The following is a 288,358-nucleotide window of genomic DNA, read 5'->3' as shown; positions in this document are numbered from 1 at the left end:
TAAAAGGGCGTCCTGTGTCTTTAGCTGTGAAATCAGGTATTCCCAGGCGACAGAAAGACAGAGGAGACCAAGGCCAGGACATCTCTTTCTAAAATCTTTGGTTGGGGACTCAAGGTTATGTCCACCGAATACCCCTGCCTGCTTCCAGCCACACACTGCAGACAAAACCTCCAGGCCTGGGAGGTCTCCCGCCGTGAGGCCCCTGCAGGCACTGGGTAGCTGGGCATCCTACCCCAGGCCCCACCAAGGCTCCAGGAAATGCTTCCCTGTGGAGCTGAGGCCTTTCCTGGTTGGTGCCGGCGGGACCCTGTCTCCCTGGGCACGTTTCCCCAGTCACTGTCTTGGATAAAAGGCTTTATTAAATCAGGCAAACGTCAGCCCCACAGCTCAGTGGTAAGTTAACCAGACAACAAGAGGGGAGGGATGAAAGTCCTCGCAGCAGCCCCGACATAAAAGGGAGCCTCGGGGGGGCGGCGGTGGTGGTGCCCACCAAGGGGACAGTAAGCAGGCCCCGGCCCTACTTTTCAGGTGGCCACTGCCCAGAACTCTGTCAGCTGTGCCCACCCCCTCTCCCCCACAGACGGCAAATTAAAAACAGCAAATGTAGCTCTATTCTTGATTTTCTTCCCCCTGCCCCGCTCCCCGTCTTTACTTTTTTTTTTCCCTTTCCTTTTTCTTTTTCTTGTCAATGTAGAATACAAGGCCACTGCCAAAAACATATCCCACACAATCAAACATCAGATGGTGACTCCTTTCCCACAGCTTGTGTGAGTGAAAACAGTGAAATTATACCCATGTTTCAGCGGCGAATCCCCTGGTGTTCTAGCGGAGGCCGCCCCGCACCCGCTCTTGTTTGCGGCTTTTTGTTCCTGCGTCCGCAGTGTTTTTAGAGCTGGACACCATTCAGCCCGCATTCAGCATTGTATGTCCCTTCACATATGGTTCGTCCGCTCCAAATGTGTGCATGTACCCAGAAAATGCAGCTTTTCATTATGTATTCTCTATGTAACAGAAAAGATTAAGATATAAGCCCGGTGAATGCGGCAGGAATTAGTTGGACAGATGAATAAGGGAAAAATGAATCTGGAATGATGGTGGATTTGGTCTAATGATTGTGGGAGGGCGTTAAGAACTTGCTGGTAGGTTTCAGCCCTTTTAATCCCAGGCTGTGTGTGTATTTTGGCAGGAGAAATGCTCCTTCAGAGCTCCGTCTGGAAGGGTACAGTAAGAGACAGGCAGGCACAGAGACGCACACAGCTACCCCTCCGGCTGACGCAGACCACAGCCTTCCAGGAGGCTTGCTCCCCAGCCACCCGTGTCTCCCACCTTGCTGCCACCACCTTTCAACGTCCTGCTTTTAAAATAAAAATGGGGAGCCTCCGCGCCATTGATGATGGCTTCCCTTTGTATCTCATTGCATTTGATTTGTCCGGACTCGGCTAAAGGATCCAGGCCGAGAAGGGGTTTGATTCTGAGCGGTCAACAAAAGCTTTAAAAAAAATGTGCAGAGATGCTTTTTCAACTGGTGCCCAAATTAGAAAAACGAAGGGGGGACATTTTTTTTTTTATTTTTTAAAGTTGTGGTTAAAAAAAAAAAAAAGTTGTGGTCATTTAAAATGCATAAATTGGGTGCCCTTTGAGACAAAACCTATTTGGTTACAAGTGTGGGTTGACACAGTTGTTTTCGATCAGCGTTTGCAAAAGGTGTGTGCGTTTAATATCATTTGTTTTATGGAAGCCAGACGAGAGGAAGACAGAAAATTGGAGACCTAGGTTTACTTGTTTCTTAAAACAGTTTCCAGCGAAAGATTTTTTTTTTCAGCTAATTTTGATTGAAAATCAAGATTTGCATCACAATAGAGATATTTCAAAAGTGTAAATACAAAAGCCTGCAACTTCAGAGACCTCTTGGTCAGATGTGCTGGTTGGGGACAATCATGTCTAAAGGCTCTGGGCAGGGGCTGTTTTCGGATTCATACCTAGTGGAGGCTCTGTTCACTGCCGATTGCAAAATTCACAGGGCGGAGTCTTCCAGAAACTCACATGTGACTATTTAGTGCCCAGGGAGAGGCATGTATCGACACTTCAGCTTTTAACGAAGCTATGTAATTTAACTTAATACATCTGGTCCTTTTCCTCCTTGGCTCTTGGCTGGGAAGTAAGGGCTTTAGGTTCTGAGCTTTCCAGTGCAAGCTGGCCTGCGCTAGCAGAGGTGGCTATCCCCGCGTCCTAGTGTAGCTGTTTATTTTCAGACAATTCCTGGGGTATCCTTTTCTCTTGGGTCCCTTGCAAGTAGCACAGCGAGGCATAAAATCTCTCCTTCGGCCTAGATAATCTGGAGTAATTTTCCACCATGCTTTTCCTTTTTTCACAATGGGAGTTGTGTTTCCATTTCAAACAGTTTACATCTCCATAATAAGCACGCACAATCTCTCTGTCTCTCTTTTTTATCCCAGAAAATTTAATTGTATCCTAGAATCTCAATAAACAGGCGGGGGTTGCAATAAACAAACCCGAAAAAGTGGTGTTGGCAGAAGACTTAGATCATAATTTGCCCGACGGGACAAAACAGCCATGCCTTCTGCATTGTCCTCCTGTACATTTGGGGTTATTATCGGTATCCTGTCTTCTAAAGTGTCTTTCTGTGCTAAACACAGGGCTGGACCGTGAAAAATCAAAAAACAAACTGGCATTTGGAAGGGCAATAACTTTTCCCAGAGAAGGAAGGAATCTACCATTTACCCATTATTTCAGACTTACTTCTGGTTCTCTACAGCTTCCAAGGTAACAAATGAAGACCGGTCGCCCACCTTCAGTCTTGCAGCCGAAGAAAGCAACAGAAGCCTTCTCTCCAGGAATTAGAAAAGGAAACCTGTTTGCTTTTAAGGTTTCCGAGTCCTCCCATAGAGATGAAAGGGAAATTAAAGTGAGTTACCTCTGTGGGATCGCCAAAGTAAAAACGGGTCGCTTTATCCAGGCTCTTCAGAGCTCTTTAAGATGTGAAGGTTTGGAATGAAATCCCTGTAATACTTTCATTCACCAAGTCGAGATTAACAGCACTGGTGTTGTGTCTTTGCGGGGGAGCCTCCAGAAGGCATTTGGAAATCGAGATTGTATGGCTTTGAAACACTTCCTCCGCAGAACATATCAGAAAAATGGATTTGATTTTATTCCCCAATAAAGATTCCTTTGGCATCTGATTTAAATTCATTAAATCTTTTCACCCACACAGCTGCGTTTTTCCACATCTGATTTTTATGTCTCAAATGTTCCTGGTTCTCTTTCCTGCTCCGCTCCTCCGCGTCACTTGTAAAAACAGTCACCGGTGGGTGACGCGTGGTCCTCACTTCTTAGACACCTTAGATGGCAGCCCAGAGCTTGTCCTGCCACGCTGCTCCCACTCCCCTACTCTCTACCACCGCCCCCCTGTCACCAGGGTTTCCATAACAGTATTTGAGATCGCTGTATTTGGAAGTAGATACACGTGTTTTCAAATAAGATCAGAGAGAAGTCGCTTGGGATCTGAGTAGATTTACTATGAAGTTATTTATTGGCCTTCTGTATGGCCCTAGAAAACAGAGTGAATGTAAAAAGTAAAGTAGAACTGGTGCCATGACTGAGTGAAGAAAGTGGCTCTGGGCAAGGGAAAAATTGAGCTCTGCATTCCGGGATGATCTTCGAAACTCAAGCTCCTGTATCCAGCGTGATGGTCTCTCTAGGAAAGACGCCTGGGTCTCTCCCAAGTAAAATTTCAGACTTTTGTCTTCCTTTTGCTGGCTTTCCCTCTTTCTCTGCATCTGAATGTGGTTCATTTTCAGGGACTGCTTTTTGCACATTGGGAGGATTTTACTTTTCAAAGGCCAGAAAACGAATGGCAGAGCCTGGCGGCTGCCTGCTCTTAACCCCCACCATCGGCTGGGCCCTGCTGGCTGTGCACTGGGTGATGAATCCTGGGGAAACAGCTTAATCCCATACAAGCCTCCCTGCAGATTCTGTCCCTGGCATTGTGTCTCATAACCGGCTGGGGTGAATACCACATTGATCCTAAAATAGCACTCCCTTTATGGATCCCAGACAGCAGGTATCGTGTCTTAGGGCAAAGAAAGGGAGAAGGTGAGACCCCCAGAGAAATGTGTGAGCTTCTTATTGTCAGTTGGTTTGGTATTTCTGTCAGCTGTTTTATGGGTGTCTGATTAATCCTAGTGGTGGCCAGGGGCAAGCCAGTATTTCATTGCATCTAGGAACAAAACTTTTCCTCTGTTGGACAGAAGGTGGTCTGTCCAGGTCAGGGTATGGGTCATTGGAAGTGCAGTCATAGGAAGCCTGTGTTTTCCCAGTGACCACTTGTTACAATTAGTTATATTAAAAAAAAAAAAAAAAAAAAAAAAGCTAACATACGGTGCATTGACACTTTTGTGGGCTTCTTAGTCTGGATGATACGTGATACGATTGTTCTAGAAAACAATGTCAGCATCTTTGTTTGAATGTGGGGAGTACAGCCATATTTCAAGTAGCAAAATCACTACACTCTGAGCCATTTGGGGGTTTCATTTCCTTCAATGTCTGGAACTCTCTTCTGCTCAGTGCTAAATCCCAGTGTCTTAAATGAAAAGGCAGAAGTGAAGAAGGGGTGAATTGAGCGAGACAGCATCTGCATACTGTCCTAGCCAGCTTTCCGATGGGGCTGACAAATCTTTGGCAGAAATGAAATTGGAAGCAGGTTTCTTGAATCTTGGGACAGAACGCCCATGGACTCTGGCAGAGAAGTCTAGACATCCCTACCATCCGTTCTCTTCTGCTTCCTTCACTGTAGAGACCCCCGTGTAGAGCTGGGCCTGTCTGCTTGGAATAGCAACAATGTATTTCATAGGACTGGAAGTGTGTGTAGCCTTGTGACTCAGTTCTGGCAAAGGCGGGAGGTAGAAATGGTATACACCTTCGGGAAAGTGTCTTTGAGGGGAAAGGGCTTCTCTTCTATGCTTCCTTCCCTTCTTTCCTGCTGACTGGAATGCAGATTTGATGGCTGGATGCCTGACAATGTAAGAAAGTGTGCTAAGGAGGCAAAGCAGCTATCTGTGACCCAGTGAAGGAGAGCCATCCCACCAGCCCTGGACACACGGGAGAGAAATAATCTTGAGTCTTTTTCAAGTGACTTTTATTTGGGTTTCAGACAGATGAACCTAATTCAAGAAACACAGGTCCTAAGGGAGTCTCCCTTGGTCCTGCCAACTTCAGATCAAAGTTCTAAAATGCTTATTTCAATGTGAGTCTCTGGACTCAACTGGAAAGACAAAATGAAAAGATAAAACCCAGGGAATTCAGCCCCAGGTGACAAGCTGGCCAGATCCACAGCTCTCATGGACAAAAATTGGCCTTGTATGAAACAAACCATCCAGTAAAGAGATCCCTTCAGGCTGATTGTATAGGTAAGGAAAACTGATTCTCAATTAATATATATTTTTTTCATTTTCAGCTGGTTTTTGTAGCTTTGTGCAGATTCTTCACTTGGCTAGACAGGCCCCAGAGATATTAGGAAGAGAGAGAATTCAAATGCATACATGCTTGTATAAGTAAATAAATAATCAATAAATAAGGCTAGAGGACTCCAAAACTAAATGCCCAGTGATGAATTATTTGAACCTCACTACTTTTCCTTTGTGAAATGGAAATGATAGACATTTAAGAGCTTTCCTTCCAATTTTACCTTCTCCAACACCATTAAAGCAAGGCCTGGACCCATGTAGCAGATTTGTATAAACCACTGGACCAATGAGAACTTTAGTCCCTCTATGTAGCGAACTGCTAACATCCAGCAGAGGTAGCAGGGGGAGGCCACCCCTAGTGAGGTAATCCAGACATCAACAATGGATATCCTCATGCAAAAGAATGAAATTGGACCCCTACCTCACACTACACACAGACTTAATTCAGAATGGATTACAGACCTAAATAGAAGAGCCAGAAGTATGAAGCTTTTAGAAGAAAATATTAGGAGTAAATCTTTGTGGTCTTGGATTAGGCAATGTTTTCTTGGATGTGACACTCAGAACACAAACAACCAAAGGAAAAAAATAGATAAATAAATGTACACATCGAAATTAGAACTTTTTGTGCTGAAAATAAGGCCTTCAAGAAAGTAAAAGGACAGCCCACAGAGAAGGAGAAGACGTCTTCAGATCGTATATGTGAGTATCCACAATGCATAAGGAACACTAACAACTTAATAATAAAAAGATAAATAACCAAATTTAAAACTGGGCAAAGGATGTGAGTAGACATTTCTACAAAGTAGCTATACAAAAGGCCAATAAGCTCATGAAAAGATGATCAATACTATTAGCCACAAAGGAAATGCAAATCAAAACCACAATGCGGTACTGCCCCACACACTGACGAACTAGAATCAAAAAGGTACACAATCATAAGTGCTGGTGAGGATTTGGGCAAATTGAAAACTTTATCCACGGCTGGTTAAAATGTAATGATGCAGCTCTTTTGGGAAACAGTTTGGCAGTTCCTCAAAAGCTTAAAAATTGAGATGGGGTGCCTGGGTGGCTCCGTTGGTTGAGCATTTGACTTGGGTCCTGATCCTGAGGTCTTGGGATGGAGCCCCATGAGGGGTTCCCTGCTCTGCGGAGGGTCTGCTTGTCTCCCTCTTCCTCTGACCCTCCCCCTGCTCATGTGTTGAAAATAAAATCTTTAAAAAAGCATAGAGGTTCCATATGGCCCAGGAATTTCAGCCCTTGTTTTTAACCAAGAGAAAGGAAAACATACACCCAAACAAACAGTTGTATACAAATGTTTGTAGCCACAGTATCCACAATAGCTAGAAGGTGGAATCAGCTTAAATGTCAATCAATTGGAGGATGGATAAGTAAAAGTGGTATATACATGGGGTGGGATATTATTCGGTAATAAAAAGGAGTATGGAACTGAGATATGCTCCAAATGGATAAACCTTGGAAATATTATGCTAAGTGTTAGAAGCCAGTTACAGAAGACCACATACTGTACAATTCCATGCATATGAGATGTCCAGAATAGACACATCTATAAAAAAAATAGATTCGTGGTTGCTAGGTATTGGTGAGATGGGAGAATGGGGTGTGACCCCTAATGGGCTTTTCTTGTAATGAAAATATTCTGAACTTACATTGTGGTGACAGTTATACAACTTTGTGAATGTATTAAAGTCATTGAATTGAATACTTTAAATGAAGGAATTTCATGACATACAAAATTTACCTCAACAAAGATATTTTTTTAAATGGAAGTAGAATTAACCAGCAGCCAAAATGACATGGGACCAAGGACAAAGAGACTGTACCCGCAACGTGGGGTTAAGGGTTCATGTTGCTAAATGCCTCATCTTTAGGATCTGGGTCTGGATAGCCTAACCCAGTTTGTGCTTGATGCCTGAGCCTTTCTGCCTGGACCAGAACTCCCTGGACTCCGACATGTGTCCTGCTTAGGCAGCAAGCTGCATGAGCCCCTTTCTGCTTAGTTTGTGCCAGACCCCACTGTTTCCTGGCCAGCCCATCCCTCTCTGTGTTCCTGGTGTGAGCACTCTGCATCTGTGTAGTAGCAGCTGTCCTGGATGGAGACCTACTATATACCAGATGAGGTCTTAAGGGCTCTACATGTCATGATTCATCTGATTTTCAGAACAATTTTCTTCAAAATAAGTTCTATTTTTCTCAATTTTAAGGATATGGAATATGAGCCCCAGGAGATGACCAAGTTCGTATAGCAGGTCAATGGAGGAGGACTGAAATCCAACTCAGGAGATGATCGTTGACCATCTACCACTTGCTTCGGCTGGCCCTTGATGACAATAGGTTGGTGGAGGCAAAGATCTTGACCTCTAGGTCTTGTCTCCTGGGGCAAAGTCACATTGACATGGAGGGACTGCACTTTGGAAGCCCTTCTCCTTTGAGATCTCCTTGGATCCCTTTTTATCCTTCCCGTAGCCAGCCAAGAGCTCTGCCCCCCATCCCCCGCCTTGAACTACAGGAACCCTGCTTTGTTGGAAGACATAGAGCTGAAAGTGCTTGGGAATTCATCTTCCCCCAAGGCAATGACTCTTCTCCTCTAACTGGTGATGTTTAAGCAAAAAGTCCTACCCTCTTTGCCTCCCCTGGGGACAACGGACACTCCACCGTCCCCTACACAAACAGTTAGAAGCTACCTCTGGGCAATTTTTCCTAAGATCACACCACCTTGGCTTAGTTTCCTTTTATTCTTTGTCCTGCTCTTCATTTCCTTACCCAATTTCCCTGGGTGTGTATCTTGAATAAATCATTTACACACAAGCCATTGTTTCTGGGTCTCCTGGGAAACCCAGCCTAGGACAGAATATGTGTCAAGTACTTAGCACAGCCCAGAGCATGTAGTATGTGCTCATTAACGGTTTTGCTGTTCCAGTGATCATAGCTTCAAGATCATAGATCAAGCATCTGAAGGATGCTTCTCTTACTTGCCCCTCAATTTTAGCTTTAATTCTTGAATTATGAGAAGGGGGGAGAGTCAAAAACTCAAGGTCAGGGGTCAGTCTTGGATCTCACCCCTTTCTGCATCTCTTAAGAGCAACAGCCCTTACACCAGGTAGTCCCTGTTCCCACGGTGCCACAACATTCACAGCTGACCTTGGAGGTGCACCTGATATTAAAAAATTATTTTTAAAGCTTTGATGGAAGTTGGACAATTTAGGCCTCTAAACAAATCACTTCCAGTGTTTCCCAGTCCCACCCCCTAAAAATGAAAATCAAATATCTATTGAGAGTTTGATGTGTAGGTATAAAAAACTCTTGTAATAAAATTAAAATATCAAACATTTTAATAGTCTTTGTTGTATACCAAAGCCTTTTCTTTTTCTTTTTCTTTCTTTTTTTTTTTTTAAGAGAGGGAGGGAGAGAAAGAACAGGAGGAGGGAGCAGCAGAGGGAGAGGGAAAGAGAGAATCTTAAGCAGCCTCCACGCCCAGTGCAGAGCCTGACCCAGGGCTGGAGCCCATGACCCCAAGATCATGACCAGAGCTAAAATCAAGAGCAGATCACCCAACCGACTGAGCCACCCAGGTGTCCCCCAAAGCCTTTTCTAAGTGCCTCATGTACGTTAATTTAGCCTCCTCAACAATTCTCTGAAGTAAGTGCTTGGAGGCTAAGTAACTTGCCGGTGCTTCCCCAGGCAGTAGGTGAAGGAGCTGGGGTTTGAAGTTGAGCCACGTGGCGCTGGAGTCCACGTCCTTCACTGTGAGGCTATTCCATCTCCCTGTCCTGGAATAGATAGGGTGTCTTATGGGAAAGCAGAGGGAGCAGTCGCATGTTCCCTGAGGGCCCGCCGCATGGGAAAGTCCAATTGCCTAAAAGAATCCCAGCTGCCGCATGTGCACACCGACACGCTCACACACACTCATTCACACAGGCCTTCCACCGAAGCCTGAAGTCACCTCTACCCAGTCAAGCTTCTAGGTCTCTGTTAGGTCTCTGCCGTCGCAAGGCAAATCCACCCATGATCACTCACAGCCCAGATGCACTCCTTGTATTGCATTACTCAGCAGTTCTCCAAGAAACTATAACCCAGCCTTTTCTAGATGGTTTCTCCCTTGTTGAAGGTGGAAAGTATGCTGCGGGATTCTGTGTGTTTCAGAAAGCCTTCAGGGGATGCCCAAAGGAGAGAGAAGGGAAGAACCACCAAGTGGTTTTCAAACAGTATTCCAGGGAGCCCAGGGGTTCCCTGGAGGTACTGCAAGGTCAAGCACCGAGGGACCAAGAGAAAGACCATGCAAGGGCGGTGCCAAGAGGGGTCCTTCTCCCCACCCTCTCTGTCTCTCTAGTTTCTCTTTTTTTTTAAGATTTTATTTATTTATTTGACAGACAGAGATCACAAATAGGCAGAGAGGCAGGCAGAGAGAGAGAGGAGGAAGCAGGCTCCCCGCTGAGCAGAGAGCCCAATGTGGGGCTCGATCCCAGGACTCTGAGATCATGACCTGAGCTGAAGGCAGAGGCTTTAACCCACTGAGCCACCAGGTGCCCCTAGTTTCTCTATCTTTAAATAATTGTACAGCTCAAACAACATTTGAAACCCCTTTTACAAGGGGAGAGGAAGGGAAAACCCTCTCTGCACCCCACAACCCACAGAGGGCATGCTGACTCCAAGACATTCCCACTTTCCTTCGCACTTCAGACCCTCATCTCAAGTCCTGATGACGTGTGCTACATGGACCACAGCCCCTCCTGGAGAGCCTCTCTCTGTCACACTCCTGCGAGCCCATCCTGAGCCAGCTGGACATGAGCCCGGGGAGACTGTGTTTGCTCCTAGGTCATCCATGGTGACCTGCCCCTGGATCATTTTCCTGGGGCATGCATCCCCTTGCTCCTAAGGACGCATGGTAAGCTCAAGCCAGCAGAGTGGACTCGATGCGTCTGGTGAGACCTTGGGTGGGAGATCCTTAGGCGGCACTGGTTGCCACTCTTCCCTTATTACAGAGGAGCTTCTCCAAGTGCTGTCCCCAGGCAGCAGAATAGCATCACCTGGGAACTTGCTAGAATAGCAAATTCTCAGTCCCCACCCCAGACTACTGAATCCAGAACTCTGGAGCGAGCCCAGCCCAGTCTGGGTTTTGACAAGCTTTCCAGGGGTTTCTCCTATTTGTGAGAGTTTGAGCTCTCTGCTGTGAGCCACAGCAGTGGCTTTTTGGCTCTCCGTGCATCCCTCTGCAAAAACGTAGACAAACAGGACCCAGGCCTTGGAACTAAGAATAGTTCAGGCGGAGAACACATGTATTAGTATATTATGATTTGAGGAACTTGTTCAGACTGAATGCAGGTGTATGAAAACCCATGTGTTTCTCATTCCTGAAAATACCCTTGGAAACTTCTTGTACATAGGTCTTGCAGAAAGGAAACACCAGACAGGTTTCCTTTTCGTTCTAAAAAAAAAAAAGAAAGTGGGCGCCTGGGTGGCTCAGTGGGTTAAAACCTCTGCCTCCCGCTCAGGTCATGATCTCAGGGTCCTGGGATCAAGCCGAGCATCAAGCTCTCTGCTCAGTAGGGAGCCCGCTTCCCCTTCTCTCTCTGCCTGCCTCTCTGCCTGCTTGTGATCTCTGTCTGTCAAATAAATAACTAAAACCTTAAAAAAAATAAATAAAAATAAAAAGCAAGCAAGCAGTAAGCCTGGGAACATGGAAAATTCACACAATGTCTTGGAGCCCCAAACCACCAAACAGGATGGGAGCCGAGTAAGCAGGGTTGGGGGGAGTGTCCCTCTTTTCACCTGCCCGTGGGAAGTTCGAGCCATGTGATACTTGGAAAAGCTCATTTCCTTTTTTTTTTTTTTTTTTTTTAAAGATTTTATTATTTATTTGACAGACAGAGATCACATGTAGGCAGAGGCAGGTGGAGAGAGAGGAGGAAGCAGGCTCCCTGCTGAGCAGAGAGCCCGATGCGGGTCTCTATCCCAGGACCCTGGGATCATGACCCAAGCCAAAGGCAGAGGTTTTAACCCACTGAGCCACCCAGGCTCATTTCCTTTTTAAAGGAAATTCCTTCTCACTGGCAGACCAAGGTGACAGGAGACTTTGAGCTGTTCGGGTAGTGTGGGCTCTGGAGATGCTGTGAAGGGAATGATTCGTGGGGAAGCTCACTCCACTCTGCATTTCTCTTTGCTCATTTTTCTAAACACAAAGCAAGTCTTCTAAGAGACTGAATTTGGTTATCATCTTCCTTCTGCGGTGTCTGCAAACTTCCTTTGACTTTTTTTTCTTCCCCCATGGAGGCTTCTTTCCGAAAGAGTGCAGTAATAACCCCGCCTTTCCCCCTTCCCACCGCCATGTCATTTCTGTGAAAACGTACTAGCTTATGCATGCATGATGGAGGGAAATCACTTTCAGAAAGATACCCGACCCGAAGCTTTGAGTCACGTTATTTTTATACACCAACAAAGAACAAATGCATTTCTCAATTATGAAACCCATCTGCCTTTCAAAGCGTGCAGTGGTGCAGCCAGACATTTGATCAGATTCTTAAATCATCTTGAAACAGTAGTTACCCCCTGCCCCACTGCACACTCGCTTGTGCAATATGATAGCATTGTATGTTTCGCTTTTTAAGTTAAACACGTTTTCCATTTATTCCAACTGGCACCAAAGTGAGTCTGAAACACCGAGGGTGGCAATAAGCAGGGGTAACAGCCCCTTGGGAAGAATCATCGCCAATGAACTTTAACATTCCAGTCACCAAACTGGAATCGGTTTTCCCTGGCTGAAAAAAATACGCCCCTCCGTCCTGGGAAGCATTCTGGGGATGGACCGTTAGCCCCACGTGGAGTCAGTCCTGTTCTCAGAACTCCGTAGCAGTGATGTCAAAAGACCAGAGGAGACTTTAGAAGCCACCTGTTATGGGTTGAATTGTATCCCTCCAAAAAATGTTGAAGTCCTAATCCTCTAGGACCTGTGAACATGGCCTTATTGGAAAATGGTGTCTTTCCAGATGACCAAGTTAAGATGGAGTTAGTCCCTACCCGCCAAGGGATGCTGAATATTGCCAGCAACCACCAGAAGACGGGGGAGGCATGGAGCAGATTCTCCCTCACTGCCCTCAGAGCGAACCAACTCTCCGACGCTCTGATCCTGGATGTCCAGCCTCCAGGAGTGTGAGATAATGAATTTCTGTTGGGTAAGCCCCCAGTCCATGGTACTTTGCTACAGTAGCTCCAGGAAATTAATACCACGCCTGCTCCACCCAAGCCTACGGGTGAGCCTCTGAGTCCAAGAGAGCCATGTCACTAGGTAGTTAGGGGACACCTGAGTCTCCTGAGAACCTGCCCTATATATAGCTCACCTTCTCTGAATTCTTGTAGCAACCTTACTGCCAAAGGAAATCATTGTAGACCTTGCCTTGAGAGGTCCCTACAGCATCCCTCTCTAGTAGAGGTTTGTTTTTAAAGATTTATTTATTTATGGTGAGGGGGAGGAGAGGGAGAGAGAACCCTAAGCAGATGCCAGGCTGAGTGCAGAGCCTGACATGGGGCTCAATCCCATGACCCTGAGATCATGACCAGAGCCAAAACCCAGTCAGGCGCCTCACCCACTGCACTACCCAGGTGTCCCTAGAGGCTTGTTTTAAAATAGAATCTCCCAGTCAAGCACCAAGGGGCCAAGACTACAAAGGTGCCCAAGATTTCAACCTCTGTGTCAGCAGGGCTCCCTATGGCAAAGTTCGTGTAGCTAAGACATCAGGAAGCTTGAGCAGAAGAAAGGGAGGAGCCATGCTGGTTCATGAGGGGCTGAGAAGAAAAGGAAAAGGAAAAGGCTGACTCTCCAGCTTCTTCCCCCAGCCTCTGAGACGCGCCCCCTGGAAGACAAACAGAACACCTTGGGGTTACCTGGTGGCGTCCCCCTCTCTTGAGCGCCCTCTGGTGTTCTCAAGTGATGACAGCAGTCGTTCGTTCCCCTGTCTGAAAGGTGCCGGAAGTAGTAGAACTTTCTACCTCTAGGACGCAGGAGAACTTTGGGATAAGTCACTTGCTGTGTGTAGAATGTAACAAGCTTCCAAGGACAGCAGAGGTAGCAAATCTGAGCTCAGAGTTCAGACTGCCTACTCACGGCTCCCGGTGCTCTTTGCAACCTCAAATTTTGTCCTCTGTCCAAGATCCACTCACCGTTCCCGTAACCTCACACCAGCCCAGTCCGAGCAAGAGGAATGAGAATCCGGTCCCACTCCTCTGGGCCCGTCTAGGGAGTCAGGATAATTTCTGAAGCTGTTTCTCAACCTTGGCCTGGTTGACATTTGCGCCTGATCATTCTGTGTGTGTGTGTGTGTGTTTGTGTGTGTGTGCATGGGTGTGTTTGTCCTGTGTCCTGTGAGATGCTGAGCGGTATCCTTGGCCTCCAGCCACTTGACACTGGGAGCAGTTCCTTCCCGGCTGAGAGTCAAAGATATTTCCGGACTGAGCGCATGCTCCTTAAACTAAAAACAAACAAACAAACAAACAAACAAGAAGTACCTTTCCCTCTATGAAAATGGAGCCACCATTTCTGACTTTTGGATGTCGTACATAACCTATTTTTATATTTTTGGTAAATCTGATGCTAACTTATTGTGATACCAGTGGTCCAATGAACAAAACTTAATATTCCCATCTGTGGTATATATTTAATATACATATATTACATATAATATAAATATACAATATACATAGTGTTTTATGAATATTTAAGTTATTTAATATACATATATTTAACATTACAAAATCACTATTTATATTCAAAAATTATTTGCAAGGCCTTTGTCTTGTTCCAGAATACTCTTTCATATGTTTTCTTATTAAATTCTCAAAGGAGGCTTATAGGCTGGGTTTATTTTCCTCCGTATTTCGAGTTTAGAGGGACTAAATCACCTGCTTGAAGTCACACGATGGGAAGAACTTGTGGTGATGGAGTCCATTTCCACCATCCAAAGCCACATTTGTGACACTTCACCAGCTGCCACCATGAGCTTGGCAAACGGCCATGGGGCCCAGTGTTTTCCCCTGTGACATTGGGACTATCTGGGATGACCATGAGGATTGTTGCGATCAATAATAAGTGGTATTGCAGTGCAAGTGTCCATTGATAGAAGAACAGATAAAGGAGAAGGGGTGTGTATACAGAATGGAATATTATGCAGCCATTAAAAAGAAGGATCTCTTGCCATTTGCAGCGACATGGATAGAGCTAGAGAGTATAATGCTGACTGAAATAAGTCAGTTAGAGGAAGACAAATACCATATGATTTCATTCATACATGGACTTTAAGAAACAAAACAAATGAGAAAAGGGGAAAAAAGAGAGAGAGAGAGACAAACCAAGAGCTAGACACTTAACTCCAGAGAACAAACCAATGGTCCCCAGAAGGAAGGTGATCGGGAGGGGTGAAATAAGTAATGGGGATTATGAGTGTACTCCTGATGAGCACTTGATGAGTTCTCTTGATGAGCACTGAATAACAGAATTGTGATGAATCACCATCTTATACACCTGAAACTAATATAATGCTATATGTTAACTATGCTGGAATTTAAAAAATAAAAATAATAATTAATGGCATTGGTAAGGAGAAGTAGCAGCCGTTATTTGAGGGCTTCCTCTGTACCAGGCACGGTGCTGAGCCCTGTCTCGTGCTGTCCTTTCTACAGTCCTGTTCTGAGGCAGGAATCATTACCAACTTTCACAGCTTAGGAGATACAGATGCAAGAGGCTACCACCCTAACCAGGCCACAGACTGGCTGATGGGCAGGAAATCAGACTTCCCCATCCCACACCTAGTCACAGGTTCCCCAGCTCTTCTCCCTGGGGAAGAGGGGTTGGAGGTGCTCTGCTTCCCTGGCTTTCCACGGGCAGCTGCAGACACCCAGTTCCCTTGCTAATAGCCACACATCATTTGAAGAACCTCAATTTCCATATTTGCTTTCTTCCCTCCAAATATCATACAATTACATCTATAATTATATGGTTTTTGTATTGTTTCTCTTAAGCCACTATATGGTGTCATTAGTGTGAAAACGCAGTTCCAGGGCCAACATAATTTTATTTCCCTGGATGATAAACGTTGTATTGTAGGAATAAAAGTAGGAATCACAGGAGCAGCGGCAACAATCAGAGGGAAATTAATAGGCGTGGGATGGATTTGCCTCTGGGATGAGGTGGATTCGAAGCTGGCAGGGAGTTTTGGTTAAAGGCTGACAGAGACTGTCTTGAGTTCTTGACGTACCTCCACACACTATAAATCATACCAACCACGTGGGGGACAGAAACAGAGGCTTGACTGTGAATTTGTCTTTTAAATAAACTGTTCTTCATGTGTGAAGATATATTCCCCATCAGTGAGCTCTGCCCTGTGTGTGCTTTATCTACTGACTTGGTTTAAAAATTGACTAGGCATTAGAATCATTCTGAGAATCTGCCAAAAATGCAGCTCTTGGAGACCACCTCAAGGGGCTCTTAGCTAGGTCCCAAAAAACGGTTCTTGATTTTCCTAAACTGCTCTCATGGTTTTCATTTGCAAACACAGTTGGAACCAATGTGGGCCCAAGATGGGCTACTTGAGCTATCTACCTTTGGACATCTTATCTAACCTGGCTAAGCCCTGGTTTCCCATTCTGTAAAGCAGGGATTGCATTAGTTTACTAGGGCTACCATAACAAAATATCACAACTGGGTGGGTTAAACAATGTAAATTTTTTTTCTCACAGTCCTTCAGGACAGAAGTTCAAGATCAAGGTGTTGGCAGGGTTGGTTTCTTTCTGGGTCTCACTCCTTGATTTGTGGATGGTCACCTTCTCCCTGTGTCCTCACCTGGCTTTTCGCTCTGTGTCCTAATCTCTTCTTGTAAGGACACAAGTCATATTGGACGGGTGTCCACCCTAATGACCTCACTGTAACTTGATTACCCCTTTAAAGACCCCGTCTCCAAATAGAGTCACATCCCAAGGTAATGGGGGTTCAGACTTCAACATAGGAATTTTGGAAAGGACACAGGGCAGCCCTTTAAATGTGCTCATTGTGAGGATTACATAAGATCAGGCACTTGAAGCCTTCGGGTGGGGGTGGGGGTTTGTATGCAAATCAGAAGATGCAGACTCTTATTTTCCGTTCCCTCCAATTTTGGTGGCACCATGTGGGAAAATTGCCTCTTAAGACATGAGCGACACACAGGAAAACCGGACTTGTCTTTTAGGCGATAATCCCCTTAAAACATCTGGTCTGCCCCACCCCCATGCCGAGAGCGGGTGCAAATCCATCCGCCATGCAGTGGTGACCCTGAGCTCCGAGCAGCTGCAGTGGTGGAGCCCGGTTCCTGGAATCTGAGCTTAGCACTTAAGACCGAGTTTCTTTTCAAAAGAGCTGGAGGCTCAAACACTTGTTACCCTTAATCCTTTTTCAGAGGAAGGGGAGGCACTTTAATACGGCCACAAAGTCCCCACTGTGGATTTGCAGAGGGCTCTGGTAGATTTTCACACTCGTCCTCACTCGCCTCCCTGCCCTGCCAGGGACCCGAGGCAAGGCCGGCAACCCCACGCAAGGGGTCGCCTGACGGGGCAAAGAAGAGAGTCCAGCGCTCCATGGAGCCTGCAGGAGTGACCCGCCATGGGCCCAGTTCCTGCCCCTTGGGTGCCACCAGCTCCTGAGATGCCACTGCATAGTGAAGTAACCAGCCTACACGGTGAGGGAACCTAGGTTCCGGATGCCCGCTGTTGCAAAGTTTGGGCGATGTGTGGGTCCCTTTACTGCCTCATTACTGATTAGAGTGTTAAGGCAGAAGGAAGGGGGGATTCCTGGAGCCCCCAAAGCAGGCAGATGTGAAGTGTATAACCACAAAACTCAACCATCTGCAGGATGGCCCCATCATCTGGAGTGGAACGAACAGCACCCTCTTGTCCACACCCCATGCGTTGGGGCCTTTCATAGAACCGGGTAGATAGAGCAGAACCTGGACATGAGTTTGGCGAAGTGGGCAAGAAATAGTCCATCTCTGGGTCTCTAGTCCTTCATCTAGTTGGATCAATTACCTCCATACTCACTCTTTTCCAGCTCTCAGGTGTCGTGGTTCCACAATTCCATCTACACCCAGACGAATGAGACTTGACCCTCTGCTTCAGCCCAGTTAGCAGTCAACCACAGATGGTAACATTTGCTTTTGAAAGGAGAGACACAAAGAAAACAACGTGCTGTCCCAGGAAATCAAGCTTGAAGAACCATAACTCTGTCCAGAGTCGTGAGTATCCATGAGTTGTCTTGACTCACTCAGGGGAATAGCTCAGGACTGGTCCTTAGGACCAATCCTATGTTGTCTGATTCAGTAGGTTTCAGGTAAGGTCTGAGCATCTATATTTTTCACACACAAAGTAATTTGAAAGCACACCAAAGTGTGAATGCTGTTGTTTTAGGCCATCTGCTGCTGGCCTGACCTCCTTGGTCTTGTCTTGTTCTAGACCTTGAACACCCTGATCTGAAAAAATTAATTACTGCCTTTATAAAGTGGACCAAACTAACCTTTGTCTATGTCCCCCCATCAACAAAGCCTCACCAAGGTTCAGCTCAAGATGATGGCCCAGGACACACAGAGTCCGAAAGCTCTGAAGCTCAGCAGGATGGGCAGCAGGATCTGCTGTGTGGTGGCTCTTGGGCCTGATTCTGCTTCGCACTGACTCCAGCCTCTACCGTAGCTGAGACTCTGTGCCTCCCGCCAGGCATGGAGTGGGCACTCACTGCCTCCTTGGGGGTGGTGGTTATTTCATTAAATCCAAGTCTCCATATTTCTTCTTGCAACGAAATTCCCGGCAAAGTGAGGCATTTACAGTCATTTCTGGGTGAAATTAGTTGTTCTCTGACAGCTTCTAAAATAAGGATTTTAGAAAAATACCCTCTAAGAAAGGATATATGCTAGAAAGCACCTGATTTTTTCTTTCTGTTTCATTTTTCTAAGAGCCCAGATAGCTTAATCAACCATGTATTCTTCAGCTCTTTATAGAGCACCTCGTCTGTGCCTTATTCCATGCAGAGTGCTGGGGCACAGTGATGATCAAGGCCAGCGTGCCCCTGCTTACCTGGAGCCCACAGATGCTGCCTTAGAGCCCAGCCTGGAGGGGACTAGGGCATGGAATGAGCCAACCCAGGCACACCTTGTGCAGGCCAGCACAGACAGAAGTCCCTGAGCTGAGTCCTTCTGAGCGTCTACCTTCCTAGCTGAGGACACTGGGGAAGAAGCATTGCCAGATAAATGCAGAAGCTTGGCTAAATGTGAATTTCTTTCTTTCTTTTCTTTTCTTTTTTTAGGATTTTATTTATTCATTTGACAGACAGAGATCACAAGTAGGCAGAGAGGCAGGCAGAGAGAGAGGAAGGGAAGCAGGCTCCCTGCTGAGCAGAGAGCCTGATGTGGGGCTGGATCCCAGGACCCTGAGATCATGACCTGAGCTGAAGGCAGAGACTTTAACCCATTGAGCCATGCAGGCACCCCTAAATAAATTTCTGATAGTGAACAATTTTTTAGTTTGTAATACCCCAAATACTGCCTTGAGAACTAGGTATAATTATTACTATCCCTATTTTATGAATGAGGTAACTAAAGCACAGAGAGGTTAAGTGACTCACCTAAGGTTACACAGTGGAAATGGGACTTAAACTCAGATAGTTCAGCACCAGGGGCCTCACTTCATGGAGGTGGGTGTGATGCCCCCCAGCACCAATCTGTTGATCTAGATTCAGGGGTCTCCAGAAGAACTTGGTGTGTTCCCAAGGCCACCTCTACCACAAAGAGAAGAACCAGATTTGGTTCTTCCCCAAAAGGAAGAACCAGATTTGTTATTCACCACCGTATTCCAGCACCCAGGATAGAGTCTGACTCATAGAAGACACTCAGTAAATATTTGTTAAATAACTGAGTGAAGGAATAATAAAAGTAATATGTTTTCTTTGCAGGAAACGTGGAAAATATAAGAAAGTATTTTTAAAAGATTTCTTTATTTGAGAGGGAGCGAGTGAGCTGGAGAAGGGACAAAGGGAGAGAGAGCTGAGCACGGAGCGTGATGTGGGATTCAGTCCCAGGACCCGAGATCATAACCTGAGCTGAAATCAAGAATTGGACGTTTAACCAACTGAGGCACCCAGGCTGCCCATGAAAATGTATTTTTAAAAAGCCCAACTTTAATTTCAACAGCCAGAGAAGCCAGGATGAGTATCTTCTGGCCTCAAACATTTTGAGTAGATACCTTTGTGGTCAGAGCCCTTGTGCTTGAAGTCCCGCACTTTCCCTCAGCCTCTCCTGCTTTTCCTCTGGAGGGTCTTCGCAGGTTCTTTCTCAGAAGAGGATGTCACGCTCACTCACGCTGAGGTATAATTGCATGATAACAGCTGAAACTATTACCTTAACTAGGAAATTTATATTTTTAAGAAGACTTAAAATTTGCCAATGAGGGGCGCCTGGGTGGCTCAGTGGGTTAAAGCCTCTGCCTTCAGCTCAGGTCATGATCCCAGGGTTCTGAGATTGAAAGACCCCTCTCCCCTTGCAAAAGGCTTGTTTAAGTAACCTGATGTCCCCACAGCACCCCCTCTCCCCTTGCTGAAGGCTTGATTGTCCCCATAGCCGGATGGCAACACATACCAGGATGTCTATTGTCTGTGATCACCCGGTCTATCAAAAGAAAAGACAAATGAGGAATAGAGTGTACCTGGGACTTTCCAGAGCGCTGAGTCAAGGCCCACCAGAACAAACCGTTGTGTCCTTGCCTTAAACCCAGTGCCTGACAATGCTTGATTTAAATTTACCAATCAGATTCCTGTAACCAAGCATCTGCTTCTGTAAGACCGCTTCCCGCCACCGCTTCTCGCCACCCCAACCCTTGCCCTATATAATCTGTTCCCCAACCTAGCCTGCGCGCTCAGCCCACAAAGGCTGATGCGTCCGCAGGCGCCTGTGTAACCAATAAACCTCTTGCAACTTGCATCCAGTGGAGGCTTGGTGTCTGCTTTTTGGGTGCGGATCAAGGGTCTTTCAAGATCAAGCCCCACATCGGGCTCTCTGCTCAGCAGGGAGCCTGCTTCCTCCTCTCTCTCTCTGCCTGCCTCTCTGCCTACTTGTGATCTCTGTCTGTCAAATAAATAAATAAATAAAATCTTTAAAAAAAAAAAAAACAACTTTCAGATGAAAAGATAAAGCAGCCAGCATTCCTCCTCTTCCCTCTCCTCCACCTGTGCTGTCCCAGAGTCCACTATACTCGGAGTTAATAGATCTGAGGTCTGCACCCAAGACTGTCACCGATCAGCCATGTTGTGACCTCGGGCAAGTCATTAACTCCTATACCTGCCCTTCTGTCAGGTAAAGGAGGTTGAACTGGGAAACAAATTACCGATGTCCCACACTCCTCCACTTCGATTCATATAAATTGTACATATCTGTGATATTTATTGATTTAACATTTTACTGTGAAAAATTCAAACAAACTAAAAGTAGAGGAAATGACACACATTGCCTCTAGTTACTCTCTGTCCAGGTACAAAAAGCACCGATTCCTGGACTCTGGTTTCATTTATACCACCACCTATTTCTCTTCAGGCACCCAGTTCATTTGAAGCAAATCCCAAATATCATACAGTTTCATATGCAAATGTCCACCATAAACCTGTAAAAGATAAAGACTTTTTTTAAGCAATCTCTATGTGCCACCTGGGGCTTGAACTCCCAACCCTGAGATCCAGAGTCACATGCTCTATCAACCTGCCAGCCAGGTACCCCGAAGATAAGGACCCTTTATTTAAAGATGATTATAATTACTGAAAAACATGAAGAACAAATTCAGTTTCATCAAATGTAACCACAGAATGTGTGTGTATTGTGTAGGTGTGTTCAGGATTTCCTTTTATTTTGCAGGGCTCCCAGAACCAAATTTACAAATTTCAACTGAGCTTTTCCTATACCGTCTGGGGCCAGTTGCAAGATCTGCTCTGTTCCCTTGTCCTCAGGTGGCACTTGGAAAAATAAAATAAACAATTCGGAGCAGGAGGCACTTGGCCCATTGCTCAGAAGAGCTCTGGACACCTTGCAAGAAGAGGGTGAGATGAACATCAAAGAGATCTTTGGGAAGCTGGTCCTTGTTCAGAAAGACTTCCTAGAGAAGGTACGGCATGATCTAGGGCTTGAATTTAGGAGGAAGCGTGAAGCTCTGTAGGGAAAAGCTAAGGGAAATACTCAACTCATTTGATTTCACAAACTAATTTCTGTGAGGCATCAGCTAGAGGCAGGATTCATCTCTTCTGCTTGTTACACTCGTGCTGAAATATGCGTGCTGCTGAGATGTCATGTGTGTAGTTTAGAGGGGAGAAGACATAGAGTGGGAGACAAAGCTGGAGAGACTCATCGAGAAGCAAACTGTCAATACGTGTTGAATAAACACTGGCAGAGAGTGGGGCCATGTTTGTGGGATGAATCTGAACAGTTTTCATGTGGTTAACGAAGCAAAGCGTCCCCTATTAAGGACAGATCAAGGATGGAGGCAGACGGTAGCATTGAGGGTGGCCCAATCTTCCACCCGGCTCTTTGCCAAGCAGTAGCCTGCTGGTCTCTGCAAGTTTTCAAGCGAGTCTCATTCTCCTATACCCACTCTGTAACTCTGGGCCATTTATCTCTTCCCTTTATTTCAAAATGGTTTTAATTTAGTTTTTTTTTTTTAATCAAAGTTATAAATCCACAGAATTTAGAGAGGTTCGAAAAGCTCACAATGAACAGCATTTCCTCAACTCTCCACTATTTCTTAATCCCAAGGCAATCACTTCCATTTTAACTGATTCTCTTGATATTTACATCTATGTGTCTGTAGGAATATGATCTTATTGCTATTTCATTGTTAAAAAGAGAGAGAGAGCATGAGCAGGGGGAGCAGCAGAGGGAGAAGGAGAAGCAGACTCCCCATTGAGCAGAGAGCCTGAAGCAGGGCTCAATCCCAGGACCCTGGGATCATGACCTGAACCAGAAATGGAGACTTAATCAACTGAGCCACTCAGGTGCTGCACCCAGGTGTTGCTGTTTCTTGGTGTTTGGTTTTTGGCATTGACTGTTGACTTCCTCTACAGAAGAAAGGATTTTATTGTTTCATATGACACACAACATGTATACACACTCACATACTCATGTGTGTACACACATACACATATACACATGGATGTGTTTCTCCATTCTCCCTGTACGGTTTCATTGAAATTTTGGAGATTAAGTGGAATGGGAAGTATAGGCTTCCAGTTATGGAATGATGAAGTCACAGGAATAAAAGATCTGGGGCACCTGGGTGGCTCAGGGGGTTAAGCCTCTGCCTTCAGCTCAGGTCATGATCTCAGGGTCCTGGGATAGAGCCCCGCATTGGGCTCTCTGCTTGGCGGGGAGCCTGCTTCCCCCTCTCTCTCTGCCTGCCCCTCTGCCTACCTGTAATCTCTGTCAAATAAATAAATAAAATCTTTTAAAAAATAGTAATAAATAAATAAAAGATCCAGCATAGGGAGGATGGTCAATGATACTGTAATAGCACAGTACTCGAGGCATAATGTATGGAGACATTGAATTACTATGTTGCACACCAGAAACTAATGTAACATTGTGTGTCAACTATACTAAAAAAAATTGGGGGTGATTAATGTTAAATTTTTTACATTATTTTAATTCTCTAAATGTTGTGAATAGCTAATTCCCAGATACTGTGTTTATATTTCCATCCCTGAACAACTCACGCTCTTGCTAAAGTTAATAATTGCTTCTTTTTTTTTTGTTTGGTTTGTTTTAATAACTTCTTCCTCACTTCTGCCCTCTTCTCAATGTGTTCTCACAATAATTTCATCTTTCTGAAGAAGTACTTCCAGAACCTTCTGAACCCCTTATGTCTATTATGCAGCCATTTTACTAGAGGTAAATTCACCTCTCTTTTGTGCTGGAACCCCCTGTTTCCCAGACCCTGCATCTTCCACTTTTGAAAATTCTACTTCTTTTTTTATAAACAATAGCTCTGGTAGACTCCTTATAAGGCCCTTGCATATATGAAAACATACTTATTACACCTTCATATTTGATTAATAGTGTTGTTAGGTATAGTATTCTACCTTTGGGAATATATGTGCTATATATATATATATATATATATATATATATATATATATATACCAATTTTTTGGCATTGATTATATATAGTCAATGCCTCTCTCTATATATGTATATGTATATATGTATATGTATATGTATATATGTATATATACATATATAGAGAGACATTGACTATTTTATATATATGTATGTGTGTGTGTGTGTGTGTGTGTGAATACACACACATACATATTTGAGATTTTGAAACATCTCCCAATTGTCTTTCTCATATTGTTGTTAAAAAGTCCAGTGCTGGGGCACTTGGGTAGCACAGTCTTTTGAGCATCTGACTCTTGATTTTGGCTCAGGTCATGATCTCATGGGTCTTGGGACCCAGCCCCATGTAGCACTCTGTGCTCAGTGGAGAGTCTGCTTGGGATTCTGTCCCTCTCCCTCTTTTTTTTTTTTTTTAAGATTTTATTTATTTATTTGACAGACAGAGATCACAAGTAGGCAGAGCAGCAGGCAGAGAGAGAGAGAGGAGGAAGCAGGCTCCCCACTGAGCAGAGAGCCCAATGCAGGGTTCGATCCCAGGACCCTGGGATCATGACCTGAGCCGAAGGCAGAGGCTTTAACCCACTGAGCCACCCAGGCAACCCCCTCTCCCTCTTCCTCTGCCCCTACCCCCCAGGATGAGTAAATAAATCTTAAAAAAAAAAAAAAAGTCCAATGCTGTTCTGATTCTTGATCCTTCATATAAAGCTATTTTTTTTCTTTTTTCCCCCTTGGAAACATTTAATATCTGCTGGTTATCCCCAGTGTGAAGAAATTGCGCAATGATGTGTCTTGGTAAATCAATTTTCATCCACGGCGCTGGATATAATTATGAACTTCAGGAACTTAATATCTAAGAAGTTTTCATGCATTATTTATCTGGGAGATTTCCTCCCATTGTGTCTGGATCTGCTTCCCACATTTGGATTTCAGTGTTCTGGTGTGGTCCCCTCGTTTCGTCACTGCTTTTTTTCTCTTTGTGTTTTTGCTATACATTCTCAGTGCTGTCCTTAGCTTTTTTACATTTCTGCTCTTCCCAAGCACTCTTGTCTGTTCTCTGAATGTATTTTAAGATTTATTATTTGTTTTAGAGATTTTTAAAAATCTATCAATCTATCTGTCTATAAAGAGTAGGAGAGGGAGGAGGGGTACATGGAGAGGGAGAGAGATCCACTCTGAGCCTGATTCGGGCTCGATCTCACAATGTTGAGATCATAACCTGAGCCAAAATCAAGAGTCGGATGCTTAACTAACTGAGCCACCCAGGCACCCTGAGAGAGAGAGAGAGACAGACAGAGAGAGAGAGAGCACACATTCACGCAGGGGAGAGCAGCAAAGGGAGAAAGAGAATCCCAGGCAGACTCCCTGCTGAATGTAGAGCATGACACAAGGCTCAATCGCGTCCCCAAGATCATCACCAGAGCGGAAATCAAGAGTCAGACATTCAATCAACTGAGCCACCCAGGCACTCCCTGAATGTTTTTTTAAATCAGAATCCTATTATTTTTTCCTCAGTTTTATTGAGAAAAGATGGACAGTTTAAGGTGTACAACAGAATAGAATCCTATTCTTATTTCATGGATGCACTATTTTCTCCTTACTCTCTGAGTAATATTAATATTATAATATTATATATTATATATTATATATATTATATATTAATATTATAATATTAATAATCATTCCTTCTCCCTATATAATTTCTATCACTTCTGTTGCTTCCAAGTTACTTCCCCCTCCTCTCTGGTTCCGCCTTTTCTGTTAGAGGCTGTTCTCAAATATGAACTGGCCCTTAAATGTCTCTTCATGTTCATAAGTGGGGCACTAAAAGTTGATGCTCTGTGCTCATGCGTAGGGCTTGGCAACAATGGGCTTTGGTTCAGTGAACTTCCTGGGTCATTTTTCTGGGAAACTTTGGATCTCAGTATCTTGAAATCTTTTCTCTTGCATTGTTGGGCGAGCTACGGTGAAACTTCTCATAATCTCTCATGTGGAAGTTATAACTCTTGCTACCACTATTCTGGAAACACGATCAGGAAAATTGATGGAGATCTCAATATTCCAAATGTGAACATTTTTCTGACCTGACTTTACAGAACAGACGAAGACTGGAGATACAATTACTTCTTAGGAGGACTTTTAGTCGATCATTCTGCTAGTAGATCTACCTCTATTCCCACCTCAATAGGTCCCAAATGTCATCAGTTCCTGAGCAGGTAGGCTGCTTTTTGCTGTCCCCATTTGGGGCTTATGACTCCACTTTTTCAGCTCTGTCGCATCAGTTACCAAGCTTACATTTGCTCTCCAGCTTCCAATCTTTTTATTACCATCATCACTCCTGTTCTCTTCATCCTGTAAGTTTGTGTCTTCTCCAGAATATCTCCTCTGCTGCTGTTTTAGGAAGGTTTCAGGAGGGACTGGAGACTAAACCCAGTGTTCAACTTGCCATCTTTGAATAGAAGTTCCCCCTTCCTCCCATCCCCACTCAGTAAGTAGTCTTGGCTTTGGAAATTTTCTCTTCCTGTCTTCATCACAGTGACAATAAAGTATGCAAACCAAAACAAAACTGAAGTCCATTCCAATGTCCATTGTCATTTGATTAACTTTGCTTTAACATCTAAAGAAAAATTCTCTTCTCCACTTCACTTGTTTTAGATCATCTAATACAGCAATGAAGGCAAGGAAAAGGTAGGACTTAAGTGGTTCTCCCCATTCCCTGGAAAACAACAGTAGCCAGGCAGGTCCAAGAACTCCTGATGTGTGGGAGTGGTCTTGAAGCACATATACTGCCCCCTGGTGGGTGAGCTGGTTCTGCTTTTAGGGTTCTCCAAGCTTTCCAAGATGGTGCTGTCTGAAGGGAAGTCCACTTACTATTGCCAGAGGTGAGATTTGAACTCAGACCAGAGGAGAAGCGCTGGAAAGATGTTCTAAATTTAAAGCTCTTTTTCATTTTCTACCAATCACAACTCCCATGCCAGCATCAATCAGTACACCCACCGTGTGTGGCCTCGTAACTATCACCGGGAATTTAGCATTACGGAGGGAACAGCTATTTCCCCCAAATTCTAGAATGCCATCACCCTGCACAGAGGGAAAGTGCAGGTTTTAGAAAGAAGACGTATCATTCCACATGAAAGTCATACCCAGTCATTTCATCCACGACCTGCTGTGTTATCCCAATATGGTAGCCACTAGCCAGGTGTGATTATTAAAATTTCAGCTGATTAAAATTAAAAATTCAGTTTTTCAGTCACTCCAGCCACATTTCAAGTGCTTAACATCCCTATGGGGCTATAGAGATAGCAGATAGAGAACATTTTTTTCTCTGCAGAAAGTTCTATTGGATAGCACTGGTCTAGAGCTCCTAATGGTGCCAGGAACTTCCTTTGATTCTTACAGATTGAATTAATCACAGCCACATCTATGTTCCTGCAAGCCTTTGTTCCTTCCCCTGCCACCCTCTTTAACACAGTCTGGCTTGAAATGCAGTTAGTTAAATAATAGGCCTGTCTCTCCCACTTGACCATAGCTTATGAGGGCTGGGACCAAGCTTGTATCATTTGCCATTATTCCCAACACATACAGCAGAGACTAGCGAGCAGAAGTTCCTGAATAAATGTGAGTTGACTGAATGACTGAACTGTAAACTCCCTCAGGGCAGGAATGAAATGTTCTCATGTCTGTATTCCCTACGGTTCCTTGAGCAAAGAGGGACCTTCTGTCTGTTAGAGGTTTGCATGCTGCTACACCTGCCGGCCTTGGACCATACCTTAGCATCACTAAGACAAAAAGCCCAATTGCATGTCCCCCTAGTCCCCAAGCCCACAAGCTCCCCCTCACCTCTGTCCTTGCACATTATTATCTCCTGTGGCTTTGCCACATCCTACCCTATGTCTCTCTGCTTTGCAGCTCCTACCTTGCCTCTGTGAGGTCGGTCCGGTCATGCACAGCCCAACCCTCTGTATACACACTGCATACACTCACACGTGCAAACTCGTGTGCACTCTGTGCTTGTCCTTCAACATCTTTTCTCCTCTGTCCTCACACCTGGAAGAGTGGTCTCCAGATGGTGGTGTGTGTATCCCCAGGAGCTCTCCACGATGATCCTCTGGAGTGCAGAGAAAAATATGTTTGGACTTCTGTTTTTTAAAAAAAAATCTCAATATTTAAAATTGCCTTATTCTGCCTAATAGTTTAATATGTCGGTAATATATTAGTGTAGTAATATATGCTTTATAACAAAATAAATACACTATTTGGAGTATGAGCTAACTTATTTTTACTGATTGGAGTGTGTGCAAAAAAAAAGCATCTGCCCTAGCCTACATCGAGCCCTTCTACTTCCCGGCCTGGCCTCTCAAGGACCAGCAGGAGCCCCATCCTCCCTGCACACTCCAGTCTAGTCTGGCTCAGCAGGTTTCCCAGGAACGGACATAGAAGCCCTTACCAACTCCTGATGTCTTCAGTTTCTTAGTACACTTCCCGGTAGCACACCGGACTTGTTCTTGAATTCTTTGTTGTCAGGAACAAGCTTTGTCTTGCTAACCAAATGGCAAATTGCATGAGCATCTTACACTTACATTGTACTGGAGACCCTCTTAGAATGGAACGGTGGAGAGAACATCCAGTCTAATCACATGTATATATAAGGAAACAGAGTCGGGGAGGTAAAGTGACCTGCTCAGGGACACCCAGGTACAGCCTGCCCCGATCATACACTGAGACCATGGATTTGGACAGAGGTAGCTTAACCAAAGTGGGAAGAACTATGCTCCCAAGGGTCTCTGCCTCAACCCCATAAAAGTCGCTCAGAACGCCATGGTTATGGTTTCCTGCCTGCCTTTAGCTTGCCAGCCTGGGGAGGAACAGCACCTCCGTGAGGCTTGAAGAAAGTCTACACACAGAGAAGGTGTCAGCTGCTAACTTAACAAAAGATAAGAGCCAAGATCATGACCTTCTAATGGCAAACCAGCCTATTAGTTTAGCATTATGTGTGTCCAACGTCAGAGCCAGGCCTGGTAGAGATTTGATTTTTTATTATTCAGGAAGCCCCTTACTTGAAAATGAGAGAAACCTCTAGCAACTGCTGGAAATCCCTTCTTTTTAAATAATAAGAAGAATCTTCACCTAAGAAACTTGGCTCCCAGCTCTTTCATAATTCCTCTGTGCCCTTAACCTGGCTGAGCAGCAGAGCAGGCAAATGATTCGAACCTGTGGGCTTTAAAAAAAAAAAAAAAGATGCCAATCAAATGTAAATGATGATCCCATTAAATAATGATTTTCATTAAAACTCAACAAAACACATTTCTCAGACTTTGTGATGAGCCCTGTGTCCAACTTCTGCTCTTAATTTTTTTAAAAACCCTTAATTTGTGATATTCTGCGATCATTTTTAGGTTTGGGGGGGTTGGATTTTTTTTTTTTTTTTTTTTTTTTTTTTTTTTTTTTTTTTTTTTTGTGAAGTACTGACCAAAAAAATCTTGCTGCATTCAGTCTCCTGAGAATGTTGGGTCGAGTTTTTTGATCCCTGTGGCTCATTGATTTGCGGGCTGATGTAGTGCGAGGGGTCCTTATTAGTGGCGTCTGTCCCTGCTGTAATGTTTTTGTTATTTTTCCTCATTTGTTCACTCTGACATCATGTCATTACAGAATGGTGCTGTTCAGGCCCTGCCTGGGCTGTTCGTTAGCGTGTGTTTAATGAGCAGCTTAATTGAGCTGTCTAGTAGGCCACCTGTCGCCCTCCGGACTTATTAACATACTAATGGCCTGACATTGTATTTTCTGACAGGCAACAGGGCTTACTGATTTGATGTCTGGACATGAGGATTTTATGCAGGAATGAGAGCGGGCATTGGGAAGGAGGTTTAAAAAACGCAAATTAACTCTTTGGTATCTCTGTGTTTATGGCTCTCTGGTGGAAAAGGAAAAAAGTTCAACCCATGGCCGGCCAGGAAAGCATGTTCTGGGGAGGAAGGCGTACCCCCCACCCCTGCTGTGGTTCTCCGAGAGAAAGCAGGCTCCGCTTGAGAAGAGGAGGCTTCGTTTAGGTCACAGTATTATTGTTGGGAACTACTTCAAAGGGGAGATCTGCAGCCCCCCACCCCTGGGGAAAGTTTGGTGCCTAGACTGTTCTCTGCTAAGCTCATGAAAAGCAGTGATGCTTTCTCAGAGGGGTGCTGTTGCCCCTGCCTTTTAAATCCAGCTGAGGACAGGATCAGGAACACTGGGCTCCAGGTGAGGGCCCTGGAGAGACGGCCAGAGCTCGCATGGATGCGTTGGCCAGGGACACTTGTTCTGTTTGTGTTTTACTTCTGTGTGGTTGCCTCTTCTCCCCTGGCCTCCCTTGCAGAGGTGGGAGGAAGACCTTCTGTCCTGGGAAATTTCTGGAGAGTGAGTCCAGAGAGTGGGACATCACTCCCGCGGGGGCTGGATGTGGCTCTTCTCTCCTCTCTCCTTTTCTCCTCAGCCACCCCGCCCTCCTTCAATGCCTGTGCATGGAACAACTTCGCCCAGAGTCACAGAGTCATAAAGAAAAACCTCCTTTAAGATTTCCTTTAAGACCTCCTTTAAGACTAAGGGCTGAGCAGAGTGCGTCAAATCTCCAGGGCAGCTTGGAAGTGGGGCAGACACCCTTGTGGGAGAGCCCTGTCTGGGTGGCTGGGCTGGGTGGCAGAGACCCCCAGGTCCAAGGTTCCAGCCAAGTCAACCCAGGAGCTATGGAAGGCTGTCTCTGGGGAGAACCCCAGAAGGTGTTCTGGGTGTGGCTGCCTGGAAGCAGCATTCCAGAACGTGGCCGTTGAACCTGCAGCTCCTGACCTTCTTTATGGGAGGTCATCAGTGGTCTCCCCCTCCAGGGGTCTGAGCACAAGAATGTTGCCAGTGGACCAGTCACACTTCCTCTCCTTGCTTAGTACCCAGCCATGCGGGGAGGAGGAAGAGGAGGAGGAGGAAGGGGAAGAAAAGCAGAAACCCACATACTCTCTCTCCGTTCCCTTTCCTGTGGTGATGACGATGATGATAGCTTTAATTTTCATTTCTTCAGCCGAGCCTTTTGTAAACATGATTTAATTGAAGTTTTCTATCCCAGAATTTCTCAACTTCAGCACAACTGACGCTTTAAGCCAGGTTGTTCTTTGCTTCGGGGGACTGATCGGGGCATTGCAGTACGTTGCGGTGCCTCCCTAAACTCCACCCACCAGATGCCAGAAGCGAACCCCATCCTGACTGTGGCCATCAAAAATGTCTCTAGACTGAAGAACATAGGGGAGGGGAAGGAAAAATAAAATAAGATGAAAACAGAGAGGAAGGCAAACTATAAGAGACTTAACTCTAGGAAACAAGCGGAGAGTTCCTGAAGGGGAGGTGGGTGGGAGATGGGGTAACTGGGTGATGGCCATTAAGGAGGGCACGTGATGGAATGAGCACTGGGTGTTCTATGCAACTGATGAATCACTAGATTCGACCCTTGAAACTAATAATATACTGTATGTTGACAAAATTGAATTTAAATTTTTAAAAAATTGCCTCCAGACATTGCCAAATGTCATGGGCGGTGTTGCTCCCTGTTCAGAAACATTGTTCTAGAGGCAGTATATTGCCCTCAGTTGGTAGATGAGAAGCAAACAGCGTATAAAGGGGGGACTCATTCACAGCTAGGATGCAGGAGGCAGAGCAGGGTTCAAACCCAAGTCCGTCATATGCCATCTCCTGGATCCCTCCTTTGAGGGATCCTCTCTTGGTCATAATGAGAGTGGATCTAGCTGTGACCAGAGACGGGTCAGCTGTCTGAATCCAGGGCTGACCACTACACAGCTAATAGAGGTGAGGTGTTTTGCTAAGGGTTTTATACATTATCTCTTAAAATCTTCCCCATATCCCTTTGACATAAGTACTTCAATTCTTCTGTTTGAAAAGATGAGGAAACTGAGACTCAGAATAATTAAAGTGACATGTCCAAGGCCAATGTCACGTAGCCAGTATGGGTGAGAGTCTCATCCAGGTGTCCCTGGTTTCAAAGAACATGTGTTTTCTGCTACAGCATCCAGAATCACAGCCATCTGCACCAAGAGTCCCCATCCTTAGGAAACACTCTCATATCTTGCAAAAAAGAAGGGGCATTTCCTCCTTTTATTTCCCTGACTGACCAGGATGCTGTGCCTGGTACATTCCCCAAAACCATGTGTGATGGTTCATCTTATGTGTTACCTTGACTGACCCAGGGAGACTAGACATTTGATCAAAATTTTTCTTGGTCTAGGCCTCCAGGGTGGTGCAGTTGGTTAGGTGCCCACCTTGATTTCAGCTCAGTTCATGACGAGGCCGTGAGATCCAGGCCCACATCAGGTTTGGCGTGATGAGTCTACTTGAGATTCTCTCTCTCCCTCGACCCCTCCCACCCCTCCCACACTTATACTCTCTCTCTCTCCCTGTCTTTTTCCCAAACAAAAAAATCTTAAAAATGTTTTCAAAATTATTCTTGGTATGTCTGTGAGGGTAATCCTGGATGAGCTTAACGTTTGAATGAGTGGACTCAATAAAGTCTCTGCTGTTTCTAATGTGGGTGGGGCCATCCAGTTAGTTGAGGGTCTGAATAGAACAAAATGCTGAGCCTCCTCCAAGTAAGAAAGAATTCCTCCTGCCTCATGGCCTTTGAATTGAGACACTGCTTTTTCCAACATTTTGGACTTGACCTGAAATATCAGATATCCCCACATCTCAAGCCTGTTGGCCTTCAGACTAGAACTACACTGTCAGCCCTCCTGGGCCTCAGCTTACCAGCCCACCCTACAGATCTTGATCTGTAATCACATGAGCTAATTCCTTATAGTAAATCTCTTTATATACATATACATACTCACACATATATACATATACATCCTATTGGTTCTGTGTCACGGGAGAACCCTGACTAATATGGCATTTTTGTCAGCTTTTAGTCATGGTAACTTTTTATATCTCATATTTTCTTTCAACATTTGTTGAAAGATATTAGATACTGACTGACAGTATCTAGCTTTTTTTTTTTTTTTTTTTTTAATGCAATCTGAGACTAATGATGTCAAACACTTCATAATGTTGTCTCTTCAGACGACTTATCCCTCTGTGCTACTTTCAGGGTAAATTTCTCCATTGTGATCTTCCATTTCGTCAACTCTGTCTTTAGCCATTCAGTCTAGAGTTTCTCCTGCCCTATTAAGTTTTCTAAATTTCAGTGATATGCTACTTTACCTCCAGGATTTCTAAATGGTTCCTTTTCATACCCATCTGTTCATTTTCTGTTTCTGCCTGGCTCAAGTCCTTAATTTTTTATCTTTTTTATCTTTGTTACTTTTTCCTTTAACTATTGGAAGATAGCACATAATTTAAAAGTCTTTTTCAGATTGCACTATTATTTTTATTTTCTTTAAAGTGATTTCATTCCCTGACCTGATTTTGTTGATTTGGTGTGGCTTGTCCAGAATTAGTCTTTTTGTTTGTTTGTTTGTTTCATTTTGTGATAGCTATATTCACTGTTTCCTTTCAGGGGTGGAGGAGTGGGTTGTTGTTTTCACTTGCCCCCTATGATCTGTTCAGAACTACATCCTCTGGTGGGTTTTCAGAGTGTTCATCTTAAGGAGATAGGTGAGGATATTGTAGTTGTAGTCACTGAGCCCAGATTCTGGCTGCAAAGCTTTGCCTTTCCTCATTTTAATAGGTGTGCATCGGCAATCTAGGCAGTGGTGGATAGAAACATGTTTTAGCCTCTCTGTAAGGGAGAGCTGTGCTCCATCCCTGGCTCCATCCCCTGCTTTGCATGATTTGGACTTTCAACCAATAAGCTCCCATCCAGCAAGCTGGTACCTTCAGTCTTATTTTCTGTTTTGTGTTCCTGGATCATGGAGATGTCTTCTCTTTTGAGCATGGCAATTAAAAAAAAAATCTATCAAGACTCTGTGTTAGTGCCAATGGAAAGCTCAAATCACGAATCTTGATGGAGTTGAATATCCCCTGCTGTATACGTGTCTTATCACCATTTTACAATATCATATAAAAAAATCTCTCTACAGAGAAGGGTTGCCTGCTTGTTATCTTGGTTTACAAAATGCTCAGAAGTGTGGGCTGAGTCAGCCTGCTTGAGTTCAAATCCCAGATCTACTGCTTGCCAGTTGTGGATACTTTGGCCAAACTGTCTAAGGCTTTAAGCCTTATTTTCCTCAACATGAAATGTATCAGTAGTATAACATTCCAATGTTGTTATGAGGATTAAATAAAATAATCCAAGCAAAAGCCCTTCCCACAGATTCTGGCACATGGTCAACCCTCAGTAAATGTCTGCTGTTATTACAGCATTTATCACCGCTTGGTTTGAATCAAATATCCAACTTCAGAGAATTATTTTTTCAAAAGTTTCCAGTGACCTGAAAGGCAGAAGAAAGAAGTGCCAAAAAATATTTTAACTGCTCGGTTTTGTAAGGTGCTTTCATATCTGGTATCCATAGTCTCACAATAAATCTGTGCTTTGTTTTTCCCATTCTGCAGTTGAAAAAATTGAACCACAGGATTAGGGCACACTTTTTTTTTTTTTTTAACTACTGCAAGATTTTGACTCACAGGAGGTACATGAATGAAAAGTCACACTCAGCTGACACCCTCGGGGGCACCAGCAGTATTGCCACTTCTCAGAAAGAGATTAGGAAGCAGCCCTAAGGAAATGCTGGTTTTTCCTTGGAAAGTGATACTCCCCATTTCCCAGATCTGTCCATGTTGTTATGCCATTGGTGGTCCTGGACACCTGAATTATACCCAGATACATAGTCCACCTTTTATGCTGTGAAACTGAGAGAGTGTCTGCTTCCTCCTCCACATCCACTTCATGTCACCTCTACTCTGCTCTGGGTCCTACATCAGCATCAGTTACCTCCACAGACTCCCTTGCCCTCTGGTTCCTGGCTGGACTGGCCAATAGGCAGGGTGACCAGCCTTTGAGAAAGTCAACCTGGGAAACAGCCATGTAAGACTAAACAATAATCACCACCTATAGCAACATAACATATACTCAGATGTATACTTAGATACATGTGTGTTATTCCTCTAACATGAAAATATGAAAAATAGAGGCACCTGTGTGGCTCAGTTGGTTGAGCAGCAGACTCTTGATTTCAGCTCAGGTCATGATCTCAGGGTCATTAGATCAAGCCATGCATCGGTGTCCATGCTCAGCGGGGAGTCTGCTCGAGGAATCTCTCTTTTTCCCTCTCCCTATGACCCCTACCCTGCTCATGCTCTCTCTCTCTCTCTCTCAAATAAATAAATAAATCCTTTAAAAAAAATAAAATATGAAAAATAAAAAGGTACATCAAAGGGAATATAATCAACAATGTTACAGTAGTGTTGTATGGTGACAGATGGTAGCTATGCTTGCCCTGAGCACAGGGTAACATACAGAGTTGTTGAACCACTGTGTTGTACACCTGAAGCTAATGCCACATTGTGTGTCCACTGTACTTCAACAACAACAAAAAAAGAGAATAGGAGGAAAATATGAAAAATAAGTACCTGAAATTATATATTATTCTATATTACCCACTTTCCTGTTACATAAATGCTATTATTTAAATAAAACAGCAGCAGAACTAGTGAATTAGTAGTAATTAGTAGCAGGGCTAATTAAACAAATAGCATATTTGAGAAAATATAAAAATACTTTATGTTTCTTTCTGTCCTCTAACTCAGCAATTTATTTTAACTCCTTATTGGATATTTAAGTTTTATAGGCTATATCAAGATAAATGACTGTAAGAACTTTAGAAGGAAAATATAAACACAATAGGGCTACCTCACTATTTATATTTAGTAAAATGTGGCAATAATATGTTTATTTTTGTCTAGTGATACAATAGACATATTTATTTTTTTTATTTTTTTTTTACACGATAGACATATTTTTGTTCTTTCTATTTCCTCCTCTGCTAATTCTTCTCTGAACTACCTTCAGCTTTTAGGACATTCTTTTTTCTTCTTGTATGGGGTGGTAAAGCTGAACATAGTCAAAAGAAAATTCACTTTTAACTTACAGCTCTTCCCTTAAAAAAAAAAAAAAGAATTTATTTGAGACAGAGAGAGAAAGCATGTGCATGCACAAGCAGTGGGGGGGAGGGGGCAAAGGGATAAGGAGAAGCAGACCCCTCCTTCTCCACTGAGCAGAGAGTCCAACCTGGGGCTTAATCCCAGGACCCAGGGATCATGACCTGAGCTGAAGGCAGATGCATAACCGACTGAGCCACCCAGGCACCTTTACAGCTCTTCTCTTATGAAGCCCACATCAGTCCAAGGTGATGACATTGAGCTGACTATCTTTTCAACAAAAGCATTTGGAAAGCTTCCTTACTGGCTGTGGAGGTTAATTTTATATGTTATTTTGCTGGGCTGTGGGGCCCAGTTTTCTGGAAAAATAGCAGTCTAGATGTTCCTCTAAAGCCATATTTTAGATGTGATTAACACTTATTATCTGTTGGCTTTGACTGAAGGTGAAGCAGGTGACCTTCTATAAGGTAGGTGGGCCTCATCCAATCAGCTGAAGGCCCTCAGAGCAAAGGCCGTTTTCCTAAGGAAGAAGGAATCTTCCTCAAGACAGCAACATGGAAACCTCTGCCTGAGTTTTCAGACTGTGGACCTTCCTCATGAATTTTGGATTCAAGTCTGAAATGTCATTCTTATCTGAGTTTCCAGCCGCCAGACCACCCCACAATTTACAGACTTGCCACAATCATGTGAGCCAATCCCTCAAAATCTTGTCTCTGTCTCTCTGTATATCTCTGTCTCTCCTTTGTTTCTACAGAGAGCTCTGATTAATAAACTATCAAGAGCAAGTTTTTAGACTTGCAAGAATTTGTTTCCAGCTCTCCAAAACTGCTCACCCACTTTGTGCCCACAGGCTTGTTTTGGTAGGCCACTGATTTCTCATTCAGGAACTTTGCATCTATAAACTCACGATGTGGGTACTCACGTCCAAGACGCCCATCATTTTATATATTTGGAAGCACATTAGACGGTACAAGTTAAATCTCTCTCTCTCAGGAATAGTGGTTTTAAAACAGAAATCATTTTTTTAAATTTATTTTTTTATTTAATTTTTAAATTTTTATTTTTTTATTTTTTATTTTTTTTAAAGATTTTTTAAATTTATTTATTTGACAGAGAGAGATCACAAGTAGGCAGAGAGGCAGGCAGAGAGAGAGAGAGAGAGGAGGAAGCAGGCTCCCTGCTGAGCAGAGAGCCCGATGCGGGACTCGATCCCAGGACCCTGAGATCATGACCTGAGCCGAAGGCAGTGGCTTAACCCACTGAGCCACCCAGGCCCCCTAATTTTTAAATTTTTAAATAAACATATAATGTATTTTTATCCCCAGGGGTACAGGTCTGTGAATCGCCAGGTTTAGCACAGAAATCATTTTAACTTAGGAAATTTTAAGTTGGTGTACAATTTACAGATAAAGAGTGTAAGTTACTGATTTAGTTAAAAGAAAGAGAGAGAAAATCCTGTTGCCCTTTTTTTAGAGGTTTTTATTTTTTTATATTATTTAAGAGATTTTTTTAAAAGATTTTATTTATTTGAAAGAGACAGAGAGCAAGCATGGGTGGAGGGGTTGAGGGAGAGGGAGAAGCAGACTCCCCACTGAGCAGGAAGCACGATGTGGGGCTCGATCATAGGACCCTGAGATCATGACCCAAGGCGGAGGCAGATGCTTAACCAACTGAGCCACCCAAGGGCCCCTTTTCAAGCGATTTTTTAAAAAGGTTTCAAAAGTCTTATTAAAAAATTAAGTTTTTTTTAAAAGTATGAGCTTTTGTGACAACCCCCACATAACCTTGCACAACTCAAGGGCAGTCAGTTTGTCCTTTGCTAGGCTCCTTGTGGCCCCTTCAAAAACCAACGGACAGTTTTTGTTCAAGAGCATATTCATTGTTTTGTTCTCAGCCTTTTCTCTGTTCTCATCCTTAATGTCTTTCCAAATTAAAGAAGCACATTCTTCTTGTCCCAAACTTTGAATATAGGATTTTCCAACAGGCCAGCATCTTTCCCGTGGCAGGCAATAATGACATCCGTGTTGCAGGCACGGTGCCCAGAGGGTTGTCTCCTATCTAGTGGCAAGTCTCAGGAAGTGCTTCTACATATTTTGAGGAAACCAAACGTTGACTGTGAACGTCCATTACAAAAGCATCAATATCCCCAATAGGAAAATCACTTCCCCTAAATTCAGGACAATTAGCAGGGAAGATCTTTTCATTTTCTTTGATAAGACAATTATAGACCAAAATGGACTCTTGCTGAAATGTACATTTGTATCATCAGCCAAATGTGCTGCTCGATTAACAAATTCCAGTGTCTATTAGGACAAGGGACTAATAATCTATATTTTCTCCATTTTTACAAAATGCTTCATGGAATTCAAGAAGATGATCTGAAACTCTTTTTTTTTTTTTGAAATTCAAGCACCTAAGTGCCAGGGAGAACATTTTTTGGTTTGCTATCATTTGCCTCATCATTTGGCATACTGTAGAAAGCATGAATGTTGGTTAGAAATGGAAAAAAAAAATCATTTCTACCTTGTAAGAGACCAACATATCTCTTACCAAAAATTTCCCTTTCTGTATACCTCTGTTTTGTGGGGGGAAAGTAGTGTGACAAGGGGCTAATGTCCACATACCATATCACTCAATGTTTCTGGCTTAATAGAAGAATGGATGGCCTGCTGATGTCTGAGGGACAGGGCTAGCTAAGAGATGACACACAGTGGGTCACAATACTATGTGCACCTGTGCCACACACCTTCTGAGGGAACCACTGTATGGGGCCATCTTCCCCTCAGCCAGAAGACATTGGGCTGGGAAGCGAGGCAGTGAGGGTGAGAGTATCCCTTCCACCGTTATACAGTGTAACCCTCTGAAGGGGTGTCTGCCTCCCTCCCATCTTGGAATTGGAGGGTTCAGAATTTTCAGTGCCAGTCATGGTCGGTTTGATCTGTCGGCTTGGCTAAGCTCTAGCCCCATTATCTAATCAGATGCAAACCTAGGTGTTGCTGTGTATTTTGTGGATGGGATGAACATTTATAATCCGTTCACAGCAAGTAAAGATAATCCTCAGTAATCTCTGTGGGCCTGATCCAATCAGTTGAAAGGCCGTAAGGGCCCAGCTGAGGTTTCCCTGCAGGAGAGAAGACTCCCTGGGAATGGCAGCTTTTGTGCCTACCCAAGAATTCCAGGCTGCCCCTCCTGCTGGCCTGCCCTGTGGGGCTCACACCCAGTCAGCTTCCACACTCAGGCAGCTTGTTCCTTGCAGTAAATTTCTTCACCTTACAACCTATTTGCTCTGTTTTGTTTTGTTTTTTATCTGGTGGGATCCTGACTGATATGGTATCCAAGGGGGGAAATGATTCACCCTGGAAGTCAAGGCATGGCTGTTTTTTAGGGACACTCATGCCACCTAATCAACCATGAAGGGGATCCCTGTCTGATTCCAACCCAATTCATTCCCATGAACCATGGGGCAGATCAGCTATTGGGGGATGCAGCTGCATGTGTGGTTCCCAGGACATTCACCAGGATACTTCTTAGCACTTCCTTGTCCAGTAGCCCCAGACAATGGAAAGAGAATCACCAAGGACTCAGATCCTTCTAGAATGAAGGTTCAGGTGATCCTTCTAAGTAAAGAACTCAACCTCACTGAAGTTGGCATAGTATAAGGGGAAACACAGAAGGTTGAGGAAGGGGGAACACAGAAGGGGGAACACAAGGGCAGCTATGGTTACCGTCACCACCTTGGATTTGTGATCTGCTACAAAAAAGAACCATGTCATGAATTAACCATTCTCCACCTTTCTTTTCCTCTTTACCTAATATGGAGAGCACTGATGGTAGCTAATGGTGGGAGTTTGGCTGAATTGATACCAACCCACAATTGTAAGTAACTGATGGGACTTTATGTGGTCCTATGTTGGGGCTGCACACTTTCCAAGTGGAGAGGATGAGAGTAAAAATTAGAGGCCAGAGGGTGTGACCTGTGCTAGATATCTCCTGTCTGTAACCCCCAACCCTGTTCCTCACCCCCATCTTTCTGCTCTGCATCCAGGATGCTAACCTGCGAGGATTGCATGGGGGTGGGGGGGGGGATTCCACACTGACTTCCCAGGGTCATCAGTCAATGTCACCAAAGGTGAGTGGGAGCTAGAGGTAGGAGGTCAGACCCTGTGTTTCCCCAGCCCCTCTCTGGGGTATTGCTGCAGGCTGGCCAAGTCTCTCCATCGACTGCGGTCAGATGTCACCCCCATGCTGCCCTGTCTCCATTCTGTGTCCTCAGGCCACTCTTGCCAGCCTAGATGGGAAGCGCTTGTCCTTGTGGTGCCCTTCCCACAGCCCACACCTTGTCAGTTGGCTCCGATTGAATTTCCCCCCAAATACCACGATGTGTTTAGACAGTTTCTTGCACACACCGTGAATCATAGAGTTACTTAAAGCTCGCCAAGGATTTCTCCAAAGATTTATCAAAGACTGGCAGACTGGGAAGGACTGAGACCACACTCCTTTCACAGATGAGACAAACTGAAGCTGCTAGGGGTGGGGTCATAAACCCCAGGTTATTTGGCCAAACAGAGGCCCATCCTGACCTCCTGGTCCCTCCTTCCTTTGGCCTCTGTCTCTGTGAGTGACCCTTAGTCTGTGAGTGACCCTTGGGCTAACCTGTGTGAGAAGAGCCCTTTGCAAGTTCTTCTGAGGAGAAGGAAGTGACCACAAAGGTGAAACCCAACAAGATGAAAGGCTGGGGGCAAGGAGCTGGGGAATGTTGGATGTCCAGGGATCATCAAATCACATAGGGACAACACTGTATAAGCAAAAATCAGCAGCCCATGTCAGCATGAAGCAGCTTTTGGGGCCCCACCCAGAGCATGACAGACAAAGTTTTTCTATTGCCCGCCCCCTCTTCAATCCATCTCTTCGTCCTTTCTTCCTTCCTCTGTCCCCACCAGCTGCCACTCAAATGCCTCATACTTAGGAACTCCGGCCAGAGTCACCTAGTAAGTGGGGAGTTAACGGATTATTCTAGTGCACTATCCAAGAGGTTTACAACAGGTGAGAGAACTCTCTTCAGTGTAGGTTTCCAGAAGGAATTATGAGGTGAGAGTGTGAAGAAGCAGCAGTTTCCCCAACTAGAACTGCCTCCTCCTTGTGGGCCAGGAGTGGGAAACTCACCGAGGGGACACCATGATCTCTAGCCTTGCGCCAGTCCTTTGAATATTTAGTGGTAATAATCTTCCCCAACTCTTGGATAAAAGTTCCTGCAGGCCTCAGGAGCTGGACAGTCACTTTAAGTGACAAACACTGTTTCATTTCTGGTATTACAATGTCCATGTCCCAGATTGCTCCCAATCCCAGCCATGATGTTGGTCCTTCTCAATTTCAGCTCAAACCTGCTTCAGATGAACTGGGGTCATATCTTTTTTTTTTTTTTTTAATATATTTTTTGAAGATTTTATGTATTTATTTGATAGACATAGATCACAAGTAGGCAGAGAGAGGGGAAGCAGACTCCCTGCTGAGCAGAGAGCCCGATGCGGGGCTCGATCCCAGGACCCCGAGATCATGACCCCAGTGGAAGGCAGAGGCTTAACCCACTGAGCCACCCAGCATGGTAGGGAGGAGGCCATAGGGGATTGCAAATGTCTTGGATGCTGGAGTCTTCTTTGTATTTCAGCCAATTCTTTATTTTTGTGTGTTACTTGCTTTGAAATAATTCCAAATTTACCGAAATGTTGCAATAGTATAAAAACAGCCAGAGCAGAAACAAATTTTAGCAAGACTGACCTATTGTTAACATCTTGCTGCATTTCCTTAATCATCTGTTCCCTCTTCCTTCTCTCCCTCTCTTTCCCCTTCTCCCCGCTTCCATCACCCGAAATTCACCTTCCCCACATTTTTTTTCCTAAACAGTGTGAGTTAGCTGCGGACATTAATCCCTTCACCCACAAACACGTCACTCTGTATTTCCCAAGAACATGGATATTCTCTGACATAAACACAGTAGTTGTCAATTTAAAAAACTCATATTAATGTAACACTATTATCTAATACATAGTCCATATTTAAAATTTGTCAATCATCCTAAGAAGGTTCTTTATGGAAATTATCCGCTGACCCAAACTCCAATCTTAATCATATATTATATATCATTGCCATGTATCCTTTGTGTCTGTTAATCTGGAAAATTCCTCAGTATTTCTATAGCTTTCATGACATTAACATTTTTGAAGAGTGCAAGCCAGTTGCTCTGTAGGCTATGCCACAACCTGGGTTTGAGCTGAATAGGGCCAGGCTCTGCACTTTTGGTACACGTACAATCTAAGTAATGGGTGTCTTCCACCGTGTAGCATGTTGGGGGACACATGGCATCAGTGTGCTATATAAACAAAATTTTACATGAGTAATGTAATATACCAAAACTATTATAGTATACACTTTATATTTTTTTTACATTTTTAAAAATTTGAGTATAGTCAACACACAATGGCATGTTAGTTGCAGGTGTACAACCTAGTGATTTAACTTCTCTATGTTTTATTGGCTTGCGAGTGTCACTACCATCTGTCACCATATAATGCTATTATAACAGCATTGGCTGTATTCCTTAAGCTGCACCTTTTACTCCCATGACTTACTCATTCCATAACTGGAAGCCTGTATTGACCAGTGTAGTATATACTTTAAGTGGGTGTATGATATGGCATGTGAAGTATATCCCAATAAAACTGTTCAAAAGACAGGCACACACACATAGTCACAGGTGCTAAGTTAATTTATCACACAGAGTGCAGCCATTATTGGCTAACATAGCCCATGGGCCCCCCTCCCAGCCAGGAAGACTGCCTTGAAGCAAGCTCTGCTCATGCTTTCATGTCCCTCGATGGGTCCAACAGTTTGAGGTGGAACTCCCCCCATTCCTCGCATCATTTCATTTTACAGAAGAGTAAGAATGGGTATGTGATAAGAGTCAAGTCAGCTGTTGTCTGCTCAGCATGATCACAGAGCCCTGAGAAGTGTTTGTCTACAAATTGGTGATGTGAAAGAAAAATAGAAACAGTTCTCCCTTCAGTCTTTACAAAATTAAATTAGTGTGTTTTCATTACTTGAAATCAGAAATAACCACAATGAGATATAACCTTGTACCCATTAAGGTAGCTATTATCAAAAAACAAAAAATAACCAGTGTTGGCGAGAATGTGGAGAGATTGGAAGCCCTATGTATTGTTGGCAGTAATGTAAAACGGTGCAAAACAATCTGGTGGATCTCAGAAAAACTAAACATAGAATACCACATGATCCAGTAATTCTACTTCTAGATGAATACTTAAAAGAATTGAAAACAGAGACTCAAACAAATATTGATATACCTACATTCATAGCAGTATTATTCACAATAGCAAAAAGATTGAAACAATCCAAACGCCCATCAGTGGATAAAAGGATAAACAAAATGTCATATATACTTAGAGTGGAGTATTATACAGCCTTTAAAGGGAAGGAAATTCTGACAGATGCTACAACGTGGATATACCTTGAAGACATTATGTTAATTAAATAGAATGTGTTAAACACAAAAGGACAAGTACGGTATTAATCCACTTATAGGAGGTATCTAGAATAGTCATGGTCATATTCTACTTTGCCATAGAATATAGATTACTATATAGAGAATAGAGATTACCAGAGGCTTGAGAGATGGGGAATGCAGTTTGATTATTTAATGGGTACCAAGTGTCAATCTAAGAAGAAGAAAATTCTGAAGATGGATGGTGGTGTTGATTGCTCAACAATGTGAATATACTTATTGCTACTCAATTGTACATTTAAAAATGGTTAAAATGGTAAACTTTTGTTATACACAGCTTTCTGCAATAAAAAATGTAAAATAAACAAAAAATTAAAGGTTGCCAATATTTCTCTACTAAAGTCAGTTGCTAACAGCAGCAATCAGAATCATTGCAAACTGGTTCTGGGAGAGACCTTGACAAACAAATTGACCATAAAGGGAAAAGTAATGGTCTTAAGAGAGGTAGAGAGTTTATAGATAGGGAGTCCCCTTTTACGATAGTATCATGACTGGTCCTGAAATGTGAAAAGGGGAAAAATTCTCAAGCAGGAAGATTCCCAAGTCTTGCTTGAGCAAAGTCTGGGAGTTAGGAAGTTGAGTCTATTTTCAAGAGTTTGATCAGAGGACGCAGTAAGTGTCACATTGTGAGTAAGAATAACTAGGGATCAAACTAGAGAAGAGAACATGAATTTAATAGAGCCCTAGGAGATATGACATGATCTCACTTGTGCATTAGTAAATTTAATGACTTCAAGCCTGTGTATATGTAGTTTTAAAATATAGTGTTCAGTAATAGTTTGTAAGGATAGGCATTTAAAAAAATACGTTGTTTATTTTCTAAAAATCAGTTTAAAATTTATGTTTTATTTCTAAGACCATATGCCCTCAGTGCAGAACATTACTCTTTGCTGTACATTACTACCACCTGTTGGCTGTACCTGTAATTGCAGGCAAAATATTCTGTGTATGTGTGTTGCAGGGGGAGGTGGTATTGGAGGGTATGTGAAGGGTGAAGAGAAATATTCCAATAGTGAATTTATAAACCAAAATACATAACATAATAACAGGTCAGCACAGGGGATTTTTTATTTTGACATGGGAAATTAAAATTGCAATATCATCACAACTGACCATAAATGGAAACACAGCTAGAGCAGAATGTATTAATTCTGGACTATAGAATATGCTTTTTATCTTTGTGAGGAGCAAGGGAGGAAATGCACAGTTCCCCTTATTATGAGACAGGTATCTCCTTCTGGGATAACTTCACTCCAAATCGCACCTGTAAATAATGGGAAATAAAAATTGGCAAGAGAGACTGTCTACCTCCTTGCTAGATATCACCTGTTAGAAAATGGCATCCTTTCCACCCATTAAAAGAGATAACCAGCTATCCTAACATCCATATTTGTATTGTTCCAGTCTAGAAGAGGCACCGGGCACATATTTGCCGACTATATAATATCCTCTAGCCTCTCTTGCAGTTAACTGTGGCTGTCAGACTAGGTTCTTTTTTTTTTTTTTAACAATTTTATTTTTATTTTAGACAGAGAGAGAAACAGCACAAGCAGAGGGAGCAGCAAGCAAAGGAAGAAGCAGGCTCCTTACTGAGCAAGGAACCTGATGTGGGACTTAATCCCAAGACCCTGGGATCATGACCTGAGTGGGAGACAGACACTTAGCCAAATGAGTCATGCAGACATCCCAGACTATGTTCTTTCTAATGGGACACAAACAAAAAACGATGTTGCCACTTCCAGGCACACCCACAAAACCTTTTCACACATGTTCCTCCATGCTCTGCCCTTCCTCAAGCTGACCAAGAGGATGAACACCAGGAAGATGATGAACAAACTTGGAAGCCCCATGTTCAAGACAACAAAGTCATCAACAGCCTGAGTCCCAGCAAGACTGTATGGAGTAGAGTTGCCACTGACCAGACCCCTACCCCGGCAATCACCTGAATAATAAAATATTTATTCTTTTAAAAAACGATTTTATTTATTTAATTGAGAGAGAAAGAAGCAGTTTGGAGGGACAAACAGACTCTGCACCCAGTACAGAACCTGACACAGAGCTCAATCCCTAACCCCAAGACCATGATCTGAGCTGAAATCAAGAGTCAGACACTCAACTCACTGAGCCACCCAAGTGCCCCAAAACATTTTATTCCTAACAGCACTGAATGTGAGGAGTTTTTTGTCACCATAGTTCAGACCACCTTTCCCCATCCTCTTTCAATGCCCCCACATATTCAGAAACTGGAAGCCTTGAACTGCATTTCCCAGACTTTGTCCCACAAGGGAGCTAGATGCAAGTAGGTCCTGCCAATCAGATGCCCTTGTGCACGATTTGCATGTCAGAGGTAAGGCACCACTCACTGTTCTTGCTATGGATATGGTGTCCAATGGGTGCAATCCACCAGACGTAAGCATTGTGCCAGCCAGATTTCCTGCTCCACTCTGACATTGGCTTTGAGGACCAGCATGTTGTGATGTGATCTTGATGACTAGCGAATGCCTCCTGCCTTCCAATTCTCTGGCCATTTTATACTAATGGAAGCACAATTCCCTATATTAAATAAAAATACATGTTTATTAAAAAAATAAATAAAAAATGTTTCTGCATTTCAGTGTCCTACACTGATACTGGCCCCCACTCCAGGGGGAGAGCAACATTTCTCATCTTTCTAATCAAGTTTACTATATTCACAATAATTCAGCCTTTTATTTTATTTGCCTTTCTCAGAGACTGATCATCTTCTCATCCATCTCCCTGGTTCAAACATTTGTCTCAGTTGTTAGCAATATTATCCTCTGAGCCTTAGTTCCCACATCTGTAAAATGGGAAGAATAATTCCTGACCTGTGAAGTTGTTCTGAGGATAAAATGAGACAATATTGGATGGAAAAACCATGTGACAGATTGGCTTATGACATACTAGATCCACAACAAATGGGTTAAGTACTATTTCCGTGAGTCAGTAGCGCAGGAAACTGCAGTGCTTTTCTATTATTTGAAAGAAATTTATTTTTAGATGTATCAATATAAATGCTATATCTCTGTATATATTTTTCAAAATATATGTACAGGAATACACATTGAGATCTAGGTACCTTAAGTACGCATTGATTGCTTTAATGTGAAGTTTAAGTCATGACCCAAGTGTGCCCCTAATTATGTAAAACATCTTGAATCCTTCAATATTTGTTTTCTAAAAGTAATTCGTTTTGCTGTAGCCAACAGTGACCAACTGAAAAACTTTTAATTAAAAATTCAGATAAGGTGGCTACGCCCAAGCCCACCCTCTGATCAGCAGCTACTCTCTCATGAACTCTTGTGGCCCCTCCGGGTTTTGCTCTCTCTCATTCGTGCTGTGCGAAGGACCCCTGACAGCCTCCTTCCCTCCCTGTTCAAACAAACAATAGCCTGTGGAACAAGGAAGGAAATTTGTAGCAGGTGAAGGTTTAGTTTTAATGATGCAGAGACCAAATTGTTTTTAAATCTGAAATATATAAAAGACTCCAAGCTCCTTTAATTTCTCATTTCTCACAATTATCCATTACAGTTTACCACATTCCTTACCTCAAATCACACAATCTTTGAAAGAAATTCATAAACTACCCTTTTGCACATATGTAGCATATTAGTAGCAGGAGAAATTGCTTTTCTTTCTGTGAGTTTTCCCCCTTCCAGGACATAAAAAGGAGGATGGTGAGGCAGTAGCCAGTGAAATGTTTGTATTTCCTGAGGGAAAGAAAACCTAGGCTAGAGAGGGTAAAAAACCGTAAGCTTGGTCATTTGTGTAGCAAAGGAGCTATCGGGCACGGATGAGTTGCTCAGATCAATACACCCAGGGCTGTTGCAAGTTCTCTTCATGTACTGCAGTCCTTGAATCAGGATACTTAATTGCTGTATAAAATGGCACTTTAACAAGATTCACCATCACCTTCCTGGAAATCTTCATGACAAAGGCTTTGTGAAAACTTTTCTAAACAAACATGATCTTGCCAATATTCAGCTATATACAAAGAAGAAATGTCAACTTTCATATACACTCACTCCCCCTCTTTGAGATCTCTGTCCCACCAATATCCACAGGTGGCGTTGAGAATGGAAGGACTAGATATGAACAGGTGGGGGCCACAACAGGCGTACTAGTCAGGCTAGTTACAAAAGCTGCTCAAAGGGTAGATACACTTGCTAGTGTAATAACTACTGCCCAACTGCCCTCTAGGGGTTGTACCCATTTGCATACCCACCAGCCTTAGCTAAGGATGTCTTGTTTCCTCCCAGCCTACCAAGCAGAATGTACTACCAAACCGATGGATTTTTTTTTTTATCAATCTGTTAAATGAAAAACACCTGACACCAAAGTTTCTGAAAATCTAGTGTATCACCAGATATTTCTTTTTCTCTGTCTTTTGGGGCTTCTTTTTTTACCATGATAAAATATTCATAACATGAAAGTTACCGTTTTAATCATTTTTAAGTGTGAAATTCAATGGCACTAAGTGTGTTTACACTATTGCACACCCATCGCCACCCCCCATCTCCAGAACGTATTCATCATCCCAAACTGAAACGTTAGCCAGTAAACACTAACTCCCCACCCCCGCCCCCTCCATCCCTTGTAACCTCTATTCTACTTTTTGTCTCTATGAATTTGTCTATTCCAGGTCTTCACATAAGTGGAGTCATACGGTATTTGTGTGTTTGTGTCTGGTCTCTTTCACTTAGCACGTTTTTGAGGCTCAAGAATGTTGTAGCACGTGTCAGAATTTCATTCCTTGTCAAAACTGAGTTACACTCCGTTGTATGGAGAGACCACATTTGGTTTATCTGCTCTTCTGTCAATGGACACGTGGGTTGTCTCCAAACTCCTTTTGTGTCTATTTTGTCTATTGAACAGAGCTGCTATAAACATTGTATAAATATCCACTCAAGTCTTTGCTTTCAGTTCTTCCAGAGTGGAATTGCTGGCTCACATGATAATTCTATGTTTAATTTTTTGAGGAACTGCTAGACTGTCTTCCACAGTGGCCACATCATATTGCTTCCATTAACTTAACTCCAAATAACTGATGTTTATACAGTCACTTAGAGCCTGCAAAGTGATCGCTCCTTAAAGAATCACAATCCTTGTGAAAATATTGCAAGGTGAGTGTTACTTCAAACCCCATTTTGTACATGAGTAAGTCAACATATGCAGGGAATAGGATCCCAGAGATATAAGTGGGGTTTTCTTTCTTTCCCCGCTCCCCACCCCCAAGTAAAGTAGGCTCTACACCCAGCATGGAGCCCAATGCAGAGCTTGAGCTCACAACTCTGAGATCAAGGCCTGAGCTGAGATCAGGAGTCTGACACTTAACCAATTGAGCCACCCAGTGGCCCCTAAGTGGGATTCTCAACAACAAAGAGCAGAACCTACTCCAGCTAGCTTATGAAGAAAAGCTTCTCATCAAAGTGTTCCATAGGGAGTTCACCATCTTTAGGAGGACCAGAAGATCGGGGGCCAAGAAACCCAGCCACACTGTGGAACAAAGATCCCACGACTGCCCCACCAGGCATACATAGACATAGCACTCACCATGGTAGACACTGGACTCAGGGTTTCTGTCACTGTCATCCTCGCCAGAGTCACAGAGACACGGAGACAGAATTTGCTGTGATGCCTATTTCCTCGTGCTGCCTTACTCTGAGACCCATGTATGTGCACCTGCCACATGCAAATCAAAGCTCAGTGTTGGTGCTGCCTCTTCCAAGTTGTAGGCTTGAAAGCCTTTGTGTTATGTTTATTTCAATGGGCTGGTATCTAATTGACTTAAAGCAGTGTGAGGCTCCTATTTCTAAATTCTTTGTAGAGCCAAAGGCACATTCTTTAGATTATAATCAGTAGTGGTAAATCTGTACTTTGGATTCCTCATCCGTAAAATAGAGATAACAATCACTTATTCTTCCTAGTGTTCTTAAGAACAGTAAATGATGCCAAGTGCTCATCACAGAGCCTGGCACATGGGAGAGATTAATAACAGTTACCTACTCCAAGTGTTGTGATTGAACTTTGTCTGGAGAAATAAAGTAGGGACCAATCTGAGCTGTGTTATCTGGGGTCCTAAATGAGATGTGACTATAATGAGACACACTTTCTTTTATGATTCATAAACAGGCTCTGAAAGTAGTTTGGGGGTGCCCAAAGTGTCTGCACTGTGGCAATGCCATGGGGGAGTGTGTTTGGAGCTTCCCTGGGTGACCATAGACCAGAAAGTTAGCTGAGCAGGGCGAGTATGCTGTTGGCCGTGTGTGCTAACCAGCTCCTACATGAAGCACGCAAGTGGACACCTCCTTCTTTACTGCTCAGTCCTCCTGCCTTCTCTCTAGTTACTGCAGAGATAGAATTTCTGCAACATAGAGGGGTCTGTTACACACTTTCCCTGCATTGTTGAAAGCAGCTCCCTCCCACTGACCTGCCAGATGATGGTGCCCTGGGCAGTGACCTGACCCTCAGAACAGGTGAAAAGATCATCTCAGAAAACCCATGCAGATGTCTCCTGCTGTTGCTCATCCCCCAAAATCTTTAAGGGTCTCCGTGTTAACATATGTACTCTTAACTCAGCCCTTGTTCTGAAAAAGGCACTATGCTTTGCCAGGTAACTTGACGCCCTCTTCACACAAGGGTCAAGGCTCAGACCTGGCCAGCTTGGTGAACTCTGTCTGAGGTCAGGCCCTTACTGTGCAAGAAAGCGTCCATGAATGGGCATTATTGGGACCCCTGGGAAGAAACTTGCCCCTGAGAAGCTGCCCCCAGCATCTCATAGGAGTCTGGCCCCATCTTCAGAGTGACCACTCCCCAGAACAGATGCTAGAGGGGAAAGGGCAGATGGCCTGACGTCACCCCTCTTCCCCATGGTCATTGCGTCTCGGAAGGACTCAAGAGCCAAGAAGCCCAAAGTTTGCTTTTACAGCTCTTAATCTTTACTGTCTGTTTCACAGATAGATGATTGATCGAGGGTCACTGATGATGATAGATGATGGAAAGACAGATGGATAGTTATGTAGTGCAATGTAATAATAGTTGAATTTGTGTCATTCTTTTTTCCTCTCTTAATACCTCATAATCTGTGAAACAATAGGTAGGCGATCAGTAAACAGCTGTTACTGTTACTGTCATGGTCATTTTTACTATTATGTGTGTGCTATTTTTCTTTGAATAAATATTAATTGAGCACCTAATACATGCCAAGGAACCACGCACAGTCTGACTCCAATCCAACCGTCTGGACTTTCCTCGAATCATCACCTGCTGGGTGCCCTGAGGTCTCATCCCTGAATCACTCACCAATTCTCTACCCCCTGGAACTTGCCACTTTTCTCACCTCCTGCCACTCCCTCCGCCTAAAATAGCCTTTCTTTTTTGCCACCTGGTGGAGCTCACTGATACCTCGGGACCTCTGTCAAATGTCACCTCTTCTCTAAAGCCCACCCTGATTGTCTTCTTTTCTTTTAATACTTACCGAATCATATCCTAATTATTGGCCCACAGGTGTGATTATCTCCCCAGACTGTAAGCTTCCCTCAGTCATGTTATTCTTTCTTCCCAGCGCAGGCCCTCCAAGAGGGTCTTTGACATATATGTGGCCCTCAGTTACTGTTTGGTGAATGAATGAAGATGTCAGCAGTGAGAGGAGATACCAAGAGGAGAATGAAGAGAGACCAGAAGACAAAGGTTGCCCACTTCCCAAATGCGTGTTGCATGTGCCTCCTTACCACGCAGGCACAAAGGCAATTTGTCCCCTCTTCACATGGGGCTTGACCCGCCTCCTTCAGCGCCTACTAGCTTTGAAATGCGTTGGTCTGGGTAATATTTTAGGTTTTCCCAGTGGCTGTGGATGATTTTTGTAGCGACAGACCACACTGTGATGGGTCCATGAGCGCTCTGCATTCCTGCTTCTGGGGTGCTGGTCAACTAAGGAAACCAGACAGCATTCCATCTACTGTGGAGGAAGAGGAAGCATGCAGGTTTAGAAAGGCTGATGAGCACTGACTCCCACCACCAGCCTTTTTGTTGCCGAGCTTTTGGTCCATGTGGGTTTGTTCCTCTGCTTAGACTGTGAGATCCCTTGCTTTCCCAAAGACTAACAAGCAAACAAGCTGAAAACAGGTACATGGCCGGCTGACCCCCTGCCCCGGCTCATCCTTCCCTGTATTGCCATCCCTTTGGCTCCATCTGAGACCGAGACCTTTGGGTGTTTGTGGTGACCCGTCTGCTCTGATCTTGCTGAGAAGCCATTAGTTAAACTTCTGTAAAAAGAGCAGCAACTTCCCTGTTAGAAGAACAGGAGTCGTTAAAACTTTCTCTCTGAAATGAGAGCAAATATCGGGTACAGAGATAGAAAAAGTTCTTCTGTGAAAAAAGCTTATCAAATCCTGAGGAATGTTAAAATTTTCAAATGAAAAATACTTAGTGTTAACATCTCTTCCTCAACAGCTTGCCTCAAACATTTTTTTTTCTGGTACTGTTGTTAATCACTCCTAGGGGTCCTTAAAAGGTGATGTGTGCAATTACTGAGACAGCACATGTTCTAAAGATCCTATGGGGATTTGTAATAATGTCTGAATGTCTTGTCTTACCCACTACACACACACACACACACACACACACACACACACACACGGTTTCATAAGGCCCTGAGGGAGAAAGCTATTGCTTGGTCCACCCCAAGCTCCTACTTGTCTGGGGTTGCCCTTCATACCTTTAGGAGTCCCAAGGGATCCGCCATGTTCCTGCCTCCCCCATCTGCCAGCCTCAGATGTCTGTACCTGGGTTGGTTCTTGACCCAACTGCACCAGTACCTCCCTGACCCAGAATGTGTAGAACTGAGACGCAGAGTGAGCTCTACAAGTCTTCATGGCCATGGCAATGGGACATGAGGCCCCAGTGCCATCAGGGATCATGTTTCCTCCATGAGGAAAACTACATTTTGCAGCTGCAGAGAAGGAAGACACGGAGACAAGAGGCAGAGAGATTCTTGGAACTTGTGGGTTCCCAGGAAGCAGTTGTTCCTAAAGTCAAGTTCTGTCCTTCCTTCCTGCCTCTCCATTGGACAACAATTCCTTGGATTACGTGAGCCCTCCCAGGGTCCACTGCCTATTTTTATATGGCCAGACATTTAAGAATTTACATTTCTTTAATGGTTGCATATAAAATATTCTGTGAAAATCATATGAAATCCAGAAAAGGTTTTATTGGGATATAGCCACACTCACTTGCTATGGCTGCCTTTGTGGTACAGTGGCTGAATGGAGTGCTTGTGATGAGCCCCCAAACCATGAAATAATTACTCTTTGGTTCTTTACAGGGAAAAAAAAAAGGACCTATGCTAAAGTCAGAAACAATGGAACATCTTTTAAGAAGCCATGAAATTAGATCAACTTTTAAAAATGTTACTCATGGAGCCGCCATTAGGGAAAACAGTATGGAGCCTCCTCAAAACATTAAAAATAGAACTAGTGATCTGGTCATTCTATATATCTGGGTACATAGCTGAAGAATGAAATCACTGCCTCAAAGAAGCATCTGCAGAGACACCCTGTGTATTGCAGCATTAATGATCATAGCTAGTGGAAACGACCTCAATCCCCATTGACAGAAGGATGGATAAAGAAAATGCCACACACACACTCACAAAATCACATAATGGAACTTTTTCAGCTATAAAAGAAGAAAGAAATACTGTTACTTGAGACAACATAGAGGGAGCTAGAGACATTATGTGACGTGAAATAAGTCAGACAGAGAAAGACAAATAGTGCATGATCTCATTCACTTATGTGTGGAATCTAAAAACGTAGAACTCAGGGGGTCCCTGGGTGGTACCCTTGGTAAGCATCTGACTTGATTTCAGCTCAGATGATGATCTCAGGATCATGAGATTGAACCCTGAGTCGGCCTCCTCACTGGACATGGAGCCTGCTTCAGATTGTCTCTCCCTCTCTCTTTGTTCCCCTCCACATCTCTCTTTCTCTCTCTAAAAAATTAAAAATAGGGGCGCCTGGGTGGCTCAGTGGGTTAAAGTCTCTGCCTTCAGCTCAGGTCATGATCTCAGGGTCCTGGGATCGAGCCCCGCATCAGGCTTTCTGCTCAGCAGGAAGCCTGCTTCCTCCTCTCTTTCTCTCTGCCTGCCTCTCTGCCTACTCTGATCTGTCTTTCAGATAAATAAATAAAATTTAAAAAATAAAATAAAAAATAATAATAAATCACTGAACTCAGAGATACAGAGAATTGGTGGTTGCCAGGGACAGGGAAAGGGTAGGGTGAGGGAAGTGGAGGAAGATGTTGAAAAGGTACAAACTTCTGGGGCATGTGGGTGGCTCAGTCAGTTAAGTGTCTGCCTGGGTCCTGGGATCAAGTCCTGCATCAGGCTCCCCGCTTAGTAGGGAGTCTGCTTCTCCCTTTGCCCTTCCCCCCACCATGCTCTCTTTTCAAATAAACAACATCTTTTTTTTTAAAAAGGCATAGACTTCTGATTGTAAAATAAATGTTCTGGGGATGCGATGTATAGCATGGTGATTCCAGTTAATAACACTGGATTGTATATTTGAAATTTGCTAAGAGAGTAGTCTTAAAAAGTCTCTTCATAAGAAAAAAAATTTAACTATGTGAGATAATGGATACTAACTAGAAAACCTGTGGTTTTCAAATCATTACGTTGTCCACCTGAAATGAATACAACATTATATGTCAGTTAGATCCCAATGAAACTGGAGAAAACATCTTTGAAGTAGTCCTTGCTGCAGAAACCCTAGCAGCCATACACTTGGAGTTCCAGAGGCAACTACTGTCCTTTAGAATAAAGAGGAGAAAGGGGACACAAAGAAGCCACTTTCAGCTTCCATACACATAGGAAGTCCTCAGTTGTTCTGGGGGGGAGTCAAAAGTTATATGTAGATTTTCACCTGTGGAGGGGGGTGTCACTGCTCCTCACCCCTACATTGTTCTTTTGTACTTCTTAGTTCAAATGCTTAAAGTCTGCTCTAAAAATATTTGTCATATACACTTTTGGAATTTATGCTCTTGAAATGTCCTCAGATCCATTTTTTTTTTTGAGGAGGAAGAAAAATAACATAGATATGAAGCCCTGCTCCCCTACAAAATGCACGTATTCATTAAGATTGTGGCCCTTCATAGAATAAGGACATGTCCACAGCGGATACTGAAATTTCCACCCTGTAACTTTGCACACATTCTCAAAGCAGGTGAAAAACAATATCTACCCTTGATTACAAAGGGGTCACTAGGCTACAGTCAGTGGAACATTAGATGAAGACCAGATCTTCTCTTCCTGGCTCATTGTACGTCCTTCAGAAAATCACACAACTGCTGTGATGTTTTTGCTCTGCTCTGTTTTGTTTTGTTGAAGGCAGGCTGCATTAAATCCTCTTCAAGGTCATTTCTGGCTCTAAGACTCTACCCCTATGATTGTTATTTCCCTGTTACTCTGTGTTATTGGGGGGCGGCTTGCGCTTGCAGTAGGCATATGTGGGTGGAACATAATTACAGTTGTGGGGAGACAAAAAGCTGGTGAAGCCAGATTCTGTTCCAACCAACTGCAGCCAAACTGGTGCCCAGTACTTGCCCCCTCCACTGTGGCATTTGTCTACCTGGAAAAAAATCTAGCTTTCAGAAATGATGCTGAATCCCACAGATGCTTGTCTCTGGGACTCATCAGGGGGACAAAGGTAGAACCACCCAGCGCTCATTAATCCACGTGGAAATAAAAAAGATTAAACAGCACAGACAATGTGACCACTGAGAAAATGACAGAAATAAAGATCATTACACGCATCCGGTTTTCCAGGGGGAAGGAACGGAGATAAAGCGTTAAGTCTTTAATAAGGCTAGAAATTAAAACCAGGATTAACGACAACAAGAAGCATTTATAAGAAGCTGTACATGACACTCCTGCTTGAGTTTGGCTGGCCTGATTTCCGGAACATTTTCTGTTGTTAATATTTATCATCAGCTTCTCTGGTTGAAAAAAAATGGTCCCTGGCCATTGGTTTTAGATCCATAGCCTTTCTGTGGACACACTCAACCAGCTTTAGTGCTGCATTTCTTTCTTTCTTTCTTTCTTTCTTTCTTTCTTTCTTTCTTTCTTTCTTTCTTTCTTTCTTGTTTTGTTTTTAATTTATTTATTTGACAGAGATCACAAGTAGGCAGAGAGGCAGGCAGAGAGAGAGAAAGGGAAGCAGGCTCCCCTCTGAGCAGGGGGCCCGATGTGGGGCTTGATCACAGGACTCTGAGATCATGACCTGAGCCGAAGGCAGAGACTTTATCCCGCTGAGCCATCCAGGCGCCCGAGTGCTGCATTTCTTTCTATGTCATCACTTGGCCCTGTTTCCATGAGGTTTCTGCAGAGATGGAAATTTCAATAAAGCTTTGAGGTCAGGCATCACTGTGATATACGAAGAACACAGCCCCAGTGAGAGGTGACTGAGGGTCAGGTAATTTGAACCAGGGGAAGGGGAGGGGAGAACAGGCTCCCTCCCACATTCAGATTCTCCTGCCAGAGTCACAGTGGATATCCAGATATCCAGAAGGCTGTGTTAAAATGAAACTGTGCCACTTGGCTGACCGACCATTAATGGGTTGAAATGGGCCCCCAAAATATATGCTGAAGGCCTGGGGGTTTGGGGGGAGTTAAAAGTTACACAGGGATTTTCAACAGTGGAAGGGTCTGTGTTCCCCATCCCTGCATTATTCCAGGGTCAACTATAGCTCTTTTGCTACTTCTCTGTTCAAATGCTTGAAGTCCATTTGGGGTTCAGGCTGAGGATTACCTCATACCACGTACCGCAGAATGTGACCTTATTTAGAAATGTGGTCTTTACTGGGGTAATGAAGTGAAAATGGGGTCATGAGGGTGGGCCCGGGTCCAAAGTAGTGCCCTGATGAAAAAAGGAGAATGTGAACACGGATACATGTGCTCAGAGGAAGACCACGTGAAGAGACACGGCAGGATGCCACATGAAGGCAGAGACGGCCATGATGGATCCACAAGCCAAGGAACACCAAAGGTTGATACCAAACCACCCAGTCTAAGAGAGCAGCTTCTCCCTCACAGCCCCCAGAAGCAAACAACACTGCCCACACCTGGATCTCAGACTTCCAGCCTCCAGAAGCGAGACAATAAATTGCTGCTTTTTCATCACCTTACGTGTAGGTCTTTGTTACATCAGCCCTAGGAAACTAATACACCAACTCTTCAACCAAGTAGAAATTATTAGTGTCTCAGCTTTTGTTACTTAGCAAAGAACAGCATCTAACAGGGATGGAGGGGCCCCTGGATGACTCAATCATTTGAGTAAGTCTGACCCTTCGTTTCCGCTCAGGTCGTGATCTCAGGGTCGTAAGACCCACAGGGGCTCCGCACTCCGCACAGGGTGAGCTTGAAATTCTCTCTCCCTCTCCTTCTGCCCCGCCTCCCTGCCACACTCTCTCTCATGCACGCACTCTCTCTCAAATAAATAAATCCTAATAAAATAAAATAAAGGAACGGAAAATGTGTCTGAGAGGGAAGATCTGGAAGATCCACAGGAGGGGTTGGTGCGAACAAAGGGCACATCTGAGGGTGTGTTGCCACGAAGGCCATAGAACCATAGGGTGTGTTGCCACGAAGGCCCCAAACCTAACCTAAGGGCACTGGAAGCCTCAGGAAGTTGGGGTTGGAGCCTGAACTGAATGTCAGGAAGGTGTGAAAGGCAAACTCTCCTACAAAGACTTCGCTGAGATTTTGAACACTAGGTTTTATCTATAACCTGAAACAACCAAATGGCCATGTATTATTAGTATATGTAAGAAGAAGCACAGGCTGGGTGGCTTAAACTGGAGGCTGGAGGTCCATGATCTGGGTGCAAGTAAAGTAGGTTTCGTCCTGAGGCCTCCTGTCTTGGCTTGCAGAAGGCCACCATCTCTGTGTGGGCTCACGTGCCCTCTTGTACATGTAGGACAGAGAAAAAGCTCTCTGGTGTCCTTCCTTATGAGGACACCTGTCCATCAGAGAAGGGTCCCGCCTTTATGACCTCATTTAACCTTAATATTTCCTTGCTCCAAGTACAGCCACACTGGGGGTTAGGGCTTTGATATTTGAGGTTGGGGGAATACAAGCATTCAGTCCAAAACAGGTAGCCGAGTTAAGTGTTTTCTTCTACCAAGTTAGATTAAGGGCTTAAGAGCAAGTTTATTTCCATTATAGAGAAATAAACTGAATTTCTCTATTTACATCTGAGTGTGTGACCAGTAAAGTCTTGGGCCTGGCAATAATAACATGTAACTATCATAAGTGTAGGTATCTTAAACCTAAATATGAATATATAAACTACTAGAGGATTTATATAAAATGTTAGCTTTGGAAAGCATTTGGAAATGGCCTGAGAGATGGTTTGCATTTTATTCTAGTCACATACCTGTAGTTTCATATTTAACCTGCATTTCCTTTATAATAAAAAAAATCACTAAAAAAGAAGAGTTACTGTCATCCAATATCATGACTTGACACAAAGTAATAAAACATGATAAATATCTAATCTGGAAAGATTTGGGAAAATGAGAACTTTCATTCTTTGCTGGTAGAAATGTGAATTTTTCCAACCTTTGCAAAGGGTCATTTGGCAATATGTATGAAAAGTCTTAACATGCGCATATGCTTTGGCTTAACAATACCTCTTCTAGGAATTCCTTCTTTAAAGATTTGTCCCGGAGAAGGGGTGTCTCGCTGGCTCAGTGGGTTAAGTGTCTTCCTTCAGCTCAGATCATGATCTCAGGATCCTGGGATTGAGCCCCACATCAAACTCCCTGCTCATCGAAGAGCCTGCTTCTCCCTTTCCCCCTCCCTCTGTCTCTCCTCTCCGCTTGTTCTCTTTCTCAAATAAATAAATAAATATCTTGGAAAAAAACAAAGATAATAAATATTTGTTCTAGGGAGCATAAAATCATGCGCAGAGACTCATACGGGGATACTCATGGCAGCTTTATTTCTATCAGTGAAATACTAGAAACACCTGACTGTCCTATGACAGGGAATTTATTAAAAGAATTAGGATATTCTATACTACGGCATACTATTCAGCCTTTAAAACTCAAGTTGTAGAAGCACATTTATGTTTACGATATATTGCTAACTAAACGATTATGCTGTAAAACCATAGGATTAATATTAGGCTGATTGGCCACAGTGGTATTGCAAAACAAACACCCCATTCTCCATGGCTGACCTTCATGGTGTGTAGATTGTCTGAAATCTGGCTGATCTCGGCTGGGCTCTGCTGGGGGGCTGTCCCTCAGGCTGGGGATAGTGGGGTGAACTCTAAGCTGCAGGTGGGGTCCCTTTGTCTTCTATCACAGCAGGAACAGCAGCTCCCAGGGGCACATTCTGGAGCAAAATAAGCCTCACTCCACAACCACGCATAAAGCCTCTGCTCATTTCCATCCACCAGCATACGATTGGCCAGAGCAAGATCACAGGCACACCCCGTATCAGTGAGTCAGGAATACACTTGGCGCTGCATGAACAAATGGCCAAGCAGCATGGTGAAGGGTGAGGATGCCTGGACCGGGGAAAGAATCGCAAATAAATCACCATCCTCTATCTCTGAAGCTTTAAAACAAACAAACAAACAAAAATATATACATATGTAATATCTACCTCCTGATTTATCTATTTATGAAAGAATCTTTTTCAATAAGAAATGGGTTTGGCATTGGTGACAAATTGGTGACAATTTGGTGACAGAAATCTTGACTCTGGTTTCATTGAGTAAAATGTCAATTTTTCTCATGAACGAGAAGATGGCGGACTGGCAGATCAACAACGTCATCGAGGTCACCAGCTCTTCTGTCATCCTGACCAAACATCCTTAGTGTGGCCTTCATCTTCAGGTCACAAGACACCCGATGCCCTGCAGAAATCTGTGTGCCTGCTCCCTGACCTTTTCATTTTTCACAATCATCAATTTTATTTACGTGGATTGATAGAGACTTCGCCTCTACCGTGGCGGGCACAGAGAACAGCTGAGAATTGCAGATTACCTTCCCCACCCCTTATTTCTAAAAAGATACAAGTCTTCCAGGATTAATAATAAGAACTGTTGACTGACAGGTCATCTAATGGCACCCAGCATTTTTCACAGGTATCTGATGTCGATTTCTCCAAAGAGATGACCCAGCCCGTCTGCTTCCCCTTGGGGCCACAGCAGCAGCAACTACAATTTAATAATTGTGGTTATCACGGGGTTCGGCTGTAAGCAGTCCTTCCTTAAAAAGTGAAACAAAACAAAAGGATAGATCCAATATGTTTGCAATTTTGTCCCTTGCTGGGAAGGGCCCAGTAAAATGCCTCTTGTGGCATAGCTGGAACAGAGGAGAAACCCGTCAAAGGTGGAAGGCTGACGGGGGTACAGACACAGTTATCTTCAAGCCATTTGGGCTTTCAAGTTAAGGGAGCTGATGGTAGGAGGTGTCTCCTTGGCAGAACTGCCAACTTTTTAGAGCTGCACAGAGACCTGGAGCTTGGGGAGACAGTCCCTAATGCTACCAACTCTGGCATGGACTTGAATTTAGAATCAAGTTCAACTTGGTATTTGCCCCAATGAGAATCATTATTCCCTAGTTTACTTTGGAAAAGAAAGTTTAAGTCCCCTAGGAACCCAAGGCATAGGATACAGTCTCGGCAGTGTATTGCTTATGTCTATAATCTGAGGGGGGGGAGAGCTGTTTCCATTTTCTGTTACTTGATGAATACAAGAGCCAATTCCTGAAATACAAGTCTCTCTCTTTCCCTTTGTCTCTCTCTCTTCTGTGCTGACAGTACTACTTTGCAATGTAAAATGCCCACATCTTAAATCCACTGCTCTTTGAATTTTGACAAACGTGAACCCATGTAGCTATCATCCAGGACAAGATACAGAACATTTCCATCATCCCAGAATATTCCCATGTGCCTTTTTTCTCTCAACCAGCACTATTTTCATCTCTATTCCCATAGATAACTTTTGCCTATTCTTAAACTTTGTGTTAATGGAATTGTAAAATATGTATTCTGTTGTGTTGGCTTCTTGTGCTCAACATAACATAACATTTTTCAGATTCATCCACAATTGCCTGTATTTGCTCCTTTGGACTGAAGAATAGAATTCCATTGTAAAAACATATCACAATTTGTTTATCCATTTTCCTGTTGGCGATTCCAGTTATTATAAATAGAGTCACCATGAACATTCTGAGACATATCTTTTGGGGGAATATGTGTTCATTTCTCTCTCTCTCTCTCTTTTTTTACAAAGTGGGAGGGAAGAGGGAGAGGAAGAATGAAAGAGAATCTTGAGCAGGCCCCACGCCCAGCACAGAGCCTGACATGAGGCTCAATTTCACGACCCTGAGATCATGACCTGAGCAGAAATCGAGGATTGGACACTTAACCGACTGAGCCACCCAGGCACCTGTACATGTTCATTTCTGTTGGGTATATATCCAGAGTGGATTTTCTGGATCATAAGGTAGATACATGTTTAACTAAGATTATATTATTTTATATCTTCCACAAGGTATGTTGCCAACCCTTGATAACGTCCGTCTTACAATTTTGGACTTATTCTGATGAGCATGTTACAGTGTCTCATTGTGGTTTTAATTTGCATTCCCTGTTGCCTAATGATGTCGAATGCCTTTTCATGTATTTCTTGGCTGTTCAAGTTTATCTTGCTTTGCCAAGGGCTTATTAAAGATTTTTGTCCAGTTTTTATGGATTTTTTTAAAAAAATTATTGATGGATAAGAATTCTTTATATATTCTAGAGGAAGTCCTTTGAGAAGTACGATCCTTGAATATTTCCTCCCAGTCGTTAGCTTGACTTTTCTCTCGTTTTCATTCTTTTGTGTGAAAATTATAAAAATAAAACAGAATGGAATTTACTGGGGCAAAAATAGAGATGTATAGATTTTGAACATTTTCTGTGAAAGAGGAATCATGTAAGAGCTACAACAAAACCAATTCTATTTCTGCGAACCTAAAGCTTCTCTCAAAAGTAAAGTTTATGAACTTTGAAGAGAAGAAGAATGTCAAAAGCAAACAAACAGAAAGACAATTCTACTTGAAATAGAAAAGTGAGACCCAGAATAAACCCTATCATCACTGTGACTGGGTGAATATAGAGGAACCTGGCTCTCTATTCTGTGCAGCAATGCTAGTCTTCAACCACTTATCATCAATACAAAAATCCTAAAGTGCACATTTTTATCCTGGGGTTAAAAATCATCCTTTTATAACCCAGAGACCAAAATTAGGTATGAAATGTATAATCTGAGTTTGAGGAACAGAGGGAGGATCCCTGAGAAACTGTTTCATGTCACCTACATCTCACTGTCCCCCGTTCCTGTCCCAATTCCAGCCCCCACGCCCTCCAAGTCCTTTGGCCTCTGAGTTGGCCCAGGGAACGGCTATGTGTGAGGGTGGACTCAGCCCAGGGCACCCTCTTGAGCTAAAGTGGGGTCCCATGTCCCATGATGGGGGACCCCAGCTGCACCAGAGCCTAACGACTGTCTCCCTAGAGTCTCTTTTCCCAGCATGCCTTCCTCTAGGTTTGCCTCAGAAGACAACTACCTAAAGATCACTTTTTGCAGAGCCCCAAAATAACCAGCATCAGGAAACTAACTCTTCCTAAACTGACTGTCAGCAAACCACACATCCCACTGGGAATCAGAAAATCTTGGTTCCATAGCCAAAACTTTCCTCCAGCCTACCCTGGAGTGGCACCTGCTCTCAGGTGACGCAGATCCAGAGCCCAACGTCCCACATCCATCCCGCCAAGCACGTCCATCTGCAGGCTCTGTGCAGTGGAGAAGGTAGCCTCTGCTCCTGGCCAAGCTCCCACTGCTGGTTCCTACAGCCTTTCCTGACTGTTAGTTCTGCGAGCTACTCCTGATTCCTCCCAATCAACCACCCCACCACACACAGAGCTTTGGTCTTCCTTATGGTCACTTCAGTTCATTTGGGGCACTTGAAACCAAAATAACCTTGGTCAGAAGATACCAAGATGTATAAGAGGTGGGGGACTCAAGTGTCGGCTGTGTCCCACGTGAAGCTTATGGGAGGACCTACCAAGGTAAACATGGGACGGCAAGCCAAGACCTCCCAACAAGCTGACCCAACCAGAGGTACAGGAGCAGGGAAATATCTCCAAAGTACAGAGCTGGAGGAAGGCACCTTTGAAAACACAGTTTCAAACCGTGCAGTGGGGCTGGGAAGTGTGGGGTCCCAGACCCCCCTGAAGGACAGCACAAAGAGATGCATGTTTCCAGACGAGTTGGGACAATGGAAACCAAAGAGTGAAGCCCGAGGCACAGGTTTTCCAAATGCAGAGTGAAGAGGGGTTTACTGGTTAGTCCACGTTTGCTCCAGCCTGTGGATCCAGCAACAGCTCCCCTTTTCAGCTCTGGCTGTGGCTAGGGCTCCCCCACCTTCATGCTCCCTCCAGGCAGAGTCTTAGGTACTGAAGGCTCACCAGTGAAAGGACCAGGCATCCCTGCCCTCAGGGAGTTCATACTGTATTTATGGAGCCTCTGAGGGAGCATCTGTGGGCCCCTGAGCACTCTTCCAAGCTCTTCACCGATTCAGTCATTCAGTGCTCAGAGCTGCACCCTGCCTTGGTTGAAACAAGGCTCAGAGAGATGAGTTAAGTGGCCCGAGGGTGCCTAGCGGGCAAGTGGCAGAGGAAGGATGGTGCGGTCAGCCTTTTTCCAGGGCCCGATGCCTTGATTTCCGTCTAGATGGAATGGGCTCTGGGAGCTTATTTCCCCTCCTCCTCACCTGCACAAATTACTCACCTGGAACCCTTCTAGGCACCGGGGGCCAATGAGAAAGGAACCCTCAGACGGGTGAGAGGTGTGGCCGTGTTTGGTCTTGACCAGTAGGAGCTCTTCAGAAGGAGCCATGCATGCCACAGGATGTGAGCTCACAGGGACAAGGATCCCAGGAAGGACACCTCAACGACAGAGGCTGAGAGAGGGAAAGAGTGGGGTGGGAGTGAGGGGAGTATTTGGAGGGGAAGACAGGAGGTCTCATGTGACTCAGACCAGCTCCTTGGAGTGAGGGTGGGGGAGAGGCCTGAGGGGGTGACGAAGGGGGTCAGTGGGAAGTGGGTGGGAGGGAGTGGCAGGGTGTCCTGAGTCTGCCACCATGCCTGTCCCCTCTGAGGGAGGAAGGGAGGGAGGAAGAAAAGGGTGAAAAATGGGGGGACTGTTTATGAAAGACAGTGTTCTGGGAAAAAGTTCCGGCTTGCTGTTGTCAACGGGGAATCATTGATGGTTTAATCAGGGAGGTGGTAAGTGGTATTTGACCAAATCTGCGTTTCTGTGTTAGATAAATAGAGGTGATAGAGATCGATAGATACAGAGATAGATAGGGGGAGTGGAGGCTGGGAAGATGGAAACGGAGGTAGGGATGACACGGGTGTGGTGTGGGGACAGGGACATAAGGGGCATATATCCTCTCCCCTGGGGAGTCAGAGGTATAGAAGGGCAAGGGTGGGCAGAAGCAGGATTGCTTGTTACATTTCTCCTCCTGCAACCGCCCCAGAGCAGAGTCCCCCCAGAGCAGCCGGTCTGGTGGCTGGCGGCTGGTGGTGGCCCTAGGTGGCCAGAGGACATAGCAAGCATGTACAGGGCTGCAACAGCCGCTTCCCCCATCAAATGCCTACCACCAGGCTCCAGATCAGAAGAACGCCCCCCACCCCTCCACCAGCAGACCTGCTGAGAATGTAGCTGCTAATCACCACTGAAAAGGTCCCTCCCTGGAAATGAGGGGGTTGTTTTCGTGTTTTGCCTTCGGCGGCCTCATCCACATCGGCCTCAGAGCCCAGCCCTCCCCGCGCCTGCCTTTTGGGTCCAAATGTCCTGAGGAGGGGACAGATTCCGCAGGTAGCTGCCTCCTCGCCCACAATGGCAGCCCAGGGGAGCCAGGCTCCCGCCGTGAGGGGCCGAGCCACCCTGGGAGGGAAATGACCAAGGTCAATGTTGGGGACGCAGCATCTGCAGCAAAGCCTCTGCCCCCATTCTCCTCCTGTGGTCATTGTTACTTTCCACTGACCAGCTGCCTGCAGGCTCCGGGCAGAGACAAAATGGGTAACACAGCCGCCATTCACTGGAGATTAATGCCTGAAATGAGCCACACCTCTGAACAATTGCTTCCTCTAAGAGGGACAGCGCTGAATGGCCAGGGAGCCCCATTGATGGCTGCCATGAAAGAGGTTCAGGGAAAGAAAAGTCTCACCCCGCCCCTCAAACCTAGCTCTGAGTCTTCTTTCTCGCCTCCTTTTCCCTTCCGACTGCCCATTTTGCCTACATCGTCCTAATCCAGAACCGTTCTTTTATGAACAGGGACCTGGGCAGCCCGCGCGGCAAGTTCGCGGATTTGCTACTGTAAGTCCCATCGCCGCGGCTGCGGGCTGATCGCATTAGTACCATTATCTCTGCAACTTTCCGACTTGACAATTAGTTACTATCATTCACACTGTGCAATCAGCTGTTAAATCCTCATTTATGCTCATTTGAATACGAATGTGCCGTTCAATAACACGTTAGATTGCCATGTTTACAAATATACTCCAGGTATTTGGAAATTTAGATTATGCGGAACAGACTGTTTAAGTTGCGCTCGGTGCCAGTTTAAACAACTTAAGCCCATTTACCAGCCACTTAGCAATTCTTTTCACATACCTCTGTTTCCCGTCCTACCCTTCTCAACCCTAACTCAAATTTGCTCTTTTTTCGTTTGTTTGCGTGGTCGCTGTATTAAACTAATAATCTTCAAGATGGGACTTAATTAGCAGTCACCTCTATGTGGGCCTTCTTTTCTGACTCCTGCTGATCTAATTTCTCCCTCCTTTAGAGGCAGATGAAACAGTCAATGGGACGAATGCAGCTGCAGCGTTCCATATCAAATCCCCGAAAGCAAATGATGCATCCATAGCGCCGGAAGGGAAACCGAGCAAATTTTTGAACGCAGGTAAAACTTCAAAGAGCAGGATACATCTGATCATGAATTTCTGGAAGAAAAACGAGGGGCCCTGGCAAGCAGGGCTTCTCAAACTTGAACGTGCATTTGTGTCAGTTGGGGTTCCCGGCGACTCATAGATGCTGCCATGCTGAGAGAGCCTGAGGCTGAGATCCTGCGTATCTAACCACCTTCCAGGTGTTGCTAAAGCTGCTGCGGGACCAGGTACCACACTGAGCGGCCAGACTCAAACCCAGACGTCATGCATCCAACTTCAACTACTAGCTTTATGCAAAGAACACGGTTTTCCATTGGAGATTTCAAAATCAAACTTGACAGTTCCACCTCTGGGTATCTATGCAAAAGGATTGAAAGCAGGGACTCGAACGGCTCATTATGCACCAATGTTTGTAACAGTGAAATTCTCAATAGCCAAGACGTGGAAGCAGCCCAAGTGTCCATCCATGGGTGAGTGGATAAACAAAATGTGGCTTCTACATACAATGGAATGTTATTCAGCCTTAAAAAGAAAGGAAGTTCTGACACATGCTACAACATGGATGAACCTTGAAGACATTATGTTAAGCGAAATGAGCCAGACATGAAAGAATAAATTCTACAGGATTCTACTTCTAGGAAGTATCTAGAGTAATCGAATTCACAGAAACAGCAGTAAAATGTTGGAAGGAGGAAGATATGGGAAATTGTTGAATGCATGTAGAATTTCAATTTTGCAAAAATGAGAAAGTTCTGGAAGTCGGTTGCACAAGAACGTGACCGTACTTAATACGACAGAACTATGCACTTAACAATGGTCATGATGGTAAATTGTGTTATGTGTATTTTACTGTAATTTAAATTTTTTTAATACATTGGGGAAAAAATCATTCTTGGTTTTAGGGACCTCATGAGTAAGGTTTATGCCTACCAAGAAATCTATATTTCTGCAGATTCATGCTTAATTCCTCAGTGAGCTGGTCAGATTTCACTAGCCCAGATACCAGCCAGGAAAGAATCAATCAATTTTTCTTCCACACTCCTATGTCCTTTGATCAAGAGTCTATTCCAGCAATTATTGCATTCTGATCAATGTTCAAGTTCTGTGTGTGTCTCCATCTCCCTCTGCAATGGTGGGGTTTTGAGGGTGGTGGTTTGCCTAAGGAAATAGCAGATGCTGTTTGTTGCCTCACCTTCAAACACTTCTCTCCCCCATCCTGACACAAGCCTGATTTTGTTCAGGTGTCTTTCCTTTTCATCTTTGTCTCTATGCTTTAGAGGAAGCCATGGCCCAAGGACACGGACCAGGAGGAGTCGAAATCAATCATGATGACTCCATTCCCCTTGCCAATGACGGATTCCAACCTAGTTGCAGGTTAGTTTTTGCGGCCGATGAGGTGTGAGGGAGTCCTGTGGAAAGGCTTCAGGGGAAGGTTTCTTCGCTTTTAAAAAGAGATACAGGAAGAGGTTGTTCCTCTGTTTACGAGGGATGTTGTCTGCCTGGTTGAGACACGTGGAACGAAGTTGACCATCTGAACAGCAGCCTGCTGAAGCCAGCACCAGAAGGTGGCAGAGCCAAAGGAATCCAAAAAGATGGAGGCAGAGGCAGAACCAGAACCACCCTACCCTTGGATCTCTCGCCTCGTCAAAGTCAGAGAGCTTCCTAGTTTGAGCTGATGGCGGAAGTTTTCATCTCTTGCAACCAAAACAAATTCAACCTATACCAGGACCTTACAGGTAGGAGATAGTCATATATTTGATGGATTAAATTAAAGTAGGAAGGCTGGGCTGGTTCACTGACTTAGAGGACTCCTCAGGCCGTATGACAACCATCCCCATGCAAAGCAACCACCTGTGAGAAATGGTTTTTCCAACTAGAAAGATAACAGGGTGCTGTTTGCTCACTTACTTGTTTTAGTCACAGATTGTCCATGGGCTACTTTTCCAAGAAAGCATTTAAAATGCCATCCCATTTATTTAAAGTTTCATTTGGTTTTACCTTTTGACAGACCTGTGTCTTACAAGAGGGAAATGGGAATAGATTTCATTCCCTTAGAGAATGGTTCATCATAATGGCTGATGGTCACGGAGCATTTACGTGCCAGATGTCGTGCTCGGTTCATCCTCAGGTTCATTCTGTTCTCACCCCCACTTCCTCAAATAAAGGAGCCGTGCAGAGAGCTTCATTCACCTGCCCAAGACCACACAGCTAACCGTGTGCGGGGCTGGGATTCGAACCTGAGGAATTGACTTCCATGGTTATGCTCAATGGTGACGCTTTGCATAGGTACCCTGTGGCTTTCCTCAGTTCAGATCGCTGCCATCCATTCCCTAGAGGATGGTCAGAAAAGCCTTAACACTATTAAAATTTCCTTAAAGCTCAGATCACATTGGGGTACCTGGGTGGTTCTGTCAGTTGGGTGTCTGCTTTTGGCTCAGGTCATGAAACTGGGGTTCTGGGATTGAGCCCCGTGTTGGGCTCCCTGCTCATCGGGGAGCCTGCCTCTCCCCTTCTTTCCAGCTCATGCTCTCTCTTGCTATCTCTGTCTCTTTCTCTCAACTAAATAAGTAAAATGCAAAAAACACAAAACAAAACAAAACAAAAAGACCCTCAGATCATGTTAACCTCCAACTCAGTGCTCTTCAGTGGGTTCCCACGAATGTTCTAGACAGCATCCGAAGTGCTGACACCATTCACAAGGCTTGATCTGTGTTGGTCCTCACCCCACTGTCATCTCCAGCCCTGCTCCCCCACTCCCCCCCCCCCCTGGCAGCTCTGGCCACCATCAACATCTTTAACACATTCAGCCTTCTTTTGCACCTGTTATTCATTCTGCCTGAGTTCAGCACCTTCTAACCCGACACACACACACACACACACACACACCCCTGCCGCCTGGAGAACTTCCACTCATCCTTCAAGTCTCAGCTGAACTATTTTACTCCTTAGAGTGTTCTCTGCTGATCCATCTGTCTAATGTGTCCCCCGATTATTCCCTTCCTGTCACCTTCGTCACAGCATTGCTCAACATTTGTAGTTGCATTAGTCCCTGTGATTTTCTGCTTTGTCTCTCCCCTCCCCAAGGAGAGGGTCAGCTCCACGTGTGTGCTATCATGCCGCTGGTGTCTCTGCTGGATCCCGAGTGATGGGCACATCACAGCAAGAGTGCAGAAATACTCGGGGACAGGAGGGAGAAAGGAAGATGAATGGCCAAGATACAACCTGGAAGGAAGGGAGGTGAAACTGAGAGACGACTGGCTGGAAGGAGGGGACGGCGAGGCTCTGTGGGTCGCCGAGCATTTGAAAGCTTTTACCACAGTAATGTTCTCTGCCCAGATAACCAAGGGGCGTGGCCTCAGCAAGAGCTAGTTTGTTTCCTCCCCCTCACTCCCTCCCTTCCTTTTTTCCTTCTTTTTTTTTTTTTAAAGATTTTATTTATTTACTTGACAGACAGAGATCACAAGTAGGCAGAGAGGCAGGCAGAGAGAGAGAGAGGAGGAAGCAGGCTCCCTGCTGAGCAGAGAGCCCGATGCGGGGCTCGATCCCAGGACCCTGAGATCATGACCTGAGCCGAAAGCAGAGGCTCTAATCCACTGAGCCACCCAGGCGCCCCCTTTTTGCCTTCTTGCCTCCTTCCTTCCTTCCTCTCTCTCTCTCTTTCTATATCTATTTTCCCTTTTTATTTTATTTTTTGAAAGATTTATTTATTTTATAGAGAGGCGAGCAAGTGTGAGCGGGGAAGGAGCAGAGGCAGAGGGAGAGAGAGAATCTGAAGCAGATTCCCTGCTGAGTGCAGAGACCAACACAAGCTGGGTCTCAGGACCCTGAGCCAAAATCTAGAGCCGCCGCTTAACCATGCCTGACAGAGAGATCACAAGTAGGCAGAGAGGCAGGCAGAGAGAGAGGGGGAAGCAGGCTCCCTGCCAAGCAGAGAGCCCCATGCGGGGCTTGATCCCAGGACCCTGAGACCATGACCTGAGCTGAAGGCAGAGGCTTAACCACAGGTGCCCAGAGCATTGTATTATTATAACTAAGAGGCTCTTGACCAAGAAAATTCTAGCTATGCCACTAAGCTATATATTGTTTCCCCAGGTTTGAAAATACAAAACGTTGTACTCTAGAAAATGCCTTATTTATTTTGATTGTTTGTTTGAGTCATTTTAAAATTCATTTTACTTAGAACGGTGATTCACCAACGAATCACCTGGAGTGGTAATGAGACCAAAGACACGTAGGGAGAGAGAAGTAGGGAAGGAGGGAGAAGGGGAGAAAGGGAACCTGTGCATCCAAATCAACATTATCCTTCGATTGTGTTACCCGGAGATTACACACTCATTCTTCAGTACCTTCATTCCCAAATATTTGGCACTTCTGTTTGGCACTTTGTTTTTCCTGTAGCAGTTCTGCCTGGCAGGAGGAGCACAGGCTAGACCATCACTGGTACGTGTGCCTCACACATCATGGTAAAGGTCTAAGCCTGGAAGGGGTTTTAGAAGTTATCAAGTGTTTACCTTACAGACAGGAAACTGGGAGTCAGAGAGCTCAAGACACTTGACAAAGTCACAGAGATTTTATTTACTTAAAAATCAATGAGAGGTGAGAAAGGGCTTTTAAATCACTACTACATTGAATTAGTCAGAGTATATCATTCTTTTTCATTGGATTTTTTCCTTCATTCATGCTAAAAATATGTACCCCGTGCTTTGTAGGTTCTGGGTGCTGCCGGAGATATTGCAATGAACAAACAGACAAAGCACTCCACGTTTCATGGAGTTCCCATTCCAGGGATTCAATTTGACTTAAATTCCTGGTTCTAGTTTCCATTTAGAGGTGGCTATTTTAACAATTTTCAGGAACCACCTAGTTAGAATCAAAGATGCTGCCCAACTTCTCTACTGACACAATTTGGTGAATGTAGGAGTTAGAAATATGAGTCAACTCTTGATTACAAAGAGGAAGCAGTGTGCAGGCAAGTTTCATAGAGAGAAATAACTAAACCCCATGAAAACACAGTCCTCCAGCATGACATCCAGATTCAGCAGCCACATCTAAAACACAGGGCAAGACTGCTGGAAATAAGAGAAAACCAAGCATTTTTAAAGGCTTTACATCCAAGAGAAGAGGACATTAAATTTTGGCAAAGATCCTGGCAGCTAGCAGAATGGAACCACACACTGCCTGCAAGTGTTTAGCCCACAGCTGTTGGAAATGAAGAATGTCAAAATACCCAAAAGCAAGAATCCATGCACACACATCAAAGAAGCAAAGCTCCAGGGGACACCCTGTGTCGAGGTGGATGATTGCTGTCGCACCAGAGGAGAGGCAGGAAGGGGAGGTGCCGGACAACACAGAAGACGGACCAATCTTGAGATCGCATCTACAACTTATCAGCTGTCTTCATCCCTCCTACACCACCGTGGAAAGTTGTCCCAAACATTCAGAAATTCATTTACTAGGACCCAAAGTTTGTTGCTGTTACTTCATTCTACAAAAGGTGTGTCATTTACTCCATGATGAAATCATGAAAACTCAGGCCAGGTCCCTTTCCTCTTTTTCTGGTTTTTTTTTTCTTTTTTCTTTTCTTTTCATTTTTCTTTCTTTCCTTCTCTCTCTTTCTTTTCTTTTTTTTTTTATTTCCTTGTTTTTCTTTTTCTTTTCTTTGAGAGAGAGTGGTGGGGAGGGTCAAAGGGAGAGAGAGAATCTCAAGCAGACTCCTGACTGAGTTTAGAGCCAAATCAGAGCTGGATCTCACAACCCTGAGATCATGACACGAGCTGAGATCATGAGTTGGACACTTAACTGACTGAGCCACCCAGGTACCCTCTTTTTTGACCAAACAAGTGCTATGTACTGCACTGGTAGAAATAGTTCTTTTTTAGCCCTCAAATTAACCTTATTTTAGAAAGAGAAAACATTGTTTATTTTGAGAAGCCTCTGAAATTTCATAAATCCCTGTAGCTATGGTTCTTTGGTTTAAGATGAAATATCACATTTCAATCACAAGAGAGTGGCGGCTTCACGAAGGGGGCAAACATTTGTGTAACCTTCTGGAGGACATTTTGAAGATGATGTCTCTCCAAGCAGTATGATATTGGTACAAAACTACAGACATATAGATCAATGAAGATTAGTCACAACTCGGAGAAATGGTGGGTTCCCCCCCCACACTTTTCTATTTCTATGGAATTGGTCAATGTTGGCTTTATAATTTCAAGAACTGTTGACTAAAAATAAAATAGAGTGAATCTCCACCACAGCTAGAGTGTGTGGCGTGTGCCAAGATCTACCCTTACACATAAAATGATGAAGGGAAGATGGCAAAGCTGGAGAAAGCAGGGGATAGATTATCCACAGGCCAAGTAAATCATAGGACATACAAAATATAAGGATTAAAGTTTCTGCCTTAGGTATGCAACCTGTTCAAATAATTCAAGAGACTTTTGAAAGCATGAGAAAGTTGGTCCCCAAAATGCCTTACGCTGTTTAGGTAAGAAAAAGAAAGAGGGAGAAGCCAGCAGAATTATTTTGCAAATTGCTGGGAGAACCTAAAGAGAACACAAGACAACCACAGTCTGAAGGCATGCAAGCTGCGGGTCGGGAGAGCCTGAATTTATACAGGTTGGTATCGCTTCCCAGCCACTGTGCACCCTGCCTATAGAAACTCAGCTGGGAAGATTTGTATTATGGAATGCATCCCCAGAGGACAGCTTAACCACATGTGTACAAACCTATATAGATCCATTGACCCAATCATTCCTCTTTAACCAGAGAAGTACTCAAAAATGTTTGCACGAAGATGCTCAGTTCAATGTTCTTTATAATGTGAAGAAAATGGATACACCCTAATTGGCCCACAAAAAAAGGGCTTAGTTGGATAAATAAGGAATACCTGAATAATGGACTCTGACACTACCTTTAAAAAGAATGTGCAGACCTGGAGTCAGAGATATGGAAAAATATCTTTGTAATATATTGTTGAGCAAACCGCAGTTTATAAAATGGCATGTGTGGTGTGGCATCATTTGTACATATAAAACGTACAAATGCTAGGGAGACATCTGGAAGAATGGTCTCCAGTCTGTTGGCGGAGGATGTCTCTAGGTGGAGAATTTAGGAAAATGTCGGTTCCTTATTCTGCCCCGTGTAGCCTGAATGTTCTAGAAAAGCAGGTGTGGTCCCGGAAGGAGGGCTCCGGACCAGAGCTGCTGGGAAGTCCTGGGATACCCCAAGATGAGGATCCATGGAAGCCCCATGAATGGATTTGAGGGTGGCAGAAAGGCTTCAATGATGTGGAAGAAAAGAGGGAGCCAAAGCAGTTTATGGAAAGAGAAAGAACTGTGACCAAGCAGAATTTCCGGGTGATTAGACTGAATTCCCTGGGAGGCTGCACGGGATGGCCGGTCCTATTATTATTCATAGAATTCCTGCCATCATAGAACTCAGTGCGCCACTGGAACAGCCTGGCTAACTGGGATTTTTTTTTTTTTCTTTTTTCAGTTAGCTTGGGACCTAGGCAGGGAAAGGAAATACCAAAACTAACCTTCTGAAGAAACACCACTGTCTTTGGAGGTGGGACAGAAATTGGTCCACGCAGCATAGTAACTCATCAAGGTCCACTGTAGGTTGAAAACTATCTTGAATGCTGTATTTTCAGCACTACGAGATATAGTAAGTTTTTCTTTCTTAAAAAAGAGTTTGAATATCCCTGTAACTATTACACTCAGCTTTGAAGTCTTCATCGACCAAAGATGTGAGTAGTTATCTGTTTGAAAGTAGACTAACTTAATAATGTAAAATTTTCTGGATAAGGAAAAGCTTCTGGGGGACTAATCACTAATGTGCCTGATTGAATGTTCTTTATAGAATAGTTGGAGCTAGCAAAGAAATAAAAAACATTCCCCTTTTAAAGAATTTTCAATATTTCAATAACACAGTTTCCACCAACTAAGTTAAAGAGAAAAACCTATATTCTAAAAATATAACCAAAATACATATTAAAAGGAAAATATCTACAAAATTATTACTCCCAAAGAGTTCCAATTTAAACGTCTAGGAAAGCAACATCGTAATTTCCAGAGGGTTCTCCTATTTGATCATTTTAGAATTTCACTGCCAAAAGAAATAAGAAGTAAAACCATAAGCAAAGCCAAGCTGCAACAAAAGGATTTTCAAACGTTGATCCCATTTAAACATTTTAGAACATCTCAAAGTCAAAAACAAGCATCTCTGCCCAAACCTAGCTAGAAAATGTTTGATGTTACAACACAGATTTTCTATCATGCACTTTGCGTTAACACAGAGATACAACTTAATACAATAAGCATGGCTTCTCCCATTTGGGATTCTTAGAACATAAGAAATGTAGCATGCGGGCTATTTACTTGGTTTGAATTAACAGCAATGTCCATATGGGATCCTATTAAGATCAAGTTATTCTACGACCATTTGCTGCTTGAAATTTTCCCATTCAGCAGAATCTATACATTGCTAATGTTAAAAATGAGAGGGGGTTTTTGGTGACCCCCCCCAAAAAAGTATTTGTGTAATCTTCAAAGTGTTTAATTTGTATTAAAGCTAAATCCAGAGGCTCTGAAACCTCAGGAGCTCTCGATGTGGATTTTTGTTCTGGTTCACACACCTTGAGACAAAGGCTCATAGTCAAGATGTGGAGGAAAAAGACGTTTTTTTGTGTGCAAAATGCGGGGCAAATTTATTCCCCGGGCAGCCTGGAATGGGCTTCAGAAAATGGATAGAGTGTCTTCTTGAAGAAAAGGCCTCTAAGTAAACTCGACTGCCATTCAAAAGATTTGCTCTGACACTTAACAAGTGGTGCAGGAAGAAAGGAAAATCTGTTGTCAGGTTTGGGGTGTTTATCAGCCCCCCTCGAGACACTTGACCTAATGCCGGGCCCCCCCCTAATCCGCTGATCTGCATGCCGTGGCCTCGCGAGCCTCAGCCCGCAATGGCCAGTAAAATTGCCTGGAACACTTGTCCCAGCACACTGATCCCCCACACATTGTGTGCCGCTCACCTACTCCCCCGCCTCCCTCCCACCGTCCTCCTGCGGCTCCCCCTAAATTTAATTCTGCTCACAAATTGTGAAATAAGTTGTTTGGGCTGGATTTGTCGAGTGAATTGTCCCACTAATGAAACAGTCTGTTCATTATACAGTTGTAGGAGGGAAGATTTAGCGCTCCCATAGCCCGGGCCCCGGGCAGGTTAAGGTTTTTAGACTGACAGTTGACAAAAGAATGAATAGCTCTCTCCTGTCAAATCAGGCTTACAAACAGCTTGGCGTACAAGCAGTTACTGCTTGTGTGCATGCGGATTTAGGGTCCCCGCCTGCTAATGCCCCAGATTTGTAAGTACAAATTGGTTAGTCTTCAAACTGTTTGCGAAAGGAATAAAATGACCAAAAATTAGTTTGTTTTAGCCTTTTCCCCTCCCCTCCCTGCTCCTGCGAGTGAAACATTAAAAAGAAGAAGAAGAAGAAAAGGAAAAAGACAAAATAGGGTGTAGTGGTCTCATGGAATATTGTGGGGTTTTTGCTTAAGGCACCAAATTAAGCAGGACCATTGTTTGGCAGGAAACATTTTGTTCTGCTCGGGCACCCTGCTTCTTGGAAAGCAGCTGAAACTCTAACGGAATTAATTTAAGACGTGTGATTTTAAAAGGTAGAGCAGAGACACTGGAGGGGAAGATCAGAAACTCTCGTCTCTGTTTCATTTTAGTACCTGTTGCGTAAAACTGGTTATACCTCTCTTCTAACTGCGTTGATCTTTCAAAATGGGTCGTTTAGATTTCTGAATCTTTTCAAAGACAATTATGTGTAAATTAACTAAAGCCCATTTTATTTTCCTGTGGCAGCTGGAATGGTTCGATGAATAAGTTAAATTCCTGCAAAATCTTTGAGAGAGAATGCTGTACGGGAAGTCCGGTGAATATTTTTATCTCGTGATTTATCCTCATTTGGGTGATCGTTTTCAGTCTGGGATTGGGTTTAAAATCTTGTTGGTTGGTTATGACTACAGCAGAACAGTAGATGAGAGTAAGATGTACTTCCAGCCCTCTATAAGAGAAACAAACAAAGAAAGGTAACAGACTAAGAATTTTTTCAGATTCAAGCTTGATCTAACACATTTGAATTGGAAACTCTCCCCTTGATCAGATACAGCCTGAGGCTGGCCAGCCTTGCAACAATAATTGGGTTCTTTCATATTTCAGGAAGTTCATTATCACATGTTTCCATGCTCTGTAAAGGTCATTTTTTTTTCAAAAATCAGACTTTCTGGCAACTTTGCAAGCAGCAGTCGTGAGTTAATTCAAACATTCCTTTAAACTTTTCCCTTATCGATGCCTAAATCTTATACTGATATTTTGAAGCATTTAGAGTTTCCAAACTCTCTCTATGTATAATTATATCTATACTCTCTCTAAGTATAATTATACCTCATAAATGTGCAAAGTCAGCGACAGTTGGCTATTGGGAATCTGAATAAAGCAAAAGCATTAGAAAGAACAGTGGGTCAGCCTCCATTCCAGACATGGCGCGGTCCTTTTGAATGAATTCATCTAAGCCTGCAGAATATCTTGCACATGTGAGCCCTTAAGCCGAAACTGGTCATTCAGATCTAGGGACACGGGTAGCAGAGAAAATTGCAAACAGCTCAGCGACAACAAATTCTACCCCATGGCTGCCCATAGAACAGACCTCTTCCCCAGTTTCCAACTCTCCCTACCACTCCCAGAGCTTTGCAAACATTTTCCAGTAACATCCATCCCTTTTCCGTCAAACCTAAGATTTTTCTTTCCTACGTCATGACATTTCAGGACACTTCAAAGACAGAGTCCATGACTCATGAGGAGCTTTGGTCCAAGGAATGCATATGTTAAATAAAGTATTTTTAAAGAGACAGGACATTTCCCTGTGAATTTCATAAGGCAGCAACTTCCTTACAATGGAAAGCCATCAGCAAATGCAGGACTTTCAGTCGTCAGTCACCTGCTTGGGCTGACTTCTCCTTAATAATGTGCTAAGATGGAAAAGAACCTAAGGAGGAGTGAGACCAAAGTTGACCCAAGTTCCATGCAAAGATTGAAGAAAAAGGAGTAAGTTTCTGGGGCTACTTAAGGTCTTAGAAACAAAAGCTGCTAGCAGAAATATTTCTCAACAGCTAACGATAGACTGAAACACAGAAACTTTCTTCTCTAAAAAGGAAACCCAATGTTAACAACAGAAAGCGACGTAGTTAGCCGGGAGGGATGGGTGTCTTGTGTAGGTCTCTGTTGAAGGAAATGCTGTTGACCTATATATACAGTTTTCTGTGGTAGCAAAGTGACTGTTCCAAGAGCTTCCCTGCCCTGTTGTGAAGTGGGAAGGATAGTACCTCATACTGTTGTCCAGCTGCACAGTCTTGGTTTTGCCTGGTCCAACAATCAAACAATATAAATAAAATCTGTATTACCTATCGATATACACTTGTTGAGGTTGCTGAGAACTCTCATTTAGAGAAGAAGAGAAATATTAGTGTCTTACAAGGCACACAATACACCCACTGGGAAGCAGAGAGTCATGGGTATAACTTCATAAGCTAACCTGATGGGTAACTCTTACTTGCTGCTGCCTCACCAAGGGAGACTTATGTCACCATCTGTTACTTCTGGATGTCTACCTCCTTCATTTCACAGAGGAGGAAACCAAGGTTCAAATTCACAAAACTCAGGCATCCTGTCTAATAATGTTCTTCATGCACATTCATTTCAAAGGAAATGCTGTAGGTGCTATGACCTAGTTCATCTTTTTGATGAATGATTCCTACTTTGTACAAAATGGGGCATTTGGATGAGTTCCGTGAGTCTTCTGAATTGACATTGTTTGGTTTCTTTGTGCCATTTAGGTACATTTAGGGATCTGTAAGAGCTATTTTTACAAATTACTTACAGTGTCTATTTTTTTTTTTCCACTGAAGGGCAGGGGTGGTGGTTATCGCTTTGTTACTTGTGAAGCAAGTAAATAAGATGAAACAAATCTATTTGTCACTTAAACTCTTTTGAAAATGTGACATCAAACATACATTTCCCACACACAAAAAATGCATTGACTTGAGAAAACAATCCCTAATCATGGCCCCAGGGTAGAATGAAGGGTGAGCAAAAATGCCAGTTACAATTGATTGAGAAATGTCCTTGCTTTCCCTTACACAGGTTTTCTAAGATCCCAAGTTCCCCCAGAAACCTATAAAGGTTTTTGTTTTCTTCTTTGACCTTCCCCCTTCTGGGAAGGCTGCCAGACCAGCTTCCCTGCGAGCACCAGCTCAGTGTGAAGGAACAGAGGCTGAAACAGCGACTCAGGGCTCAGGTTGGGACATCAGCAGCTTCTGGCTTGGGCTACGTTCACCTAGATCTGACAGATTTCTTCTAAAATGCAAGTATGACAAGTGTCACCGGTTGGCAGAGGTTATCTTTTAGGGAGGGGATACAGAAAGGGAAAGCTAAAGCCCCCAAGACAAATTTCATTGTGGACCTCATACCAGCCCCGGGAAGATCTCGGTCACAGACGCAGCTCTTTCACTAACGATGGGGCCAGGGGATTAAATCCTAAGTCAAAAGGAATATAATGTAGGGGTTGAAAAGGAAAAGGAAAACAAAAGTCATGGAGACAGTGCCGAGGACATGGCTTGGAATTTTAGTGCAGCTACGGAGAAGCTGTGTGATTTCGCTAGGCTAAGTTACTCAGCTAGTTGTGTCTTGGTTTCTTCAGGAATCAGGTGGGGCTGATCCCATCTACCAGGAGGCTAAAAGTAAGGATTAAAGGCATATACATAACACACAAATAAGGTACACTCGAGATAGATGCTACGGTTAATAAATGTTAACAGCGGGGCGCCTGGGTGGCTCAGTGGGTTGGGTGTCTGTCTTTGGCTCAGATCATGATCTCAGGGTCCTGGGACAGAGCCCTGCATCAGCCTCTCTGCTCACTTCCTCTCACTGTCCCTCTGTGCTCGAGCTCTTTGTCTCTCAAAATGAATAAATAAAAAAATCTTAAAAAAAAAAAAAACCACAACAAATCAATGTTAACTGCTATTATTGCGTATTCTCAAGATCCCCCCGTGTCTTGCTCTTCCAAGCACAGTCCCAGGACCGCAGTATCGACATCACTGCGTGGCTCACAGTGCAGAATCCCAGACTCTGCTCAGAACTGCTGATTCAGAATCTGTTTCAGTAAGACACTCTGATGATTCATACGCACACTAAATGTTGAGGAATGCTGACAACGGAGTGCACCCTTCTTTTTACATTCTAAACTCACCCCTTGAGGCTTGGGGGGATGGGTGTAGGAGGGAATAGCTAGGATCCCCCCATTTGCCAGAACACTACCCAGCAGTGGGGGTTGTCCAGCTGGTTATCTGAAGAGTTTTATGATACATTAAATCTTCTAGACCTCACGGCAATTTGACCATTAAAGAAATAACTTTTTTGAAGGTAGCCCAAAACAAGCCAACTCAAGCGAATAATGGGATTAGCATGGTGATCTTGAAATCAGAGTTGTACCATGTGAACCCCTCTCCATCAATCAGGACCGCTGTCCTCATGGCTGATTATGGCACATTGTTTCATCAAATTAAACACCAAAGGGATGTTGTAAAGGCAACATATGGTCCTCTTTCTAAAGTAGTTAGCCTGGCATTGCACAAGAGGCCTCATCCAGCTCCCCGAAGCCTCCAACAACACACTGAGGATATTTGCTTTGGCAAAACAATGCCTCGTAAGAGTGGTCACTTTTAATTACAGGCTTGCTGCTGTCGGAAACACAGCTAAGATGCACGAGACGCAAAGGAGTAGCAGAATCAGGTTAGAAGGGGTAGATCAACTGTCCCTCTTGTTCTGAGAGAAAAGGTGGACAGAAACCTGTTCTCACTTCTGCAACTCAGATGGGTACCAAGCTCCCTGAAATCTATTTTTCTCCTCCTTTATGGCACAAAGCAGACTGGGGATTTGCTTTAGAATCAAGAAATAACCACATGTGTTTAAAAGGCTGAAAGAGGGGCGCCTGGGTGGCTCAGTGGGTTAAGCTGCTGCCTTCGGCTCAGGTCATGATCTCAGAGTCCTGGGATCGAGTCCCGCATCGGGCTCTCTGCTCGGCAGGGAGCCTGCTTCCTCCTCTCTCTCTCTGCCTGCCTCTCTGACTACTTGTAATCTCTCTCTGTCAAATAAATAAATAAAATCTTTAAAAAATAAAATAAAATAAAAGGCTGAAAGAGAGAAGGTGTTTCTTTAAGGCTCAGGAGACACCTAGGATTGTGTTTGGTGGAGGAAAGGACCAGCCCGAAGGCCGCTTGGGCAGAAGCCTCGTGGTTCTTGTTCATGGGAGGTAGTTGATGTGCCGCTGAAAGGTGAGAACAGCCCAAAACTGAGTTTCAGGAGAAAAGTCATTAGGCAACATTAGCAGCAATGTTTGGTTGTTATTTTGTATTTATGTGGTTGGCCTTTTCTCCAAGGAGCAGGAGCTCTCACCAAAGTGTAATTAGCAAACAGCAATCCTCACAGCATCCTTGCCGCTCAGCCTGGAATGGTGTCAAAAGCACTCAGCCACCTTCCTCTCCCCCAGCTGCAACTCCTTCTGCCACCCTCCCTCAAAGCGCCCTCACAGGAAGAGGGCTGAGCCAACCTGGGTGGAGGGGTTCCACCAAGATTGCCATAGGGCATGTCAAGTCATTCTGCCATATACCTTAAACTTCACATAGCTGTACATCAGTTACATCCCAACAAAATCAGGCAAAATAGAAGATGACCATGGGGTACCTCCTACCCCCTGGTCCGTAGGTAGTGGTTGGTGGGATCTCACCACATAGCTGCACCAGTCCTAAGGGACAACCTAAAGCCCATAGTTGCTTCTGTGTCTGCTCAGAGGAAAACACAACCAAGCATGGAGGGTATCTTTGAGTCACAGCCTGAAAAAAAAACTTTTTTGTATTATTGAAAAACAAGATATGGATTTTTTTTTTTTTTTAATTTTTAAAATAGGGGCATCTGGATGGCCCAATAGGTTAAGCGGCCAACTCTTGGTTTCAGCTCAGGTCATGATCTCAGGTTTGTGAGATCAAGCCTCACACTGGGCTCCACACTCAGTGGGGAGTCTGCTTGAGATTCTCTCTCCCTCTCTCTGCCTCTCCCTCTGTTCACACGTCTCTCTCTCTCTCTCAAAACAAATAAATCTTTAAAAACAAAAAAATAAAAATTTCAAAATATACCAAAGAGGAGAAAATGGAAAGTGAAAGTCTTAACCACTGACCATCCTTCTCCCTCTGTCCAAGGGCAACCGCTGTTACTGGTGTGTCACATATTTGGGAAAGGGTCCTAGATGGTGCTCATCAATGTCCCAGTAGATACTAGAATTTCCTCTGCAATGCAGAGAATGAGCTAGAATGCTCCCACAACTTCACCCTGGTGGGACTATCTCACACATAACCTAGCCTTTGACCTTGGGCATTCAGAGGTTTGTGTTTTGTCCTAATTCATTATTTTTAACCCTGGGAGGATTATACAGTGTCATAGGGGTCCTCTTTTACCCATCATAAAATGGACATGATAAAACTCACCATCTTCCTACCAGGGAGCCAAAAAAAAAGGGGGGGGGCACTAAATACCTAGGTATCCAGGACAATAAAACCCAGGAGAGTAGCAATTTGGGTGACCTCAAAATTCTACGTTGTTTTCCTCAACTGACTGTAACCTTGAACACTTCGAATAAGCGAAGTTATTAAAAAACAAGAGGTAAGGTTGTTATCTGTCAAAGAAGCTATTAATAAAGTAAAAACATTCTTTTATTTAAAAAAAAGACCTCATCTACTGATCTGAGTAAAATAATTCAGTGTCGAGCGATGTCATTATAAACAAGAGGGAAACCTCGTGTTTCTGCTGGAATAATGGGGGGCACATGCATCTTGGAGTGGAGAGGGCACCCTCTGTCACTAGGTTTAGGACACAACACAAATACATGCCCCCCCCCAACAGTGGTGGGGACAGGACCTCCTGACCACGCGGCTCCTGGTGTAGGATTCGTGGGAGCTGGTGCCTGTGTATAGTCTTTGTCACTCAGCTCTAATCATGGATGTGCTTAACCAACTTAAGTGACCTTAATAAACCCGTAACCCTGGTGTTTGGGCCACTTTGGGATCTACTGCGGCTGAAGCGTAGCAAACAACCAACCTGCTGGGGGAAGGTGCTTCTCCTAACACCCCTGTGACAAGTTATTTTTTTGGTATCAATTTAAAGCCCAAACACTGATGCAATTTGGCCCTCTTTCGAGCTGGTCTTCATCAGCCTCTCTCTCCATTAATTAGTGTGAGCAGTAAGATGTTGCTAATGGCTACACATCTTGTAAACATGTTGGACTGGTCCTGCCCCTGAAGGCCCCATGCTCTTAAGTGATATCTCAGCTGGGGCTGGCAGAGCCAGTGTCCCCACTAGGGAACAGCCAAAAGGTGTGCAGGCTCCATTCAGAATCAAAACATCATGCTCCGAGAGCTCCCTTTTTGTTGTTGTTCCCATAGAGGTGACTGCCTTTTGGTAGGAAGGAAAGTCATAATGAGAAGGAGAAGAAAAATAAAAAGAGAAGGAGGAGCAGGAGCAGAAACTTGCACTTCCACTCACCAGGGAACATAGTGGATAAGGCTGAGTGGTGGGACTGTGGAAATCCTGGTTTCTTCCCACTGGGGTGAACAGAGAAGTCAAGAACATCTGTGACTGTTCCTTAGTCTGCTGAGGTGGCTGGTCAGCTGGGTTTGTAGCTTGCTACCAAAGCTAAAACCACAGCAGGGGCTGTTTAAAAACAGATTTGCTAAACAGCTTTCAGAGAGGAAACTTCTAAGCGAGAAGAAAGGATAAAGAGGTGAAGGCTGCATGGCTGCCATTTTGTTTGCTAACTTGGTGCTTGAATTCTGCTGTACGCATGTGCTCAGTTTCAGGGGCTGAGAGGCATATCTGGAAAAGTGATGGTGGAAACCAAGCTGAAAGGAAGCCTGGAATTGTTGACAGTGGACTCCCCTAGTTTCCGTGAACTCTGACTGTTTTGGCACTGGAAGTTGGATGTCCAGGGAAACCCTATAGTCCTAGGCAAGCCAATATGGTTGGTCACTCTATCTAAAGTCACGGCTGTGCATGGTTGAGAGAGACCCCAAAGACCATCTCACCCAACTCCTCATCTTACATAAGAGGACGACTGAGGCCCACGGGGTCCATGAGGCACACAGCATAGGGCTGGATAAATGATGAATATGTCTATCATCTTGTCCTATGGGTAAAACCAACAGAGATTACCAAGTGCAAACATGGTACAAGACAAAGCACTGGCCACCAAGTGAGGTGACAGGGGTTCTAATCTTGGCTCTGCCACTAAATAGGAACCTCAGGTAAAGTAATCCCCACCTGCTAACCACCTTCTAGCAACTAGTTCCTTAACCTGAATGATAGTCCTTTGAGGGAGGAGTCATATACCTGTTTAACAGGTGAGACAGAGAAATCAAGCAACTCGACCAATGTTCCAGTAAGATGTGAGCTCTGAAGGCAAATTCTTCTGACATCGAGACAGGCATTCTTCCCAGAATGTCCCACTGGTCTGAAACTGTGGGCAACTTCCAGTAGCCCATAGCTCCCACCAAATGATTCACCAATCAGGAGTGGCAGATGGCAAAGGATTATTTTTTATTTGTACAATACAGATAGAGAAGTGCCCAATGATCATATACTAAGAACTGCCTACTTCCCAAGAAGGATTCAGATTAGCAGGATACATGTATTAACCTGAACTTTCTTTCCCTTTTTTCTTTGTGACAAATTCAGCATAGAGTTTTTTTAAAAGTTAAAGTCATCAGTTTCTTTACCTCCATCAGAATCAGAACTTGAACGTCATGAGGACAGGAATTTTGTTCACTGCTATAACTCCAGGGCAAACATGTTTGGCACATAATATGGCTTCAGTACATATCTGTTGAATGAAAGAATGAGTGAGTGAATGAATGAAGAATGAATGAAATTTAAAAGGCAACATAAGAATGTTAAGTAATGGGGCTCCTGGGTGGCTCAGAGGGTTAAAGCCTCTGCCTTTGGCTCCTTGGTGGGGAGCCTGCTTCTCTGCCTACTTGTGATCTCTCTCTGTCGAATAAATAAATAAAATCTTTAAAAAAAAAAAAAGAATGTTAAGTAATTTTATTATATATTTTTATTTTATAATGTACTCCCGAGTTGATCACAAACCCCATAGAAATTGGGGATGTAAAGATGTATCTGCCAGAAAAAGTGGAACCAAAAATATTATTGAATGAGATCTTAAATAGATGTATGTATCATTAATTTTTGTAAATTAAATACTCTTAGTTATACTAATGGAGCTTGCTATTTTTATTTATTTATTTATTTATTTGACAAACAGAAATCACAAGTAGGCAGAGAAGCAGGCAGAGGCGGGGGGGATCAGGCTCCCTACCAAGCAAAGAGCCCAATGCAGGGCTCGATCCCAAGACCCTGTGCTGAAGGCAGAGACTTAACCCACTGAGCCACCCAGGTGCCCCCAGGAGCTTCCTATTTAAATAAACCAATGTGTGTGTGTGTGTGTGTGTGTGTGTGTGTGTGTGTGTGTCTCTGTCTGTGTCTATATCTCCTGTAATGAAACAAAAATTTTTTTTCAAAAAGGGAATAATGACCATAAATTAATTTTCTAAAAATACTTCAGGGTTAGTGTTAGATTTGCTTCCAGTGAAGGATTCTTTTATGGTCAAGTTCAGTCCCACTTCCCTTTGTTCACGTGGTAACACATACATGTAAGGAGCATAAAACTGAACGGCGTTATTTTATAATTATTTTTGTCTCTTACATATTTTTCAAATATCCATGGTCAAAACAATATTAAATAATCAGCATTCTCCAAGCTGATTTTTAAAATAAATCTGTAGGTCTCTTCTAAATGAGTAACATTATTTTAATTAAAAATGTCTACAAACATACGCAATCACATCTGCTTTCTTCGCATACATGCTCTACTCAGCAGAATTCCGCTGATAGGACAGATGAAGTGGGAATGCAGCATTAGGCGTCTGGGATTTATGAGTCGAGCTTTCTACCACTTACCATATTCTAAATGGCAACACATCTTTGAACAATGTCTGTTTGACAGTGGAGGATAAATAAGAATAAATCGCATCGCTTCAAAAATGTTGTGAAAATTGCCTCGGCCCTTAAAACACATTTTAGATTAAAAAAAAAGAAAAAGTAAACTATTACAAAGAGTTCATCATAATAAAGCAACATGTCAGGTTTGATGGCAGGAGATCAGAAAGTAGGCTTAAAAGTAATATATGGTGTTTGGAGTTTACGTATAAACGTAATGGTCTGAGAAATAACTTTCTGAATGGATTGGATTGGATTGCCACTCTGTGTGCGATGTGCTATTAAGATAATGATGGAACATCTTCTTTCTTTCTGGACACGAGAGGTCTAGTACCATAAAGAATTGATTAAATCTGTGACTTTTTCAAGGCAAACAGTGCATAAAATACCCATACTACAACAAGGAAACGTATCTAAGCCAGGTTAACAGATGCATGAAACCATATGAACTCTGCTTCTTTTGGCTTAGTCTTTATGACTCCCTAGAACTGTGACTAATCCTCTTTATTTGAACAACTTCAAAGACTCTGATTTGACACACATGGCCCCCATACAACAAACTTTGTTCCCGTGAGCAGGTGTGTCTTCATGAAGAGTTGCCTTGTTGTCCAAGCCACCCCTTCCATTTCTCCAACAGAAATCCACTGTGGGGCAGCCCACTGCCCAGAGGCAGAAGGAAGCCCAGTTTGCAGAGGCAAAGAAATCAATCTAACCTATCAGCAAACTTTTTTTGAAAGTGATCAATTTCATCCCACCATATTTACTTATAACAAACTTTGTGACCAGGCACCTTACTTAGTTATCTTGTCGTTTCTAACAGTTTTTAAATGGATGATCATGAGTTTTAGAAATATATAATAATATCAATGGCAAAAAATTCCTTCCTTGTATTTGTAGAATTTTTCTGTTTGTTTCTCTTATCGAGTGGCATTGGCTTATATTTCCAGAATAATAGTAAATAATAGTTTCCATGGTGATCAGTAGTCTCTGCTCTTTGATAATAGGAAAATGGTTTTAACATTTTTCCATGAGGCATGGTGATGGTTTTTCAATTAATATGTGTTTGTTTACATGTAAATTTATTGTGTTCAAGATCTATTCCTAATCCAAACTTTTTAAATAAAAAAATGGCTGTTAAATTTTGACAAAAATCTCTTTTGGCCACCAAGAATATAATTGTGGGATTGCCCTATAACTGAATATAGTGAGGTTGGATGTCAGATTTCAAACTATCCTTGCATTCCTGTGATTGTTGTCCTTTAATAAACTCCTGAATTCTATATGCTAACATTTTCCTTCAGAATTGTACCTAAGGATATATAATATAAAGAATTAGTATTATCCCTCTCCTTACTGATGGTTCTATTCTCTTTGGCTCTGTAGGAAGGTGGGCTGTTAGTAATACCTTTAGAATTTAGAATTTATTTGCTGAAAGCAAGTAATAGTAAGAATAATTGTAGCTCACACTTAGATATCATGTGTTCTGTGACAGATGCTAGTCTAACAGTGGTGCATATTTTAGCATTTCCATCCACAGAGCAGTCCCGTGAGGAAAGCACCATTGTCCTCATTGTCACAGTCACCATCTCTGTTCTTTACATGAGGAAACAGAGCTTGAGTAACTGATTCAAGTTCACCCAGGTAGTAAGTGACTAAGTCCAGGCAATCTGGCATGGGAGCATATGCTTTGAGTCTTCAAGTGCCTCATTTATTCAATCTGCAGCGTGTATTAACCGCAGGACTCTTCTTTTGAAGGTACTACACAATGCATTTGCCTTTAAAGAAGCAAATGAATATTGTGATGGGTAGTTAGCACTAAGCAATGGGTCTAAAGTTTGTATCCCTTTCATCCAGGCGGCTTTTCCAAAAAACTTTCTCCCCAACCTTCCAACACTTCTGTCCTCCCTGACCCCATGTGTCAGATGGAGGGAATATGAAGTTTAGTCTAAGAGACTAGCTTAGTCTGATGGCATCCTGGCAGAGCCAGAGTGGGGGGCCCCTGGAAGGCACGCCCTCAGAAATGAAGGAGAATGAAATATCCACATCAGTTTGATGGAGAGGCTGCTAGAGACGCCACCAGCCATAACGCGTCTTGTCTGGAGAAGCTAGAACTAGCTAGCCGGAGATGGGCCGCCAGACACAGTTGCTTGATCAGGAGAAGAGTAAAACACGGGGAGAGAGGGGTTCTTCACATCCAGCGAGAAAACCGCCAAGTCCCAGCCTGAGGCAGAGTGTGAGGGGGGCAGTATCTGGGAGGTGGTCCTCAAACCATATGTGTTTCCCCTGCCTCAGAGCCCCCGTGGCATTTTTGAAGTGTTGGGCTTCGATTCCTTCTATTACCTGGTTTTAATTAACCTCCTGACACCCCTTGGTCTGGGTGGCAGGGTCAGCTGTGAGGATGATGAACAGAAGGCACCCCTGTCCATATTTTTTGGAAGGAGCCTTGTGAATGGGCCTGATGAGCTGAGGCTGGGGGGGCAGGAAGGGGGAAGGAATGTTTCCTCTTTAATCCGGCGTTTAATCACTGGAGCCGAGGACAATGAAGGCTCCTCCAGCCTCCCAGAGCCTGATTCCATTTGGCAAGCCCAGCCCTCTTTTGTCAGCCCCACAAGGAGGTCCCGCCTCCCCGTGCTCCACACAAGATTGGCTTCACAAGTGTCATTGAGATGAAACAGCCAGGACGTGGGGCTTGGGGACCGCCAGGCCCAGCCTCTGGGACCAGCACGGACCCATCCTTCCCAGCCTTTGTTACTCTGTGGATCCATCATTCCGTGAAAGCTGCGTTTTCATTTCCAGACGATTTCATAGTTGGGGAGTTCTCGTACAGAGTGCAGCTCAGTGGGACCATTTTCTCTATATATCTTTTTCCCTGAAAGCTCTTTTTTTTTTTTTTAAGATTTTATTTATTTATTTGACAGAGAGAGATCACTAGTAGGCAGAGAGGCAGGCAGAGAGAAAGAGAGGGAAACAGGCTCCCTGCTGAGCTGAGAGCCCAATGCGGGACTCGATCCCAGGACCCTGAGATCATGACCTGAGCCAAAGGCAGAGGCTTAACCCACTGAGCCACCCAGACACCACCCCCTCAAAAAATATTTCTGATTCCACTAAAGGAGCTAAAGAGTAGCCACTGGCTCCTAGCGCTACAGAAGTATAAACACAGTGGTACTAAAATCCAAGGAAATCTTTCAATGCCTTTAAGTTCTTCCCTTCCAGTCTGTTAACTACTGTGCCTATCTAGTTCTACAAAATAATTGCAGCCAAGATGTGAATGGTGTTCTTTGTGGGGTTTCTAGTCAAGCAATTTTTAGTATTGCTGTGTTGCTTCCGTGATGATGATTTTAAGGGTTAGGTGTGTTTTTTATCAAGTTCATGTAGTTCATCTTTACCCTCCTGCATAAAGGGACATCGCACTAGGGGCAAGGCGGCCTCCGCCCTTTTCCAGCCATGTGCTCTGGGTGCCTTAGCCCCTCTGAACATGAGTCTCTTCATCTAGAAGGGAGGGTGACAACAGCAGCTACCTCCCAGGCCCACTGTAAAATCAGAGAGGCGATGAGCGTGAGGGTTGCTGTTTTTGAAGTGCAGAACCCACACACGTGGTAGCTTCGGCTGGCAGGTTTCCAGATGTCCCATGCTAACAGCAAAGGCCGCAGGGAACATGTTCAGACACAGAGTGTGCAACTTCTTTTCAATTCTTTGCCCAGAAGAGAGTCCAAGGAATCTGACGACTGCATCAAACGTTACGAACACTTTTATGATGCGAGAGCTCAGGTCTGAAGTGCTACCTGATTCTCAAGAGTTGAACCAATTTTAACTGTAATGGGCTATGTGGAAGGAGGCAGAGTCTTGCCAAGGCTTCTCCTGTACAGCAGATTTTCATTTTAAAGATCGGCTGGTTGATTGATTTGAGAGAGTGCATCCAGGCAGGGGGAGGAGCCGAAGGGCAAAGAGAGGGCATGGAGGGGATGCCAGAGTGGAGCCCTGCGAGGGGCTCCGTCCCACGACCCTGAGAGCATGACTTGAGCTGAAACTGACCGCGCCACTCTGGTGCCCCACAGATTTTCATTTTAAAACACGGTGGGGCACCTGGGTGGCACAGCCTGTCGAGCAATTTTGGCTTCAGTTGTGTTTTCGGGGTCAGGAGGTCGAGCCCTGCATTGGGCTCCCTGCTCAGCACAGAGTCTGGTTGAGATTCTCTCCCCCTCTCCCTCTGCTCCTCCCTCTCGTGCTTTCTCTCTCAAATAAATAAATAAACTTTAAAAAAAAAAAAAAAGGTAGGGGCACCTGGGTGGCTCAGTGGGTTAAAGCCTCTGCCTTCGACTCAAGTCATGATCCCAGAGTTCTGGGATTAAGCCCCACATTGGGCTCTCTGCTCAGCAGGGAGCCTGCTTCCTCCTCTGCCTGCCTCTCTGCCTCCTTGTAATCTCTTTCTGTCAAATATATAAATAAATAAAATCTTTAAAAAAAAAAAGGTAGATCATGTTGGCCAATTATATAAGTTGCTGCCATGTCTGCTGTTTGACTACTGGTGAGGTCTGAATTCTTCGTGAGTCCCCATATGGAAAATTATTCCTCCGGTATGGGATTGCCGTTTGTCAGTAAGAGAGGTTTTATACAGTATTGAGACCATTTCTTGAAGAATGTAAATTCCCCAGTGGAGTGAGAAGGAGTATATCATGCAGAGCAATCCACTTGAGCTTTAAAATGTCCCTTATGTATAAAAATGTTTGCAGTGGGTGCCTGAGTGGCTCAGTCGGTTAAGTGTCTGTCTTCTGCTCGGGTCATGATCCCAGGGTCCTGGGATCAAGTTCCACATCAGGCTCCCTGCTCAGCAGGGAGCCTGCTTCTCCCTCTCCCTCTGCCCCTCCCCCTGCTTGTGCTCTCTCACTTTGTCAAATGAATGAATAAAATGTTTAAAAAAGGGGCTCCTGGGTGGCTCAGTTGGTTAAGGAACTGCCTTTGGCTCAGGTCATGATCCCGGAGTCCCAGAATCGAGTTCCACATGGGGCTCCCTGCTCAGCGGGGAGTCCACTTCTCCTTCTGACCCTGCCCCCTCTCCTGCTCTCTCTCTCTCCTTCTCTCTCTCAAATAAATAAATAACATTTTTTTTTAAATAAAACTTTTAAAAATTTAAAAGAGAGAGAGAGAGAGAAAGAAAATGTTTGCAAGATTCTGCAGTCAATGAGCTCTCAAAACCAAGATTCAACCTCCGGCTTCTTCCTTGACATGCAGCCCTCTGCCATGGTTTATCCAGAGGTGGTGCCCGACCCTGGGTCTTTGGTCCTTTTCTGTTGTGTGGGAGTTACCTCATGTAGAAGGCAAATGACAAATTTAGGGTCTGACATTTTACCTGTGAGAAACTGAGGCCTGGGGGGCAGGGGAGCTGCATATCAGCCACAGGATTAATCGACAAAGATTTATTAAGTGTTTTTAAGCACTCGTTTAAACATGGTTCCTACTGTCAAAGGAAACAATAAGCCCAAACAATGACAGGAAACCATCACGGAACATGGAACATACTTGGAACTCCAGTGGTGTTGCCGCTCTGTGCCCGGGAGATCAGGAAATGAGGAGACTGTGTACTGGGGAGACTGGAACAAGCAGAAAGTCTTCAGAGAGGAGACACACATCGCCCTGCCTGAGATCGATGACAGCAGAGCAGACGTGGGCCGCTGGTCCTCCGGAAGCATTTTGTGCCTGGTCACTGTGCTCAGCTGCCCCTGTCCATGAGGCAGGACATGGAGGGTGACAGAGACAGGATTTGGAAATAAATGCAATTCAGAAAACAAAGAGATAACCCTGACAAAGTCTAAAGATTATATTCTTATTATTGTAATGTATTATGATTGTAATATGTGAGTAATAGTTCAATGCTATCATATTTTAGTATGATGTTTTGATCACAATATCTGAGTACTTGTATTTTCCATAATATTTGAGTATGGCATTATAATTATAATGTGTGAATGTGGATGCTACAGAATAGTATTTGAATATGTATTGTAATGTGTGAATATTAGTACTATCAAACTACTTGAGTATAGTATTAATATTATAACATTTGAGCACTAATATCTGAGTATAAGGATATTTAAGGATAGCATTATAATGATAAGATTTGGGTTACATCTTGTCTGACTTCACCCTGACATACTTGAGCCTCTGTCTCCATGAGTCTCCATTTCCTTGCTCACCAGGCTAGTGTAAGAAAAATGTGTGTTGAAAGATACGTTTGTAACCTTTACTTAATGCATTACCATTTACAAAGCACTTCACTGTCCTCTCTCTTGATTGAGCTTTATGGACCCATTTTACAGATGAAAACACTGAGGTTCAAGGAGGTCATATGACTTGCCTAAGATCATTGGAGCCAGGTTAAACCCTCCCTGAAACTTACAAGTCTACATAAAATGGTATTTTATTTTGTATCTACTAAGAATGTGCCAAGCATGGTAGCAGCCATGTTTCTCATGTTACCTCAGCCCCTCTGGGTAAGAGGTCAGTCCTGCTCAGCCCTGTTTGTAGAAGGACACCAACACTGGGGTTCTGGGAGAGATGATCACCCAGGGAAGTACGTGCACAACCAGGGAGTTGAGGACAGAGCAGGATGAGCTGTCTGACTCCAAAGCTTCTGCTCACTTCCCAACACAACCAGCCTCCCTGGGAGATGAGAGATCCACATCTTAGACGAGTGACACCTGCTTGCACGACCTGCCCGGGGAGAGTCACGAGGCTGCCGGCCCCACCTCAGGGAGGGGCACACACACACAAACACGATGCACGATCGATGCACGATCATGTATTAGTCTGTTGCTAAACAGATTTGATGCAAGTTTCTGTGTTTTTGTGGTTCGGCTTCTGACTATGGTGTACTTTGTAAAAGTCAAAGTAAAGTTAACAATTAACCAAGTAAGAAGTTGTCAAGTGAAAACGAAAAATATTCTCACCCTCTCTAAACATAGAAATTGTATTCTTCTTTTAAAATGTATGGTCTATTAGGAAGGATTTTGTCTTCTCACCCAATTCCATATTAATTTGCATCCTTCCTTTCTTGGGAGATGCAGTAACGTTATGATCGTATTAATCATCTGAGTTAAATATAACATGCTTTGTTATTGATTTTTGTCTCATTCCTTAGCCCTGGTACAATTTTAGAAGGGCCACATTTGAATTAATGGTAATTGCAAATGACTCTAGGTAAACGAGTGTTTCCAAAACCCCGAATCTTTTTATAAGATTTCTTTGTTTAAAAATTACAATTAAACTGCTAGTTCTCTCATATCCCAATAGATGTTATTAAGATGTAATTGTAGTTACACGAGGAAATAGGAGGTCTATTAAATTAGCATCAGATTATACCAAGTTAATTTGAAACATACTTGTTATCAGTTTTCTTTTTTTAATTTTTTTAAGGTTTTATTTATTTATTTGACAGAGAGACAGGGAAGTACGTGCACAAGCAGGGGGAGTGGCAGGCAGAGGCAGAGGGAGAAGCAGGCTCCCGGCTGAGCAAGGAGCCCGATGTGGGACTCAATCCCAGGACCCTCGGATCATGACCTGAGCTGAAGGCAGATGCTTCACCAACTGAGTCAACCAGGCACCCCATCAGTTTTCATTTCATTTACAGTTTGGTGGCTTTTTAAATTTGTGCTATTTCTCCACGTCTGTTACTACTTGAATCTTATGCAAAAAATAAATAAATAAAATGTCTGTTAAAACCAGAGATGAGGGGTGCCTGGGTGGCTCATTCGGTGAAGCGTATGCCCTCAGCTCAGGTCATGATTCCCAGGGTCCTGGGACAGAGCTCTCACATTGGGCTCCCCGCTCAGTGGGGAGTCTGCTCCCTTTCCCTCTGCCTGTTTCTCCCTCTGCTTGTGCTCACTCTGTCAAATAAATAAATAGAATTTTTTTTAAAAAAGAGAAAGAGATGATTTTAAAATAAATGGAAGCAATCATTTGTTGCATTAATTGCTTCATTCATAGAGCAAGTTGCAAAACACATTTCAATCTTGACCTGTGGATGATCAGCATCCTTTGAACATGGTAGAGATCAAATTGCAGAATAAGTTTGCCCTGGGAAAAAGACATCGGGGCACAATTTTAAAAAACAAATCTCCTGACTGAGACAAGGACTCTGGCCTCTGCAACCACAAGGGGCAGCCCTCTGTGAGCTTTATTTAGTGGCCTCGCAAGTCCATTGAACAAGCACAGGAATATTTCTATTAACGGAGACAATTGATATCTTGGGTTTCCGAAACTTTTCCACCGTAGTTCAACAGCTATCAAATTACATAGAAAATAATAGTGACATTTTGCAAAGGAGAGTGGTTTTAGAGGCACACATTTTTTTTTTTTTTTTTCAAGTGTGTGGTCATTTTTCACTGGCGGGCTTCAGTCTGCTGACGACTAAGGTTCTGAAGTAAAACATGGAAGCGAGTCTATCTGTGATCCTTTGCTCCCTGGAACCGTACTGACGGCACTGGAGCATAACGCTGGCGACAAAAATAAAATCTGGGAGAGCTGCAGAAGCCCCTGGGGGAGAAATCAGAGCCCAGGGACAGGCCACCTCTCCGGGTGGGACTCTAGCTCTGCCCACGGTTCATTAGGACATGGTGGCTTGGGGCCCCTTTCACCCACCTGCCAAGAGGTTCCCAGTTCAGCTCTCAAGATGGGAAGAGAGGGCCTGGAAGTCTGCAGTTGACCAGTGGACAAGGTTGACACCTCGGTTCACGCCACCCTTGGACTCCAGTAGGAAATGTACCTGTTTTCTTGAATGCCTATGGCATCCTCTTTTCTCATTCTTGGCACCTTTCTTCTTTCCAGCTGTTTGTGAAAGATCTGATACCTTCCTGTGTTTTAAGTAGTCAGTTTACCTCTTCTATTTAAATCTTTTTTTTTTTTTAAGATTTTTTATTTATTTACTTGAAAGAGAGCGAGCGAGCATGAGCAGGGGTACCAGCAGAGGGAGAGGGAGAAGCAGGCGCCCCTTGGAGCAGGGAAGCTGATGTGGGACTCAATCCCAGGACCCTGGGATCATGACCTGAGCCAAAGGCCAACACTTAACTGATGGAGCCACCGAGGTGTCCTCTTCTGTTTAAATCTAAAACCCCTGTCTCCTAAGTGGATGGAAAGGGGGTTAAGCCACTGTCACCCAAGCAAGCATGGCAACACTGATGGGGGACCTAGAGCCACTCACTCTGGTGACCAGGCCTGCTCCACGCCCAGGTCTCAAAGCTATGGGGACCTTATGGGGCCACCTGGTTTGGCCTTTAGCTCTCACTTGACCTTGAGGCAGGCAAGGCTCCCAGGCCTGGTGATGTCCTACGTTTGCCCTGTTGGTACGGGAGGGGGAGTGTCAGGCCCCCAGCCGCATCTCCTGGGTCAGTGAGCTCCTCCCTGTAGCGCGCTAGCCAGCAGTCCCTTCCCACGGACTTGTTGGCTCCTGTGGAGGGAATGGAGAGACCTCTGGGGCCTCTCAGCTCTCCAGTTCTGTGGTTCTGACCAGCAAGATCTTAACTGTTCGGGTAAAGATTGTCTTTGGATAGAGAACGCCACCTGGCTTCCCACCTCCTACACCATCCACACTCCAGTCTCTCAGCTAGAAAATGTCCGCCTTTCTTCCTCTCCAGCCCTTATGCCTTTTGTCTCCAAGTGCTACTGTGTCAAACTCTTTCTCAAGTCTTCAGCTTCTCCTCCCAGTTGCCCCCACTTCCACGCGCCTCCCAGCTCCTCCCCCAGCACCTCAGCTCTGCTCTGAGGAGCACTGATAGGAGACCATCCTAGCCTGGCCGGTCACAGCCCTGCTGCCCACCCCCACTACTGTGCTGGCCCCGCCCCTGATCACCTGGGCTTCCACTCTCCTCCCCAACTCCAGCCAACCTCGCCTTGGTCCCTCAGCTGGCCAGGCCACCCTCCGCTCACTCTGCCCAGCATCCCTGGCACATTTCTGTTCTTGGCCAACCTTTCCACTTCTCCATTCCTTTCCGAGTGTTAGGGTCTTAACCGCGTCCCCCTGAAAAATCATAGGTTGACCTCCTAACCCCCCAGAGGCTCTAAGTATGCCTATATTTGGACAGAGTGTCTTTAAAGGGGTAATTAAGTTAAAATAAGGTCATTAGTATGGGCCCTTATCCCATATGACTGGTGTCCTTATAAGAAGAGATTAGGACACAGACCAGACGGACACAGAGGAAAGGCCAGGTGAGAACACAGGGAGAGGGCAGCTGCTTACAAGCCAGGGAGGGAGTCCTCAGAAGAAATCACTTCTGCAACACCTTGATCCTGGACATCTAGTCTCCAGAACAGTGAGAAAATCATTTCTGTTAAGCCCCCCACGTGTGGTGCCATGCAGACTCTTCGGCCAGGTCACCCATTCATTTATCGGGGGAGGGGGGCTCAGTTCGAGTCCTACATTCTCTGACTACACTTGCCATCCTGTTCCCCTTTGCCTGCGTGTCATGACGGAGCCATGTAAGCTGAGCTGGGCGGGAAGGAAGGACAGGACAATGAGAAGCAGCAGTGATGAATTGGCAGCAACAAGGGACCATAGGTCCAGGTCGGATCAGACATCATGGGAGTTGAGTGTTCCAAAGATCAGAGGCGGCAGCCAAAGATGGGGATGAGCAAGGAGCTGCAGGCTCTGGAAATGACTGACAGGGCGTCATGCCCAGCAGTGCGCTCGCCAACCAGCACTTACGAAATTGCATGTATGATCAGTCCCTCAGAGGGAGCCGTTAACAATTCTCTAATTATTCCACTTGTCCGGGCACCTCCAAGTTACCACGCTCACGACGCAGAACATAGAAGCCACCAGCTGGGCAAGGGAAAGGAGGTTTGCCAAAGGGCTCCTCTATTCAGGACTACAGGTTGAGGATGAGGGCTGAAAAAGAGAAGTTTAGGGGGCACAAGAGGCTAATTTATATCCCAGTGATGGACACTTGGGAATACAACAGAGAAGAAAAACGCCCTCAGCAAGCTTACCAACTAGTGGGGGGTGGAAGTACTCCAGAGGCTCCCAAGGACAACAACATAGCCCCACAGAAAAGCAAAGAGAACGCATGGCACATCCCTAGTCCAGCTTGCAAAAGTCTACATTAAATTCATTAAATACATTCAATGGGTCAAATAAGCATACAACCTTGATACGACGTAACTCTCTGCAGTCATCAAAAACCAAACCAAACCGAACCGAAACAAAACAAAAAACCCAAAAAACAAAAAAACCCTGAGATACCCTTGATGATAAGAAATTGACTTCAGAAAAGTAAAGAGAGGAACAGGTACATAACAGTTTGTGTAGTATGTTTCCATTGTGTAAGAATGGATACACACACGTGCCCACATGGCTCTTGTGTATTAGAATAATTCTGGAGTCACACAAGGAACTGGAAGCACTGACTGAGTGAATACACAGGGGAAAGGAAAGACTGGGGAAGAGAACTTCTATTGTATTTTCTTTTTTACTATTTGCACTTTATCACACATATTACTTTTTCAATGAAAACAAACTAATTAATGGAAAGCAAATATTCATGCTTGGAGGGAATAAAGTCTATTGAACTTTCCTTCCTTCCTTCCTTCCTTCCTTTCAGTAAGCACCACACCTAGCATGGAGCTCAGTGTGGGGCTTGAACTCATAACCATGAGATCAAGACCTGAACTGAGATCAAGAGTTGGATGTGTAACCAACTGAGCCACCCAAGTGTCCCTTGAACTTTTCATCTCATACTGTATTCAAACCAAATTCCTGATGGCTCAAAACTGTTCAGTTCTAAAGTATTAAGGACATATTGCAATCACTAATGAAATAATTGATTCAGGCAAGAAATCTCCATGGACACTAAAGCCAGTGGGTAAGAGTTTGTTGGGGGAACAGGAGCATCACACAATCTCAAAGCATCACCCCACAGATTGATATTTAACTGCAGAAGAAAATGTAAACTGATCTCTGGGGGACAAAGAATGCATTCAAGCATAAAAACAAAAAACAAAAAACAAACGCACAGACAAAAAACCCATCCACACTACACACACACACACACACACACACACACACACACACACATAGAACAGGTCCCTCTGCTTACAAATTTATATTTTCTTTCCCATAGGAAAGTTCCACTGTAAGCCCAATAAAAGGCAACTTGCAAATTTTGAAAAGTAACTACTATGACCAGTATAGCAAGTCATCGTATGTATTATATAAAAACCTAACACAAACTGACTTGTTAAAAAAATAGAACAACAGGGCACCTTGGTGGCACAGGTGGTTGAGTGTTGGACCCTTGGCTTCCACTCAGGTCATGATCTCAGGGTCATGAGGTCGAGCCCCACGTTAGGCCCTGTGCTCAGTGCAGTCTGTTTGAGATTCTCTCTCCTTCTCTCTCTACCCTTCCCACTCGTGTTCTTTCTCTCTGTCTACTAAAATAAATAAATCTTTTTAAAAATTAGGACAGTAGGAAGTACATGGGTGGCTCAGTCTGTTAAATGTCTGTTTCTGGCTCAGGTCATCATCTCAGGGTCAGGAAGTCTGCTTTTCTCACTCCCTCTGCCCCTCCACACTGCTTGTGCTCTCTTTCTCTCTCTCTCTCTCTCAAATAAATAAATTAAATTAAAAATATAGGACAATAGGGAATGGACAAAAGAAAAGTATATTTCACAGGGCACATAGATGATAATAGGAATAATAAAAAAATTTAAAAAGACATCTTACCTTATTGTCCATCAAAGTAATGCCAAGTGAAATGGGGTTGTATGTTTTACTTTCCAAATTTAATTTAATTCCAAATTAAAATTTTAAAAGTAGGGGATACTTAAAGTGATACACACTGTCATTGAGACTGGTGGAAACATAGATCAGTTGGAGCGCCTGGGTGGCTCAGTGGGTTAAGCCTCTGCCTTCAGCTCAGGTCATGATCTCAGGGTCCTGGGACTGAGCCCCGCATTGGGCTCTCTGCTCAGTGGGGAGCCTGCTTCCCTTCCTCTCTCTCTGCCTGCCTCTCTGTCTGCTTGTGATCTCTCTCTCTCTCTCTGTGTCAAATAAATACATAAAATCTTTAAAAAAAAAAAAAAAAAAAAAAGATTCTCTCTTTCCCTTTGCCCCCGCCCCACCCCCACCCCCACCGCTAGCTCTCTCTTTGTAAAACAATCAAAATAAAAATCTTTAAAACCAAATGTGAAATGCTAGCAATGATTATCTCCATGTGGTGGGATTACACATTATTTTTTACATTACTTATTTTACTTATTTTTCAAACTTGTTATATTCATTTTGTAATAGGAGAAAGGTTTACATAACAAGAGTAACAACAAGATTAAAACTAATACTTATTGGCCATTTCCTATGTGACTGTCTCCATGGCCATCACATTACCTGTGTTACCTCCTTTATGATTAATCCTGGGTCATAGGGATTCTCATTACTTCCACTTTGCAGATAAAGAAAGGGAGGTCAGAAATCAAATGACTTCACAGGTTTGAAGAATTTCTATCGATAAAGGGAAATGCTTCTGATAACTAAAAATTATGACAATTTTCAGGAATGCACAGAGAAAACTATTGGCACTAAAATGTTAGCAGTGATTATCTCAGGAAACGGAATTTGGGGAGATTACCATATTTTTCTTTGGGTTTGTATTTTGGATAATAACTATAGATTACCCTACTGATAGAGGGAAATGATAAAATGTAGTGATATTAATGGTTAATTTGGAAAACTAACCACCATATAAAATGCTAATTAGAAAATGTATTTTTAGGTCCAAAGATTTGAAAATACAGCCCCTTCCTACATAGAGAGCTGACTGTATTATTTTTGATGTCCCAATACTTTTATTCAGTATTCAGAATATCTAATACTTCTTTGTACCTACCAAAGAGTTAGCATGATTTTTTTAACATGGACTTATCTCCATAATATCTATTGATGGAAGTGGTGATACTAAAAGGAAGGTACTAGGAAAAAAATGTTTGAATTAGGAGGCACAGTGACATGAGAAGGTAAGCATCTTGTAAGGTGCATTGAACCTGGTGTCCATCTAAGACCTAAGACCTAACTCAGTCCTGCCTCTTATTTGGGTTCTTTCCAACACAATCGGGTGAAGAATGTACATCAAAGAGAAGGAAATCAAGACCCAATCTCAGATCTAAAGTTAGGTCGAAGATTATTTGCTCAGAAAAGCACCTGCTCCCCACTGTGTTTTCACCGAGATGTTTGCTGCAATTGAGAGGCCCTCTCTTCTCTTCCCCCACTCACTGCCTTCCCGTCCCTCCTTCTAACTTGGTCGCCAGCCTCAGGGGACCACCGCCACTCTCTCCCTAGGTCCAAGAAGCCTGTACCACTTCTAATTTGTCTCCTGGAGTCAGCAACACTATTGGGAGCCCTCCGGCACCCCCTAGGGGAGTCAGCTAGCTTGTCTGGGAGCCTGAAATCTGTTTTCGTTTGCAGAGAAACATTGCCATCTAGTGCAAGAAAAAACAGCGTTCCCATTTCTTTCTTTTTTTTTTTTCCTTTTTTTTTAAACTTTTATAGCCTCTTTTTTTTTCCTTTTCTTTTCAGCGTAACAGTATTCATTGTTTTTGCACCACACCTAGTGCTCCATGTGATCTCCAATACCCACCACCTGGTTCCCCCAACCTCCCACACCCGCCCCATCCCTTCAAATCCTTCAGATTGTTTTTCAGAGTCCATAGTCTCTCATGGTCCACCTCCCCTTCCAATTTCCCTCAATTCCCTTCTCCTCTCCTGGGTGTGACTGTGGATTGAATGTTGATAGTGCAATCTCACCTCTTTTTTTTTTTTTTTTTTGAGATTTATTTATTTGAGAGAGAGGGAGCAGGGGGAGGGGCAGTGGGAGAGGGAGAGAAAAATTTTAAGCTGACTCTGCACTGAGCTTGGAGCCTTAAACAGGCCCTGAGATCAGGACCTGAGCCCAAACCAGGAGTCCGAGGCTTACCCCACTGCGCCACCCAGGCACCCCAATGCCATCTCACTTTTAAGCTGAATTACGTCTAATCTCTCCTAGAAAAAGTCCTAATCATCTTCTTTCCGTGTTAAATGTTGTACTTTGGTAAATTGAAGAAAATTTAATCGAGCACCACTTTCCTATGGAAATTACTAGAAATCTGAGCAAGACAGGAAAGAAAATGAGGAGAGAATAAAGGGATCTTTACTTCATGATCAATTTGCTATTCCCCTCAGTTTTACTGGCACTCCCCCCTGTCCATGTACATACTATGATTTCTTTGTCAAAACTTCACTTAATCTGGTCCCATGGGTTCAGAATACAGAGGTGTGCATGTTAGCAAACCTTCCTGGTGTGATATGCTAGATTAGTGGTCTTGCTTTGGAAATATGTTCTCAAGAAAAATTTTCTGCATGAAAATTGACAGCTTAAAAGTGAGATTCCGTGGCTGCAGTTTCAAATTCTGCCTGAATTACATCAAGAACACATCTTGCAACTTCAGAGAAGATGGTCTGAAAAGGAAATGCCCCGCTTGGCAATCAAGAAGAAACTGGCCAGCCTGTGCAGACCCACGAGCTACATGGGTCAGATTCACAACCTCTATGGGAAAATGGCCAAAGACCTGGGCAGAGAGCTGGAGAGAAACACCTGCCACTGTCCCTGGGAGGTCCTCTCATGAGAAGAGAGCTCCAGAAGGCTGGGTGGCCGCCTGCTGACCGAGAGAAAGCTCGAGGTGCTAAGAAGTGATCCCCGCACACACCTGCTGGCCAACATCAAATCCAACAACCCACCTTTCCCAAGGGGCCCTCTTGCTCCCACTGCTCCACCGGCCGCCCACAGGGGTCTGGAAATGTCAGGGGGTCCCTGAGATCATCTGGCCCAGCAGGAAGGAAGAAGATCACACCGTGAGGGCTCCAGGATTGAGGGTCACCTGCAGGTGTGACTCGGCTCCTGGCAGCGGGGTCCCCAACATTCACGACCATCTGCATGTGCTCCCTGCATCCGCATCAGCCAATCCTCTAGAATTAAATGGTATAATTCTTGTATTTTGACCTAAAGAAGAGAGCCACCATAACTGGAGCTGTCACTGAAATCTGGCGTGGATGTGGTCACAGCAGTGAAGCCCGCTTCTGCCCAGCAGCGACTTTTCTAGGGACCATACTGAAACACGTGAGCGGGCAGGAGAAGTCTGTAGAACTAATTTAATAGTTACCTGAACAAACTTTGACTCGTTTTTAAAAAACATTTTTAAAAAATCCTAAACAACAGCACCCCATTCCAACTTCATAATATTTGCGTTAGATTATCCCTAAATTCGTAGATTAAGAAAGTTTACATTTGGAACCCATTTTTAGATTTTGATATTTTTTAAAGCTTTTTGTTTTAAGACACTGTGTGTTGTTTAGATGTTTCTAAATTTGACCCAGTGAACAACTTTCCCTTGATGGCAAACACGCAAGTCCACGAAAGACAAAGCAGACACGGGGACTCTCAGCTGGTAGGTCAGAACCAGAGGATAGAATAAAATAAAGCTGCGACATTTTTTTTTTTTTCTTAAGAGAGAAAGAAAATCATGCTGACACAGAAGACCCCTAACTCACAGACACACTGAAGGAGGAAGGGGGCTGATGGATGAGACAGTCCAACAAGAAATCTCTCGTCGCTCGCGGTCAGAGGAAGAGTGTGCGGAAAGCGGGATCTGGAGCTGCCGGCAGGGGTGGGGCGGGGAGAGTGAGTCTGGGGAGACCCCCAGCCGCTAGCTGCCCACCCTGGAAGCTATTTCCAGCCCTGGGGGCTTGGGCCCCGAGGCCGGAGGGGAATGCGGTGCCCTCTGAGCTGTCATCCTGGAGGCAAAGCTGGGCGGGAACCCCAAACCGGCCCCCACCCTCTCCCCCAACCTCTTCCCTCCTGTGTCCCCATTTACCCCTGGAGGAGCTGCTCCACGCTCTCTCGGGAAGGGGAGTCCGCAGCCTGGGGCACAGGGCAGGCCAGAGAAGGGCCCTGCGTGAATTTGGAGAAGGACCCGCAGACGGGAGTCTGTTCGGTGGATGTGTTTGGGGGAGGCCTGTGGGCGCCCGGAGCTCAAGTCCTGGCCAGAGGGAGGTCAGGTAAGAAAAGGGAAGTGGAGAGGTGGAGAGGCGGAGGATGGAGAGAATGGAGATGAGGAGAGCTCAAGGCCAGCTTGGAGGGGGTAGCGGGGCTGCCCCCCCTTCCTTCGGGAGGGACCTCCTGGCCGTGGCCTCAGACAAGCCCGACCCACAGCAGAAGCTCCTGGGCAGCGGCTCTGGGGCTGAGTGAGGCTGATGTCCTCCTCGACTGCTGGCCCTGGAGCCCCAGCCCAGGACCTGGGGGGCTGCACTCCGGAGGCCGGGAGGGCTGCCAGAGTGGACGCTTCCCGCCCCTTCACCTTCGGAAGCTTCTTACCTTTGTGCTGCGTGTGGTCGCTCCCACGTCGGGTCTCGCTCCGTGGCTGGACCAGCGTCCTCACCGCTGACCCCGCACAACCTGATAGCGAAGGGTCTGACGCCCGCCACCACCCCAGGCTGGCTGTGTGCCCTTGGCCAGGTCACCTATCCTTTCTGTGCCTCCGTTTCTCAAACGTGGAATATGATTGTTCATCAGGAGTACCTGCGGAACACAGGTGGCGGGAGGTCCTGCCTCGATGCTGGGTTAGTACTTAGTGCCCGCGCCTGGTGGACCCCACGTGCCTGTTTGCTAACAGCCGGGATTTTCCTCTTGACCCAGTGGAGCTCCTGGGTGGCGAGAGGAGCCATTCACAGTGAGGCAGATGTGCGGGGTTCCAGCTGGCTGGTGGGGGTGTGGGAGGCACAGCCAGGCTGGCCTGGGCTGGTCCAACAGAGTGAGGTGGTGATGCCTGAGTTGGGTGCTCAGGGAGCCTGGGCGGGTCTGCAAGAGGTCACGGCAGCGACAGGGAAGCTGGTGTGGGCCCTGTGGTCACCATGATTCCCCCAGCCGTGGGACCTGGGCTTCTCCATTTGCCCTCCCTCAGGCCCTTAAGACTGTGGCAGGGCTGGGGTGTCTGGGTGGCTCAGTGGGTTAAGCATCTGACTGGCTCAAGTCATGATCTCCGGGTCCTGCATGGGGATGCCAGCTCAGCTGGTAGTCTGCTTCTCCCTCTGCCCCTCCCACCACTCATGCTCTCACTCCCCCTCTCTCAAACAAATAATTTTTTTTTTTAATTTTTAAAAATTCTATCCTCTAAGCTTTCAGTGAATCATCTTTTTGCTGGAGGGTCTTGCCTTGATGTCCATGGTGGTTGCTTGAAGGTTGGGGTAGTTGTAACAATTTCTTAAAATAAGGCAACAATCTAGTTTGCCGCCTCCATTGACTCTTCCTTTCCTGAACAACATGTGATCTGTTTGAAATCACTCTAGCCATAGAGCTTCTTTCAAAGTCGGAGTCAATCCTTTCAAACCCTGCCGCTGCTTTATGAACTCAGTTTGTAGAACATTCTCGACCTTTGGTGGTCATTTCAACAGTCTTCGCAGCATCTTCAGGAGTAGTGTCCATCTCAGGAAACCACTTTCTTTGCTCGTCCATAAGAAGCAACTCCTCATCTGGTCAAGGTCTGTCATGAGATGGCAGCAATCCAGTCCCATCTTCAAGCTCCCCTTCTATTCTGGTTCTTTCCGTTTTCCGACCACATCTGCAGGCACTTCCTCCACGGAAGCCTTCAAACCCTCCAAGTCATCCATGAGGGTGGGAATCAGCTTCTTCCCAACTCCTGCATGTGGATATTCTGACTTCTTTCCATGAATCATGAATGGGTTCTTAATGGCATCTAGCACGGAGAATGTTTTCCAGAAGGTTTTCAATTTACTTTGCTCAGATCCATCAGAGGAATCAGTCTATGAAAGCTATAGCTGAATAAGAGGATTTGAAGGTCAAAATTACACGTTGATCCGTGTTCTGGAGAATGGATGTTGTGTTAGCAGGCATGAAAACGACATTCATCTCATTGTCCATCTCCAGCAGAGATGTAGGGTGGTGCCCTGTCAATGAGCAAGTAACATTTTGAAAGGCATCTTTTCTTAACAGTGGGCTTCAACTAGTCAGTAAGCCATGTTGTAGGCAGATGAGCTGTCATCCAGGCTTTGTTGTTACATTCATAGAGCACAGGGAGAGTATATATAGCATAATCCTTAAGGGCTGTAGAAATTTCAGAATGTAAGTGAGCATTGACTTTGACTGAAAGCCACTAGCTGCATTAGCCCCTAACAAAAGAGGCAGCCTGTCGTTTGCTTGCAAGTCCTAAATAGAATCTTCTTCCATTGTAAGACAGTTTTGTTTACATTGAAAATCTGTTTGGCGTAGCCACCTTCCTTGGTGATCTGAGCTAGACTGGAGGTCTTGCTGCAGCTTCTACATCAGCACTGGCTGCTTCCCCTAGCACTTGATGGAATGGAGATGGCTTCTTTCCTTGAACTTCATGAACCCACCTCCACTAGCTTCAGGTTTTCCTTCTGCAGCTTCCTTACCTCACTCAGCCTTCACAGAATTGAAGCGAGTTGGGGCCTTGCTCTGGATCAGGCTTTGGTTTAAGGGAACATTATGGCTGGCTGTATCTTCTATCCAGACCATTCTGACTTCCTCATCAGCAATAGGACTCTTTTGCTTTTTTAAATCATTGCGTCTTCACTGAAGTAGCACTTTGAATTTCCTCGAAGAACTTTTTCTTTGTATTCACCACTTGGCTAACTGACACAAAAGCCCTAACTTTCAACCTGTCTGGGCTTTTGATATGCCTTCCTCATTACCCTGATCATTCTAGTTTTTTATTTGAAGTGAGAGATGTGTGACTCTTCCTTCTGCTTGAACACTTAGAGGCAATGGCAGGGTTATTAATTGGCCTAATGTCAACATTGTGTCTTAATGAATAGGCCCAAGGAAAGGGAGGTGGGTAAGGAACTGCCAGTAGGTGGGACAGTCAGAATACACAACATTTATACAACTAAGTTCCCCGGTCTCAAATGAGTACAGATTGTGACCACCTCAGAACAGTTACAGTGGTAACCCCAAAGATTACTGATCAAAGATTGCCATAACAAATATAACAATAATGAAAAAAAATTGAAATACTGAGATTTACCAACATGTGACACAGAGATACAAAGTGAGAAAATGCTTCTGGAAAAAGCGGTGCCAATAGATTCACGAAACACAGGATTGCCACAAACACTCGATTTGTAAAAAATGCAGTATCTGCAAAGCACACTAAAATGAGGTATGCCAATGGAAAAAAAAATAAAATGAGGTATGCCTATAAACATGGAGACCTAGATAAAGAAGAAAAAGGCTATAGAGATATCACACTCCCTGATTTCAAGCTCTATTACAAGGCTATAGTAATCAAAACAAAATGAAAAGGCTGGCTTCTAGATGGGAGAAAATATTTGCAAATTATGTATCTGGAAAGAAGTTAATCTCCAAAATATATAAAGAACTCATACAACTCAGTAGCTTAAAAAAAAATACAATTTTTAAATGAGCAGAAGATCTAAGTAGATATTTTTCCAGAGACATACAGGTGACCAAAACATACATGAAAAGATGCTCAGCATCACTAATCATCAGTGAAAATGTAAGTCAAAATCACGGTATCACCTCATGCCTGTCAGAATGACTATTATCAAAGAGACAAGAAATAACAAATGTTGACAAAGATGTAGGGAAAAGGGAGCCCTTGTGTCTTGTTGCTTGGAATGTAAATTGATGCAGCCACTGAGGAAATAGTATAGAGATTCCTCAAAAAATGAAAAATAGAATTATCTTATTATCCAGTAATTCCACTTCTTATGTATTTATCCAAAGAAAAATAAAACACTAACACAAAAATATATCTGCGTCCCCGTGTTCATTGCAGCATAATTTATAATATCCAAGATATGGGAACAAACTAAGTGTCCATCGACAGATGAATGGAGAAAGAAGCCATGACATATATATGTGCAATGGAATACCATTGAACCATAGAAAAGAATAAAATCTTGCTACTTACAGTGACATGGATGGACCTTGAAAGCCTTACGCTAAGTGAAATAAATTAGAGAAAGACAAATATCATATGATCTCCCCCCTTAAATGTGGGATCTAAAAAAGCAAAAACAAAACTGATCTCAGAGATGGAACAAATTGGTGCTGACTGAGGTGGAGTGTGCGGTGGATGAAATTGGTGAAAGGGATCGAAAGATACAAGCTTCTAGTTTTAAAATAAGTCATAGGGATGTGATGTACAACACGGTGACTAGAGTTAAAATACTATATTGCACATTGTAAAGTTTGTAAGAGTAAATCTTAAAAATTCTCATAAGAAAAAAAAATTTTGTTTAGTCATGGATATTAACTACACTTATTGTGGAGATCATTCTGCAATACATACAAATAGTCATTATGCTGTGCACCTGAAACTAATGTAACATTATATGTCAATTATATATCAATTTTTAACAATGGAGACCTATATTTACATTTATCCAAAATTAGTTATAGATATATAAAAACCTCAAATGTGGAAAGTAAAACTTTAAAATGTTCAGAAGAGGGCGCCTGGTGGCTCAGTTGGTAAGCCTTCCACTCAGATCATGATCCCAGGGTCCAGGGATCGAGCCCCACATCGGGTGGCTCCCTGCTCGGGGAGCCTACTTCTCCCTCTCCCACTCGCCCCGCTTGTGTTCCCTCTCTCGCTGTGTCTCTCTCTGTCAAATAAAATCTTTAAAAATGAAATAAAATGTTTCGAAGAAAATATGAACTTATCCTTATAACATCAGATTGGGAAGGGCTCTGGAGCTAGGCTGCCCGGGATCCAATCTGAGCTCCACAATTCACCAGCATTAAAGAACCTGGACAAGGTACTCCCTTTTCTCTAGTTTCCATATCTGAAAAATTAGAAGGATAATAGAAGAATTTGATGAAATCTCTTTCAGAATGCTCCCCTAATTTTTTTTGTAGGTCGTAACGGCAAAGTAGGAATCCAGATCAATCCAGTGGACAAGATGGAGAACTTTATCACATTTGGTTGTAATCCCATGTGTCTCCTCCCTTGAAAGTTACAAAAATTAGAAAATGATCTAATGCAGAAGGTTCCACCATGCACATCAGCCACCGGGCTGATCCTGACTTCAAAAGACAGCAGCCGTAAAGAGGGCTGTAACCTTAGCAGTCAAATATAGCCAATAACATTGAAATCACATGAAGTTTGGTTCAAAATAAAAATGTTTCTAATCTAAGTGTGTTTTTGTAGATCCTCACCGATGGTGACATTTTTGGCTTGGGAGGCCACTTGGAGTTTTCTCTCTAAAAATGGCAGGGCCTTGAAAGACAGGCCTTGAGTTGAGAAGGTGGGTGGCCAGAGAATCGTATGAACCAAGCTGTCACAGAGAATTACCTACTTCTGACAAACCTCTATAAAAGAGACAGTAGAGAACAGGAATAGGAGGTTTAGATCATCTGTGTACAGACACAGCATTGTTTTTTTTTTTTGAAGAGTAGTAACAGAACCTACCTCAAAGTGTTGTTGAAAGGATTATATGAGCAACGTGCATTGTTTAAAACGACCTGACACTTCTTACGTGCTTTACACGATGTTGTTGTTATTGGTTGCTGTTAGAGAAATAGCTACACCTGGTTACAAAGGCAAACGCTCTCCATTTGGCAAATCTATGCCTAACAAATTCCAAAATGTTTAGTAATGCAGGGAAGAAAGGCTGATCAATCCTGGAGGGTAATGAAAAAGAAAAAATAACAGAAAACCATAATAACGAAAGGACAAGAGTTCACGATGTGTTCAACAAAAAACGAACAAATGTGAGTCTAATTACTCTATCAATCACTTCATTTAATCATTTCATCTTTGTACATCCTCCCCCCAAACTGCCTCCACCAAACTGAAGCTGTATGGGGTGTGTTTTGCCTTCTTTCCCTCTGCCGCACTCCCACACTCTGAAATGCGTGTGCATCATGGGTGTTCAATAAAAATCGGTTGATCAAGAGACAGAATCTGCAAACTTGATGCTGCAAATATGCCCCAGATGATGTGTTCTTTCTCTATCTGGAGGCACGTTTTCTGGTAAGATGCCACAGAAATCAGGAACAGTGAAACAGAGATTCCTTAGAGATCCAGCACGCTTTGCAATAAGATGTTCTTTTATGCTCATCTTTTACAAGTTTTTTTTGACTTCTTAGTTTTAAAAAAGCAGTTCTTCAACTCCATAGTACTTTTACATCATGTTTTTCAAACACCGACAAACTGCAATGCGCAAGCTTACGGTTCAGTTGCTAAAATCAGGAACATTATGTAGATATAATATTTTATGTTTTTGACACAGTAAGGGTGTGGCTTTTCTGTGCTAATTTTACTATGATACCATCCTTTTCATTAGAAAATTTATTATTGTCATTCTAAAGGTATCAGCCAGCTGAACACATTTGCAGCATTGCCTACTTTTGCCAGGTGGTTTAAAATACCAAAGAATGGGTTTTTCAAAAAATCCGGGTTTTTCAAGAAACCCGGACCTTACATTTCATTTCTGACTAACCAACCATTTTGTCATCTAATGTTAGTAGGATTCCAAAGGTTTGTTAAAAAACATAATTTTGGACAAGTCACACATACACAAAATTTTTTTTTATTTTTTTTATATAAGTGGGAGTTTAATCTGCAATGTTCTGGGTTTGCTATTTCCTCCCCAATATATTTTAAGGATATAACAGAGAACCAAATCACAGATTTGAAGGCTCCAAGTAGAAGTAGGACAAGGTCCAATAAGGAATGCAGATGGCCTTTCTTGCCACTCTCTTGACTAGTTGGGCTTCCCTCCTACCAAGATAAGAAGCTGGGTCTTGTTACTGCTTTCCCCCTATCAGTGCCTGGTTTATAAATAAGTTAATCTCTTATTGATTCATGGATAGTACCTCTAACAGACATTATTGTTTTTGTCAATAGTCTGAAACTTCTAGTAGTGATAGGAGAAAGGGAGTGTGAGCGACCCCTCTAAAATAACAGTCTTTCGAACTACCGAACTACGGGTTAGTCAAGCACTAGGACAGCTGGGTTCAAGGTCTTGGTTTGTGAGAATCAAGTTCACCAGTAGGTGGAGTACCTGGCCAGGTGGTGGACGTGGGTGGCCGCAGGGAGGTTGAAGATGGAGAAGGTTGGCAGCTTAGCTATTCAGGGGTCTAAGCAGGTCAGGGGATGTTCATGGTCAAATCTGTGATTTGGTTCTCTGCTATAAATCCTTAAAATGTATTGGGGGAGGAAATAGCAAACCCAGAACATTACAGATCATTAAACTCCCACTTGTATAAAAAAATTAAAAAAAAAATTTTGTGTGTATGTGTGACTTGTCCAAAATTGTTTCTTTTTTTTTTTTTTTTTTTTACAAAAAAGATAGCTTAGTAGATACTTGGAAGTGAGTATTTAACTAGATACACAAGACTAACTGGAAATGTGGGACCTAGTGAAGGATGGTAGCCCTGAGTGGGGCAGCCCTCCATAGTGAGTTCCATAGGCGCCCTCTCTTAGGCGATGGGGTCCCAATCTTTGTTGAACACCCTCATAGCTCCTTCTGGAAAAGGAATTTCAAAACAAGTCTTGCATGCTGCCTTCAACTCAGGTCATGATCCCAGGGTCCTGGGATCGAGTCCCGCATTGGGCTCTCTGCTCAGCAGGAGCCTGCTTCCTCCCCCCCCCCCCGCCCCCCGCCTGCCTCTCTGCCTACTTGTGATCTCTCTGTGTCAAATAAATAAATAAAATCTTAAAAATAAAAAAACAAGGTTTGCAGTATTTGGTGACCCATTTGCTGTATGGACCAAAGGAGAAGGAAAAATCAAAAATGTTTCTGTGGTTTGGGGTCTGAGGGACTAAGAGGAGATAAGTATGAGACAACAGAGTATTGCTAAGGACTATAAAAAAGAAGAGGGAAGATTTTTTTTTTCAATCTTTCTTTGGAGGACAAAAAAAGAGTCAATGTCCCCAAATTACCAAGAGACAGATTCAACCATATATAACAAACCACTTTACACAAAAGAGCTATCCAGAAATGAAGAAAGCTGCCATGTAAAGAGGGTAAGACCTTCATTTCTGGAGGCATTCTGGCTGAGGGGGGATTACCCAGTGTTAAGAACATGGCCCTCCTGCGTTGAGTTGAATCACGCTGTGTTGAGTTTGTTCCCCAGGTGGGGGTAAACTGAGGATAATTGAAACAGAGGATTGGAATTCATAAAGAAGAAATGTAAAAGAAGATCAGAAACAAGCAATGAGCTTGAGTGCTGAGAGGAAAAAGAAAAAAAGAGCCACAGGGAGAGAAAGAAATGATGTAATTAATAAGTAAACGCCAGAGGAAAACATCACGGAATCATGGATGAAAACAGAGAACTGAGGAAGGGTTCGCCTACAGTCGAGAACAACCCAGAGCATACGTAGATTAAGGCCTAGAAAGAGTACCTTATAAAACCATTTAAGGGTCTCAAAACATCACTTTGGTATTTCAGGTATTCTAATTTTATGGAGACAAATATATACAAGAGAGGTCCTCAAAAAAGTGGTTTTGGTTTTTTTTTTTTGTAAAAATTTTACTTATTTATTTTGTGAGAGAGAGAGTAGTGGAGGGGCAGAGAGAGAGGAAGGGAGAGAGCATCTTGAGCAGACTCTGCACTGAGCAAGGAACATAACATGGGGCCTGATTGCACAACCTCGGAGATCATGAACTGAGCCAAAACCAACAGTCAGATGCTCAACCAACTAAGCCAACGAGGCACCCCATGGTATCTTTTAATGAACAACTATTCTTCATTATTATGAACTTTAATTAATATAACTTGAATGTATTCAATTTTTGGTTGGCATTTTTTATGGTTTTTTTAAAAACTCTCAGGATACATCCCTTAAAGCTATCAAGCTTTTACTTATTGGAGGAGGTAAAGATATTGATATAGAAGAAAGCCCTCTCGGGAAAGAGGAAGGGCTAGTTTTTAGTTCAAAGGAGGAAGAGTATTTTAGAATCTGGAAAGAAGAACAAAGGATGTGCCTTAGCCTGATTTCCCCAGAGAGATGAACATGACAAAAATATACATCTGCAAATATTTTGCTGGGGATGGTGATCCCAAGAAGCAGCAGTGAAGAAGAGTAGAGCACTGGGAAGTTCCCTTACTTGCATTGTTTGCCCACACAAGCTACCTGAGAGGCCATGGGACACGCGTCTCACACCACACGGTGAGAAAGTAGGCAGAGTATGTCTATCAGCTTGCATCCTCCCTTGGTCAGAGAATACTCCATGAGGCATTCACTTCCCAGCACTTCCAGGTTGTGTTTATGAGGATGCCAGGGGTCGTCCACCTAGTCCTGAGCCATCGTGCAAACAGAGAAGCCTTATAGAAGGCAAGAGGTGCTTGCGGTTCACCTTCATGTGCAACTGGTTGGACCCATGGCCACACCGCTTGCCATCACGGTTACTGGAGCAGAAAACAAGTATGGCTGAAAGAATCCAAAGTGGTGTTTTGGTATTCCAAAACGTTTGTAGTTTAAGATGTGTGTTTTTGGGGATGCCTAGGTGGCTCAGTTTGTTAAGCAGCTGCCTTCCGCTTGGGTCGTGATCCCAGGGTGCTGGGATCGAGTCCCACATCTAGCTCCTGGCTCAGCAGAGAGCTTGCTTCTCCCCCCCACTCTTCCTGCTGCTCTCCCTACTTCTACTCTCCCTCTCTGTTAAATGAATAAATAAAGCCTTTTAAAAAAATTCTTCAAGACCTGTGTTTTTGTGAGCAGGGTGATGAGAAAACCCAGACCAGCTGACTGGTTTTTCTCAAGAAAATAAGATGCAAGGACCTCTTCCAAGAGCAAGGGTGCTGTGGTTGAAACATGAACGTTCAGTCCCAGTAGAGGAGGGTCATCAAAGAAAGCCATTGGGCAAGAGCAGACAGGAAGGATGACCAGTTGGTGCAGGTGTCCATTTGAAGTGAGCATTATGAACTTCTGGCTCTTCACATTTTCTCCGTGAGTACCTGCACCCTCGAGCAGGAGCTGAGAAGGCAGACTGGGGGGGTGGGGGAGGTGGCAATCCAGGGCTGGATGGTATGGCGTGTGCATCCTCCTGGGTGGGGAGTCATCAGCATGGTGGGGAGGGCAGCATGGAAACAGCTGATCAGAGTCAAGAGTGGGTGGAGTAGATAAAGTGAAGCCTGCACAGATGTTTCTGTGAGGGTAAAACAGAGCAGGAGCGAGGGAATGAAATAACACAAAGGCAACATTGGCAGCTTGAATGTGGAACAGGGTCACACGCCAATGACAAGGTCTAGAGCACAATCAGAGCTCCCAGGTGAGGACAGGAGCCTGGGTATCCTGCAGTGAACTGAGGAATGTTCAGGTTGGCACAGAAGGAGTTGGGATGGAAAGGGAGGACCTGAGATGCATCCTGAAGTTGCCCAGAATGATGTAAACGCTAACAGAAGATACTGGTGTTGATTTGAAGGTGGTTAGCAAGTGGTAATAGAGACTTCGGATGATAATACCTGCAGAAAGGCTATTGGAAAGAGTGGTGTTTGAGGCTTTGCTTTCAAAGAGTTTGGGTAACCAACATATTAATTAACAATCAAAGCAGTTGCTAAAGTTTGAAGACAAAGCACGATTTGCCTCCATGCAGAATTACAATTGGCTTTATTTCTGCAGGATAAGTTGGAGAGGTGTGTATCAGTATGCACTGAGTATCATCTGCATGTGCTCTCAGGAGTCTGCATTGCTCTTGTGGAAAAGAAAAAAGAAGAGAAGAGAGGAGAGGAGAGAAGAGAAGAAAAAGGAAAAGAAATAAAAGCTTCAGGTAGTTTCTCGTGGTCATAAAATGTCTATGAGCAGGTAATGGTCTCTTTCTCCAGCAGACAGAGCAGTACAGAGTGGCTGTGGGGATGTAGCAATGTCCTCAAGGTACTGGGCTGCTCCACATTCCTGCAATCGCTGTGTTCACACAGGAAGAAGCAGCAGAGGAGGCAGTGCTAGAAAACCACCACTCAGCTCGTATTGGCTAGAACTTATCCCTGGTGTGTCATTCAGGGTTCACGTTGGTTGCAGAGGACAGAGTCCACTCTAACTGATCTAAATAGAAAGGAGTTTCTGAAGACATACAGAGAGTTCTTGAATCATGGAGAGGGCTGAACTGATGGTAGGCTGAGCTCAGAAAGTCCCCGGGGGATTGAGCTATGGAGGGAGCTGCTGCCTCTTCCACAATCAGGAAGTTGCTGAAGTAAGAGGCCACCTTCTCCAGCCGGAAGCCAGGACCACAGACCTCAACTCCAAGCCCTGACACATCTGCTACGACCAGGAAGCAAGTCAACCAGAAAGCTGTGCCCCCACAGTGCTTGCTCCCAGACAAGGCCAGTTCTGCCAAGGCCCGTGCCTGCAAGAAAGATGCCCAGAACTTTCTTCTCACTCCCCACCAAACTCAATTCCTAAACAAAACACTGTGGTCCTCTCTCCATGTGACTTAGTTCCAGATCAAGGAGATGTGATCGGTCAAACTTAAATCCTGTCTGGAGCCGCAGCTGCAATGGTAGTTGTAGACTCTTTAAGTTGGGTATTTTAGTGGAAGCAGACCCTGGAATAGAAGGTCAGTGTGTCAAATTCCTGTACTAGCCACTGTCGCTCTGGAAATTTGGGACAGCTGGTGAATGCTTGGTCAGCTTTCCCTTCCTCTGTTCTCAGGGGGCTCTGCCCTCGCATGTCATCTCATTGAATCCCTACCTCAACCTTTCAATGAAGTATTGCTATCCTGTTTATAGATTAGGAAATCGAGGCTCACGGATTTTGAATAGTAATGTTCAAAAAGGTAGTAGAATCAAGATTTGAGCCAAAGCCCATGTTCCGCTATTCTCCTATGGTAGCATTTATGTTTGCTTTGCCAAAACTAACCACTGGGAATAGTGGATTCTCTCTATTCTCAGTTCCCTTGCTCCTGACTGTGGTTCACTGGCTTTCAAAGAGCTGAATAGGCTTAGTACTCTGCCATCTCCAAACCTTTGCTCTAGCAACATTCTTAATTGCTTGAGTTGCTTCGTCCTGTGGACTAAGACTTCAGATGACCTGGGCGTCAGGACTGAATGGGGTGAGAAAGGAGGAAGGCTTCATCCATCAGCTCACATTCTCTATTGGCCAAAGACTCACTCCATGAGACATTATTGCCCTTTCGCCTTACATCTCACCACTCCAGATCGGATGCGACCCCTCTACAAAGACGTGTCCAGTCTTCCCGCCAACATGTAGCTCTACCCTTCCTGCAACTCCCGTGTGTTTTCTTCGTACTTCCCTTCAAACATTTCTCACCGTCAACTGACATAAATACCCCTTCCAGATTATAGCTTGAAGATAAGAACTAAGTCATTAATTCCTTTTGTCCCTTGCAGCTCTTGGCACAGCACACGCATGTGGTAAGGGTTCCCTAGGTGAATAATAAATAAACAGAATGAACTTCCCTAATTCATTCAAGAGGGACTCTCTTTGTTAAAATAGTGGATAATCTATATCAGGGTAACACAAATCAACTGATTTTCCCTAGTGTTTTTAATTAGTGAGACCTTCCTCTATCACCACCACCTGATTTCTCCAGTATTTACTGACCCTTCATCAATTAAGGTCCCCAGAATATTTCTTACATGTTTATTTGCTTTGTGACTCTAAACATTTTTTTTTAAGATTTTATTTATTTATCAGAGGGAGAGAGGGGGAGAGAGCAAGCACAGGCAGACAGAATGGCAGGCAGAGGCAGAGGGAGAAGCAGGCTCCCGGCTGAGCAAGGAGCCCGATGTGGGACTCAATCCCAGGACACTGGGATCATGACCTGAGCCGAAGGCAGCTGCTTAACCAACTGAGCCACCCAGGCGTCCCGGCTCTAAACATTTTTAAAAGTGCTTGAAAAAAGAGAGAGAGAGAGAACAGGACAACATCTTTGGAGTTGAAATGTGTTCATCTGCTCTTTGAAACAACCACAAGAGGGTTTTTCCCCTAGTTCAAGCATCTACATACATAACAATCCCTCAAGCCCAAAAGAATGAAACAAACCATGAAAACAAAAGCATCTAGGAATCTACGCTCTAAACTTAGCCCATTCCATTTCCTGCTAAAGTAGAACTTCTCCCACTACTGTCAGCCCTTCAAGGTCAGCATACAGCAGCACCCTGCCTAGTTTCTTCTGGAAACTTTCCATTGTCCAACCCTCAGAGTGGCCAGCACTCACCAAGGCAGGTTCTGTCCTGCTGTGTGGTTAATGAAGCTGGTGGGCCGGCAGCTTCCTCCTGGTTGCCATGAGAACGACCAGGGCCACTGGCCCTCTGAAAACGGAAAAGAACAGCCAGTGCAAGACCACACGTTCCCTCCTGCCTTGCAGATTAAAACAGCTGTCAAGCCGGAGTGAAGAATCAGGCAGAGGTCTGCAAAGTGGAAAAGTGAGCCTCACGGTAGAACTCTGAGATGTAAGTACTTTGTCTGTTCTTTTTTGAAAAGCATGCCTAGCCGGGCAGACAGTTTTTCGTAGCTTCAGAATTTCTGCTGGCTGACCGGCAAGTTCTGCGACCACATGAACAGCCACGGTGGGCGCCCCTTCTTCTCACAGAAATTACATTTCCTGAACAAAATGTACACTTAACGGGTGACTTTCACCATGAAACGATTTTGTTTAGGCTTCTAAGCACATGAGTTGTTCTTTACTGAGATTCTGCCTTTAAAAGGAAATGTTTTCAGTGTCTTCAGCAAAGAGTGAAATGGTCTTCTCATTTAGTCTCTAAGCAGATAAACTCACGTAGGCTAATATTATACAACAGATATCTCCGTGGAACCTGGGCTTGTTTCTATTTAAAATATTTGGCTCTATTTCCCAGTCCATCTTCAATGCAAAGTCGTAATTACACACAAGAGATGACCTCTTTGCCTTATCGTGATCCCACAGAAAATTGGGAACTTTCAAAACATCAGCTGATACTGTTCCTTTGCTCTGTTTTTATCTAACAGCATTATATTTATTGCTTTTTTACACACTGCTCAATGGAAAACATGGAAAGAGAAGAAGAATGCTTAGATGAGCATTACTCATGGATTGGTTAACTTGGTAAAAAATATGTCCCTTTATTTAAAAGTGAAAAAATACGATAAGTACTATAGTCAAAGGCAAGAGCACGGGGATTTTTTAGTCAAAACTAGGAGTCCTTACACAGTTCTGCATAAATGTTATTGTTTAATAAGCATGCTTTTTAACAGTTTTTTTTTTTTTTTTTTTTTTTTAGCAGTAAGTGTGTTGGCATGAACTGAGTAGAGGAAATGTTTCAGAAGAGTTATACATAATACTCTGTAAAAACCTGTCTTTAAAAACTACCAAAAATATCCAGCCTCGTGTGTTTGAAAAATTTTTTAATGAAAACAGGGATCTTTAGGAAGTTTTTAACTTTTATTTTTGGCCCAAATAATGCAATATGTTTGAAAAAAAGATACTTCCATTAAAAAATTTTTTTACAGAAACGGTATTTTCTGAAAATAATAGGTTCAATAAAGTATTTATGGAAAAGAGTGCTTTTTCACAGCCGACTTGGATTTCCCAATTTTCTCTTCCATACCAGTGTTTGTATTGCTTAAAGCTAGTACACAATCAACTTTTTAAATTCAGTGTCCAGTAGATCACGTCTCTGTGTTAGTGGGGAGAAGAGATAAGCCACATGGCTCATGGGTATATGATCAAGAGCACAGACATGGGTGTATGTGCCATGCTGGCGGGTCTGAACCCCAGTGTTCTGATCAGCTGAGCATAGACCAAGTCAGAAGTTCGCAGTCATTGGGGAACAATTTCTCATAACGCCATGTGTCAAAGAGAGAAGGCAGTAGCTACATATTTTAGTTAAGCCTTCCCATTGGCTCACTCTCTGAGTTAATCTGCGTCCTACATGCAGAAGCAGCATTCAACTGATGTCCTTATTTTTAAATCTAATTTCTAAATATTCTTTTGTTTTTATTAAGATTTTACTTATTTATCTGACAGAGAGAAAGCACTTGAGCACACAAGCAGGGAGAGCAGCAGTGGGACAGGCAGAAGCAGATTCCCCTGCGTGGGGCTGATCCCATGGTCCTAGGATCATGACCTGAGTCAAAGGCAGACCCTTAGCCGACTGAGCCACTCAGGCACCCCTAAATGTTCATTTAAAAAAATGTTCCCAAAATGTTTATGTCTACTGGAACTCATTTCATTCATTTTGTTTCCTATGCCTCTAACATGAGTTTGCTATACACCCTTTATGTTAAAGGGCACAGAATCTAGTGATAGAATGTGAGGTTTTAGAGTAGGAACATGAGTCTGGACTGGAAAATAACATTATAATTTCCACCACGACTCCCTAGAACATACTTGGCTGCCTGAGTTCAAATCTTAGCCCTGTCTTTCAGGCTCTGTGACCTTGGGAAAGCTATTTAACCTCTGTATTTCTCCATCTTCTGATATTAAAAATGGGCTCAAAATATCTACCTTTACTGTGACTGCAAGGATTAAATGATATAAAGCATGTAAAAGTATTTTGAAGAGTACCTGGGACAAAGAAGCACTCATTAACTGTTATTATTAATCCATAAAGCATATGCATAGTTCCTAATTTCAGTCAACTTTCAATACCACGTATCTCCCACACCTCTTATTTGGAAGTACATTCTCTGTTATCGGTGTTTCTATATTTAGCTGGTTTAGTCCTGGGAACACAGGGCTGAGGAGCTGTGTCGATGCAATAAAATGTTGATACAATAACATGTCTTCTCTACCCAGCAGCCCGAACTCTCGTAGGAATCAAGAGTTGTGTATATGGCCAATTAGGTTTGAGGTGCTTTGGATATTCTGTCAAGTTGAGCTATCAAGTAAGATGCTGGATACACAAGCATGAAGCTCAGGGAAGAGTGTGGGAGCAGGTTCACCATCAGCATACAGACGATATTGAAGTCCATAGGTTAACATGCAGTCAACAAAAGAATGGTTGTACAAAAGCAAAAATCCCCACTTATTTTAGGGTTATTTTAGTGTTAGAAAAATTGTGCAGATGACACAGAGACTCCCACTGGACCCACATTCCGTCTCCCCTATCATTACGTCTCACGTATGTATGCTACATACACTTGTCACCATTAATGAACAGATATCAGTACATTATTATTATTAACTAATGTCCACATTTTATTCAGATTTCCTTAGAATGTCCTCTTTCTGTTCCAGAATTACACATTACCTTTAGTCATCATTCCCAGGAGGCATTTAAAGACACAAGTCTTCAAGAAAGCAGCAAGGTTTGGGGCGCCTGGGTGGCTCAGTCGGTTGAGTGGCTGACTCTAGTTTTCTGTTCTGGTCGTGATCTCAGGGTCATGGGATCAAGTCCTGCGTCCAGCTCCACACTCAGCACAGTCGGCTTAGGATTCTCTCTCTCTCTCCTAAAATAAATAAATCTTTTTTTTTTCTTTCTTTTTTTTTTTTTTAAAGAAAGCAGCAAGGTTTAAATTGCTTTTGGTCCCAATATTTGTAACTAAAACCACTAAAGGAAAATTTAATTCTTAACTCTTCTGAAATCGAATCGTTGGAATAGTTGAATACAAACGAAAGGAAAAAGCTTAAGTCTTACATTGTGGGGATATAGTTCAACGTCCTTTCTGGAGCTGTAATAATGTACAATACTAGGTGGAAGATCTTACTCCCTTTTTATTGTTCTGGAAGCAGGTAATTAAAACAGTAAAGGTTTACAAGACTTTTTTCTTTTTTTTTTTTCCTCTCATCTCTTAGCAAAGGGATTACTCTGACTCATTTTCCTTGGCAACCTCACACTCATGTAATACAGGCCCAGTAATTGGAGTAAAGCTGTTCCAGGCTAGTTTTACAAAACTAGATGCTTCGGTGTTCAGTTGTGGGGAGGTCTGCGATGTGGGCTATTAGAGTCCCTCAACTGAGAGCAATTAGGGCGATGGCTTCTAAAGCTCACAAATATCTGTGAGATCAATATCTCCTAACTCTGCTCGCTCTTCCTGGAAGGCCTGGGTGGATGGGTTAGGGAGGTGGAAGGACAGAGATCTGGGGCCCTGACTTGGGGCTCCTGGTCCCCGTTCCAAGTGAGTGTGCTTTGCTTTGTGTCCCCAACAGTTACAGGAAAGTTCCAAGGCAACTGCAAACCCGAATGGTCCTCAATGGCAAAGCCAAAGAGGTTGGCTTTGGGATTTTTGCAGATGTCACTCAATGGCTTCCAGGGGCACCCACAGGCATAGGAGAGCAGTGACCAGGGACATCCCCAGTCTGTCCTCCTGGAAGGGCCAAAGGGTGCTGCCTGCTCCTCCTTCCTCATTGTGCTGGAGCTGTCCTGCACTCAGTGCAGAAGTGGGGAGAATGGCTCTGTCCCCAGGTCACTGTCCCACTTTGTCACCCAGAGAGGGACCATTTGTGCCCCACCTCTCAGAGTTCTTGAGAGAAGTCCAGGCAGCCTCTGCCTGCAGCTCCACTGGACTCAGCCCAAGGCATTAATTAGTCTGGGCTGAGAAGAGACAGGTGCCATCCTGTCCCTCCACTCATCCCTGCCCGAGGCCTTCACACATCATCTTCACTCTTCCTTCTTTCTTCCTTGACAGTTCCACACATGCAAATAACCGCTGGCTACAGGCCCCCCTCTGAATTCATGAGACGGGTCCAGATGCATCGGTTTAGGCTGGGCTGGGTCCAATTCAGCATGACTACTCTGGACAGTTTTGAGCCTGGTATTTCTGAAAACAAGTAATGGAGCTGAAGATCTAGTTACCCCCCAAACTTGTCAGTAATCCAGGCTAGTGAGAGGAATAAGACATGAGAAATACCTAGCAAGTGCTGCAGGGCTGTAAACAGAATTACCTGTGCATTTGGTCTGAAGGGTGTTTTGTCGCTTCCTTAAACCTCTGTCTTAGCTTCCTATTACTACATAACACGTGTCTACAAACGCGGTGACTTAAAACAAAAGAAATTCATTCTCTTCCATTTCTGGAAGTCAAAGTCCAAAACGAGTCTGTGCTAAAGTCAATGTGTCAATATGGCTGATTCCTTCTGGAGCTCCAGGGGAGAATCCGTTCCTTGTGTCTTCCAGCATCTGGAAGTGGCTGGGCTGGCGTTCCTCTGCTTATAGCCATATCACTCTGATCCCTACTTCTATGGTCACATTGCCTTTTTTCTTTCTGACTCCTCCCATTTTCCTCTTAGAAGACCCTTGTGATGACGCAGGGCTCACCCAGATACTCCTGGATCTCCCCATCTCAAGGTCGTTAACTTCATCTGCTCTGCAAAGTGCCTCTTGCTCTACAAACAGCATTTACAGGTACTAGGGATTAGGACATGTACCTCCAGTGGCTCTTATTCACCCTTCCCACCGCCTCCCCCGGCCCCCCACAGTATCTAGCAGGGATAAGAAGAGACCAGGAAGAATGTGTTTTGATCATTGCCTATACCCTACGGCTCCTTTAAACATTTTACGCACATTTAAGTTAGAATGTGTAGAATTAGTAGAAATGGGAAATGGACACTTATTTCCATTTACCAGATTATTTCACTAAGAATGTTGAGGCTTCCCATTCCCCAGAATTACAGAGGAATGTTTGTAAATCAGAGTTGTTTGTTACAAGAAAAAAGGTGCAAAGAAGCATTTTTGCTTTATGTTGAATCTATTCTTTATTCAAATTTTTGATGTAAGGAGTGCATTGAATGAACCAGTAACTTTCAATTTCTTTGGGGTGACTTTGGGATGCCTGGACAGAGCATGCTAATATATCCCTCTTATCATTATAATTCTGACTTTACAAAATATCATAGCTAATAATACTATGTATATCATAGTATACCTACTAGTAGTTAGCAGTACTCATGAGTAGCACTAATAGACTATATATATTTCTACATGCATCCTTCTCTACTCGTATTGTATCCTAGTGTGATAGGAATTATCACCCCCATGTCATATTGAGAGAAATGGCTCAGAAAGTCATTTCTGGGTGGCTCACAGTGTACTCCCTGTACAGTGAGTTGAACAGGAACCATCACAAAAATACTTTAAATTGTGTCCTCTTGAGATCCTAATTGCATGCTTGAGGCTAATTTTGTCTAAATGTCATCTCATGGAGACATAAACTTTGAGTTCCTCATTTTCTGGATGAGGAAATAAAGCAGATGACAGCAAACCGTTTAGCTCCTACTCTATAAATCCAACGAGATCCCAATCATCTCCGAATCACATTGAAGTCAGCTTTCTGCCTCTCACAATGAACCATGTCATGCTCAATGACAGGGAAGTGGCTTTCGCCAACAGAGACTGCCCAAAGCAGTATCTCCAGAGGCAGACTCTTGGGAGGGCATGTGAACATTCAGTGGCTCATACCAGGGATAGGGGTGTGCTGTTGTGGAATGTGAAGAAGAAAGAAAAGACAACACTTATCACAGTTAAGAAAACTTTAAGGAGAGATCCAAATCAATGTGACTTTCAACATTGCAAACTTTGAAATAGTCAACATCAAAGCTATCACTCCTTTCTTTAATATCATCTTTCATAGTGTTTTATCTGTAACCTGCCTCCCGCGGTGCATTTGTGGGTCAGAGCCAAAGAAAAGAAAAATGCCCAAGATCTTTTTTCTCAAAGAGCTTCTCAAGGTCCTGCACCTAAAGGGTTCTCATGAGCATCTCGTCCACATAATACAGGGGAGCCGGCACTTCCTCCTTGACCTGCCTGGGAAGGGTGATTGCACAGCTACGGATGAGTTGCCCTGGACCTGAGAACAGGAGATCTCTCGGTTCTAGGGTCCTCGAGAGGAGTCTCCATCCCACACTTCTCCCCTATTTCTTATTTAATCCTCGCCTTCTCTCTAACAAGGGACACGTAGGAATAAGGCTTAAAGTGCAAATACCCTTGAGCGAGAATGTGTTTATTTAAATGAAGGCTTAGCCATGTGCCATTAGAGCCTTGTATGAGAGTGGGTTTTTAACACCAGGCACCTGGATGAGCCCTGACCAAGGAATTAAGAGGAAGGCCCAGCAAGGGGACTCTGGAGATAGGAAAGCTGCTGTAGCCACTTCATAATCTTGCCTGTCACTTGTATTGCCAGCAGCTGGTCTCACTGCCAGCCTAATGAACCCACCAAGGGGCTCCTGACTCAGTGAACTCTGCCTTTTCTCTGGGCGGTCAGGGACAGAATGGGCATCTTCAGGAGTGGAGTCCCAGGTAAGCCAGGCTAGGATGCTAAGAAGGAAACCAAAAGCTTTTCCAGGGCTTCCCACTCTGGACCCCCTGCCTCCTACACCACATGTCCCTCCTGAGGAGTTCAGGCAGGTGTCCCGGCTGCCGGCCTGCAGGAGGGTAGGAGCTTGGTCCTCAACCCTGCCTACCAAACCCCCCTCTCTTGGTCCACTCCACGCACCCCCGGAGTCCAGATACTGAAATAGATTTATCCGGAGAGCCTGGAGGGAGAAGGAGTCGGCAAATCGGGAGAGGCAAACCTTCAAAGAAAATACAAAAGAAAAATGTTCTCTTACTTAGAACCCAGGGTGCTCTCTGTGTCTCTACTCCAATTTCATTTCTGCCCGGCACCTAAATGACCTGCCTCATACCTGGAACTAAAGAGGTCTGCTCTGCTTACCAACTTTCAGCGCCTCCTTTTTGCCTCCTTCAGGGGCCTCCTAAGGGAGTATTTGCATCCAAGGGAGTGTGCAAACCAGGCTAGCAAGGTGGAGCTGAAGGTCCTCCAACTTTCATTATTTTCCACCTCAAATTTTAAAAAAATCTACTGTGTATAGCTTACAATGTAGATGATATATAAATATGATATTTATGATGATTTTTTTAATAAATGAAAGGTTGTATCTATTGGGGAGGGGCTTTTAAAGTTTTTATTGATGAGGTGAGGATCAGGGTTTGGAGAGAGGCGGCCTGGGTGACTCAGTCAGTTATGCATCCACTTTTGGTCCTGGGATCCCAGGGTCCTGGGATCAAGCCCCGCATCAGGCTCCTTGCTGGGCGGGGAGACTGCTTCTCCAACTGCCCCTCACCCCGCTCTAGTGCTCTCTCTCTCAAATAAATAAATAAAAGGAAAAGAAACCTCTCTTCATTCTGAAAAAAAAAAAAAAAAAACAGAAGAAGAAGAAGAAGAAAGGAAAAAGGCAGGGGAGAGGGAGAAGAGGTAGGAGGGGGAGGAAGACAAGAAGGAAGGCCACAACAGTTTGGAGACTAAAACCCTGAGCCTGGCTGCAAGGTCCTGTCTACCCCTGCCCTGCCCTCCCTCCGGCCCCATGGGCTCCCAGATGTGCCAAGCACTCTAGTCTCTGGGGTTTTTCTCAAGTGACCCTTCTATCTGCAGCCTTTCCCCTTCCCTCTCCCCACCCCATTCTCTGCATGGCCCTAATAACACCCTTTTTGGGAGACTTTCCTGGCCTATCCGGCCAACACTTACTCTGTGTCTTTAATAAGCACCCACCAATCACATTGCCCCCTGCCCTATAATTAGTTGCTACTTGCTTGTTCTCAGAGTACATGCCAAGTTCCTGGGGCAACCCATTAGACCCCTGGGGTAAGTGAGGCCATCCTATTGCTCTCAGGGTTAGCAACAGTGGGAACCTTTTTGATGAAATACACTTCAATAGTAAGGTGTAGCTCTCTCTTTGTGGGATATACCCCAAATGCTACATTGTCTCCTTTTCTGGAATTTCTCTCATTTTCGCCCCCTTGGAATCTTCAAGGAGTTTTGCAGAAACACACTTTGAGAACTGCATTTGTGAAAGAGCCTAGCCTAGCTCTCCAAGTTCTGGCTTCAAAGTGGATTTCTTGGGGTGCCTGTCTTCTGCCTTTTCTTCCTCTGTCTGCAGTGAAGATTTCTCTTTCGGACCATCTGTTTCTTGCTGGAGCATCTCCTTTGTGTCCGGTCTTTTCTCCCCAGCTTCTTCAGCTGAGTCTTTTCTCTTAGTGCCTTTCCACCTTTGAAATTAAAAGATCCCTTCTAATTTCAATTTAACCCATTTCTGAATTAAAAATCTGAAGTCACTCTTAGTTTTTAATTGCTGTTAGAAGTGGGGAATACCACTATGATGTTCCACAATAATATTTTTTCTCTTTTGTGTTGAGACTACAGAGTTCAAAACATCATTATTCAAGACATTTCAAATCTGTTTTGAGCAAATGGTCCAAATGGTATCCTCCCACTGACAGACACACTATCTCCTTACTAGTAATATCTTCTTATAAACAGAACTAGTGCAGTTTGAAACATTCCTTTTGGAGCCAAGGATAAACATTATCTAAACACTGGGTGTAATCCTAGACTGAGAAAGAATCTGTGTGGAATTTGTTTTGAAGTTATTGATGTCTATATCTGCTCAATTCAGAAATCTTTGCTTTCGTGCAGCTAATTGCTGGTATTAATTGCCGTTGAGATTTCTTCTGTGGTGATACAAAATGAATATTAGGACTGATTCTGAATCATTGCCCTGGTTTATCAACATGTTCAGTGATTTAAAGGCTCAAAGATTTAATGATCATACATGGTTTTCCGTATCTTGCCAGAGAGATTTGGGTGGATTGAACTACCTGTTGATCATGGTTGCATAAAGCCACATATGACGTCTTACAACCTAGGCATGTCAGAAATCTCTAGTGCCCACCAATATGCAGGCTGTCCTCTCCTCCTTTGGCACGGTGCTGGATTTCATTTCCAAGCTGCTTGCAGAGAGGGGTGCTACATGCCTAGTTCTGGCCGATGAAATGTGAATGGAAAATCCTACAGAGGATCCAAAGGCCTGGGAGAGGATAGAGCTAGGGAGGAAAGCTTGAGTCCCTGCATGACCACGTGGAGCAAAGCACACCCTCCCCACCCCTATGGCTCCTTAATGGCATTATGCTGCAACATGAGGGAGGAATCAACCTTTGCCCTAGCTTTACTATGTAGTTTTCCATTTATGGGCAAATTCCAGCACAACATCAGCAGAACAGCATAGACCCGTCACATTGCTAGGCTCCTGCCCATCGTGGGGGTGGGGAAGGGGATCATCTTGGGACATAGGAGGCAAATCCTAATGATAGAGCACACAAAGAGCTGAGAAAATGATGTGTCAGGGCAAGTCAGAAGTTTCCACCCTACAGGACCCCTCTGCCCCCCTCTCCCACGACTATCCCCATAGCCCATCAATCTCTCGGTCCTACTTTTGGTTTTTCCAAATTCTGATCACCCTATGCTAATTACATAGGTAACTTTTTTTCTTCTTTTTTTACTCGAGAACTACTGCTTTCCTCAGATACTACCTCTTCCATGAAGCTTATCATGATACCTTTCATTTCCAGGCAAAGTTAGTTGTAGACATAACACCCTATACAAAATGTTGTTATAGTGATTGTCACATCATACTGTGATTATCGATTCAAGTGTCTCTTTACTGGGGAATAACCCCTTGAGGGAGATCTTATTGGCTTTCTTCTAGGTTTCCTGCACAGAGGCTAGCACACAGCGAGGACTCAACAAAGGTTTATTGAATGAATAAAAAAAAGATAGCTTACCAAATGTCAGTGTATTCGTTTCATTGCTTGTTATAGAAATCCAGTTCAGACTGGTTTGAGTGGGAAAAACAAAACAAAACAAAAACCCTGGTTCAAATATTTCAAAAATCAAGGAAGGATGTCAGGCATGGCTTGATTTCAGTGCTCTAGAAGGTTTTTAGGAATCTCTCTCCATTTCGTGCCTGTTCTCTGTGTTGGCTTCATTATCAGGCAAGCTCACTCCTTCTGGAGACAAGATGGTCACCAGTAGATCCTGATTTCCCTCCTAACTAGATGAGCAACCCCCAGAGGAAAAACAGTTTCTTTCCCCATGATGGTCAAGGGCATAGCTAAGGGCAAGGACAGTGTGATGTATCTGTGCCCATTCTCCTAATTCCAGGCTGGAATCTGCCCACAAATGAATAAACACACAGTGAAACTCGGGTGTTCACAATCCACATTCAACAAATCTAAAAACACCAAGTGGTTTTTTACCCAGGATAAAACCGAAGGAGAAAAATGTCCAACAGCGTCTTTTTGGAAACGCCGTAAGCTTATTACCAGGGATATTTGTCCCACTCTGTACCCTATCAGGAGGCCTTCTTGTTTCAGCTTTCAAGTTCCCTGATATCCAAAAGCAGGGAGGGGGTCACCCTGAGGTCCAGCCAGGGCCTTGACTGCAGGGGACAGGGGGTTGCTCACAAATCCCTTTTATGATCTCTAGCCCCACTCATTTCAGGAAATCATCATCCGTTTCCCTTCCTACCTCTTTTCTTTTTCCATGCATGTCTCTGAATGGTACCAGCATCTGGAACAATGAAGTTGGCACTTTTCTCACCAGGTTCCAGGCTGATGGGTAGAAACTTTTCCGCCTCCCTTTTCCCCTCCAGGCTGGGATCAGAGCAAGCCATTGGCATTGATGACAGCTTTCCTAGTTCTGGGATGAAAGGGTTACTGGGGCATGAAGACCTAGAAACCTTCAGTGGAATCTAGGACAACTGATCATCTAAAATTATCTTGTAATTAATAAGTTACTGCTCCTTACTAAGTGGGGTAGTCACCACCGCATTTTAAAACTATTTAAAACTGTTAAATCTTGTGTTCAGGAAGAATTCTGGCTCTAGGCATTTCTCAAAGACCTTTCTTTTATTAAAAAATGAACCAATGAATACACTCTTTCAGAAAAGCCTGTGTCAACTTCAAAATAAACACAAAACACTATAAAGCACCTTATTCAGACCCCCAAATGGACTTTAACCTATCTCTCTGCTATGTTCCTATAACCACTGGTATGTTCAATAGGATCTTTCTCAGTTCAGCCTCATTTGTCCTCCTCTTCTGCTTATAAGCTCTTGGAGGGCAAGGGTACGTCTTGTTCATCTTTATTTCTTCTGCTTGACCTTGGCACATGGCCCGTGCTGAACCCTACCTGACTCCTGCCTTTGCTTTCTCTCCCTCCCCATTGCTACGGCCCCTTTGGTCCTCATAGGTATGCCTGAAAGCAGAATCAAGTCCTTTTGAACACAAGTTCTAGAAGCTTGTTGTCTTCTGGGCTATGTCCCCAGGGCTAGCGAAGTGCCTGCCATCCAGTGAATGCCCAGTAAACATTTGCTGAATGAATGAAGTGTGATGGCTGTGAACTAATGTCTTACCTTCTATTCAGGTTTATTGGTTGAGCTTCGGTTTAGTCTCCCTGCACTTCAGCCACCAGCTGATGAACTTGTGCTCTCCATCTTCTACCTGACCCCGGCATTTTCAGCTTTGCCCTCTTGAACTTCCCTTTGCCTTGCTTTGCCACCTTGTGGCCTCAGCTTGCACCCTAAGTGGTGTATGTCTGCCTTGCTTCTTTCCTGCTGTCACATATTCAGCCTCTCAGACTGACCCATGTATCCCTGCTCAGCACTTCCTGTGGGGGTCCTGTCACTAGCCGTGGACTCTCCAAGTCAGAGATCTCGTTCCAAGTATTTTGCCATGCCCATGGTGCTTTGTACATGCAGATGAACTGAATTGTCTCATTGGTCAGTTTACAAGAACTGAATGGTATCTTTGGTCCTGCATCTTTTGGTCATCTGTCAGCTAACTCAGGGGAAATTATTTTTACAAGACTGAAAACCTGGCACCCTACTTCATAACGTGTGTCTCATTCCTAGCTCACCATAAAAGAAGACCATGCATCTATTATATGCCAGGTACTAGGGCATTTTCCTCCAGATCGGACATTGGCATTACTCCTAAAACCATGCATACGCTCCTACCTTATTTAGATCATTGATCGCTGCTGATATATTGCTTCGTTTTGGAGCCCTACACTAAGCTATTTGATAAAATCTGTTTATAACATTTGTTCCGGGGAAGGAGCAGATAAGCAAGTTCGTTGTGATTAATTGGTGTGTGATCAGCGTTTTCACTGTCTATGAACACAGTTAAAATCTACTCTAACACTTACATTTGTAGGAGAGCAGGAATATATCAATGGATCTATAAACAGATTAATATGAGGGGGGGGCATGCTTGTCTAGTTAGAAATTAAAGTTTATCATTAACTAAATGTTTCACTGGTATTCATGCTATGTTGTTTAACAGGTAGCACTTGGGGAGCTGAATCCAACACGGAAGTGTTTGTCTCCTGAATTCCAGGAAGTCCGATATTGAGGGGGAGGAGGGAATGTGCATGTTCCAGGGACTGCCAGGTACTCAGTCCACAAAAGACGTTTGGAGAATGTGCACAGTCAAAGCACTACAGATCCCTGCCCACGGACAGCAGGGTACGCCGGGGTCTCATCTCGGGCACCCTGTCTTGCTCGCTGTTGGTGTGTTAGTCTGTCAACAGACATCACAGGGAGTCTTATGTCTCAGATGAACAGATTGGCTGCTGTCTCTCATGGGGCTCTGAGAAAAGATAGTGTCTGCACTTGGGCTCCATGCATTGCCTGCCTTTGATAGAACTATAAGAGAGAGGAGGTTACCATGGGTAACCTTTTCTATCAATTGCATATCTCTTAAGTCATCTCAGCACCCAACGTGGGGCTCAAACTCAGGGGCCCGAGATCAAGTGTCCCAGGCTCTACCGACTAAGCTGGCCAGGTGCCCATAAGCTATACATTTTTAAAGAGAGCCTGTGATAACCAAGCTGCATATTTTCCTTTCAGGTGAGTTCCAGTGAACTGGCTCACGAAGGGGAAACACACGCTTGGTGGCACACGCTGAGATCAGAATGGCACCACCTCCTGGGCACAGGGTCCTTCTGGCTGGTATGCTGGGCATCTTTGTTCTCCACTGCTTCACGGGAGGGCAGAAGAACAGCACACTGATCTTCACCAAGGAAAACACCATCCGGAACTGCAGCTGCCCTGCAGATGTCCAGGACTGTGACTACAGTCTGGCCAACTTGATGTGCAGCTGTAGAACCGTCCTGCCTTTAGCCCTCCATCAAACCAGCTACAGTGACCATCTGACCATCTGGTTCACAGATGCATCAGCCCTGGGCCTCCTGTTGAACTTCACGCTGGTCCGGGACCTGAAGCTTTCTCTGTGCGGCACCAACACTCTGCCCACTGACTACCTTGCTATCTGTGGTCTGAAGAGGCTTCGGGTCAACACCCAGGCCAAGTGTCTATCACCAGAGCAGAGCTCGCTCATGCTCAATGGTGGGGAAAGGGAACCCAGAGAGCAGCCCGTGTGGTTCCCCAGAGGCTGGCAAACATGTATGTACATCTCCTTCTTAGATCTGGCGCTTTTCAACAGGAAATCATCATTAAAAGCATACAGTATTGAAAACGTTGCCAACATTGCCAACAATTTTCCTTACTTTTCTTACTTTGAAACCTTCCCAATTTTAAGCAATGAAAGCTATGTCGTCACGTTCATTTACTAACGTTGTAACAGAGGCCAGCCTTCAGGAACTTTGGCAAGCTATGGATAATTTGAACAAGAAAGCTGGGAACAAGCCCATGGGCATCCTTACCTACAACTTCACCTGTCTGCCCAGCCCCCATTCACCACAGAGCCACACATACACCAGCCCTCTCTGCTCTACTCTTTGCTCAACCATGGGAGTGATTTCAAAAAACAAAAAAGGAACAAAACTCAAAAAACCCCAAACCAACCAACCAAACAAAATGATCTGTGTCCAGAAAGTCTTGAGAGCAGCTGGGTCTGTGCTCCTCGGGGGTCTGTGGGAAAATGTCAGATCAGATATGGAGAAAGCAATACACACCAAGGACTGCTTAGCGGAACTGAGCACTGGGGATGACCACCAAGGAAGACATCTTCCTTCAAAACAATACCTTCCTTTTATTCTGCTTCATTTTGATACAGTGACTGGAATTCCCCTAAGAAGAGAAGGATAGATTTCACAGGTTTTGGGACTGTGAGTTCCACACAATGATTAGGTTCTCCTAGACTCATATTTTCCAAATACCTCTTAGACCAATACTTGCCAAGCATGTATGTGCTGAGAAAGGGGAGTTTTAAGAGTGGAACAGGTCAGGTTGGGGTGGGACCTTAAGACCAAATGAGAGCATTAAGCTTAGAGGAATGTGATACAGAAATGAAAACCAGAGGACACAAAAATCAATGACATATATCTCAAAATTTTGCTTAGAGCAAGGCCTAAACACAGGGAGTTTCTCTCTTACATCCCTTTTCTTTCATTCTTTTCTTTGACTACTTCTTTGTCCCCACCATACAACGTCACCTTTCTTCTCCCATTTTCCTCATCCTCTCCCTCCCCTTCCTCCTCCTGCTCCAGAAATAAGAATTTGGATTAATACCATTAGAACTGCATTTAACACCACCAGGGGCTAACCTGGGAATCCAATAATCATTTATAATGTTATTCTTATGGGAAAAGATGCTCATATGACTAAAAGAAAATTAACCAAAGAACTTTTAGGGCTCAGTCCATTCGGATGTTTAACTGTAAAGTTAAGACACATTATATGACATGATTGATACAAAGTGGTCTGAGGTATTACAACAAAAGGAACCAAGGCAACATATTAAAAATAAATAAATAAAAAGGAAACTGATCTTAGTGTACCAAGAAAAATTTTCTTCACAGACTCAATTTACCACTGAGATACAATGTAAAGAATCCATGGCAATTATGATACAAATGTCCAAACTTAGAGTGCAAGGAACTAGAAACATAATTGCATTTATAATGTCATAAGGGTAAGAAAGAATTTTATTATAAAATAACAGGATGTCTTGGGGTTGATGATTTCAGATCACAATCAACACTTTTTTCTCTTACCCTTAACATAGGGTAACTGAAATAACCTGAAATATCGACATTTGCTTAATTGGTGGGGGATTTGGCCATTCAGGCTAATTAGCATTAGTCCATAATGTCAGTGTTTAAATCAGGCCAAAATTAAGACCAAAGTATGACTTTTAATAGAATAATGCAATGACCTCATTACTGATATTGTATTTGAGAGGTAAGCTTAAAGTGAGAGAAAAAGACAAGGAGAAAAAAAGGATTTGGAAAAAGGAAAGCAGGAATAATATAAGTGAAAGAACAAAAAATAAATATATTTACTATCATTAGTTACTGAAAATACAAAAAACTGAATTTTAATGTATTTTTATTAATAAAGTACAAAATTAAATGATTTAGAAATTATGAGTACCTTAAGATGCATTATCTTGCTAGGATTCTAATACTATGTTGAACAAGAGTGGTGAGAGTGGGCATCCTTATGTTCCTGATCTCAACGGGAAGGCTGCAAGCTTTTTCCCATTGAGGATGATATTTGCTGTAGGTCTTTCATAGATAGATTTGATGAAGTTCAGGAATGTTCCCTCTATTCCTATACTTTGAAGCATTTTAATCAGGAACAGATGCTGGATTTTGTCAAATGCTTTTTCTGCATCAATTGAGAGGACCATGTGGTTCTTCTCTCTTCTTTTATTAATTTGTTCTATCACATGGATTGATTTGCGAATGTTGAACCATCCTTGTAGCCCAGGGATGAATCCCACCTGCTCATGGTGGATAATCTTTTTAATGTGCTGTTGGATCCTGTTGGCTAGGATCTTGTTGAGAATCTTAGCACCATATTCATCAGTGATATTGGTCTGAAATTCTCCTTTTTGGTAGGGTCTTTGCCTGGTTTGGGGATCAGGGTAATGCTGGTTTCATAGAAAGAGTCTGGAAGTTTTCCTTCTGCTTCAATTTTTTGAAACAGCTTCAGGAGAATAGGTATTATTTCTTCTTTGAAAGTTTGGTAGAATTCCCCAGGGAATCCGTCAGGCCCTGGGCTCTTGTTTTTTGGGAGGTTTTTGATCACTGTTTCAATCTCGTTACTAGATATCAGTCTGTTCAGGTTGTCAATTTCTTCCCGGTTCAATTTTGGGAGTTTATAGTTTTCCAAGAATGCATCCATTTCCTCTAGGTTGCTTAGCTTATTGGCATATAACTGTTGATAATAACTTCTGATTATTGTTTCTACTTCCTTGGTGTTAGTTGTGATCTCTCCCTTTTCATTCATAATTTTATTAATTTGGGCTTTCTCTCTTTTCTTTTGGATTAGTGTGGCTAATGGTTTATCGATCTTATTGATTCTTTTAAAAAAAAAAAAAAACCAGCTTCTAGTTTCATTGATACATTCTACTATATCTCTGGTTTCTACCTCATTGATCTCAGCTCTAATCCAGATTATTTCCCTTCTTATGTGTGGAGTTGGTTTGATTTGTTGTTGATTCTCTAGTTCTTTAAGGTGTAGAGACAGCTGGTGTGTTCTGGATTTTTCAATTTTTTTTTTGAGGGAGGCTTGGATGGCTATGTATTTCCCCCTTCAGATCGCCTTTGCTGTATCCCATAGGTTTTGGACCAAAGTGTCTTCATTCTCATTGGTTTCCATGAATTGTTTCAGTTCTTCTTTGATCTTCTGGTTGATCCAAGCATTCTTAAGCAAGGTGGTTTTTAGCTTCCAGGTGTTTGAGTTCCTTCTGAACTTTTCCTTGTGATTGAGCTCCAGTTTCAAAGTATTGTGATCTGAGAATATGCAGGGACCCAGTATGTGGTCTATTCTTGAGAAGATTCCATGTGCACTTGAGAAGAATCAGTACTCTTGTTCAACATAGTATTAGAAGTCCTAGCAACAGCAATCAGACAACAAAGAGAAATAAAAGGTATCCAAATTGGCAATGAAGAAATAAAGCTCTCTCTCTTCGCAGATGACATGATTCTTTATATGGAAAACCCAAAAGACTCCACCCCCAAACTACTAGAACTCATATAGCAATTCAGTAACGTGGCAGGATACAAAGTCAATGTACAGAAATCAGTGGCTTTCTTATACACTAACAATGAAAATACAGAAAGGGGAAATTAGAGAATCAATTCCATTTACTCTAGTACCAAGAACCATAAGATACCTGGGAATAAACCTAACCAAAGAGGTAAAGAATCTGTACTTGAGGAACTACAGAACACTCATGAAAGAAATTGAAGAAGACACAAAAAGATAGAAGACCATTCCATGCTCTTGGATTGGAAGAATAAACATTGTTAAAATGTCTATACTGCCTAGAGCAATGTATACTTTTAATGCCATTCCGATCAAAATTCCACCGGTATTCTTCAAAGAGCTGGAGCAAATAATTCAAAAATTTGTATGGAATCAGAAGAGACCCCGAATCGCTAAGGAAATGTTGAAAAACAAAAATAAAACTGGCGGCATCACGTTACCTGATTTCAAGCTTTATTACAAAGCTGGTAATAAAGACAGCATGGTACTGGCATAAAAACAGACACATAGACCAGTGGAACAGAGTAGAGAGCCCAGATATGGACCCTCAACTCTATGGTCAAATAATCTTCGACAAAACAGGAAAAAATATACAGTGGAAAAAAAGACAGTTTCTTCAATAAATGGTGCTGGGAAAACTGGACAGCTATATGCAGAAGAATGAAACTCGATCATTCTCTTTCACCGTACACAAAAATAAACTCAAAATGGATAAAAGACCTCAACATGAGACAGGAATCCATCAGACTCCTAGAGGAGAACATAGGGAGTAATCTCTTTGATATCAGCCACAGCAACTTCTTTCAAGATATGTCTCCAAAGCAAAGGAAACAAAAGTGAAAATAAACTTTTGGGACTTCATCAAAATCAAAAGCTTCTGCACAGCAAAGGAAACAGTCAAGAAAACAAAGAGGCAACCCACGGAATGGGAGAAGATATTTGCAAATGACAGTACAGACAAAAGGTTGATATCCAGGATCTATAAAGAACTCCTCAAACTCAACACACACAACAGATAATCATATCAAAAAATGGGCAGAAGATATGAACAGACACTTCTCCAATGAAGACATACAAATGGCTATCAGACACATGAAAAAATGTTCATCATCACTAGCCATCAGGGAGATTCAAATTAAAACCACATTGAAATATCACCTTACACCAGTTAGAATGGCCAAAATTAGCAAGACAGGAAACAACATGTGTTGGAGGGGATGTGGAGAAAGGGGAAGCCTCTTCCACTGTTGGTGGGAATGCAAGTTGGTGCAGCCTTTTTGGAGAACAGTGTGGAGATTCCTCAAGAAATTAAAAATAGAGGTTCCCTATGACCCTGCCAGCAATTGCACTACTGGGTATTTACCCCAAAGATACAGATGTAGTGAAAAGAAGGGCCATCTGTACCCCAATGTTTATAGCAGCAATGGCCACGGTAGCCAAACTGTGGAAAGAATCAAGATGCCCTTCTACGGACGAATGGATAAGGATAAGTGAAGAATGGATAAGGAAGATGTGGTCCATATACACTATGGAGTATGATGCCTCCATCAGAAAGGATGAATACCCAACTTTTGTGGCAACATGGACGGGACTGGAAGAGATTGTGTTGAGTGAACTAAGTCAAGCAGAGAGAGTCAATTATCATATGGTTTCACTTATTTGTGGAGCATAACAAATAGCATGGAGGACATGGGGAGTTAGAGAGGAGAAGGGAGTTGGGGGAAATTGGAAGGGGAGGTGAACCATGAGAGACTATGGACTCTGAAAAACAATCTGAGGGGTTGAAGTGGTGGGGGGTGGGAGGTTGGGGGAACCAGGTGGTGGGTATTAGAGAGGGCATGGATTGCATGGAGCACTGGGTGTGCTACAAAAATAATGAATACTGTTATGCTGAAAATAAATAAAAGGGGGAAAAATATGCATTATCTTCCATTTGGTGGCTCTGAATAGTTTCAAAGCCCTTTTACAGATGTTGTAAGTGATTCTTGTAAGAAATAATTATAGAACAATGGGACTTAAATCAATAGACAAGGAAAGTTAATTTAGTAATAAATCACTTGCCTGATTTATTTCTGGCCTGAAAATGTGGTTCAGGATGCACTGACAGAGGATAAATAAAGAATAGAGAAAAATCCACAGAACATACATGGGGGAAAACGGCACTCAGTGCTCAGTAGAGGGTGAGGGCCAGGGTGGGGGACAGCAGGAGGCAGTGGGAATAGTGGCAAGCTGAGAGTATATACCCCACCTGAAGGGTCCACAGCAGCTCAGTTCTAGCTGAATGTCTCTGTGGGAGGATACAATGGGGCCAGATTTCATCCTTCAAAAAAAAATTAGGAATTTCAGGTTTTTGTGTGAAATCTCACAATTTGTAAATGTTGGCACACTATTTTGCCTCTTTGTTTGTTTGTTGACTTCAGGAACACTGTGTGTCAGTGGTCCCCTTAAGCTTGGGGCTGGACATTAGTCACCTCTGATCAGTGGTGTGCTGGTAAAAGTTTCACCACCAGCTCTCAAAAAAAAAAAAAAAAAAAAAAAAAAAAAAAAAACATGGATACATATGTACATGTACAAATTTATTACAAATTTTGTTGATGTATATCACATAGTTTACAAAACGATAACAAAATGTACTGTATTCCTTATTATAAACTGTATGTATGTAATTAATTCCCAAAGAATGATGTAAGTGATTCTTGGCAAATTCTTATGTACAAAGCTAACCCAGTATTGTGACTGATGAGTGAGTATAGTTCCCGGCATGAATGTTGGCTGGTATTTTTATTTACATTAGGAGTAAGAGGAAAATTAACAAAGACTTTTGTGAGAATGGCATTTGCTAGTCAATGATGTAAGGAAATTCTTTGCTGAATCAAATAATCTTTTTCAAACACTGGAGGAATACTTACTTAACTTGGAGGACTATTCAGAATGCTAAGGCTATTGAAATGATACACTTTAAAATTTAGCTTAGCCTGCATTATTAACATTTTCTCCAGCACACTCAACAAAACAACAAATCAAACCCTGTTATGTGTAGTGTTTCCAATGTTAGTGGTGTAAACACTGACAATTTAAAGCTACCAAGAGAAGCCATGAGCAGAGTTGAGCAAAGATGCACAGTAGGACATGAGTAGATAGCATTTCTACCTACAGATGCAATAGGCACAAACAATCTCAACAGCATAAATAATAATAAAATGCAGTAGAATAATGAAGAAGTAGTGAGTTTTGAGGATTATCTTTGGTGTTTTAATATAATAAATTATAAGTTTCTGTGATTTAATTTTTAATAATGACTATTTAACAACCAGCTTGCAAAATTTCTGGAAAGTTAATGGTCCACTCTGGTGAGTCAGGGCAAGAGAGTCCCAGTGCCCCACTGACCAATAGGAAGAGATGCAGAAGGACTGGACTGAAGACAATGACCTCAAGGTTGTGGAAGATCACTTGCAGTATTTTTAAAAATATTTATTTATTATTTTATATATATATAGAGAGAGAAAGTGTGTATGTGTGCATGTGCATGTGCTCACGGGGGTGGGGGGTGCACAGAGGGAGAGGCAGAGAAAGAATCTCCAAGCAGACTCCCTGCTGGGCATAGAGCCTGCCACTGGGCTCAATCTTAGGGTTCTGAGATCATGACCTGAGCTGAAATAAGAGTCAGACGCCCAACTGACTGAGCCACCCAGGCACCCCCACTTGCAATATTGATATGCCTTATTTCCTCATTTTCAGAGCTACAGGTGGGAATTTTAGGAAATTTGTCCTCGTCTCCCATGCTAGTTCACTCTTCAACATCTAGAGTCAGGATCCTAAGAGCCCTTGGATGGAGATTGGGGGTGGGGGGAGTGAGGAATCTAAGGTCTTACGAGAAAAAAAGAATTAGGGGTTAGAACTCTTGAGTGAACCATGAAAGGCTCCTGAAAGGAAGAAAGAACAGAAGAATCAAGAAAAGCTATTAAGAGCATTTTACACACATTAAATTAAAAATGGGAAAAGGGCAATCAATTTCCATTTCCCAGAGTTGCTCATTAATAACTTCAGGATCTTTCTCCAGAATCTACAGCAGACATTTGTAGATCTGATCTCATTTGTTACAGGAAAAATGACTCCAAAACAAAAAATTGTTTTATGCTGAGTCCTTTTCTGTTCAAATTTTTAATGCATTTTAAATTTAGCAGAGTTTGTAGTCACAGCTACAACTCAGAATGATACGCAAGTGTCATCAGGCTACCTAGGCTACCTGATGGGGCCTCCAGGAAAGCACTGACGGGTGGAGGACGGCTGGCTCTGCAGAGAGCACAGTGTATCATAAAGCTTCACCAATTTAAATGAAACAGGCACATCACCACACAGACGAATAAAAACTGTGGTAAGAATAGCTCAAAAACAGATTCTCCCATTTCAAAAAATCAGCACATGTTAAAAACAAAGTCACAAATTCATGGGAAAAGAAATCTAATAAATGGTGTGCAGAGGTAAAAAAGGGAAAGAAAGTTAATAAATGGTATGCAGAGGGGAAAAGAGATTAGAGGGATACACACTACAATATTAATGGTACTGTATCTGGGTGATGACATTAAAAGTAATTTTCATCTTCTCCTTCTGGAGTATCTTCATTTCCTAAAGTCTTTTTTTTTTTTTTTGAACAAACATACAATCACTATTATAATAGGGGAAACCCTGTAAGACTATTTTTATATAAACAAATGCTGGAATAAGTGCTTACTATTTAATGCTACAACCTGACCTCCTAACCAACATGATTATGTTAAGTAGGATAATAGTAAAATGAAGCTACAGATAACACTAAAATATGAGAAAGAAAAAGATTAACAATCTATTAAAAAAAGGGGGAGTAAATAAACAGGCAATTCACATGAGATGAAACTCAAATAGCCAATAACTGAATAAAAAATTGCTTCTACTAAGAGAACTAAGAGCAATGCAATAAGACACTGATAGTTCATCTATTCAACTGGCAAAAAAAAAAAAAAACTACTTAATAAAAAGTTTGTTTACTCATAGGCAAATAGATATTCTCATATAATGCTGGTGGGATAAAAAACTGGTACAGCCATTTTTAAGTACAATTTGGTAATGTATCTTAAAACACACATAAGCTACAAGCCAATTCTACTTCTTTATATCTACCATAAGCACCTTCCCCCACAAATACACATATAGTAACTAATAGAAATTTATCTATCCATTCACCTAGGAAAAAAACACACTTTAAAAAAAATCACATTGTACAGCAATAAAAAAATGTTTTAAAAAGAAAAGAATGAATAATGCAGCTAATACTCATGAAATTGTCATCCAGAATTGACAAATGTGACCATTTTGTCATGTTTGTTTAAAACATTTTTATTTTTTATTTTATTTTTTTAATTTTTTTAAATGTATTTATTTTCAGCATAACAGTATCATTATTTTTTCACCACACCCAGTGCTCCATGCAATCCGTGCCCTCTATAATACCCACCACCTGGTACCCTGACCTCCCACCCCCGACCCCTTCAAAACCCTCAGATTGTTTTTCAGAGTCCATAGTCTCTCATGGTTCACCTCCCCTTCCAATTTACCCCAACCCCCTTCTCTCTAAGCAGAGAAAGTCAATTATCATATGGTTTCACTTATTTGTTTAAAACATTTTTAAACACAAGTTTATTTAAAACATTTTTAAACAAAAGATATAAAACAATATTAGTTTTTAAAACTGCAAATAAATTATGAATTTTACTTAGTAGGCTTGTTGGTAGGAGTAGGCACAATTCTGAAAGTATTTCGTGGGTATTATAGGATTGGGCAAAAGAGTAAATATATTGAAGGTTTGGGGGGACCCACAGTTCTAACAGGAGGAATATGAACTAAGGGAAGGAAAGGCAGCATCCTAGGTTTGGAACTAAAGGTATTACAAACTTAGGATTTTTAACACATACATGACTTAGCTTTATCCACAGAGAGACCCAAGAAGAAATGACAAAGAACACACTAATACCTAAATTTTGTTTTCTCCAAACCACTCCCCATTAAAACAAACAAACAACAATGACAACAAAATAGGTCCTTGAAGAATGGCTGATTCCAGGGGATCAGGGCAGCAAAAATATGAGCTGAGCTTGGAATATCTTTACTGTGACAGAAAGCAAGAAAATCTCAATAAATTGATGGGAACGTATCCAAAAAAAAATACAGGAGCCAGCCTGAGGGATTCCGCTGGCCATAAGAGGGACCATCTGAGCACCAGTATGATGAATTACAGGAATGGTTTCCAACATATTGATCTGAAAAGATTCCAGGAGTTTGTACTATCACAAGAAAGAATACAGTGAGAAGGCACATTACCTCTGTAGTATTCTTGTTAAAACTGTTAAGTCTACATCTAATTCAAATCCAAATTAAGGCACAGTCTGCAAAAATAAAAATGGGGGAAAAAAACTCAAAAAGCTGGGCTGAACTCTAAAAATATCAATGTCATGAAAACTAAAAAAAAAAAAAAAAAAAAAGGCAAGAGATTGATGGCGCTGTTCTAGAATAAAGGAGAGTAACCAGCTATGACAACTGAATTAACACACAATCTTTACTGGACTCTGGACTGGAGAAAAACAACAGCTACAAAAGGCAGGAGAAAATGGATGTCCCAATTCAAGCAGAGAGTGCATCATCTTTTCCCCCTGCTTTTTATTCTATTCAGGCCCTCAACACCCAAACTGACAAGGGTGATCTTATCTCTTTGGGAGACACCCTCACAGACACACCCAGAAATCACGTTTTACCAGCAATCTGGGCATCCTTAGCCTAATCAAGAGGACACACAAAATTAACCATGACAGATAGGGGGAAAAGTTCATAGAATAAGCATTTCATTTCTCCAGTGAGGACAAATTGCTTCCCCTTAATGATGGGAAGGGTCTAGAATAATGAAAATGGCTGGTCCTGCCAGGGAATGTTTCATATTGGAGGATCAACACTGGTCTCAGCTGTTGACAGGTTGGGCCCTAAAGAGATCTGTTTTGATGAGGGGAAGTCCACATTGATGAATCCATGCAAAACCTTCATCCTTGTCACTATGGCTACTTTGTTCAGAAGGCCACTGGTAAGCACTGGAGTACCTAGAGAAAGAAGTAGACTGGTATCCATAGAATGAGTCATCTGATCCACCCGATTATTGAGAGCACTCTTTTTGATGAGGGGACTTTGCAGTATTTACATAGACACAAGTATCTCCCTACTTATCCTTACTCTGAGTCTATTCATATCACTTGTGCCCACATCACCTTGTCTAATAAGTTCCTGACCATTCACCCCAGCCTTTCTTGCTCTGGCCTCTGCAAGAAAATTAAACTGTATAGAAAATGATTTCTTAATTCTCCTAAGATGGAACCTACTTAGATGTGTACAAGATAAGCTAACTCTAGATGCATAAGAACAACAACAAAATAAAAGATAAGCTAATTTGTTACATAAAATGGATGCCTTTAGGATATCAAGTCTAATTCTCTTGAGGCACCCCAGCTGAAAAGTGGAAATTAAGCCAAACCTTTAGTGATTATATAATGAGTCAGAATAGATCTGTTCTTCTAGCCATGCTTTTCCCCCAGCAAAGCAAGCACCTGGATGAACTGGGAGGATTTCCCCTTCCTGGCTCTCTTCATGTGCACTCCTGACTGGGGCTATAGCTACAAAGCCCACTGTAGGCAGGGCCAGCACATCATGTAGAACCATATGTAAACTAGTCTTGAATTTTTTTCTTCCTTAACCAGTTGATCATCGAGAATACCTCAAAAAGTCATAGGCATGCTTCCAAGAGCAGGTAGCAATGCATCAAGAGTACAAGAGACAAAGGACAGGGAGATGTGTCTTCAAGACCCACCAGCATCCAAACCCATAGGTACTACTTGCACCAAATTCTAGAGGGCTGTTTTGCATGCCCAACTTTATGTTTTAGGAGAATAGATAACTTTAGTTCATCAGGACAGCTAGATCACATGGTCACTTGATTTCCCATGGTTAGGCATTCAAGAGTCTGTCTGGGCTTTGGGAAAGCCAGGAATAATTTCTCAAAAGGAGACTACTTCTTTGTCACTTAGCTGAATTAAACTTCAATTTACCTCACTCAATTCAATTCAACTGCCTGGTCCATATTGGTCACAGGCCTGAGGTCATCCTTATCATGATAAAAATTAAAGCCACAGGGTTTAATTTAATCATCTAACAAGAGATTTTTAAAAATTGGTCCAAGATCAAACAACAAAGCACTTGAATACTTAGTGATTACTTACAGGAGATCCCCTAGAGGACTGGCAAGGTTAGTGAAAGAGGAGATAACGTGGGCCTGGGTGTTTCTGAAGCAGGGATAATCTGCTAAATGTTTGATAACTAGCTCTCCAGGAAGAAGAGATTTGACTTGAGGCATTTGCTGATTTCCATTTGCTGATTTCCATTTACCTTGGCCAGTTTCAAGCTACAATGTGACATCACTGAAGATGAAGTTGAGAAGAGATTGTATAATGAGCTCTTGTAAGCCCATATGAGTCAGCTCCAGCAGACCACTGAGAGGACAGTGTTTCAAGTAGGAGAGTGGGGTCAGTTAGTTTGAAGGTTGTTGATAGATCATATATAATGAACATAGAAGCAACCTCTGGATTTGCAAGAGGTAAGTCATTCAGTGGCCTTAAAAGGGGAGTGTTAGCAGAGTCATGGAGACAGAAGTCAGACTGGAGAGGTTTGAGGAATGAATAGGAGATGAAGATGTGCTGGCAGTGAGTAGAGACAAATGTATGAAGTTCAGTTGTGAAGGAGACCAGAGGAAAGAAGTTGGAGCCAGATGTCCAAGGAAGTTCTAGGATGGAACTTACTAAAGTAGACATGTGTACTGACGGGAAGCAGAAGATAGAGGGGATGGCCAATAGAGTGAAGTCCTTAAAGAAAGAGAATGTGGTGCACACCTTGATAGATTGTTCTTAGATAGGAAGAAGGATTCTTTTTTGATTTACATGAGCATAAGTGATGAGCTGAACTTTTCAGCAAAGAGTTATGTAGTTATTAGTTGGGGACACATGAAGGGCTTTGAGGACAAGTGATGCACTAGTCTCGTGGTATGGGAGAGGAAATAACCAAGGACACAGATTAAAAGTCCTGGATAAATGTACCGAATCCCTCACATGCAGAAGGCTATTTCATCTCCTTTGTCATGGTTTCATTGGGGTGAAGGGAAAAAAGACTGCTAACAACTCTGTGATCATTCCTAGATCTTTAACAAAAACTCTATTTACCTCTTTAATATCTTACCTGCTTCTTTTTGCTTATTGGTTTGTTAAGAGCCACTAGGGTCTTCTTAAGTCGGTTTTGTGAAACATGTATTTTGCTAGAAAGTACATTTTCTGTAGAATTTCCTATGTCTTATTGTTGGGTTCCATATAACATTTTCTCATAATTAATTTGGCTCTTCCTTATTTCTGGTTTCAGGCTTGGATATCTTGACCACATCTTCTTTATCCATTCATCTCTTTTTTTTTTTTTTTAAGATTTTTAAATTTATTTGACAGACAGAGAGCACTAGTAGGCAGAGAGTCAGGCAAAGAGAGAGAGGAGGAAGCAGGCTCCCTGCCGAAGCAGAGAGCCCGATGCGGGACTTGATCCCAGGACCCCGGGATCACAACCTGAGCTGAAGGCAGCGGCTTAACCCACTGAGCCATCCAGGTGCCCCGATCTGTTCATCTCTTGAAGGGCATCTAGGCTCCTTCCACAGTTTGGCTATTGTGGACATTGCTGCTATGATCACTGGGGTGCATAGGGCACTTCTTTTCACTACATCTGTATCTTTGGGGTAAATACCCAGTAGTACAATTGCTGAGTCATAGTGTAGCTCTATTTTTAACTTTTTGAGGAATATCCACACTGTTTTCCAAAGTGGCTGTACCAACTTGCCTTCCCATCAACAGTATAATAGGGTTCCCCTTTCTTCACAACCTCTCCAACATTTGTTGTTTCTTGTCTTGTCAATTTTTGTCATTCTAACTGGTGTAAGGTGGTATCTCAATGTGCTTTTAGTTTGAATTTCCCTGATGGCTAATGATGTTGAACACTTTTATGTGTCTGTTAGCCATTTGTATGTCTTCTTTGGAGAAGTGTCTGTCCATGTCTTCTGCCCATTTCCTGACTGGATTTTTTGGTTTTTGGGTGTTGAATTTGAGAAGTTCTTTATAGATCTTGGATACCATCCCTTTATCTTTAGTGTCACTTGCAAATATATTTTCCCATTCTGTGAGTTGTCTCTTTGTTTTGTTGACTGTTTTCTTTGATGTGCAAAAGCTTTTAATCTTGATGAAGTCCCAAAAGTTCATTTTCTCTTTTGTTTCCCTGCCTTTGGAGATCTGTTTTGAAAGAAGTTTCTGTGGCCAATGTCGAAGAAATGGTTACTGCCTATGTTCTCCTCTAGGATTTTGATGGATTCCTGTCTCACATTGAGGTCTTTCATCCATTTTGAGTTTATCTTTGTGTATGGTGTAAGACAATGGTGGAGTTTCATCCTTCTATATATAGCTGTCCAATTTTCCCAGCACCATTTATTGAAGAGACTGTCTTTTTTCCATTGAATATTTTTTCCTGCTTTATTGAAGATTAGTTGACTATAGATCCATATATACAATGTGTTATTACTCAGCCATCAGAGAAGATGAATACCCAATATTTGCATTGACATGGTTGGAACTGGAGGAGATTATGCTGAGTGAAGTAAGTCAAACAGAAAAAGACAATCATCATACGGTTTCAGTTATTTGTGGAACATAAGGAATAGCATGGAGGACATTAGAAGGGAGGGAACAATGAAGGGGGAACAATCAGAGGGGGAGCTGAATCATGAGAGACTATGGACTCCAGGAATCAAACTGAGAGTTTTAGAGGGGAGCAGAGTGGGGGGATGGGTGAGCCCAGTGATGCATATTAAGGAGGGCATGTATTGCCTGGAGCACCAGATGGTATATGCAAACAATGAATCATGGAACACTACATCAAAAACTAATGATGTACTATAGGTGACTAATATAATAAAAAATTATAAAAAATAAAGTAAATTAATGCAAGAAAATAAAAATAAAAATAAAATCAGGCATGGGTTTTTCTTTATAATTTCTTTATAATTCCTACATTTTGGTTTTTATTGTTTTCTAACTTATTGATTACTGTTTTCTCTCTGATTATTCCTACTTCCCATCTTCTTTGAATTGTTTTGCTAAGGTTTCTTTTGGTTTTTGTTTTTGTTTTTTAAGATTTTATTTGAGAGAGAGAGAATGAGAGAAAGAGAGAAAGCACCAGAAGTGGAGAGTCAGAGGGAAAAGCAGACTCCCCACTGAGCAGGGAGCCAGATGCGGGACTCCAGGATCATGACCTGAGCTGAGGGTAGTTGCTTAACCAACTGAGCCACCCAGGTGCCCCTAGGGTTTTGTTTTATTTTTGTCATTTCTGAGCTTGGATGATTTATTCCTATCACAACTTTTGCTGTTACAAATGGTTTGAAATGATACACTATTCTCTGAGTACACCTTAACAACTGTGCATCATATATTTTTATATACAACTATCAGCATTTTTATTAATTTTTAGAGGTTTTAGATAGCATATCATATTTTATTTCTTCTTTGATTCAGAGATTTAGGTGGCTGCTCATTAATTCCCAAGTAGTCAGGGTTTTTTAAAGTATTTAACTTAGGAAGGGTTGCTTACCTTTTGAATTTGGTTTGTCGTATAACCTCTCTGGTTGGAGAATGTGCCCGATAAAATCTCTAACTGGAAGAATTTGTTCAGGTTGTCTTTTTTCTTTTAATTGTAGCCAGGTTAATGATTGCTGTTTATAAATGTTTCACAAATAAAATGGATGATTAAATAGTCTCTGGAGAGTACATAATTCTATCAGTTTATACATTTGAGCTCACTGATTTTATTATTAAAATCTCATATACCTTTACATGACTTGGCTACCTCATTGTCTGACTCAGACAGAAAGGCATATTATAACAATGTTATAATATGAAAAAATGTATTTAGTGTCCCTTTGATGTCTGCCATCCATTTTTAAAACAGTGTCAGGGATATTAGATAGTCAGGAACAGATACAGAAAGGTTTGCCTCAACTATGGTTAGAGTTTTATGGTGGGTGAGTATAACAAAGGAAGAGGAAGGAAGAGAGTTGAAGTTGTGGCAAGGGGCTGACTGTAATCTTACCCCAGGAAATCCAGCGTGGAAAAGGAGGGAAACAAAGGCAGAAGGAAGAGAATGGGCAGTGAACAGTGATGGGTTCATTGGACTGGAGGTAGAGTAAGCCAACTGGAAGGACAGAAGTGATACAGTTCCTAGAAGACACGCAGTAACTCTCCAGCAACTTGGAGAAGGTCCAAGGTGCAATCATGGTAGCAAGTCAAAGTAGAGTGGTGGGTATGATTATTAAAGGTGAGAGAAGTAGAGAACTAACTCCAAGTAGATTATGTACTGGGGGATGATGAAGCCACTAAGAATGAATGAATGAATGTTCATAAAACAATTCTGGAAGGAAACGCTTCAAAAATTAAGGGTTAAGACTGTAAGTGATTATTTTCTTTCTTTTGTTCTGCATTTCCTGAATTTCTAATACATAGGTAGTACTTTTATAATTAGAGAAAGGTGTTTTTTAAAAGATTTTATTTATTTATTTATTTATTTGACAGACAGAGATCACAAACAGGAAGAGAGGCAGGCGGGGGTGGGGAGAGCAGGCTCCCCGCTGGGCAGAAAACCTGATGTGGGACTCAATCCCAGGACCTTGAGATCATGACCTGAGCTGAAGGCAGAGGCTTTAACCCACTGAGCCACCCAGGCACCCCTAGAGAAAGGTTACTTTTAAAAGCCCACTTAATTGAGAGCCTGGGTGACACAGTCAGTTAGGCGTCTGACTCCTGGTTTCAATTTGGGTCATGATCTCAGGTTCTTGAGATCCAGCCCAGCATCAGGTTCTGTGCTCAGCATGGTGTCTGCTTGGGATTTTCTTTCCCTCTGCCCCTCCCTACCACTCTCTTTCTACATAAATAAATAAATTAATTAATATTTAAAATAAAAGTCCACTTAATTTTTTAGGAATTAGAAGCTTGATTTGGTTCTTCTCTACGTAACTGTATTAGAAGTTACTGTGTTTCTTATACACCTTGCTGCCCTCTAGAAACACTCAAGTAACACAGAAGAAGGGAACATTGTCTTTTATACCTAGAGGAGATACTTTTAACACTGTTGTTTTTAATAATGTATCTTCTTTTCATTTTTTCCTCAAGTAGGACCCACAGAAATGTATGAATGGTATTAAGCTAACACAAATGAGTTCTTTCAGAGAGGCTGCATTGCTATTTTTGCTTTTGTATTGGTAATACAGTTCTTAGAATCATTCATAAAGTGTCCACTATGGATGTAATATAAATATCTTATGACTGCAAATTACACTCTTTCGAAGAGTAACACTAGAAATGTAAATAAAATATGGGGATCCCTGGTTGGCCCAGTCAGAGGATCTTGGGGTGGTGAGTTTGACCCCATATTGGGTATAGAAATTACTTTTTTGAAAAGAAATGTAAAATACTGAACTGGATAAAATGATTTCAACTGCTTCTCATTTTATACGAAATATTTTAGGGACACCTGGGTGGCTCAGTCAGTTAAGCCGCTGCCTTCGGCTCAGGTCATGATCCCAGGGTCTTAGGATCAAGTCCCGCATCAGGCATCAGGCTCCTTGCTCAGCGGGGGAGCCTGCTTCTCTCTCTGCCTCTGCCTGCCGCTTTGCCTGCTTGTGCTCTCTCTCTCTCTATGACAAATAAATAAATAAAATCTTTTTAAAAATATTTTAAGAAAAGTTTACTCAAGGAGTCATCAAGGAGGTAGTAACTGTAACCATCTTAAAGTGTTCTGCTTCAGTGCTAGAAATTCTTACATATTTAGTGAAGATAAGAATTTTTAAACGGTCATTGACACATGGGAAAAAATGAATCAAATTAAAATTTCTATGATTTTACATTTGTGCTTCTTAGATGTAGTTGTACCCTATTGATTTCCTTATAAGTTAATGGCAATTAGCAATCAATGTTTATTTACTTGTTTATTATGTCTCCAGCACCTGTCTATAGGTCTGGAAGGAGAAAGAACACATCTGTCTTATTTATTATGTTTCTATTGCCTCAAACAATGCTTAGAACATAGCAGATGCTCAATAAGTTTCATTGAATAAATGGATAATAATAGAATTACCTGGTCTAAATGGCAGATGCATTTTTAAAATGCTGAACAAGCCCAATATGTCCATGCAAGAAAATAAAATATTGTTTACTTTCATGACACTCTAAATTTGGATGAGAAGAAATTTCACTTTCTTTTTGTTGAAGAAACTGACATTTCAGAAAATGAAGGAATAGCCATTACAGTTGAATTGCCAAAACATTCTTTAAAGTTGAGTGTCTCTCTCCTGAAAATTCTAATGTGGCAAAAAAAAAAAATAATAATAATAACTTTTAAAAGACTGAATCTCTTAAATCTGGATTCCATCATTAATAACAATTTGATAGAAAAGATAATCTTATGGAATTAGATACAATGGCTATATTTCAATAGAGTTTGAGGCAAAGAATTTAGAAATTTTCTAATATTTTTAATAGGACCATTCACATGCTCTGGATGGAACTACTTGTTTCTCTGTACTTGCAATAACTACAGACTTGCAAGATAAAGAGCTTTCTTCACTTTTGCTTGTGACTTAAATGCCAATGAACATACCCATATGGATATCTTAACAATAGAAAAAAAAAGAATGAAACAAAACTCCTCTCTAATAAACTACAGTAAAGCTGAAGAGTTTATTAAGTTGCTAAACTTAAAAAAAAAAAAAAGCATAATCCCTGTCAAAATACTGCCAGCATTTTTCGCAGAGCTAAAACAAAAAATTCTAAAATTTGTATGGAACCAGAAGAGACCCTGAAAAGACAAAGTAAAGTGGAAAAAGAAAAGCAAAGCTCAGGACATCACAATTCCAGACTTCAAGCTGTATTACAAAGCTGTCATCATCAAGACAGTAAGGTACTGGCACAAAAACAGACACACAGATCAATGCAACAGAATACAGAGCCCAGAAATGGACCCTCAACTCTAAGGTCAGCTTATCTTTGACAAAGCAGGAAAGAATATCCAGTGTAATAAGGAAGACAGTCTTTTCAACAAATGGTGTTGGGAAAATTAGGCAGCCACATAGGCAGAACTATGAAACTGGACCGCTTTCTTACACTATACACAAAAATGAATTAAAAATGTATGAAAGACCTAAATGTGAATCTGTCAAAATCCTAGAGGAGAACACAGGCAGGAGTCTCTTTGACCTCAGCCATAGCAACTTCTTACTGGACATGTCTCTGGAGGCAAGGGGAATAAAAGCAAAAACGAACTGTTGGGACTTCATCAAGATAAAGAACTTCTGCACAGTGTATAAGCCTGATGATTCATAGACCTGTACAAAGAATATATTATATATTAATAAAATAATTTTTAAAAAACCCATCTGCACAGCAAAGGAAACAACAAAACTAAAAGGCAACCTACAGAATGGGAGAAGATATTTGCAAATGACATAATGGATAAAGGGCTAGTATCTAAAATCTATAAAGAACTTATCAAACTCAACACCCAAAAAACCCCAGAGAATCCAATCAAGAAATGGGCAGAAGACATGAATAGACATTTCTCAAAAAAAAAAAAAAAAAAAAAGACATACAAATAGCTAACAGACACATGAAAAAAATGCTCAACATCACTTATCATCAGGGAAATAAAAATGAAAACCACAATGAGATACCACCTCACACCAGTCAGAATGACTAAAATTAACAAGTCAGGAAGCAACAGGTGTTGGTGAGGATGCAGAGAAAGGGATACCCTCTTACACTGTTGGGAATGCGAGCTGATGCAGCCACTCTGGAAAATGGTATGAAGTTTCCTTAAAAGGTTAAAAATAGAGGGGCCCCTGGGTGGCTCAGTGGGTTAAAGCGTCTGCCTTCAGCTCAGGTCATGATCCCAGAGTCCTGGGATCCAGCCCCACATTGGGCTCTCTGCTCAGCAGGGAGCCTACTTCCTCCTCTCTCTCTGTCTGCCTCTCTGCCTACTTGTGATTTCTGTCTGTCAAATAAATAAATAAAATCTTTAAAAAAAAAAAAGTTAAAAATAGAGTTATCCAGGAATTGTTCTACTGGGTATTTAACCCAAAGATACAAACACTGTGATTCGAAAGGGCACATGTAGCACAATATTTATAGCAGCAATGTCCACAATAGCCAAACTATGCAAAGAGCTCAGATGTCCATGAACAGATGAATGGAGACAGAAGGCGTGGTATATGTATATAACAAAATATGACTCAGTCATCAAAAAGAATGAAATGTTGCCATTTGCAACAATGTGAACAGAACTAGAGGGTATTGGGCTAAGTAAGTCAAAGACAAAACCATATGATTTGACTTTAGGTGGATTTTAAGAAACAAAACCGATGAACATAGGGGAAGGGAAGAAAAAATAAAATAAGATGAAAACAAAGAGGGAGGCAAACCTCTAAGAGACTTTTTTTTTTTTTAAGGTTTTATTTGTTTATTTGACAGACAGAGATGACAAGTAAACAGAGAGGCAGACAGAGAGAGAGGGAAGCAGGCGCCCCACTGAGCAGAGCGCCCAATGCGGGACTCCATCCCAGGACCCTGAGATCATGATCTGAGCCGAAGGCAGCGGCTTAACCCGCTGAGCCACCCAGGCGCCCTAAGAGACTCTTAATTATAGGAAACAAACTGAGGGTTGCTGGAGGGGCAGCGAGTAGAGGGATGGGGTAACTGGGTGATGGGATTTAAGGAGAGCACTTGATGTAAAGACCACCGGCTGTTAAATGCAATTGATAAATCACTAAAGTCTACCCCAAAACTACTACTACTCTATATGTGAACCAACTTGAATTTCAATCTTGAAAGAAAAAAAAATAGTTGTATAAATTGCACAGATAAAATTAATATTACTACAGAATTAAAATAACTTTTATGGGTGCCTGGGTGGCTCAGTGGGTTAAGCCACTGCCTTCGGCTCAGGTCATGATCTCAGGGTCCTAGGATCGAGTCCCGCATCGGGCTCTCTGCTCTGCAGGGAGCCTGCTTCCTCCTCTCTCTCTCTCTGCCTGCCTCTCTGCCTACTTGTGATCTCTCTCTGTCAAATAAATAAATAAAATCCTTTAAAAAAATAAAATAAAATAACTTTTATTTTGCTAGAATTCTTTGGTCCTAGGGTTCTTTGATTCTAACTAATGGAAATGTGAAGTATTTAAAGCAGACACACCCACAAAATAAAACAAGCTCAACAGCAGCAAAACAAAAAAAAATTTTACTCTAAGGATTCTGGGGGCATCTCAGGGAGCCCACAGATAGGAGTGCAGTCCTGCTTCAAGAAGCGTTGAGAACAAGAGCCAGGAAAGACCCAGGAACCCCACATGCTATTTTGTCTTTCCTCTGCTTCATTCTTCTGCTACAGACTAGTTTTCTCAGCGTTTGAATTGACATGGTAATTTATGGCTTCCCTTGGGCTCCTGAGTTCATTGCAATTCTAAGCCACAAGCAGGGACTCATTGTCTTAGTTTCAAGTGCAAAATCTTGGGAGAATCTGATTGGCTTACCTTGGACCAAGAGCCCATCTTTGCCAATCAGTACTAAGTAACCTGGTTTCCAGCTATCATTGGGTGGAGAGCGCCTTTCTCTCTACTGGAGGCACTTCCTAAAGGCCAATGGGGAGCTATTTATTACTGCTTTAAGAATACATCTACTAGGGGTGCCTGGGTGGCTCAGTGGGTTAAGCCTCTGCCTCTGGCTCAGGCCACGATCTCAGAGTCCTAGGATTGAGCCCCCAGTGGTGTAGGGCTCTCTGCTCAGCGGGGAGCCTGCTTCTCCCTCTCTCTGTGTGCCTGCTTGTGCTTGCTCTCTCTCTCTCTCTGTGTCAAGTTAAAAAACAAACAAACAAACAAAAAAACCTCATCTACCCAGGAATTTATAACAAATGTATTGCAATCTTGTTTTGAGAATAAAGGAATGTAAGCTGTAGAAAACGTACTTTATATCAACAAAGGATGAAATATTTATCACTAATTAAATAAACATATAATGTGCAGTACCATTCAGTCAACAATATTTATTACCAGTTGTGTACGAGGTGCCATTATAGGTGCTGTGAAGATAGCAGTGAACAAAACATCAAATCTCTTCTCCCATGAAGCTTACATTTTACTTTAAGATAATGCAGAACTGCCTTCAGCAAGGCAAGCTCTAAAGATATTTAAATAATTGAATGATTTTTCCAGAGTAGAATTATTGAGTTATGGTTTTAGAAAATAAAGAAAAATCCCTAGATTGGGTATTCCTAGACTATGAGATTCACCTGCCAGATACAATTTTTAGGGCAACTCCTTTGGGTCCACTCCCTCCTCAGGAGCTTTGTACTATCACTTTGCTATCCCTTAATAAACCTTGCTTTAAAAAAATAAAAAACAAATAATAAAATTTCTAGGTAAAATAAAAAATTTAGGATTATTCATGGCTTTTACTTTTACTTTGCCAAAAACAAATGCAAACACACGTACACACACTATCGTATAACATCATCATTGTTTCACGGAAGGAAAGAGATCTTAGTATCTTAATATGGAAAGAGAAAGACAATCGCAGAATAAACGAACATTTTTCCCCCCAGGAAAGGACATCTGGCTACTCTACACAGACAATTTACTGTTCTCATTTGGCAACTGACTAGGGAAAACTTTTCACAGGTTCATAGACTTGCATTTCATAACCATTGTTCTAGACTACAGAGTCTAATACTGAGTCAGCAAACAAATCGAAACTGGTTTGCCTGTTTTATCTTAATTTATGGGTCAATTAATCCATTCAAACTCACAATTCAGTGGGGAAAAAAAAATCAGAATTATTGCCTGGAAAAAATGACTTTTAAAAAGAACTGAACTAACTTACTGATTCAAACAAAATGACTGATGTAACAGTTCTATGTAAGCAGTTTCTGTTTTCCCAGAACACTAACCACCTTCCAATATTAAATGGTAATGACATACTATATGCAATAAACAAATTAGTCTGTTTAATACTTAAAGCACAAAAGCATTTTATAAAATCATCAGTTTGGATAATATATGGGCTGACAGGCAACCAAAGCAGCTAGTTCAGTTTTAGGAATTCAATTTCCATAAGATCTATAACCTCTATAAAAGGAACTTTGGCTTGCTTGCGTAGCAAAACAACTTTCAAGTGTTTAACTTTGCCCTTTAATTATCTGAATAGGTAGACTGTCAAACTTATATTCATTGTTTATCACTATCTTGGCTTTCTATCCGTATTCAGCCACCATTTTTACAGTGGAAGATCTTTTTGAAATATTAAGCCAAGATATTAACATATTCTCCTCTGGACCTTATGTTTGTTACCTCTAACCCTAATCATATTACTGCAAATCTGTCTTTTGGCTCAGGTGTCTAGAGGCTGATCAGGCACAATTTGAATCTTCTGTGATGGGAAGTGGAGTTCAATTTCACCAATGAAACACTGTCAGAATCAGAACTTAAATCAATGCTGAGTAGCCAGAATATAAGAACTTAGAGTAATGAGAACAGAATGGGATTGAGATGTTGCTAACTTTTTCTATTAACTGGAAGAAAATGTTACAGAGGATGCTTTTAGTCTAGATCAACTTTCGAGTTTCCAAAAGTGGGTCCTGACTGGGCAGATCTCAAATTCAAACAAAGAAAGCCAGAGAAAATAAGGCAGATGTGAATGACATAGAAATTCTTGGTGGTCTTGGGATCTTCTGCTTCAACTTGGAACTTAAATCTTAAATGCAATTTTGACAGGATGGTGTGGACAAAAAGGCACTCTCATATTTGCTGGTAAGAGTACAAGTTAGCATGTTGTGCCCAAGTTTCGTACCCTGAGAGACCACCAAGGAGCCAACACCGATGCAATCACACGAGGCTTTATTCAGCAAGCTTAAGCTTGGGTCCAAGCATACCCGACACAGTGGAGTAGGGACTTGAACCCTGAACCAGATTATAGTCAGAGCTTTTAAAGACAGAGTAGAGGTGGACTCGGCAGTAGATGACTGGGCCACGACTGCTGGCCCTTTGTTCCTGTTGTTCTGGCATGATTTATTACAACATTAAGCTATCCTATTCCTGATTGGTCTTTGGTATGGCCTGTTGTTTTCGAAAACTTTGGTCAGTTTAAATGAACCAGGAGTCATTTACCGGTCATGGAGACCTAAGATGGCTGCCGGGGCCAAGATGGCTGCACTTATGTCAAGGCTAGACTTGAGGTGGGTACAGCCTTGTTTTTATTGGCCTCCACATTTCCTCCTCTCAAAGGAACCTAAGGAAGGACCCAATCATGGGTCCAAGCTGGCCTCAGTAACAAGGTCCAGTGGTTGGTACTGCTGTCTGGGTACCATGAGTTGAACTGTACTGACTCTGTCTTTGACAAAAGTAACTAACCTATTGATAATGCAGGGCCCAAAGGTAAGGAGGAGAAGGAGGATCTTGTGGGAAGGGGTCTGGATGGAAGTGATCATATGTACATTAGAGATGTTACTGGATGCAGATGGTATGGTGGGTATTGGGGAGGGCGGCGGAGGGGGGAAAGGAGTTATCTGAGTTTTGGACAGTGCTAATACAGGGTTTGGGCCTAGGTTAACCTGGTTATTCTGGGCCAAGAGTCTCAGGTGAATAGTGTACCCGGGTCCTGATAACCAAGTCTTACTACGTCATAGATTCTTAAGCCCCAAGTAAGTCCTATCTGCCACCTGGTATCTAGTTTGCCAGCTTCTGTGAATTTTAGGGTGATCAGATTACTGGTTTCAGAGCTCTGCGATGTGCGGTTTCTTTTAAGATTAATTAAGTCATCTTTGTAGGGGGCCATCCACCAAATTTCGCCAGTGGAGACACAGCTCCAGCTGGCACAGTAAAAGTGAGAGGGGTCCCCACACTGTCCTTCCTGGTTTCCTGTAAGGTGTCCCGGGCAAACATAAAAATGCCGCTTGTATAGTTGGCTTCTCAATCTGTGGAGATGGGTATTCCCAAGTATTTTTGTTAGGTCAAGAGTAAGGTCATGGAACCACGCCTGTTGTGGGGCAATTTTTGAAAGGGAATATACAACCTCTACTGTAGAAACATGTATTACCTGCCATGTTGGGTTAAGTGGTTGGTGGGGATTGGCCCTGGCGTGAGGAGGACATAGCATAAGTAACATTAGTGGGGTAAGTGAGAACAGCGCAGTCTTAGCTTTAGGGGATTGTCCTTGTTGGGCTGACTTTTCCATTCTGGAACAAAGTCCTTGAGAACAGCGTGTGGGTCAGCTGGCCGGACGTGGGTGTAGTGGACCCAGGGAGTAATCCTGTCGACCTTGAGAGCGGTGGGAGTGGTCAGGATCACGATGTAGGGTCCCTTCCAGAGCGGTTGAAGTGTCTGGTGTTGGTGTCTCCGGACATACACCCAGTCACCCGGTCGATATCGATGAGGGTCCGGGGGTGGCCCAGTCTCGTAAAGGGCCCTCAGCTTAGGCCACACCTGTTCATGGGTTCATTGTAACATTTGGAGGGAGAAAAGGAGTCAGTGATCATCAAACTCAGCAAGCACCTCAGGTTTTAAATTGGGAATAATGGGTGGAGGAATACCGAACATGATCTCGAAGGGAGTAAGTCCCATCTTATATGGGGAGTTTCATACCCTATATAGGCCGAAGGGGAAGAGAGTCACCCAGTCCCTGCCAGTCTCCAGGGCTAATTTAGTGAAGGTCTACTTTAATGTTCTGTTCATCCTCTCTACCTGTCCTGAGCTTTGGGGTCTATATGCACAATGTAATTTCCAGTCTGCCCCAAGTACTAGTGCCACTCCCTGTGCTACCTTAGAGAGGAATCTGGGTCTGTTGTCTGATCCAATCTTAACAGGAAAACCACACCTTGGTAGGATATCTTCCAGCAGTTTCTTGGTCACAGTCTGCGCTGTTTCATGTTTGGTGGGAAATGCCTCTGTCCATCCTGAAAAAGTATCTGCAAACACTAGCAAATACCTGTATCCATATTTTCCAGGTTTTACCTCAGTGAAGTCCACTTCCCAGTAGGCTCCTGGGCGGTCCCCCGGGAGCCGGGTGCCAGGGTTAGATCCATGGGCGGTGGCATTAGTTCATTGACATGCGTGGCAGCTTGCCACAATCTGTTCGATCTTTGATTAGGAGTCTTTGATGGTGATCTTTACATGTTGCACCAAGTCTTCCATTCTTTTGTTCCCATGTGGGTACTTTTATGCATTTTGGATAGGACTCACCATCCCAGTTCCTCTGGTAGGATTAATGCTGCAATCTGCAGCTCTCCACCAGCCATGTGAGCATTGTGTCCCGGGCAGACGCCTGACCCATTATAAGTCTGTGTCAGTGTAATTGGGGTTGTCTGGCATGTCAGTGTTCCTGGATCAGGCAGTGTGGTCACTAAGACATAGTCCACTGAAAGAGCTGCCTCTTTTGCTTTTAAGTCAGCCAGCCGGTTTCTCCTGGCCACTGGCATATCTGCTTTTTGGTGTCCTGGACAATGGATAATGGCCAGTGCCTTAGGCAGCCAGAGGACCCTCAGGAGCTCAAGGATTTCTACCTTGTTTTAAATAGTTTTTCCTTCTGCTATTAAGAGCCCTCTTTCCCTATAAATGGTTCCATGGATATGGGCTGTGGCAAAGGCCTACCTGCTATCAGTATAGATGTTTATCTGCTAGCCTGCTCCCATTGTTAGTGCCTTGGTTAGTGCAATCAGCCCATTGGGCAGATGTCCCCACCGCTAATGGTTCTGCCCAGACAGTCTCTGTCTCTGAGGTCACAGCTGGCCCCGCATACCTGATTCCTTCCCAGACAAAGCTACTGCCATCTGTACACCAGGTGTCATCTGCATTTGGCAGTGGTTGGTCCTGGAGATCAGCTCTGACTCCATGCACCTGAACCAGGATTTCTTGGCAGTCATGTAGTGGGGGGGTTCCCAGTCAGGGTTAGGGAGCAATGTCACTGGGTTTAGGGCTGGAACAAAATTCTGGTAGGGTTCAAAAGCAAGTCCTGGTAATGGGTCAAGCGGGCATTGCCGATCCATCGGTCTGGGGGTTGTTTGAGTACCTCTTCAATGGCATGTGGGGTAGTGACATATAGTTCCTGCCCCATAGCCAGCTTATCTGCATCTTTAAACATGGTGGCCACTGAAGCAATAATTTTTAAGCATGGAGGCCATCCAGCGGCCAAAGCATCCAGTTTCTTTGAGAGGTAGGCCACCAGCCTCTTTCAGGGGCCTCGGTATTGAATTAGGACTCCCTTCGCCACCCCTTCCTTTTCATCCACATAAAGGTGGAAGGGCTTAGATCAGGCAGCCTGAGTGCCAGGGCCAAAAGCAAGGCTTGCTTAAGGTTGAAGGCTTTGTTCATGGTCTCAGTCCGCACAAAGTCCTGTTTTTGTTTTGTGGCCTTGTAGAGGGGACTAGATATGTCAGCAAAACCAGAGATCCCCAACCGGCAGAACCCAGCCAACCTCAAGAATTCATGTACCTAGCAGATGTTTCGAGGCTGCGGGATCCTCATGATGGTCTCCTTCTGTGCATCTGTTAACCATCTCTGTCCATCTTTCAATTTGTACCCCAGGTAGCTCACCTCCGTTCTGCAGATCTGGGCCTTCTTAGCTGAAACCCAGTATCCCAGAGTTGCTATCATTTGGAGCAAATTCTTGGTGCCTTGTAGGCATGTTTCCTGGTCCTCTGCTGCCAACAGGGTATCATCTACATATTGTAATAGAGTCAGGTTAGGGTGCTTGGCACGGAACTCACCTAAGTCCTCATGTAGTGCCTTGTCAAAGATGGTGGGTGAATTTTTGAATCCTTGCAGTAGTCAAGTCCAGGTAAGTTGGCCATCGATGCCCTTCTCCGGGTCTGCCCATTCAAAAGCGAAGAGGTCTTGGCTCCTTGGGGCCAAGGGCAAGCTGAAAAAGGCGTCCTTTAGGTCTAGTACTGTATACCAAGTCTTGTCTGGGGCAAGGTGAAGAGGAGAGTGTAGGGATTTGGGACCATAGGGTGCATGTCCATCACCCGTCAGTTGACTTCCCTCAATTCCTGGACCAGTCTATAATCATTAGAGTGTGGCTTTCACACTAGAAGCAGGGGAGTGTTCCATGCCGAATGACAAGGCCGCAGTATGCCCGAGTCTAGCAGTCGCCGGATGTGTGGGATGATCCCTGCCCATGCTGTGAGAGGCATGGGGTATTGGTGGACTCTGACTGGTTCTGCTCCTGGCTTTAGTTCAATGTATATCACTGGCCAACGTCGGGCCAGTCCAATTCCCCCAGTTTCTGCCCATGCTTGGGGAAACTCCTGCAGCCAGTGGTCAATGTTGGTCATTGGTGCTGGGGGCATTTGGTGAAGACAATATCCGTTCTCGAGGTTCATGACAAGCACCTGGATCGGGTGTCCCTCTTTACCCAGAACCTTTGTCCCTCTAGGGTGGAAACTAATTTTGGTTCCCATCTTGGTGAGTAAGTCCCAGACTAACACTCAGGGCACTCAGGGATGACCATGAAGGAGTGGGATACCCGGCCCACGCCGAGGTCCACTGTTCTTCAGGTCGTCCATGAATATTGTTTAGTGCCTCTGGCCCCCTGTACCCATGAGGTCTTATTTGTCGATTTCCCTTGAGGTTGTAGCTAGGCAGAGTGCTGTGCCCTGGTGTCTACTAGGAAGTTAATCGGTTGCCCCTCCACTTTAAGGGTTACCCTGGGCTCAGGGAGGGGTGCCGAACCCTAACCCCCCTAGTCATCTAAATCTTCGACTTCCAAGATAGTAGCGGAGGCCTTTGGTCTTTTGTTGAGGCAATCTTTTACCCAGTGGCCTTCTTCCTTGCAATAAGCACACTGGCTTTTATTCCGTTTGGGGCATTCTCGACAGGGGCCATCCTCCTTACCTGCTCCTGAAGCCAACTTCTTGAGACATCTCTGTTTTTCATGTGGGTCATCCGTGGTCGTGGCCAGTAGGATCTTAGCCAAGATCCGGGTCTGATGGTCACTCATCTTAGCCTGTTGTTCCTCCAGGATCTCTCTGTTATTGTAGACTCATTCTGCCACCACTATCAGATCCTATAGCCTCCTTTCTCCTAGTCTTTCTACCCTCTGCAATTTCCTTTTAATGTCCAGAGCAGCTTGTTAACAAAAGCTATAACAATGGCAGCTCTGGTTTCTGGGGCCTCTGGCTTCATAGGGGTGAACGCCACTATGATCCTTTCTAGGAATGCCGCCAGACTCTAATCTTTACCCTGTCTTACATCATATACCTTAGCCAAATTGGTAGACTTGTGTGCTGCAGCCTTGAGACCTACCATCAGAGTCTGGCAGTAGACCCGGAGCCTCTCCTTACCTGCTGTCGAGTTGTAGTCCCAAGCAGGGTGAGATAAGGGGAAAGCTGCATTTATGAGATCGGAATTCTGAGTCAGCCTTCTGTTGTCACTCAGGACGGACTTTCGGGCTTCCACCTGGATTCACTCTTTCCTCAGTGGTAAAGAGAACATGCAAGAGCTGCTGACAGTCATCCCAGGTGGGCTGATGTGTGAAGAGAACAGTATCCAAAAGACCAATCAGATCTTTTGGGTTATCAGAGAACTTTGCATGTTGGGCTCTCCAGTTGTATAAATCACTAGTAGAGAATGGCCAATATAACATCGGCTGTCCCCCCGTTCCATCGGGGGGGTCCCATGGTGTGGAGGGGAAGGACAGTGGAATCGGCCAGTCCCGGGTTTGGGGCTGGGGCTGCCCGATGGGTCCATCCACGTGTTCCTGCCGCCGGCCCATGCATGGGGGGGCCTCCATCTGGGAGGGGGAGCGGTGCTCCCTGGGCAGCCTCTGATGCTTCTGCTGGAGGGGCAGACGGGGCGGGGGGAAACCTGGTAGGGCGGTGAAAAAGTCAGGTCCTCCATGAGAGTGCCCTCAAGGACTGGGTAAAGTGGAATCTTTGGTTCGGACTCCGCTTTCTTGTCAGACTTAGGAGTTGGGTTCTGCAGGGCTAGGATCTTGGATGTAGGTCCTACTTTGGGAGGGAGAAAAGGTTTACGCCAGGAGGGAGGATTCTCTATCATGTCCTGCTGGACCAGGATATTAGGTACTTGGTCAGGGTAGCCATGTGGTTTTTCTCTGAAGATGACGGCCTTAACCTGAAAGATAATAGGCAGTTGAGAAGTTCCCTCCTGGGCCATCCAACAAAGCTGGCCACTCAGATATGCAGAAAGTCTGAAACTTTCCCTTTCGTACGTCTGTGCTCAGGTTATGAGCTCTCTCCCTGATGTCCGAGAAGTGGTCAATCATCAAAGACAGAGGGGTAGTCTGTGTCTGTCCCAACATGCCCTCAGTCCACAGCAAGACAAAGACACTTATGACAATTAACAAGAATACACTCACACAGACAAACGATCAGTGCGGCCGCAAAGACAAAACTGAAAGTAAGTTAAGGGAGGATCCGACCACAATGGCAGCCGCCTCTCCTCACAGATGAGGACTTCGTCATCCAGGCAGGGGCAAGGGATGTCTCCCAAGACCCCCGATGGAAGGCCTGTCAGCGCATCCGCTTAAGGCAATGTTGACCCAGGTACTGCTTGGAATTCCTACAGGTAAAAGTGCAGATTGGAGCTCCCAGAAAGTATGCACGCAAACAGGAAAACGTGTGCACTCGCCAGCCAGTGCAGGAACCTCCGGGTCGGGGTCCTGGGGGTCTCTCAGATCTCAGTGGAACCTCCAAATGTTGTGCCCAAGTTTTGTACCCAAGAGACCACCAAGGAGCCAATACTGATGCACTCACACGAGGGTTTATCCAACAAGCTTAAGCTTGGGTCCAAGCATACCTGCCACAGCGGAGTAGGGACTTGACCCTGAACCAGATTACAGTCAGAGTTTCTAAAAGTGGAGTAGGGTGGACTCAGCAGTAGGTGATTGGGCCATGACTGCTGGCCCTATGTTCTTGTTTTTCTGGCATGATTTATTACAACGTTAAGCTATCCTATTCCTGATTTGTCTTTGTTTTTTTTTGTTTTGTTTTGTTTTCAAAACCTTTGGTCAGTCTTCCAGGAACCAGGGGTCATTTACCCATCACGGAGACCTAAGATGGCTGCACTTCTGTCAAGGCTAGACTTGAGATAGGTACAGCCTTGTTTTTCTTGGCCTCCACAAGCATAGATTCTATAAAGCGCAATTTAGAATTAGCAAAAATATAAATGCACACGTTTGGATCTAGTACTTCCAATTCTGTTTCATTCTCCAGGTGTGACCATTTTCCAAAGCTTTTCACTGTGGCATTGAATATTACAACAAGATGGGAAATAACCTTAATATCAACTTTTATGGGGCTGGTTTAATAAATCATGGTACATTCCAACAATAGATCGGTAGGCCCCTGGGTAAAAGGAAAGCCAACTTTATGTATGGACATACACCGAACTCCAATGTACGTTCAACTAAAAACAAATACGCGTAAAAAGGTAATTCATAAAGATACACTTATTTGCTTTTATGTTCATAGAGTATCCCAGGGGGGTCGTGAGGATTTTAATTCCTGCGTTACTGGAAAGCTTCTGGGGAGGGGTGGGCTCTTTTCACTATAGGAAGGCCCTTGGTAACCTTTCGGATTTTGAGACATGAAAACGAATTCACATATGCGCCCGCACGTGCAGGAAAAGGCCTCCAGTCTGTTGATACGAAGGGCAAGGCTGTGAGTTCGACCGCACGGTCCGGTACCGGAGGGGGCCTTGCCCGTTTGGACCATGACGGCGGCGACGTCTGTGACGCAAGGCTGAAGGGCGCCACAACCAGCCCCACTCCGGCAAGCCCATGTCCCTTCCGTTTCCGAAATTAGCTGGGTTTCCGAGCTGCTCGCAGACCTGGCATTCTTTCCCAAACGCTGAAACACTTTGGCTTTGCGCATAACCGAGAAAGGGGCCAACACACCAGGCCAGGTAACCGTTGATCATAAATGGGATTCAATGCTTTTCAAAGTGCTTTGCAGCTCCAAAGATACAGAAATACGAAGTGTGACCCAAGAGAGTTCGTAATTATTACCACAGCACAAGTCAACTTAGTTTGGGGTAGACCATCCACCCTGGGACCTTATTTTGACTCCCCTAACCTGGTTCCTCTTTCTGGCTCCTCCCCCACCCCGTCCCTCTCTACTTTCCTCTCTTTTCAACCCTCCTCCTCCCGCTCCTTTCTCTCCTCCTCCTCCCGCTCTCTTTGCCCCTCCCAGACCTTGGCGGGAGGTTTCCTCTCCTGACTGTCTACTCTGCGTAAGAGCGGAAGACGCACTGCAGCACCGTGGGCCGCGAGTCAACCGAGCCCACTCTCTCCTCTCCGTCTCTATGATCCTCTTTGTGACCGGTCGGATTGCCCCGGATTCCCAGAGTTCCGTGCCAACAGTCCTCCACGCCGACAGAGGACAGCGCAAAAAGCTGACGTTCTCGCGAGAGGGACGGAGCTCTCTCCACGTAGGGAGGGTGCGAGCGCATGCGCGCTCGGTGGTGCGCGGTAGACTGAGGGAAGACGGGACCCGGCTGGCGCCCCAGAGTGCGCGCGTGCGCCGTCGCGAGCTTGCCGCCGCCGGGGCCGCGGTGTGGGAGCGGGTGTGAGACCGCCGTGCGAGCCGCGGGAATGTTCCGAAAGGCCCGGCGAGTGAACGTGCGCAAGCGGAATGACTCGGAGGAGGAGGAGCGAGAGCGCGATGAGGAGCAGGAGCCGCCACCGTTGCTGCCGCCGCCGGGCACCGGCGAAGAACCGGGCTCTGGCGGCGGCGGCAGCGGCGGCGGCGGCGACAGGGCCCCTGGGGGGGAGTCGCTGCAGGGCCCCGGGCTGCTGCCTCCTTCCGCGCTGACCCCGGGCTCCGGGGCTGAGGCCGGGGGCTGCTTCCCCGGCGGCGCGGAGCCCGGCAATGGGCTGAAGCCGCGCAAGAGGCCGCGAGAGAACAAAGAGGTACCCCGCGCCAGCCTGCTCAGCTTCCAGGACGAGGAGGAAGGTAACCGCCGCGCTTCGGACCCCAGACCCCAGCCTCCCTACCCTGGGCCCCCACTTTTAGTCCCCGCATTCCCTGGACGCCCAGCCCCCGCAGCCCGGAACAGAGCCCCTTCGCGCCCGACCTGCTGCACATCTTTCCCCGCCTCCGGCCTTCTGCTCCTGGCGGAGGACGCGTTCCCGCGCCACCACCAGCCTTTTCTTAACAACCGCCTCCTCCTCACCGTCCTCCTGTGCATTTCCTGCTCTGAGGGCCAGGAGCTCAGATCCGTCCTTCTGAGTTTGTCAAGTGGGAATAAAGTGCCCCCTGTCCTGCTTTTTTCCTGGCGGGTGTGTTTCAGGGTGAACTTGAGTTGGATCCCCTGTCTGCTCGTGGCCCGGTCTGAGTCCTCTGCAGGTCACTGTGTCCACGCCTCGGGGGGGATCTGTCCACACATCCTTGACCAAGAAGGCAGGGTTTGTAAAGAGGAATCCTAAATCTGGGGACAGAGTCCCCGGAGCTGAAGCTCTGGCTGTGAGTGACCTTGGGCCAGCCCCTTGCAGACGCCGAGCCTCAGTTTCTCCATGAAAATAAGGGGTACAGATGTACCGCTTTCCTCGCATTGATTTTTGGACAATGAAGAGAGACGGTGTAATAGAGATTGAAAGCAATTTATCCAGTCGGGTGCAAGAGGCTAGGTTGCAGTGGATTTGGATTTCTGATTATATATGAGCCTTAAATCTAACTTCCCGAACAGTTGCATGTGTATGTAACCCAATTAAGTGCATGTTACAAAAAAAGAGAGTTTTTGGATATCTCACTTGTATATTGATGCAAGATTCTCTCATCTTTCCAGGAAGGCGGGCCTTTCTGTTTCTCTTTGGCCTTCTGTTATTTCTTATTTGTTTGAGAGGACCACCCCCAGATTTATTTTTTATTTATTTTTTTTTTTTTTTTACGATGATGCAGAAACTATTCGGTAAAGTGTTTGCATTTGACTTTAAAATTTTCAAATCAGAGACGGTGGATACTTACCAAAACTTAATTTTGAAAAGTGCTTTGCTCTCAGCTTAGTCTTGAAATATGTCATGTTGTGATGGTTATAGATTTACTCAGACTTGACAGCTCTCTTACCCAGCATCTTTTGACTTTGGATATTTTTTTTTCTTAAAATAAAGTGATTAAGTGCTTTTTCAGTGTTTTTGTTTTTCTACTGAGGAAGACAATAGGACATAGAAAAATTTTGTGTAGTCACAAGTGCCTTTCAGAAAGTTTCATATTTGCATTATATAGGTTAATTTATGAAGTGAACAGCTTTTGAGAGTCTGTGACAGATTTGGAATAATTTCAAATTATGTAATGCTTTGGGGTGTATGAGTATCCATTTGGTGAATGCAAAAAGCACATTAAGACCATGTGAAAGTTAGATGGGAAGATACTGTCTGAAATGGTTGCTACAGACTTCATTTAATTTCTTTTCTTAGAAAACGAAGAAGTTTTCAAAGTGAAGAAATCAAGTTACAGCAAAAAGATAGTAAAGTTACTTAAGAAAGAATATAAAGAAGATCTTGAAAAATCAAAGATTAAAACAGAACTCAACTCATCAACAGACAGTAAGTACCAAACTAATAGGATTCATTTGAAATAACAAAATGAAAGCTCTTTTCACAGGGATTGATTGAGTGTTTTTGCTGTATATATCATGAGTTTGTTCAGTTGATTCTGCTGTTGTCAAAGGTCCAGATTGAGTATTGATACAGTTCTGTTATTTAATTCTAATACAGGTAAATGCTATTTCTTTCTTTCTTTCTTTCTTTCTTTTTTGTCAGGGGTGGGGATAAGCACAAGCAGCGGGGAGAAGCAGGCTTCCCCTGTTGAGCAAGGAGCCTGATGTGGGACCCGATCCCAGGAGCCTGGGATCATGACCTGAGCCGAAGGCAGACGCTTAACCGACTGAGCCACTCAGGCATCCCAGTAAATGCATTTTTTAAAAAGACAGAGTCCTTGCCATCGGAAAGTTTCTGCTGTAACACCTGAATCTTCCTCCAATTTTCCTGCTAGTGTTCAGACTGCTATTAACCAGAGAAAGGAAGTTTCCCACTTAAGCCTGAGACCCAGATTTATTCTGGTTTAAGATAGTATTGTGTAAGTTCCTGTACTTGGATTTTATAGAGACAGATGTTCAGTTCTTTGGTGGTATTTCCGCAGTTAGTTTAATTCTTGCAGAACTTTGAGGAACACCCTTGTTTTTGTTTTAAGATTTTATTTATTTCTCAGAGAGAGAGAGCACAAGCAGGCAGAGTGGCAGGTAGAGGCAGAGAGAGAAGCAGGCTCCCTGTGAGCAAGGAGCCCGATGCAGGACTTGAACCCAGGGCCCTGGGATCATGACCTGAGCCGAAGGCAGCTGCTCAACCAACTGAGCCACCCAGGTGTCCCTGAACACCCTTGTTTTAATGTTTCTTGATAATACTTTCTCATTCAGCAGCCCTATCAGATATGTGGATGACGACTCCTCAGTGTGAGGCTCCTGCCTACATTGTACAGACATTTCTCAACACCCTTTCACAACTGAAGCTTAACAGTTTTAAGACGTTATTTGTCTTGGAGGGAAGTGGATCCATTATAATATCCTGTGGTCTGAGTTATTCTCATGTATATGTCTTAGGGCAACCTTTTTATTCTGTGGAATTAAGGATAGAATTATTATTTCATGGGTTCTCAGCCTCAGGCTTAATGTGAAAAAGTATGTCATTATATCTCAAATTTATAGTCTAATTTTGGAGACAGCATCACTTAAATGTATAATTGGACCCAGTGTTTGGCAAAATGGTTTAAAGAGGAACTGCTTTTTTTTTTTTTTTTTAGAGTCAGGAGAAGGAATGTCATATGTAAAGTAGAATACGAAAGTGGATTTTTTTTTTTTTTCCAAAGATTTTATTTATTTATTTTTTTGGCAGAGAGAGATCACAAGTAGGCAGAGAGAGAGAGAGAGAGGAGGAAGCAGGCTCCCTGCCGAGCAGAGAGCCCGATGTAGGACTCGATCCCAAGACCCTGAGATCATTACCCGAGCTAAAGGCGGAGGCTTAACCCACTGAGCCACCCAGATGCCCCATGAAAGTGGATTTTTGATCATTTAAATTCCAAAAGATGGAAGAGGGAAGATGATGGGTGTATTACCATATTTTAAAGTGACTGAGTTAAGAGCAAGTACATCTGTCAGGTCAAAGTGGATGATTTATAGAGGAAGTAGAGGTTTAGGGTGAAAGGTACGTTGTTGACAGATTATGAAGGATGTTTAGTATCCAGTAAGGGGTTTAGAGTTGCTGTTGGGTGGCCTGCCAAGATGGTGACATGATAAATGCCTTTTGAAACTTTAACCTGGTATTAACATGCAGAATGGATTGGCACAAGGAGAGATTGGAGGCCTAAAACAGTTTTAAAATCAAGGGCCGGTTTTGATCCATTAATAGTGTGTTTAAAAAGGTCTTAGTTGAGTGACACTGAGGCTTTTCCTGACTGAATGGGAAATTTTGGATGAGTTAAAGCTGTTCACTTATGGGTGTGGGAGAAGAAAGAAAGGATTATTTGAAAGAAAGGATTATTTGAAAAACATTCCAAGGGAAAAATCGGTAGGCTTGATATATACTTTAGCTGTTGGATTTAAAAGAAACAGACTCTGAACTTTTGTGACACAGTGACAGAGAAAAATGCTGTGTTATATATAGAAATAGGGAAGGCAGGTAGGAAGAGAAGTATTTTTAGGGGAACCAATTATTTCAGAATCTAGGAAACTGCTTTTTTTCCCAAATCTTTTGAAAACCCAACTGCATGCAATATAATAGCGCAGATAAGGTCAGGAGAATTGAGAAAGGAGCACTTAGAAATTGAAGCGAGTCTGGAATTTATGAGCTCTTCTGTGACCTGTGACCTTTGTCTGTGACAGAGACTTCTACCTTTAATAAGCATACACACAGAGAAGAGGATTTACTAAATAAAATCATTAAGGCCAAAAAAGAGATAGGAAAAGTTTTGAGATGATGATGCTCATTTGTATGAAAAAGTACCAGAAAAGTCAGAAAGAAAGGACCAAGGAGAGGCCATAGGCAGTGTTGCTATTGTTTTTTTTCTGGAGGAGGGTGTTTGGCAGAAGAGACAAGTCTGCTAGCCAAGCTCTATCTGTTTGGATGAAGGAACATCTTTTGCTAAAGGGCTCAACAATACTGTATGAATTCATTGTAGCTTCAGTCATTGGGTTAGCTGGTATGGGAGCTTGGACTGAAAGAAATCAAAGGCTATTTGCCCAGGTTGAGGCACAAGTTGGTGAAGTAGAAGGCAACACACTGCTTTCTAGAAGTTTGTCTGAGAGAGAAGTAGAGGAGAGTCACCAGAGGGACCATTGGGATCAAAGAGAAGTTTTTTGATAAGGAGAAACCTGTGTTTAAGGTAAAGAGAATGTTCATGGGAATAAGTTTCCTGATTTGGTAGTAGAAGAAATTGAGGGTCCTCTGAGAGCCTAGAGAAAGGTTATTTAGTATCTCTTTACAAAGACATCTTGAAAGATAATAAATGTCCACTAACAAAAATTCAACTGTAACCACGTTGTGCACCTGTATGGGTTTGATCATAAAATGTATTTGCTTGGTCTTTTAAAATATGCAGAAATCTTTATCTGAACATATATGACCTTTCACAGTTCTGTTAAAAGCCATTGATTTAGTTTGGGTTTAGAGTATAAGGAAATGGGTTGTTTTTGACTCCCATCTAACCGTATCAGTCTGATAAGATGAATTTTTAAATCTCACAGCATCAGAATGCACTTCAGAAGGAAGGCTTTGGCTAATGAGTTAGGATGGTAGATGAGGAAACTGGGGAGCCTAAGGCATAATGACCTAAATCTTAGTAAAGTGTAAAGTGTGTGTGTGGGGAAGTGGTATTATCCCTTCGATTACTATTGAGGGGAATGGAATATGGTTTGAAAAGAATAGAGAATCTTTGAAATGCTTTTTGGGAGTGGAATATAACTAGGGAAACGAGAAGAATATCATATTTAGAATAAACTTGTACTATTTCATTATATTCTTTGTGTCTGTTGTGTGCAAGGTGCAGTGCCCGAGGTGCAAAACACTTTGATTTTCTTGATTTTTGCCTGCAATTGATGGTGCAGTAGGATTATTTAGTTACAAGGATGTAAAGCTCCGTACAGTTACAGTGATGCCTCCTGGACTGCAGTGGCAGGAAAGCAGTGTTACAACTCGTCTTGTGAAAGGCCTCAGAATTAGGGAGCACACTGTCCATATGGTAGAATATGGCACTCCTGCAGCCCCCTTCCGGGTTTACATGTTGTTGTTTTTAGTGCCACCTGGTCTCTGACTTGCCTCGCTGTCTCAGTTCCAGGTTCCCGGAAAGAGAATTAGGTTGTCTCTGTTTTGGTCACAAAACATGCTTGAACATTCATTCACTCACAACAGTGGGGTCAGAGTTAGATTGTATAAACATGGCTTTTGGGTCTTACCCCTTCAGGTGGTGGATGACAAATGGTTGTGAATGATGAAGATAATCCTGAAGTATTCATTACAGAGAGGTGTATGTGGTCCATAAACACTGTTCTTGATAGAAAGCTGCCTCAAAGGGGCTTAGAGTTTAATGAAATGCTGATACTAAGTGAAATAGTGCTTCAAAGAGGTATGAACATTTACCAGTGGGAGTTCAGAGGAAGAAACAGTTAATTTTGATAAATTTAATAAAATTTTGATTAAATGAACTCAAACCGAAATTGAGCAGAACCGCCAATGCACCCCTTTGACTCCTGTATTACTTTTACTTCCCAATTACTGCCTATTATTGGATATTTCCTTTTCATACATTAGTGGTTTGACTTTTTTATAAATAATTAAAATGGTTTAAACTGAGACAAATTAAGCCTATAAACAAATAAAGTAGTGCCTACTTAATCTATACATTCTATTTTAAATATATTTTAATAGCTTTTTTCACAAATGTAGGTGAACCACCTTTGGACAAAACAGGACATGTTAAGGACACCAGTCAAGAGGATGGGCTGATCATCAGTGAACACGGTGAAGATGAAATGGATATGGAAAGTGAGAAGGAGGAAGAAAAGCCGAAAGCTGGTGGAGCCTTTTCAAACGCTTTATCTTCTTTGAATGTTCTCCGTCCAGGTGTGTATTTGCAGATACTTTTCAGAAATGAAGGAAGCCCCCAAGGAGGGGCCATGTGGAAAGATGGTGAAAGAAGGCGATAGCTAAGTGGCATTTCCTATGACGCTCCTGTTGGAAGCCCAGGTGTTTCCTTTTGCAAATAAAGTGAAAGAACTAGAAACTTCCCAGTTTTTCTAGGTTCATTCTCAGGCACTTTTGTTAATCAGAGCAAATGTGGGGCTTAAAGTAAATGGATAGATGGGACTAAAATTTTTTCTTTTTTTAATGTATTTCAGATTTAGACTTAAACTTAACTTTTAGAAATCTACTAAAAGCAAAAGTAATTGCTATTAGTGTTATGCCCCCACACTCTTCCTTTTACTTCTAAGAAATAGTTCGCAAATCTCTTTACCGGGTGACCAGTTTCCCAATAAAAGTGTGTAGCGTGGGAGGAGCAGCGTAGTAAATTAAGATACGTTTACATGATGGAAAGTTCCAAAGCTATTAAAATAACATTAGACAAGTAGCGAAGCATTAATTTTTACTGTAGGTGAAAGGTCAGTTCGATTATGTAGTAGGTTATGCTTTATCTTGTCCATGAATATTGTTAGGCCTTTAAAAATTGTATTTATGCCGAACAACATGGAAAAAACATACTGTGCTTTAATATGAGGCAAAATTAAGTACAGAGTGATGTATTCGTGGGCACCGTTTTTATTGTTTGCTTTCTAGTTCAGTAATATGATTTGATTACTTTTATTTCTGAAAAATGAAAAAAAGTCAGTTAAAGTTGCTGTGGTGGATTTTCCCTTCCCTTCTTTCTCATACGTATTGCCATTACATATATATATTTTAGTGTTCTTATAGCAACTTCTAGTTTCCATTTAAGCTAAATTCAAAGTAAATTAGTTGGACTATAGGCACAGTTTGGGAAGGGGGCACCAGCAACTAACATTAGACCATCCCTACAACAGGGTTCTCTTGGTGAGATTATTTTACCCCTCATATTTTCAAGAAACTAGAAATGTTACACCTTGATATCTCCGTCTTTCATAATCCTTGCCATATGTTTGCAGGAGAAATTCCCGATGCAGCTTTTATACATGCTGCAAGGAAGAAGCGTCAAATGGCCCGAGAATTAGGAGATTTCACTCCTCATGACAATGAGCCTGGTAAAGGCCGCCTTGTTAGAGAAGACGAGAATGATGCCAGCGATGATGAAGATGATGATGAGAAGCGCCGCATAGTTTTTTCTGTGAAGGAAAAGTCACAAAGACAAAAAATCGCTGAGGAAATAGGTAACTTGATTTAATAAGATAATAGGCCTGTTGCATTGCTGTTGAATTTGATTTGCTATTAAATAGAGTCAAACAAAGTACCCACATTGACTTAACTATATTTAATGTTTGAGGACTGTTTTTGCTTGGGTACAAGTGTCTTACTGGAATTTTTTTGAAGCCAAAGCACGATTGTGATAGTGAATGTTTATTGAGCACTTCCTGAGTAGGCAGTGTTGTGTTAGGGGCACTTTACATGCATAAATTTATGTAATCAGCTTAACATTCTTTAGAGGTTTTCAGGTTTTGTTCTTCCCTTTGTCGATTTGATGTCAAGCTCACAGATTAGGAGACCCTCCTAAAGTTTTAAGATTATGTAATACTTATCCTTTTGCTTCAAGGGATACCCTTGGCTAAGACAAAGTCAGGAGTATCAAAGGAGAGGAGCTCATGATTATTGACGTTTTAGGGAGACTGAATGAATACCAGTGGTTTGCTTAATCTTTGCGAAGTGTCAGGATAGCAACTCTTCCCTCCCTGCTTTTCTGATATTTAATTTTCTTCACTGCCATGACTGCAGGCATCGAGGGGAGCGATGATGATGCCTTAGTAACTGGAGAACAAGATGAAGAGCTCAGCCGATGGGAACAGGAGCAAATAAGAAAAGGAATTAATATCCCTCAGGTAAGAGCTGCAGGATTTCACTTCAAAAATTAAAAAGTAAAGGGAAAACCTTTATTGCCTGTTTTGTTGAGTTAAAAACGTATTGCACTGTTGAACTGAATCTTTGACATTCATTCAACTAATGTAATTAAGAAAATCACATAAAGTTAAATTCCAATAAGCTTTTAAAAGAAACTGTATTACTTTTTGCTTTTTATAGCCAGAATGATGGAAAAATTGGGGCCCCAATTTTTGGCTTAGAGGATTAAGCCTCTGCCTTTGGCTCAGTCATGATCTCAAAGTCCTGGGATCCAGCCCTATGTCAGGCTCTCTGCTCAGCGGGGAGCCTGCTTCCCCCCTCTCTCTCTGCCTGCCTCTCTGCTACTTGTGATTTCTCTCTCTGTCAAATAAATAAATAAAGTCTTAAAAAAAAAAAAAAAAGAATGATGGAAAGATTTCTGATTTTGTACATCAGTGTTTCTCAGAGTGGCCCTTCAACCACTAGCAGCAGCAGCAGCAGCTGGGAGTTTGTTAGAAATGCAAATTCTCACCCTCTTGAGATCAGTGAATGAGAAGGGGGGGGGTGGCACAGCCGCCACTCCCAGGTCATCCTGATGCACACTGAACTTGAGAACCACTGTTCACATGAAATCTTTCTTTTCTGTAGAGCTTATTATTTCTGACTTTAGAAATTATTTTGTGGAAGATGGAGTTCTCTGTGATACAAAAACTTAACTGTAGATGAAAAGTCTATTCCTTAATAGTTATAACAATTTGCTTTATAGAATTAAGTAGAACAGTGGAAATGTTGCATAAATGTAAACTATTTTTGTTACCGGTGTTTTGACACAGAATTTTGTGCATGTTTGGCTTACATTAAGAAAATAGGGTACTTAGATGGCATTCTCTAGTATCTGCTATCTATTTATTCTCTTCTTACAACAAGTCATTTGTTCTTTTCCATTGATAACATGGTGGCCTTGGATTATTCTTTATGTCCCTTTCAACTCTAAACTTCTTTGATATCATGTTTTCCTGAAAATTATTAGAAATGAGTCTAGTCAGGGTTTTGAAGCAGTGGGGAGTGGGAGGTTGGGGGAGCCAGGTGGTGGGTATTATGGAGGGTACATATTGCATGGAGCACTGGGTGTAGTGCGTAAACAATGAATTCTGTTACACTGAAAAGAAATTTATAAAAAGAAAGAAATGAATCTGGTCATCCCATTAGAGTTAGGATGTTCATCCGGCCCTACCTTTAATTGATTCTGAAGAGCTCTGCAACTATTTATTTTAATTAACATAGTATTTGGAAAATGGTATAATTTTTGCTGTTTTTTTTTTTTAACCCCAATTCACATTTATCCCATTTCTTTTTCTAGGTTCAATCAAGTCAGCCCACTGAAGTGAATATGTACTACCAGAACACTTACCAGACGATGCCTTATGGTTCCTCCTATGGCATTCCTTATAGTTATACTGCCTATGGATCATCTGATGCCAAATCTCAAAAAACAGATAATACAGTCCCTTTCAAAACTCCCAGTAATGAGATGACTCCCGTTACTATTGATTTGGTAAAGAAACAGCTTAAAGACAGGTAGGGCAGATCAACTTCTTAAAGACCTGTCCTCTAGCTTTCTGTTCCCTCAGGCAACATGTAGTCTGGGGTAGCAGATGCAGAATATCGGCAAAGAAGATTCACTGGCCCATCTTCAAAAGCTAAACAGAAGATGACTTCATACTTTGTTCTGCTACCTTCTTGGATTACTTCTGTGGAAGCCTCGAAAAGTTATAAAAAATGCCACTCCATGATCTTGTTGAAGACAGTTCTGAGTTCGTACCTCTTGGACTCTGAAAAGTGTAGTCAAGATATGGGGGGAAAAGCAAAACAGATTTTGGTTAGCACACCAAATAACTTTATATGAAGTCTGTAAACTGCTTTTTTTTTCTTTTTCTTTTTGACAAAAAAGCAGTACAGATGAAAAGATGGCACTCCCAAGTATTTTTAAATTCTAATAGTGGAACTAAGTGCATTATTATAATATTGCAAGAGTCCTGACAGCATAGATTTTTGGATGTAAATGTGTTATATTTATCCTTTTGTGTTCTTAAGGTTGGACTCCATGAAAGAACTGCACAAAACAAATCGACAGCAGCATGAGAAACATCTGCAAAGCCGAGTGGACTCTACCAGGGCTATTGAAAGATTAGAAGGGTCTTCTGGGGGTATTGGTGAACGGTATAAATTTTTGCAAGAAATGCGAGGGTATGTCCAAGACTTGCTTGAGTGTTTCAGTGAAAAGGTAAGAATGCAAAAATATTAATCTCTTTGACTAAGGCAAAATAAGGGAGGTCTAGACGACCTTGTTTAGATCTTTTCTGTATTTCTCACAAGTGTACACTGAACTCAGCTCTAGAAGTGATGAAAAGCCATGCTTCATTTCCTTCATTAGCGACACTCTATCTTGGGGGTGGCAAAACAGTGCCTTTGCTGAAAACAAAAAAGAGAAAGCGTATTTAAATAAGACTTTGGCAAGTTGTGCTTAATATACTGGTAGATTTGGCCTGCCCTGAAAAATTGGAATATAAGGGACTCTGGTGGAATTTTCTTTTTTACGGTTTAGGTCTAAACTTCTTTTTAAACTGTTTCTACAGATTATTCCAAATAGGCATGAAGTCGCAAAATTTTATTAGTTTTTTTTTTCTTTTAACTCTAAATAAAGTTGGTCACCATTGCTGCTGAGAGTTTTTAATCTAAATAAGCCTATGCTTCATCCATTTCAGGAACTGTAACATTGGTCATAATTTCTTTGAAGGCCTCATTTCTTCCAAGTTTGTTTTTTGTTTCTTTGTATGCTAGTCACTTGGAATAGTTCTTTGCATTCTACTATACTGGTTATTTGCATTTTTAAAATTAGCTGTACATAGGATCCTCTTCTCAAATGACCTCTTAATTGATTTTTCTTTTTTAAGATAAATGTATTTGGTGCATTGGTTTATTAAGCATTTGTAAACTTAAAGAAAAATTAACATCCTTGAATATCCTATCTCTAAACTTCCAAGTGATTCAGAATTAGAAGGCACATTTTCCCCTTTTTCTTGGCTGTGTGGGTTAGCATAGAATCTGTAAGCATAGTATGTTTGAAGGAGCATTTTGTCATCTCTTCTTATTACTTCAATACCCTAAAGCCAAAGACTCACAAAAGAACACTGCAAGCCTGTCTTCCTCCTGGGTCTTGATGGTTCTAGACAGTCTGTGATCTGATGTAGGCTGAGATAGCATTCACTGGGTCTTATCTGTAGCATTTATCACATTCTTGTCTTACCACCTGATTTCTGGACAAGCAACTATAGTCTGAGCAATGATATTCCTTGTGGCAGATCACTGGCTTAGGGTGACAAGTGCAAAGGTGGGAAAGAAACCTAGGTTTGACTCTGCAGGGGGCTGGAGTCAAGGTGGGAAGTAGACATAGGTGTCAGAGCTGGTGGTTGTGTCCTTCCTATTAATAAAGTCCTTTTGAGCCCAGCGGAAATGGTGGGAGTCTAATAACTTTTTGTGGCTGGAGAAAGGATCTTTGTCTTAAACCATACTTTGTAAGTGAGGTTTGTCCCTGTGGAGTTTTTTCCTGGAAGTAGATGAGCCTCTGCTTTAGAACTTTGTCAACTTAAATAGTTGTAACTGTAAGCTTAACTCTTAAAAATTGATGGTAATGTGATCAACTAGATTATGTCATTCTTGAACTAAAGAGACTACTAGAACGCCTAGTTCATATAATTTTTTAATTGCTGTTTTAGAAATAAGTAGTATATACTTTATTGATCGTGATCAGTTACCACGTTCCTAGAGAAATCACTTCAGATGTGCTAATGTGGTTTCAGAGTCACTTACAGGGTAGATAATCCTTTCTTTTAAGGATGAGTATTTTATTTCATTTTGACATTTTCATATGCATTGAGTTTTATTAAGAGACTGCTTCTAAGTTGATATTGTCATATATTGTCGCCTTGGAAATATTTAAGAATAATTAGATACATGTGAATATTCATTTTATACTATAAAAATTTGTTAAGGCCATAGGAAGATAATTTTTTTGTTTTTTTTTCTCTTTTGTTATGAAAGTTTAAGTAGTTTTGAATTGAGATTTTTTAATTATTTAAAGATCATTTTAACTTTCCATTGTTTTGTTTCCCTGTAATGCATCTTCCTTCTTGTGTTCGTCACCTTAAATTTGGTCTTGAAATAAAATTAGTCAAGAACAGTTTTGAGTTTGGAGAGGGTAAAGAAATTGTCATGGTGCATACTCTTGAGACAAAATCAATAATGTTAAAAAACATGAGAGAGAGCTGAAAAATGTGTTTGAAGGTTTTTATTCTCAGAATTTTCTCAGCTTTGTTGAAAGGCATTCCAGTTACCGAAACAGAAAATTTACATTATCAGAATTTTTAACTGTAAATTGAATAACTCTGTCTGATGCAACCTTAGGTGTGTAGCTCTCACAGTAGAGGAATGTTAATAATCTCCAGGACTGAAAGAATGCACCTTAGATATATAGGTACATTTACTTTTCATCCTGTTTGGTGTGAAAAAAATAAGGGGGTGGAGAAGTGTAAGTCCAGTAATACAGCACTAAATACTTAAAAAAAAAAATTTACTCATTGTAAATTTTAAAGATCGAGCCTGTGGGCCCAGCTGTCTAAGATAATCAGTGCAGATTTGGGGACATTGTGCCCATGGTGTGGCATATTAGAGATTAAAATAACTCCATCAGTTTGATCTTTCTGTGAACATTTGCTACTTTTTCAACAGAATCATGCAAGTGTATAAAGTTGCTTTTATTACAGACATCTTTGAATTCCACCTACCTTTTTTTATTTTCCATTTGCAGTCTGTTCAGTTCAGGAAGCTGCTATAACACTTGGTGCCAGTGTTCCCAAACTCTAAATAATGTGTTTTCCATTTGCACTAACCATCAGGAAACTAGAATTTCTGGTTTCCTCAGGTATGTGTAGTGGTTGTTAGTGTTTTGTGAAAGTTTCATAGCATTTGGTTTATAAGATAAGATATTGATAAAGAAAGTTTTGTTTTTTTTTTTTTCTTCTTAAGTGAGGTTTCCTTCTCTAAGCTTTTGTACTCTGTATGAACCGAGTGAATGCTTAGCTGTGGGTATTAACCTGGAAAAATTCATTGACTTTGTAAACTGATAACTCATGTGATGAATTTTATTATTTCATTACAAAATATAGAAAAATTTAAATATTTACTAGCTTTCTGAGTTTGAGATATTGATACTAGGTTAGTGAAAGCTGGAAATGTTGCCTCACTGCTGTAAGTGAATGCAGTTCAACTTTAAGAATGTGTAGTAAAGCTACAGTGTAGTGTGACATTCCTACATTACTGTTAAGGTACTTGGCACGTACATGTGGCAGAGCAGTTTAAGTGTCCAGAATTGGGCAGTTATCAGACTCCCATTCTTACCTGCTCATGGAGCCCTTGCCTTTTTTTTGGTACTGCACAGCAATAATGGTTTATTTTAAGCTACAAAAATTCTGAGGTAGATCATGCTGCTGGAAAACTAAAAATGGACTTTAAAAGACTTGCAAGTACTTTATTCTGAAAGAAAAGCACTACAGTTTTTGACATTTCTTTACTTGCTCTCTTTACTATTACTGAAGTATTAAGTTTCCTAACCAAACTTTTACTCCAATAACTAGGCACTGGACATTATAACTGTATAAATGGATTAAAAGAAGAGATGTTTCCCAAACATCGTAGAACTGAATTGCAGTTTGTGTCCCATTGGGAGTTCATGATTGTTCTGTCCATAGAGAGTACTTTTTCAGAAATCCGGAAATAGTGTGGAACCCTCAACTAAGTAAGCAACTGAGGAGTTTGGTGTTACGGAGTGTGTTGTATTTTTACAGGTGCCACTGATTAATGAACTTGAATCAGCAATACATCAGCTGTACAAACAGCGAGCTTCCCGCCTTGTCCAAAGACGACAAGATGATATTAAAGATGAATCTTCGGAGTTTTCAAGCCATTCAAGTCAGTCCATCTTGAAGGTTTTTATTATTCATTAAACAACCTTGTTTACTTAGTGCAGCCTAATTGAAAATTAGCTTAGCTTTTTTTTTTTTTTTTTTTTCTTTAAAGAAACACATTTCCTTGCTCTTGTGTCAGGTAGTTCTAAAAGTTACAACAGCATGTCCTTGGATTGTGTTTAAGAAAATAGAGTGTTGCAAAGGAGTTCAAAAACGTGCACTGATATTCTATCAATCTTATTCTTCTGTGGACATATTTTTTCACTCTTCAGAGTATAGAGAAGATAAGAACACTATTATATCTTAAAACCACTATCACTTGACCCCATTTGATCCCCACCACCACCATTTTCATCCTGTTCATAGCACTGATACGAATGCTATTGTTGATCACAGTCAAAGATTCTGAGTTTGGGGACAAGGAAAATACTGAGAGGGGGTTTTAATGACATAACAAATGATACAGCTCCAAGATTAGGGGATTTTGAGCTTTACGTCTTGGAGAAAAGCAAATTTTTTTTTTTTTAATATTCTTTAGTTTGCCTTTTATACTGGGTTTGTTTTTTTAATAAGTCTGTTGTCTCCAGTTCTTAAAATTTTAATGTAAAAATTCAGAAATTTGGTTTATATTCCTTCCATTAAGAGATGTGCTATGGAAAACCAAAATTGGGAATCTCTCATTAAATAGTTTAGCTGAGATTCTTTAACCACAAGTTTTAAACCTTTTAATTCCATTTTTCCATTGTGCTCCATATTCTTGGGTGCTCTGCTAGGGATTTTCCCAGCCTGGATTTCATGTGGCTTCTTTTGTCATCTCTTTGTTCCCTGTGTCAGCAGTTCTAAATGAGGTGTACATAAGCATTACCTGTAATATTAATTTAAAATGCAGGTTTCTTGGTCCTGTCCCCAGAGATTTTTGCTAGGTCTTGGATGGTGACCAGTATCTTCTTGTTAAAGAAGGGCCCTAGTGTTACTCTTTTTGAAAACCTTGCTTTGTCACACAGGGTGTCCCCTAAATTAGATGTTGGATCTTTGAGAAGGCATCCTGTGTGCAGGATGGGTTTTGGACCATTGTAAAGAGGTGATAATATGGCCCTCGGAGCTGAGTGAGACTCAGACCTGAGACACATGAATGGCTTTGTCCTTTTTCTTTTGCCACACAAACTTAAATTGGTTTACTGCCGTATTGGGCATCTAGATGACTAACGCAGGTCTTCCAGATCAGTTTAGATCCTGGCAGAACCAGATTTCTGAGGCAGATTACAGGTAACCTATGAAAGGAAATTAATTCCTTTTTAAATTAAACGGTTTGTATGAGCTGTGCATCTCATCAAATACCTTTTCCTGCCTGTTATCTGTTCTTTATAATTTGAAGCTATTTATTTACATGATATTGGAAGTAAAGGTTGAATGATGTATGTTAATTAGACTGAGAGTTGGAAAGAAATTGAAAAGTAATGAGAAAGAGAAAAATACTGCCTTGGAGGGGAATATTCATTGTTAAATGTTGGAGGAAAATTAAATAGGACACTGAAGTTAATCACTTCCATTTCTGATCTTTTTTTAAAGAAACCAAAAACCCTGCATTTCATCTGTTGAGATTTGTGAACTTCCCACAATTACTGCATGTAGTTCTTAGAGAGGTGAAGGAGGCTATCCCCCGAGTCATCTACTCTCCTAGCTCCATAATATACTATAGAATCTTACAAACATTGAGACGTTTTAAGTATTTATTATAGCAGTGAACATTCTTTAAAATATCTCTTGAATGAAGGATACCCCATAAAGAGACAGGAATCGTTTCTATAGTTTGGGACTCGAACTGATTGACCTGTGGTGTGTGAACTCTTTTGAGGTACAACAGGGGCATCTTTCTTGTTTATCATGCTCATCTTGCTTTATAATTGCTGAAGTCTGGAATGTCCTTCCTGATGTCAGAGTGATTTTGAAGTATGAACGAACAATTCAGAAAGTCAGCTTTTAAAAATAGTTGGGTCTCTGACAGTTCGGGTGCACTGAAATAGAGTGCTAATTGGGGGTTTGTTTTTTCCTCTTGCTGCTATTGGCGGCACATCTCTGATATTGGGGAAGAAGAATCAAAAGCCTTAAATTGGTGCCATTTATTTTATGTATGATTTTCCCTGCATCATGTCCCTTGGGTTGTTTGCATCTGTTACAGCCCCTGTCTTACAGACTGTCTTCATAAAATGTAGAAATGAGGGAAGTATTACAGGTATTGCCCCCACTCCTTCTCCTACCCTAAACAAGAGATTAGGGGACTATTCTCTGGAGAAAGAGAATGGGTCCAGAGAAAAGACCCTGAGATGCTAACATCTGGGAGCCCCCAGTGTAAGACTCTGTCTCAGGGACCGGATGGAGAGACCTTTTAGTTACCTTCCCCCTTTGTCCACAGCACTCCCAGTTTCATTCTTTTATATGAGGTGGTCACTGATCATAGAAAGAGCAGCACACACAGTAGAACCAAAGGGACTGAGGAAACAAAGACAATGCAGGCAGCAAAAGAAAATATAAAAAAGATTTGCTATCCTTCGGAAGGTAATAGGAGGTGCCTACATGTGCGAAGTAGAGGATGCTATAGAAAGGAAGTATTCTCAGAATAAGAGCCATCTCTTAGGAATTAAAAAGATAGTAACGGAAATACAAATTTAAATAGGAAGGTTGGAAGCTAAGGCTAGAAAATTGTCCCAGAAAGTTAAAAAAAGAGAGAGAGAGGAAATAAGCAAAAAAAAGAAGGGAATTGTGCTTTGAAAGAATTTGTTTGAGAAAGCATAGGTTGGTTCTCTTAGATCCAGTTTTCATTCTATATGTTGATTCTGCCCTTTATTCTACAAATAGTAATAAGAATAAGTTCCTACACAGCAAAATCAGAATAAACAGGAAAAATTAGTAAACTCCTGAAACAAAGCTGTTTTCTCATCCTTCCTACCCATGTTTCTTTTCTGTCGTATCGTTCAATATATGGATGCTTAACTTCTTCCTTTAAAAGTAATCTGTTATTTTCCCTTTGCACAGGTAATTTTGATTTTTAATTTATTTGGTCATCATGATAGTGTCAACCAGTTAGTTCTGTTACAAGTAGATATAAAAATAAGTGATTAAGCCCAGTTGTTTTTGTGTAGGGTTATTGAACTCTCCATTTATTTTTCTACTCCTTTTCATGGGTACACAGCATAATACTGAGTTTTGCTCTAAACTATAAAACTATCTGGTTTACCAGTTACCACAGAATCCTGTCGTTGAGATTAGCAAACAGTCTATCATTATGGCTTATTCTGTGCAAACTCTCTCCTCAAGATTGTTGAAGGAAGGCTTTTAATTTTAACCATCGTTGTTTTACAGATAAAGCTCTGATGGCACCAAATCTTGATTCCTTTGGGCGAGATCGGGCACTGTATCAAGAGCATGCAAAACGTAGGATTGCAGAACGGGAGGCCAGAAGGTAATTTTAAAAAATGCTTGCTGTTGCTCTGTTTGCAAAGGGAGGAATCTTTTATCTGGTTTGGGAACATGATGTTTGTTATTTAGGACTCGTCGGAGACAAGCCAGAGAGCAAACCGGTAAGATGGCAGATCACCTTGAAGGCCTTTCCAGTGATGATGAAGAAACTTCTACAGATATTACAAATTTCAATCTGGAAAAAGGTCAGACATTTATTTGGAAGTGAGATTCATTGCCACTTTGGTTTCTACTTAGGTGTGCTTTTTACTGTAAGATGGTGTGAAATTTTGTGGCCCCTGAATTGGAATCAGTCACTTTCTTCTTAATGGGAAAAACTTGCACCCATTTTCATTAACTGAATATAATGATGATGAGGTCTCAAAAGTAGTGATGACACCTGGTCACGGGCTTTATTTAGTGCTCATGTCAGGCGAACGTGATAACCACTACACTATGGAAACTATTTAGTACTTGTGTAATAAGTGATATTACTCTTCAGAACCATAGAATTTTAAGTGACAAGAAAAAAAAAAGTGTGTCCGATCACAAGAATAGCCCTAACGCATCCTGTCCTAGGAATGTAGAGCTGGGACAGGGGACACTCAACCCTGAAGTAAACTCCTGGTTTGGGGAGTTCTGAATAATTTCAACCAAGATGAGTAGTAAATACTGTTGTGTGCCAGGCGTTTCTGGAAGAGTCTTCAGAAGTTCTTCATTTCCCACCACTGGTTGTGATTATTTGGAATTCTGTTGGCTGCAAGCCATTTGGAACTTAGTTGAAGAAGTCTATTTTTCTTCCATTTTTTATACTGAATCTTTTTAAACAGAAATTAGAAAGAATAGCACAGGGATCACCCATGTACTTGTCACCCAGATTCAACAGTTCTTACCATCATTTAACCAAGTTTGCCTTAACTTTTTGAAGGATGTGCGCATGTGTATATTGTTGAACCATTTGAAAGTAGCCTGTAGACACCATGATACTTTAAACACTTGAGCATATTTAACTAAAAGTTCTTTATATTGTGTCTGTTTAGTAGCAGTTCCCCCAAAACAAAACTCTTGGGACTGTATTTGTGGATTATTCTGTATTTTCCAAACCAGGATCCATACAAGAGTTCTTGCCCCACTTTTGGTGGTTGCATTTTCCCCCTAGAATTAATGAATGTCCATGAGTACCTTACACATATACGCACCCCCATTGTTTGTTTAAGACATTAAGTTTTTGAAGAGACCAGGCCACTTATCTTGCTGAACTTCCTACATTCTAAATTCTAGATTTTTCTGTTTCCTCATAGTATTAATTTTTCCATTCACTATATTTCTATGTAAGCTGCTGTTTAGGTCTGAAGACTTGATTAGACTTGATCACTGATCATGATGCACATCTGATATTTATACAGGGATTTGTGGACTGAAGAGCAGTTACGTCATGTAATTACTCTTGGTTAATATTCCGCAGTACCTGAAAACTGAACTGACTAGTTGGGGGACAAGTGGGATTTAACTAAACTCTGGGGCCCGGAAATGGTACATGTTAGAGCCATGCACATGAGCACTGCCTGTAGTCTGGTTTTCATAATAGACATTTGAAACCTAAACTTACTTCTGTTTATGCTTTCTGTTAAGTTGTGATTAGTAATGATTTCTCTGTTAATGAGTTTACCTGGTACTGAAGTTATGCTGAAAATACTGAATTGTGTTTTTTCTTCTACATGCTAAGTAACGGTTCTCTGTGGGATTTTTGTTGTTTTTATTTTTGTCTTTAGATCGCATTTCAAAGGAGTCCAGCAAGGTTTTTGAAGATGTTCTTGAAAGTTTCTATTCAATCGACTGTATTAAGTCCCAGTTTGAGGCATGGCGTTCAAAATACTATCTGTCCTACAAGGATGCTTACATCGGTCTTTGTTTGCCAAAGCTATTCAACCCCCTTATACGGCTGCAGCTTCTCACTTGGACTCCTCTTGAAGTGAGTGGCTTGTGTCACTAGTACAAAGCAACATAACATGGTACCTGGGTAATTTTAACCTCAAAGCTAGAGGGGAGGTTGGGCACAGGGCTGTAATACAAATTGTATAATGTCATGATCTTTACGCTCCCTTCCTTCTCAAGAGAGCCCTTTGTGACTTTCAAGTTCCACACAGTGCTTCTCTCAGTTAACTAAATTGACATGTAGTGACACTGAGATATGAACGTGAATGAATAGTCAGACCTTGGTCCTTTGATCCTAGAAAATCTTGGAACCTCTTTGGAAAGCTGGGTGAGGCAGATGTGAAATGAGGACCTGAACTGAGTCGGGGGTAATGGAAATTGGGAGAGTCAAATTGACAAACTTAGGAGGTAGAATCAAGAGGACCTGGTGGCCTGGTATATAAGGGTCCTATATATGTGTAGTGATCATGTTTAAGAGAGAGTTTTGGAGGTTACCTGCAGGTGGACGGAGCCATGGGCATGAGTGAGATTAGCTGTGTTGATTGTGTAGACTGTAAGGAGAAGAGGGCTGAGGTTGGAGCCCTGGAAACAACTGAAAAAACAACCATTTGGCCCCCAGCTGGCAGTTGTTCTTTGCCAGACCTTTTGGAGTTTCACCCTGTGCCTGTGTGTCTTAGTACACAGCAGAGGTCAAGGGGACCTGTGTGCATTTTGGAGTTCTTTTTCTCTTCTGCCCCACAGCTTCCAACTGTCTTGGCCTCCCTGAACTCCAGTGCTTGTCTCCACAACTAAGCGAGACTGCTCTGCCTGTGACCCCCCCCCCCCCCTGCTCCGGCCTCCCTCCAGGGGTTCACCTCATTTGATGCTCTCTCTGTGGGGGTTGGAGGGGGTGGTCATAGTCCTGTACTGCGTGTATCCAGTGTCTGAAAATGGATGTTTCATGTAGTTTGTCTTTAGTTGTTTACGACTGAAGGTTAAATCCTCTTAACCAGGGCTAGAAGCAGAAATCGCAAGCATTTTAAATGTTTCTCTTTTAATACTCTTTTTTTCTAGGCAAAATGTCGTGACTTTGAGAATATGCTATGGTTTGAATCTTTGCTGTTTTATGGCTGTGAAGAACGAGAGCAAGAGAAAGATGATGTAGATGTTGCGCTGCTGCCCACCATTGTGGAAAAGGTGATTCTTCCGAAACTAACAGGTAGAGATTTCTGAATTTGAACATTTAAACACATGAGTTTTCCAAATCTGTTTTTAACGAGAGCATATTCCCTCATGGAAGTTATATTATAAATGATAAAATAACCACTGGGTTCAGAGATGGCTAAAGGGTGGACATCTCTTAACCTAGGACTGGAGACCACTCGGGGTGGGCCTAGAGTTGGAGGCAGTAATTGATCCATAGATGAATTTTAGAAACTCTTAAGTACTACCTAAAGCAAAACCGAACACAGTTTTGGCAGGGGGAATATGCGTTTTCCTGGGGAGAAATTTCGTTACTTCCATCAATTTCTCAAAAAAGATTAGGAATCATTGGTATGGGAACCTATTCGAAATATTAAAAATGAGTTTCAAGTTTAATTAGGAATTCTGGATGCTGAGGCATATTCTAGGATATAGAAATCCTTTCTTCCCTGCCAATTTTAATAAATCACCCAGCAGCAGAGAATAGAATGAATCTATGTTCTCCCCACATTTGCCTAATCTTCAACGTTTCCACAGTTAAGAGGACAAAGAAGAGTGGACCTTATATCTAGAGAGAGAGAAAGTAAATCAGGATTGGCATTTGTAAATTGAGGACTGCTTGACAGCCGGTCTAAGTCTGCTGCAATTTACTTCTGTGTCTCAACACATCCTACTTTTCTCTTCATAGTAATAGCTGAAAATATGTGGGACCCTTTTTCTACAACACAGACTTCAAGAATGGTTGGAATTACACTAAAATTAATAAATGGATATCCTTCAGTAGTGAATGCAGAAAACAAAAATACACAGGTAATTTAATGGTTTATTATCTGTGAAAGGTTTTTTTCCTTCCCTCTTCTTTCAAAAATGAGCAAGAGTTGGGGCATCTGGGTGACTCAGCTAGTTAAGCGGCTGCCTTCAGCTCAGGTCATGATCTCAGGGTCCTGGGATCAAGCCCTGCATCCAGCTCCCTGCTTGGCAGGGAGTCTGCTTCTCCCTCTCCCTCTGCCTCTCCCCACTGCTCTTGCGCACGCGTACACTCTCTCTCTTTCTTGCAAATAAATAAAGTCTTTTTTAAAAATTAAAAAATGAGCAAGAGTTGACGGAATGAGTGGTTATGTTCTAAGGCTTGCCAGAAAATCTGATTCCCTCAGGCCCTCTGGTCCTTTATAGCCCAAAATATATGAGATTTGAGATGATCGTTTTTAATTTTCAACTCTCTCTGGCAAGGGGATGTCATTATTCCAGGTAGCCCCTCATCTTTCTCACTTCCCCACTTCCAACTAATCAGAAATCCCTTTAAGAACTGTTTTGGGGTTTTTTTTTTTGGTAAAAGAAAAATGTAAAACTACTAGAATGGGTAACCGTTGATGATTTAACTGTTAAAATATTTGAACAGTATATAAAACAACTAGTTTTCTGGGGCGCCTGGGTGGCTCTGTGGGTTAAAGCCTCTGCCTTCAGCTTTAGATCTTAGGGTCCTGGGATCGAGCCCCACATCAGGCTGTGCTCAGGAGGGAGACTACGTCCTCCTTTCTCTGTGCCTGCCTCTCTGCTTACTTGTGATCTCTGTCAAATAAATAAATCCTTAAAAACAAACAATTAGTTTTCAAACATCAGATTTTTTGCTATCACTCTGTGCATTCTTAAGTAAGAATTTAAACACAGAAAGGGTGCTCTTTTTTTTTTCCTTTTTTTTTTTAAAGATTTCATTTATATATTTGAGAGAAAGAGACAGAGAAGGCTTGAGTGAGGGCTGTAGAGGGAGAGGGAAAAGCAGCCTCTCCACTGAGCAAGGGGCCCAATGTAGGACTCGGTCCCAGGGCCTAGAGAGAGATCATGACCTGAGCCAAAGGCAGGCTCTTAACTGACTAAGCCATCCAGGCACCCTGGAAAAGGTGCTGTCCATTATCATTTTCATTTCACATTTTCCTTTTGAGAAAAATATTATGTGTTTGATTTTAAATCTTAGTGATATATATTTAGTAGCTGAAGGGTTCATAGATTTCTAAGTGGCTTCAGTGCCTGGTAGTTGAGTGCTGAACTGGGAGTAGTGAGTATTCAAGACCTTAATGCCTTCAAGTAAGGAAGGTAAAGAAAGTAGAAGACTGGGCGCCTGGGTGGCTCAGTGGGTTAAGCCGCTGCCTTCGGCTCAGGTCATGATCTCAAGGTCCTGGGATCGAGTCCCGCATCGGGCTCTCTGCTCAGCAGGGAGCCTGCTTCCTCCTCTCTCTGCCTGCCTCTCTGCTTACTTGTAATTTCTCTCTGTCAAATAAATAAATAAAATCTTTAAAAAAAAAAAAAAGAAAGTAGAAGACTGTTGACTTGCAATTGAATACTGATTTAGATTAAAATTTAAGTTTTATCATAACTCTTATATAAGTGTGCTCTGTTTTTAATTCTTTAGGTGTACCTAAAAGCCCTCTTACTAAGAATGAGGAGAACTTTAGATGACGATGTTTTCATGCCCTTATATCCCAAAAAGTAAGTAACTCTCAGAATGTTAAAGATGATAATATTTTCCATTATCTTCCAGAGAAGGCTTCTTAAGTTCTAGAAAAACTAAAGGTAGCTCAAAATACAAACCATACCTATTTAGCGTAAACCTATAACCCAAAGAGACTAGCTCAGTGGAAAAATTATTCTGTTAAGCAGACTAAAGCAAGTAACGCTCTTTGTTCTCCTTTTGTGTCTCTTAGTAAATTTCCATTTTCTTTTAAAACCTGTCTTCTGGAATATAATTATTTGAAAATTTGAAAAATTACTTAATTTCTTTTATTCAGCTATTTTACTTGTAGAAATCTTTTCCAGGAATCAGATGGCACTTAACATATAAAATATTTGCTCATGTTTCTCTTTTTTTCTTAGTGTCTTGGAAAATAAAAATTCTGGGCCTTACTTGTTTTTTCAACGACAGTTTTGGTCTTCAGTTAAGGTATGTGTCTCTAGGCTATTTAAAAGACTTCAGATTTTGTTTGACTGAGATATTTTGGAAGGCATTTTGCTCTTTAAGAAAATCTGTAGGCTTAGATTGACGTATGTATACAAATTCCACTTTACAAACTAATTTTATTCCAAAAGTTTATTCAGGTGTGATGTTTCCACACAAGAAAATATAATTGAATTCCAAAGCAAGGTCCAAACTAGCCAGCAAAATGCCTTGCTAAGCCACAGTTCTTTATTCAGCGAGTAGAATACCAGTTACTTTTCTAGGTTGGGGAATATAGCGTTGAATATGACAGAGGCAGCAAACCAGTATTATCCCAGGAGAAATTCAAGGCACACAGTACATCCATAAGGGCACAGAGACCGTGACTGGTGAGTCACAGAAGATCCCTGACTGCCCCGAGGAGGTGCTATTTGATTATTAGACCAGAAGAGTGAGTAGGCTGTCCCTGAGGTAAGGAAGAGCAGCATACGCTAGACAAACTGAGAAAAGTTCAAGATGGCCAGACTTGGGTGGGGAGAGGAACTTCCCAGATGGTATAGGAGCTGTAATTTACATACAGACCTGTGTTCACTGTCCAGATCAAGATGCATAACACTTCTTCTGTCTCCCAAATTCCCCATATCCCTTTGTAGTCAAGCCCACTGCTGCACCATGGCCACCCCTTTTTCTTGTCCTGTGGTTTTCTTTGTAAAGGTGCCTTATGAATGGAATTATTTAGTCTGGCTTCATTCACTTAACATAATTTTTTGAAATTCATCAGTGTTGTCATCTGTTACTGGTGGTTAAGCTCTTTTACTGCTAAGTAGTGTTCCTTTGTAAGGTAGATGATGCCACAAGATGCTATATTTTTTTTTAATCCTTTCCCCAATTGAGGAATATTGGATTTTTTCCAGTTTGGAGTGATTATGAATTAAAGCTGCTGTTGCATTTGCATAGTGGCTTTTTCTGGGTATGTGAGCTGACATTTCAGTTGGATAAATACTGGCGCAAAGCTGGTTTTCATATCAACAATATATTAATGCTATCTAATTATACCTCATTTTCACCACGTACCACACTTGGTATTGTCAGTTTTGGATTGATGTTTCTTTCGTTGTCTTTTTTTTTGGCGTCATTCTACTAGGTGTGTAGTGGTCTTGTTATAATGTCTTAATTTGTGTTTCTTTAAATGACTGACAATGTTGAACATGTTTTCAATGTGTTTATTTGCTATATGTATATGTTCTCTAGTAAAGTATCTGTTTAAATCTTTTGCATTTTTTTTTTTTAAAGATTTCTTTATTTGAGAGGCAGAGCAGGGGGTGGGGCAGAGAGAGAGGAAGAAACAGACTCCCTGTCCCTGCTGATCAGGGAGCCAGCCTCAGGGATTCTAGGATCATTCATGACTTTAGCTGAAGGCAGATGCTTAACTGACTGAGCCACCCAGGTGCCCAAATCTTGCATTTTTAAAAATCGTCTTACTGAGCTTTGAGTTCTGTATTCTGGATACAAATTCTTCATATCAGGTGTAGGAATTGTAGAGTTTTGCTTTTCTCCTGTGTGGCTTGTCTTCATTCCCATAGTGTAGAAGTTCTTCATGTCGATGATGTCCAGTTTATCACTTCTTCCTGTCATGGGTTGTGCTTTGGGTGTCATACCTAAGAAATCTTTGCCTAACACAAGACCAGAGTTTTTCTCCTATCCTTTCATGTAGATAGTTCATGGTTTCAGGTCCATGATCCATTTTGAGTTAATTTCTACCTAAGGTATGGGGCCTGGATTAAACTTCATTTGTTCCAGAACTGTTTATTGAAAAGGCCATCTTTTTTTTAATTTTTAAAATTTTTGTTTTAATTCCAGTATAGTTGACGTACAGCGTTGTATTAGTTTCAGGTGTACAGTATAGTGGTTCAGCCATTCTATGCATTGCTCAGTGCTCATCATGATGTATGCACTCCTTAATCCCCATCACCTGATTGACTCATCAGCCCGCTCTCCCCAGCCTTGCCTCTGGGGACCATCAGTTTGTTCGCTATAGTTAAGTCTGTTTCTATGTTTGTCTCTCTCTCTCTTCTTTTTTTTTTCCTTTGCTTGTTTGTTTTCCTGAATTCCACATGAGAAAAATCGTATTTGTCTTTCTCTGGCTGACTTAATTTTACTTAGTATTATACTCTGTAGCTCTATCCATGTTGCAGATGGCAAGATTTCATTCTTAATGATGGCTGAATAATATTCTGGGGGTGGGGTGTGGATACACAACCAGATCTTCTTTGTCTACTCATCAATCTATGGACAGTTGACTGCTTCCATAATTTGACTGTTATAAATAATGCTAAGGCTGTCTGTATTGAATTGCTTGTGTACCTTTCTTGAAAATTTAATATTGGTCATGGAAAGGACATTTACAAATTGCCGTTATCAAGATTACTCTGGCTGTTGTGTGGATAATGGATCAAAGCAGTGAAAATTTATTATGGATGTACTGTGTGCCAAGCACTGTGCCACACCCTTTATTGTTTATCTTGTTGAATTGTCACAGTAGCCTATAACTAGACACTATTATTCTCACTCTAGTCCTGTGATGGTAGGCACAGAATAACCAGCCCAGAGTCATTCCTTTGTTCGGTGTAGAAATGGGAGTCTAACTGAGGCCAGTCTGACTGATGAGATCTTCTCAGCTGGGGTCTGTGAAATAATCAATACCTAATGCCCCAAGTCCTCCACTGAGCGTAGTGAATTCTCTTTTCCCTGCATCTAGAATGCTACTTGCTGTACCATCTTTGGGAAAATTAAGGAAAGAGTCATTCAAATTCTTTTCTGTAGGTTTAATTTCTCTCAGAGCCCTTGCTTGAGAAAGACTCCTCCAGAGCTAATGCTCATGATCACTGAGGAACTGTGAGGTTCAGGAGGTGATGATGGCAGCTTGGATTAGGGGGCGGCAACAGGGTCTGAGAGAAATGAACACAGTGGATGGAGGTGGTCAAACAACTTGAGGGAGAGGTGAAGAATGACATCCAAATTTCTGACCTAATCAGTTGATTGGATAATGATACCACGAACTGAACTGAGAAATACTGAGAAATTGGGAATTTTTATGGTGGGTGGGTTGAGAACTCCCATTTTATAATACTGGCTTCTGATTTGCATGTGTTGAGCTTGAGCAGTTGAAGTGACATAGCTCAGTTCAGGTTTGCGAGATCTGGTAAACATGCCGTGTTGTGGTCAAAAAGAGAATTCCATCTTTTTGTGAATGGCTGTAGGACTCGCTTAAGCATGATTTTAAATGAAGAACATTTATCGAAGGATCAGTGCTTGCCCAGCAATACTTGGTATCACAGTGGAAGATGTTTTGCACTGGCCTATAAAGTAGCCACTAGCCCTATGTGGCTATTTATGTCTTAGTTAATCTTAATTAATTAAAACTTAAAATTCATATCCTCAGTCATTTGAGGCAACTTTGGGACCCTTTAAAACTGTTAATTAGGGGGCACCTGAGTGGCTCAGTGGGTTAAAAGCCTCTGCCTTCGGCTCAGGTCATGATCTCAGGGTCCTGGGATCAAGCCCTGCATGGGGCTCTCAGCTCGGTAGGGAGCCTGCTTCCTCCTCTCTCTCTGCCTGCCTCTCTGCCTGCTTATGATCTCTGTCTGTCAAATAAATAAATAAATAAAATCTTTCCAAAAAAGAAACCTGTTAATTAGTACTTCGGCAAAACATGGTCCAGTGTATTTCATAAGGTAGTTTTACTCCGTAACTGTTTTCTTTGACTTAATTTAGTTGCTTAACAGTGCCTTCTAGAAACAGGTCTGATGTGTGTGGTTGCCAGAAGTGGGGAGTCCAGGGTTGGGGGATTAGGTGAAGGCGTCAAAAAGTACAGACTTCCAGTTACAAGGTAAAATAATTCTGTGTGTGTGTAATATACAACATAGTGACTATAGGTAGTAATAATGTGTTGTATATTTAAAGCTGCCGAAAGAACAGATCTTAAAAATTCTCATCACAAGGGAAAAAAATAGGTGAGGGATACTAACCTTACTGTGGTGATGATTTCACAACATATACTTAGATCAAGTCAGTATATTGTATGCCTTATATAATGTTATATGTCAATTACATCTCATTATGAGGGAGAATAATTTTCTTTTCTCTTTCTAGCTATTAGGGAATTTTCTTCAGTGGTATGGCATTTTCTCGAATAAAACTCTTCAGGAATTGTCAATAGATGGTTTATTAAATAGATACATTCTCATGGCTTTTCAGAATTCAGAATATGGAGATGACAGCATCAAAAAAGCCCAAAATGTGAGTTAAATGACATGTGTTGTAATTTTTAAAGCATGTAAATTAAAATGAATTGTATCCTTTGTTAGAAGAGAGATTTTAGAATTTTATGAAAAGTCCTTTGATTGTGGACCTTGGTGTAATGTCAACAGTTTGTTTGTTTCCCAGGTAGTTCTGAACGCCCTCATCATTTTTTACATAAAAATGTGTACTGCAACATTTGTATCTGTCCTTCTGTATATCTATTATATCATTATTTTGGCAGGTAATAATAAAAGTTATAATTTTAGAATAATAAATGTTTAATAGTTGGATGTATAGTCCCTTTCTCATTTAAGAAATAATTTTAATTTTATTTTGTTTTCTACTTTATGGGAGTTACAGAGCTTCATCTTTTTTATTACTATTATTTTTTAAAGATTTTTTTTTTTTTAATTTTATTTTTTTATTTGACAGAGACAGAGATCACAAGTAGGCAGAGAGAGAGAGGAGGAAGCAGGCTCCCTGCTGAGCAGAGAGCCCGATGCGGGGCTGGATCCCAGGACCCCGGGATCATGACCTGAGTCAGAGGCAGAGGCTTTAACTCACTGAGCCACCCAGGCGTCCCAAGATCTTATTTTTAAGTGATCTCTGTATCCAACATGGGGTTTGAACCTACCACCCTTAAATCAAGAGTCATATGTTCTACCAAGAGGTCCAGCCGGGCACTCCCAATTTCTCTTTTTAAAAAAACTTTTTGAAACAGAAAAGAAAATTTGCAAGTACAATACAAAGTATTTTTCCCCTAAACCATGTCAAAGTAATTTTCTAACATGGTACTCCTTCGCCCCAAATACTTTTATGTCTGTTCATATGTACATGGATGTTCTTACATATAATTACAATGTAACCATCAACATCATTGATCTGTTACACCTAAGCTTTGAGACTATTGAGGTTTTGTCAGTTATGTCAATAATATCACATTCTTGGAGAAAGAAGTTCCCAGATCATTCTTGGCATTTAATTGTCATGTCTTCCTTAGTCTCCTTTAATCTGGAAGAGTTTTTGTCTTTCCTTGACCTTTGCAAAACCTTGACATTTCTGAAGATGATGGGCTGAATATTTTGCAGAGTGTCCCTCAGTTTGGGTTTGTTGGATATTTTCATGATTGGATTCAGATTCGGCATCTTTGGCAGAAACTGTCCCAGATTTCATTTGATTCCCTTCAGATTGACCTCCGTGACCTTGTAACATGTCATCTCATTTTGGGGGAGCACTTTCTTGCTTTCTGGCGCATGATGTTCCGGGCTCATTTGCTTGGTTGACTCCAGCCCGGGAATCAGTCATTTCTCCAAGCACGCCTGGGTTCTTTAGTGGGGAGCCTTCTCTGCCCACTTGACTGAATCCTGCTAATACACTGCCCTCACCCTGGTGCAGTCAGCCTTGGCTTGCTTGGATTTTGTACCAGCCTCGTGCCCTGTTCTTGCCCTAAGCTGCTCCCCTGGTGCAGTGCTCTCTTGACCCCACTCTGGGCCAGCACGGGTGCCTCCTCACTAAATTGTTGGGGATGGGGAGGGGCTACAGTGTGATATTTATACATGTTTTTATGTCAAAAGCTACTGATAAAAGGAAAATTCAGTTCCTTTAGGGCTTCCTGGAATACAGGAAAATGAAGCATTTGGTTATCAATTTTATGTCCCTAATTTACTTAAATATTGAAGGTTATTTATCTTTTATTTTGAGTACCTATCTGTTGAAATTAAAAATACAGATATATTCAGGTTTATTTGTATAGTTAATATAGAAAGTCAGGTTTAAAAGAATATCCTGTCAAAGCTATTGGTTATGTATAGTTCAATAGCAGGCCTTCACATATAAGCCTTGTTGTATAGGTTCAGTTTTTAGATACTTTATTTTGTTAATTTATGTCTGTCTTCTCCGTAGGTAATCAACTGTTTCCCAAAGCAGTGGTTCATGAACCTGAAAGGAGAAAGAACTATTTCTCAGTTAGAAAACTTCTGTCGGTACCTTGTACACTTAGCCGACACAATCTATAGAAACAGTATCGGGTGTTCCGATGTGGAAAAAAGAAATGCAAGGTAATTTTCTGTAATTGTTCAATGAAATGGTAATCTAGAGTCTTCAGTTTTTGTCACACTTAGTACTATTAAAATGTCTTAGAGTCATGTTTATATTTTACTTTAAACTGTGCATTGATTTGGTATTGGAAACCACCAAAAAGAACCATGATTTTTTCTTTTTTCAGTTTTACCTAATTTTTTTTTCAGTGTATTATTTATGAAGGGATTAGGAAGGACTTCTGATAAGCACCAGCTCTAAGGCAAATGAATGAACTGTGGTTTTCTAGGTCCCCTCCCTTCAAGAATTGGGGGAGATTTCAGGCTCTTAGAGTGTCATGGATCTTAATCTCTGGAGGTTCATTATACATATGTAAACCCTCAAAAAGCTAGTCACTGAAACTTAAGTATATGAAAAGTTATATGCTAGTTTTGGGACAATTGTGCTCTGTGTGGAGTTTTCCTTTATCCATATCATAGAATAAAAGTCATCACTCGTGACTTTTGGGGAGCAGCTTGTACATACATTTTACCAGGGGTTGCAAGGAAGAAAAGAATAAATGAACCATTCTTCTTTTTTCTTTCTTTCTTTTTTTTTTTGTTTCATTTGATATATTCTTCCTAATGTCATAGTTTTCCTTTTTAGAATATACACCATTAGTCATATCCCTCTAACAAAATGTTTTTCTTTTTCCTCATTTCCCTTCCATGCAAAAACCTTATTTTCTTGAGAAAATTAGCTACCTCTTACAATAAAGTTAAAACCAAGTAGATAGTAAAGATTTTAGTGGTAAAATATTTTGTCAGGTAAATTTTGATTTATATTTTAACTTCATCCATAGCCTGGGTCATTTTGATTTATATATACTTAACTGTTTTTGTTGGGAAGTTAAATATCAACAAAGGGGTTTCACTTTTCTACAGAAAAGAACTTCAGGGGCGCCTGGGTGGCTCAGTGGGTTAATGCCTCTGTCGTCAGCTCAGGTCATGATCTCAGGGTCCTGGGATCGAGTCCCGCATCCTCTCTCTCTCTCTGCCTGCCTCTCTGCCTACTTGGATCTCTATCTGTCAAATAAATAAATAAAATCTAAAAAAAAAAAAAGAACTTCTGTGATAAGCATCTGCTGTGTGCAGAGCCCATAAAGTAGGTTCCCTGTGGGTTACAAAATTTTGCAAATATAATACTTCCCTAAAAGCTGCTTGCTACAGTTTTGCAGAGAAGAAACAGCTAATAATGTCACATTGTGTGCTGTTTCTCACCAGGGTTCCAACTATTAAAACAGTCATTCTTTTTTTTTTTTTTTTTTTTTTTTTTTTTTCCAAGATTTTATTTAGTTGACAGAGCACAAGCAGGGCGAATGGTAGAAGGAGAGGGAGAATGCAGGGCTTGATCCCAGGACCCCTGAGATCATGACATGAGCTGAAGGCAGACGCTTAACCAGTTGAGCCACCCAGGCGCCCCTAAAACAGTCCTTCTTAAAGTGGTGCCTGGATCAGCAGTGTCCAGCATCACCTGGGAGCTTTGTTAGAAATGCAGATTCTCAGGCCCCACCCAGACCTACTGAATTTGAACTCTTGTGGGTAGGGCCTGGTGATCTGTGTTTCACCAACCCTCTAGGTAATTTTGATATATGCTGAAATTTGAGGCCTATTCAGAGTGACAGCTGGCTGGGGTGACAGAGGAAGCCAGCTTATCTTTCTTAGTGAATTTAGGAAGAGTGGAGATGATGCTGGATTGGGGATGAAATAGACAAACACATTTGTGTTCTAGATACGTTCTGAAAGACCTGGGACTCTGGTTTGGGAGGGAATGGGAGGCAGGGCTCTAAAGTAATTCAGCAATAGACTGCTTTCTTTTCTTTCTAGATATCAATGGAAATCATTGAATAAAATTTTGGGGTGTTTATATTTTGGAAAGTGGATACTTGGTTTCCAGGCTAGTCATTTAAACATATACAAGTTTTGTTTTATATGGATAAATTTATTTTATTTCTTTATGTGCTATGGCTTGCTTACCTGTCTTCTTTAAAAATATATGCTCGAAAAAATTGATTGCAAACCTCAGAAGTGGCCATAAAGTCAGTAACAAATTTTCCTTTGAAGGCTTTTGTATTAATTAATAAGATGTTGCCATTTTTTTTTCTTTTTTTAGGGAAAACATAAAACAGATAGTAAAACTCCTTGCAAGTGTTCGCGCTCTGGATCATGCTATGTCAGTTGCAAGTGACCACAATGTGAAAGAATTTAAGTCTTTGATTGAAGGAAAATAGACCCTATTTGCTTTAATACCATTCCCAGTGTATAAATTTTGTATATATGTAAAGTTTCTTAAACTGTAAAATACTGATTCTTGTTTTAATACAAAGAACATTAATATTCATTACTGTGTCCTTAAATGCAATTTCTTCGGAATGAATGGAACTCACATTATTTCTAGGAAGCCTATTCATGTTTTCCTTACTGCCTGTCATACTCTGTTTACAGAAGTATTTTATATGGTCATTCAGATTAACCCTCTCAGTTCATTGTTCTCTGTAAACGATGTGTGCAGTGTAAATTGTGTAATTATGCATATATATATTTATACCACCATGGATTTAACTTTCACACTGGAAATTTGTGGTGTTTTTCTACAGAGTAAGCCTTTTCACAGCAGAAAATTATTCAGTAGTAAATTGTCTTAGGGAAATTACTACACTGTTGCAACAAAAGGGCTGGCAAGTGACTAAGTGTTCATTACCTTTCGGTTAGCAGTTGCTATCATTGTAGCTTTGCTGCCTTAAAATTGAGAGTCGGATGTGGACTTAGTCATTGGGTGAATGGAAACTTTTTTCCTTGAATCAGCGTTACGGTCAAATATGGGTTGAATATGAACTCTAAATAATATATGCAACATGGGTTTTTGAGGAGAACACAGAAGCTTAACTTTGGGAAATAAGAGCCCCACAAACCTCACTGCATGGTTTTGGGCTGACTGTCCTATCTCATGATTTTACCCCCTGACCGGCTTACAAAAATACATGCATTTGAATTTTAGTAGTCTGTCATTTTATTTAAAATCCCACATATGTGAGTTATATATGCAATAAAGAATATGCCTTGCTGATTAGCTACACCCAGGCAATTTAATATCCTTGGTCTTCTATAATGTTTATACCATGTTGTAAATATTCAGAGAACTTGTTTTAAAGTTTATGCTTTCTGATTCTGTGATTTTCAAAAGAGGAACTTTTTGGAAATTAAGGACTATTGTTTGATAATTATATATGTAATTAAGCTTTAGCCAAGCATTAAATTAATTTTTAAATAGATCCTTTGTTGTATTTTGCTGGTGACTGATTTTAGAGCATTTCATATGACTCTAACATAGACTAGTAGTGTGAGTACCCTTGGCCAGGTCAAATAATATTTATAACGGTGTTGTGCACTCTTAAGTGCTTCATCAGTGTTATCTTTATTGTAGGAACTTTCCTTACTACTACATATTCATTCTGTTACACAGTAGTGGCCTACTAAATAGAATTCAAATGAGAATGTCAACAGAATAAGAACATATAAACATGTATACAGAGGACATGCGCAACATGTGTGCCTTAAATTTGTGTTTCCAAGCCCATTCGACTGGTGATTTTTCCTGTGTCTACTTTTTAAGGACTTCTGCAGTAAGCTTGGAGACTTTATTCTGTGCAAGCCCTCAGGCTGTTTTGGTTTCAGGCATGGGTTTGAATACCACACAGGGACCTTGATGGAAGGTGAATTTAGCGTAGATGTGTGCATAAAACAAGTAGCTCTCCTATCTCAGCTGGAAGTTTTGTTCCTGAAATAGCCACAGTATGTCCTTTCTTATGAAGGGAATTGGCAAAAGATAGGGGGTGACATTTTAATAAAGCTAAAGGTTTGCTTCTTCAGTTTTTTCTTTTCTTTTAGATCTGTCTTCTGAATTAACTCCAAAATAGGTGAGAGGAGTTTTTGAAAAGGAAAGCTATTTTATTGAGGCAATATAAACCACATTCACAAAGACTGCTGGCGACATTATAGCACATGCTAGTGGAGCCCCACCCATGTCCCCCGAGGACCTGCTGGGGTCCTGCAGGTACTCGAAGTTCTGCCTGAGGGCTCTTTCTCGGCCTGTGCAACAGGCTGGACTGTCCACCAGATAATGTCCCAGAGAACAGCCCTCAGCCAAAGAAGGGAGTGGGAGGAGAAATAACCCTTGAGTTCCAGTCCTCTAGGGAGCTGTGGATGAGCTAGCATTAGATAATACTGCAGATCATTGAGGGGGAAAAGCGAAGGAGATGGAGGAGATGGGCTGGGAGAGCCCCACAGCTGCGAAGTCATGAGGCAGGCATGACATCTGAAGCAAGCATGGGAAGATTTAAGTCTCAGATGCAAGACTAAGAAAGCTCAGCAAGGCTGATGGGAACTCCTCAACCCAGAGTTGCAGTTCTGAGTTAAGGTCTCCAGGAGCTGGCCTTGGTCTTCCCACCGCACTCAGTCATAGGTGCCCAGGGTCTCCTTGTGCGAGATTTGGGGAGGGGCAATTTCAGGTCTCCCATACCAACTTCTAATCTCTCCAGTATGTTCCTCGTCATCTCCCAGAGGGCTTCAGTTGACTTGAGTTCATAGTTGCCTGTGGTGATGATAACATCCTCTCTTGGAACTGACTCCAGATTACGTAACCTCACAGTAAGCACTTTCCTCATGAGAGAATGCTAAAATGTAAAGCCAGGTTTGTTGAGGTATAAATTATAATCAGTAAAGTTAACCCTCTTAAATTTAAGTGCATACAGTTCCATGAGTTTTGACAAGTGCCTCATTTTGTTTTAAATGCTAATTTCGGAGGGGGATGCAGTAACAGGGTGATTGGCCATTAAGGAGGGCATGTGATATAATGAGCACTGGGTGTTCTATACAACTCCTGAATCACTGAACTCTACCTCTGAAATTAATAATACATGATATGCTAATTAATTGAATTAAAATTTTTAAAATGCTAATCTCCCTTGAAACCATGAAAGCCTTCTAAAAATGGTCAGATGTAGAGCTGCAAAATGCAATGTTGTAGGCTGCTACATTGTAGTGGTTCTGTATTGTTACAAGAATCCATCTCTAGCATGGTAATGTCCATAGAGTAAAGGGACTCACTATTCACCAATTATAACAAGATTTTGGTCTGTCGTTTCAAATAAATGAAAATAAGAATAGTTAAAACACCAGAACTTTTGCGTGTAGCAAGAACAATATAATGTCTCTGAATGTTTGGGAGGCCTTATGCTTTGATAAGGCTGTTACTGTCCAAGATGCTTTGGAGACTGCCCTCCAAAGTGTATGGATAGCGGGTGCACAGTTGCTGTTTGGGAGGCCTTATGCTTTGATAAGGCTGTTACTGTCCAAGATGCTTTGGAGACTGCCCTCCAAAGTGTATGGATAGTGGGTGCACAGTTGCTGAGTGTGGCTTCAGACTACTGGCAAAGGCGGACGAGCTAAAAATTTTTCTATGAAATTGGTTTTGATGTGCAATGTTGACTGATCCCTAGCCTGCTTCCAGACCTCCACGCCCCAGTAATTTATATTGGCTTTCCTCTAGCCCTGGCAGACCTAACTTCAGCAGGAGCTTGGATGTTACCATCCAGCTCAACGAGGCCTAGCACTGCATTTCTCGGAAGATATACTGTGGTCCTTAGTTTGGGGGCTTTTACTTAAAAAATCTTCAGAAACATAGATTTTATATCCTGCGCTTGATGATTCAAAACACATGGAGAAAGGTGAAAGTTTTGACAAATCCTGTAGAAGCCATTTTAAGATGCTTTGCAAAACCAATTTGCCCATGAAACTTATCTTTTTCCCATGTAGCATTAGGTGTGGAAATTCCAGACACACCTGCTGCTTAGGTACAAAGAGCTAGGTTGATGGGTGAACACCCTCCACCTCTCATAGTGAGGCTGAGCCCTGCTATTGCTTAGGTCTTCTGGTTTCCATGAGAATCCTTGGGTGGCATTAAAATGACCCCCTTCACATGAGATCCCTTGAGTTGGTGTGTTAATTTCCCTGATCATCACTGGGGTAACATCCTTACCTATGGTATGTGTGAGCAGTTTTCTCAGTCTTTGAAGTTTTTGTTTGATTTTATTTTCAAAGTAGTTCTGCTCTCAAGCTGACTATATTTTCTACTTAAAAGGTTTCCATTTTTTCTAGTTTAAAACCTTATTCTTCACTGATTACTGCAAACGTATTCAAAGCAAACAGCTAATGCCATTTTGGAACCTACTGTTGTGTTGCCTCTCAAAAACCATCCCTTTCTATATACTAATAGCTCTCTGCAGATCCTGATGTAGCTCTAGTCTATGTAACTGAACAAGAGCCTGTTAAAGGTAACTTGATCGGGCTGTTAGTGTTCCACAAGTTTGCCAAACATTTTCTAGTATTTTTGATAAAATTCAGGCTATAAGGAAATGTGGACCCTACCACCAATTCACATTTTAGACATCTCAAAATTCCTAGTCATGTAATGATGGTTATAGTTTTAAAAAATGTTATTGGGATAATCAGCCATTTCTATGTAAACCGTATAGTATACTGGGGACCTGCTATCAGATTAAGCCATTTATATTCCCTATATATTATTTTAAAATATTTATTTGACAGAGGTCACAAGTAGGTAGAGAGGCAGGCAGAGAGAGAGAGGGGAAAGCAGGCTCCCCACTGAGCAGAGAACCCCATGCGGGCCTCAATCCCAGGACTCTGAGATCATGATCTGAGCTGAAGGCAGTGGCTTAACCCACTGAGCTACCCAGGCGCCCCCCTATATGAGTATTTTTGACTTATAGAAAAGGTAAGTACATATTTTCACATACAGAGAATTAACAGTAGGAGAAAGAATTTGGTCAAAAATCAGCATTTACGACTCCAGGTGTTTGCCTTCAACTTGTTGAAGCTAATGAAGCTCTTATCTGAATCCTCTATCTGGGATTTTTGCTAATCTCTGTTTCTCTCCTGATGGGAAGACACACAAACTTGTACTGATTGTGGCTGTTGTAACAAATTATCACAAACTGGATAATTTTGAACAATAGAAATTCTCTCACAGTTCTGGAATCCAGAAGTTCAAAATCAAGGTGGTGACAAGGCCATGTTCCTCCAGAAGCCCTAGGGAAGAATCCTTCCTGCTCCGGTGGCTTCTAGAGGTGGGTGCTGACATCCTTTGGCTGTGCCTAGACTGTCTTAGTCTCTCCTCCTGTCTTCACATTGTGTGTGTGTGTGTGTGTGTGTGTGTGTGTGTGTGTGTGTCTAATTTCTCTCTGCTACCCTGTAAGGACAGTTGTGATTGCATTTAGGGCCTACCCAGGTAGTGCAAAATAATCTCAAAAACCCTTAACTCAGTCTCATCAGCAAAGACTTGTTTTCCTATCAATTAACATTCACATGGTCTAGGGATTACAATGTACTATTTTTTTTTCAGCCAACCAAGGGCCTCATTGCTCATTTTCTTTTCTTTTTATTTCACTTCTAGGACTTTTTTTTTTTTTAAGATTTTATTTATTTATTTGACAGACTGAGATCACAAGTAGGCAGAGAGGCAGGCAGAGAGAGAGAGGAGAAAGCAGGCTCCCCGTGGAGCAGAGAGCCCAATGTGGGGCTTAACCCCAGGACCCTGAGATCATGACCTGAGCTGAAGGCAGAGGCTTTAACCCACTGAGCCACCCAGGCACCCCATTCATTGCTCATTTTCAAGGGTCAAGAAGGTGTCAGCTCATCTCTGTGGGCCCTTAAGACCTCAAAAGTTTGTGTGTGCCACTTAACATGTATTTTAAGTCAGGGGCACCTGGGTGGCTTAGTGGGTTAAGCCTCTGCCTTCAGCTCAGGTCATGATCTCAGGGTCCTGGGGTCAAGCCCTGCATTGGGCTCTCTGCTCAGCGGGGAGTCTGCCTCTCTCTGCCTACTTCTGACCTCTCTCTGTTAAATAAATAAATAAAATCTTTTAAAAAATAATGTATTTTAAGTCAGCCACCATCCCTCCCCACACTCTTCAAATCTGATGAAAATTTGTCCAGCTACTTTCATATGCTGTAACAAGTATAATCAGTAAAGAGGGACAAGAAAAAGAAGGAATAACATTTTATAAAAGTCACTAGTAAAATGACCCTTATTTTTCAACCCCAGGCCATGCGCTTATTTCATGACTAAAATGATCTATTTTGAAAGGATTTGGAAAAGTCCTGGCCTTCAGACAGCTCTAGGAATAAGAGTCCTGCTTACCAAAACCCCTTCCCCCTCCAGTTCATTCTGAAGGAAGAAACAGCAATTCAAACCCAGAACCAAGAAACCTTCACCTTAATCTCCTTAGTTCAAAATCAAAGAAAAACAGAAACAGGGAGAGCACCTGCTTCTAGAAGAGCCCAACATGCATGATTGACCCTCTGAGAAGGAGGGGCTTCCTGTGTGGCCTCAGACAGGCATGGTGGAAGTGATCTTAGGATAGGGGTGGGCATGTTTGGTTTCAGGTTCCAATTCCACTTGAAACTGAGTAATTTTTAAAACAACTTCTCTTTCCTGGGTCTCAGCTGACATAAAAAACAACTCCCAAGCAAAGTATTCAATAATATCAACATCACTCCCTCAGCAATATCCTTCCATATGTTTTTCTGGTGCATACATCTGGCATTCCTTCAGGGCTGGAGAGGCTTTATAACTGAATAGGCAAATAAGAAAATTTCCATTCCCACCCACTCCCATTTACTTCCTCCGTTGAATGCAATCTCTAATTGAAATGGAGGGGGCTAGGGGGGAAGCAACCACAGTCCAGCAGACTCTTAATATAAGTTTAATTCTGAGGCTACTGTCAGTAACCACTACTAAGAGCAAAACCTTTTTCTAAGTAAATAGTACTAAATGAGAAACCCTCTCCAGTTCTCAGAACTCGATGTGTCTTTGCATATCTCCTTCTAGAAATGAAAAGGTTCCTCTTCTAGTCAATGAAAGCTGCTTCAGGAGTCCTGAAACCAGGGTGGGTCCAGCTTCTCTAAAATGGGTGAAGAAATGTTGTATCAAGCCACATGACAGGGCCCAGAGGGGGAAATGAGTTTGTGCAATACAACAAATTTAAATTCTGCTTTCGCTGCTAAAATAAAAGCAAGAAGAGGAAGAGGTAAAGAAAAAACGAGGGCAAGCAAACAGTCTCTCCAGGATTTCAATTCCTTGTGGCCCTCTTGGCTTTGACTTCATTCTCGTATTTAGGTCTATGAAGTGGAAAGAGAATGAGAAGGCCGTGGGACACACGACTATTAGCCACGTAGCATGACTGGTTGAAAAATGAGGAGAGGCTCAGACGCCTTTCGGTTCAATTCCACGCTGACGAAAGGATTCGCCATGCAGAGCCCGCCACAGCCGCCTCGGTACAGCCATGTTCCAGCTCGGCCTTGAGGTCCGGTTTGTGACTTCCGATCCTCCACCGTGTGTACAGCGGAGCACTCCTTCCCGTAGTGTTCCTGAGAGCTCTGGAACACTCCAGAAGAAAAGGCAGCCGAGGGAGTTGCTCCAAAGCGGGCCCTCGTGTTTCTCGTGCTACCTACCCAGACGCTCGGAACAGGACCTGGGCGCTGTTTGCGGGGAGACACCATGGACAGCTCTTCGGGCACCGCCCCGTCGGCCGGGCGTGCTCACGGCTGTCCCGAGCCCTCCCCCCGCGCCCTCAGGTCGCTGGGGGCGGCAGGGGGTGATCCTGACACCCATCTCGGGCACATATCAGTACCCGGTCCCCAAAGCTTTTCCCCGGAGCCCCTCCCTGGCGCCCACGGGCAGGGCTGGTAAGCTCTGAAAAGCCCACGCGCCGGGCCCAGGGAGGCCGATCCTCCTCGTCCCCGGCTCCCCAGCGGTCCGACCCGTAGCTGCGACCTGGCCGACCCGCCGCCTGAGGCGAAGGTCGCTACACTGAGAGGCCGGTAAACAGCCTACCATTGCGGACCCGCAGGGATGCTCGGAGTGGGCGGGGCCTGCCTCCTGGCGCCCCGCCTTTCCCCCCGGGGGGCGGTCCTTCCGCCCCCGGCCGCGGCGCAATGCGGAAGAGATGGGCCCTCTGGAGCGGAAGTGACGTTCCCGGCGGCTGTGGCGGTGGCGGCTGCGGGAGAGGGAGGAGGAGGAGCCCGAGGAAGAGGTGAGCAAGCCGGCGGGGGGCGGGGAGCGGCCGCGGCCAGACCCACCGGCAGCCGGGCGCGCGGGCGGACGCTTCCTGAGCAGCCTCCCCGCCGCAGCCTGGGCGGGAACGGTGAGGGGCGACCGCGGGCAGCCCTGGCTCGGGAGGGCGGGCGGGGTTGTGAGGAGACTACGGGTCGTGCGGGGCGCTGCGTCGGGCGGGGGGCTGTGGTGACAGCGGCTGTCAGGCTGTCCGCGGGAGAGGAACCACGTCGGTCTGGGCGCCGGGTCATCGCCTCTGGCGCATAATGGAGGGATTGGGCGGCCGGGCGGCTTCCTCCCCCTGGGAAGGAGCCGCTTTCCCGGGGGTCGGCTGTCCGGGACCCCCGAGGAGCCCCGGTCGGGTCCGTGTCGTGAGTCTTCCCGGGTGGCCATTCATATTCACGGGCTCGCGCCTGCCGTCCCCGCAGCCGGCGGTGGCCTGCGGCTGGGCGGGAGGCAGCGTTAACCTGCGCCGCTTCCCTTGCCCTTCTCGGCCGTCCCCGGGAGAGCCGTTCGCGTCGGGTAATCCTTTCCCTCCTGCCCCTTAAGGAGCTTTGAAGCAGCCTCGTTAACCTTCCCTCCCACCTCCTCTCCTTCCCCGGCCAGGGAACGGCTTGAAGTTTCCGAATCTGTTCCCTTTCCGCGTAGTGACAAATCCAGAAGCAGGAAGCTGATAAACAAGCCCGAACGAAATACGCTCAGAAATCTTTCGTTTTTGGTAAACGTGAAGTAAACGGGAAACTCATCTTAGCCAAACCGTCGGTGGACTTCAGAGAGATCAAACCTTAGGTTCCCTTGGGGTGAGAATCGGTAGCTTTTCCTCCGGCTTTTGGTCAAATTAAGTGACGGCTTATCTTTTGGAATAAACCATTCTCTCCCTGAGCTCCGCTTTTTTCCACCCCACCCCCCACCCAAACCTGGCAGGGAGGGACTTCGGGATGCCGTGCAGTCCTTGCTGCAGAAGGAGACGTTAGCTTCATTTGCTTTGCTTGGTTTTCGCAGGGCCGCCTCGGAAGAAAGGAGAATGGCGTTCAGCAAAGGATTTCGGATCTATCACAAATTGGATCCCCCACCTTTCAGTCTCATAGTGGAAACTAGGCATAAGGAGGAATGTCTCATGTTCGAGTCTGGGGCTGTAGCTGTGCTTTGTAAGTCCTCTGTCCTAGCCCAACTGACTGGGTCTCTGTTTTGATTTGAAACCATCCGATTCAACCATTCTCTAGAGAAGACCCCGGCAACCCCTTCGCTGTATTTCCTGAAGCAGATGATGTTTTTATTTTCTTTTGCATCAAACCTTATTTTAAACTTTCATTTTCTTTTCTGACCCCTGCTGCAGGTTTCTTTTGGGGGCTCAGGGGGAAATGCACGTTTGGTTACAGGTTTTTTGCTTTCTTGGGTTCTTTGGCTGTTTCTAAAAGAACATCTTGCTTTCCAAAGAATTACCGTTAACAGTTTATATCATGTCACATAAACCCGTAAAGGCTTGCTTGACATTTTTACTGTAATGAATGGGATTTCTTATATATCAGCTACAGTAATGAACTATAAGAGTACTTATTTATTTGATATTTTTTGGAGTATCTTATGGTGAGGCCCTTCCATTTTTATTAAGAGAATTGTAAACTTCTAAAATGTCTTGAGATAAGATGATTGATTTCACATCATTTAAAAAATTATCCTTGATAATTTGAAGAAAAGGACTGCTGCACCACAAGCAAAATAGTGGATTAGAATGGTTTAGGTTATTTTCTGGACAGATGGATGAAGTTAAAAATAAATATATTAATTTGAATATTAATTTTCTTTCTTGATTTAAGATTTTGGCAGATAACTCCAGCTTGGAGTTATTTGAAATGTGATTGTGTTTTTAAGGGCTTTTTAGTAATAGTTACTTGTTTTTTGCCATGTTTTTGCCTTGTTTAGCATCAGTTTAGCTATTGGTCATATTTTATAAATTAAAAATAGCATTTGACACTCATACTTACAGGGGTGCCTGGGTGGCGCGGTCAGTTAAGCAAAGCATTCAGCTCTTGATTTTGGTTCAGGTCATGGTCTCAGCGCGGGCGGATTGAGCCCTGCGTTGGACTCTGTGCTCAGCAGGGAGTCTGCTCAAGATTCTATCTCCCTCTCCCACTCCTGCTTGTGTGCCGGGCTCGCCCGCTCGCTCTCTCAAACAAATAAGCCTCTTAAAAAAAAAAGTCATACTTACAAATAAAAGGCTCTAGATATTTTAAACTGCTAACCTTTCTTCAGATTCAGTAAGTGAAGAGCACATAAGACCCTAACTTTTGCATACAGAATATTAACCTATTAAAATGTTTACCTGATCTTAATATTCTAAAAATAATAAAATTTTATCCTGACTGGGAAAAAAGGGTAGTGACATAATGGAAAAGCTTAAGCAGAGTGTAATGTATAAGAAATGTATATGTTTTTGGTACATATAGTAACATGGTTTGAGTGAGCAGGAAGAGCTATTTGTGTTCTAAGAAACAAGTATTAATAAGATGGGTTATACTTAGTATGGACTTAATTCAAACTGTTTTTTACATTTAAATAAACTGAAATATAATCTTGCTATAATATTAGTTTGCATAGTCTATTTTTTTATGCTACAAATACAGTTCTTATAATGATGAATTCTTAATTAAAAATATCTGGGGGGAAATGGTGTGATTTAGTTGTGAAATATTTTTTAGCTGCTTGTGGGTTTTTTTGGTGATATTACCTGATTTTCTAATTTGTCTAAATTTAAAATGTTTCTTCAATTGTGGTTATTAGTAATAATAGGGAGTCACATGTTTACACAGTATGCATTACCCATAGTTATTAGGATTATTGCTGTATTTTACTCTTAGGAAACCTAAGGATAATCATACTTCCAAATGTCCAGCAGCTCTCTTTTATGCCAAATAATGGTTAAGAAGGCAAACTCCCTAAACCATCCATTTTGGCATTATCATTTATTTTAAGGAAAAAATACTAAAAATACTGTCTTAACATTTACTGATTATATTTATTTTCATTAGATTTAGACAGCATAAGCAGTTCTGTCAAGAGAAAAAGTTAAATATTGCCCTTTTCGGTAAAAGCATAAATGGATATATAATTTTGTGGGTATGTTGTTAGCTTTCCTATAATAAACTTCATGGTAATAACTTAAAATATGAATATTAAGAGCTAACAGACCTTTTTATAAATCGTTTGACTATAAAATTAATTTGACATTCATTTGGGAGCAGTATCAAGGTGCACAACTGTAAAGTGTTTATTTTTAAAAATCTCACATTTCTTAAATGCCTGTTGTATTCAGGGAGCAGTGTTTGGAAGGTACTGAGGTGTTCTTTTTCTCTTCAATAATCCCAGCCCTTTTAATCTCAATACATTATGCTTGTTAATCAGCAAGAAGAATCTTCTCAAATCATGTACAATGTTAAACCAAAGTAGAACCCCATTTTTCAGTAAGGTTAAGTTTAAAATCCTCAACCTGCCCATCCAGGTCTTCCATAACGTGGCCCCACCCTGTTCGTCCAGCGTGGATGTTGGTCTCCTTTAAGGAAATTCTTGTGTCTCCTTAGTGCTTTCACAAGGTACCGGGTTTTTTTTTTTTCTCTCTTCATCATGCTGTTCCTATGAACACCTTCTTCCTTCACGACTGCTGGAATGCTTTTCTCTGTCTTTCCAATCCAAGACTGTATTCTCTCTCAAGTCTTCTTCCTGAGGACCTGCCCCACTGCCCACTCCAATCTCACTCTTGTTTCTTCCTTTTCTTCATTTGTCTAGAACTTAGTCCGTACCCCAGGATAAATCCTTTTTAAGTGCTGGCTTTTGGTTCTCTACATGGTTATGTGCAGGTGTTCTTTTTGGAAGTAAATGGTAGAAGTGACCCTTGCAGGACTCAGTCATGCACCGAAAAGTTATGATTTCTAACAGGCCCCACTTGTTCTGGCTTTAAAGTTGACAAAATCAGACATCTTAGGTAGTACATACCATTGAGGACTGACAGTCACTTATTTTTCTTGGTTTATACCAGAAGTGCAAGAGATACCCAACATAAAACCTTCTATTTTGTATGACTAGCACATATAAAAAAATAAGGTGCGAGTACAAACACAGTAAAAAGAATTTTAGATCATGGATCTTTGTAGAGCCTGAGCATCTACTAATCTCTTCTACAAATCTAGCCTGAGGAATCTGTCTGTATGTTGCTAGGCTTCTAAATTTAAATCAGTCATGATACAGTGACTTAATCAATTAGTGAGCCAGTGGTTTTCAGCCTTGGATGCGCATCGTAATCACTGGGTGGGGGGTTATAAATGCGGCTGCCTGGGCTCCAGCTCCCTAGAGATTCTGATGTAATTAGGTTGGGATGATCACTCTGAGCATAATTTATATAGGCCTTTCTAGGATAGATTATGGGATAACATTCTTAGCTTACAAATTTTATCCAAAGTAACCGTATTCCATCAATTTTAATGCTATTGTTGACTGTTATTGGGCTAATGACTAGTTTTCTTGAAACTTCCGCCTGAACCAAGTGCTAATGGTCCCATAGCACTTTTGATACAGTGCTTTCAGGTTCTGTGGAACTTCTGTGTCTGGGCGCTGTACTTTTGAGGAAAAGACCCATGTAGTAATCTCTGTACGTCTAGTGCTTAGTACAGTGTTTTGCTCACTGAGGGAATAAATGGCTAAATTAGTGCCCTGGGTGGGCGGGGGGAGTAGTTGGGGAGGAAAATTAACCTAAACTAGCTTACAAAGTTGACAAAAATACAATATTCTATGTTCAAAGTTACAGTACTCTTTTTAATAAAACTTATTTTTTTAATCTTTTAAAGAATTGCTATTTGACTGAACTGCTGCTATAAAAGGCATTAAAAATTATCAGTCCAGAAAACTGTTTAATTAAACTGAAATTTGATGTCTGTGGACATGTAGATGTGCAGTGTAGCAAGTGTGTTCTCTGTGGAACTAGTCTACTGTGTCTGGACCAGTGTAAGCAGCAAGTGTGATGGTCAGCAAGTTATAACACTATAGGTTGTGTTTCATTGGAAACAAATAGGAGATTTAAAAAGCCATCTGCCAGTTTTGTGTCAGGTTCAGTTTTCATTTTCTTTCTATAGTTACACACAGAAAGACGACAACAGGGGAAGGACAAGTAGCCAGTCTGACCAAACATGCATTAAACTCACGAGCTGTCCCATAATTTTTCAACCCATCTCATGCTTCAGCAGAGGTAAATAATTTACTTCATAATTGTATCCTAAGCAGAAAATGAAGGGAAGGTCAACATGGGAAATGAAGGATAATCCAAAAACAGAAGTTATGGATCACCTGTCTTAAAGATGAGATGGGAGGTGCTGATATAAATTCCTAACTCTTAATATTAGAGCTTTTCAATATATGCTACTATGGAAGTAAGAACTAATTGCTTCTTCTTTCTAGTGGAAAGATTATTTCAAGCTTTCCAACTCAGCCAGGACCCAAATCATGTACTTCCTAGACGGCAAGGCCGTATCACTATACTCTGGACCTAGTTTTACCCCACGTTGTTCATCTGAGTTTCTTCATTTACCTAATTTTTTCTTTATGGAAATATGAGCCATAAAACTATAGGACAACATTCTGGAGATCTTTGTTACAGAATGTGGATTACACTGACTTTTTTATGAAACTGCACATTGTAAGGAAGTAATAATAGTGAAATAATAGTTGCCATTTCCTGAAAGCTTCCTCTGCAAGTCACAACATTAAGCCAGAAGTTCCTAAACTTTATTGTTTCATGGTGTCTCATTAAGTTTTTCACAGCACCCCCAGGCCACAGCTCCACTTGTTAAATAATTAGGTCCAAACGTTAAATACGTCTGCTTTAACAACTCTAGTAGCTATTTAAAAAAATAATGCAAGTAAATGGAAAATAACTTATTTCCTTCATAAATAACCAGTTACATACTAATGGGATATGCATGTACCTGTTGAGCAATGAATAGCTTTTTAAGCCTTAGAATCAGACTGGACAGCTCCGCCCTCATTTCCTGTTCCACATTGATTTTGGAGTGGTATTTGCTTTTTATCACCTCAACTGCTGAAAACCCAGCTTTACAAAGATATGGTATCATCAAGGGAATGTATTGCAGTCTAATGTGAAAACTCTGAACTACCTCAAGCCAATAGTTTGGGCAGTGCAACATCTGTTGAGTATCTCTATGCTTCTTTAAATTAAAAATCTCCTGCAGCTCTTATGGGAGGTTGTTGAAGTGTCCTGGAGTGTCTCGACCTACAGTTGAGGGAGACGTGGTATTGGGCACCCTTGATTCCATTTAATTCTGTGGGTTGTGTTTTCATTTCCATTTCACAGATGTACAAACTGAGGCTTGAGAGAGAAAATAACTGCTCTGATGACCTAGTCTACCATTTGATTTTTTACTTTAATGATTGGGTTGCTGTGAGGGTGGTGGTTGTTATTCTGGGGGTCAAGGAATGAAGAGCAAAAACAAGGGAATGCCGCTAGCGGACTTTAAAGTTAAGAGTGAAATTAGTAGTATTTTCTAATGAGGGAAGTATTAAACTTGCTTTGTTTTTGCCTACAAACTTTAATATATTAGAGAGAACATGATTTGGTTTAGAGTTGGTCATTAAAAATATAAAGTTGCTTTGCTGAGCCAAGTTAAATGTCAGATTCTGAAATTTTGGATAACAAGTGTAGCAGGTGGTGATGACAAGCAGTGTGTATAGTTGTTGTTGTTGTTGTTGTTTTTAATTGCCAAATGCTGGCAGTCAGCATGATTGCCCTTTAGATTAAGTTGCAGTATCTTGTCTCTTTTTAAGAAAAAAAAAATTCAAGTTGAGGGAAGTGACTTTTTATAGTTGACTTTTTCTGCACAGAATGATGAAATTTAGACTTGTTACATATTACTTTGTGTTAGGTTTGCAAAAATTTGTTTCCCTTTTGTAAGTAATTTTTGGAATGTTCTATTTGATAGAACAGAAAGTAAACAGCCACTTAAATATCTATGCTTTAAAAAAAATTAACATTTCACTCCTGGGCCAGCTAGCAGAATTTGCTTGTTAACGTTGAGCCAAATTAGTTCCTAAGTGCTAACAAAGCACTTAACGTTGCTATGAGAAAATAAAAGACGAAGCACAGTGTGTCTTTCATTGAACAATAAAATCCCATTATGTGACTTTATTATATAATTTCAGGTCTACCAGGTGTTCTTATCTTATAAAATATAACTAGTACAAGACTATAACGGGATTTTTTTGCTTCTGACCATGATGGTATACTAGGGACCCCTCTCACTTTACATAACAAAGAATAAAATAAAGATAAAAATAAAGAAACAGTTTTCAGACTTTGAACAACAGGTGGCAGGAGGCACTGATCCTTGAGGGAAGGGAAACAAAGGTGTGAGCCTTACGATTGCTCTAGCTGATCACTCTGCTTATTACCTGGAGTGCTTCTGGGCTGCAGTAGCAGGGAGATGCACCCAGAGAAAGCCCGGCAGTCTCCCTGAGTTGAGGAGACAGAGTAGGGAATTTGTGGAAGCCAAGGCAATGAGAATTCTCAGGACTAGAACCAAAGAGGAGGTAGCTACACAGAGAGTTTCAGAAATGTGCAGAGGGTTCCGCGTGAGATTTCAGCTGAGTACTGGTAACTGCTGGTGTGGAAGGAAACTACCCAAGGCAGGGAAAGTACCACCAAAAGCAGCAGGAAGAAAATTTCCTGAACCTCACCTAGGACTGGGAGTATTTAAGTTGTCAGTAGCCAGAATGGAGAAATATTATGGAACTCTGGGAATTGGGTTGACTACTCAGAAGGGTATTCTGCTTCAGTAATGGGGCAGAGTAGCCCTAGACTAAACGCTTCTGTGGTCCTCTCTGACAAAGCTTAAAAGCAAGACCCAAAGGGATCAGACTGTTTCCAAATAACCTAATTTCCAAAAAACTTCACTGTATCTTAGAACAAAGTTTAAGAATATAGGAATACAAAGTATATATCCATATAGCCAGTATTCAACTCTGTAACAAATTCACAATGTCTGGCATTCAATTAAAAATTGCCATACATGCAAAGAAACAGGAAAACACACCCCGTAATGAGGAGAAAAGTCAATCTGTAGAAAGAGATGTTAAAATTAATAAACAAGAAGGGACCCTTAGGTGGCTCAGTGAGTTAAGCATCTGACTCGATTTCAGCTCAGGTCATGATCTCAGGGTCATGAGATTGAGCCCCACACTGGGCTCTGCCCTGAATGTGGAATCTGTTTAAAATTCTCTCTCCCTCTCCCTCTGTCCCTCCCACCGGCTCACACACATGCTCTCTCTCAAAAAACAAATGAATAAACAAAGACATCATAACAGCTATGGTAAATATACTCCATAAGTCCAAGGAGTAGAGGAAAGAATAAACACATTAAGGAGAGACATGGTGGGGGGCCCTAGGTGACTCAGTTGGTTGGTCATCTACCTTCTGCTCAGGTGGTGATCTCGGGGGTCCTGGGATTGGGCCTTGTGTCAAGTTCTGTGCTCAGGAGGGAGTCTGCTTCTCCCTCTTCCTCTGTGTTCTCTCTCTAATCATTAGTTAATTAATACAATAAATCTTAAAGAAACCTGAAAAATATGAAAGACCTAGATCAAATTGAAATAAAAATAACTTCTCTGAAATGAAAAAAAATACGCTGATAGGGATTAATAGATTAGACACTGCATAATAAACAATTAATGAATATGAAGACATAATAATAGAAACTACTCAAAATGAAACACAGAGAAAAGACTAAAATCGATAAGCAGAGCCATCAATGGGCTGGAAAACAACTTATGGCCAATATATATGGGTAATTGGAATCCTAGAAGGAGGGGGTAGAAGCAAAAAAAATGTTTGAAGAAATAACAGCTGACAGTTTTCCAAATTTGATGAAAACTATAAATCCACAGATCCAAGAAGCTAAATGAACCTCAAGCAGTAGAGGCACGAAGCAAACTACACCCAAACACATTATCAAATTGTCCCACACAGCTTTGCAACATCCACAAATGATATGATTTCTCTCCAGTGATATGGAGAGAAATCTTAAAAACAGATCAAGAAAAAACACATATTGACTAAATATGAAAAGACATAATAGAAAAGACTGAAGAAAGGAGACATAGGAATAATGATAAATTTTTCTTCAGAAACAATCCAAGCCAGTGGATATAGAATGACGTCTTGAAAGCACTGAAAGACGAAGAAAACAAACCATACACCTAGAATTCTATGCCCAACCACAATTAAAATGACATAAAGACTTTTTCAGATACCCAAAAGCTGAAAAAAATATAAGCCAAGTATAATGGGTGGCAGTTTAAATAGAATAGATTTCCTTTGCATCTAGTACCGACATTTTCAACAATTCTGAGGTGGTATAGTCTAAATCAATGAAAGTTTATCACTTAGTTACATTTAAACTGTGTTTTTGAAAGTAATTAAACAAAATTTAAGAAAATAAACTGTGCTTTTGAAAGAAACGAAATAGGGTAGCCTAGTGCATTTGGAGTAAGCCTTGTAATTAGCGTGCCAAAAGGAGGTACAGCTTTAAAAATTGATATTATACTTTTATTGGTGACAATTTAAATCTGCTTGGGTTTTTTAATGGTTGAAGATAAGAATTTGTGTTTTATTGTTTTCTACTAAAATAGAGTTTGCAAAGATAAGCCATTGTTATGTTACATAAGCATGTGTTCACACTAGAGTGCATTTCACAGCCACTGAACTAGTTGCATTATTGTGAGTATATATGACATTTGGGGAGATGGATTAACTTGTTGGCCAATTGGACACTATTTAATTACTCTCTTCATTTAGGTTGAAACTTAGGTTCTTTGAATTCCTAGATGATATTGAGATAACTAAGGAAAGAAAGAGAGAAAGGAAGGGAGAAAAGAGAAGGTAAGGGAAGGAAAGGGAAAAAAAAGGAAGGAAGGAAATATTTCTGATTGAATTATTGCCTTAAACATAAAATACTTCTATATACTGAATGTTATGCTTATTAAAATACTCACTTCCGTTTTATAGTTTTCTTATATAACTTTAAATATAAAGTGCGTTTACTTACATAAACTAGCTCTTACCAATATTTATTTTGAGTTGTATCTCCACTAACACTAAGGTGGGTGGTATCTTATTACTGGCCGTTAGGGATGAAAGTCCCTTCTCCCTATCTGGCCTTCTCTGACAACGTCCCGAACCTCATTTTATATAGTTACATATTCTGTTCACTAGTAGACCATAGGATGGTGTAGTCTGTTGAGTACCTTACTGAAATGTAGGTAAATAAAGTTTTGTAATCCTAAGAACCTTGTGTGAAATATAGGAAGAATGAATCTTATAATTAAGTAAATTCCTAGCTCACTAGCGGTCTGTCCTTGGTCAGCACTGGGCCCATGTCTTTTGCTTATTTTGTTGAATGATTTCATCATTCTCTTGGGGAATGGATGGAAAGTGTATTTACCAGATTTGTGGATGTTGCAAAGCTGTGTGGGACTGATACAGAGCTGGGTAGAATAATTACTTATTTTGGATGACACAGTTGAAATCCAGCTTTTTCCATCAGAGAGAATGGATTGAAACCCAAAAAAGGAACATGCTCTTTCCCTTGCACTGGATCAAACTGAGTTTTGTGTCCTTTCCTGATTGAATTGCTGTGGTTGTAGAAATATCATAAGTAATTTGCATTGGGCTGTTGATTAGCAAAATAAGGTAGAGATTACTATCATTGTCTGGGTTTCCATGATACCCTAACCTGAATGGGGACTACACAGTATGGAAAGGTTGGAATAGGTGGTCCTGTGTTAATAGTCACATTGCTCTCTGCTTTCCTTCAGACCTGCTCTTCCTTCGGTCTCCCTTATCAGAGTGGATTGCAATCCATCCACCTTGTTGTTTAAACCAGAAGTTGAGAGTCATCCTCTATACTTCCTCCTCTCCAGCTTCACACATTCAATCAATTACCATGTCCAGTGTGCCCAACCTTCTAATTTCACTGAGAATCCATGCAAGTCACCATTTTACCTGGTTCTGCTATTGTCTGGCCACTGTAGTGCCTTTCATGGATCATTCCTAGAGCCTCCTTAACTGCTCTCCCTGTTTCCACTCCCCTCCCCCACTCTCCAGTCTGTTTAAAAATACAATTTAGATCATATTGTTTCCCTGTTTAAGCCCCTTTCATGGTTGACCACTTGGAACTTAAAATCCGAGCTCTTTAAGATGATCTGCATTATATCATTGAGTCTCTGCCTCCCTCTTCAGTCTTAAGACTATTTTGCCTCTTGGTTTCTGTGTTCCAGCCACTTTGGCCTTCTAGTTCTGAATGTACCCAATTATTTCTGATCTCAGAGCCTTCACATATGCTGTTTATTCTGCTCAGTATTTATTTTAAAATGTGTATATGCATTTAGAAAAATACGTAAATCATAAATGTAGAATGCGATGAATTATTAGAATGAGCACATACATGTTACCACTGCCGGGTTGAGAAATAAACATTATTACTTGCTTTCCAGAAGATTCCCTCGCGTTCCTCCCCAGTTATTCTCTCTGTTATGATTTGCAGAGATGATCACTGCCTGACTTCTTACATCATAGATTAGGTTTTTTTTTTTTTTTAAATTTATTTATTTGACAGAGAGACAGTGAGAGAGAGCATGAGAGAGGAGAAGGTCAGAGGGAGAAGCAGACTCCCCATGGAGCAGGGAGCCTGATGTGGGACTCGATCCCAGGACTCTGGGATCATGACCCGAGCTGAAGGCATTCGGCCAACCAACTGAGCCACCCAGGCACCCCACATCATAGATTAGTTTTATCCAGTTTTTAACTTAACATAAATGGAATCATTCAATATGTATTCTTTTGGGGCCGGCTTCTCTCTCTCAGTGTTCTGTCTGGGAGATCATCTGTGTTGTAGCAGGTGGCAAAAGTTTTCATTGTTGGGGCCCCTGAGTGGCTCAGTCGTTAAGCACCTGCCTTCAGCTCAGGTCATGATCCCAAGGTCCTGGGGATTGAGCCCCATATCAGGCTCTCTGCTCAGTGGGGAGCCTTGCTTCTCCCTCTCCAGCTCCCCTGCACTTGTGTTTCCTCTCTTGCTATCTCTCTCTGTCATAAATAAATAAAGTATTAAAAAAAAAAAAAGTTTTCATTATGTGGTATTCCGTGGTATAAATATTCCAGTATTGGTTCTGTTGACATTTCCTTCTAATTCTTTCTTTGATGAATGATACTAGTATGAACATGCTTATAAATGTCTTTTGGTGCACATACATACACATTTCTGTTGGATGTATTTTAGGAATGGGATTGCTGGGTCATAAAGTATTTGTATGTTGCATGGAATGTTTTTCCCTCCACTCTTCATTTGGCTAACTTCTTGTTTATTCTTCAGATTTCAACTTAAAGGGCACATCTGCAGGCAGGCCTATCCATTGCTGTCCCCCCAATAATTTTAAATTAGGTCTTCCTGTTGTACTCTGTCGTAACTCCATCATAGTACTTACTATCATTTATGATTTTGCATATATTACTTACATAATAGCTATCTTCCTATTAAAAGGTGTCAGAGCACCGGCTTTTTTTCTTTGTAGAACTTTGCCAGTGTCCTGGTACATGGTAAGCATTCAATAAATACTTGTTACGTAATGAGTGAAAGGTTACTATTATTTTGAAATGTTGCCAACATTGGGATTTGCTGTTTATACAGAACATCAATTTGGAGAGTTTAATGTCTTTCAACTGGAATTTTAATTTTTTAATTCTACAAAGAGAACCTTTTCCTTTTAAAACAATTTTTCTTTTTATGTATGAGAAAATGGAAAGTGGCTTTACTGCCAGGTAGTTACACAATCTTGGATGAATCACCTAAATTCTTAGTTTTTTCTTTTGAAAATGAGTGGCCTGTTTTGTACCGTCTCTAGGATCCTCTGACGAGAGGCTCTCTGGTACTACCCCAAAGTGATACCTGTATGCAAATAAGCCAACCACAAACTGCAGTGCTCGCAACCACAGGCAAATTGTGATTCTAGGAAGAGCATACTAATGTGTAATCTTGCTTTCACATTCTTAATGACTTTCTCTAGTTTGGTCTGGAGTATCAGCTGAAGAAAGACAGTTTGCAGGGCGCCTGGGTGGTTCAGTGGGTTAAGCCTCCTCTGCCTTCGGCTCAGGTCATGATCTCAGGGTCCTGGGATCGAGTCCCGCATCCGGCTCTCTGCTCAGCGGGGAGCCTGCTTCCCCCTCTCTGTCTGCCTGCCTCTTTGCCCGCTTGTGGTCTTTCTCTGTGTGTCAAATGATGAATAAAATCTTAAAAAAAAAAAAAAAAAAAAGACAGTTTGCTGCCTGTCTGGAAGGTTGGAGCCACAGCCGAATGTTGACATTGGGTTAGCAGGACCTTCATTAGGTAGCTTCATTGTTTAGTTTGAATTATTATTATTGTTATTTTAGGATCTTTTTTATTTATTTGAGAGAGAGTGGGAGAGAGCACAAGTGAGAGGGAGAAGCAGGCTCCCTGGGCTCTATCCCAGCACCCTGGAATCATGACCTGAGGGAAGATAGCCACTTAACTCACTGAGCCACCCAGGCGCCCCTGTTTAGTTTGAATTTTTATAATTGTCAGAAGTTAGAGAAATTTACATTTAAAATTAATCCTCAGTACCATTGGAGTTTAAAACAGATGACTTTGTAATCACCTGGGGATCCCAGATAATAAGTGAATTCTGTTTCTTTCTGCTCAGGTGGTAGAGTTGGCCGTGCAGGTCTGATCACCAGTTATCCTATGTTTAATAAACCTCTGTTTTAGAGTCACAGTCATGAGAACCAAGAAATAGGTATATGCTTGTGTTTTCATCTGACTTTCCAGAGATGAGCTTATGCTTCATTTTTTTTGCCTGATATTCTAATTTGAGAAGAGAATGTGTTACCAATAATGCTGAATAATACCGATGATGTCATATGATACAGTGCTAGAAAAGCAAGTCACTCCAGCAAAGGAGGGTGCTGAGAAACATGCTAGAGGACAATTAGTATATTAAGTTTTGATAAAGGCCAATTGATATATTTAGACTCTTGAGTGTTTTCTGTTGTCTCTAAATAGATCATCTCTGTAGCTTCTCTCTTCATTCCTTTCCTGTCGCTTTGGTAGGAAACGTAGGTTAGGTCTACGTTCAGTCATAATTTGTTCGGTTATAAGAACTTTGAAAGCAGCACAGAGCTAAAATACTGAGTGAGTTAAATTGTCCGAATTAAGGTGTTGGATGTTACTACTTCATGGCTTAGTGTAGTTTTCAGTATTTCTCAACCTCTTCTGTGACGAGCCAGGGCCAGCTCATTATTCTCCAAGGCTGTTTTCAACAGAGGAGGATACTAAAGCTAAGTGATTTAGGATGAATAAGGAAAACATTTATGGCAGAGTACAGCAGTATTTACCTTTCCTGGGGTCTTCATTCTGTAATTGCAGTCTTCCTTCCCAATTTATTATGTATTTATCATTGATGATTATATGATGGCCTGAGAGTAAGCTATGGGGTCATCCTTTTTTTCTTTTTTTTGAGATTTTATTTATTGGAGAGAGGGAGAGAGAGAGCACATGCATGTGTATACAAGTAGGGGGAAGGGCAGAGGGAGGAGGAGAGAGAGACTCTCAAGCAGAATCCGCACTGAGCATAGCACAGACACAGGGCTCAATCCCATGACCCTGAGATCATGACCTGAGCCAAAATCAAGAGTTGCATACTTCACCGCCACCCAGGCATGCCCTATGGGGTCATTCTACAGGCAGTAGGACTAACTGCTTCCTTTCAAATAATGAAAGTCCAGATGCCCATTGAGCTTTTGACGAGTGTACTTGTGGTCTAGGGTAATTGAAGGAAAGCACCTCCCAGATTGCTTAGAATTCCAGTAGCCTCCGCTCTTACTAACTGTCCAGAGTTATCTTGTTTTCTCTTCTTTCTGAACTTACCTAGCATGCCAAAGAATATTGTCAGAATAAATTTTATCATTTGATTTTGGGAAGTATCAAACATTTATCAAAGAAGGGAGAGTAGTTTCACTGACTCCATATATCTGTCATCCATCCTCAATGATTGTCAACTCATGGACCCTTGTGTTTATCTATATCCCTGTCCACTAGTTCCCCCTCCCCACTTATTTTAAAGTAAGTTCCGGATATCATGTAATTTCATCCATAAATATTTTTTATGAGAATAAGTGTTTATGGCACATGTTTTATTTTGCTTTAAATTCTGTTCTGTGACCTTATTCATATTCACATATTCACTAGGATTGGAATCAGAGAGCCTTCAGATTAGCAGTTCTGTGGATGCCTGGATATGTTGAAAAATGTAATTAATAGATTTATGCATAAGGTAGCTTTATGTCTCAGGAACTACATGTTCACATTAGATGGAAAGTTAAGAAGAAATTGAAAGCCTAGTGAATGGTAGTGTTGGGCATGATAAGGAAAGAGAGAAGAAGAGATTTTCTCCTTAAAATAAGCCCTTGAGGGAGTTAGGTACTCTTCTTCCCTGCGGTGTTAGAGCAGTAACTCTGGGGGTTGGGCTCTTCCTTACTTTACATGTTGAATAGGTGAGCTCAAGAGGTACAGGCCTCCTTACCTGAGCTGGGCTGCTCAAGGTCTGGATGGTGGTTAGAAATCAGTAACTTGTAAAAAAAGAAAAGTTTGTTTTTCCTAGCATCTTATTTACTAAACAACATGAACAGGAGGAAAAAAAAAAAATGCAGAGCAGGGTGTTGCCCTCATTGAAAGCCCAGTAGACAACCTTGAAAGACAGCCCTGGCAAGTAGTAACCTGAACTTCGAATCACCATATCCCCTGAACTCTCCCCCTGAACTCTCATGTCCTCTCATTCTTTCACTCTTTTTTCCTCGGGGCTCTTGACACATCCTACCATTGCATAAACTCCACTAGTTTAAGCCCTGGTTAGAAATCATTTAACAAGGCCTGTCTTCCTGACCCCTACCTTCCCATTCCCACCCTCACGCCACTAGAGGTACCGCCATAGAGATCACATTTGAACATTTCCAGATGTCACTGTGAGGAATTGTTAAACTTAGGGCATTCAGATGCTGGTAGTAAAGTTAAATGTTTATCTTTTTAAGTATTATTTTAAAACTCACAAAACATTCCCTTTTGTGCTATAGCTCCCGGATTTTTTGTCTATTAGATGAATATTTAGTAGTCTTGGTGTTCAGCATCTGTGGTTAGGTTGGTATTGCGTTGAGATAAAAAGAAACGAGGGGCACCTGGGTGGGTCGGTTAAGTGTCTGACTCTTGATTTTGGCTCAGGTCATGGTCTCAGGATGGTGAGATGGAGCTGTAGGTTGGGCTCCCCCATCAGCAGGGAATCTGCTTGAGATTCTCTCTCTCCTTTTCTCTTTCCCTCTGCTCTTCCCACCCCAGCTTGTGTGCACACATCCACGCATGTGTGCGTGAGTGTGCTCTCTCTCAAATAAATAAATACATCTTTAAAAAAAAAAAAGAAATGAGACAATTTCTGTTGCTATTCGTATTAAAGTGAATGAGATATAAAACAATGGGAAGAAAGATCTACTTCCAGCGCGATCAGGGAAAAACTTCAAGAAGGAAGAGGCATTTTAGTTAGGTATTGAAGGATGGGTGATATTTGGAAACACAAAAGATGACTAAAGGGTGTTCCAGATGGAAAGAACATTGTGAACAAAGGGAGAGGGAAAACAATGTGGGGCGCACAGAAGGAGCCACCCATTATTCCTTTTTTATTCATTTTGGCTGCAGTGTAGGATGCAAGGGGAAAGTATTAGGGAAAAAGAAAGATGGGGATGAGTGAGTGAACGATCTGTACATTCTGTGTTTTATCTAAAAGTTATACACATTATTTTAAAGTAGTATGGCTTTTTTATTTTAAATAATCTCTATAGTGGAAGATTCACAGGTTATTTTCTAGAATTAAAAATTACCAGAGAAATAGGACAATAATTTAAGTCTCTCCCTCTTACAGCGTGTATTTCTCTATATTTCATGGAGTTTCATAAAATAAGGGGATCTTTTCCCCCATTAAAAAATGTATGGGGAGGGGGCACCTGGGTGGCTCAGTGAGTTAAAGCCTCTGCCTTCGGCTCAGGTCCTGATCTCAGGGTTCTGGGATCCAGTCTCAAATCGGGCTTTCTGCCCGGCAGGGAGCCTGCTTCCTCCTCTCTCTCCGCCTGCCTCTCTGCCTGTCAAATAAATAAATCAAATCTTAAAAAAAAAAAAGTGTATGTGGAGGGGATAACATAGTACTGTAAGAGTTTATCTTAGTACTATGTAGAGATAAAACCTTCTTAATTTAGGAAAGTGCATGTGTATTTTTAAAATTTATTTTTGATGATTACATTCAATTCTTTAAAAAAATTTGGAAACACTGTCAAAGGTACAGAAGAGCTGAAGTTCAGTGCAAGGAACTATTTTCTGAATTATTTCAGAATACCTTGCTGACATGATGTCCCATCACCCACAAATACTGTTACTTATTTCCTAGAAAGAATTGCTCCTTCATAACTACAATATAACCATCAAAAAAGTTTACATTGTACTTCTGTCTAATCTCAGACTCCATTCAAACTCACTAGTTGTCCCAATGACTCATAATAACAAAAAGATACAGTTCAGATTTGTCATTTTATTAATTGTCATGCCGCTTTATTCCCTTTAAATCTGGAGAAGTTCTTCAATCTTTGATGTTTATAACCTTAAAACTTCTGGAGATAAAGGCCAGTTGTTTTGCAGAGTGTACATCACTGTGAGTTTGTCTCATGGCTCCTCGTGCTCAGGTTGAGGTTCTGTATCAGCAGGAATATTACCAAAGTGGTGCTGTGTCCTTTCTGTGGTATCCTGTCAGGGGGCACACGATTTTGTCTTATCCCATTACCGTTGGGTGTTCACTCTGATTCTTTGGTTAAGATGGCCCCTGGAAGACACCCTTCTCTTGTATAAAAAGTGTTTTGATGTCCGGTACTTCGAGAGCCTATAAACATCCCCATTACTCATCACACTTCTGGTTATGGCCTTTTTCGGTGTGCTGTAATCCTGTTCCTATTATAATTTGTTTTAAAGCTCAAATTGTTCCAGATTTCTCTAGTAGAAGCCCCTTCAAGCTGGCTTCTGTATTTTGATGGCACGTCTCCATTATTCTTCGAGCACTTTCTTTCTGGCACAAGAATATATTCCAGGCTTAACTTGTGCCGCCTTTGCCCTGTTACCAGCCATTTCTCCAAGGAGTCCTTAACAGTGGAGAATGGTATTCGAAAGCAAGATCTGGGTGCTGGCTGTGGTTATCACCATTGGAGTACTGCTGATCTCAGGCCCTGTCGATGGACAGAGCTAAGGAGAATATGTAATTGTGTGTGAATATGTATAAATGGTTATACACACCCACTTATATCCATGTTTTCAGTCCGTCTGGAAAACTACAAGTTCACACTGGTAATTCCAATTTCACTCAAGTCCGGAGTGCCCATTCTAGTTTTCTCTCTTCCCGTACTGCACTCTCATTCTCTGACAGTGAGGAACCTGGTCCCCGTTATCCTGATCCTTCCCCTCTCTGACCAGCCACTCTTCTGTTGCCTCTGCAGCCTCCTCCAACGTACGGGTGCCCCCCTCGGCCCATGGGCTCTTGCACCCTGCCTTGGGCTTCCCTGTAGTGCACCCTGCCCTCCCTGCCCTACCCAAGCGTCAACCTACCATACCAGGCAACTCCCAACATCCCTGGTGGGCACTACCCTCCTCACCCCGCTCAGACTTATCCCAGCCTATCCCTCCCCCAAGTGGACGCCCTCTCTTCCTCTTCTTCAAATCCATGCACGGGACCGTTGTTCTTACTCTGCTTGGGCTCTGTCCGCCTACAAAAGACCTCCCTCAGTTCCACCCCAAGCCTTTGAAGCATGAAGCATTACAGTCTTTTACAGAAAAGATGTTTAGGAAGAATATGGTTTTCTCTTAGGGAATTGGAAGTGTCTGGAGTTAAAATTACATATGGCTCTGAAATTTCATTGACAAACTCATTGAACATAAAATCTTTGAACTCCCGCTGAGCACCAGGCACTGAGCTAGGCCCCTAGGGATAGAGCAGTGAACTAGGCAAAAGCCCTTCCCTCCTGAAGCTGCATTCTCTGACTCAGGCTGTTGAAGCTTAGGCAAGTTAGTAACAAATTGATAACCTCTCTAAGCCTGTTTCCTCATGTCAGAGGGAAATAGTTGTAATTTTGCCCATGGGGGTGTTGTGAAAATTGAATAATATGTGTTCTGTCGTAATCACCACAGAAGCAATATATAGATAGCTCAGCTGAAACGTCATTCATCACTCTAAAATTTCATTTAATAGTTTGAGGAGAAAGCAAAAAAATTCCTTGGAAGGAAAGTGATATCTACTCTTCAAATTATTTCTCCTTTCCTTTAGCATACTTTTACCTAAGAATAAGCACTTCAGTTTAAATTGTATGCTTGTGTGTAGGCCTGTTTCCTGAGTCTTAGAATATAACATAAAAGTGTAAATGACACTTGTTGCCGTGTTTGAATCAGATAACAGTTTCATAGATGGGTCTTCATGGGGCCTGAGAGACATGACATATTCAGATATTTGGAGCACAGTTAATGAAAAGATCATTATTATATATTATTAGAAGAGAGACCATTTTGTTGCATGGTAATTTAAGTTATAAAATGACTTTTTTATTGTTTTTAAGGGAGGGTAATGGCTTAATATTAAAATTCATTTTCTTTTTAATTTTACTGGTTGTTGGTATTTGAACCTAAATAATGATTTAGGTGCTGAAACGGATACATCTAGTAATATCTATATTACTGTATTAGTGGGGTTAAATACATAGAGCATGTAACCTCTAAAACTCTAATAATTTTCTCTGGAAGCCATGCCTCTGTCATCAGAGATATAACAAATCTCTAATATTTGCTTCATTTTTTAAAAAAAGATATCATTTATTTATTTGACAGAGACACAGCCAGAGAGGGAACAGAAGCAGGGGGAGTGGGAGAGAGAGAAGCAGGCTTCCCATGGAGCAGGGAGCCCGATGTGGAGCTCGATCCCATGACTCTAGGATCATGACCTGAGCCAAAGGCAGACACTTAGCAACTGAGCCATCCAGGCGCCCCTAATGTTTGCCTTAATGTATACAGTACTCTTAATGAGGGAGTGTTTAGGGACGGGCAGTCCTGATTTACTTTACAAAATATAATTAAAATTAATGTGACATTTTGTATATGTGTCGCTTGTCATTTAATGTTAGGAGTAACTGTTATTTAACTATATGGTGTAATCATAAAAAGAACTCTACAAATGCAGAATGAAATACAAATCCCCCTAACTTTAATGGCTTAGGGAAATCTTACTCCCTAATTTCATTTGGGGTGCTTTGATAAAGGTAAAGGCCCACACTTAATGATCATGCTAGAGAATTATGACAGTATCTGCTAATTGAGTGATTAATTGAATAATTAGTTTTAGCGTGTTCTGCCAGCTAGCAGAACACAACTCACTCCAAGACAGAAATGGGTTAACTAAGAAGAAGTCTTATGAGTAGATGGTCTGAAAAGAGGTGAAGGAGGCAGGGAAGATGAGATGGTCTGTAGAACCCTGGAGAAGAGCTCTGGCGGAAAAGGAAAAGCTCTCTAATACAAAGAACTCAGAAGTATTCGGCAAAGCAGTAGGCAGAGAAGATAGCCCATTTTTTGGCCATAAAGATTGACAGGAAGTGGGAAGGATATAAGGATCTAATAATATGCTTTCTTTTCTTTTTTAAGATTTTATGTATTTATTTGAGAAAGAGTGGGCACTAGCTTGGGGGGGTACAGAGGGAGGAGAAGAAGCAGATTCCTCACTGAGCAGGTTGCTCAGTGGAGCTCCACTCAGGGCTGGATCTTAGGACCCTGAGATCCTCATCTGAGCCAAAGGCAGACGCTTAACCTACTGAGCCACCCAGAGGCCCCATAACATGCTTTTCTAATGTGGAACACATACTATTGCTGAAATCTACTATAATTCTGTATAGGAGATGAATGAGGAAAGGAAAAGGGGGTATGGGGCAAGAGATGAGGGTAAATAAGGAGTGAACTAGTCAGCCAGGAGGTGAGTTGGCGGTGTGGAATAGAGAGTGGAAAGGGAGAACAGTAGAGAAGGAACGAAACAGAAGAGAAAGGAGAGAATGAGAAAGAGGATCAGACCTTTCTGGATTTGGTGGACCTTAGAATTCTTTGGAATTGTCCGTTGAGATACAACGGTGGCTTATATTTCTTTGGAGTTTTGGGGTCAACTTTTTAGTAACTGTAGTTGCTCTAGGAAGAGTTTTCCTTTAAAGATTCAGGATTTGTTTTTGTTTCTCAATAGAGTAACCACAACACCCTGACCTAGGGATATGATTCTGTGGGGGTATATTCAATGGCAAGATAACATCAACATTATGAAGAAATGAATCAAGACAAAGGCCAAACTGAAGATCTGTGTTCCTACGCTAAACTCTGTTGTCAAGTGTTGCCATTAGCTTTTATCATTTCAACATTTGTCATCTTCTGTGTTTCAAGCCCGATTCTAAATGTCAGGGATGACAGGATGCTTAGGACAGTGTTCCCTCCCACCTTCTAGGATCAGGCTGGTTAATGGGAAAGACAAGTCATGGGTCTATAGGAAATGTTTCGGCAGCATGGAGAGGGAGTTCTGTGAAAGAACTGTGCCTGTAGAGGTAAAGAGAGGTTTCCAGAAAGTGGCCTTGGGTGAAGTTTATTTAAGGTGAAGGTTAAGTGGAGCCTTGCAAGAGGAAAGTTAGAATTGTGCAAAGGTGCTGGGGTATAAAAGAGCACGTTTGGTTAATTAATGGGCCGTTTAATGTGATGAGAGCATAGAACGCAGGTTGTGGGAGTAATGAAAAATGAAGCAGAAGCAGAAAGAGAAGGTTGAGGCCAGATTCTGAAAGATTGTAGGTAAAAGGGTTGGATAATGTCCACTAGGGGTATGATAACCCAGGGTAGTGGTGGTAGTAAACATTGGCAAACATATCAGTGGACAAAGAAGAAGATTCAAAAACAACCTCCAAAACATGCAAGTATTATTCAGGGCAGTACTTCAGATCATTGGGAGAAGCTGGATTAATTCATCAGTGGTGCTGGGACAAGTTGTTGACTCTTCAAGTAGGACATTTGAGTTACTAGTTGAGAAAATAGTTTATGTGATACATTTAGGTTAAGTATCAGATTCAGGGCCGTCTGGATGGCTCAGTTGGTTGACTGTACAACTCTTGATCTCAGTTCATGTCTTGATCTTAGGGTTGTGGATTCCAAGCCCTGCATTGGCCTCCATACTGGGTATGCAGCCTACTTTAAAAAAAAATAGAATCAGATTTCGATTTAGCAGCTTTTTTTTGAGACTCTGGCTTTATAGCTAAATAGAATCTAATGTTTCAGGCCATTTTTCTTACCCTGAAATTTTTTTTTTGTAGCATCTGCAGAAAAAGAGGCAATCAAGGGTACATACTCCAAAGTACTGGATGCATATGGACTCTTAGGTGTTTTACGATTAAATCTTGGTAAGTTCATTATTCAGTATAATTCATCTTTTTCCATATTTTTAATTCTAAGGATTTGAGAGACTGTTTACATATAATTTCATACTCTGTATTTGAACTAAAAGCACGGTAACATCTTTTAAACCCTAATTACGCTAATCTTGGAAAAATGTTTGTTGGTTACAGAGGCATGCTACATACTCACGCTCTTGATTTTAAGTTACAGAGACATTTGTCCTATTTAAACATTTAAGATCGGTATCTGTTGTCAAAAGAGAAAATCAGGGTATTGCCCTTTTTTGTTTGGTTTTGGTGCAGTGTTTTAGGAAAAGATGTCCTAGTGAGGACCATGCTGATTGCTCTGGTTTATAGTGGAAAGGACATCTGCTTTGTATTTAAAAGATCTCAGCTTGAGTCTCTCTCTGCCACTTAGTGTCACCGAGGGCTGCAGAGTAACCTTTGTGATTACCAGTTTGTCTGTATAGCATGGCTGCAGGTGTGGCCCAAGGCCTGGTACCAGTCCGTGAACCATTTTGTTATTGGTCTGTGATGAGATAAGGAGCTTGCGCCATCATGCAAAACAACACATGGCTTCCATCACTGATAAAGTCTTACTAGGAAAAAAAAAAGTCAGCCAAACTAAACAGTGAGGTAGTTGGTTTCCATTCTGGAACAAGCACCCTTCTCACTGTGACAGCTCATGCGCCATACTTTGAGGAGGGCTGGTGTGTAAAGTGAGATTTGTCATTTGTTATGAATCTCTCGAATGTAAAAAGCACTGTCCCTAGATGCATAACTAATACTATCTCAGGTATACCATCACAGTCCAGCGAGGTTTATTTTAATCCTGGTTTATGAAGGAGAATATCTCAGGTTGGTTATGTTAAGACACTGAACTTAGTCTAGATAGTGGTGGAGTGGTGGAGCCAAGATTCAGGGCCTTGGTTGCCTGCTCCAAGCCCACTGTCAGAGTACACCACTGCTGAATTTCGCCTTCCTGCTAATTTCATAGAATTTTTGTCAAAATGAGTGAAAAATCTCTGTGAAAGTTTTCGTAAACCAAATTGTTTTATAAGTTGTTAACAGGGGCTTTCTGTTCATGTGTCAGCAGTGGCAGCTCACACTGATATTTTTTCCATTTTTTTTTTCACTGTGCTATTTACAAAGAATTCCCACATTTATTGTCTTATCTGGATTTCCTGGCATTCATAAAAGAAAAATGAGGAAGATAACATATATATATACATATATGTTATATATATATAACATATATGTATATATATATATTTTTTTTTACTGGATAAATTTTGAATATCCCTAGATTTAGTAGAGGAATAATTTCATCAATGTGAGATACTCTGTTAATGTTTAAATGCTGCGTTATACTAAATGTGTTTAAGCAAGGGTTTTTTTTCATCTTCTGCCAAAATCCAGTTGTAAATATAAACATGTCCATGACAGTTTAAAATAACCATGCTGTCAGATTTAAAAAGTTGGAGACATGACAAGAAAGTTGGGAGACACTGAATAATCTGAAAAATATTGGGACTTTTTAATCCAATTAATTCTTTGTTTTTTGCAGGTGATACCATGTTACATTACCTGGTCTTAGTCACCGGGTGTATGTCTGTTGGAAAAATTCAAGAATCTGAAGTTTTCCGAGTTACTTCCACTGAATTTATATCACTACGAGTTGATTCTTCAGATGAGGATCGCATTTCAGAAGTGCGAAAAGTTTTGAATTCGGGAAACTTTTATTTTGCATGGTCTGCCTCTGGAATTAGTTTAGATCTGAGTCTTAATGCACATCGTAGCATGCAAGAACACACAACTGATAATAGATTTTTCTGGTGAGTTTGTGTTAAACATTTTTTTCCCCTTTGTAGTCATGTGCTTGCTGGGCAATAGTTTGATTTGGGTCATAGCGTGTTCATCAGTTATTTCCAGAGACAGCAGCGACGGGCATTGCTGGTTGAGCACACCGCTCTTCCCTGCTCCAGAATCCAGTAGAGCGGGTCACACATCCAGTGCCAGCTTACTGAAGTTCTCATGGGACACAAGACCCATTTGCTCTTCTTGATCTAGACTGACCTTTCATTTATGAAATATATTTAAGATACTTATGTTAAAATTAAGAATGAATTAGTTATAATCAAATTGCATTACCCATATTTACTCTTCTTAGTTTTGAGATCTTGTCTCCAGCAGAGACAAGACTGTTTCTCCAAGATAACATTGCCTTATTTTTAGTTTTAAAGGTTATAGGTAGATAAACTTGATTCAAGAGCAATAGACTATGAAGAAGTGGCATACTAGGATAAAGTTTTATACTATAATAAAGGAAGACTTAAGTAGGTAACAAATGTATTTCATTGTCATGTGTAAATGTGCTGTACTATAAGTACGCATGAAGGGTAGGCATATGTGACTCTAATCAGTACTGCTTTATTGCAGCTGACCAGATTTCTAGAATGGTGCTTCTCTTGTTCACAGCCAGCATTACTGTTGATTTTTTTCCTTGACATCACGTAGCAATTATATTTCTTTCTATTTCCATGTTGTAAGGCCAAAGTCCAGGACTCTCAGCTCTTGGGTCTCCCTTAGTAGGTTAGATCAAGGTGTTCCTCCTGTATATTTTCTTTCTCTCTCCCTTGTACCGTCTACCCATGGTCCTTGAGGAGCACATCGAGTCTGAACCATCGCTCTGGCTGGCTGTCTGAGGGCTCAAAACCAACAACAATGTGAGGATAAGAAACTAATTTTAGCGGAAACTTTGTAGCTAATGTGGAACTTTTTTGGCCTGGCATAGTAGCAGAATGAAAAAAGACTCTGGTGCACTGTAGTCAGAGACTTGGAGCCCCACAAAGGAGGAGATGATGGCCGTGGCCTAGGGAAGGAAGGGTTGAGGGCAGCTGAGTGCAGAGAGCTCTGCTCATGTCAGCTCCACACTTTTCATGATGGAGGAGGCATAGAAATCCCTGAACATTTAAGGTGATACAGCTGGGCCAGGCAGCTGGCCTCACTTTTTTTCCCTCCTCCGCCCTGCTCATTCTTTGCCCAAATTCCTTAGATTAAGAGATAAAAGTTTTCCTGCCATAATTAGAATTTTAATCAGGAGTGGATGCATTGGCTCAATGATCAGCAATTAAGCACATTTGTTAAGTTTAACCAGTAGGAATTATTTATTTAGTTAGTTCAATTAAGGATGGAGGTGGCGGGGCGCCTGGGTGGCTCAGTGGTTTAAGCCTCTGCCTTCGGCTCGGGTCATGATCTCAGGGTCCTGGGGTCGAGCCCCGCGTCGGGCTCTTTGCTCAGCGGGGAGCCTGCTTCCCCCTCTCTCTCTGCCTGCCTCTCTGCCTACTTGTGATCTCTCTCTGTCAAATAAATAAATAAAAATCTTAAAAAAAAAAAAAAAAAAGGATGGAGGTGGCAACAAGTTTAGGTCACAGATTGAGGGAGTTCATCTAGCAGGAGACAAGTAAGAGTCACCAAAAATGAGTTTTGATTTTTACACTTTTTGCAATTTTGCTAAGGATTGACATTCTTGAGCTTCACTTGGCATAGAAAAATGAAAGCTTTATGCATTTACTGTACCTACTCTCATAGCTTAGTAGAGCTATTTCCCAGGATATGGCCACGTCAGTTTTGTCATCACAAACACCTATCTCAAAACCCAAGTCAGGTCATTCCACTGGAGATTTGAAGCTGCTGCCAGTTGAAAGTTGTTTTTAAATTTAAATAGAAATAAAACAGCAACACATTGACAGGAAAGAAAAATGACAGCCGATGGCAGAGGGAGAAACTCTACCAGCACGAACGTATAGGATCCCACTTGTTTTTAGTGGGGGCAAGTACGTTGCCTAGATCTCTGCCATGTCATGGGACTTGATGTTGTGTCCAGATATGCTGGCCACGTTTGAACTTGGCCTCCGATCAACGCACGAAAACTGAAGTCGCATTTTGAAAATACATAATGGCCATTGGATTCAGTGTCAGCCCAGCAGTAATCTCACCACTCAGTTACATTACGCTTTCTTGCATGGACGGCTTACCAGAACTGCACATGGCCACTCTGTTTCACCTGTCCTGCAGCCTGTACCCTTCGGAGAAGGGCTGGGCAACAGCTGGTCTAGCAGTAGTGCTGTGTATTAATGACTAAGACAGCAAGATAGCGCAGAGTACTTAAGAAAAAATTTCTGCATAAAACAGAAGAGTTTTAAAACTCAAAGAACCAATCTTCAATATTATAGAAAATTGATTTTTATAATGCTTTGTTATCGGAAGAGACCAGCCAGAAAGTTTTCCTGTGTAGTATAGTTTCCTTGGTGATCCGTTGGTTGGGAAATTCCACGTGCTTTTTTTGGAGGACTAAGGTTCCTGTTGAGAGCCCAGTAGAGGCAGGCAGCAGGATGAGAAGGTGGCCAACCCAGCAGGACTCCAGCCCCTGTCCCTGCTTTAGCCATACCGGATTCTGCTTTGATGTGTTTCCTAATCACTGGGCTTCCTTGTGTTTGAGTAAAACTTTCTGCTCCAGAAAGGTTTGGAAACACGGCCCCCTCTGTTACCTAGAATGCTAAACTATTTGGAGTAATGGAAAACTCTAGACACGTATTGATATGGATGCTTCTAGCTCAATTGGCTATTTAAATTAAAATTAAGTAGCTTTATTAAAGTGGAGCGTTAAGAGTAGAGCTTTATAAAGTGGGGTGGGGATATGCCTATGAAATCCATTTTTTTGAAAAGTTAGTTTATGTATGTATTATATAAGAAGTCAACAGAATGGGGCACAGATACTAAAAACATATAAAAGATAGGCTTCTTTTCTGTAGACCTACAGGTCATATGCCAAAAAATCGCATTATCTAGCCTTCTCTTCTGATTCCTAGTATAGTAAATGTAAATGAATTGATTTATTTGTAGGCCCTTTTAATTGAATAGCATTAAATTAACGTTTCAGGAGCATTGTTTTAATACTTATGCTATGTTATCTGATATTCAGTAAGCTAATGAGTTATTTTTTTTTTCTGTTAGGAATCAGTCTTTGCACTTGCATCTCAAGCACTATGGTGTGAATTGTGATGACTGGCTATTACGCCTCATGTGTGGGGGAGTAGAAATCAGAACAATTTATGCTGCTCATAAGCAGGCAAAGGCTTGCCTCATTTCCAGACTCAGCTGTGAACGAGCTGGGACCAGGTTTAACGTCCGGGGAACAAATGATGACGGTCACGTCGCTAATTTTGTAGAAACAGAACAGGTATATAGTGTTTTATATTGCTTAATTCATGTATTAGATGAGAGGCCCAGAAAATAATAAAACCAGAGATTTTCATTTGATTCAGAACTCCTTTTCTCACATTTTTAATGTCATCTTGTGGTTGTTCTTGGCTACTTACTGGCCTTAAGGAAGGCTTCTCTGAGACAAACTTATTTATAAACAAACTTAGGTATGGCTCTTCAAATGAGTAACAAGAATTTTACTAATTAGCATGCTGTTGTCAATGCTGTACATTTTGGTATTGAATTTTTAAAATCTTCAATTATAGAGCATGACAACTTAATAAAAATGTCTTAATAAAAAGACAACTTTTTTGTGAAATTAAATCAAACCCCAGCTTTAAAAGTAGATATATATACCATCTAAAATTAAGTTATGGCATTTGCAGTCAGAGATAGACAAATACCATATGTTTTCACTCATGTGGAATTTGAGAAACAAAACGAATGAAGAAAAAAGAGACAAAACAAAACAAAAAAAGACTCCTAAATACAGAGAACAAACAGGTGGTTGCCAGAGGGGGCAGGTGGCTGGGGGAAATAGATAAAGGGGTCAAGATAACACTTACCTTGTTGAGCACTGAGAAATGTGTAGAGTTGTGGAATTTTTTTAAAATTATGACATTTTTGGCTCTGAAACTATTGAATTGAAATTCAGGCCACACCCCAAGCCTGACTCAGTTCTTCAAATTAGTTTTTGAAAAATATTAAAAAAAAAAAAACCTAAAAAAATTAAATATAAAGGTAAGTGTGTAAAATATTGAGATTTAGAAGGCATTCCTTTTTAAAAGTTATGATACATATGCTTATGTTTTTACTCTTTTTTGGATAATATACAGCAAAACTATTACTTATTAAAAGAAAGTCAAACTTATTTAGTTGCCTCTTCTAGATATTTTGTTTGGACAATTAATTATATGCGAGAGTCTGGTCATAAGACAAAACTAGCAGGCAACAGATGTTAGTAAATTTGTCTTTGTTATGTAGAGGAAATAACTTTGTGGAAATATTTTATATCTGATTTTTCTCTGTAGGTTGTGTACTTAGATGACTCTGTTTCTTCTTTCATACAAATCCGGGGATCTGTTCCATTGTTCTGGGAGCAACCAGGGTTGCAGGTATCTGTGTAACATTGTTTTATCTTGTGTTTTTCTCTTGAATATTTTCCATGTTTTCTAAACTTTCAGGACAGTTCATTGGATAGTTCTGTTACTCAGTTTAGTAATATTAGATAGATTGACAAACAAGGGCTAAATATAAGAGTTCGTGGAATTGTCTTAGATATTTTTGATTTAATGTTCTTTCAAATGTCCATAGAAATTAACTGCTGTATTTAATATGAAAATTGTAATGTTCCATAGCACTTGATATTCATTGTTTCTTATTTACTGTCTCAGTATCTTAATAAATAATAATTTAGCCTCTTTAGTTAGAAGAATGTAGTTTTAAAAAAAAGGCTTCTGAAACCAGATTTCTCAGTTTCGATACCTACTCTGCCACTACTAGCTGTATGATCTGGGGCAAGTGGTTTAACGCCTCTATGTCTCCGTTTGTTTATCTATAAAACAGGAAAAATAATACTATTAGTAGTTCCTGTGCATAGGGTTGTAAGGATAAAATGAAAAGTACTAAGACCAATGCATGGTACCCACACGCAGCATGTGTGAGGGTTAGCTATTGTTATCAATAATACATCTGCTATTGAAATTTACTTTATAATTTGTAGTAACCTGTTATCTTTAATATGTTCTCTGATTTGCTTCCTGATATTTTTAACTTTGTTGATGTAAACATCTAATCTTTAAAATATAAGATTTTTTTTCCTGTAGGTTTGTACTATTAGATGGCCCATAATAGTGTGATTTTACATTTTTGTGTAGATTTTTTTTAATTTAATTTTTTTATAAACATATAATGTATTTTAGCCCCAGGGGTACAAGTTTGTGAATCACCAGGTTTACACACTTCAAAGCACTCACCATAGCATATACCCTCCCCAATGTCCATAACCCCACCCCCTCCCTCCCCCCCCTTCCCCTGGCAACCCTCAGTTTGTTTTGTGACAGTAAGAGTCTCTTACGGTTTGTCTCCTTCCTGATCCCATTACATTTTATTTATATTCAAAAACCTTTAATCCCTAAAGTGTACATTATTTTCATTTTAGACTTCTAGTATGTATTGTCTAGCAAGTTTTATGCTTTAGCCTATAATACTGAGAAAATGGACAAAAAAAAAAATCTTGCCTCCTTTTAGTTCACAGCTAGATCTCTTACATTTTAGGATAGCTGGAGTGGAGAAAGATTGCAGACCACTTGAACCTTTGCAATACTGTAATTTACGTAAGACAGGCCAAGAATTAACAGGAATTGAAAGCAGTTACAATTCCCGAGTTCTTGTAAAAAATTTTGACTTGGCATTTAGGGGTAACTTAAGTAGGTCTATCTCTCCCCAAGTCTCTTTTGGGAAAGAATCCCAACCCTCATCCACCTCTCCTAAGCCTCTGGGATCAGAGAAGGGTGTTTGGAATGTTTGCTTTAAGAACATTCCTAAAGCCTTGTTTTGAGGAATGTGAATTCTTTTGCTTAGAGACAGGGCAGTGTAAGAAATGGGGATGACCTATTTCCGGGCCCTCTGTTAGCTGCTGTCTGTGATATTTTATTAGAAGCTCAGAAACATAGTGTTTGATTATTCAGTATGGTTGGATCTTGAATAGTTAAGTTACATTGTGTGATCCACCCTGGGTGAGGCTGTGTTCTGGGGCTGGCCCACATAGTCTGTCTTGCCCATGTCATACTGTTTAAAGGCTGAAAGCTACAGATTTTAAAATCACGCATTTCTTGATATAGTAATTTTTAAGACAAGGCAATCCAACAATTCTGCTAAATTGTCATAGAGCTGGCCTTTTGTCCCAGTTATCAGTTATCTAGCTTAGTAGTTTTTAAAGTCAACCTTTTTTTGAACAGAAGTAGATTAGTTTCATAAGTATCTTTTACAGAAAAACATTTCCCCCCTCATTTTAAGAATAGGTAAGAAAGGAATGAAAATACTTCATCACTTTTTAAAAACTGAAAAATAGATATTTATTTTTAAATATATAAAATACGAAGTCCCCAAATTTATTTCCCCTTAAAAAACAAGCAAGAGCTTTTGATAGAGAGTGGTTAAAAATGATTGTTAGGTGTCCTTTGTATTCTCAGGACTGGAATTAATTTTAGGGTTCCTTGAAGTTTGTGTTACCTCGCGAAAGGCACGGACAGAGATTCCTTGGGACTTGTCCCTTCACTTGCCTCTTATGCCCACAGATAATTCCTCTGAGGCTTTTTTAATTGTGAGATTTTGAAGGATCCTCTGAGGTGATTTTAAAATAAAGATTCATGGTCTCAACTTCACATCAGCTGAAACAGAATCTCTTGAAATGTGACCAGAAATCTGTATTTTTAACCAAGTTCCCTACCATTCACATTTGAGAACTTCTGTGTACCTGATGTTATCCTGTTGACCTTGAAGCATCTCCAGCCCCGTCTGCTCTAACAGCCAATCCTGAACCAGCATAGGTAGCCCTGTGATACTTAACCCCGTGTCCTCCTAGGCCCTGGGACTCTCCCTTGCTTTCACTTCCCGCTCTGGCATCCCAGTTCGGCTCTTCCTCATTGCTGCTTGCCTGGAAGACGCTCACAGTTTCCGGACTGTCTCCTCCCAGCTCTCCGGCAGTGCTGCCCACTTACGTTATGTTATGCTCATCAGTTCTGTGAGGCGCCCTTTTCTTCACCATCTGCTTTCCTCTGCCTGTCCAACCAACTTCATGCCTTGCGTCTTCTAACAAGTATCTTCTCTCCCCAAATTAAAGTTTGCCGTCCTTCGGGAGAGTGCACTCAGGTCTCCTTAAATGGCTTCAGTCCCTCCTCCACACTGATCTCTTCATTAAATACTTAAGGTCCTCCGGTGTATATTATTCTATACTGAGTGCATACTGTATACAGATTTAAGGACTACACTGATGATTCAGAGAGAGCTTATCATCTGTTTGGGGTGGGTAGACCTTTTACGGAACAGGTAAATGTCAATATAAATTAGTTTGAGGAATTACTAGGAGTTGTCCTAAGGTGCTACACAGATAAGAATGGTACTTTAAGTGGTGGCACACTCATGGATTTTACTTATGACTTCCTTTCTCAGAAGTTCTTTAACTTTTACAATTTAAACTGTTACTCTGACATTATATTATAGCTATATTAGCCTTAAAGGATGGAAAGCCTCATCAGAGCTATGTCTCGTATAGTGCTGCACACTCAACTTTGGGTCTAATTGAAGTTAGAGAAATATGTAAACATGAAGCAGTAGTATTAATGGAAAATGATGTTCTATACCACCCAATTAAATTGTTTTTAAAAGATATTTTTGGTACAACCTTTTAAAAAATTGGATAAGTTTATGGCTATTTAAAACCTTACAACTTTCTGGAGTACTGCTTTTATCGCCATTAATATAAGAGCTCTTTTATTATAAATTTTTTTTTAGGCAGTTGTCCTAAAACCTAATTGAGTAATAAAACCAGTCTAGTTTAACCAATGTGTTACTAAGAGTTATGATGTATAGCTAGTTGTGTGTCAAAGACCAGAGTGATGGGGAACAATCACAACCATTGCCTGAAAAACAGTACTTGTATTTTTTTTTACCTTTTTGGCAGTTGGCAGTACTGTGCAAGATAAATATTAATCAGTAGAAAAATGCTGAGGCTTGGACCTTTATAGAGTTGTAGGCAATTACCTGAGAGTACTCCAAAGAAAAGGTATCGACTTCTGTTGAGTTTTCTTCAGTCTAAAATGCTTCATGTCTTGGGGTACACATCTTTCAAATTTTAAAATTTTATAAAGACTATTAAGCACCATAAAATGAACTTGAATATAGGTGTGACATTAGGAAAATCATTTCTTATTGAAAAAAAAAAACATCAAAGAGAAAATACTGGTTATCAGGAGAGTCACTAGATTGTCTCACTTTCAGGAGAGAAGGATGTGTGATGAATGGATAATACTATTAATTCAAATTTCAAACTGGATGAGCATGTTAGAGCTTATTTTCTGATTTTACTTGTTAAACTGTGTGACTGGTTTGGTAGCCCTCTTCCCATGCCCTTTCAAAGTCACTTTGTTCAAACTGGGGAGAATGAATTCTGGGGAACTTTGATACCAGAGCTTCTGAGGGAAATGTTTAAAAGTGAAGTTCATGGAAATAATCTGCCATCACTTTTATTTTTATTTTTACTTTTTTTTAGAGGATAGATTTTTTTTTAAGATTTTATTTATTTACTTGACAGAGATCACAAGTACGCAGAGAGGCAGGTAGAGAGAGAGAGGAGGAAGCAGGCTCCCCTCAGAGCAGAGAACCTGATGCTGGGCTCCATCCCGGGACCCTGGGATCATGACCTGAGCTGAAGGCAGAGGCTTTAACCCACTGAGCCACCCAGGTGCCCCAGTGATTTTTTTTTTTTTAATTTTATTTATTTATTTGAGAAAGAGAGAGAGCATGAGAGGAGAGAGGTCAGTGGGAGAAGCAGACTCCCTGCCAAGACTCCAGGATCATGACCTGAGCCAAAGGCAGTCGCTTAACCAACTGAGCCACCCAGGCACCCCAGGAACAGTGTTTTTTAATTTGTTGAATCTTTGGATGAAGGAGAAGTAATAGAGCATTTAGCATAACAAAGAAAAATATGTAGACATTGCATTTGTAGGCAGCTTGGAAGAGTAGAAATTTAGTTCAGGAGACCTGAATTCTTTTTTTTTTTTTTTTTTTTTTTAGATTTTTTCTTTATTTATCTGACAGAGATCACAAGTAGACAGAGAGGCAGGCAGAGAGAGAGGAGGAAGCAGGTGCCCCAGGAGACCTGAATTCTTGTGTGAATCTTTTTTGTTTGTTTGTTTGTTTTAATTAGTTCTCTTGATCTGAGAGGACAAGTTATTTCACTTGTCTACATTTCAATTTTTTTATTACCCAGATGGTAGTAATATGTTAACTTACACAGGCATGTAGTTTGAGCTTAAAACAAGGTAATGTATACAAAAGACCTCTTAAAAATATCTTTTGGGGGCGCCTGGGTGGCTCAGTGGGTTGAAGCCTCTGCCTTTGGCTTAGGTCATGATCTCAGGGTCCTGGGATTGAGCCCCATATCAGGCTCTCTACTTCAAGGGGAGCCTGCTTCCCCTTCTCTCTCTTTCTGCCTGCCTCTCTACCTACTTGTGATCTCTGTCTGGCAAATAAATAAATGAAATCTTTTTTAAAAAAATCTTTTGTAAGTAAAAATTGTTATTAGTTATGAATGTTTCTCTTTTTTTAAGATTATTTATTTGACAGAGAGAGAGACAGATTATTTATTTATTTATTTGGCGGAGAAAGAGGGAACACAAGCAGGGGAGTGGGAGAGGCAGAAGCAGGCTTCCCGCTGAGCAGGGAGCCCAACAGGCATGTGGGGCTCATCCCAGGACCCTGGTATCCTGACCTGAGCCAAAGTTTAACAACTGAGTCACCCAGGCACCCCTCTAGGTTTTGTTTGTTTGTTTGTTTGTTTCTTTTTAATGAGGTCATGTTTTTAAAAATAAAGGAAAGGTTGAACTTGGCCTTTTTAAAAACAATAATATGAATGAAAATCAATTATTCAATGTACTATTTTTTGTTCAACAGTTGAATTACTACGTATTGTCTACATGTTGGCTTTTGGTATGATTAAATGTGTTTCTCTTGTAGGTGGGATCTCATCGTGTTCGTATGTCAAGGGGATTTGAAGCCAATGCCCCTGCTTTTGACAGGTAAAACTAATTATTTTTATATAATGGTATAAGTTTTGATATTGTTAAGCAACAAAACTAGTTATTTATTTTACTGATTCATTTCAGCTTGTTTTGGCTCGAAGTAAAATTTCTTTTGACTCCTAATTTAACCAGAAGAAAGTGATACCCAGTATTATGACTTCTGGGGTTGGTAGCACTGGGTTGTGGGTCTTGATCTCTTGGCCTCAAAACCACGTCTTTGAATATATGCTAATAGGGTAACCACTAGCCACTTGTGGCTAATGAGTACTTGAAATATAGTTAGTCCAAATTGAGATGTACTGTAAGTGTTAAATAAATGCACACTAGATTTCAAAGACAGCACACAGCAGTTTCTTGCTAGACACGCCTCCAAAAGCAAGGGAAACAGAAGTGGGAATGAGAAAGAACTTCTCAAACTCAGCACTCCAAAAACAAAAAATCTGGTTAAGAAATGGGCAGAAGACATGAACAGACATTTCTCCAAAGAAGACATCCAGAGGGCCAACAGACACATGAAAAAATGCTCAACATCACTTGGTATTGGAGAAATACAAATCAAAACCACAATGAGATCCCACTCACAGTCAGAATGGCTAAAATTAACAAGTCAGGAGACAACAGGTATTGGTTGGGATGCAGAGAAAGGGGAACCCGCTTACATTGTTGGCAGGAATGCAAACAGATACAGCCACTCTGGAAAACAATATAGAGGTTCCTCAGAAAGTTAAAAATAGAATTACCCTATGACCCAGCAATTGACTACTAGGTATTTATCCAAAGGATACAAACATAATGATTCGAAGGGACACATGCACCCCAGTGTTTATAGTAGCAACGTCCATAATAGTCAACTATGGAAAGAGCCCAGATGTCCATCGACTGATGAATGGGTAAAAAAAAGGTGGTGCATATACAATGGGCTATTACTCAGGTATCAAGAACAATGAAACCTTGCCGTTTGCAATGATGTTGATAGAACTAGAGTGTGTAAGGCTAAGCAAAATAAGCCAGTCTGAGAAAGAGAAATACCATATGATTTCACTCGTATGTGGAATCTAAGAAACAAAACCAATGAACATCGGAAAAGGGAAGGAAAATAAAATAAGATGAAAACAGAGAAGGAGGCAAACTATAAGAGACTCTTAACTCTAGGAAACAAGCGGAGGGTTCCTGGAGGGGAGATGGGTGGGTGGCCTATTTTTCATAAGATTAGAACCGTTAAGGAGGTCCTGGATATCCACGGAATATGTGCCGTCCTCACATATGAGGTGCAGCCCTCTGCCATAGCTGCCACCCCAAGCCGGATAGCTTGTGTTCTCCGTGCTTAGGTGGCACCAGCCTCACAGAGTGAAGAGGGGCTGGGTGGGTCCAGCAGCTCCAGCACAGGTGGGAGTCTCAGCATTGATGGGTCAGAGGCATTAACTGAATTTTTGATAAATTCAGAGTTTTGAGAGGAATGAATTGGTCAATGAATTTGTATCCAGTTTTGCCAATTCTAGAAATTTAGGAAACCGTCTTATAGGTTCTATTTAATGGATTTCTGTTTGTTGAAGAAAAAATTAGTTTATCACTTATCACTTGACATATGTTTATTTCCTCTTTTTTTCTTTAATAGGCATTTTAGAACACTTAAGAATTTATATGGTAAACAAATAATAGTAAATTTGCTTGGATCTAAGGAAGGTGAACATATGCTAAGTAAGGCTTTCCAGGTAGGCATGAATATTTTTTCTTCTGTGCTGGCCCATGGACGTGTAGAAGATATTAAAAAATAATATGATACAATAATGAAATTACTTCCTAGAAAAAGGCTGGGTACTTGTTGGAACCATTAACTCTTCGGGCTACTAAGAACCAGTTTTACATAATGTTGCTAAAATTGGGATTATGGAAAGCTTTCAAAGCAATTGATGCTGTTTTCTGAAATGTACTTATTTAGGCCGTGGAGAAGCAGAAGAATATCCTCCTCTCTAAAAAATGTTCATCTGTCACTGGTAAAAAGATACCAGGCAGTTTCCTCCTTCATCTGTTCATCGTCTTGCCTATTTCCTAGAAACCACAGTCATTGTTTTAAACCTATGAAATGGTGAATAACTCATTTGTATACACGCAAAGCTAGACCTTCTTGTATTGATGAAAGTTTGAGAATTTTAAGTAAAAAAGAACCCAAAGATATGTTCAACTTCTGAAGAAAAAATATTCCTCATAAACACTCATTGAATCAATAATTAATATAAATGATGGTGTTCCATAAGATTGTAAGCTCAAATCAAACAGAATAGTTAAGAGAACATTTTCTGAAGTTTAGTCTCATGAAGTCTGGAAGTGACTTAATTATTTGACTATTTTGTTTTTAAGCTTGTGAAATAAATGCTATTAGACAGATTATACTTTAGAAAATGACCTTTAAAACATTTGAATGAAAGTATCAAAAATGAATTTTTCAGTTTTTGATGGGTTTTGTCTTAAATCAGTTACTTTATTTTGAGATTCTATAACAGATACAGATACTAAATTTATAAAAAATGAAGTGCTGGTGGTTTAATTTTCTAAATCAGATGAGAATATTATTTAACTTCTCTGATGTTAATTATGTCTCCTAATCTCTTGGGGACCATATGTGAGGTTTTACAAAAAAGATGTTACTGGATATCAGAAAGTAATTTTCCATTTTACTGCCAGCATCGATGCAAGCTTTGTGTGAGATCAGTGAGATTTCAAGGGACCGTGCCGAGGTTTAAATTTAAAATGTAAGGTCCCATTTTAACATTACTTGATAAGGTCGTATTTAGTTAACATTTAGATGAGTATTTGCCTTTTTACTTTCAGAGTCATTTGAAAGCTTCTGAACATGCTGCTGATATCCAGATGGTGAATTTTGACTATCATCAAATGGTTAAAGGAGGAAAGGCAGAAAAATTGCATAGTGTTCTTAAACCTCAAGTCCAAAAGTTTGTAGATTATGGATTTTTTTATTTCAATGGAAGTGAAGTTCAAAGGTTTGACTTCTCTATTTCTCTTCTTTTTGAGTTGGGACTTTGCTATATTATAAAAATTATTCTTAACAATGAGCTCTTAAATATCCTTTTTTTAATACCAAAGTTTATCATAAAATAAAGTATCTTTATGCTACTTGATTTTAGGCTTGTTTTTCTCTCTTTAGAATTGAACAAGTAGTAGTAACAAGAGCTTATATTATTGGGCACATATTTTGAGCCAGGCAGTGTATGTAGTCTTTACATGTACCTGTACCAGCAGTTGAAGGGATCAGTTCAGTTATTATCCCCATTAACCTTTGAGGAGATTGAGGCATAGACTATAATTTGCCCCAAATCAGATAGCTAAAAATTATTAGAGCTAGGATTTATCTGCCTGCAGACCTCATGCTATTATCAGTGAAACTATCTCACTTCTCCCTTAAAACTAATATTTTAATATATCTTGACTTCAGTAAGGACTATTAACTGCAAATAGAAGTAAAAGACATAGTTTATTATCTGCTTTAGTATAATTTAAATCTTCAGTTTTTGATTATGTTGTAGAGGAGGAAAGTATGTACTGAAGAAATTAAGGTCAGAGTATGGGATGAGGTAGACTTCAGTGAACAAAGCTCAAACTTTTAGCTTTATCAATTTGTGCAATATTTAGTTTCAATGCCATAGAATTTCGCATAGGTCAGTAGAGATAACATCTTAGGTTAAAAACCTAAAATTTCTTCCATAAATATTTGATTATCTTTTATGTGTGAAGAGCTATGAGGTCATAAATTTGAATGCATATTTAGCTTCTGACTACTGGCCTAATTAAAAATAAGTGGGTGTAGATAAGTAGATATGTGATAAGGAGTATATGACAGAATGTTAACAGTTGTAGAATCTAGATGGTGGGTATATGGATGTTTGCTGTAAATTCTTTCATTTGTGGTGTGTGTGTGTGTGTGTGGTAATAAAAAGTTGGGAGTAAAAAGTGGATGCTTAAAAAAAAGTGGATATTATATTTTAATCACCTTAATTGTTCTCATTTTGTTTTAGCTTTATTATTTGTGTTTCAAACTAGCTGTTAAACTTTACTGAATTTGTTGCAGATGCCAGAGTGGTACAGTTCGAACAAACTGCTTGGATTGTCTTGATAGAACAAACAGTGTGCAGGCATTCCTTGGCTTAGAGGTAAAAAAAAAAGTTGAAATGTATGTATGTGACTTGTATCAAATGCCTCTTTTTTTTTTTAATTTTTTTTAAATTTATTTTTTATTTTCAGCATAACAGTATTCATTATTTTTGCACCACACCCAGTGCTCCATGCAATCCGTGCCCTCTCTAATACCCACCACCTTGTAATCCGACCTCCTTTTAATGTTTTTGTAATATTTATGTTTCTCATTACTTTTCATAAAATGAAATTATGTTTCATTAAAGGTATTTCTTCTCTTACGGGTTTTTCCTCCCTCAAAATTCCTTTTCATTTAAATGTTCCCTTTACCTGTTTTAAATACTCTCTGTAGATAGCTGATGTTTCCCTGTGTTGTTCCTTAATTTTCCCTTTAAAAACTGCTATTTATACTATTCCAACAATTACTTCTTTTGTCTTCTGGAAGAAAAAAAAATATACATATATATATACACACACATACATAATGTATGTATACATATTGGCCTTTGTTCTTTGTGTAGTTTCTTCAGAATTGGGGAGGATCCTTTTTCACGTCTATAGGGTTATATTTTTGACAGTCTGTAACCCAGTGCAATTTATATGGTGTTTTCAAATCAGTAGCTACAAAAAACAGGATCGATGAAAATGCAGTTGTTAGTGAGAATGAGAGTGAATTAGATTGAGCTTCTGTAACAAAGTCTTTGTTTAAAAGTTTTTTTTTTCTTTACTACATATCTGTAAATTCAGTCTAATATAGACATACTGGCAATGCTGAGCATTCTAAATCTTTCCTGTTATGCAACTGTAGGGGTCATAAGGCTGTGATGGGTCTTCATTTAGTTACATAGGAACTTAGCTTAGCTCTCAGATACTATAAAAACAAGAATAGGAAATAATGTGTTCTTAATTTTTTCAAGTTAATGATCTTAAATTTGGCCAGGACATTGGCTAATTAGTTACTTTGCAACTGAGGTTCTTTCTGTCTCAAAATGAAAGCACAGTGTGTAGATTTCTCTGCTACAGAAATGTATTCTTCACCGTAGCTAAATAATTTTTACTGTTGTGCCTTTTTATTAAACACTCTGTCATTGAGTCTTATTATAATTTATGTAGAAAATATGACAGAGACGAGAAAAGTAAAAGCAGGGGTCTGGTCATTTGAATGGCATTTATCACATGGTTTGGATTTGTTTTGAGTTGTGTTTTCAAGTGACTGAATATGTTTACTTAGATTCTGAGAGTAAACTTACTGAAATACTTGAAAGTCTTCATTAAAAGTGTAGCAAATATTAGTTCTCAGAATCTGACTTAGCCGGTATCCACTGTTGGTAACTAGGTGAGAGAGTACTCCCTCATATATAGCAATTGGTTGACTGGTTACAAAATTTACTGCTAGAGTAGGCCGAGCCAAACTAGAAGCTAAGACTAGTTTTCCCAAATTCCTTGAAAAGAGGGAGCTATAAATGATAGAGATGGTGCTAGAACCCAATTTTGTTTTATTCTTCATGCTAACGAAGAACAGCTCTGGTATAAGTCCATAGGTAACAAATGAACCTGGTTTAGTGTTTTTTAAAATATTATTTTAGTTTTTGATCTTTTTGTAAGTATGGGTAATCATGATACAGATAAAAAGAAACATAAACAGGAAGGAGTTAAGTAAAAACGCAAGGCATAAAACACGGTTGGATTCCAAATAAGACAAATGGACTGAGTAAAGATTATGCATTGCTTTGACTGACAGATTTAAAGGCCAAAGTTCCAAAGGCGAATGACTTCTAAACACGTTTATTGTTACCTGTGATGAAGGAATTGTGGTGGCCTGAAGACCTTGCATTCTTGCACGATGTATTCCCGTCAGCTCCCCTTAAAGGCATTACCAATATAGGTTTTATACATTAAACTGTCATGACTTTATTCAGAAATAAGACTAATTTATTTATTTTTGTGATAGTTCAAGAACAACTCTACTTTTTCATAATCTCGTGATTTTAATCACCCAAATGTATAACACCCAATCCAAAAATTAGAGAAAATTAGTTATTTGTATCTCTATTTAGATAACCTATGCAGATATTTTTATGTGCTCCAATGCATGCTGTTGAATAGTTAGTTCTTTAAGTTTTAAACCAGTTTGATTTATAGAGACCTTTTAATAAGGTTAATTTTACCATTTAACCAGAAAGGATATTGCTACATGGGAATATTAAGGTACTTGTAAGCTTCACTGTTGTGGTATTTACTTTAAAAATTGAAATGGTGGGATAGAATACAGCCTAGTAAACAGGTAAGGTTTCAGAATCCTGCCACATAGTCCTATAAACTGAATTTTTTGATTCTTGTAGTTCTTAAAAAGTCACATTACAATGTATCAATCAACATACTTATAAAAGTTTCTCTTTTGCCATTTTAGATGCTAACAAAACAGCTGGAAGCTCTTGGCTTAGCTGAAAAGCCTCAGTTGGTGACTCGCTTTCAAGAAGTTTTTAGGTCGATGTGGTCCGTGAATGGTGATTCAATCAGTAAGATATACGCAGGGACCGGAGCTCTTGAAGGAAAGGCTAAGGTAGATCTAGATTTATCATAATGTTACAAAAGATCCTCATTTTCCTTTTAATAAGCTTTTAAATCACCTCTTTTAAAATTAATAGTTGGGGGCATCTGGGTGGCTCAGTTGATTAAGTGACCAACTCTTGGTTTCAGCTCAGGTCATAATCCATTGGGTCCTAAGATTGAGGACCACCCCCGCACCTCGCAGGCTCCACTCTCAATGGGGAGCCTGCTTGGGATTCTCTCCCACTACACCCCTCCCCTCCACTTGCTCTCATTTATAAATGAATGAATAAAGGAATGAATGAATGAATGACTAAAGGAATGAATGACTAAAGGAATGAATGAATGTTGGGTTTTTTTAGGTATCTGTTTCAGAATTCTGTTATATTATGCCGTTATGTCCTCTTCAACACTTCCTTTTGTAGGAGATACTAGTGGTTGGATGGAAGAGAGTTATTTCCCTAGGTTTGGGGGGTATTAATATGACATATTTAGTTGTTTAGGGATATAATCCAGTAGGCCTATGTATGTATTGCTCACACTTTTTTTTCATGATTTTCCCTTACCTACCTGTTTTACTTATTGTGTTGTTTATTTTGATTATAAAGATGATTTTTTTAAACCATAGTCATCCTACTGAAGGGTCCTGTCACATTTGGCTTTGTGTTCCCAGCCCTTGTAGTGCCTACTTTTTAATAGAATTGTGACAAATGGTGGATGGATAAACAAATCACTGGACAATTTATGCAATACTTCCTATGAGCCCAACACCTTTAGGGCTTGATTATTAAGTTTCTGTTCTTTTATTTATCTTACCTTGAAAAGGAGGCTATCAAAATGTACAAAAGAAGTGTGAGAGATGGGCTTACTTATAATTCTGTGCCACATCATTGCTTTATGTTGCTGGCCTTATCTACAGGCCACTTTCTCCTCTAGTATTTGGCACTTATTAAGGGACTTATTCTATATGCTTAAACACTGCCTTTTAAAGCCTCCTGTTCTCAATTGGATTTTAATAACATTTTAAATTTCTACAATTCTTCAAATTACCTCAAGTACAGAAATAAGTAAGAAATAAGTACATTCATCATCTCTAAGTCTTCTTTTAATTTCTAAGTCTTCTTCCTCTTCTATGTCTCATAAAATGCCGTGCCTCTCTCTCTTCAGAGGTATTGGCCTTACCTGCAAAGCTGCTTTTGTTCAGTTCACAGAATTGATTTTGTTGACATTTACAAGTATTTACTTCTTAAATGGGCCCTATTTTTGAAAACCTTAAATTGTTAAACCTCCTTTATTACTCTTTTAAAATAGATAATATCATTCTTACTGCTGAAACTTAATTCTCTACAACCATTGCTTAAAATATTCTGTTCTTCTGCCTTTTGGTTTCTGCAGTAACTGTGACAATATATATATACAGGTTACATATATTTTCAGTGGTCTTTTGTCTCTAACATAATAGAAATGAAATTTCACATATTAAATATACGAGTCTGAATTAAACTAAACTCTAACATCTGAACTGCTCTTTCTTTTCCTTTCTCTGGGTTCCTTTTGATTAATTGCCTGATAATGTGAATGGTGAGTGTCTTTTCAAATAATGTCATTTGTATGTGTTACCATGTGGAAGGAAATAATGTTTTAATTCTCAAATTACTGATATTTCTGTAAGGAATGAAAATTACATATTACAAACTGAAGCGGTTTTCTAAAAGGCAAGAGTTTGGGTTTGTTTTTGTTTACTTGTTTGTTTTAAGACATCAAAATCCGTAAGATCAAAAGAAATCTTTATGGTAACTAATATGCTTAAGTAAAATATGTGTTCATTAAAAGTTATAATCAGGAAATACAGGCTTCCAGTTATGGAATGAAAGCATCACAGGAATGAAAGGCACAGCATAGGGAATATAGTCCACGGTATTGTCATAACGTTTCATGGTGACAGATGGTAGCTACGCTGGCAGTGTGCCTAGTGTAACATAGAGAGTTACCTAATCACTGTGCTGAACACCTGAAACTAATGTAACAGTGTGTCTCAACTGTACTCAAAAAAGAAGTTAAGGGGCACCTGGGTGGCTCAGTGGGTTAAAGCCTCTGCCTTCGGCTCAGGTCATGATCCCAGGATCCTGGGATCGAGCCCCACATCGGGCTCTGTGCTCAGCAGGGAGCCTGCTTCCCCTCTCTCTCTGCCTGTCTCTCTGCCTGCTTGTGATCTCTGTCTGTCAAATAAATAAATAAAATCTTTTAAAAAAAAAAAAAAAAAAAAAGAAGTTAAAATCAGCTCTTGCACTAGAGGAATTGGCCTCAGTTTATCATTTTTATTATTTATATTTGCATAGGCAATAAAATGATCTAAGACCAACAAAATGACAAACTGTAGTTTGCATTTAATATTTATGAACTGGAATTATAAATTTCTTTTTAGACCAGTCCTTCATTCTTATGTTCAGTCTTAGTTTTGACTAATATTAAAGTTATTTAGGAGCAATTCCAATTTTATTTTTTTACCATTAACATACTTTGAAGTCTCAGAGCACATCAGTGCTCGATATCCTGGATCTCCTTCACCCCCATCCCATTCCCAGTTCTAAAAGTTATAGGGTAAGACTTAATTTTCTTGTTTTAAATAGGTACACTTCACTTATTTTCCTTTATAGTAAACAATTTTAAGCATTTACAGCTCTTGATAGCATTAGTGGGTGAGGTTGTGGTATTGAGATTTTTCCTTCTTTTTGCAGAGAGCTATTATCCAAAAGGAAGAGAAACAATGAAATGTTGAGCCATTTTATTATGATGATTTGATATTCAAAATGGAATGATTAGGCCCTTTCAATTGCAGTAAAGTCATATAGAACTGATTTAAAGTTTCGAAGTGCCTACTGAGTTCAATTAACACTCTTTGGAACAAAAATCCATGCTGTTTTTTCCCAACAGGCTGGAAAGTTAAAAGATGGTGCTCGTTCTGTTACTAGAACGATTCAGAATAACTTCTTTGACAGCTCCAAGCAAGAGGCCATAGATGTTTTACTGCTGGGAAATACTCTTAATAGTGATTTAGCTGACAAAGCTCGAGCACTTTTAACTACAGGAAGTTTGCGTGGTATGCATACTTACTTTATATTTTGATTACTTTATGTTACTTATATCCCTTCCAGAAGTCCAAGAAATAAATGTTAATTTATTTTCATGAATATTTTTTAGATTGAGTTGACTACAATAGTTTTGGGGAAAATTTCTATCCAAGTAGTTTTTAAAAATTGCATTCTCTAAAGAAGCTGAGCTCTTGTAGAATGTTTTTTATCATCAGTGGTAATATTGAGCTCTGAAATGAGGCTCATGCATGTTTTCTTTTATAGATATGATTGAGGGGGTAAATGGTTTAAGTATCGCTAACTTTGTATAAGGCAGGATTTCATAGAATATTCAGCTACTACCTTTAATAGAATGTTCAATAACCTAATTATATAAGAAAACAAATGATTAATTGAGGAAAAAAGTACCTTTATTGGTTATTTTACTAATTACCAAACCCAGATTTCTATAACTTGGTCTTACTATTGTTTGAACAAACATTAAATCATAATAATTTAGAATATTGCTTATTATAGGACACTTTAATATTTGACATAAATATATGGTTTTCAGGGTAGCTTTTTATCTTTTACTGAGTCTTATTAAAATCAAAAGAATTCGAGCTCATGTCATTGAATATGTATTTAGTATCATGGGAAAACCCAATATTCATTATAGAACTTAATGAATTAACTTCCTTAATTCCATGGTATTTTTTTTTAATCTTAACTTTTAAATACTCTGAACATTTTTACTTTTTCTGTTATCCTCACACCAAACCTTTCAGTTTTCCCTGTATATGTAAGAGGAATTGTTCCTCATCAAATAATGCACTCTTGGATAATTACTTGGTCTAATAGGTCTAATAAGCCTAATAGGTCATCATGGTCTAATAGGTCATCATGGATTCTTTCAGAATTCTCTGTGGCACTGGGGGTAGTTGATTACCATTAGCCCCTCAGATATCTGTTAACTAGGCTGGGAAACTGAGACCCTACTAAAGTTCTAGAAAACAAAGTCTGATCTTAGATACTGCTTTTAACTCCAGGCTTTCTTCCTGGCTCCCAGTGGTGGAGACTTGGCTGATTTGCATCTTACCACTTCTTTCCCCCGTGCCTACTTTGATATGGAGGCATTACTAAGCAACAGCTGAAAGTAAACAGTTGAAGGAAAGAAGTGAGGTAGCTAAAAATTCCCAAACTTGATCATCACTTTTTTTTATTTCCCTGCACATTTTCTTGTGTGTCGAATAAGCCTAAAAAGATGTACAGTTAGTTCTGCGATAATGCGTGTTCTGAGAATGGGAATTTGTTCCAACGTGGATGCTCTATGAGGGAACATTTTGGGCATAATATCTGTTCTCCATTAGTTTACGTGTGGTTTCACGCAGCAGAACGTAGAAAGGTAGAAAGAAAGACACAAAACATACACTTAGGCATATACTTCAAACCTCTCTCTACCTCAGTTCCCCAGGTGTGGAAACCTGGAGTTGCCAGTCCACCCCCTAGAATTGCCAATCCATGTATGACGTCTGATTCCTCAAAAACTTACTACTAATTACCTTCTGTGGACTGTAAGCCTTACTGATAGCAGTCGATTAACACATTTTTTTGTATGTTATATGTATTACATACTGTATTCTTACAATAAAGTAAACTGGGAAAAAGAAAATATTAAGAAAATCACAAGGAAGAGAACATATATTTACGGTACTATATTTAATGAAAAAAATGCACATGTTGAGTGGACCAGTGCAGTTCAGACCCGTGTGTTCAAGGGTCACCTTACTCACAAGCTGCCACCTTCCTGTCGCCCACTTTGACAAGCAAACTTTAGGTCTTTGTCAACATGAAATGCCATATTTAAAGGAGTATTCATACCTTTCAAGCTATTTAATGATATAAAACTATACTACTGGTTTTAATAGGTTTCCATCTTTTTTGGCATGTCACTCACTGTTGAAGATTTTGAGTGTTGTGCCCTAAGCTCATTTTCCCCCAAAGCTCTGTGGCTATGGGAATTTGTACAGTTTTGCACCGCATGCTGATTTTTTTGGAATGTATATGTTTTGTTATAATTAAACTGGTTGTACTTATCAGCTGAGTCTGAGAAAGAATACTAAAAGGTATATATTAGGATAGTATCTTTCATGTATTTAATATCCTCTAGCTCCTCAGGCTTTCAGACCCACAATTTCCCCGTGTGAGATGCACACACACAAAGCCACACACACGGGAGCAGTCTGAAAAGCAGGCTGAGGACCTCCTGATTATGAAACTCTGGACATCACTGAGTCACTGAAAGATTTTTCTTAGATGCTAAGGGTTTACCTCAGATATTGTCATTTTTTTAAATCTTTTAATCTTTGGTGTCCTGTAGCCATCAAAAAAAATAAAGTCATCAAATCGAATTAAAAGAAAAAAGTGAGGCCATCTTAGAATGTATTGTCGTAACACTCTAGATTTTAATTGTAACTTGTTGTTTTACTAATGATTCTTTGTTTTCTTCTTGATGCATCCATAGTTTCTGAACAGACATTACAGTCAGGTACAGTATAGAAAACCAATCTGTAAATAAAAGCAAATTTTTATTTATTTCTCTGAAGTTGATATTGTAAATAAATAAAGCTGTATAAATGGGAATTTCCTCTTATTTTGCCCTCAGATTCTAACAGGATAGATTGATATCTTGTTTTAATCTGAGAAGAAAAATTTCAAGGTCAAGAAAACCAAGTACCTCATTTAAAAGGAAATATGTCTTCCTGTAGCAAATGCTTAAATTAAATGTAGCTCATCTAGTTTTAATTTCATTTTTAAATTTCATTGAACAAACATTGTGTTCTTTCTTATACTCTTAAAAAGCTAATGGGAAAACTCCAGACGAGACTATTTTGGGTTAATTTCAGAGTACTGTCTGTGAGATTGATGACTACTTTGTAGAGTTTCTCATATATAATAATTGAAAAAAGCATAGGCTTATTTTCTCATACCATGGAGGAAATATTTTCTGTAACCAGAAGACCTGCACTAAAATGTGATCTGAATTCTTTTAAAAAGCATGAAGATTGCTAACAAAGTTAGAGGAATTAAGTGATTAGGACCGTTTCCTGTTCCTATCAATCTCATGCCTGCCTTTTCTGGACAAGGTTTATGAACTTGCCCTTAAATAAGAATCTGTGGCAGAAGGAACAAAAAAGGCTAAACCCTTGCCAGAAATTTAGCAGAAAAAGACATCATTTCTTCCCTTCACTTAAGATTTGGTACCACTGAAAATTTGTTTTGCTTAGTTACTGTTTCAGAATGTTTTGAGAAATTATTGGTTATTTTTGTGAGAAGAATGGAAGAAGAGAACATTTGAATATATTTTTGAGTTATGTAATGAAATCCATTTTCTGAAATGATATGGCATTTAGGAATGGACATCTGTTTGAACACAGACTCATTTCTTTCTGCACATTAAGGTGCCAACCAGTTAAGAATAAACTAGAAAATTTTTAAAATGTTTTATTCCATGTATAAACTGATTTGACTTTATTAGTTCACACAACATGGCAACATGTTTTCACACAATTCATTATTTGTCTTGCTGAGTATCTTAAGCTGCTGAATCATTACAGAACTTGTGTTTTGATATAGAATGGATCACAGACGCAGTCTTCATAATAATAACAACAGTGGCAATGATAAAGACCATAGAGACCAAAGACCAAAGGCATAGAGAATGATTGTCTAGGTAGGGCCAGATTTCAGTGAACCACACCAACAGACCAGAACAAATCATCTGCTTCCATTACCACCCAACACCTCCTACAAGTAATCAGATCAAATAGCAAGAGGGCTAGAAATCTGCACATCTGTCCCTGGGAACAGTGGGGGTGGGCTTATATCTACAGCAGCTCCCTGGGGAGAGTCACTGGTCAAACTGTTTTCATTATAACGCTAAGATGTTGTTTGCCTTTCTCACTGTCATTCATTCTCTCAGGAGTCTGCTGTATCATAAAATAATTAATACTAATAATAAAATCATGTGGTAAAAGCTGAGAATCATTGTGATTTCCTTTTCCTCTTACCAATTGCCAATTAAGTGTTCATTCTCTGTTTTTGGATTGAGGTCTGTTAAGGTTCTAGCTACTTTAAATGCCGAGAATTTAATTTGATCAAACTGAAGTGTGATTTAGAAGGAAGAAAGATGGTAGTCAAAAAATATGCAGGAAAGAGATTGAGAATCCAAATGTATTGAACATTCATTTAACAATGATTTACTGAGCACTTTCTATGGCACTCTTCTACTGACTGGAGATACTACAGTAAACGAAACAGACCAGCCTTTCTGCGCTAGTGGAACTTCCACTCTTGAGAGGGGAGACAGACAGTTACAGTGTAAATAAATAAAACTCAGTTTGTAAATGTGATTAATGCTATAGAGAGAAATAAAACAAGGAAGGGATATGGAAGGTTAGGGACAGAATGCAAATTCTAATAAGATGGTCAGGAAAAGCCTCACTGGAACTTAGAGACCCGAAGGAGTCAAGGGGAAGAATGTTGCAGGCAGTGGAAACGGTCAAGTGCAGAGGCCTTGTGGTAGGAGCACGCTGGCCTCTTATTGAAACAGCAGGGAGTCAGTGGCTGAGCAGGGAGCCAATAGGGAAGAGGTAGCCAGTGAGGGCAGGATGGCAATGCCGGTTGTTTAGGGCCTTGTAGTCCATTGTTAAGGACTTTGGCTACTACTCCCAGTGAGATGGGAAGAATTTTGTAGTGACTTCAATCTCTGAATTCTCATTAGTATACATAATTTGTGTTTTTGTCTGGGAGCTATTTTTCATCAAGCCACCTGTCAGTAGCTAGAATCTTAAATGTAAATGTTCTTAGATGTTTTTGTTTGGAAATAAGAAATAAGATTTATATTTTTACCAGCCTTTAAATGAAAGATATATGAAAATCAATGGCTATATTCCTAAAAATGTAGAGTCTCTAGTTTCATACACTGTAAAACAATCTACTACTTCATTGAAACAGAACTTTTCTGCATGTTTTACATTGTTGCAGTAATCCTGTAATAGCATTTTTACTGTGACAATTGTAGTAAATGTCAAATTAAAAAAAAAAATCTTGTTGGTTACTGGCATCGTGCTGGGCTGTGCATGTGTCTTATGCTTGTTTGTGCTTATGATGATAATTGTACTTCCCGTCCATCCTTTCTCAGATATAAAAATCAATTTCTGAAAGTGGTTTAATGCAGCTAAGATTCTGTTATGTGTTCTTTTCAATTAGCATCTTCCAAAGTACTCAAGAGCATGTGTGAGAATTTCTACAAGTATTCAAAGCCCAAGAAGATTCGAGTATGTGTCGGAACCTGGAACGTGAATGGTGGGAAGCAGTTTCGTAGCATAGCTTTTAAGAATCAGACACTCACCGACTGGCTTCTTGATGCACCCAAGTTAGCTGGCATCCAGGAGTTTCAAGGTCCGCTTTTTATAATATGGATTCACTTACTACATCCTGACTGTGCTTTATTAATCTATAAATCAAATATAATGCATCATAATATGCGTTACTCTATAAAAGAAACTTGGATTTTTAAGTGTGAAGGCCAAACCTTTAAGGGTAACCACGCATATAAGAAAAACTGGTTCTTAATCTTTTAAACTGACACAAAGCAAGCTTATTTGTAATTGGTGATTTTTTAAGCCTAGTATGTTCCATTTTTTCAAATCTAGTTAGCTGTTTAGCTACTAAGGTAAGTATTTGGGGTAGATTATGAAAAATCTTACAAAACTGGTTGTGACATTTGTTGGCACTTTATAACTTAACAGTACTGATTTTATCCTTGGAAAAACTTGGTTGTCATTAATAGCCCAAACCAAACACTGAGCTGAGGATGCTTTTTTAGATTTTTTTATTAGAATCGTGAATTTGAGGCTGCCTTCTTTTTTTTTAAAAGTCACTTCAAATTCCTTTTTCAAATGGTACACAGCCAGCAAGTAATATGTATAAGGCGAGGTGCATAGGAAGAAATGTGAGATACAGGTTTTCCTGTTTGTAGTTATCTGCAATCAGTTATATCTCAAACCCTGAGAGGTTTTCCCCCCGGACGTCTATTAAAATGCCCTTTTCACTTACACTGAACATAATTTGACATTGTAGTTGCCGTCATAGTAATAATAATAAAATAACAGCTAACACCACAATTCTGTAAGTACTGTACATTATTTCCCGTAACAGACCTACTACATAGACACTATTATTATTCTAATTTCTCAGATGAAGAAACCAAGACACAGCAGGGGAGGTGACCTGCCCAAGGGTGTGGCTACTAATGGCAAAACCAGAATTTGAATTCTGGCGATTTGGTTCTGGCGACATTGTGCCGCACTGCAGTTTATGTAAATTTGGGGGCAAGTTGTTTAGGTTCTCCACAGCCTCAGGATCTTGTTTGCAACTAAAGGACAAAAATAATCTGTCTTATAAAGTATGTGGTAAATGAGATGAGGCATGTATAATCCTTGCACATAATAGCAGTCAATAAAGAGTTTTATTTGTTTCCTTTCCCAGTTCATACTATTTATAGGCCCTTTCTAGCTACTTTTCTTCATTTCTGAATATTTGGGCCACCCAAGTACCCCTGGGCTGCTTATCTCAGGTAGCTCCTGTTCTCTTGTCTTCCTTGTCTGTTGGGAGAGTGCTAATGGCTGAAACAGAGGGGGTACATCTTAACACCCGGATCTCCATTAATTTTCTTGGATTCTTCTACCAAGGAAATAGTAAAAAGGTCAAACCTCTAGTTTTCATATTTGAATGTGAAAAATCCCTCCTATTATCTCTAATTTGAGCTGATTTCTCAGCCTCTTTGTGCCTTTTCTGAAGAATCCCTTAACTTCCCCATCTTTTGTTCACTTAAGCCTTTGAGAAGTGGCTTGTTTCTCTGGTGCCCATAGTGCAGATTTTAGCAAGAATTCTTTCAAAATGATTTCTGGAAGGACTTAACGATCTTTAAGAATAACAGTCTTAAAGAAGCAAACTTCGGAGGCTGAATAGAAGATAAATTTAAAGTAATTTTGTCCCATTCATTGTTTTTGCCTATAACTGGAATTTGGTTACACATAAAACACAAAAAAATGAAATTTTATGAGGTTGGTGGTCTTAGTTGTGCTGTTTTTTGGGGGAGGGGGGTACCATTTGATTAAGGCTACCTTTTAAAAGTTCGTTTTGGTTGCTTAATTGTAGATAAAAGAAGTAAGCCAACTGATATATTTGCAATTGGTTTTGAAGAAATGGTTGAGTTGAATGCTGGAAACATTGTGAATGCAAGGTAAGCCAATGAGGTAATTGTCTAGTTGAGGGACATGGAAGGCAGATAATTAAGTAGTTCTTACAAAGATAGATTGGGGTAATATATCTAAAGGTGTTTTGTTTTGTTTTGTTTTGTTTTATTTTTTTAAAGATTGACTTATTTATTTAAGGGGCAGGGAGGGGCAGAAGGAAATGGAGAGAGAATCTTAAACAGACTCTGCACTGAGCATAGAGCCAGATGTGGGGCTCCATCTCACGACCCTGAGATCATGACCTGGGCCAGAACTGAGAGGCATCGCTTAATCAGCTGTGCCACCCAGGTGCCCCTTTGCAAATCTTTTAAAATCTGATGACTTTTTTTTTTTTTAAGATTTTCAGAATAAATATAGGCATTTTTTTTTCTCAGCTGAAGTGATACTGCAGGCTAAGTTCTCAATCTGCACTAAAGCAAATACCACAGTAAACATAGTCAAATGAATTTTTTGGCTTCCCAATGCATTTAAGTTTACACTATACTGTAAGTGTGCGATGGCATTATGTGTAACCAACAACATAGACACCTGAATTAAAACATTCTTCTTTGCTAAAAAATGCTAATCATCTTCTGAGCTTTCTGCTAGTCTTAATCTTTGACCACAGGTCACCATAACAAATACAATAAAAATGAAAAAGTTTGAAATTTTGTGAGAATTATCAAATGTGACACAGAAACAGGAAGTCAGCAAATGCTGTTGGAAAAATTGCACTGATGGGCCTGTTTGACACAGGGTTACCACAGACCTTCAATTTGTAGAAGACACAGTAACTGGGAAGCACAATAAAGCAAGTCACAGTAAGACAAGGTGTGCTTGTATGTAGCGTGGTAGAAGTGGAATGGAAAATAAAGACAGGTAAAGGGACTTAGGTGTGTGGAGTTGGGGGGGGTGCAATTTAAATAGAATGATCAGGTAGGGTTCACTGGGCCTGAGAAGCAAGCTGGATAAAGAGATGAAAGCCATCATTCTCTTCTCAGAACCCAAGCTGTGGTGGTAGGATTATGGTAGGTAGTAGAAGAGAATCCATGTGCTGGTTTGTGTTTTGGAGGTGCTATGGCAGTGTTAGATTAGATAAATGGGCGTGAGGTCATACTCTGGCTTTCCGCTTATCATGTGTGGCCTGGAACTTTGAGAACACACTTTTTTGCTCCCTTTAGAGGTTCTTGGGGTACTTTGGAGGTTCAAGCTTATTAATCTGAAAATCTATAAAGACCCAGGCATTTATGCTACCATCTTTGTATGAACTGTGTTTCAGACTAATGGAATAGTTGAGAAAAGTTCTTTAGAGAAGAATTCTAACTTAGGACAGTGCCTGTGGAATGCTGTGGTTACAAAATCAAAGCCGTGCAGCCCCTCATGAAGTAATGGCAGTGACCAATAGATGTGAAGACTCTAGCGGGATTAATGGGGACCTTTTCATTGTGAAGAGTTGATTAGATTGTCAGAGTCTGCACAGCAGATCTGCTGTAACAGCACAGAGGTTTGGTGCTTCCTGCTTTGATGCAAGGGGGACTGCACTAGCCATGAGGTGGTTTTTGCCAAAACAAATAAATAAATTTGAATGGGTTTCCTAAGCTTCTGTGTTAACCAGTTTAAAGCAAATGCAAGAGTTAGAGGGACAAGTCAAAATCCTGTGAAGACACATCAGTCAAATCCAGGCTGTCAAACATTTTACTGGCAAATGGCCCAACTTCTTAAAAGATAAAATAGCATCAGAAAGGGGATGGAGTGGCGAGGGTTGAGAGACTATTAAAGATTCAGGAGCTGTAACAAGCAAATGCAGTGTGTGCACCATACTTGGACCCTGTTTTATTTTAGTCTTTTTTGGATTTTATTGATTTGAGAGTAAGTGAGTGAGCCGGGAAAGGGGCATAGGGCGGGGGAGAGAATCTCAAGCAGACTCCACACTGAGCACAGAGCCTGATGTGGGACTCCATCTCAGGATCCTGAGATCATGACCCAAGCCAAAACCAAGAGTCATTTGCTTACCCAACTAAGCCACCCAGGGGCCTCCTAGACCTTATTTTAAAGAAACCACCTGTGGGGACGCCTCGGTGGCTTGGTGGGTTAAAGCCTCTGCCTTCAGCTCAGGTCATGATCCCAGGGTCCTGGGATGGAGCCCCGCATTGGACTCTCTGCTCAGCAGGGAGCCTGCTTCCTCCTCTCTCTCTGCCTGCTTCTTTGCCTACTTGTGATCTCGGTCTGTCAAATAAATAAATAAAAATCTTAAGAAAAAAGAAACCAACTGTGAGGGGCGTCTGGATGGCTCAGTCCTTAAGCGTCTGCCTTCGGCTCTGGTCACAGTCCCAGAATCCTGGGATTGAGCCCCGCATCAGACTCCTTACTCAGCAGGGAACCTGCTTCTCCTTCTCTCTCTGCCTACTTGTGTTCTCTCTATCTCTCTGTCAAGTAAATAAATTAAAAAACAAAACAAAACTGTGAGAAGACATTTTTTAGATAATTAGGAAAATTTAAATGTGAACTGAGTAGTATTAGATGGTATTAAGGAATTGTGTGATAAGAGCATTGTGATTATATAAAAATAAAACTGTCTATTGCATTAGATGATGCATTCTAAAGTACATATGAGTGAATGGCATTTGTTTTATATTTGGTTTAAAATATTCACACACACACGTAAATGAGGGTAGTTGAAAGAAAAAAGATTGGCAAAATGTTGATAACTGTTGAAGCTACCTTAGGTAATAGGTTTATGGTGCTTTCTCTTAGGGTTCTCTCTTTTTTGTGCATGTTTAAAATTTTCCATGGGAAGTTTTTAAAAGACATTCATTATAGTACAGAAAAATAAGAGAGGGGACGGAGTGTCTGGAAGCATGTACTTCTCTGTTCTAATGAGTACTAAAGTGTAAGTGAAGCTCACTCGTTTAGTCAGGACACTCAGGTTTCCTCCGTAAAGGGGTTCTGCACTTTGAAGTATGGTATTCTTTTGACCAAAAATTTTTTTAAGATTTTATTTATTTATTTGACAGAGAGAGAGAGATCACAAGTAGCCAGAGAGGCAGGCGGGGGTGGGGGGGAAGCAGGCTCCCCACTGAGCAGAGAGCCCAATGTGGGGCCCGATCCCAGCACCCTGAGATCATGACCCAAGCCAAAGGTAGAGGGTTAACCCACTGAGCCACCCAGGCGCCCCAGGGTTTTCTTTTTAAAAGCAACAGAAAACCAGCCTACAGCAAGATTTCCATCAGTGTGGATTTCATGACTGTTTGGTAGTCTTATGAAATTTGGGTATAGAAAGATGTCATTGACAATTGCCTTGTAAAGTAGGCTGTATTGTCAATGTCTTTTAGAAGATTCCCTTTGTCATATTTTCTGCCAGCACAACAAACCAGAAGCTGTGGGCCGTGGAGCTGCAGAAGACCATCAGCAGAGACAACAAGTATGTGCTGCTGGCCTCGGAGCAGTTGGTGGGCGTGTGCCTGTTTGTTTTTATCAGACCACAGCATGCTCCTTTCATCAGGTCAGTGAACAGCGTCTCCCGAGGCTCCTTCCGATCACCGCGTGACAAGTAAAAGACCTGGCATGTTTGTTGCTTCAGAGAAAACACTTACTCCTGCATCTTGGTTTTCAGTGTGTTTTTGATAGTCACTAAGAGTTTTACCATACTGTTGCACAGCCTTGTCCTCAAACTGTAGTTTTATCTTTCTGTCGTAGACATTCCTAATTTCTGACATGCACAGAACTCTTGGTAGCTCCCCTCTTTGATTTAGAGTCTTCTGTTTCAAAGGGATGTCGCAGTTGATACTGTGAAGACTGGAATGGGAGGCGCCACTGGAAATAAGGGAGCAGTCGCGATACGAATGCTATTCCATACGACAAGCCTCTGCTTCGTCTGTAGCCACTTTGCTGCAGGACAATCACAAGTCAAAGAAAGAAATGAAGATTTTGTAGAAATAGCACGGAAGTTGAGTTTTCCTATGGTGAGCTCTTATTGCTTGTCCTTGAAGATGAAGCTTTGAAATGCGTACTTTAATTTACCCCAAATTCTCTGTCAGTTTTTGAAAACATACAGTAGTTCCTAGGAACATCACCAGTGTTCACCTAAATTGAAGTTTCATGTGTTATTAGTCTTGGCTCACATAAATAGAGCCTGGCCAGGGGAAGGCAAGCATATCTGAGGCAAAGAAATAGTTGCAAAACATTTTTCAGATGGACTGTTGAGAATCTAAAATCCCTTCTCCTTGCCTTCAGGGAAGGATGCTGTTTTCCCATGACTACGTATTTTGGTGTGGTGATTTCAACTACCGCATTGATCTGCCTAATGAAGAAGTTAAAGAGCTGATAAGACAGCAAAATTGGGATTCTCTGATAGCAGGAGATCAGCTTATCAATCAAAAAAATGCTGGTCAGGTATATACATATTTAAGAAGATACTTGCATTGAGGAGAAGGGGAATCTTTTTTGTTATGAGACCTGCTTTCCTTTTTTTCTTTTCTTGAATCTCTTGGAGTGTCTCTCTCTCTTTCTTTCTTTCTTTTCTTTCTTTTTTTGAGATGGGGAGAGAAGGCCAGGGGAGGGGAGGGGGGTCGGGGAACAGAGGTAAAGGGAGGGAGAAAATCCCAAGAAGGCTCCATACCCACTATGGAACATTATGGCAGGGCTTGATCTCAGGGTGAGATCATAACCTGAGCCAAAATCAAGAGTCAGATGCTTAACCAACTGAGCTACCCAGGCACCCACCTTGGAGTCTCTTTATACTTAAAATACATGACTCTAGTTTAACATATACAGAATTACCTTTTCTTAAAAAATTTTTGAAAAAAAAGAAAAAGAAGACTTGTAATAATTCCCAGGAGGAAAAATATATTAAGGTCTCTGTAAGATTCACGTTCAAGTGGAAGAGTACACATTTTTGGTTTTTTCTTTTTCAAAAATAGTGAATTTGGAATCTTAGTTTTCAGAGCCCCTGTTTTTTGACTTTAAGACCTTGTGGTAATCTGCTTTATTTATTCTTTGGTTTCTTATATCATCTGCCTTTCTAAAATTTATTTTTTAAAACTTACAACCACAAAATTTTGGAAAGTTAAAGTAATTTTTTTTTTTTTAAGTAAGAGGTAACTGAGACCGCTTAATATGCTGCCTTCATGATTATCTGACTTAGGTCTTACTTCCTCATTTGAGAATTAGATGTCAGACTATAGGATTTCTAAAATCCATTATAGTTGTAAGTGTTATAGCTCAAAGGTCTGGTAGAATTCCCTTTTTCATGTTTTTCACTTTGTATCATCAAAGGTCAAACAAGTGGCATGAACAGTCCTCGGTTATTTTTTCTCAACCTTTGTGCCATTCAGTAAAAGTATTCATCTGATCGACACAAATTTTGTGTGAATCTCCAGCATATAATAGATATTTAATGAATGGCTTGTCTGATTTTATATGTTTGTTTTAGATTTTTAGAGGATTTTTAGAAGGAAAAGTAACCTTTGCTCCAACATACAAATATGACTTGTTTTCGGACGACTATGACACCAGTGAAAAATGCCGCACCCCTGCCTGGACAGACCGTGTCCTCTGGAGAAGGAGGAAGTGGCCATTTGATAGATCAGGTCGGGACATGGACTTCTTCATTTAAATGAGCTAATGCAAATTTTATGAGGAAGAAGAGACTGATGTAAATATCAAGGGAGGAGGGCTGCTTTTTTCAACCCAGGTTTTCTAGAATAGAAGAAATAAAAAACAATTTAAAAAATATTCTCAGATTTGCTTATAATAATTTAATTTTTTAGTCTATTTTCTTTCAGTGACATAATTTCACATAGAAGCAAGGAAACATTTTTATGAAATTTTTATGAGAATTTCAGTGGAGTGCTGATGAAGGTTTTTAATTTGAATAACTAATCTGGCTTGGAAATACTATGAACGGCTACTGGTCCATTGAATTACTTATGAAACACTGTGTATTCACAGATCTTTCAGTAATCTCAGAAGTAAAGCCTTAATTTTGACTGAGTAAAGCATGAAATGATAATTTAACCAAAATACCCTTCTAACTTAAAGGTATTTAGACTTCCTGCTGCTGTACAGGTGTAGCAGATGAAGCTAGTAAAGCAGAGAAGCTTGCCCCTGGCTCCCCATGATCTGTCATGCTCATAGGGCTTCTCTTTGTCTGTATGTGTGTGTGTGTTTTATTCTGACTACAGCTGAAGATCTAGATCTTCTCAATGCTAGTTTTCAAGATGGAAGCAAAATCCTCTACACCTGGACTCCGGGCACTTTGCTGCACTACGGAAGAGCCGAGCTGAAGACCTCTGACCATAGGTTTAAACAGTCTTGGTATTTCTAATGGTTGAAATTTATTTGAAATACACCCCTTCTTAAACATTTCTAACACATCCATCTTCCTTTATGCCTTAAGGCCTGTCGTTGCCCTGATTGATATAGATATATTTGAAGTTGAAGCTGAAGAGAGGCAAAACATTTATAAAGAAGTAATTGCAGTTCAGGGTCCACCAGATGGTACAGTATTGGTCTCAATCAAAAGTTCTGTCCCAGAAAATAATTTTTTCGATGATGCTTTGATTGATGAGCTTCTGCAGCAGTTTACAAATTTTGGAGAAGTTATACTGATAAGGTGAGTAGAATATTTCACGTCCAAAAGCAACTCATGACTCCTGAATATTTTCTGTATTAGAAATTACCTTGTTATTGTTTGGATAGTATATGAATACAGTTGGCACTTGAATAATGGGGGAGTTAGGGACACTGATCATCCCCGACAGTCGAAAATCCACTTAGAAGTTTTGACTCCCCCAAAACTACTAATAGCCTACTGTGGACTGGAAGCCTTACCAATAATATCAACAGTCAATTAACACAGATTTTATATATTATATGTCTTATATACTTAAAATAAGCTAGAAGAAAAAAAATGTTACTGAAATCGTAAGGAAGAGAAGAGATATGTACAGTACTATATTGGGAAAAATCCACGTAAGTGGACAACTGCAGTTCAAATCTGTGTTGTTCAAGGGTCAACTGTAGTTTTATTTCCAAACTATAGGAAGACCATACTATAGAAATGTTATTCAAAGAGTTTATAGGTTTTGAAACTGAATTCTTGTTAGAAAGTTTGAAGTTGAATAATAAAACGTTATGTGAACAATTGATGACAGAGATACGTGCACATTTAGATGTGGTATCTTAAACTTCCCAAACAATCTAATATATAACAAAGCCCCATGGCAAAATGAAGCTGCGATCACTGTTTCATTTTTGTAAGGAGAGCTCGGAGTAGAGCAGAGTGACTTTTCCTCCCTCAGTTTAAGAAATTTCATGTTTTAAGTAGTTTTAAGTACATTTGATTTTCCAACTAATGGAGAAGCAGCACCTCCAGATGAACAGCCAGGAGTCATCCATTTCAGTCTTGGTTTTTGTCATTAACTTAACCATCTGCCTTTTGCAAAAGCAGATGCTTCTTCCCTTGTTTAAAAAAAATGTTCTCTTCCAAGTGTACAGCAGTTTTGAGAGACTGAATGACATGTATGTGTTTGAATTTCATAAGGAAGAGGTTTGTTTTCTTTCTGTGCTTTTCATCTCACTTAGGTACGTTTTATAGCTGTTTGGTGGATAGATCTCTGTACTGGATGCTGGGCTAGGGCAGAGGAAAATTGAAGACTCGATTCCTACTTGTCATCTAGTTGGGAAGATGAGAATTGTGTAATGGCTTCCCTAGATCCTAAACAGTACTCCACAGACTGAAGATGGTGTGCTCTCTGTAGAGTGAGAAGCAGGCCAAGAAACCTAGAGTCCTTCCAGAAAGCAAATGAGCAACTAGGGAAGAAATTGCATTTATATATCCCTCAAATCTTTTAACAAAGATCCACCCCAAAGCTTTAAAATAAAACATTTCTAAACTCCTAAGGCACTAGAAAGTACATAGTGAAATCTCCACGTTTACAGATGACAGTAAGCTTTGCCAAGTACAGAAAGCCAAACTACCAGGAGCACAGTGTGGGCAGCACAGTGGCATACAAGTGTCCTCACAAGCAAATGTAGATTATGACACTGGGCTAGAGAGAATCCAAAGTGTACATTAAGGATGAAAGTCTCTGATACAGGAAAACAACCTATCTTTATAACCTGGTCTTGAAGAAATTTGGTATTAAATGGGAGCCAAAAACTCTCCCCAAAGTGCTTGGCATCACTTGAAAAAGTATTGGTAGGTGCCTGGGTAGCTTAGTCGGTTAGGCGTCAGCCTTTGGCTCAGATCAAGTCCCACATTGGGCTCTTTGCTCAGCAAGGAATCTGCTTCTCCTTCTGCCCCTTACCCCGCTCTTGTATGTGCTGTCTCTCTCTCTCTCACTTTCTCTCTCCCAAATAAATAAAATCTTAAAAAAAAAAAAAAAAAAAAAAAGAAAGTATTGGTAACAAACCAAGGTATTATTTTAACATTATAAAACTATGGGTTGTCTCCATACATGGAATATTCTAGTTGTTATACCTGCAGACAGCCAGGTTAGAATAGAGAGACAATGGAAGTAAACAAGGAGAGGACTGCTGTCACCAGCGAAGCTAAACTGACCACTACCTTTTGGTCTAGAATAATACAATTGTCAAGGAGTGACCGAAGTCTATTTGTAGACTTTATTTATAAATAAGAGATTTATAAAATTATTAATGAAATTTATTTATTAAATAAAAATTGTAGACTTTATTTGTAAATAAAGTCTGGAAATGTAACTAGAACAAATGTAGATACTTCTGTTAGTTGGGGGAAAAATCTAGAAGCTTTTGCCCTAGTGGGCGAAGATAGGAAGAGAATACAGCCTCTTCCTCTTGATATCCATAAGCCATGCTTTTGAATTCTAGGTTAAGTATGTGTGTGTGTGTGTGTGTGTGTGTGTGTACATGTACATGTTTTCCCGTTTGAAAAATGTGCAAGGATTTCTGATCTTGATTTATATAATTGGAAGTAGTTCAATGTATAAAATTGTTCTGTAAGTAAGACAGGTAATGTTTTTATTTTCCTCTTTTTTAAATGATAACAATATTAAGTATCAGTGATCATCTTATTCAGAACTTGTTCTAAAGTCCTTTTAATTTTTTTCCTTTTGGGGTTTCTTATTTCAAAATTACAAACTTAGAATCACTGAAGTTGCAAGAGAGTAGATGGCTGTTAGTAATAAAGAAAAGGACCATAATAAAGTAAAGTACCTTGGGGCCAGCCAGATGTATATATTCTAATGAAAACTCCCTATCTTATTTCTTGGTCAAAGAAAATTTGCTTCAGGGAAGTCTTTGAGACCATGAAAATACATAGTTCTGGTCTGCAGGGCCAGGAGACTTGGAGTCTAGCCCTGTAACTCATTATCCTTATAAGGTCACTTTGAACAAGCCACTTATAACTTCTGGCCCTTTTTTTCCTTGTCAGTGAAATGAAGGATTAGATTAGCAGGGATCACAAATGGAAGTCCACAGGTCTGACTGCTTTATTAGCATAGTATTTGAAAGAAATTTGAATTTGAAGCTTTCCGAGGAAGAGTGCTCTCTCCAGGTCACCAGTGGCCCTACTGCTCTCCCTGTTTTGTTTTGTTTTTGTTTTTGTTTTTTACTTCCTGGCCTCTGTAGGCCTTTGTTAATAGTAATAGTCTTGGGCTAGTTATATATAAGATATTGACTAATTTTTACGTTTTATTTTCCTCTTTCTTGAAGGTTTGTGGAAGATAAAATGTGGGTCACATTTTTGGAGGGAAGCTCTGCCTTGAGTGTTCTGAACCTAAACGGTAAAGAGGTAAGGCAGCATTTGTAGATTTGAAACCATTTTGAAATAAGGTATCCAAAGATTATGTTGTTATAGATAGGCTGCAAGATTATCTAAATGTATTTCCAGTGCAGGACTATAAAAGACCTTATGGTATGCTTTATTATTTATTATTTAGACTAGGTTTCTAACCAGCTAGGAATTATTTTGGTCCTCCCTAAAGATACTAACCATTAGTAACAGACTAAGAAGAAAACATGTTTATCACCTAACTAGATTTTTATTACATGGAAACTTTATTAATTGGGATAGATATTGTGGGTCATTCATGGTAGGAAAGATTTATATCAGAGGAAGAAAATGCTTTATTTACAACTAAACAAGGGAGCAAGGTACTCTTGATTCTTAGGAACTGCTTTTATTGGCTTGGATCATGGTACCCAGATACTTCTTTCAGAGGTAGGTAAAATAATTCCCAAAGATAACAAATTCATCCCACTGAAATATTTTAGAAAGTTTTAGTTAGTGGAGGTATTTCTAACCTGTGACTTATAATGTTATTGATGGAGGAAATTTACATCAATGGCCTGGAATAGTTTTACTTCTATAAAGTGCTGTGTCTGTCTATTTTGTTTCTGAATGCTTTGTACTGATCCTAAATTTCTAAGTATATGGTCATTAGAAGGAAGGACCAAAATCCAGACCTAATTTCTCCAACAGTGGGCACCTCATAAAGTCTTCCCTGAGATTGCTTTTCAGTCACATTACTTCAGTTTCCTTGGAGTAAAAGGACAGTTGTCACACATACGTTGCTTTTTAAATAGGTTTTATATGCTCGTTTTCCCTGATTGTAATAGTAATACACTCAAGTAAATCATGAAATACAGAAAAGTATAAAGAAAAATAATGAAGAATACTAATCCAACCATTACAAAACAGTTTCCCTTAATCTTCATAGATGCATGTGTATTAAAACCAATAGGGTTATACATACAGTTGTGTACATAGTAACAGAAGCAGGATGTACATGTGTACATATATGCACATGCACAAACGCAAAGAAGATTGTGTTGTAAATGCTATTTTCTCACTACCTCTTCACTTCAGATGGTATCATGGACATTTTTCTGTATGAGGAATTATGTTTTTAAGGTCTGCATTAATTTCATTACATGGATAGATACGTAAATTTATTTAACAAACCTTTATTAATAACTAGATTGCTTCCAAATTTAATTATTAAAACCAATATTCCAGGAAAGTCCTCTACATGCTCTAATTTTGTGTGCTTGTCCTGTTTATTCCTGACCTTAGGATAAATTCCTAGATGTAAATTTGCTGTGTGAGAGAATATAGGCATATTATAATTTGATGCTTATTGCCTAAGTGCTCTTCAGAAAGTATGGGTCTAATTATATTATGGCTCAGATTACCTAATGTCAACATCCTAACCAATATTGGGTAATTTGTAACTTGGACAACCTGAAAAACCGGAAGTGGTATGTCATTTCCGTTAGGATTTTCATCGCTGGTTATCTTAATGTATTGGTCATTGGTACTTTCTAAATAAGCTGCATATGCCCTCAGCCTATTTTTCCCAGGGTATTTACTCATCTTCTGAAGCAGCCTTGGTGTAAAGTTCAGTCCCTTTGCATTTGGGCTGCAGATATTCCTACCTGTCGATTTTGTGACTTCATTATATCTTAACTGTATGGAAATTGCCGATTTTTAAATTTAATTTTAGCTTTAGTTTCTTTAAAGCATGTCTTCATCCCATGAGGATATAAATATTTAAGAGTAACTCTCAACTTGGCGGTAGCTTACTCCCTTGCCGAGAATTTCTTTTGTCTTTCTCTGATAGTTTAATTTTCCTTGTTCACAGTTTTTCCCCTCCTTTTCAGCCCTGTCCCTTGCCCTCAAGTCTAGTTATCTGTATTACGCTCTTAGAAAATACCTACTCTTAGCACCCTAAAAATATTTTGAAAATACTGTAAAAATTATGTTTATGGAAAGTATATAATATGTGTAATTTGTCCTTCTCAAAGTTAGACATTTCCAAACCTCTATTCTGTTGCCTTTGTTAATAATATTATTTCAGCCCCAAATCTTCTAGGATGTAGATCCTTAAGAGCTCTTGCATTCCAGGGAAGAAGCTGGGGAAAGTAGATAGCTGAAGTGGGGCAAACCTAAAAGATGACCTTCTTGAGCATGTTCTTTTTTTTTTTAAAGATATTTATTTATTCAAGAGAGAGAACACAAGCAGGGAAAGTGGGGGAGGGAGAAGCAGGCTTCCTGTAGAGCAGGGGGCTCGCTGTGGAGCTTGATGAGGGGCTTGATGTGGTGCTTGATGTGGGGCTTAATCCCAGGACATGGGATCATGACCTGAGCCGAAGGCAGACTTTTTTTTTTTTTTTAATATTTTATTTATTCATTGGACAGACAGAGATCACAAGTAGGCAGAGAAGCAGGCAGAGAGAGGAGGAAACAGGCTCCCCACTAAGCAGAGAGCCCGATGTGGGGCTCAATCCCAGCACCCTGGGATCATGACCTGAGCCGAAGGCAGAGGCCTTAACCCACTGAGCCACCCAGGTGCCCCCGAAAGCAGACATTTAATGACGGAGCCACCCAGGCGCCCCTTGAGCATGTTCTTTAAAGACCCATGAAGCCTATTACCAAGTTCTGAAATGGAATTGATTTGGTCTGATAAGCAAGTAAAGGATTATTAGTTTCTTAGGACACTGACTTCAAAGCTCAGCATGGGTGCTAAATGACTATAAGGGCACCTGGTTGCCTCAGTGGGTTAAGCCTCTGCCTTCAACTCTGGTCATGGTCTCAGGGTCCTGAGATCGAGCCCCATGTTGGTCTCTCTGCTCAGCGGAGAGCCTGCTTCCCCCTCTTTCTCTGCCTGCCTCTCTGCTTGCTTGTGATCTCTTTCTCTCTGTCAAATAAATCTTTAAAAAAAAAAAAAATGACTGTACTGGGCTCCTGGGTGGCTCAGTCTGTAAGCATCTGCCTTCAGCTCAGGTCATGATCCCAGGGTCCTGGGATCAAGCCTGCATCAGGCTCTCTGCTTCTGTCTCTTCCACTCTGCCTGCTTATGTTCCCTCTCTCACTGTGTCTCTCTGTCAAATAAATCTTCAAAAAAAAAAAAAGGACTATACCATTCTGGCCAGCAGCTTTCAGTGTCTCCATCCGGTGCCTTCAAGGAATTCTCATGTCGATAGCACATTGAGCCGACCAAGATCTGTACCCACAAAGGGGCATGTTGGGCACATGCCACACAGCTCCTTTGGAAATACCAGAAAAGTTCACTTATTTTATATATTCCAGAAGCTCTTTAAAGGAAGGAAGTTGAAACTGTGTAGGAGAGAGCTTAGGTTTTAGAAAGCAAGTTTGTTACATGGCATGGATTTTAAGGGACACTGTCTTTCTAGTGCACAGTCTCTGTTTGACCAAGGAGTCTTGTGGCTGTCTGCAAGTTCTTTGAAACTATTTTTTGAATATGTCAACAGGACAGTGTGACTTAATTATAATGTGTTTGACTGTTGTAGATTATACTTTGGTCTAAAAGCTGCTCAAATTTATAGGAAAGGCAGAATGCCAAGTCGTCTCTTCTGTAATTGTTCCATGTAGGACCAATTACTTAATCTGTGGACCAGAATCAAAGGAAGTATCAAATTATGTGGCACAGTTTTCAGTGAATTTACATCTGACCAGGGAAAGACACTGGCTACAGCAAAAGAAACCTAATCTGTGTGCACTCCAGAAGAGAAGACCTTAGATTGAGCAACATGGGCTTTTATTTATTTATTTATTAAAAAAAAAATTTTGTCCAGTCATTTTTTATGTGTTTTTGTAATTTATTTTTTAATTTTTATTTTTTATAAACATATAATATATTTTTATCCCCAAGGGTACAGGTGTGTGAATCACCAGGTTTACACACTTCACAGCACTCACCCCAGCATATACCCACCCCAGTGTCCATAACCCTACCCCCCTCTCCCAAACCCCCTCCCGAGCATCATGGGCTTTTAAGGGGAAAATCAGCGATGTTTAAGCCACTTAAAAATTCAGCATGTGTGAGGCAGTACATGTTGAATCGAGTCTAGCTGAATTAAGCCTAGACTTATTGCATAGTGTAACTAGCATAGTGTAACATAGCAGTCTCTTCATTCCAAGATGATTTTCATGCTAATGGATTTTTATTTTCCATCTCTTTTAATCAACTAGTTATTGGGTCGGACTATAACTATTACCCTAAAAAGTCCAGACTGGATCAGAAATTTGGAGGAAGAAATGAGTTTAGAGAAAATAAATGTTGCCTTGCCATCATCGACAAGCTCCACCCTGCTTGGAGAAGATGCGGAGGTCACAGCAGATTTCGATATGGAAGGTTTGTTTATGGAACACATGTACTTCTGTGCTTCTAGATAACTTTGTCCTTTCCCATCAGCGCTTAGTCTCCAGGTTTTTCCATCTCTGTGTTCTTGTAACACACAGAGCAGAATTAATTAGATTTTGTTTTGCATTACATTGTCTGTTTTGCCTGTACTTAGACTTCAGGTAGCAAATATATTTGCCATTCTTCCATTTAAGGGTTCAGAGCTTTACAAGTGTGAGTTTATGTCCTTCTGTGCTCAGAGCACAAATTCTGGTGTGTAGTTTGGTCCCACTAGTTGTGGTTAAGATAGAGAAGTAGAAGTTCAAAGTGGGTATTCTAATAACAGAAAGGCATTCAGAGTTGTTACTACAAAAGAAGATACATTTCAAAGCAATTTTAAAAAGATTCTCGAGGACGCTAGGAACACATGTATTTGAATGGACCCATATAAATGTGGCCATTTCAGATTTCACCTTTAATTCCTAGTTACCTGGATAATAATTTCCTTAAATGTCATCAAGACGTGTCGGCGCTTTCTCATGCCATGTGCTGTGTTACTCAGGTATATTTCCCACGACGGCGCATCCCTTAGTTTATAAAACGAGCATATATCATACTGTGAGACCGTGCACATTCCACAGAACACATTTAAGAGTTGAGCGTCGTACAGGACATCTCCAGCTTTCACGTTTCTCTGTTCATTCCTTGACTTAGTCCATACATTTCTGTCCTACCTTGTATGTACCTGTGCACACTGGGTGCTGAAAATGCAACAGATGTCTGACTTGTCGTAGAATTCCTAGCTTGGCAGTGTTACCAGTGAGCTGGCAGTGACAGTCAGGTGACAGAGATACAGTCGTGAATGGCACTGCAATAGTTCACGGGACGGGACGGTGGCCTACCTCGGATTTGGGAAGTAGGGCAAGTTTCCCAGAGAACTTGAAATTTGAACTGAGAGTCCGAAGTGGCTCGGTGCAAATCCGAGAAGGGGAGGTGGACAGGGTGAGCCAGGAGGAAGGAAGGTGCGGGGACCGAAGAGGGAAAAGGCTCCGGCCTCGTCCGTAAGCAGGCTCATGAGGGAGTAACGAGAGAGGAAAGAAATCAAGCAGGGGAGCCGTGCGGGGTAGAAGATGAATTTGGTTTGGCTCATGTCGAGCTGAGGTATCTTTGGAGCCCCCAGGCTCCCATGGAGGCGGCGGGTGCGCGAGGCGGGTACTCTGCAGAGAGCTCTGGGCCCGCAGGACCGCTCTAATGGCAGCTCAAGTCACGGGTTCGCCCTGGCTTGGCCAGAAGGACTGTATAGAGACGGGAGAAAACTGGTCCTGGGAATGAACAGAGAAACCCAGATTTTAAAGACAGGCAGAAGGCAGCTGCTCACAAAAGGAAATGGAAAAGAAACAACTAGCACTGTTCAAGAGGCAAGAGGTGGGCCTAAAAAACCAAAGAAGGAAATGGTAACAAGGAAGGCGCAGTGAGCGGAGTCCTGGGTCTCAGACGGATGAGGAGACATGGGGGAAACTTGCCCTTTGGGTGTAATGACAGTGACGGAGGCTGTTGGTCACACTCATGAGAGGACTTGCGGTGCAGCGAGGAAGCCAGATGGTGGTAAATTGAGGTGTGGCTAGAGGTGCAGAAGCGGGGAGTGTCTACAGACTCTTTAAAGAAGCTAAGCTGGGGGCTGGGGAGTGGGAGGGGCGTTGCACTGCGGAGACTGGCGTTCTGGGGAACACTGTTCTCAAAATGAGAAAAGCTTGGGAGTGCTTCGTGCCATGGGAAGGGCTGACGATGTTGGGGACCAGCTGGGCAGAAGGGGTGTTAGAGCAGGTCCCTGAGAAAACGGGGTGGGCCGAACCACAAAGACCTGAGTGCAGCCGTGGGATTAGACTCCGGCTTGGCAGCAGGTTGTTGCAGGGGGGACGGGGGTCCCATCTTAAGACTTCTCTTTCCTCTGAGAAGTGTTAAAAGTTGAGGTCATCTGCAGGAGTAGGGCAACCCACAGCATCAGGAGAGTTGAGAAGTTTCCAGATAAAGCTCCTGAGAAGGAGTTGGGGGGCGGGGGGGAGCGGCAGAGAGCCAGTCATGAAATTACCAGGCAGCTTCAGGGTCCCAGAGGAGGCTGAAAACTGCAAATTTAATGTGAGCACAATGGCCAGCACCATGGGATTCTCTCCAGCGGCAGCCCTGGTGCCATGACGGAAGTGATGCGGTGGGACAGAAAAAGGTGCCCCGGGGGTGGCCGAGCTGAAGTGCCACTGAAGCCGAAGACAGATTCGGAGAAGCAGAATGGCACAGGGGCTAAAAGGAGAGGGATCAAAGGCCTGGATCCTGATAAAGTCTCAAGAGGGAAGAGTCACTGCAGGAGAAAACTCAAAGGCTGGGAACTAGGGTTGGAGTAATGTGTCAGAGCTAGTGCACCTGGGAGGGCTGTGTGTGTTTGAGTGGAAGAGAGCGTAAGGACAAGACCAAGGGTTTTCAGCTGTTGATGTGTCTTCTACATGGATTTTGATGTCACCCAGAGAGATGGTAGGACACGACTATCCTGCTGCTCTCTGCTTAGTCCTTGACGCATGGGTTCAAGTCACCGCCAGAGCAGGCTGGAGATTATGGCAGCAAGGGAATGTGGGAGCATTAACATAAATTCCTGCAGGCATAGCCTCCAAGAAGTAGCCCTTAGAGGTCAGGATCGGAGGTTTAATGTTCTGAAATCGGAATCAGGTTGCAAGGGGACCCTGACTCTCCTTTCCAACCCTGAGAAGGAGGGACATGGGGAGGCCCCAGGAGAGCACAGGGGAAGGAGCATGAAGAGACTTTCGGGGAAGGGCATGGAGCTGTCTGAGAGCCCGTCTGCCGTCTGTCTACCAGTTAGGGCTGGGGCTGAGTTGAGAGCAGTGGGGAGGGAGCAGTTCCATGGAGAAAGTAGGAAGGTTTGGAAGGAGAGCAGTAAACTTTGGAGTCAGCCAATGCTGAGATCACTGCTCCTTGGAACACTGGAAGCTGTTGTGTCAGCGCCACTCCAGGTGTTGGTCTCCACGGGCATCCTGGTGCTCTGAGGTAGTCACTCTCCTTAGTTACATGATCTATAAGGGTGTTTTACACTAGTTCTAGTTCTGTACATGTAAGTGTTTTATATATGTCTCTGTGCTTAACCTCTACATGTTTGCAGTGTTATAATGAACCCCTTGAAAACAAACCTCTGAGATTGGTGAAAACAAACCTCTGAGAAAGTGAAAATGGTGCTAATTTTAATAACCTTGTTTCCTTAGGTGATGTTGATGACTACAGTGCTGAAGTTGAGGAAATTCTTCCCCAGCATCTCCAGCTGTCTTCAAGTTCTGGCCTTGGCACTTCACCGAGCTCTTCACCCCGGACCAGCCCCTGCCAGTCACCAACCATATCAGAGGGCCCCGTACCATCCCTTCCCGTAAGACCAAGTCGAGCACCATCGAGAACTCCGGGGCACCCAACTTTACAAAGTATGTATTTTCTTTCAAGTTTTCTGTGACTTGCCCTAGCTGATCTGTTTGATTTTAGATGGTCAAATCTCTGATGCCTTTGGATCTGTGTTTTCTGTGCATACAAAAGAGGAAACCTGTAGATGGTAAGCACTAAGTGGAAAGGAAACTCATCATCACTTTCATTAGATGTGGTTTTCATTAAACCTTTTTTTCTATGAGTTCAGGTTTATCCAGCTCTTAAAATTGTTGTTTTTCTATTAGAGTAAGCACTCAAAACCATCTGGGCTTAACTGTCTGTCTATATATATATAACCTAGACATAACCTATATTATGGTATGAAGCAAAAAGAGACAAAAAAATTTTTTGAATTCAAATTTAAGAGTCATTAATCCTTCAGAATTGGAAGATTTGTCCTGGAAGTTGTTATGTGGCATGACTAAATCACTGTTCTGTGCTTACCAACATCTCCAGAAGCTGTCCTGCATTTCATAAATTTCTCCAGTTCTCCCATACAACTCTCAGAGGACTGGCTTCATTAGATTAGTTCAAGATAAGCCAAGGTGTAAAGAAAAGAAGAGACTCCTTTTTTCTTCTCTGTATGGGCCAGTAGACTGCAAATGACCTTATTCGACCAACGCTTTGTGCCCTCTTGATCGGGCCACTCAGTAAATCAGCTCCCAGCACCTGTGGTCTAGATAAGGCGTCACGTGGAGCAAGCATCATTGCTTCTGTGATACCAGAGGGGAATTTAATGGCAGAACTGCTTACGTTATTGATAATAAAAATGCTTGTCAGTACGCTACACTACAAAGGGAGAAAATGAGCAGGATTGAGAATTCATCATAGGTATTGGGAAGTACCATACCTTTGTGTTCACACCCACATGGAACCTGATCTTACCTCGTGTACTTCTTTAGGTTCTCCCCTTGACACTCTACCAGCAGCCCAGCAGCAGCAAAGAGATTCTCAGCCCCTAGAGCCCAAGAGGCCTCCTCCTCCCCGCCCGGTTGCCCCTCCTGCACGCCCTGCTCCCCCCCAGAGACCACCTCCTCCTTCAGGTAACAATTGAGTTCCACTTCTGCTAGATTGAAAATCTTCCTCCATTTGATTTTAAAATGTTTTGCATGTCTTCAGACTTCGAGCTTCTGGATTTTACTGTTTTTCGATCATTATTGCTACTGCCTGAGCCTTTCTCTGAGGAACACGTAGGAGCAGTGGCACAGGTAGAAAGAGTGTCTCCCGACTAGATTTCTGTAATGGGTTTTTCTAGCTGCCCTCTTACCGGTATGCATGAAATGTTTGTTTTGCTTTTGCTAATTTGATGTAGTTGTATGAATTTTTGTAAAATATATAATTAGAACTGAAGAACATACATATACTTATTTGTAATAAAGTTTTATGTATTTGCTTAAATATTCTTTTTAAGTGAGTATAGTGCCATTACTTAAGTTATTAAAAATATTTGCCTTAAATAATAGCTTTTTTATAGTACCAAGATACTAGTATGTAGATCCTACGTGATATTTAACATCATGAATACTGTAGTAAATCTTTGACATTTCAGTTCTTTATTTAATGTCCTTTCCTTTCTGCTGCATATTTTCTTATGAACTATAAGGGGCTAGGAGTCCTGCACCTGCTAGAAAAGAATTCGGAGGTAACTGTTTATATTTGTTACAATACATGCATATTGGTTTATTCATCTTTTAGAATTTGATCCCTGTAATGGAAAGACATTTTAGATTTGTTTGGTAAAAGCCAAAGTGAATGATATTTATACTTCAAGTAAAAAAGAGCTCCAAACTTCCATTGTTTTCCTGTTAAGTAAAAGATCAGAGTTTAATTTTACTAATGAGCCAACTTGTTACAGGCTTCCATTCTCCAGGTGGACATAGTTAAATTACCAATCAAATACTGATAATGCTTTTTCTTAATAAATATAGTTAGGTTGGTTATACAGATTTAATTCCCCCAAATCACTTTAATTTCAAAAGAAATTCAGGTATAGTAAATATAGAACGTTTTCCAAGTATTTGCTTAGTGATGCTCTAGTACTTTCCTTTTCTAGGAATTTAGCAAATCTAGTGATTAGCAAAATTTCCTAGCAATGCAAATTGAAGCTATGATTTTCTGAAATATATCTTTCATTTTGCATGGCTTTATCATAACTTGTCATAAAACTCATGCTTCGCTTTTTTTTTAACATGAGAATGATTTTATTTTTTACAATAAGGAAATGTTTATTAACAAATGGGTCTTTTTAAAAAAAGTGTACTTTGGTTTACAAGAAAATTTCTCACAAAAGTCAGTTAAATGTGTGTATTTGATAAGTTCATTTAATCTAGTTCTCAGGAGAGGATGAGCCAAGTGATCATAGTTCCGTAGAAGAGCCTTTACAGATCCACTGTTACTACTGTTAAGGTGCACTCCCTATACGTGTGTGGTCCTTCTGTTTCTACTCCGGCTGCCTAATGCCGTTGCTGACCGACTCACATGTTATCCCAGGCTGTCTCTGCTTATATTTTGATCTTAAGGACTTTGTATAAAAGCTCAATTATTTCAGCCTGATAGCTTCTGCAGAATGCTGCTGGACAATAACTTTTCCATCAACTTACAAAAAAAAATTAATTGTCCCCATTTTAAACTCCTGCTTTTATTTATATTTTAATGATAACACCTAATTATCCTCTTCCTTCAATTAGGAAAGCAACCTGCAGAAAATAAATACATTTTTAAATGAATTTGTGAAAAGTTATATCAAACTTAACCTAAAATCTGACTTAGTTTTTAAAAACTGCTTCTTTTCATAATTCTTTTGTAGGCAATGTTTGCACCTTACTTTTTGAACCCTATAAACTAATAACTCCTTTAAGGCAATAACTTAGAGAAAGTCATTACAGTACCTTTAGAGTTTTCTTAAAATAATGCATCAAAAACTAACTTCTAAGAAACTAATATAGTCCCATAGGAATTTAAAATGAAATCGATCTGTGATTTCTTTTTCCTTTTTGACTGTGAAATATTAGAGCTTTTATTAGTGGTATAACTGAATATAATGAGATGATCATAAAGCCAAGGCTTTCATTAAGAGATTTTAAAATTCCCCAGAGCTTGTAACCTGATGTAAAAAGAAAATTGTCATTGCCTTTCTATCCTGTTTGAGGAAGGGGAGGCCTTGGGGTTTCGGCTAGGCTTCTGAAGTCACTTTGGTTTGTATTAATATCTTTGAAGAAGTTAAAGCAGTGAAAGAACCTTTTAGCAAAAGTCAGTTGGATGCAGGAATTGTTCTGTGCTGTGGGCCCTGAGCAATATACAGCTTCTGTTCTTTCTCTGAAAAGGTGTTGGAGCCCCTCCCAGTCCTGGGGCAGCTAGGCGAGAGATGGAAGGTAACAAGACTTCTGCATCATAGAAACAGACCTCTCATCTCACTGCTAAATGTCAGCCCCCCAGTGTGTTAAAGGCACACTAAATCTGTCCTTAGTCTGCCCGTAAACCTCCCCCTCCTCCGTGTACGCCGTGTAACCTCGTACTTTTTCTCTTCTCATTCCGTGTTGTGGATCGTTCCTAACGGGCTACCCAGTTAATTTCCCTATGATTCTTACGTTGTATTGCACTCTGTTTTGTATCTATTTCATATCTACTTAGGATGTGGAATTACTGTACAGTGTTATTTTAAGAAAAATGCCTTTCAAAATTATTTTCAGAGTAAGTCAAACATTTAGAAATGTACTATACCAACTCTGCAGTTTTAAAAATTAATAATTATCCTGAAACCCTATTAATTCAGGTCCAAGAATAAGTATTTCGTGGGTAATTTCAAATAACATAAATTTTTTATGTATAATGATGCTGAACTAAATTTGCTTAAAAGATCATTTAGACTAAAAGCCATTCATTAAGATTATAGTTATCAAAGGGCTGATGTATTTAATATGACAATTGCACTTGAATTTCCTTTAAAAAATATTAAATTTGAAATGCCACCCATAATAGTCCCCCATGCTCTTTTTGGCCCCCAGAGTGATTTATTTCATTTCGTTTGTCTAATATCTTTCTAGTGAATTTGAACTGCATATTAACACTGTCTTCCATAAGGCAAATACTTAGTTGTGAGATGTGCCTTCCTTCTACTTTAATCAGAGGATTTTGTTGTAGAACTCTAAAATACCTCATCATAAGATTCCTTTATCCACAGTGATAGCTACAGCACAAAGCTCTAAAACAGGGTTGTTAGGAGCCCCTGATATAACCTAGAAAATGCTCTGTATGCTGGGGAGCAGAGGTAGTAGGGTCACATCTTGCCGCCATTCACACAAGCTGACCTTATGTTTTCAAGGTTCACAGGAGAGAACTCTGTTGGGAAGGTCACCTTAGAAGTCACCCTGTGAGTGAGAGATCAGATTGAGGGCTAAGTTGTCTCGCATGAATGTCATTCTGAGTATTCTAATTTTTCTCTCTTTTGGGGCATTTCCTTCAGGACAGATAGTAGCCTTCATCGTTATTCAAACGTTTGGTTCCCATCTCATGCCCCCATCTGTGCTGGTAATGAAACAGAACAGCCAACTGATGTTACGCAGTGTTGCTTGATTGCTTACTTATGACTCGTTTCTTTTCCCCTTCATGCTTCAAAGCACCCAAAAGCCCTGGAACTACACGGAAAGATAATATAGGTAAAAACACTTGAATTTAGCTCCTTAACCTTAAAACTGGACCATGTAGACACTTGGGATAGAAGTACATGGGTTCTTATTTCTTTCTCTAAAAAAAAAAAAAACTTAAACACATGGTGTGATGTCTTTGTTTCAGGACGCAATCAGCCTTCTCCTCAGGCAGGACTCACAGGCCCAGGACCTGCTGGATACAGTGCAGCCAGACCGGTAGGCAACACCTAGCCTGAGGGCCAGTGGGTTTAGGGTCTGGGTTCTGGTTTACTGTCAGTAGGGTGTGTTATCTCAGGAAACCACGTGTCAGGGCCTAGTTTCCTCAACTCTAAAATGAGGGAAAGGCACTTGATGACCTCCAGGGTACCCTTTAAGGATAACATTAACTCTTCAAAGATAACAAACACCCAGAGAACAAATAATCCAATCAAGAAATGGGCAGAAGCCATGAACAAGACATTTCTGCAAAGAAGACATCCGAATGGCTAACAGACACATGAAAAGTGCTCAACATCACTCGGCCTCAGGGAAATACAAATCCAAACCACAGTGAGGTACCACCTCACACCAGTCAGAATGGCTAAAATTAACAAGTCAGAAAAAACAGATGTTGGTGAGAATAAAGAGAAGGGGAACCCTCCTACACTGTTGGTGGGGATGCACGCTGGTGCAGCCACTCTGGAAAACAGTATGGAGGTTCTTCAGAAAGTTGAAAATAGAGCTACCCTATGAGCCAGCAATTACACTACTACTATTTACCCAGAAGATACAAATGTAGTAATCCGAAGGGGCATGTGCACCCCAGTTTTTAGAGCAGCAATGTCATAATAGCCAAACTATGGAAAGAGCCAAGATGTCTGTCAACAGATGAATGGATAAAGAAGATGTCGCGCGCACACACACACACACACACACACACAGGAATACTTTTTAGTCATCAAAAAGCCAAAATCTTGCCATTTGCAACAACGTGCTTGGAACTAGAGGGTATCATGCTAAGCAAAATAAGTAATCAGAGAAAGACAATTATCACATGATCTTTCTGATATAAGAAATTTGAGAGGCAGAGTGGGGAGATCGTTGTGGGAAGGGAGGGGAAAATGAAATAAGTTGGAATCGGGAGGGAGACAAAGCATAAGAGACAAACTGAGGGTTGCTAGGGAGTGGAGGGGGAGGGATGGGGTGGCTGGATGATGGACATTGGGGAGGGTATGTGCTATGGTGAGTGCTGTGAGTTGTGTAAGACTGATAATTCACAGACCTGTATCCCTGAAACAAATAATACATTATATGTTAATAAAAACAAAAAAGTGAGATGCTAGGTATAAGGTAGAGCAAATGATTCTCTGAAACTAAGACTATAGCCATCAAGGATAGTAAGTGATGTGTTTTTTTTTTTAATTTATTTTTTATTTATTTTCAGCATAACAGTATTCATTATTTTTTTTTACCACACCCAGTGCTCCATGCAATCTGTGCCCTCTGTAATACCCACCACCTGGTACCCCAACCTCCCATCCCCCACCCCTTCAAAACCCTCAGATTGTTTTTCAGAGTCCATAGTCTCTCATGGTGATGTGTTTTATTGCCATAGTATTAACTGACACTAAACCAAAGCTTTCTGTTTTACAGAAAAGTCTTTAGAAGTGTAGAAAAATTCATGGTGAATAAAGTTTTGTAAGAATTTTCCTTCCTTAAAATATATGTATATATATATATATATATATATATATATATATATATATATATAAAATATATACAAACACACACACACATACTTTATTATTTGAACAAAAGTGATGTCCTTCAGTATTTATGGTCCCTAAATAACTTAGAATCTCAAAGTTTATGAGATGGCAGTGTGTTTGGGCAGCTTTTTAAGGCATTATCTCAGTAATTAATGAGGATAGAAAGTCATCCTTTGAGAAGAAGAATTTTATAGCCGGATCGCAAGGGAGAACATTTATGATAGGAGTCAGTGTACTAACTGGTTCTGAAGGTAAGAAGAGTCCGGGCGTGGATGGTGCCACTGGGCTTTTCCCTTCCCTGTAAATCTGGGGTTTTCTGTGTTTAGCTTTTGTTCTTGTACACACGAAATTACTCTAATATTTACCCAAATGAACATTTTCTCTGGAATCTAACAAGTAAGTAATAAAAGAAGATGAAAACTAGAACCAGTGGCTTGTCCAGTGGTGCCTGGCACTGGATGGGGGCCCTTGCTTAGTTGTGGGACCCTGGAGCTAGAGCTCTCAGAGAAGAGCAGGGGCTGCTTCTGATGAAACCGCTTCTAATTCCTAGTAAGAAACGGGTAGAGCATTTCTGAGACAGAAAGCTTTGTCTTTCCTGTTGTAGCTGTCTAGTTAACACCCACCCTAAAAGTCCTTTATCGCATATAATATTACACCCCGCATTAACGTGTCTGTGGTGGGGCGCCTGGGCTGAGTAAATGTCTCAAATGGTTTTTTTTTTTCCCCATTTTTAGACTATTCCGCCCCGTGCTGGAGTGATCAGTGCCCCGCAGAGCCATGCTCGGGCATCTGCTGGCAGACTGACCCCTGAAGGCCAAAGCAAACCACCAGAAGTGGCGAAAGGTAGACCCCGTATCAGAGATTCTAGTTGCATTCTGAAATTTTCACGTGCCCTTTTCCCCTCCTCTCACCTGCCGCAACGTACTCAGGTAGAGACGCCCTTCCTTCTCCCGGCAGCAAGAAATGAGGCTGCTCGGAGGGGGAGCGGGGGACAAGAACACCCAACACCTCACAGCAGGAAGAACAGAATATGTTTTTCTGAAAATACCTAACATCTGAAAATTCATTGTGTAGGATCTGTTCTTCTTCCTGAACCGCTGAAGCCTCAGGCTGCCCTGCCTGTGCAGCCGTCTCCGCCCCCACCTGGTCAGAAGCTGCAGGAGCCTCTTGTCCCTGTCGCGGCCCCTTCGCCTCAGCCTGCCGCCCAGCCCAACTTGGAAACGCCGCCTCAGCCACCCCCTCGCAGCAGGTCGTCCCACAGCTTGCCTTCGGAGCCTTCCTCACAACCACAGGTAAGGCCCGCAGATGAACAAGATCGCCCTAAAAAGCCTCTGGCGTAGTCTTTGCTGAGATCAGGGGTTCTCAGAGAGCAAGCTTGAAATCAGGGTCTCGAGGGCATTTCCAAGTGGTTCCCGGGCTATTTTATCTTGTTAATATTTACAGTGCTTGTGACTTTTTCATTTTTTTAAATGCACATTTTATTTTGGATAGTTAATATATTAGGACGAACAGGAGTGTATTTTTCTCGTTGTTCACAGCTAGTATATTAGTTTGTGCTTTCACTTTCTGGAACGAGATGCCTTACCATTTGGCAGTGTGGTGAATTTCCAGCAAGCAGAGAATAATCCTTTGGTTCCTCCAGTGGCAACTGGTAGTCCTTCTCTGTGGCGGAGTGGGCCCTGGGGTCCTCAGGTGTTTCCGGGTCAGTCATTGGACCAGTTTAGATGTTTTGGCTGTGTGCTCAATGACCAAGTAGAAACCATCCAAAGAATGAGGTCACCTCATTAGTGTTGCATAGAAAGCATTGCCATTGCCTTCATGGGTGAAAATCAGAGGATCACAAGGACTTTTGCTCTACCGACCTGACTTCACACTGGAAAGACTTGTGGTGTGTGCATACAGTTATTTTTATACAGGGGTCGTCATGCAAGTTAAATTGCTCTACTTTATTGGATGTGATTTTACTTTGTTATATACATTCTGGTAAAATAGTTAAAATTCGTGCTTAGTAAGAACACTTTTTGTTGTCCAGCCTTACAATTTATTTTATCCCAAAGTTTTAACTTGAAAATGCCATCAAGGCCAAAGAAATGAGTAAAGCTTTAGAAGTCTGCTTTTAAACTTTGTGAATATCTAAAACACACAAATAGTACACATTGGCAAATGCCTCTTAGGCACATTTATAAATAATAGTTTGTATCTATTTTTTCAGATATCTGGAGATGTCCAGCTAGTAGGCAGAAGTCAACAGCTTCTTGGGCTTTTATGTAGTGAAATACAGATATTAAAGTAAACATGGGTCTTAAAATGACTATTGCTAACACTCAGCTCTTTCCCAGACAGTTGGTCACCTTTGTAAAAACTCAAGAAGTATATATAATTGAGAGAAATAAAATGTTCTCTTAAGCTGATGAATAGCATAAAGTATTCTACATTTTTTTAGTTCAGAAAATTGAGGACATTTGTGATATATAAAACACTGTAGAAATCCTTCAAACCACAAATGTCCACTATTCCTTTCTCTCTTCCAGTCCCCTTTTAGTGAGTCCTGAATTTTTCTTCTCATTTTCTTGTAAATGTGTACTCTTGTTTTTTTTGGTTTTGTTTTGTTTTTATGTAATTGGAGGGCAGGGTGCCTGGGTGACTCAGTCGGTTGGGCACCAGACTCTTGATTTTGGCTTAGATCGTGACCTCAGGTTCTTGAGATCCAGCCCCATCTCGGGCTCTGCACTCATGGGGAGGCTGCTTGAGGTTCTCTCCCTCTCTGTCAGCCCCTTCCCCATGCACACACGCACACCCTCTCTTTCTCTCTCAAATAAGTAAATCTTAAAGAACAATTTTTTTTAACTTTATTGGAATACCCAAAGGAATGTTGAATAAACTTTTTTTAGATGTAATTGGAAAGCAAAAAACTTTCAAACTAGCCATCTTAGAGCTTTCTACTACTTTTTTAAGAGAGGAAGTGAGCCTCTATTTTATAGTAAAAGTGAACCTTAATTCCTAAGTCTGTAACGGTTTAAGTATTCTTAGACCAGTATGAACATAGATACACTACTCTGGAAAACTCGAGAAAGAGCCAACTGTTCAGTAAGATTGCAGTTTTCAGTAGAAAACAACACGGATGTACCATAGGGCGAATATTCCCATGACTACTGCATTATCATTTTGCTTCCTTTTTTTTTTTTTTTTAAGATTTTATTTATTTATTTGGCAGACAGAGATCACAAGTGGGCAGAGAGGCAGGCAGAGAGAGAGAAGGAAGCAAGCTCCCTGCGGAGCAGAGAGCCTGATATGGGGCTCGATCCCAGGACCCTGAGATCATGACCCGAGCCGAAGGCAGCAGCCCAACCCACTGAGCCACCCAGGCGCCCCGCATTATCATTTTCTTAGGTCATTTTCTGTTGTTTTGATTTCTGTTTTTCATCGGAATGGGTGTGGTGATTTGGGGGCAGACAGCATGTGCTTCCTGTGTGGCCTGGTAGAGAACATTCTCCTCGAATCTTGTATTATCCACTTCTTTGAAACTACCAAAGATGTTTGTTTTAAATTCTAAATATTCTTTTTACTTTAGTCGTTGATACCAGATTCCTCCAAACATTACACACACACACTTTTCTCTCTTGGGGGAGCAGGGGGTCTTGTTTGTGTGCAGGCTTGTCTTCGGAAAGGATCACAGAGTGGTTCATTTCCTCCACGGAGAGGAGAGTGCTGGGGGTTGGGAAGGAAGGGAGGCATTTTAGCTTCTCGTACCTCTTGGATTTTGAACCATAAAAATAATGCCTATTCAAAAAATATTAAATGCCTAAAATTTAAAAATCTCCCAGAGCTATAGGTTGAAAACGATAAGAATTTAAAATAGGATGTATCTGATATTTTGGTAATATGTAATTTTTACAAGTCTTTGTTATTAATTTTGCTCCAAATCTACAAGGTATTTAAAACATAAAAACATACATGGCTCAGCTTTCCTTTTTATTATTATTTAAATGGTCTTTGACTCTATAATTTTCTACAGAGAAGATTTGTCCAATGCAGATGACTATATAACATGTACAAAATGTAGAAATGCCTTCCTTCTCTGCCTGACATCTGGCACCTTAGTCATCTGATTGTCATCTAAGAACTGGAAGTCAGGAAATTCAGCCAGAGATGAAGGAACAGCCTCACTGCTATACTGTAGTCCTGAGAGCTGACAGGGAGGGAAGACCATGGAAGAGACCATGTAGGAAATCTCAGCATTCTGGATCTAGTCAATACCTCCGACCCTCTTCTCTCAGTGCCAAAGCCAAGACACGTAGCCCTGACTGACATCATCGAAAAAGTACTCGTTTAAATTCAGGAGTCTTCATGTTTAGTAATCAGGAAACTCTATTCACGTTTAATATACTTCAGAGTGGTGATTTCCTCAATTGTAAAAATGAGTTTTGATATTTTAAAATAAGGTAAGCTTTAGATATTGGGGAAGATTTGCTCAAAACTGTTTTTGAGACTGTATTAAAAAAAATACTGCTGTGTTATGGAAAGATTATTTCATTTTTAAACAACAAAAATAGGCTCTGGCTTTTTATTTTGTTGTACCTTACCACAAATAAATTCTGAGGTGAATTAATGATAGTGTTATCATCCTTCTAAAAATTTGCTTAATATAGAATATGCCTGGATCCTGGTCATTTTGTTAAAATAAATACTGATTTTTCAATAGGGTAGTACCTTTACAAAGTACTTTTCTCTCATGGTGATAACCCCATGGGCTGTCTTGTGGCTGTTGTCCTCTTCCTGGGCTGCTGTAACAAAAACGGGGTGGCTGAAACCACAGGAATGTGTGTTCTTAGAGCTCTGGAGGCTTGAAGTCTGAGATCAGGATACCAACACAGCTGGGTTCTGGTGAGGGTTCATTTCCCAGCTTGCAGACTGCTTCTCGCTGTGTGCTCACAGAGGGGGAGAGAGCCAGCTCTCTGACATGTCCTTTCATGAGGGCACAGATCCCTCACGAGTCCCCACCCTCCTGGCCTCAAATAACCCCAGTCACCCCCCAGAGGCCCCACCTCCGAACACCATCCCACTGAGAGTTAGGGCTTCACCGTAGGACTTGGCAGCGGCAGGGGGACATTAGACTGCTTTTCTTAGAGATCCCAAACCTATTTGGGATATTACTTTTGTAGGAACAAAATTTGGAAGTGGCTAGTCATCCGCCTCTGACAGAACTGAAGTTTGAGCCCGAATTTAACGATACATTTTTTTAATGCAAAATTACAAAAGAAATTAGAGTTGTCTCTTGAACGCATGCTGTGACCTGCACATTTTGCCGCCCTCAGGTTCTGTGTATAATACAGACATAAAAGCATTTTGAAGACTGAATTGTTAGGGTTGCCGGTTGGTCTCAGATTGTCCTCCTAACGCTCTCCTTTGATGTCTGTGTTCCCTTTCTCAAAGCAGGAGCAAGCATCAGGGTAACAGGTATTGGACTCTTTCTCAATCTTATCTGTGCTTTTCATCTGTCTTAGCACATTAGATGTATGAATCTTTTGCTTCATACATCTAAAGTCTCACCCATTTTTAAAACCACCTGTCCACATTAATAAATTCTATTATCATACCATAAACGTGCTTTTTTTTCTTAATATTTCGAATTTTTAGGAACCATTTTAGTTCTTGTTAATGATTTACCATTTTTTTGCTTTTTTTTTTTTTATGAAAATTAACAAAACTAAAAAGTATAACTCCAAGAAGGTAAGCTTTAGGTATTAGAAAGTCTGTTTGGCAAGACCAAACTGGGTCATGGTTTTAATAATGGCATTAGTACATAAATAGAAAAGTCAACCTTTTTTCTTGGGTTTCTTTTGGGAATTTTTTTTTCAAAGAATTTTACTAACAGGATTATTTTTGGTAAGGAAGAACTGATGATTTAGAATGATAAAAGTTAATATTATAATAGGATTATTTTAAGGTCCTTCCAACACCTTTCTCTGTAAAGCTACCATCATTTTAAAAATGTTAATTCACAAATCCTGCTGAAATTATAACTTAATTCTAATACAGTGAATGGTGGTGTGGCTCTCATTGTAATTTCAAGTGTTATTGGGTAAAATGATCCTGCTTCTGTCAAATTATACTTAATATATTTTGAAAACAAATTTTTTTGCATATAAAAATAAAGATATTTAAATGTAGAGCATTCACTTGCCAAGGGCCTGCTATTCTAAAGTGTGCAAAACATAAAATTCTCCTTTCTGTGTTGTGGACTGTTCATCTGCCATGGGAGAATTGGGTCCCAGACCCGACTGGGTACTGCCATTTTGTTGTATTAATCGTAATAATCCAGAGATTATCAGTAATGTAGAGTTAATTGTAATTTTTTATGTCTCCAATAGATTTCTCTTAAGCAGATTTTCATATATAAATGTTTACCTTTAATACACTTAGAATACAGTTTTGCATCTGTTAAATGTTTACTTTTGTACAAATTTATTATCATATTAAGTTGAAATAAACATGCTTGTTTATTCAATTATAAAGTATGTCCTAGGACAATTGAATAAAACAATCATATACTTGAAAGTTACTCACTTAATGTAATTATCCATGATTTCTTTATACAAATGAACAGCCTTCCCTATGGTTAAAGTAGCAAGTTACTGTTTCAAAATATGCAATTATGTTTTGGGGGAAGAACTGCTGTTCTCTTTTTCAGCGCAGTTCATGAACATTTCGTTATTTTGACTTCACAACTATCTGAATTCATTTCGGGTAGTGCTCCATTTTGTTACTTGCAGGGCTTGAGCTAAAATTCTCCCTCCCCTGCCCTTTCCAACCTGAAGTTTGTCTTCTCTTTAAATACGGCATCAATATCCAAGTCATCTCTTTAGTTTCAATAAGTACGTACAGTTGCTATTTTTTAAATTAAAATGAAGCGTCTGATGAGCTTATTTGCTGATAAGGCCAAGGTTCTCCTTCCCATAAGAAAGGTTGCCTTTGCTCAGGCTCATAGCCACGCTCCACTTCCACTGGTTTCTTTGTGAGCTAGGCACAGGGTGCACACCTGTTATGACCAAGAAGTAATTCGGAACACTCCTCCTCCCAGTTCACAGCCAACTCTGTCACGTAGAAAGGACTGTGTTGCACTCATCTCAGTTTTAGAGTACACCAAATAGAAAATGGGCTAACCCCCCTGCTTTTAAACGGTCACTGGGTATGATTATTAATAAGCACGTCTGTTTTGGAACATTTTATCATAAGATGAAGAGGGTCAACTGAGGAATATTGTCACATTGTTTGGTCTATGAAGGAGAACTTAAAAGGCAAAGAATGCTCCGAAAATTCTTTTTTCCAAATAGAAAAGATGTGTTGTCTTTAGCTTATGAATACAAATATACTAATAAAATCCATTTCATTCGAGAAGTTGAGTTTCCATAGTAACATTAACTTTAAATGAAAATATATTTAAAAGAACAATGAAACCACATCATCATCATAGATCGGTGTTGGAAGTCTAATGTATAGATTTAGCGTAAGTTCTGGATATGGGTTTCTGAAGTTTGTGCTAATATTTGATAGAACAGGGCATGAGCAAATGTCATTTGCTAATCCTGAACCTCCATTTTATCATATTAGGACTTGCATGAACGGAACAGTCTCTTTTTAATTTCTTCGGGGTTTAAAAAATGTGTATAAAAGGGTTTATTTAGTAGAGAGTTTTTAAAGAATAAGGTTTTAGTTGTTTCATCTTACCGAAACCACCAGAGTAACGAACTACACAAAGCCGTTTTTACTTTTAAGTTTGTATACTTGCCCCTCCAGAATGAATAATAATTGAGACAGGAAGCATAAGGGAGGTGTTAAAAACTATATATTACCTTTTTTTTTCCCCCTGACTATTGAGTGCTGTCTTTTCAGGTAAAAGCAAATGGAGTCTCTGCTGTCAGACTGGAATCACCCTTAAAGAGTGACCCGTTAGAAGATCTGTCATTTAATGTGCTTGCTGTATCCAAGCCTCAGTTATCTGTTCAAACATCATCTGTTCTAACTCCAAACCCAAAGGGGTTGGTTCAGTTGCCTTCTGCAACACAAAGTAACGTGACTACTTTGAGTTCTGTAAGTTGCATGCCTCCAATTCCAGCCCGGAGTAAATCCCAGGAAAATATGCGGTATTCTCCAAACCCATTTGTTACTAGCTTGAGCAGCACAAATCCTTTTACGGACAGGACCGCTACTCCCGGAAACCCATTTAGAGCCGAGTCTCAAGAATCTGAGGCAACTTCATGGCTCTCCAAAGAAGAGCCTGTTGCTAACAATCCTTTCCCTTCTCTGAAGCCTCTGGGTCGTACCAGTAGCAAGCCCGCATCTTCACTGGATTGTTTTAAGGACAGTTTTGATCTGCAGGGCCAGTCCACGGCAAAAATCAGCAACCCAAAAGGATGGGTAACCTTCGAGGAAGAAGATGACTTTGGTGTGAAAGGGAAGTCAAAGTTAGCTTGTCCAGACTTACTGGATCACCAGCCGAGTTCACTTTCTGGCTCCAGCACGACCTTTGATGATGACTGGAATAAAGGTACAAGTGTTCCTTTCTGTGCATTGCCATCAAGAAGACCACCTCCACCTCCTGTCACTCTGCTCCCCCCTGCCACCACCCCTTCGGGAGCCCCTTTCACAACCTTGGCATCTAAGGCATCACCTACACTAGATTTTACAGAAAGATAAGGTTATGCAATAGAAAACAATTGTTTTTTTGTCTTGTTTTGTTTTGTTTTGTTTTGTTTGGGCAGGTTAGAGCCAAAAGAATTGGGCATTAGTTATTCATTATGTGCAATAAGTAATTGTTCAGTGCACTGATGTTGTCATAAAATACCACTATTTAATGTGTACAGAGTTGGAATATGTGTATATTGGAAATAAGGAAAAAAAGTCCTTCTCATTAATACCTGGAGTTTTGGTGTGTTTCTGTTTGGATAAGTAAGAGAGAGTAGTAGCCACAAACAGTGCTCAAAACTACTTTGGAAAAAAAGTAGTCCTTATTCAGAAATTCTTTGCCAGTCTTCTCTGAAGAAACTCAAAAACCCCAAACTTCTAGCTGACATTTCTGCCAGCTCTTTTGTACTTGAAAACAATTGGTGTTTCCAAGTATTCACCAAAGAGCTATCAAAGTTATACTGAAACAGTTTTGAAAGGCATGGCTTTAAAAAAAAAGTGTGTGTATACACTACACACACACACACACACACACATATACACACTTTTATATAATTGTAAAACTCATAACTTAAATTCTAGGCTGTAACTCAGACCAGATTTTACCTAAAAGTTCTAACAGAATTCGCTTTTCAGTATTTCATTACCGAAAGGATGGCTATAAATGAGATTTGGACATTTCATTGACTTTCTTTCCAAACCTAGAATCTCACTACCAGATTGTCCTGCCATTCCGTCCTGCTCCTCTGAACACACACATCTTTGTTACTGCACTCCAGCACCCCCAAATGCTTCTCTCTGGGAGGGGGTTCTTGCAGCTGGAAGCAGTCGATTTTGTGGATGGACATTCCGGCTCTTACAAAAAAGCACTGTGGCCTTATCTGTCAGGAAGGCACATACCTCCAAGTTTAATGAGAAATTTTAGAGCTAAACGCACTCCCCTCTCTCTGCACTAAGGTGTATGTCGCCCTTTTCCCTCCCACACTTCGTCTTTGCTGCTTTCACTCTGGAACTTCGTTAGCAGGAAGGCAGCAGTCCTCAGAATGCCTGGAATTGGGGATCTACTCAGAATGCTTGGAACTGGGGAATTGGAGTGTGTGCTCTGTCCCCTTGAGAGGCTCCGTGATGCTGCTTTACATCATTAGAGGCCACCCCTCAAATCACCTGTGGGTTTTGTCTCCTGCACTGCCAGTATGCAACTGATCCTGCTTTTATTAATTTTATGAAGTTCACAGAATTTTTACACAGTGTAGTATTTTGATACCATTCAGTAATCCCCAAAAGAAAACTCCTTGGGCAATAGTTGTTTTGTTAAGTTAAAATCATCTTTACCTGGTAAGACTTAATATTAACGTTCCTTTTATATAAAGAGTTGTACATGTCCACCTAAATTCCATTGTCCACATTTAACCTTCAGAGAGGTACATTGGGAGAATATCAGAAAATAGAATTCGGGCTAAGATTGTGTAAAATGGAGAAAAGCACAGCAAACTGAGTTGCACTCAAATATGTAAAGCAAATCTAGTAGGAAAAAAAGCACTTTTCTAAATGCTCAAATGTTATCAAAATACTATATTTATAGAAGTAATCCTCTCTCTGTTGACAGCCCAGATTTGCTGTTAGAAATAACTCTTGTGAGTTTTATATTGTGCTTTTTGAGGGTTCTAATCATTTCAGCAGTAGTATATTTTAAACAGCAGTATTACTATAAGCAGTGTGCTTCAGAATGTGAATTAACTTGTTGAAACTGTGGCTTTAACATCTATGTGATTAGTGTATATGGTATTTGCTCTCCCTTAGCAGAATTCATTATCTACTTCACTAGTGCAGATCGCGGTTCTGTGAGCAATGTTTCCTATTGAGTATAAACTACTGTCTACAATATACATATCAGGCAGCAGCTCAGCCTTTATCAGGAAAACTATATTTGGCATGTTGCTGAAAGGACACAGAGTTCTGAAAGTCAAAGGTATGCTGCAAATAACTAGCCATTATTCTGTGTTATTAAAATATTTACCAGTTCTGTTAAAAGCAGAGCAGACATTAGACACTAAGGATCTCTTTGTGAATTCTTTGTTCTCTATAGTAGATTGCTGTTTATATGTAAGAATTTTATTGCTTGTGTGGCATACAATATTTATAACTATATACTTTATAGAAATACAGTATTAAAGTCAGTGGTATACCAACATTCTGTACATATCCTGTGAAATGTGCTGTCATATGAAATAAATATACGTGTCTTTACCATGCTGACTGCTTTGCTCAAGAGGGAAGAATTTTTCTCAGCCACTTTCTTTGAACTTTTTGTATCCAAGTTTAATGACAGTTGGGGATTAACTCGCATTGTCAAATCAGGTTATTTTAATTCAAGATCCTGTTTCATCTGTTTCACTTCTCCATGTAATACTCTAGAAGTAAGAAGACATTCTGAGACTATAAATCATCATTAAGAAGTCTA

The 288,358-nt window shown here is 41.5% G+C and overlaps 3 protein-coding genes across 17 annotated transcripts; all 3 read left to right on the top strand.

The window, feature by feature from the left end:
* Window positions 1-114,525: 114,525 nt before the first annotated feature.
* On the top strand, window positions 114,526-130,672 carry C2H21orf62 (chromosome 2 C21orf62 homolog). Its single transcript, XM_059164618.1, has 2 exons — window positions 114,526-114,908; window positions 128,114-130,672. The coding sequence occupies exon 2, from the start codon at window positions 128,179-128,181 to the stop codon at window positions 128,836-128,838; it is 660 nt and encodes a 219-aa protein (XP_059020601.1). The 5' UTR covers window positions 114,526-114,908; window positions 128,114-128,178; the 3' UTR covers window positions 128,839-130,672.
* A 30,222-nt stretch (window positions 130,673-160,894) lies between these two features.
* PAXBP1 (PAX3 and PAX7 binding protein 1) lies at window positions 160,895-194,629 on the top strand. Of its 2 annotated transcripts, none has more exons than XM_059164617.1 (18): window positions 160,895-161,362; window positions 162,823-162,951; window positions 167,341-167,517; window positions 168,573-168,794; window positions 169,354-169,457; window positions 170,816-171,033; window positions 171,550-171,739; window positions 175,359-175,482; window positions 178,839-178,938; window positions 179,025-179,140; window positions 180,707-180,906; window positions 181,923-182,067; window positions 182,740-182,861; window positions 184,459-184,535; window positions 184,920-184,986; window positions 189,133-189,279; window positions 191,185-191,339; window positions 193,471-194,629. In XM_059164617.1, exons 1-18 carry the CDS (start codon window positions 161,002-161,004, stop codon window positions 193,586-193,588), a joined length of 2,772 nt encoding a protein of 923 aa, XP_059020600.1. In that variant the 5' UTR covers window positions 160,895-161,001; the 3' UTR covers window positions 193,589-194,629. The 2 variants fall into 2 exon arrangements, with proteins under 2 accessions (XP_059020600.1, XP_059020599.1); XM_059164616.1 differs by having other exon boundaries at window positions 167,323-167,517.
* Window positions 194,630-201,355: 6,726 nt separating this feature from the next.
* SYNJ1 (synaptojanin 1) lies at window positions 201,356-288,145 on the top strand. 14 transcript variants are annotated; one of them, XM_059164615.1, is made up of 33 exons: window positions 201,356-201,468; window positions 202,491-202,636; window positions 224,002-224,088; window positions 225,650-225,917; window positions 229,099-229,324; window positions 230,379-230,462; window positions 236,086-236,147; window positions 237,766-237,862; window positions 238,980-239,149; window positions 240,235-240,316; window positions 242,710-242,862; window positions 245,784-245,949; window positions 248,445-248,468; window positions 251,192-251,383; window positions 253,145-253,229; window positions 256,583-256,723; window positions 256,991-257,183; window positions 257,455-257,613; window positions 258,653-258,809; window positions 259,404-259,521; window positions 259,619-259,834; window positions 262,915-262,993; window positions 267,197-267,359; window positions 270,611-270,820; window positions 271,721-271,861; window positions 272,422-272,460; window positions 274,142-274,189; window positions 275,435-275,473; window positions 275,610-275,680; window positions 277,947-278,055; window positions 278,287-278,504; window positions 282,649-282,669; window positions 285,106-285,241. In XM_059164615.1, the coding sequence occupies exons 1-32, from the start codon at window positions 201,371-201,373 to the stop codon at window positions 282,664-282,666; spliced, it is 4,059 nt and encodes a 1,352-aa protein (XP_059020598.1). In that variant the 5' UTR covers window positions 201,356-201,370; the 3' UTR covers window positions 282,667-282,669; window positions 285,106-285,241. The 14 variants fall into 14 exon arrangements, with proteins under 14 accessions (XP_059020598.1, XP_059020596.1, XP_059020583.1 ...); XM_059164613.1 differs by having other exon boundaries at window positions 282,646-282,669; XM_059164609.1 differs by lacking the exon at window positions 282,649-282,669 and adding an exon at window positions 202,095-202,288 and having other exon boundaries at window positions 201,398-201,468; window positions 285,106-288,145.
* The last annotated feature ends 213 nt before the right edge of the window (window positions 288,146-288,358 follow it).

The sequence above is a fragment of the Mustela lutreola genome, chromosome 2 (assembly GCF_030435805.1).
Source record: "Mustela lutreola isolate mMusLut2 chromosome 2, mMusLut2.pri, whole genome shotgun sequence".
NCBI lineage: Eukaryota > Metazoa > Chordata > Mammalia > Carnivora > Mustelidae > Mustela > Mustela lutreola.
The sequence above is the reverse complement of the archived record's forward strand: the minus strand, read 5'-3'. Positions and strand labels throughout refer to the sequence as shown.

Coding starts and splice junctions, on each gene's coding strand:
- C2H21orf62 (XM_059164618.1), top strand. CDS start 128,179: ATGGCACCACCTCCTGGGCACAGGGTCCTTCTGGCTGGTATGCTGGGC.
- SYNJ1 (XM_059164599.1), top strand. CDS start 201,371: ATGCGGAAGAGATGGGCCCTCTGGAGCGGAAGTGACGTTCCCGGCGGC. Junction 257,614..258,652: donor ATCAAAAAAATGCTGGTCAG/GTATATACATAT, acceptor TGTTTGTTTTAG/ATTTTTAGAGGATTTTTAGA. Junction 278,505..285,105: donor AGCCTTCCTCACAACCACAG/GTAAGGCCCGCA, acceptor CTGTCTTTTCAG/GTAAAAGCAAATGGAGTCTC.
- PAXBP1 (XM_059164616.1), top strand. CDS start 161,002: ATGTTCCGAAAGGCCCGGCGAGTGAACGTGCGCAAGCGGAATGACTCG. Junction 171,034..171,549: donor AAGAAACAGCTTAAAGACAG/GTAGGGCAGATC, acceptor TGTGTTCTTAAG/GTTGGACTCCATGAAAGAAC. Junction 178,939..179,024: donor GCAGAACGGGAGGCCAGAAG/GTAATTTTAAAA, acceptor TTTGTTATTTAG/GACTCGTCGGAGACAAGCCA.